The following is a 288,358-nucleotide window of genomic DNA, read 5'->3' as shown; positions in this document are numbered from 1 at the left end:
AACTCTCTGTCTTTTAGTTTTTGAGAAAATGAAAACTTAAGTTTTCCATAATTTGGACTCTCATGGAAAGATATTTACGAAAAAATGGTTATAACAACTGGTTCTTTAATTATAATAGGCTACAAGCCCATGCTAAAAATTTTTGGTTGAAATGACCCACCAGAAATCATGTTGAAAAAGATGCTCCTATATATAAAAGTAAGTTTAAGTTCCATAGCGCCAGTTTTGCGGAGTACAGGTGAGAATATGAATGTCAAGACTCTTGGTGTCTCATTCCTGCACAAGCAAATATGTACGGCGTTACTGGATACAAACTCTATATAAATATTCGAAGCAAATTACATAAATACCGTACAGAAATAAAATTTGGTACCAGAAGTTACAAAAAAATTTTTAAACTCCCTTCAGTTTTTCGTAGCACTACGTCATTTATATCTGTACGGCATTTATGTAATTTGCTTCGAATATTTATGCAGAGTTAGTATCTAGCAACGCCGTACATATTCGTTGGTGTAGGAGCTAAAGGGTGTGACATTCATATTCTCACCTGTACTCACCTGTACCGCGCAAAACTGACGCCATGGTACTTAAACTTACTTTTACATATAGGAGCATCTTTTTCAACATGATTCCTGGTAGGTCCTTTCACCCGAAAACTTTTACTATTACCCATGTCCCAATTGACCTATATTGCTTGCTACTTTTACATCCTGAACACGCTTTAAAAATATTATCGCGATATCTCTTTTCGTTTTTGAGTTATCATGATGAACATGTCTAATTAGGTGTAGAAGCATCAATATTTCGAAGCGTTATACACTTAGGACTAAAATTATTATACCTTGATATGTTTCATAAGTGGTATATACAAATGGATTTGATTGTCGGTAAAGTATGTGAATACAATAATTCTTTGGTTGGACGGTATAATATGAATGAATAAATGGATAGCAAGAAAGGTTATGATGCCTAGATGGATGTGGATGGATAAAGTCAACGACATTTGCTAAAGTATAAACGTATAACGAGTAAAATAAATGAATAGAACTAGAGGTAGGTATCTTATTAAACATTGGATGATTGTACTACAAAGACCAACCATAGAGATACAAATAATATTATTATTATTTTATAAAACATTTTACAGTCCAACCTGCATACCATCCGAGAGTTCCGTTTGCGAACTGCAAGTTGTTCCTCAAAGAGGATACCTTAAAACGGGCAATCTTAGATAAAGGGAGGAACATTATATCACAAGGTGGTAGTCATGCTGAACGCCTGGGCCTGACATTCTACCATGACTATTGTAGGAGCTGTCACAGTGAGGGCGGGGAAGAAACGATGTCTCATCTTCTCTGTCACTGCTCAGCTCTTGCTACGAGGTGAATTCACTTGAGCCAGCCTTTCTTTGACGATCTCTTCAGTAGTAGCCGGGGTAGTAAGTAGTGGTTGGGGATGGACAAACTCTTTTTCGGTATCACAGCGGATCTTATGGTCTGAGCGTGTCTCACTCCAGAACAGTCACTCTAATCTAACTTCCTTTGAACTTAAAGGCATGTAAAAAAAACTGTCTTCCTTTTAAAGGTACCAAACTAGAAGCGAAGGTCGTTTAAGCATTTTAAGTCTGGATAGGAGTCATTACTTTGTTTACTTTGGCTAAAAATATTCTATCATCATGTAAACTGGCTGATCATACCTTATGCGAAGCCTGAAAAATAAATAAAAATAGTACAGTAGAATATTACTTTACTACCTTGGTCACCACTGGAGTGACATCCTGTTAATTTTGCCGTCTGAAATCCTTACCCTACACTGTTATACCCGGGATATAAGAAGGTACAATCTTGGTTGACTATCATTGATTGGCAAGAAGCTGGTTTCGATTGCATAATAAGAATGTTCTTGCTGCTTTTCTAGCATTAGCCTATGGGTTTAAAAAACTAATATCCTCCCAGGTGTAAGACGAGAGTCGAGCGTATTTTTACATAGCTTTGTTAGATTTATTACGACTGGTAAATATAAATCGCAGAACCAAATTCCCTCTCTTCCTTAAAGCTGATTCTTGCCTATGGTTTAGTAAGCGTTTCAACTTTTTAAATTCTTTCATCTTTCTATTTCATTTCATCAATATTGTGATTTTGGTGTGCATCCTCCCCTTTGAAGTGGCAATGGGCTGGGCATGTGACGAGAATGGGAGAAGATCGTTGGACTTTCAAGAACACTGTATGGATGCCGTATAATTGTAAGGAAAAGAGGGCCACAGGTTAAACGATGGAGGGACGAGATAGTGGAATTTGCAGGTGATCAAAGGATGCGCGAGGCCGAAGCTAGAGAAAATTGACAACTATTAGGGTCGGCCTTTGCTCAACTAGTGGGCTGATTATGGCTGTTATTATTATTATTAATCTTGAAAGAACGTTTGCCTTCATGTACTTATAATCGTTGACATGAAGCAATAAATGTCTTTAAGCCTGGAAAAATTTCTGATGTCTTGAACTTCCGCTTACCCAGGTTCAACTGTATGATATATACATATACATATATTAAAGATACGAATCATCATTATAACATGTCTGCAAAAGGTATTAACAATTATAATTCAGTAGTAATGTGTATAAATAAGCATAATGTCCTCCCATATTATCTATCGTATCGTATAGCAAGAGTCATTCCACCATGATGAATAATTTTATAATATTATGTACAATTCAAAAATAAAAAAAATAATAATACAAGCATTTTCAAGATTTTATATTCTCTGTAAGTTTTGATGTCCTATAGTTGTTGATTAAGAGACAAGCCAAAAAAATTCGTCGAATTTACTAAAGCTGATAATTTGAGGATTGGTTATGGTAGCTGTGTACACACACTTACTATACGGTCAGTCAAGCGAACGATAGAACAAGGGTCAGATATATGCTATCGAAACATTTAAGTTTTACGTGGTACTAAAATGAATTTACTAAAGAAAATTCATTTTAGTACCACGACAAACTTAACCCTTTCGATAGCATATATCTGATCTCGGTTCTATCGTACAGATGACTGGCCGTAGTATGTGTGTGTACACAACTACTATAACCAAACCTCAAATGATCAGCTTTAGTAAATTCAACGAATTTTTTTTGGCCTGGCTCTTCCATTATAGTTATGCATTAACCATGATAAGTATGTATTATTTAAAAAAAGAAAGTACGGCTGTTTAATGGAACGGAGTTCCTTAACGCGGTTTGTGAGGATGAGCGAACTAGAAGAAATCTTCACGTAAGAAAGTAAGATTTGCTGTGTTTGTGTGCGTGGGAGTAAATTCTATTGGATAACTAATCAAATTGAAGAGTCATATAAGGAAGTTCCAATGTAAGTCAAAGTACCATGTAGAAAGCACCAATCAATTAAATAGTATTTCTAATTTACTGCCGCAGTAAGCATTGGTTCGTTAATTTTAGTTGAAGAAAAAGCGTAAAAAACTTAGTTCCGGATGGCGGTTTTACGACCGCATTTTAATTTTAATTCATTCATTCATCCGAGGCCATATGTTATTGAATTAGCAGCAGGAGTCGTTTTTCTGGTTAGATAATACAGACGTAATCATCCTTTACGAATTTTAAGGATCGTCAAGTTTAACAAGACTCTTGAAGGTAACTTAAATTTTCTGACTGGAAAGATTCCTTTTGTAGTGCTTGAAAGGTGGCAGGACAAAAAATTTCAATTAAATATGCCTAAAATAAGAAGCGAATAGGCTTCAGAATGCTCAAATAACTGACAACGTCATAATAGGTTCGAATAAAAAAAAAGGTTTACGAATAATACTGGGAAGCATGTCGCAACGGTGATTACGGCCTATGCCGAACATTTCAATGACCAGCATAGTAAAATGACAACAAGATCGGGTTTGTAACTTTTTAAACAGTTTGTACATCAAATTTATGAAGGTCATTTAAAAATGACTAGACTATGAATAGATTTAATAAGAGTAGGAAAAAAAATATTCTTTAGAAACTAAAATAACATCTACCATGATAAGTCATTATTTTTAGAAAAATTAATTTTCATGTCAAAAAAAAAGAACTATTCATCATTTTGAGAATTTTTCGATTTTAATAGACAGTTAAGAACTTTAAACCAGACTGTCCGGCTTTCGACATTTGAGCAATCTATTAATAATATTAGCGTAATCTAAAAAGCAACCATCAAAAGTTTGTTAAGATTCAAAATTCTCCAAATTAAATACTCTTCATAGAAGGGCAGTGGAAATCTTCTTAGAACGCAATCTATTTAAAAATTAACAAGAGTTTTAGAATATTCGTGAATGTTATAGAATCATACCGAAAGTTCAGGCATGTTTTACAAATCTCTAGAAGTTTTGAGAATGGTACCGAATGATACGAATTTTATATAGGTGGGAAAATGTTCTAAAATATTCTGGAATCTTCTAGTAGGTACTAGAATCTAGAAAATTCAGAACGTTTTAGAAAATATCAGAATACTGTTGGATTACAATACGAAGATAGTACTAAACCATTAAACTACACCGAAGGTCGTCTAAATGTCTGGAAGTGGGGTGGAAGTGTTTAGCTGATGGTTACTTTTTAAAGCTGGGATTGCCTATATTGTGAGGGCTATAAAGAGGCGATAAGTGAGAGTTAGGGTGATAAAAGGTAGCTTTTGTTTTTAAAGTTGAAATAAATGAACGAAGTGGATTAATAGCGGATAGTAATTAATAACACTCTGTTATCGACATTGAAAAGCTAATTTCGTCGACCATTCTGGGTTCATAACTAAGTAAAAGAGAGTAATTAAATAACAAATTAAAAATATAATTACAATTTTAATAGCAATTTTAGAAATAAATCTTTTTGCTAGTATTCTTTAAACTTGAAATAAAAGTTTTTGCTTTACTTGTACGCTTCCACGTATTTTTCAAACATGCTATTATATATAAATAATTCACATACCTATCTTAGTCATATAAATTCGTCATTTCCAAGATAATTAAAGTCGGTAGATTACAATTCGTTCTATGTAATTCATCATCATAAATTGACGTCTTACCTCCATGTATAGACATTAATAGGCTGGAGATCCGAAAACCGAAATAAAAATATCATTATGGTCTGTGATAAGGGACTGATATGAATTATCTTAAAATACAAGGATAAGAACAAAAAATGAGGAAAGTTAAAAACAAGTTATTTTTGTAAATCTTAAGTTCGAAAACCTTGGGATACATACCAGCATTTCGAATGAATAAAGTTTTTACCTTGTTAGCTTATCATTCAGAAGTTCGGTCTAATTTTCAAAAATGATTCTATTATCTATGATTTTTATACCCTGTATATAAGAAATATATCAAGGTATACTAAGTTTATTCCCAAGTTTGTAACGCTTAAAAATATGGACGCTACGAACAAAATTTTGGTAAGGGTGCTCTATTCACTTTTGAGATATCGAGATCACAGAGGGACAGGCGGTGAGGCAGACAACCGGAAATAGACTCCTTAGGTGAGTCAATTTCCGGTTGTCTGCCTCACCGTCTGTCCCTCTGTGATCACGATAACTCAAAAGCGAATAGAGATATCAAGAAGCAAATTTTAGAGCGTGCTCAAGGCGTAAAAGGTTGAGTTCGTAAATGTGAAACATAGTTCAATTGGGCCTTGGGTCCGTGGAACCCATTTTGTAAACCATTAGAGATAGAACAATAGTTTAAATGAAAAAAAATAAACAACTTTTGTTTGAAATATTTTTTTGTAAACATCACTGTTTACCCGCGAGAGATTTTATAGTTGGTATTATATGGGAAAATAAGTTATGTGTGTGTGTGTGTAACAACACAGTCGTGTTATATATACACGACTGTGACTATCTTAGAGTGGCTATCTTTCTTTACTTGCATCACGTAAAAAAAAAACAAACGATTGCTTAATCAACACTGTCTATTCATGGTTTTTCAACAATTAACTTAGTCAATTGTTTGTTTTCACTGTTTAATATTTGAAAACTATCGAAACCGACAATACACCTAAAGACATTTGTTTTGTATATGGACGTTGTGTGGAGATCGCACATTAAGTTTATATTTTTTTACTTTATATGTTTTATTTGGTGATTTCAATGCTAGAACATTAAAAGTGATTTTTTATAAGGATAATGTAATATTTATTTTCATTGCGAAATGATTACAAAAGTATTTATGTATATATAAAGTATGTACGTAAATATTTGAATACATCCGTCCTACCCCACTCTTTAATCAAAACGTAAGCTTGTGGGAAATTCACTAGAAAAACATAAGGCATTATTAAACTTTTATTTTTATTTCTTTTTTTGTTTTTAATCTTTGGTGTTAAATAATCGAGTTCTATATAGAGTTTGAAAGCCGGTAATTTAACCGAGACGAATAAAATATACCTTACATTTATAATTAAAGACCCAAAAGATTACTCTTATAGATATAATCAATGAAAAATCTCACCTTTTTTTCTAGGTTGAAAACTAAAAAAAATAAATTGAGTCAGGTGCGACCCTCGAAGTCCACACGAAAAACTTCCCAGTATAATAAAAAGTTATAAAAAGGTCTTGTTAGCCTTCATAGATTATGCTGGAACGATCATTATATCCATAGATAGATAAAAGATGTGTTTTATCCACTTTTCAGAATGTTTATTCAGTTTTTTCCAGTTTATTTATTACCATTGCAAAACTGCTCAACTAATTCTGTTGAAAACTTTCTTCTTTCTTAAAGTTCTTAAATACGCGATTATACGCGTCGAATAAGCCCAGTCACGTGTTAATGTCATAACTGGTTCGCGAGATAATCGAGGCGATATAATCCGAACGAACATATGCACATGCGTATACACACACACACACACACAAACATCACATTGAAAAGGATTGATTCGGATATTAAGGCCAGTGAAACCGCGGAAATATGTAAAACTGGAGATTTTCAAAATCGGCTCCAATACATTAACTTCCTCTGGGAAGTTAAAAAGCAATTTGTCGGCGAATTACAAAATCAAAATTTGATAGTTGATGGCAGAAATGACCCATTACAAAAATTGTAAGATTTTGCTGGTAAAATCTAGGCCTTGGATTTGACCTTAACCTTGACCAAGAAGATCAGTTCAAGGGAAAGTCGAATTTTTAAAATAATATAGTATAATATGGTTCTCACAGAATTTTTCCTGAAATTAATGAGAAAGCAGAGCAAAGCTCTAGAATAAAAATTCGATGAGAACAGTGACGTGAAAATGACTGATTGTTTAATGTATTTAGTTCTATTTGTATTTCAATGCAAAACTATGAATTAATAACTATGAGTTGACTTAATTTAAAAAAAAAAAACGACTTGATCTTGAAATGACATATATGGCCAAGATTACGGTCAAATCCAAAACCATCATTAGATCGTACGAGCGAAATTCTACAAATTTGATCGTGGTCCTTTTTAAGATTCTCGACTCGTCTACAAAAAAAAATTCTACTCTCTACAATTCTTTGAAATATCAATAACTCTATAGTTACTTCTCTCCCACACACAATTTTTTAATTTTTATTTTATTTAACGAAACAGCATTTGCGCAGAAAATACGCGTATAGACAAAATAACAGCAAACAAAAACAAACGAGGTACACAGACATCGCGGACATTTAAAACAGGAAGTATCAGTAAGACAGAAAAATAAAAATATAAATAAATTCCTTGATATCTTTATGAGAATGGTATTTTATTTTTGATGTTTAAAAATATAAATTCTTCGAAATGCCGTACGGTTTCGAATTTAATAAAATAAATTTTGTGGAATGAAATTTTAGTCAGGAATTTATATTTATTCTTATCGAATCAAATTTGATGATAATGGGGCCAGAAGTAGAGACTCATATAAATTAAATTACTTGCAAATTTCTTCTCAGTTTAGTCAACACTGAAATAGTTACTTCGGCGTAGAAACGAGAATATGAAGCACCGTAATTTGGCACTGTGTCTCAGTCATTTATGTAAAGAAGAGATTTTTGACATATCACTCCCACCCATGTAAGGATGCTCCGCCTAACAGCAGTCAAACTCATAGAAAAAAATGATGGTCAAACTTCAATAATTATTCTAAGTTGAAAGCGTAAAAATTAGTTAAACTATTATACTCATTTTGTTATATAATTTACCATCGCTTCTATCATTTTGGAAAAATAAGTGAATGTAAAGAGTGATCCAATTTCAGTTTCTTATGTTTTCAACTCTGTAAATCAGAATGCTGCGAATAGTTTCGCTTGTCTCAAACGTGAAATGTTGGTTTGAAACATTCCATTATCGATAATTAGGAATCGTTTAACTAACGCTCAACAACGCTCTGAGCTCAAGTTGTCCACTTGTTCTACAGAAATAATAATTCTGTAGAAACTGTGTATAGACTTTTAAGGGAATATTATGGAAAAAATTATCCTAGTGAGCGAAAAACTCGCATCATTTTGCAAAAATTCGAGGAAACTATACCCATTGGAGATAGGGTAAGGTGTAGTAACTTCGTGGCGTGCGTTCAGCCAGGAATAGGCACGCCTTTGAATTTCTTTTGTGGGGTTTTCTTAAGATTCGCGTCTATACCAACAAACTAGCAACGTTGAGCCACCTAAAATCTAGCATTCGTCAAGTTATAGGCGAAATAACCCCCCGAAACTTGCGAAAAGTCATAATAAATTATTTTGAACGAATAAGCTGTCGCAGAAGGTAATATACGATTAATAAAAATATAACAACTAAGATATTATAACATTTTGTGTTTTTAAAAAAAGTTAGGAAGCTTAATTTCGATCACCTTTTATATACTTTATACTATGGTAGAGAATTTTCCATTACTTCCCCCAAAGACATTTTCTACGCATACTTTCATCCACCGACAGACACTGCTAGCAACCTCTACCTCCGAAACTAAGGATTTTTTTAAATTTGAGATAAGTTCTACCTATTCGATTTTAATTTTTAAAGTTTTAGTAAATATTTCGAAATAATAAAAATGAATCTAGTCGTTAAAAACGTTCAATTCGAAAAATTTGTCGAAAGAGTACCTATCTTCTACGAATTTTAACACTAACAGAGTAAAAAGACAATCTTTATTTAAAGAAACCTAAAAGAAAATAAATCTGTAAACCACAAAATGAATGTGTAACCAGACGGTCACAGTTAGTCCCTTTATAAACTTTGAAATTATTTTCAAATAAATGTCGACCCATAAGTATAAATTCTATGGATAGCGGGTGTTAGTATTTAAAAAGTTAAAAATAGAATACAATGGCCAAACAAAGTAATATAATTTCAGGTACTTGTCAAAAAATATTTTTTTTAGGGTTTTAGGTAAATTTATTGCTGTTGCAAATGTTCTTCCGACTATAATATAATATAATATGTTTTTAATTTATTTTTTCCCATTAAAAAATGACCTGGTTTGACCCTTGGAAACAATGTAAGTAATAAATAATTTTTGTTGTTGAATAGAAACAAAAAATTAAAATAAACCATTAAAATCTAGAATTTAATCTTAATGGATATGTGATCTTCAGTTTTGACATAAAAATTCAGCAAGTACCTATCTAAATTATTTATTAAGTGCCATTTAGTAAGTATTTAGTGCACATGTTTTTAACAAATATGAAATCTATATTCTATAGCAGACATGGGCGAGTTATTTTAAGCCAAAGCCACCATTGTTATAAGTTTATTGCGTGCCATAAAGTTTGTTGTGTGTCTCTTTATGCAAGTCTGCATTGCTCATATATACGACTCTTATACTTATCTCAGTTTCTCTAATAGTAATGAGGTAGGTAGAAAAAAAATGTTGTCTCTCTGTCTTACTCGTATTATTAGTTGACACTGGTTAGGGTATCACTGTCTTACTCGTATGTTAGTTACAGAAGTCTGAGTGGTTTCTCTAAGCCACGTTTGCCCATGGATGTTCTACAGTGCTTAACATAAATAAATTATTTTAAGAGTCCTTTTAAGGTCCTTTGAAAATAACTGTGTATGATGTGTCAAGAGGAGGGTTTAGATTTAGATTTTAGATGCTTTAACACTCCCCCAAATTTGAATAGTATTTTTCCAAATGTGAAGTTTGGCAACATAGTTTATCAAGGGTAGAATGAGAGGTGTTGTCGAAATTACGAATATAACTTTAAGGCAACTTTCAGATTTGATGCTCCCGTATACAAAAAACCACATCATTCTGGCAGGTATACGCGTGAGGATTCTTCAAGTTTGTCTGGAGAGTTTGGACTAAGCCTCAGTGGCTAATCCTGCGGTATGGTTTATAAAAATCGCCTTATGATTGAGGACACGACTTTGAGGATGTAAATGATCTTGATAAAATGAATTGCCAACATGTACAGTAGTCTTGGGATTAATAGGCGCTAACGAATGCAATTTTGTGATGAGGTAAAGATTAAAAATACACCTTGATTAAAAAATCGATCGCGTTTCTTTCTCTCGAATATCTATCTACCTCCTGGCTTTGGAATATTTATCGTAAATCTGGATTCTCGATAAAATTATTCTTTCGACTCTCGTTTACTTTTTCTAGTATCGTTCTCTTTCTGTAAATTTTCATGATATTTCTGCTTTATAACTCATTTATACTCCGATTTATCGGCCTTGAAATGTTTAAGCGCAACACTTTATTGAAAGAATGATTTCAGCATCAAACGAGAGTAGCTCAGCTGCAGTAACTCAGTCTGAAACGTCAAGAATGACTCTTGAAAGTGTAGTATAAACAAAATCTTATAGTTTTTCCATCAATTTTATGGAAATCTAAAGAAAAACATTATTTATTTTAAAAAAAATAACGAAAAAATACTTAATAACTCAAACTCATTATATCATTTTATGAATTGTAATGAGTTTTTAATGCTATATAATACGATTTGAAATGATTAGGTATTAAATTTTTAGTGAAAAATTACAGTGAATCTTAAAATGTTTTACGAAAATAAAGTGTTTCCAATAGGATTCTGTGAGAAATACACGATTTGGAATGTAATTATGTCTTTTACTTTAATTAATTTACCGCACAGAATTAGAATTCGGTGTATGCTTTTGTTTCGTCGATAAATTTAAACCATTGTCTATAAACGGCTTTTATTACCTAGTTGTTCATTCGAAGTTTATCCAAAAACATATTTGAGGTAGTACTTTCTTGGTGGACCCGCCGTTTAGTTAAAGTATATCAGAAGTATATCTTATACAGACCTTTTGAAGCGATTGAATGTCTTACGAACGCATGCAATTGTATTCAGGCCATATCGACCTTGTAGCATCACAAGTGTGTTACTTCGACCATCTCAAATTGGTCTTTCTTAAGATATCCTTATTCAGGAGCAGCTTTCACTTCGCAAACAGAACTCTTAATATTTGTATTCGATATCCTTATGCCATTTCTAGCAAGCTCGTAGATGTAACAATTTCCTGAAATGCCTCTGTCTCCCGGTACCCATATCAGGTTTACATTCATATATTCCGCCAACTCATTTAAGGACGTTCAGAAATCCTGTTCTACCTTTCAGGTTGGGTAGACTGAGCTTAAGGATTTAAGCAATGCGTGGCTGTCGGTTATCCATTATCCATTATCCATACTTCATTAATAGTCATTACTTTCGCTTGATACACACTACAGTAATCTAGCAGCCGTAAATCTGAAAGTTTCAGTACCACTGCTTTAAAATGAATCTGTAAAAATCATAATAGTTATATTTATATATAAAACATTACAATATTAAAGTATACTTTTATAATATGATTGTAGTGCAGCGCAGCGTAGATAGAGCATTAACTTCAATTTTATTTTTACTATAAGACTATGTGTATATACCTTTAAGACTTATATAAATAATTTGTTTTGGTATTGTTTGAGTGAAGATTTTTATTTATATAGGATGTATAAAAATTTATTTCGACAGAACTGTTCATTATTGGTTCGATAAAATTGGCCATCAAGATCCGCATTAAGATCCGTTGTGATTTTGATGACACGTTTAACTATTTGGAAATGTTGAAAAGCTGAAAAGTTGATTACAATTCGGAGAGCTAAATGTGTTGGTCTTCTCCGAGAAAGTGGTGGATAATGAAAGAGAAAAAATGTCGTTGGTTCCTCCTCATTGTCACGGCTTCTGAATAACTGGTGGTGCATTGTTAGGCTCAAATGCTATTCTTTCAAATAGCTCTGATTCTACTGTAAACATATCTTTTTGACAATACCATAAAAACGTTCCTATCTTCACTTAATTATTGCACTTTCTTTTAATGTTTTCATTCAGAAGAACATTTGTACAAGTTAAAGTACTTAATTCGATGACTGTAATTCTCGGTTATTGACACCTGGCAATAACTTCTTGTTAGAAGATTGGCAGTACTGTGCCTTGTTATAAGATAGACAAATAGCAGCCTAGGGAAGAGTGTTATTTATCCATTCGGATTCCTAGTTAATGATCACCATTAACACTTGAAGCTCTCTGCAGTAATTTGATAGCCGCAATGATAACCTATCATCTATTATCGCAAAAAATACACACATACCACATACCAGGAGTCGAACCCGGGTCTGTTGGATTCATACCAAGTACTTGAACCAACTGCACTGTAGATGTTCTAGGTATAATGTGCAAGTTTTTCAACCCAATTTACTAAAGTTTGTTTACTATATTATGTATACAAATTTAAGCATCAAAGTTGATTAATGTAAAGACAAAATTCGTAAACTATAAAGAAAAATAGCTTGTTGAGTTAATCTTAATTAAAGAGAATTGGAAAAATTTGAAATTCGTTTGTCTAGAGCGCCTATGACCCAGTTGATAAAGACGCTGAGGATGAACACCAAGAAACTCGGTAATTTTCGACACTTTCAGGACAACTGTATAAAACATTATATAAAAATCGCTAGAGGCAATCATGAACTTCCATTATTATCAGAGTACATACTTACATTATACAAAATAATCATTCACCTCCATTTCATTTCCACTTCCATTTTATAGTTTACATTTCAAGTATGTTGTACAGATGATTAAAAAGTCAGTTCAGATCAGATTCTCGATGCATTTTTTGGGCTAGACACAGGTGTCTAAATCTTGAAACAGAAAATTTATTAAAACATTTATTGTCTTATATGATGAAAATTTGAAGATATTGATATATATTGATCATAAAGTTGCGTCTTAATTAGACTTAAGGGTTTTGAAGAAAGGGAGAACGCAATATCTTAAAAAGGTATTTAACTAAATAGTAGTTGTATTAGTACAGTAAATCTTTCAACGCTACAACGAATATCGCTTGTACAAATCTCTTCTGGATTATAATAAATACTCGCCAAAGAGTAATCTTTATCGTTTTTTCGTAGTCTAAACGGTCAATTACATCCTATTTGGGCTCAAAGCATCCCTAATTTGTTTATTTCCTATTCTATACTTGTAAATATCGACAACTTTGCAAATTTTTCGCAGCTAACATCGACGGTAAAAGCATCTACTCTCTTTTTTAAAACTTTGGTCGTAAAAACGTACCCCTTAACGTGCCAAACTAGATTTCACTTCGTTAGAAATACTTTAAATGCAATTATGAAGGGATATGGTTAAAGAATGATGATCAAAGGTCAAATATAATTTCTAATGAAAGTTAAGTATTATTTGAGTCTGATCAAACTCCCAGTAAAATCACTGTTGTACATTAAACCATTTATCTTATTAAGTTTTTAACTCACAAAAAAAACCCCAAAATTTTAATACCGACGTTGCGAGAATCACAGTTATTTTATATTTTTAATTTTTCATATAAAAAATAATTTCTTTTGTGTTAAATAAGTCACACGCTATTTCTAAAAATTAGATAATTTTTTAGATAATTAGTTATTAATTAACACTTCTAAGAATTTTTTTTAAATACAGGGTTATCCAAAAAGATGTTACTACTTAAATGAGAGAGAAGACAAGACACATTGATGAAAATTCAGAGAGATTCTACAATCATAAAAAGCAGGGTAAAGTGCCTACATCTAGAAATGGGAAACATTTTAGATGAATATCGATCGTTACAAAGTATATGACAATTTTTTTTGTCCGATAATCCGTGCGACAACAGCTCATGGTGAGTTTTAGTTTCCCAAAAGATATTGTCACGAGCTGAATAACCCATTCTTCATAGATTAACTTCTTATTCGAATGGATAGAGTTTTTAGAAAACAATCTAAAAAAAAATCTCTAAAAACCCGTTTATAGCAAAGTCCGACTCTGAATGTCTGGCTACGAAAAAAAAGTAATTGTTTACTGTAGACAAATTAAAGGGCTCACATATTACAATATTTTCTTCAAATAAACAGAAAAAAAATTAAAAGGCCTTCCATGAAGTGTATTGGATTTATCATGGTTTTTATACCTTTTTTTTTGTTACTATACTCATTGTCAGTCAGTCAGTCGGTAGGTATAATATGTATTTTGTTATATGTTTTACCCCAGTAAATTGTAACAACTGTATAACCATTAAATAATGGGACAAGACACAGTACAAACGTTAAACGTAAACAACGAACGAAAGAAATGAGATGGAAATATCTTGTATACAAGGTAATTTAAAATTAGTAGGTACGTCCCTTTCTTACCTCTATGCGCTTATCAAAATGGATTTTGTTCAAAATCTTAAGGTTTATCCAAAACCTTGGTTAGGATAGATTAGAGGTTAGAGTGTTAGAAAGACTGTTCTGGGGAGGGAAATACTTAGACCACAAGGTCCGTTGTGATACCGAGGGTTCTACGATCCAGGAGGTGTTTAAGAATAGTAAGAGTGCTTTGACGGTGACAGAATCTTTGAAGCTGACTTCAGGTCGAAGCTAGATGGTGACAGAGTAGATGAGACATTCTTTTCACCGCCTCCTCACTGGACAGCTCCTCCAAAAATCATAATGCACTGATAGGCCACGTCGTTTAGTGTGCCTGTTGCCTACGAACGCCTACGATTATATTCCAAACATATCTATTTTGCATTACCACAAGTTCGTTCCTTCTTCCACCTCAGATTGACATTTCTTAAGATTTCCTCATTCAAGAGTAGCTTGAAGTTTGCAAATGGACCTTCGCATGTCTATTAATGCTTGTGCCCGACAACCTCGTGTCATTTCTAGCATGCTCATTGGATTCAGAATCCCCTGGAATGCTTTAATGTCTCTATGTCCTGGCTCTTACATCAGGTTTACATTCATTTGTTCCACCAGCTCATTTAAGGGCATTCGGCATTATTGTGCTACTTTATAAAATACTTCATTTTAGGAGCATTTATTTTAGTTCATTTGTATCTATGTCCTGGAATTTTGCAATCAATATTTCACCCACTTACACTGAAGCTATCGGTCTGAAAATTGACGAGTTTGTTTCTCGTCACAATGTTATTTATGGTAAGTATGATCTAATTTTTCCAGCGTTTCCACCATATTCGATATACATACATTTTTTAGTCGCTATTTTTGCGCTGATTTTAAGATCAAGGCTAGTTACTTACATGGAGGATGTAATTGGTGAGTATCAAGGAGGATTCAGGAAGGGAAGATCAACGATTGACCAAATTTTTACTGTCAAAGAGATAATTAATGATAGCTTTGATAGAAATCTCGAACTGCATATCCTATTTATTGATTTTAAACAAGCATACGACTCGATCATTAGAACAAAAATGATAGAAGCTATGACGACGCTAAAGATACCCAAAAAATTGATTGAATTGGTACTCATGACATTGAAGAGAACATGGAGTAAAGTAACATGGGAAGGGAAAATATCAAAAGCTTTTAATGTTCAAAAAGGATTAAGGCAAGGTGACCCGTTGTCCACAATGCTGTTCAATCTGGTGCTGGAAGTAATTATTCGGGATTGTAAATTACAGACCAAAGGAACTGTAAACCACTTTCGACATCAGGTTGTAGCTTTTGCGGACGATATAGCTATTATAACTAGAACAAAGCAAGAGTTGATCACTGTGTTTAAAAACCTTGAACATAAAGCTAAAGAGTACGGGTTGACCATAAATGAACAAAAAACAAAGTATCTTAAGCTACGAAACCATAATGAGGAAAATGAAATTGGTATACAAATTCGATCGAACGAAAAAGCATATGCATTCGAAAGAGTAAGACAATTCGACTATTTGGGGGTGACAATTGAAGACAAAAGTGAAGAAGAATCCGAAATTAATAAAAGACTTCAGAGTGGAAGCAGAGCCATGAGTGACCATTGAAAGGGGTCATGCTGTCCAAAATGGTTTCAAGGAGGGTAAAAGTCCGAGTGTATAAGACAGTAATTAGACCAACGGTTTTGTACGGAGCAGAGACATGGGTTGTAAATAAAAAAATTGAAAATAAGCTATTGATTTGGGAACGAAAAATTCTACGAAGAATCTTTGGAGGCCAAAAAGACGAAAGTGGACAATGGAAAAGAAGAACAAATGAGAACATATACGAAATGTATAGTGACCCAAATATAGTAAAAATTGCCAAAGCACGCAGGATCCGATGGTTGGGGCATGTCCATAGGATGTCAAAGGAAAGGATTCCGAATAAACTACTCACTCAAGGAGTTGGTGGTAAGCGGAGAACGGGACGGCCGAAGAAACGGTGGTTAGAGTCCACCATAGAAGATCTCCGGCAGATAGGAGTACAGAACTGGAAGAAGGATGCATTGAACAGGAAAAAGTGGAAGCAAATTGTCAAAAAGACAGAAGCCATGAGCCCTTGAGGCTTGAAGTGCTAATATATATATATATTTTTAAAAGTTTGAGGCGATCCGAATCACCTTTGATATTTTGAATTGAGCGAGTTCAACTTTTACAAGTAGCCCTGAAAGCCTTAAAGCTTGTCCCTTGTTTTTTTTTCGATCACATTTTCACAATAATACCAAAGCATAAGTAGGCAGAGATAATGTAGCCAATATATGGAAGTTATATTTTGTTCGCATCTGATTTTTGAAATAAAGAAATGATACTATTTTTGTATACATATAGGTAGTAAAATAGACGAACAACATAGACTTTTAAATTTTAGTTTATTTCAAATAAGATAAACAATTTCTGCAGGTGTTTTTACTAAGCATATTATTATTTTATATTTGTTGTACGTATTATCTGAACGAACCATAAAACGAAGGATTTTCTTGCAAACTTAAAGAAATGCTTAAAAGTCGTATTTATATATATTAACATGGTCTTATTTTGTGATTTATGGTAAAAGTTATTTGTATAAAATTTAGTTTATTAAAATCTTCTTCTCAACTTTCAAAACTTTTTGCCTTGTTGGGACTAAAAATTTATTTTTTACAAAATCTCCATCATATTTTCTTTATATTCACAAATTTTTCAATGCGCTTCCACCATAATCAAAAAGGACGCGAAAATACTAATTGTTAGTATAACTCAATTCATTTCTTCAGAGATTGTATTTTTGGAACGAAATATTTTACTTGCTTTGAATCTTTTATTTCTCCTCTTTTCTTCTAAGTTTCTCAAATACAATTGAATTGTATAAACTACTGAGGTATCTTTTTAAGAATTGGCGAAAAACTAATTTTTCTTTTTTATTTATTTTAAAAAAAGTTTTATTTTATTTACTTTTGTATACAGAAGTGTAATTCTTACAGGAAATAGAGTATATATTTTTTTATTTTTATATTATTACATATATAGGTACTTTTATTTTGTGTCCAGTAAATTTTATATATACTTACGTATACTACAAAGTTAAATGTATACAAATTGGTCCACAAAAATGGTACACATCAAATCATGAATGGAAAAAATATTCAGTTTAAATCTTGTTTTAAGTGTCGTACAAAACAATCTTTGCATTTGTTATTGAATATAGCCATCATTGATGAGTATATTATCTACAATTTACTTGTTAGATTGGGAAGAAAAGCGTCAAATATGTTATCGGCTTCAAATTTCGCATCTTCGTAAATTTCACAAACGATTCGATTCAGGTTCAACTTTGAAATTCAAGACATCCAAAAATTATTTCAGGAACATTTACTTGGAAGTTTTCGATCAATTGGATCATTAAAAAGTCTTTTCGAAACGGATTCAGCCAAATTTTTTGAATTTCTTCAAAAAATCGCCAACTTTTGCCAAAAATGACAACTTTTTAATGATTATTTTTACAGCTCGAAGGGTCATGCTTTTGCAACTTTTACAGAGAGACAAAATGAGCAGGCGAATAATTTAGAGAAAGTTATGAATTACTTTCTTGAAAAAATACGAATAGGGTAGAAGGCTGAATCCATATTTCGTGCGCTTTTTTTGTTTGCTCATTACAGTTTCTGGGTCACCCTATTCAAATTAACGAAATTTTTCTGTTCTTCGTAGACTGAATACACATATTAAGACCGAGATGAAGTGATGAATGAGTTCATTTCGCGAAATTCGAAACGTGCAAGTGTTGTCAGGTTGCGGAAATGAGACCTTTTCTCTCCTTCATATCTTTTTTATTTAAACTAACTCTCACTTCTCCCATTACTGATCAAATACCAGCTCGGGCTGGACATTATCATTAAACATATCTAAAAGTAAATCATGCTTATTGTAAATATCATGAAAATTGACTAAATCCTGTTAGGGATTATTATTCCATATCCTCCTCCCCCCCTATATAAGTTTTTGGCCGATATTTCAGAAACTACATGTCTAAACGTCAAATAGGCACAAACTTTGTAATTTTTGGGATAAAAAATGTAGAAAATAATTTTTATCGACATCAGATACCAAAAGCTTTTCCAACTTTGCAATTTTCATAAGGCGTACCCCTTTTGTTTTTGAATCGAATGAAATTGATTATATTGGGTAAAGTCTTAAAAAGTGGACTTGAAGATTGGATGATTAGTTTTTGAATTAACGCTAATAAATCCTGCACGAAAAGTTTTGATTTCAGAACGATTCTGAAAATTTATTGAAAAATTTTGATTTTAACGTAAGACAAGCAAGATTTTTTATGTTTTATGGGTCCTAATTTTTTGAAATAATCCATAGAGAAATCCCAAAAAGTTTTTTGAGATATTACATTCTACCTACGAGCTATTCGACTGTAAACTTTATTATAGCTAGGACCGGCGAGTGATTGGCTAATAACTTGCTTGAAATCACTGACTTCCTACCTTTTTGAAGGTGGGAACTACTCCGGTTGAGCATCTGAGGATTCATGATATATATACTTTTATCTTCAAGATGTCGTATGTAATTTTTCATGGACCATTGTGTTGTATAGGTAAGTTTTAATATGGTTGGTATAATACTACACTATAACGATTATGTGTGCACAACGGTCACAAAAGAATGTGGTATAGCAACCTTGTGGATGCCCCCAAGTACACTTTTTTTGTGTGAGTATATACCTACGCTGGCTAGCTAGCTATACTACACACATGAAATCATGATAATAATATACCTCATGAGTAGTATTTTATATACAAAAGTACAGTGTCTTTCAATTCAAGACACTACGTTACAAACTTTGAAGAGAGCCCAAGGGGTATCAAGCACTGCTGCATAGACTTTGACTTTGTTGTGCTCTGAGTGATTTTTAGCAAAAGAGGCCTTTTCCGAAGTGAGATGTACTGTATGTGTGTTACGAAGTGAGATGAAAGATACTCTTTGAGAGTATGTGCTACTACCTGCAGAGCTAAGTTACTCTAAAAAATAACCGTTCCCCACGACTGATAAAGAAGCCGAACGTCTAGAGAGAATAATTAATATCAAAGAGAATAGGGTAGAGAAGAAAGCGGTGAAAATCGTAGTATACGAGTTTCAGCGAATCTACCGAGTAAGGCTTTCAAAGTTTGTAGTTAATAATCGTCCCGCTAAGTAATTAAACTTAATAGCCACCCTCGCCAAGGCCGACAAATTGAATAGTTTAACGCCACTGACTCCAGATGTCATTTACAATTATATTTCTGCTTCTCCTCTATTCTATCGTCTTTGATTAAAATGTAGGAGGAATACGCAAAGAAGATTTGAAATGGAGTATAAAGTGTTCAAGATGCGAAAGCGTAGCACGGCTACATTGTTTCTTGTGGAAGTCAATTTGACAACTATTGGATATTTTAGGCTCAAGATGTTTTGTTATTTCACAGTAAATAGATTAACAGCGGAAGAACGCTTCAAGGTGAGGCTTATAGATCCAGCCGATATGCTACCAAATAAGACCAGATTACGCTTCATGTCGCCTACAAAAATTTTGCAGCTTATACGTTTGTCGTCAATTCTATAAGGATTAATTGAATAGATTTGTTTGAATAGAATCGAGGCGGATGATGTTTAAAAATGGTGGAAGCGCATTTCAGCACTTGAACATGTCTAATATTGAAACAAAATTAAATCTATTCAACGCTTCTATCAGAAGTTCGTGTACTTTTATGAAATGTATATCTGAAATATATACATATCAAATATATCAAGGTGTACTAAGTTTAGGTGCTCGTAAAATCCGTTGGCCACCATTTCCGGTTGGCCGTCTGAATGTCTGTCCGTAAGTATGATAACTCAAAAATAGCTCAAGACGTAAAAAGTGAGGTTGAGTTCGTCAATAAGCAACATAGGTCAATTGGATCTTGTTAACCCTTAGAGAAACAAAAGCTTTATTATAAAAAATGTTCGATATAAAAAAATCAACAACTTTTAGTGCAATCTGGCAACACTGTATAGAGCTTCAAACCTGAATTATTGTAATATCTCCGCAACGGATTCTGCAACGTAGACACTGTATTTAATAGTTCTTTCAAAAGATATTATTCTTATAAATATATATATTTGATATTTCTATCTTTTTAATATAAACACATATATACGTGTCTTTATTTATGTTTACAATTTTTCAGTTTTAAATCCCGCCATAATAAGTTTTTGTAGATTTGTAAAATACGTTTGTTGTAACTTCATATTCCATTTTCATTTTTTTATGTAGTATTATTTAATACAAATAGAAACGCCTCCATAATATGCTATTTTTCTTTTAAATGATAAAATAATATTTCATTTAAAAATTTGAACATTGAACTCATAATAGGACTATGAAGAAATTTTTTCAATCCAATCAAAATTGGTTTAATTAATTTAAAAAAAATTGGTTGGACTTTTAAGGAACCATATAGCAACAAAAATTTAATGAGTTAGTTTTTATGACGGCGTGGGTTGCGAGACAAACATATTTGATTATAATCTAAAACAAATCACAAGGCGCTTACCATTTATTGGGATGCTTTTCGAAAATAAGTAAATTAATAGGACATCGATTTCTTACTTAAGGAATATGACAGACAGCGACTGGTTTGGATTGCAAAAATTCAAATATCATGAATAATATGGTAGTTGCCTGATATAGAATTTGTCATATTACGCATACAAATGAAAAACTAAACTTGATACCATGACAAAATTTGAGAGTAAAATTAAAATGATAAAAAAACTAAGAAGTTATAAGCATTCAAAGATTGTTTCTCATCTCCTTTGAGCAACGTTTTATATGTATCTCTATGGTGATATCGGGCAATTACGTCACTAAACTATATCTTCCTCTTTATTTAATTAGGGATTTTAAACGTTCATATTTTGTGTACTTCTAAAGATTTTCAAAAATCATCTTCACTTTTCTGCCCGTGCAATGAGAATTCTTCACATGAAGGGATACAAAAATTTAGTCAACATGCTTACTGGTGAACCAATTTTAATATATAAAGTATGTTAATTAACAGTGGTAATTTTTCTTGCAAGGTTCTTTCCCAGATCTAGGATATTAAAGCAAGAAGAACCAAAACAAAAATCATTTTGTCCGAAACTCGAATCCATAAAAATTACAATTTTTATAGAATCGGATGACGGACGCTTCGTGCTTTTGAAAGTTAGATAATATGATTCCCGCATTTTTTATCGAATTGTGTTCTTATTTTGATACCGTTCTGAAAATTTTGACCCAATGAAAACCGGTATCCCTAAATGAGAATTTTTGCATATGAAAACAAATGAACTTAACTCTGTTTATGATAAAATAAGTTGCTAAAATGTACTCTGGCCCTAGTTTTATAATTTTTTATTCCTTGCAAAAATATAAACAAACAACAACTGCTATACTATAACAGATTCAATTTAATACTCCAGTTAATAACGATTTAAAGTTAAACAATGGAATACATTCAACAAACTTTCACTTCTTAAATTAATCAGTATGAAACATGTTTTAAAAAGCATTTATGTATAACAAGTACGAATATAACTGTAAAAAAAACAAACAAATAATGGTTATCTTTCAATAACTTGTAAACAGACCCAGATTAAGTCAATTAGGGACTAAAGGGACATTGTTTGCGTACGGGATAAATAGTTTTGAAAAAAAAAATTCATACCTTACTGTTAAATAATGTAGAGCAACTTATGGTTAATGCCATAATAAGAATTGTTTTTAAATTTAAATATGTCTAGCCAAATATAGTGGTTCAGAAGGTTAGAGCGTATCAATTATCGGTACGTAATATTCTTAAGGAAGCGAGTTTGATCCTCACAACTGTCACAATAAAAATTAATTAGGTCTGAAGAGATCGAAGTCTTACTGCTAATTGATTAAAGCTGTATGAGCGTCAGGGAAATTTTGGATAAAAGGCTTGATTTTTTTTTGAATTATGAAGTTGGACTAAGTATAAATCAATTCTGAAAATTTTAAGAGGGTTATCCGGTTAATTAAATAACTAAATGACTTCAAAAGTAGGCATATTTAACATTGCTATTATGGGAAAACGGTAGATGAATGATATGTTTTCATAGATTTCTCCAAAACTAGTCGGTAGAATAAGTAAAAAAAACGATTTAAATTAAAGTTTAAACCTTAATAAATTATTGAAAACAAATAAATCCTGGTATGCCCAACTAATTAAAGTTGTAGGAGCAAAAAATTAAAGGTGGTGTCGACAAAAATTTAAAAAAATATATTTTTCCAATTTTGATGGTGAATTATGTTATAACTAGACAATATAAGATGAAAAGTAAGAATGGAATTTTTCGATATCTGAAGTAATTTTCAAAATATCGAAAAATGAAAATTTTGTTTAATTATTTAGCATTCGATATTTCGAAAACCATCGTAGATATCGAAAAATTGTATTCTTATTTTTCGTCTACAATCATGAAGCTATAACAAAATTCATCAATATCAAAGTTGAAAATAAGGTACCCATAATTTCAACCCTAAATCTAAAAAAGCCTTAGTGCTCGTACTACCTTAATATTCGAAGTAAAGTTGGAACTTTGAAAAACCAATGTCAAATAACAGCTTGATTCGTCTATCTGCTTGAAGAATAATCAATCTTTTTCGTCCTTGTAGTGCAATTTTTTTTGTAAAACTGTGCAGACAGCTTTATGCCATGTGCTGGTCACTTTAAATCTATGCATAATTTCCGCTGTCTAACACACTTGCCACTGGTATAATACAAATAAACTCATTCAATAAAAAAAAATTGAAATGTCTGTCTAAATATAAAGTGGATATTAATTTTTTTCCTCTATATGTTGGTGAACTGGCAGAGACCCGTACTTTTTTTTTAAACTCTTATACATTGAAAACGGTGAGGCATACTAAAAATCATCAAAAGTCAAAAAATACTTGTCCAAGACTAATATCCAATGGCTTTCAAATTTAATTTTTGATCAGAACCACAAAATACTTTTTAGTTTCTTCAATAACTAACTTAGGTAAAAAATGTCAAGTATCAAAAAATAATTAGAATTGCTCAAAATATAAAATCCAATGGATTTTTTAGATGTTGAATAAAGACAATGTGGTGTCCGGAAATGGGGAGCATCCATCCTACCGTATGGGCGTAAAACGAAAATGCACAAGTTTCAAGAAAATGATTTTGTTGAGGACACAAAATCTACCGGCTTGGAGTTTTTTCCTGGCTTAGACTGATTTTTCCTTGGTATTTGTAAGTATTATAATCAAGAATCATTAATGGTTGACGTGTGATTGCATTGTGCACATAGAGGTCACGTGAAGTTATTATAATTTTTTTATTATTTATTTATACTTTATATTATTATCAATTTTATTTAAATGAACTTGAAATATAATTATCAAGTACATTTTTATGTGCTAAAAAAAAATTATGTCATATAAAATAAAATAAATCATATTTTGTAATTTATTTTTAAGTCTATGGTAGACCGGTATTTAGCTCATTAAAAAATGGGTCATGGCTCTGATCCTAATGCAGTTCATATCAAGAATTATTGCAATTCTTTCAAACAATAATTTTAAGCCTTCATCCATAATTTTTGCTGCATCGAAACACACAAATCCTTGTTTATTCGCATATTGGATCGAATAATCGTTTTAAAAACGATAAGAAATACAAATCTGAAATAAAACAGATAAAAAAGGCTAAATTTCAGAGACTTTATGAAATTATTTCCGTTTTCTTACACCATTTATCAAGGAATTTGTAGGAATCCCAGCAACTGATGTGAATTGTGTTGTCCACAGATTCTTGACCCGTTTCTCGGGCTGATTTCTGGTCTATCACTAAGTAGCTACCCTGCTTTTATGGGAGAGTTAGGCTTTTTATTCCTATTTCAATTGGCCTTTTTTTATGTTGTATTACAAGTTCGCCAGTAAATATGGCAGCTTTCTATGTGTATCACAATTGCAGGCACATTAGAGCATTGTCAGTTAGTGGACAAAAAGGAAGCTGGCTGGCATTTTGTTAAATTTTTCAAGTCTTGTTTGAGTTTATTTGAATAAATTTATTTTAAAACTTTATTTCTATTTAAAACAAAATCGTTAAACATTGACATTAGTCATGTGATTACTATTTTGCATAAGCTATGCATAGTGTGGGGTTGATGCTAATCTAACGGATGAATAGCGTAAAACCTGTTTGTATAGTTTTTTTTATTATTTTTTTTGTTGATTAATAATTTTTAAAATCTGTTTTTTTTTTCTTTGCTAATATAGATAGATTTGAATTGGCTTAGAATTTATTGTAAGAAAATTTAGTTTAAATTTCTTTTCGACAATCAATTTTTCCAAATTTAATATTAGCCTACAATAAGATATTAAGTTTCTTCTTATCAAAACAATTATTTCGTTATAGCAAAATAATAATTTTATAATCTAGCTTAATATTTTTATTGTGGGTCTTGAAGGGGATATCTTTGGAAATTTTAACTAATCGTTACACTAAAATATATTAAAGAGAAAGGGTAAAGGGATACAAAATTTTTTTTAGACAATATTCAAATAAAATTTATAAATTTTCCATTGAAAGACTGAAATATAATAATGTCGTTATCATTATTTCTACGAATTATTTAATGTTAGTTAAATATACCATAGAAATTTATTGATAATTTGATATGACTATAATATGAATTACTTGCTAAATACTAATTCTATATAATACATAAAAATAAATTTAGTTTTGTAATTTTCTAATACAGGAACAGGCGTAAATTTTTGATCTCAAACAAACTTAATTTTAGAAATTTTCAAACTCATCTTAAAGTATTTTCCCCTGAAATATTTTAACTGGAAAGCAACTCTAAACATCATTCGTAATTGCCATAGAAAATTTTTTTTAGCAGAATCACATATCCGTAAATAATATGGCTAGATGCTATCGTTTGTGGCGTCGCAAATTTTAAACGGGTGAACCAATTTTGATTTTTTTTTTGTTAGAAAGGTAATTTCAAGAAAATCGCCTCAGTTTAAGAATCCCCAAACACGAACTTGAAACATAGATAAAAATATTCTCGATAAAAAAAAAGAAGAAAAAAAAATCGATTCATCCGTTTAGGGGCTACGATGTCACAGACAGGCACACGGACTCGTTAAACTAACAAAGAATTAGTCGGGAGTTGCAATATTTTTCAGATTTCCAAACAGAGATGTAAAGATTTTAAGAAACTTGTAGGTACAGCAGTTACATATTTCGGACTCGACATCATGATCGTTCTCCAATTCTGGTTGTTAGTCCTGTTCGTGATATGGCAACGTGGTGGAAGTATTTGAATGGCCCAAGATAAAGTTTTTTGAAGCACATGGGACCAAAGTATAGCAATCTCAAAGATGATGTAAGAAATTCAGGCTGTAGTTAAATTAAAATATCCAACGGGAAGAGCCGAAAGGTAATTGTCCTACGTTTTACTGTGGGATTAGATTTTGGATTTTTATAGCTCCTATAAAACATATGTTGGAGCTAAATTTCAGTTTCGTAAACCAGATCCTTCATCTCTCATTTCGTACATTTGTTTATTATATAATTGCCTTAAAAGGAGGCCAATCGTTTCTGGGTGTATGTATGGAAAGATGTCTTTTGTAGTAAAACATGAGGTTAAAATACAGCGAAGAAAATTCGGTATATACAAACTTTAATATCTTCTCTATAATATTTAAAAGTGACTACTTTTATTTTCTTTTAAAATATGACTAAACACTTCAATTTTTTATGAGCATGTCTGTACACTCTGTAATGAACATGTATATTATAATACAATATAGTCTTATACAAAAAAAAAAAAAAAAAAATCGTTAGAACTTTGAAACATTATATTTATATACTAACTTGTACCTTGATTATATTCACAGGTAGGTAAAATTTTATGGCCGGTGTATTTCAAAATATATAAAAGAAGTCAGTCACTGACGAAAAGGTGAATACTAGGGGTAATTTGGTACAGTCAAACTATAAAGATATTTTGTTATTTATTATACCTTGAAATTTACAATTTCAAAAGTTATTTGTTTTTGGATTTATTGTTATTAATTTGATAGTTGTCTGATGTCGAATTTGCCATATTACCCATCTAAATATAAAACTTGAATTGATATCATAACAAAATTTGACAGTGAAATTAAAATTTATTAAAAAATGAAGAATTTATAAGCATTCAAAGATTGTTACCCATCTCTTTTTAGCAAAACAAAAGCGATACATTCTTCTTTGTTTAATTAGGAATTTTAAACGTTTATATGTTACATATTACAAAATATTTTCAAAAACCAATAACACTTTTCTACCCGCCCAGTGAGAATTCTTCACCTGAAGTAATAAAAAAATTTAGTCAACATCCCTTTTAAAATGATGAGGTGATTAATTAAATATTTAATTTAATGGTTAGCCAGAAGATGCCAGAGATAAAACGTTTCTAAATAAAAAATCATCGTAAAAAAAGCTAATTTTTATTTTATTTCAATGCCTATTTTAAGGAACTTTAGATTCCAAGGATTAAAAGCTGCGTTATTTATTACAATCCCCAATAATAAAATAGTGATGATATAACTTTAAATCTGTCTGCTTCCAGGAGCATCGTAGTATCCATATGAATTCCTAAACTTACCTCTGTATGTAATACTTAAACTTACGTCTTTTCCTAATTAGATTTGTCGAATGATAAAATTGTGAAAGCGCTGTGAAGAGTAAATTATTTTAACTTTTATGCATCAATTTAAAATTACACGCTGTATTAAATTTCTAATCAGAAAATTAATGAAATTCTAAGTAAGTTTTAACGAGATTTGTGAAATATAAGATTAGAAAATGAAAATATTTTTTCTCTTTAATTGTAATTCACATTATAAAATAATGTATTATTGAATATTAAAAATTATATTTTATGTCCATCTATGAGATAAATTTTGAACTAACAAAGTGTAAAATCCTGTTATTAGTACTTCTATGAAACATATATAGATGTAGACACAATGTTATTCGTAAGTTGAATATATTAGCAGATGAGTTTCGTAAATGACTGTATATTCGCAATGTGCATGAGTTTTATTTCTGGAGTTTCCATGGTAATGACACACTATTTTATCAATCTAGTTTCATGTATGGTTTGTATATACGGTTGATATTGAAAATAAAATACTAGTTCAAGAGCCGAATTAGCGTATCATTGATTTAGAAATCAAAGAAAAAAATTCATTTTTCTTTCGTCAAGGGTTTGTACCTTCGACTTTCTCTGCTGGCTCGAACTTTATATATATAACTTTATAATCATTTACAACGATTAAAGCTAGTTTCAAATTTTTGATTTGCAAAGAAGCATTCCTAACTACTGCTTGTGAGAAGAATAATTGGATTCTTCTTTTGTAAATATTATAAACCGCATAAAGTTAAAAAATCCTTAGTAATATGATATTATAGCAAACGTTGATCTATATTTGTTTATAAAATTATTTGTATGGGTTTTCTATATACGAAACTGCATCGTCTTTTTAACCCCTTAGGGGATGCATTTCCGAAAATCCCCTCTAAGTGCTCACTCACGTCATTTAAGGAATGTGTGTACAAAATTTTATGCTTCTAGATCCAGCGGTTTCAGCTGTGAGTAGATCGATCAGCTTGTTTCTTCTTTTATATGTATCGATGAGCAGATACCCGCCCGCCTTGCTGGGCAATTTGTCTTTTTGAAAACAAAGACTATCACATTATATCCCTCACTTATCCTCCCTTTTGTTCACAATTTTATGGATTTTAATTTTTAACTTTTTTGAAAATGAAGTTTTACCATGATACTCGCTGACATGGTAACTTTCTATAGGTCCAAGCATTAAATTAACCTGATTTTTGTACTTTTTGGATCAAAATTACCCCATCCACTGAGTTTCATCAAATTCTAAAAAAAAAATTTTTTTGCGTTTTTCTCGATTTTTTCAAAGGGGTCCCTTAAAAAAATTGCAAAAAATCGAGAAGTTTTTTTAATCTCCAATTTCGATAAAACTCAGTATATAATATAATTTTAACCCAAAAAGTACAAAAATCGGGTACATTTGTTGACTGGTCGAATAGTTTTTGAGATACGGGCTAAAATTGATCAAAATATTGCGATATCTCAGAAACTCTGCATCCAATCAATAAATTAACCTGATTTTTATACTCTTTGGATCAAAATTACCCCACCCATCGAGTTTCATCAAATTCCAAAACAAAATTTTTTTTTGCGTTTTTCTCGATTTTTTTAAAGGACAAAGAAAATTGCCTTAGAAAAATTTCAAAAAATCGAAAAATATTATTGTGTATTCGCACCGTGCATAAGTTTTATTTCTGGAGTTTCGTTGGTCATGATACACTAATTTCCCAATCTAGTCCAGATTTTCATATTTGATATACGTTTTTTTAGTTTTAAATAAAAAAGCTGTTTTAGCTGTTTGAAAAAATCATATGTGGTTGAAACTTTTTCTATCTTCATACAATTTTACCTTATTTTCGAACTATGAACTTTTTAGAGTTTAAGTAAAATTATGTAGTGGTTTTGATTCACAAAATTAAAGGATATTTAAAAGAATACGCGTGAAATATTTGACGCATGTGTTGAACGCGTGAGCAAATCTTTCATCACCCGGTTTAAGATTACCAAACGATTGACACGAGTGCAGACTGATTAATATAGAAAGATATTTTAATTCAATATAGATTTAACTGAATATACATAATTACCAAGTTGTATCCAAAGTAAAATGGATTACAAGAAATATGATACAGTATTCTATAGTATAATCTTCACCATTCAAACAGAGTACTTATTGTCAGTTTAAACGTATTAATGCATATGATATAGCTGAACTGTTAAGAGCTACTTTATTGTAATAATACCAGCTCATTTATGACCACGATATGCACTTCAGAGATAACACTGTATAAGCTCTTATTAAAGATTTCTATCCTGAAGATTTAGAATTGAATTTCGATAAGAATGAGTTTAATTCGTCAATTTTACAAAACAGTACAAAAACAAAAATAAAATTCGTAGCACAGGAGCTGCATTGGCTAAGCGAATTCCCTCAGAGATTGGAAAAATAACATATTTTTCTTAAAATTGAATATTATTGCATTTTTAGTTTTTCAAGAATTCTTATTTCGCAAACTAAGCGTTTAGAGAAAGTACTTTTGCTTAAAACTGATAAAAAAATGCAAAATTTTTTAATTTGCACAACCCCTCAGCCTTTGTGTAGCTGTCGATGTTTTTCATTAACGAACTTGACCTTTCATTTTCAAATACCAAAACCGTTCTTGATATCCAATTTTATTCAAATCGGACTTAAATTGCAACCGCTAGAGAGTTTACAGACCCATTATATATATATATATATATATATATATAAAATTTTTTTTAAAATCTATTAGGTAGGATCGATGAACATTTGGAAAAATTTTTTCCAAATTCTATGATCAGTACAAAAGCAATAGCTCTAATTCCTTTGGCAATTCGCTAAAAGTGAAAAATAAAATACTTTTTGGAGTAAATACAAGCTTTTATTGAATTAAAAAGCTTCTTTAGTTTTGCACTTAAACTGAATGACATTAAAGTCAAATTTTCTGTTCTATTATTATTCAGGGTGGACCATTTTAATCTATTATGGCTAATAGCTCGGTTTGTAACTAACCAGCCAACAAATAACTGAACTTTTGAATGATTTTTAATTTTAAATGACCTTGAAACTAGAATTTCAGGTCAAAGTCATAGACAAAAACGAATGCCCTTTCTTGTTCTTGACAACTTTTGGCTAAAACATTATTTCATTTTTTGTTTTAGGCTATGCAGAACTTTTTATCAAGAATAACTTTTTTCATAAAACAAATACTAAAAAAGTTTTTAAGATTGTGCCAACTTAATTGGGCACGCTGTATATTTTTTTTTAATTTAAGGTCGCTTTTAACGTCTAGGCCATTAGAGAGCGCGTGGATTTATACAGTACTGTATAATTTTATATCACTTTAAAAATTAATTTTTTTGTATGTCAAAATTGCACAAAATTCTGGAAAATTTCTTTATGGCTTTAATTATAATATGAATGATTTTACATTCCTTACACAATAAATAATGGTTTACCACATTATACAAGTTTAACAACAGAAAGACATAATGATAGTCTCTTGTATATTCAGTTATCACATATGTGAACGAAATATGTTGTTGCCTAATATGACGGACGCTTTTAGAAATTTGATGTTCATTTAACTAAAACATGGCATTTAGCTTTATAGGGAGAATCTTCATACTTTGAAATGAAGGAAACAATTATTAACAAACCATGTAAGGTTTACCATTTGCTTCTGTACATTCCCAAGAAATTGTGTATATTTTCTTGGATAATTGTAATTAAGGATGTATGAGAATGACCACAATGTTTGATTTAAACACTGAAAATGTTTTATAGGTAGACTTTTACTCAAAGAATATGTGGTTAAAATTTTAGCTTGGGTGTATATGCAAATTTTGACGAAAAAAGTTATTGAATAAATTGCTCTTGTGGAGAAATGTAAAAAAATTTCATATTTTGAAAGTTTTTAATAATTTACATTTGGAACGAATATGAAAACAAAAAAAATTTTTAAAGTTATGGAACAAAAAAGAACCAAGTGTCTTCATCCATGTAAGGGAGATACTGGGTAAATGGTTGAAATTATTTTTATCGTATCAAAAAAAGAAAAAAGGAGAAAGTAGACCAGTAGAAATAATAAGAAAAAGGTAGATCTACAGTTAAACGGGAAATCTGACAACACTGCAGCTAATATGTCTGGGCTAATAATAATGATATAATGTTAAATAGTCGCAGAAACAAAACACTAAAAAGGATTAAAGCTCGAAAAATCGGCATTCGATTCGTTCGAATCTGCAAAAATATTATGCATTTTATAATTACATTTCTTCGGTTAATAGTGATGAAAATGATTTTTAGGGCCGCTGAACAAAAATATCGCGATAGAATCAAGCACAAGGTACTTGGTGCCCATTGCGCTCGAGTACCGGCAGAGTAGTCGCAGTACCCCAGGTACCCGGTACAAAAACCCCCGAGTAATGAGTTTGGACCGAGACGAAGGGGAAACCGTTTACCTTGGGCTCCAAGAGCATCGGAGACAAACTCTATTGCAATATTCGTGTTCAGCAACCCCAAAAATCCCCGTGTAAATTGCATATTTTAAATTTCTTATAAATCAATTTACGTTACAAAATTTTCTGACGCTCTAACAAATCGAATGCCGAAAACCGCATTCAAATTCGACTTACTGTTAAAATTTTTCAACTTCATTGCATTGTTTCTGCAACTATAAATTTTACCACTATATAAGATACGTTTGGCATTCATACGTATCGTTATTAAAGAAAGAGAATAGTAACAACATTAAATGAACTTGATGCAACTATGGGATTAGTATTTTGTGTATTAATACAAGACTGCATTCAAATATCGTCAGATAATTTTGCATCTTGCATGCAAACACAAGAATAATTAACCACTAAATTTTATCAGAGCGAGGGATTATCTTAAAATTCGATAATTTAATGCTTTTTGCTAAAATTGGAAAAAGACTTTTTATGATATAATATCAGAAATATAAAATATAAATAAAATTTTGTAGCTGATAAATTTAATTCTAGGTGAAACATTTGTTTGTTTGATTTCGGAAAACCGTGTTTTATCTTCATTCTGAGGTACCTTTCAGTGCCAAATATTTTCCGATTTTGTTTGTTAATGTACACTCCGCGTCACAAAATCTGAACTGGGTAAATGTAAAAAAAATGCCATGCTTTTGTTCTAAATTGTATTTTGTGACAAATACCTACAAAACCTTAGAATTTTTACTGATTTAATAAATATGGTTAATCAACAAGTGCAGAATTTGTGACACAGAGTACACTTGGACAAAGAACAAAAGTAGCATTCTCAGATTTAAATTTGCATTCCGATTGGATTGCAGGCTTAAATTGTAGCGACTAGAAAGGACTTAAAAGTTGCATACTAGTGATGTCTACATGGTAGTTGAAATACGTATTTAAATAATACAAAATTGCTCTAGGAAATTGGGAAAATCACGAAAATATTTTTGAAATGAGTCACAAGGCAATTTTATGGAAAGTGTTCTTAGCTATGTTTTAAGTTCCATTTTAGGTTTCTTTACAAGATAAAAATTAAAAAAAAGGTGTTGACTTTCAAACAGTTCATCCGATTAGGAGCTACGATACCACAAACGAATTGATCAGAACTGACAAATGGCTACACAAAATTATCAGAATTCAAAATTTTTAATATAAATTAAAAATTTAGATACAAAAAAGTTTTTATTTAAAAAAATAAACAATCTTTGTTTGAAAGTTTTCCTACAATCAATAATTTTGCCGCACTTTAAAAGCCAAAATTTATAGGTATAGAAGTAGTGTATAATTTTTGAACTTATTTCAAAATTAAAAACTTGTGTGAACATAGTCTAACAATGTGAGTAAGGTTGAGAGAACTGCTCTTTTCAGTAGTTCATTCAGTGAATTTGGTATAATTTGAACATAAATTAATTTTATTGTGCTCAAGAAAAATTAGGTTAGGTTAGGTTAGGTTATATTGGCTGTTCACGAAGGACACACTTAGGCTATAGTGCCCATTGTGATACTATATATGTGTTTTACCACCTTGCCGCTGATAATTTTATGTATCACCTCTTCAATTTCAGAGGCTGAGTGCACCTCCTTCATGCATATACCATGCACTATACACCAGCCCATCACAACTATTAATTAAATTAATTTTGTTGCGACGGCGGGAATCGAACCCGCTACCCTAAGTACACCGTGGAAGGAATTGGTTACGCCTTAACCAACTGAGCTAATTGATCTATTTTGCTCGTTGACAAACTCAAACTAATTTTTTACTTCCGAAACATGGTGTAAAAATTTTAGCTTGATATCTCTTTTCGTTTTCGTCAGTTTGGCAAATGGAAATGGTACTAATTAGGTGAATTTATGAACATCTATACAAAAATTTGATTAGTATCATCAATATTTCTAAGCATTTCAAACTTGGGACTAAAATTGGTATACCTTGATATATCTATAAATATATAGGAGACTTTCTATAGATATAGATAGTCACTCATCACGATATCTCTGGAACTATAAGACCTAGAGACTTGAAATTTGGCAGGAATATTCCTTTTGCCAAGTAGAGGTCAGATTTAGCCAAGTAGTTTAGAGATTTTACGAAATTCCACCCACAAGGGGGGTTGCGGGGGTGTTCATGAATAAAAAATTCATATTTTTCAATTATGGCTTTTAATAGTTCAAAACTTGGTCAGAATGTTTTAAATTACATTTAGAAATTTTTTTAACCTTCGGAGGGTAGAAAAGTGTAGCGAGAAAGTGGGAAGGAAATATCGAATATTTACAAATATACCTAAGTGGGGTATCAAATAAAAGAGCATGACGTGTACATTACAAAACTGTTATCCAACGCAAGCAAATGTGGAGGGAGGGGTGCAAGTGGGGATGTTGCCCAGCAAAGCGGGTAGTTCCCAGCTAGTATTTCATATATACAGGGTATAAAATTGTACGCTAGTTTTATATCTATCCATGTTTTTGTTTAACTCTATTATCAAGTGTTGTTACATCTCTTGTTTATTCGAACGTTAAAACAAATACTTCTTTTTGAAACAGTTTGTTTTATTACGTGTAAAAATAAAACATGGGGGTGTATCTGGGAGTAAAAATTGATTTAAGATTCAACAAGCGTTGGTTTGTTATATTTAACTTTTCACAACGGACTAATGTTTACACAGTTTTTTGTATAAAATATATTAAGGTGGTTGTGAATAAAAGCGAAATTTTTTCTTTAGGGTTCAAGCATTGAACTTAATAAGCTCTCATGGATAAACTACCTTAAATAGTATGATAGTCTTGCACACTTGGACTTGATAACAGATAATACAGATAAATAACCTTCATTGTTCTTGATAACTCTTGTGTCAAAAATTTTCTAAAGCTAGCTTATTTTCTTTCGATCAAATGCAATAATAACGTGTTTTTAAGACAGCAATTTCGTTTAAAGCTAACTAATTTTCGAAAAAATGTTAGTTTTTTTGAAGTAAAACTTCTTTAGGCACGCTTCACTTGGGGGAGTAAACTGGAGAATGTATGATCAGAATGTTGCAAAAATGTGTGATCAAGGTTGTTACGAAAAGTACGTGATCAAGTGGAGAGGGAGATATAAGTTAGTGAAGATAGAAAGAGATCAAGCTTGTTACGAAAAGTGTGATCAAGTTGATAGGGAGATATAAGTTAGTGAATATAGATACAAAGAGTTACGTCTCAACAACATAACAACTCAATGTGATACTAGAAGTACATAAAATATTAAACATGTATACAGAAACGCAGTAGCTTAGTGTCAGAATACTGGATTCCGATACCGGAGACCAGCGTTCGTTACCAGCTTATGTATATTAAAAAATTTTTGTTGTTTTTATTACTCAATAATCTTATAAATAATATTTATTCTATTTATAACATACATTTACACCAAAATATGAAGATAGAGAAGTTTTACTTCAGTCGTGTGTATTTAAAGTCAAAGTCACCATTGTTATAAGTTTATTGCGGGCTATAAACTTTATTGTGTGTCTCTTTATGCAAGTCCGCATTGCTCATAGAGGTGGAAGCGAGACGGGTATATGACTCTTCTACCTATATCAGTTTCTCTAATAGTAGTGAGATAGGTAGAACAAAAATGTTGTCTCTCTGTCTTACTCGTATTATTGGTTTACACTGGTTAGGGTATCACTGTCTTACTCGCATGTTAGTTACAGAAGCCTGCGTGGCTTCTCTAAGCCACGTTTGCCCATGGATGTTCTATAGTGATTAACATCAATAAGTCCTTTTAAGGTCCCTTGAAAATAACTGTGTATGATGTGTCAATAGGGTGGGATGTTTTAGATTTTGATTTTAGATGCTTTAACTCTCCCCCAAATTTGAAAAGAATTTTTCCAAATGTGAAGTTTGGCAACATAGTTTATCAAGGGTAGAATGAGAGGTGTTGTCGAAATTACGAATATAACTGTAACTGTAAGGCAACTTTCAGATTTGATGCTCCCGTATATAAAAAACCACATCATTCTGGCAGGTATACGCGTGAGGATTCTTCAAGTTTGTCTGGAGAGTTTGGACTAAGCCTCAGTGGCTAATCCTGCGGTATGGTTTATAAAATTCGCCTTATGATTGAGGACACGACTTTGAGGATGTAAATGATCTTGATAAAATGAATTGGCAACATGTACAGTAGTCTTGGGATTAATAGGCGCTAACGAATGCAATTTTGTGATGAGGTAAATATTAAAAATACACCTTGATTAAAAAATCGATCCCCTTTCTTTCTCTCGAATATCTATCTACCTCCTGGCTTTGGAATATTAATCGTAAATCTGGATTCTCGATAAAATTATTCTTTCGACTCTCGTTCACTTTTTCTAGTATCGTTTGCTTTCTGTAAATTTTCGTGATATTTCTGTTCTTTAACTCATTTATACTCAGGTTTATCAGCCTTGAAATGTTTAAGCGCAACAATTTATTGAAAGAACGATTTCTTTTACGATCTAAATTGACTAGTAAAGTCACCCGGAGAACTAGGTCCAATCTGACATCAGAATGGCATATTCCTCATCAGACTCTGCAACTTTTGATTCAGTTATTTTTTGATTGGTTAAGTACAAAACGAGCTATTTGTCATAATATATTAAAATGGCTCAATCTATATACCTATAATTGTTAGTTAATAAACCTCAAAGATTACTCATTTATCGGTTTATAAGTTTGTGAACTTTTTATATTCATACACTAACACCCTTAACATGGTGTTAACATAATTTTTTGTATAAAATCCACCAAAATCTTATCAGATTATATGAAATCTATGAAAATTTTCGAAATGACTTTCGCATTATTGTTATATAAGAAAAAAAAGTTTGTTTCATTTATCATAAAATAATTGCGAAAAGTATTTTACAAAAACTTATTTTTGGTTGTTGTTAATGTTTGCCCCTTTTTTAGGGTGTGAAACATAAATAGTGGTGACAGTTTTATTAAGACACAATAATATTTCAATGATGTAGAATTATTTTTTTCGATGTCTGTAGTAAAAAAAAAGTAAATATCATTCACATGATATTCTTGTTTTGTTTTTTAATTTTCATCCTATGCCTTGTTGCCAATTGAATTACCCTGTACAAATGACTTTTTATACCCTGTATACATGAAATAAATACCAAGGTATACTAATTTTAGTCCCAAGTATGTAACGCTTAGAAATATGGAAGATACGAACAAAAAAAAATCAATCAATTCGTCAAATCCGGTTGTCCATTCGTCCGTAGACTCGGTAACTCAAAAACGAAAAAAGATATCAAGCTGAAAATTTTATAGCGTGCTCAGGACGTATAAAGTGAGTTTGAGTTGGTAAATATGCAACATAGGTCACTTGGATCTTGGATCCGTAGGAACCATCTTGTAAACCGTTAGAGATATAGCAAAAGTTTAAAATGTAAAATGTTTAAATGTACCTTAAAACAATAATAAACAACTTTTGTTTAAAGCTGTTATAGACAGAGAGTTGAAAATTTGCAAGTAGTGGTCTTGTGAACATTCTCCAACAACGAAAAATAATTCTAGGACATAGGTACTTTAAAAACTCAAACATTCAATTAATTTATGTACTTGTATGCCTTAAAATTAAATTACCCAGTTACCCAGCGAAGCGGGTGTGTAACTACTAGTAATTCTCTATATCTCTATATATTATAAATGTGAAAGTAAGCATGTTTGTGTTTTTTTGTCTGTTACGCTTTCTCGCTAAAACTAGCGAATGGTTTTTAATGAAACTGTACAGCAATATAGCTAATACTTCAGAAGAATACATGAGATATAATTTATAAAGATTTAATTTGACATTACCATAAATTACAGATTTCTGTAAAAGTAGTAATTTGATATTACCATAAATTACAGATTTATGTTGAAAAAGTCAATATAAAAAATTTCAAGGTCATCTTTTCTGATATACTCAACGAATAATTACGACTATATTCATTTAAAAAAATAGAAAATCATAAATAAATTTTACCTATGTAAAACAATCCTTACCATTATTTCCAGTGTTATAGAAAGGGGATAAGCGAGAGCAATCTTTATCAATCTTTACTTTTAAATCCAGCGAAGCGGGTGGGTATCACTATAGTTAATAATAATTTTTAAGAACAAATCTAAAGATGAATCCTGACCTGATTTTCGAAAGTTATTCGATAGACAGACAAAAAACATTCGAAACGCAGACAATAGAAAACATTCAAGGAATTTTCCTTTGTAACGGGAAAAGGCATAAAGATTTAAATGTCGTATTATGAACCATTAAAAATTATATGAATACACACTTAACGAATAATTTAAACAAAAAATTATGTGATCGTAAAAATGTCTTCGAAATAATAAGATAATTATCAAAGAATTATTGTTTTTTTCCCACTTATTTTCTAACAATTAGAGAAATTTATGCTGTATAATAATTTATATAAAACAAAAGAAAAATCCATTATACTATATTTAATCTTATTTCCCTGATATTCTATAGGCCTCAATTATAACTTATCTAACGGTACGACCAGACTAGAAGGCGAACACCAAACAGTATGTAACATCGAATAGTCAATTTGCTGATGCGATGTACTCATGAAATGTACTTACTCATTTGATACTTGCCTTGTTTCGTTATTGTTTAATGTTCGCTTTCGTGCCTGGCCGCAGCATAAGATGGTGATTTGAGAGAAATAAATTACCACAATTTACTTTATCGTCTTTAGGATATACCGTAAATTTTTAAAGTCTCTAACAATAATTTACAATCATCGTCAAGTCAGTGTATAATTATCAAGTACATTTCTTTAAATTTAATACTTTATTTCAAAATTTAATACTTTCGACGTCAACACCTCGCTTTCGTAACGCCATCGCTCGGGGAAATGATTATATAACATGAATAATGATAAATGGTTTGTTTCTCAGCTGGTTTTCACTATATTATAACCCAAATTTCCATAGAAACCGATTGACTCACAGTCTCAACGGAGGTTAATACGTTACTACCGTTTTATTTCTTCAAAAATATAACTATTTTTTATTATAATTAATAAAAAAAAAATGAAATTATTAAATTAAAAAAAATTACTTAAATATACTGTAGATTTATTCTAATAAACTTCTCTCTTGTTTCGGATCAATTGATAGGTACCTGTAATAGCCAATATTCCTGATTTTTTTATGTTTTTCGATCGATTAATGATAGCAAAAGAAGAGGAAAGATTATTAATTTGCGCTAGAGTTGACGTTAACAATTGTTTGAATGTGCATGTGAATTTCCGAAAGGCTAACCAAAATGGAGAGAATCAATAATATTACGGCCCGTCTCTCGAATATAAATCGAGAACTACGATTCGAAATCTCACTGCGCCTAACAATACCTATATAGAAATCCAACATCAAAATACAGAAACATATACCCGAAGAGTCTTGACAAAGTTGACGCTGTAACTATGAATCACAAAATGATGTGTTATCTCTCTCTACAATGCCATGTTCATGTATTTATTACTTCAGATTCAACTATTCACATATTCATTTTATGTTAGTAACGGTGTCTTAAGGTAATACTTTATTAGCGGAGGTGACAAATGTTTACTTACATTGATATTAACGTAATAAATAGGAACATACATTTCTGAATAAAAGTAAATGGGTCATACAAACATTCTTCCTGTTTCCGATAAGCTCAAACATATTTTTTTTAGCCTCGTAGCCTTTTACATTTCGATTGTTTGAATATTTTTTGTCGTGATTTGCGAGCATAAACAGATAGTGGTATAATACGTATGTAGACTATGAAATACAAATCGGTATGTTAACATAGTATTATTTAGGAGTTGACAGAAAACTTTTAAAGATGAGAAATACACTTTTAAAGATGAGAGATACAAAAATCATATAGATACAGAAATATCATTTATAGACAATGTTGATTACGCAATCGTTTGGTTTTATATGTCTGCGTAAGTAAAGAACGATAGCTACTCTTAGAGAGCCACATATACATACATGTCACACACACATAGCTGATATTCCCATATATTTCATATTATATAAAATTAACGCCCTCAAAGGTAGGCAGTGATTTTTATCAAAAAAATGATGAAGACCCAATTGATCTATGTTGCTCATTTACGAATTCAACTTTACGTTTTACGTCCTAAGCACGTTTTAAAAATTTTAGCTCGATTTCTCTTTTCGTTTTTGAGTTATCGTGTTGTCGCACGAACAGACATTCAAACGGACAATCTTAAATAGATTTTTTGCATACCTATACCAAAATTTTGCTCGTTGCATCAATATTTTTTAGCGTTACATTACCTTGTACTTACTTTAGATTATCTCTATTATGTTTAACTTCTTCTGATAGGTTAGGTTAGGTTAGGTTAGGTTAGGTTAGGTTAGGTTAGGTTAAGTTAGGTTAAGTTAGGTTAGGTTAGGTTAGGATAGGCTAGGTTAGGTTAGGTTAGGTTAGGTTAGGTTAGGTTAGGTTAGGTTAGGTTAGGTTAGGTTAGGTTAGGTTAGGTTAGGTTAGGTTAAATTAGGTTAGATTAAGTTAGGTTAGGTAAAGTTAGGTTAGGTTAGGTTAGATTAGATTATATTGGTTGTCCACGAAGCACACACTTAGGCTTAGAGCCCATTCTTCTGATAACTCACAACGCATTTTTTTGAATGAAAAACATAAACTTTGAACAAAGAATATAAATAGACAGATTGTAAATTATTTTCAAAATATTCTCAAAATTCATGGCAAGCTGAATTGATTAAAAAAGTTTAATTTCCTAGGTACCACATCGTCTGATTTTATGGTTGTTTAAAATTGTTGCACATTTTTTGGTTTTACCTCCCAACCAATGATAGATGCCAGCTCCTAAACTATAAATATTGAATGAATAAAATAATATGATTTATAAATACAGGTTACATACGTTACATATCTACGGTTACATTTTGAAAGATAGTTATGTGTTATGTTTTGAGATATATTACTGGTGTATTATTATATTAGTTAGCTACACAGCCTACACGTAACACGTATTAAACATGTATATGTTACTACGTTATGTTATTATAACATGTGAACATGATCAGCATATCATTTATACAGTTATGCCAATTTTCATTTTACTTTTATACGGATCTGAAATTGAATTTCATGAGAATTCAAATTGAATGGTTATAATATTATTCATCATACAGAACGTTTAGTTGGGATAAAAAACATTTTATGGCACTAATGTAGTATACAATCGTCAAATGGCTTTTCTTAGGAATTCAATGAAATTGGTATAGATATAAGATTAATAAAAGTATTCCGTATTTAATACAAGTAAAATTTACAAAATTTTAAAAAATCTCCGAGAAATTTTTCGGATAAGCAACCCTAAACTCGCACTAGAAACGTATCGAAGAATACTCTTCATTAAATTACCTATTTTCTTCTCCAAACTGAACCGATTTTGAGGCTCATCGATTATTTTTTCATTTTTCCGGGTACGAAACCTGAAACTTGTACATGAAACGTAGGTAATAACACTCCCCATTAAATTACCTTTTAAACGATACAAAAAAAAAAAAAAAATCAAAATCGGTTCATTCGTTTAGGCGCTACGATACAACAGACAGACAGACATAGTGGTTAAACACCTTTTTTTTGGTTTCGCTTTTTAAAAAGAGGAAATTTTTCCACCGTCTCGAGGCATATCGATTATAAAAAAAATAGATAGTTTTATATTTCTCGAAAACGGCTCTTACCATTTAAAAAAAAATACGTTTTGAAACATTCATTCATGAATAATTGTTTGGTACCAATAAAACGGTAAAAAACCAGTTTAGTACCTTAAAAGATGTTATAAATAAAGGAAAATGAAAGAAACCGCTCGCATTTTGGTAAAACCCTAATGGAATGTGTTTCTTAGGTGTCAAATATCATTAGTAACGCATGAGTTAGTGGCGCCAATGTTTCTATTTCTAATGTTAAAGTTTACTTACAAAATTAATAAACAGACAACTTGAATTACGTATACGTTATACATATATAATAGTTTTCGATTATTTTACAAACTCTTAACATTTACGTCATACAAGTTGCCTAGTTACTAATTTTTTTAGTGAACTTTAACATTGATCGTTTCATTGAATTAAAAATTTATTGTTTATAAACAAATGGGAACATTTGCGCTAATAACTCACGCATTACTAACGATATTTGACACCTAAGAAACACATTCCATGAGATAAAATAAAGTTTAAAAAGTTTAAAAATATCATAAACAAGTGAAAACAAACAATTGACTGAGTTAATTGTTGAAATACCATGCATAGTCAGTGTTGATTTCTTTATCACATAACACATACAAACATGTGACACATACATAACTAATAAAGTATAGTACATATGTAAATGACTTTATAGGTTTCTGCATTACCGACCGACATTTAGTGTATAGTTTGTACACATATTATAAAATTTCCGCCTAATTGGCGCCCTCACGGGTAAACAGTGATGTTTACGAAAAAATGTTTCAAACAAAAGTTGTTTAATTTTTGATAAGGAACATTTTTTACATTAGACTTTTGTTCTATCTCTAACGGTTTACAATATGAGTCCTACGGACCCAAGACCCAATTGTCCTATGATGCTCATTTACGAACTTGACCTCACTTGTTACGTCCTGAGTACGCTGTAAAAATTTCAGCTCGATATCTTTTTTCGTTTTTGAGTTATCGTGTCCACAGCGGACGGACGGACAACCGGAAATGGACTAATTTGTGATTTTATAAACACCTACGACAAAATTTTTTTCCTAGCATCATTATTTTTAAGCGTTACAAACTTGGGACTAAACTTAATATACTATGTATATTTCATATATGCATGGTATAAAATGTTAGTTTTGTATTAAAGTATGTATTTATTTACACGCGTTGGTCATTATAGCCGATATGTGGACCTATAATTCAAATAAATATTAGTCGTTATAGCGTCGAAGTTGTTATAGTCGATATAGTCATATATGTATTTATAAAGAGCTTTAGTCGGCACGTTTAAATTTCGTTGCTATAAGCGATTCGTTGTTATAACCGATTTTGTTTGTAATTGTATTACGGTACAATTATTATGGTAGTATATTAACAAACATGTTAACATTAGTTTTCCGCAACGCAAAACGCTGAAAATAAAATTAGTTAAAACGTGATTTATAACTATTAATATAATAGTATTGTAATCTAATATTATTATATAATTGTAAACTGTAAATTGTATATTTTACATAATATTTTATAGTAAATTATAAATAAATAGATGAATGTCTTTGTTTAAATATAAATACAAAATAATATGATAATAATACAATATATATTCAAAAATGATTTACTAGCATCAATAATCATACATATTATATAATTAATTGTCTTGAATATAATCTGTACGATTGCAATGTCTGTCGCTATATCACTATATATTATAAATGTGAAAGTAAGGATGTTTGTTTGTGCGTTTGTTACGCAAAAATCGTGAAAAACGTAACAAACATTTTCGTTTTGGAATTTGATGAAATTCGGTGGATGGGGTAATTTTGATCCAAAAAGTATAAAAATGAGGTTAATTAAATGATTGGATGTAGAGTTTCTGAGATATCTCAAAATTTGGATCGATTTTAGTTCGTATCTCAAAAACTATTCGACCAGTGAGCAAATGCACCCGATTTTTGTAATTTTTAGGTCAAAATTACCTTATATACTGAGTTTTATCGAAATTGAAGATTAAAAAAATTTCTCGATTTTTTGCAATTATTTTAAAGGGTACGTACCCCTTTGATAAAATCGAAAAAAGGGGAAAAAAATTTTTGTTTTGGAATTTGATAAAACTTGGTGGATGGGGGTAATTTTGATCCAAAAAGTCTAAAAATCAGGTTAATTTAATGATTGGGTTCAGAGTTTCTGAGATATTTCAATATTTGGATCGATTTTAGTTCATATCTCAAAAACTATTCGACCAGTGAGCAAATGCACCCGATTTTTGTAATTTTTGAGAGGGTACCCCTTTGAAAGAAAAACGCCAAAAAATTTTTGTTTGCGAATTAGATGAAACTCAGCGGATGTAGTAATTTTGTTCCAAAAAGTATAAAAATCAGATTAATTTGATGATTGAACCTATAGAAAGTTGCAATGTCAGCGAATATCATGGGTAAAACTTCATTTTCAAAGAAGTTCCATACATTTAATCTGTTTGATTACAATGTCCATCCCTATATATTATAAATGTGAACGTAACAATGTTTGTTTGTTTGTTTGCTTGTTACACATTAACGCAATATCTTCCGAATGGATTTGGCCTAAACTGTACAACAATATAGCTCATACTTTAGAATAACACATGAGCTATGTGATTTACTGCTCCATCTAATATCTATGATCATCATTTTGAACCATAAATTAAAGATTTTTGAAAAAAAAAGTCGAATTGAGAACCTCCTCCTTTTTTTAATTTGAAGTCGGTTAAAATTTAAAATAATAAATGTCAAACAATTCATGGCCATCTTTTCTGATATACTCAATGAATTATGACTATTTTATTTAACAATCCCTTCGAGTGTTATGGAAGGGGGATATAAGTGAGATCAAGAAAGGTGGAGTCTATAAAGCGGTGGTTTTTACCTTTAATCCCAGTGAAGCGGGCGGATATCTAGCTAGTATAGTCTGAATATTTTGAACAAAATATGGATTTAGTAATGTCATTAGCATAAAATAAACAAAAAATTCAAATGAACATAGGTCCGAAAATAATTTATTATTGATGTTGGAGCATTGAAGTCAGATATATTCGTCTATTGGGAAATTTTTCATGATATATTCGAACAACAGCTCTTCATCGATTTCATATGTACCTACTTTCCCATAGGTTAAAAACATGTCTGTTTTTTCTATAAAAGTGATCAAATTTGTGGTCTCCCATCACTATAAAGCATTGACGCACAGTATTCACTTACAGGAAGAACTAGTAAAACTGATGACGAACATGCAGTGCTTATCCGAAAATTTTTTCAGCGCCACGGTAGTAAAAAAATGAAGCTTTTATTCGGTCATCCAGTTAATGATTTTCATTGAATAAAGCATAGCCTTGTCGCTTGTACTACCTTAAAAAGTATAAATAATATAAGTGTTAGTAGTTAATTTTGTAGATGCTATGAAGCAAATTCTTTCGCCTTCGGGGAAAAGTGTCTGTCACATTAAAAATAAATTTAAAAGTAATAAAATTCTATGGGTACTATTTTTAACGGGCTTGCTTTATAAATGTTATAAATTTAATTGTCTTTGTCTCATATTTCATAAAATAACTAGTTATGAACATAATTTTAATTAACATTTGACTGAATTTATATAAAATATAAAATTATTTTATTAATTAATTAAGGATATTCGATTTTTACACTTAAAAATTATCAGTTTTTCTCGAAAATCTCGTTTCTTTTTTCAGGTGATTTTAGATTTGTGATCCGTCTATCAAAGTATATCTTAATTTTTGGATCTAAATAAATATTTACATTTAATCAAATAGAATTGATTCCCCATATAAGTCTATCATTGGTAAAAATTCCAAATTGATTGGAAAATTCGTTCGACAGTTATTTTTTCCATTACGCTTTATTTTCTGCATCAAAAGTTCATTTTGATCTTGAATAATAATGAATGTTATCGAATTGAAAAGCGAGTATACTTAACGAAGTAATATAAAATTAGGTTTGTATAAGTTTGCTGACAAAGATATATCATGTTTTATGGTAAATTTTTGGTAAAAATTTTGATTATTAACTAGAAATTATTTAACATGGGTTCTGAATGAAAAGTTATCGTAGTTGTTTCGACTTTGATAATTTTAATTAATAAATCTACTCATCTATTATTGAGAATTTTATTATTTAAAAACTAACAGTGAGTTTTCGAATAGTATTTAGATTAAGGTAGTTCCTCCGCGACAGTCCAGTCAAAAAGTTTTGGACTAATACTATCATTCAGTGCATTAACTGTGCTATGACTATTATACATATACCATATATTATTTTCACAAGACTGTAGTTACACACTAATTTATTTCCTATACGTATACAGACACACACTATGATATATACGTTTACCATTAGTTTCTATATCCTCTCCACAAAAAAACATCGCTAAAACGAGTTATTTATTTAAGTTTTTTATCGAAACTATATGGTAAATAATTTTTATTTTTTTTTTTATATATTTTCTAAATATAGTATTCTACATTATATTAGTTTTTCATAGAGATGGTGAACGTCATTCATTGATAAATAAATATAATATTTGTAAATTTGTGTATTTTTATACGCTTCTCCCATGTACACGTACAAATTGCGTCACTTTTAATTGCTAATATCTCATGTATGACATGGTAAATCATCTTCTAATTTTAACAGCATGTGTATTATGAATTAAATATTTTATATTCTGAGTTTTGCGAAATTCTTGAAATATCACTTTCGTGTAGGTACTACCTTAATTTCGTCTTTGATTTCAAAACTAAAATCTTATATACGCATAACAAAGTATAGTTTTATTGTATATGCAACTTGTATAGCATAAATGTGGTGTGACTTTGTCAGAGTTGGAAAATAATATCTCCACTGCATGCTGTTTACAACCTGTATTCGTTGCATACAGAAGCGTATTTAAAATTTTTTTATTAACATATCAAATTATGATTTATCGTTATTTATTTAAATAAATAGGCAATATTATTACACCAATGATGATATCGTTGTGTAAAAGATCATCTTAATAATATTCCTCATTGATCAGTGAATTTCTTGTTCCGTTGTGTCCCGATTCTTGAAGTGAAACAGTAGTTTGGAAGCTTTGATATAGTGATTTAATAAAAAATCCGATAGCGTATTCTTGGCTGAACGCACGCTACGATATCTACACAGCTTATAATAACTTCAAACTTTTGCAGTATTTGTTAGCCATAATCTTCCCCCCTAATAGGCTATATACAGTTTTGTCAAAATCTTTTTTTTTTTTTTTTTTGCAATACAAGTGAATAATTTGAGCGTTTAGAGTTAGTTCAACGATTTATATAAATTTTTCTAACTAACATTTGACGTTTGAAACAAGCGCAAGTATTCACTGCAGCGAAAGTATTCACTAATTTACAGAGTTGAAAAGTAGGAAACAGAAATTGGATCATCCATTATTTTAAAATAATACGTCAAATTCATGTGCGTGGTGTAATTATTTATAATTACTTGATGAAATATTTCATAGAGTAGAAACATAAACATTTACTTTACAATAAAATAAATACATTATGGTTGGAAAAAAAAAAGAGAAAAATTCGTGAGCAGTAGCATTTCATCCCTAAAGTCCTATTTCTCCCGCATTAAATAATTTCTTATTAAAAAATTTATTTTACAGAAATGGGACTTTCCATTTTTGAAAACATACAATATCCAACTAAAAGAGCGGTATGAGGGCCTAAAAATTGACACCTTTAAAAGACCCTCTAGCTCAATTTGGAAAGGCTGTACAGATGTTTAAGGCCTTGAATACCGAGCAAATCAAAATATTTCCAGATTATTAAATAAATAATTCAAATAAACAAAAACGTATCACTATTTCGTGCCAAAAATCCGCCATTTTGTTTTTCTATTGAAGAACCTACCTAAGTACAATTAAGTTTTTATGACGAATTTGACGATACCTGTTTGGGCGTTACGAGTAATTACGAGTTACGGGCATTCTTGTAAAAAAGGCAGAAGCGGGGATGGGAAGTTAATATTTCCAAAAGGCACATCCTTGACACTGAGCCCATCAACAAACTGATTTTCAATTCTCTAGCTTAAGCTTAATTGGGGGTGGCTGTATTGAAGTTTAAAACCATTAAAACGGATTTTTCCCCGGGAATGTATCTTAAATTATTGAAATCACCTTATTGTACAACATCGATTCTTCTCTCAAAAAATTTTTCATATTGAATTTCAACTAATTTTGAAGAAAGGCAGTCGCTGGAGATGACAAAAAGACGGGGGGGGGAAATATAAATGAAACGAAATATTAACAAGTCCACTGGTACTTCCTGTTGACCTTCGATACAGGGCATAAGTTTATAATTCGGGGCAAATATAACTAAAAAATATATATTTTACGTTTTTTTATTTCCAGTACAATAATTTAATAATATATAGGTATGTTACATTAAAAAAAATTTTTTTGTAGGTTCATACATTATTTTTTTATTCAAGGATTTAAACAGGTTCGGTAACTCAATTATCTTATATATTATTTCTCTAGTCAGTTTTAATATGGGTACGCGATATTTTCCTTAATCCTTAAACAAATTCCATGATTTACTCCTTATTTTAAAACTTGTCGTGTTGACGAAAAATAGACTCAGGGTCTAAAAATGTACCGCTTAGGAAAAACAGGCTAGAGAAATAATATTACGAAATAATTTTATTCATTAATATCATATCTGTAAAAAAATTGCCTATAAATAAAAGGAAAGTAATTCCCTATTGATAATGTATATCACTTATATACTATTTCTCGATTTTTAACCACGCTCAATGTCGGATTCCTGCACGGGTCAAGCTAGTAGTCTTTTTATTCGATTACACAAAAAATACGTCAAAATTTACCTGAAATGGAAAAAAAAAACCTTGTGTAATGTTACATTTTAAAGTAGTTAAAAACAATAATAGGTATAATAGTAATAGGTAGCCAGCGTACAATCTTTAGAATTATTTACAATCGTTTTTATAACCGGTGTCCTTATAACAATGACCTTATCAGTTGACCTTATAAGCTTAACACCATTGAAAACACGTCATAGAATTGATTGGTAGAAAAAATTACCTCCAAATAAGTACGCAAACAGACGTAAAACCGGATAGTAAGAAAATAAAATTTGCATTGATGTAAGATATACCCAGGTGTTCTAAGCCACCTGGTCACTCCAAAAATCCAAAATAATTCGTTGAATGTGAAACTTGAAATTTCTTCTTAGTAAATTTTTATATTAAGATAAAAAAAAATTCGTAGCGCAGGAGTTACGTTAGCTAAGCGAATTTCCTCAGAGATTGAAAAAATAACACATTTTTCAATCGAATGCGAATATTGCATTTTTAATTTTTCTAGATTTTTTATTTCGAAAACTAAGCTTCTAGCGAAAAAATCACAAAGTACTTTCTTGCTTAAAATTGATCAAAAAATACAAAAATACTTTTTATTTTGCAAAAATTCAAAGTTTTGTACTTCGCAGAATCTTTTCATATCCAGAACCTATATGGGTCCAATTTTTTGGATCATTTCATGTAAAAAAGATCCCTTCTGATTTTTCTGTAAACTTGACCGTCTTCAAGTTATTGATAGTTTAACATTTGTAAAAAATCGAAAAATGACTTTTGAACTGAATTAATTTGTTTAATTTTTTTGAATGCTTTTTCAAGAAATGTAATGATTTGTTAAAAATACAATTTATGTTATTTTCTTAATTGAATTTTAAGATGGAAAAATTAATAGGTTTTTATTCTACAGCATTTTCAAAATTGCACACTTCTCTACCCTACCCTGTGTATGCTTAGATAATACTTATTTTTTCTTTCTAGGAATTATCTTTCATATCTGCTTCATGATAACTTTTTTCATTTTAATTATTTAAGAAGCATTAATCTTAAAAATTGATACACGGATTTGGCTATATCAAATTAATTTTCAGAATAAAAATAGTCATTATATACTTACAAAAAAAACTATACAAATTACATTTATTAAAATTAAAAATAAATATGAATTTATTTGAAAAGGTTCAAGGTAAAATTGAAGATAATTATTATAATAAGGATACAAAACGGTATTATTTTATTGTTTAAAACAATTTTGAATGAACATTTCATGTAATTTAATTTGAATTACAAATTTTACAGATCCAGGCTAAATAAGAAGGTAATGGACTATCATTAATACGATGTTTTAATCAGATTGAAATCAAATAGAGGGAAAGCAGTTCAAGTTTTATAGGTAGCGTATAAATTTAAGTACACGATTTGTTAGAACGAAGTCCTTAGGTAGTCTAACAACACTGAACCAGGTTCTAAGATGAAAAAGCTGCCCTATTTAAGTATGGTAAACTTTAAACTACCCTGCCAGATTAAAATAGATACCTACACGACACTTTACAATTTGAAATTTTCCGAGTGACGAAGTGACGTACTACAGACGCGTCATAAAGACACGTTTTTATGACGCCATAAAGTTCAGAAAATCAATCTTTTAGATACTTTGATCAAATTTTTTCGTATTTGAATGAATTTTTATTTGAAACCCACTCATTTTTCGTGATAATTATTTGTTTATATAAGTCCTTATATCAAATATGAAAACCGCGATACTGCACTTTCGAAATTTACTTCAAATACGTTAAATTTAACAAAATATTTGAAAAGTATAACCCAAAATTTGTGGGATGACATACTTGATGGATGAAAATTAGATAAAATTTGCGTTTGGTACAGTAAAATCAAATTTTTTAGATCTTTATGACGACATAAAGTTAAAAAAATTAATTTTTTTACATATTTTGGTCAAATTTTATCGTATTTGAATGAAATTTTTTTTGAAACGCACTAATTTTGGGTCATATTTTTATTTTTTTTAATAGTTATTTGTTTATATAAGTTCTTATACCAAATAAGTGGAGTTACGTAATATTACCCTAGTGGGCTACCCGATATAAGGCTTCGCTAAGTATTAGAATATGGCACATCTTGACAGAAACAACAACCACAATGTAAACATTTCAATTTACTTCAAATTTCAATTACTATCGAATAGAATTGTTGTTAATCTATAGCCATAGGTGCGCACCTGGTAATAAATAACCAAAATTGATTTATATTCATTTGTTTGTTATTTGTATTATACAAATGTTTAAAAAAAAAAATTTGTAACATTTCATCTAACATGAATATATTTTAATTTGATTAAATATTTGAATGGGGTACTCTTCTAACATTAACAACATTAGCGTACAATATGTCATCCGATTCGCTCCGATGTTCTATGAACAAATAAAAACTTTTCAGACAGTATAAAAACTTTACCATGTTCGTGTAGACAAGGAAGATATATTATTACAAAGAGATTTTTCGTATTTTATTTTTTATGTGAAACTAACAAAACATTTTTAAAAAAACTTGAAAAATGGTTGAATGAATATTTTTTTTACCTTAGAAATTACCGAATTAAAAAGATAAAAAAAAAAAATTACAAAAGGCTCTGGTCTAATTAAAAAAAATATGAGGGTACAATTGACCCACTCGGAAATATCTCGATGAATTTTATATTTCAAACTACCAGGAGTCCGAGTAGTAGAACTAAGTCCCAAGTTATCCTGATCACCAGGTACCTCTGAGACTAATTCTGTAACAATATTCGTGTTCAGCGACCAACAAAACCACCAGTTTGGACTGATTAACCAGTTTGGACTGATTATATGAAGAATTTCTCGAAAACTCTAGTGTAAGGCGGGAATATCGTTCATCCTGGGCACCAGGTACCTCTGAGACCAATTTTGTGACGATATTCGTGTTCAGCAATCCTATAAACCTTCGAGCAACGAGTTTAGATCGATTATATAACGAATTTCTCGAAAACTCAAGAAGACGACGGGGAGCCGTTTACCCTCAGCACCAGGTACCTCTGAAATCGATTCTGTTGCGATATCGCTATTAACCGAATTGTGAATTTAATATTTACAGTCAATGTAAAATGCAATTATAAAATGCATATTAATTATGCTAATTGCGTATTTTTAATTTCTTATAAATCAAATTAGGTCACAAAACTTCCTGACGCTCGAATGCCGAAAACCGGATTCAAATCCGACTTATTACTCAAATTTTTCGAACTTTGATCATTTTTGTGCTTTGTTTCTTCGTCTAAACTTACCTACATCACAATAATTAACTTTAATATATAAATAAAGTTGCTATAAAGTAACCCTTTCAAAATTCCTTAATTTGTAGAACTATCCACATCTAATTATGTAAAAAGTATATATGTATTTTGACTATTCCTAATTTTTAGAAAATAGTTTTCTTTAAATTTTTCAACAGGATTCAACAACTTATACATTTTTAACTAATTAAGAATATTAATTGAAAATATTCATTTTTTATATTTTACATTTTATTACATTAAAAATAAATATTTATTTAACTGAAAAAATTGTAATGGAAAAATTAAAAAAGCATAATGAAATCAACAGAAATGAATTATTAATAAATAATTTAAATATTAAAAATTTTTATCAGAATAATTAACAATTACTTTCGAAATCTGTTTGCTAAATTTTTATAAATATATTAAACCAAGAAATTTTTCTGTTTGCTATAATTTGCTGTAGGTAATTTAATTTTCTAGAATTTTAAATTTTCTGAGAGAAAATATTATTGTTTTCAGCTAGAAAATTGAAATAATTAATTGAATGGCGTCCTTAATTTTTGAAGAGTCTATATAGATGCTTTAATGCATACACCTTTACAAAAAAACGTATGTTCTAAGCCAATTTTACTCAAAGGCATAAAAAAATTATTGACTAACATGAACTTTCGTATACCAAAAATAACCCTCGGTAGACTAAATTGCAACTGCAACTCTGAACACAAAGCAAACGTGCTGTAGTTATTACGGATGGAAAGAACTGATAATTGACGAGAATTACCCAGGAATTATAACAGGATCATAATTGCATCTATATTATTACTTACTTTAAGTAAATTAATTACAGTAGAACTTCGATAAGCTTAAACTAAGGGAAATGTTAAATAATCTGAGTTATTGAATTAACTTACTATATGGTAAGAAATGCATGGCGTTTACTACAATGGTGGTATGGTATAGAGACAGATACTATAGTAGCTATGTTAGCATCAGTAATATTACATTATGGACCTGACGACCATTCTGCATTGACTCGTCCGCGATAACTATTCCTAATGTTCACGATAACTATTCCTATTTATTCAGTACAGTACACTGTATGGCGTTCATACCGACACTGACATAGTGATATCCACAAAAAATTTCTTACCGTAGTTTTTAATGGCTCATATTTTTTCTTAGTGAGGTGAGATTTAATAAAATAAAGATGCATTAAGTTATTGATATCGTCAAAACATACTTGAAGCTACTGAGGTCCAATCTACAAATAGTTTGTTTAAGAGGCAATGTATTTTCAGTTAAAAAATTTTTTTTTAAGGCTTTGTGGAGAAGGGAACAAAAAACTTAATAATTTAGGGAGTTTTTTACGTAGCCGAGGTTCTACTGTAATTAAAACTATCTTGCATCGTAAAAGTTTTATCAAAAGTTATTCTTTTTACCACATAGTGATAACGTTAAATTAACTTTTAATTATCATTTGCACTTATTTAAATTAGTAAAATTTTTATTAGTAAAGCAGAGAAGTAATAGATTCTGTTTCAAGTGTATTGGCATGACTACGTATAATTAGTAGCTTTTGATTTTCCTTTATTAAAAAAAAAAAAAGATTTTGGAAAGTTATTGTAATCAAGTCAGAAGAAAAAATTCAAAAAAATTTCATCTCGATACACTCCATCCATACAGGTTTCACTGCTTTATTCCTAAAATATATCAGTTAAAAAGGCAGCTTCATTTGATATTGTTAAGTCAAAACGAAAGCTCAAAAACAACCTTTCTCTAAAAATATTGAAATCGTAATTGAAAACTATTACTTTTAAAACTATGTCGGTAGCAGCGTGAATTTTTCTTTATAACGGGAATGTAAATCTGACGAATAGGGAATAGTCATGAAATTTAATGTTTTCTTTTCGTAACTTTATTGGCTGGACATTTTAACTAAACCATTATTTAAGTAATTACTAGCTTTTTAATTACTTAAAATTAATTAATAAAAGTGCAAATTCAGTGAGAGAAATTCAAACTTTAAAACGAACATAACGCCATAGTATTGGCTTGTCAAATACGTTGATATACTGTATGGTACTAACTACTTATATTTTGTATGGTATTACGTTGAGTTATATTATTCTACGACTTTTAATTAGAAAACTTAATAATAACGAGTGTAAATTCTGTGTAGTAAATTAATTTTTTTAAAGTGTAAATTATACATTGAACTATCACCAATTGAGACAGTTCACGTATAAATACGTCATCAATGGAGAGCGCCAAAAGGCTACGTTTAAACATCACAAAATTATTCTATATTTTAAAAAATTTTTTACTCTTAATTAACGCATTTTTAAACAGTATTTATAGTATTTACTATGTTATAACGGCGTAAACAATAAATTAAAAATATAAAAAAAAAATACATGTATGTTCCCTATTATATATAAAAATAGAATGGGAAGATCTTGTAACATAATTCGCATAGTTGTTTTTTTTTGTTGCTTCAATATTATTATTTGACATAATATTATCTTTCTAGGTCGCAACAACGTTGAGATGAAAATAAAAAAATTTACATTTTATAAAAGAAATAAAAAAAAGAAAAATTATAAAACAGGAGAAAAATATTGCTGCAAAATTTAGGATATAATGTTCATTGTGTTTTTTAAACGAACGGTGAAAAATTACTTGTTATCAGTTTATAATTGCATATGGTGTGAATATATAGGAAGAATTTAAAGTAGAACAAATTTAATTGCAACTATTTAAAAATGCTCGGTTAATAAAACACACTAGCTCGACCCGTGAGGAATTTCGCTCCAGTAGTGGCCAAAAACAATAATCAATTTCGTAGAAAATTGGTGAAAAAAATCAAAAGTTCTTAAATTAATACTAGGAGAACATGTATTAAAATAGTAATTCTATGTATTAGGAGAGTATTTGTAAAAACTCACATGTTTGCCTAATAATGTTTTGAGTATTAATGTCTAGAGTATTAGGAGAGTGAGTATCTGTAAAAACTAACATGTTTGCCTAAAAAATTTATTTTTTAAATTTATGATATTCCAAACGTAATGAATGTACTCACATCTTGGGTTGACAACTAAATCAGAAGTATGTCTTTTTTAAGCTAATATGATAATTAATTCCTATAGTAAAATCTGAAAGTAGCTATAAAATCAAATACTTCAAATCAAACAAGTATTTGACTTCTAAAATTAATACCTTAAATTTTCAAAAAAATATCTAGTATATAAAAAAAGTAAGCGCTACATTTATAATTTATCAGCCATCCCACACCAACTCTCAATTTTTTTGTTTGGATGACTCGTATGATCAGTTTTTAATGATTTCAAACTGATTTGCCACGTCAATTTTCATTTGCGGATTCTAACTAAATAATCGATCAAACGACCCTGAAACTTAAGTAAAATTGAATCTCAAGTAAAACTTTCATCGAGAAAAAGTAATTTTTTATAATTTTTGATTTATAGAATCGATGTTTGATACTTTGACACTGATTATGGATTATCGTCAAAGTGCAAAAACATCTTAGTCTGATAACTGGATTAACCAAGTAAATACAATGTTTTAAGATATAATATACTAAGAAGACAAGAAGCAGCTTTGTTTTATTTTATATGGCAGAGCTTTCTAATGAAAGTAAGATAAACTTTAAATTTGTTTCTTTTATATAAATCGTATTTAAAATAATAGTTGAACTTAAATCGATAAAACTTTTTCTGATTTATGATGGTGACAAAAACTTATAATAAGGTATTTATTACTCTCGTCTGATGCAACTATGTCTATCTGCTTTCGTCTAGTGAGGAATATAATAGGGATATTGACTTAATTTTAGAATTATCACTTCACGAATCGAAAAGTGATGTTGGTTTTTGAAAATCTTAAAAAAATCTAGAAATAGGCAAAATATGAACACATTATACAAAATGTAATATCATCTTAGTTATATTTTTATTAATTGGCTATGTATACTCCATTTAATATGATAAATGACGCCTCGTGGACCTTCTTCGTCCTCGTGGACTTGGCTAATGTTAGGTTTTAGGTGCTTCAACGATGCAGGTTTGTTGATATAGATAGACGTGACTTTTAAGAAAGTGAAAAAGTGTCTGTGATTGTAAACTAATAATATTACAATTCCAATCATGTACTGTACATACAGTATAGTCTCGATAATCGAAATACCATAAAAAACCAGAACTTTATTGAATTAGATTAAATTACTGATATTGTATGACGAAATTCATAATAAAAAAAACAAAAAAACATTGCAAAAACTATATTGAAATGTATGTATTTAAATGAGACTGTACACACAGCATTAAACACATTTTATTATGACATCATTGTGTTTCTAGAATTATACGAATGAATCATATTTGATGTATATGTAAAAAAACAAGAGTGGACGAAAAGTGTTTCGATTATCGAGTGTTCCAATTGTAAAGATTCTGCTGTATTTACTTTACCTTTCAATCAAAAATATAAGTTAAATTTTTATGAAAAGAGAACAATTATGTTTTAATGTTATCGACATTAAACAGCAAACATTAAAAATTTACCTACGCAAGTGATTCAAGCATTTTGTTTAATATTAATTGAAAATATTTCAATAGAATGTATGACTTTTAAATGTTGACAGTACTTCAATAACAGATAATTTCGATGTCTCTATTGGCTGTGCCATTTAAAACGTTAAGCACGGGCACGCACGGGTATCTCAAAATTAACCCAAGAAGTAATTCAAATATAAAATACACTAAATTTTATTGGTTTTTACATTTAATAAAAAGAGTCAGAACTCTATTGCTACTGTAGTTCTCAATTGCCTGCTAAGTGATCCCAAGCTGCTTGAAAGGAAAATTTTCGTACACTAAAAAGTTATCAGGGACAATCTTGGCAACAACTCCTTTCCTTTCAAATATCCAGCCGATCGTAAATGATAAGCTTTAAATCCATGCTCGCAACACCGTACACCGAATGATATTACTTAAAACATTTTCTTTTTGTGTTCAATATTTAAGATATACACATAAAAAATTCTTAAAAATCATCGATTTTAAACGAATTTTTCCTCAGCTTACAATTATAACTATCATTGAAACAAAGGTTTTTAAGAGTCCTAATCTTCTAGGAATTTGGTATATAAACACTGCCAAAAATGCATAGCATTTACTACAATGCTGGTATGGTGTAGAGATACATACACAGAATATATATGTTAGCATAAGTAATATTACAGTATTGAAAAGGGCTATCTACCAAAAGTATTGTGGGTACGCCAACCAATATGGGCCTGACGCCCATACTGTATTGACTCGACCGCCTTTAACTATTGCCAATATTACTATTCTCTTAATACAGTAAGGCGTTCACACCTATAAACACCGATACTGACTTAGTGATATCCGAAATAAATTTCTTACCGTGTATAATTTGCTAGGTGCTGTGAGAGTAATGGTCCTGTAAATCGTATTTAAAAAATTCAACTTACAACTTTACGTTAAGAAAATACTCATTTCAAAACTTAATGAACCAAATTCCTAATTTTCTTGGACTTAGAATATGAACAAAAAAAAACAGTATACAAATCAAAATAATATGGCTATCGTTATTAACCAAATTTATTAAAACCATATGGGTACGAATGAGATACCATTTTATTTTCAATATAAATTATATTTTTACATTATAAAAAAGGAGGTATAATAAATATTGATAACATTTAATAAAATTAAATTGATTTTTAGTCCAAGAAAGTTAGCAATTAGTTATTAGGGTATTTTTTTTTAAATTCTGAATCGATCAGTTACTTAACGTAATTTTTATACTAATTTCTTCCATGATTTCATTTTTTCACATTACAAGTGAAAACAAACAATTGACTGAGTTAATTGTTGATAAACCATGTATAGACAGTCTTGATTACTCTGTCATATTACACATACATATATGTCACACACATACAACTGATATACCCATATAATACTACAATTTGCGCATAATAATCGCTCTCACGGGTAAACAGTGATGTTTACGAAAAAAATGTTTCAAACAAAAGTTGTTTATTTTCTTATAAGAAACATTTTTTGAATTGAAACTTTTGTTCTATCTCTAACGGTTTTCAAGATGGGTCCTACGGACCCAAGATCCAATTGAGCTATGTTGTTCATTCACTCAGGTGTGTCTTATCTACTCTGATTCACTCCATGGTCCATTGAAAAGAAATCGAGCACATGTTAGCATTTTTTGATTTTCGTGGTTTAGAAACCGACATTGGAATAAATAAAAACATTTATTTCATATCTGCATCCCTTTTTTTGTATGGTGAGACATGGAGTATAATGAAGTATATGAATGAATAGGGAGTAGTTTATGTATGCTGACTGATGATGATGATGATAGCTGAATACCTAGATAACGACATTTACAATATTTTGTATGTTTTCAGTTTTCAACATACAGAAAGGGCAAGGTGCAGTACCTAGAATCAAAATTTTCATCTAGGCGCTTTTTATAAACTTGCATTAAAAATCTCCTAATGGAAAGTGTCTCTGTTTATCCATATTTTTAAGATCTCCGTGTCACGATAGTAAAAAAATGAAAAACAGAATTGTTCTCAGAGGTACCTAGTGCTCAGAGTAAACGGTTCTTCGTCATCTAGTGGAAATTTCGGGAAATTTGTTATATAATCGGCCCGAACTCGTTACACGAGGGTTTTTGTGATCGGTGAACGCAAATATTGTGCCAGAATTGGCCTCAGTTGTACCTGGTGCCCAGAAGGCATCTGTTCCGCGACCCCATAAAGCACGGAGTAACGGTTTTGGACCGATTATAAAACGAATTTCCCAAAAACTCTAGGAGACGACAGGCAACCGTTAACCCTTGGCACTAAGTATCTCTGAGACGAATTCTGTCACGATATTTGTGTCCAGCGATCCCAAAACCCTCTAGTAACGATTTTGCGCTAATTATATGACGAATTTCTCAAAAACTCCAGGAGGAGGCAATTTTTAACCTGTAAATAGACAGACATTAGAATCGAAAAGTTTTACTGTTTTAATTTTAGTTTGTTCGGAAACAAAACCACATTGACTATCAACTTTCAGCCTACCGGAATAACCATAAAATACCCTCGGTTCAATACAAATGCTGCTCAGTTAATTGCAATATTAATAGACCTTTTCATCGATTTGTTTTTGTTTCGGACAGTTGTCAAAAAACTATTCAACCTAAGAAAGTTAAATATATTTTGTCTTTTTCAAGCAGCGCTTTTTGACAAGGATAGTAAGATATGAAAGACTGAAACAAAAAAGAATCATTTTGTAAATGAAAAGCCCTATAGAGAAATTGTAGACGATTGAAGGTGCATGAAGCTAGGCACTACAGCTTCTCCAAGAATATAAATATAATAAATTGTGCAGAAAACAATAATATATGAATGTATGTATATATGTTTGTTGTAGGTCTGCTCTTTCAAACGTTATTGTTCTGTGTTGGGGAAAAAAAGATAAAAATCAAATTTTTATCACAGTAGAAAATTGATATTTCCATTAGTGACAATGAATGGATTTAACCTAGAAAATTGATATGGTACACTTTTTTTTTTTTTTTCATACAGGATGTATTCAATCAAAATCGTTAATATTTCTGAATTACTTTCAATGTGATAGTTTATAAAAAAAAAACAAGTGAAAACAAACAATTGACTGAGTTAATTGTTGAGATACCATGTATAGACAGTGTTGATTACTTTGTCCCATTACACATACATTCACGTCACAGATATATAACTGATATTCTCCTATTATACATACTATACAATTTGCGTATAATTTGCGCTCTCACGGGTAAATAGTGATGTTTACGAAAAAATGTTTCAAACAAAAGTTTCCAATTCATATTTTAGAATTTGGAATACAAATTTCTCTATAAATATTAAACTACTAAAACTGATGATAAATTGTGGTGATTTTTATTTCCTACAATTTGACCTTTATAAATATTTCAGATTTCTAATATTAGTCGAGAAATTCTGAAGCTTAAAAACGATAATTATCGAAACCATAACTTCTATATAATAATTCGAAATAAATAAAATGAAGTATATTTCGAAAATTACAGAAATTTATACTTTATGCGATTCCCGTCGAAGGACAATATTTTTGACAATATTTTCTCAAATTGTCATTATTTTTACTAAATAGTAAAAAATAAATAAATAGTAAAATAGTAAAAGGACAGTTTTTGTGTAAAATTTTTTCTCAAAATCTAACGAAGATATCGATATTCAAATTTTTAATTGCTTGGTGGTAGTTGATGCATGAACATAGGGTTATATGACAATGAGGACCATAGGAACTTAAAAAAGAAATTAATTTTTCAATATTTTCCATTGGAATCAAATATATTGTATACTAGCTGTTACCCGCCCGCTTTGCTGGGCAACATCCCCACTTGCACCCCTCCCTCCACATTTCCTTGCGTTGGATAACAGTTTTGTAATGTACACGTCATGCTTTTTTATTTGATACCCCACTTAGGTATATTTGTAAATATTCGATATTTCCTTCCCACTTTCTCGCTACACCTTTCTACTCTCCGAAGGTTAAAAAAATTTCTAAATGTAATTTAAAACATTCTGACCAAGTTTTGAACTATTAAAAGCCATAATTGAAAAATATGAATTTTTTATTCATGAAAACCCCCGCAACCCCCCTTGTGGGTGGAATTTCGTAAAATCCGTTCTTAGCTGACCTCTACTTGGCAAAAGGAATATTCCTCCCAAATTTCAAGTCTCTAGGTCTTATAGTTCCAGAGATATCGTGATGAGTGACTATCTATCTATCTATCTATCTATATCTATAGAAAGTCTCCTATATATTTATAGATAATAAATAAAATCATGTTATCCTACCCCTGTGAGCTATAAGCAATAATTGTTACTCTGTCCTGTTGGACAACTTCTGATATGAGAAAATTATGTTAGTTCACTTTCTTTCCTGGGACTCGGAATCACGATTGACATTAACGGATTTCCATAGAGAGATATGCATATGCTATTGTGAGAGTTGCTTTTCATGTGTACCTCTGGACTTTTTGATCCATCTCAGAACTGAGCTTTAATTATTTTCTTATTTATATTTTTCTTGTGTTTTAATATACGTTTGCACTCTCCAATCACGTAATATATTTATTTTATACAATTTATTAGAGTATATATCGAGTTTTTGAAAACATGTTTTAAAATATCAAGCTGTCTTATATATATTATAGAAATGATACAACACACCATATTGCTGCAAGATTTCTTTATTTCCTTTTCCAGATGTATGATATATAAATATTTTTTTAAAAATAGAAATCGAATTATTTAAACAAAAACTTTACAAAATTTAACAAACCCCCGAAAAAAATTTCGGGTGCGGAACCCTTAACTCAGAGGACAAGTAACAGTTTTCTTCTGAAGAAATTCTGACGAATACTATCATAGAATTCTTAGTTCTAACCAAAAGCCAAAAAGAGCTACACAATTTACTAATTTGCATGTAATTTCCTTTTCTGGCGATGGGTTGGTTACAAAATCGATTTAGTGATGAATGGGATCAAGAACGAGGCAGAGACCATAGTTTTGTTGATTTTGGTTTGCAAAAATAATTTCAGTCTTGATCTTGGTCAATCGAGTCTTGTTTTTGATCTTGCATTAACTATGTTTTGAACTTTTAAGTTTCGATTGAGTCTTATTGTATTGTTTCAGGATTTTTGGAGTGTTACTTTTAATAATCATTACAAAATTAATCAATTATCTATATATATTTAGCACATTGAAAAAGTCTAGGAATTTGTCTTGTCGGAGTGGTACTATATTGATCTTGAAAAATTTGCAAGAACAAGACTTATTTTGCACATCACTAGATCGATTACGTTTGTAAAATTGTAAACTTTAGGCTGACATCTAATGGTGAAAATATTTTTTCTTCTATATACACTCATCCGTGATAATAAGTGTTACCATTAGCTAGTAGAGTTTTCAAAAAGTTACGAAAGTATACTTGTTAAATAACTGTCGATTTAAATTCAATACTTGTAATGTGAAAAATTATATTGTAACGAGCAGAAATTGTTGAAAGTACTTTTATATGTCGATATATATATCAAGTTCATATGAACAAGTATTAGGTACTATAATGTTGCTACTTTAGCAATATTATTCAAGAAATGCCAAACTAGTAAAACAAACTTTGGCTATTGAAAACTATGAACCAGTAAACAATAATCTGGAAAAATTTCTATTTATACTAACTACTTATAGCCTCTACAGAAAAATGTTTTCTGTACATAGAATGCGTCACAGAATCTATAAGGCTTCTTTTCTCTTTCAAAATCTTTTATGACATTCTCACGAATTTTATGATGTAATGCTTGCGGAAAAAGAAAAGATACCGTTAAGGTAGTTCCTCCGCGACCGTCCAGTCAAAAAGTTTTGGACTAATACTATCATTCAGTGCATTAACTGTGCTATGACTATTATACATATACCATATATTATTTTCAAAAGACTGTAGTTCCTCACTACTGATTCTAGTATACATATAAACACACACACTATGACATATGCCTTTAACATTAGTCTTCATATCTTTTCCACAAAAATCATCGCTAAAACGAGTTATTTATTTAAGTTTTTTATCGAAACTATATGGTAAATAATTTTTATTTTTATTTATATATTTTCTAAATATAGTATTCTACATTATATTAGTTTTTCATAGAGATGGTGGACGTCATTCATTGGTAAATAAATATAATATTTGTAAATTTGTGTATTTTTATACACTTCTCCCATGTACACGTACAAATTGCGTCACTTTTAATTGCTAATATCTCATGTATGGCATGGTAAATCATCTTCTAATTTTAACAGCAAGTGTATTATGAATTAAATATTTTATATTCTGAGTTTTGAGAAATTCTTGGAATATCACTTTCGTGTAGGTACTACCTTAAGCGGTTTTTGGAAAGAAATACCCTCAGGGTTGTTATTATTTGGAATATAGAGGAAAAATGAAAACAAATTTTCCAGTGTTATTTTTACATTTCCATAAGATGAGTACAGAAAAAATTTAAATTTTCGCTTTGGTTTCCAATTAGCAATTTGGTTATTCCTCCCAACCAAAGGGCCCTTCCACATGGTAATTTGCATCGTTGGGACCTGCAGATCCAGAATTTAAAGGTTGCTGTGGTTTTTGCTCTGAAGTGGAATCCTCCCAGCCAAAAGGTCCTTCCTCCTGGTAGTTTACATGGTTGTAACCAGTGGTTCCTGGATTTGAGGGACTCTGTGGTTTTGGCTCTGAGATGGAACCCTCCCAGGATGGTCGCTGAAAGGGACTTTGCTGTTGATGATTTCCGTTATTGTGATCCTTAGATACAGGATTTAAAGGTTCTTGCGGTTTTGACTTTGAGATGGAATACTCCCAGGGCGATCCCAGAAAGAATCCTTGCTCCTTGTAAATGACATCGTTGTGACCTGCAGATACAGGATTTAAAGGCCGCGGAGGTTTTGTTCCTGAGGTAGAATCCATCCAGGGCGGTCGCAGCAATAGGCTTTGCTCCTGGTAATTTCCATCGTGGTGACCTGTAGATCCAGGAATTAGAGGTCGCTGAGGTTTGATGTCTGAGGTGGAATACTCCAAGGCCGGTCGCAGAAAGTATCCGTGTTCCTGGTTAATAACATCGCTGTGACCTGTAGATTCAAGATTTAAGGGTCGCTGTTGATTTTCCTCTGAGAAAGTAAACCCCCAGGCCGGTCGTTGAATAGATCCTTGTTCCTGGTTAGTTCCATTGGTGTGACCCGTAAATCCAGGAGTCATAGGCCGCTGTGGTTTTTGCTCTGAGGTTGAATGTTCCCAAGGCGGTCGCAGAAAGTATCCCTGCTCCTGGTAAATGACATTGTTGTGACCAGGATTTAAAGGTTTCTGTGGTTTATGCTCTGTAGTGGAATTCTTCCAGCCAAAGAATCCTTGTGCATGGTAATTTCCATCGTTGTGAAGTGATAATCCAGGGTTTAAAGGTAGCTGTGGTTTTTGCTCTGAGGTGGAATACTCCCAATTAAAAGGTCTTTGCTCCGGATAATTTCCATGATTGTAACCTGTGGATCCAGGATTTAAGGGTTGCTGTGGTTTTATTTCTAAAGTGGATTGTTCCCAGGGTGGTTGCAAAAGGTATTTCTGCTCCTGGAGAATGACTTTGTTGAAACCTGTAGATCCAGTATTTAAAGCTTGCTGTGGTTTTTGTTCTGAAGTGGAATCTTCCCAGCCAAAAGGTCCTTGCTCATGAAAATTTCCATCGTTGAAACCTATAGATCCAGGATTTAAATGAGGCTGTGGTTTTTGCTCTGAAGTGGAATCCTTCCAGTCAAAGGGTCCTTGCTCATGGTGATTTCCACCGTTGAAAATTGCAGATCCAGAGTTTAAAGGTGGCTGTGGTTTTTGTTCTGAAGGCGAATCCTCCCAGCCAAAGGAGCCTTGCTCATGGTAATTTCCATTGTTTAGAACTGAAGATCCAGGATTTAATAGCGGCTGTAGTTTTTGTTCTGAAATGGAATCCTCCCAGCCGAAGGGTTCTTGCTCCTGGTTATTTCCATAATCGAGAACTGTAGATACAGGATTTAAAAGTGGCAGTGGTTTTGGCTCTGAAGTGGAAGTTGTAGATGGTGTAGTGGGGACTGTAGTGGGATGAATTTCTTTACTAGAAATTGAAGAATTATTTGGCTCCACTGGAGATGGAATAGATTGTGTATCGAGAGCTGGAGTAGATTGCGTGGTGGGCTCATTTACTTTACCAGAAAATGAAGGATTTATTGGCCACCATGGATAGATTGGATATGCTGCATATGGATTAAGTGCCATTGGTTGCATTGGAAAATATTGTATTGGCATTGGAAAAATTGCTAACAATGGTAACGAACCATTTATTTGTAAAGATGATATTGGTGATAATGGTAGATTAATCATTGCGTTGATTGCCATTTGAGGATACGTTGGAGGATTAATTATATTCCATTGAAATGCATTAATAAAGTTGTTAGAAATAAAACTACCAAAAGCTACCTGAAATAAGATAAATTAAACAATTGAGTTAATTGTTGAACTGAACTGTACAAATAGTGTTGAACATCAGTGCTTGTAATTATTTTTAAAAATTATATTTTAAGTTTAAATAACAAATAAATTTATTTATAATTTTGTTTTTATTTTGGAAAAGCTCGCGAATTTTCTAAAAAGTAAGTTTCTTTCGATTTTTGGAATTGAAAAGAATTTTTAAGCAGAAAAAAGTTGTAACCGAGATTTGTTCACTTTGATCTACTTAATATTATCAGATAGGCTTTCAACTCTCTATCTTTAAAAGTTTTGGAGTAAATGGAATCTAAAGCTTTGTCCTCATTTTTAGTCTAAAATCCCAACATTTTTTTCAGAAAATAGATCTTTTTCAAATGCTCTGAGACAATTCAAGATATCGATTTATTTAAAATATGAATTATCTATAAAATTAGAATTTTGGGAGAATCAAATAATTAATTCAATATTCACCAATAAAAATACCACGCATTTCATCATAGAAATTCTCAAGCTACAACTTTTCCACGACTATTTGATAAAATGAAGTCTAATAATTTCTTGGTATATAATACAGCATTGCAAAATACTTAATCCGATTTACTTTGTCAATTTAGACGATAGCGTATTGGTGTAACAGACATTTACAAGGTTTCCGTATACTGGAGTAAATCTAAGCAAAAAAAAGCTGTTATATGGATTAAAAGTTCGAGCAACGAAACTTTGGGGTTTTTCTTTTCACATCAAAATAAGTATTTTTTGAAATTTTTTACTTTCCCGGAGTGGTGCAACATGTTTAAAAAACAAAATGGCGTCAAAAATGAATTTTTTTTCAGAAATTTTATCATTTTTATTTTATATTCGCAAAAGGAGACATCGGTGCATATCCAAATTTGGTAGGTTTGTAGTCCATGTTAAGAACTACTCCTCATAATTTTTTGGTGGGGTTTCGTCCCTTCCCCTCCCAGTTATATATATATGTATACATACATATGGTAAAACAGTTCATTTGACTATAACTTGAAAAATATTCGATTGATTTTAATGAAACTAATATCAATAGTAGGTTTTATTACTTACAACTTTCGGTTAAAATTTTAGCGAAATTCGTTAAATAGTTCGGCCAAAATTTCCAATTTAGGGAATTGTTTAAAATGGCTGCCATTTTATGCCATTTTGTCCTACGAGGTTAAATTTTAGCAATTCCCTAAGGAGATCAGCGACCCCCAGAACCCCTTTATACGTCATAAAAATTTTGAATTTGCAAAAAATATGAAAGCGGGAGGGGAAGGGATGGATGTTGTAAAAAGTGCTATATTAATAAAAGCATCTAAAATTTTGGGTTACTTTAGCATTTTAAACTATTTAGACCTCTTTTTAAAATCTTTTAAGATACATTTATTTCATACACCCCTTCTCCCTTACAGCGCGGGGGTTAAAACTTAAAAATTTTGCTTTAAACCATATAGACCTCTTTTAAAAATAGTTTTCTCATGCCAAAGCAAAAAACACCCCCCAAAGCCAGTCCATACACCCCCCAAACAATTATTTCCAGAAAGTGTTAAATTTTCCGTTTTTCGCAAAAATATGGATCAAGGAGTCATTTTACGGGTAAGCCACTTATTATAAAATCGAAAGATAATAAAAAATGCTACAATTTAAAAAAAATTTAACCCCGTAGGACAAAATGGCATAAAATGGCAGCCATTTTAAACAATTCCCTAAATTGGAAATTTTGGCCGAACTATTTAACGGATTTCGCTAAAATTTTAACCGAAAGTTGTAAGTAATAAAACCTACTATTGATATTAGTTTCATTAAAATCAATCGAATATTTTTCAAGTTATAGTCAAATGAACTGTTTTACCATATGTATGTATACATATATATATAACTGGGAGGGGAAGGAACGAAACCCCACCAAAAAATTATGAGGAGTAGTTCTTAACATGGACTACAAACCTACCAAATTTGGATATGCACCGATGTCTCCTTTTGCGAATATAAAATAAAAATGATAAAATTTCTGAAACAAATTTCATTTTTGACGCCATTTTGTTTTTTAAACATGTTGCACCACTCCAGGAAAGTAAAAAATTTCAAAAAATACTTATTTTGATGTGAAAAGAAAAACCCTAAAGTTTCACTGCTCGAACTTTTAATCCATACACAAGGCGTAATTTCACTCTACTAGTAAGCGTTGATAAATAAATCGATTTTAAGAAACCACAGTAATTTAATACATGACTGTTTCAAATGTATGAAAGTTTTTGAAATAATACAAATGCAGATAGATGCTACTTTCTTAGATTTTATTACTGAAGCTTAGTTTAGTGACTAAGATTTGTTTTTTTGGAGTTTGAAGTGCTCTATGCCTCAAAACTGGAAAATAATCATGGCAGTAGTCAATGGACCTAAGCTGCGCTTCTGTCATAGTGAAAATTTGTACAATTTGAGAAAGGCTAATAATTTACCGATTGAATAGATTTTCACCGAATTATAAAAGAACCATGAAAACAGGCTTAGGTAGCTCCGATTCTGAGACAGATAGCTACGCGGGTAATTAAATTAAAAATTGAACATAAAAACTTTGGCACAGGCAATAGAGTCTTTGAGCTTCAAAATTTCTCGAACTAATAATACAATATCAATGACTCTGTATCGTAAAACTCCTTCCAAGGAAAAATTTGGAAGTGACATAAAAATCGAATTTTCACATAGAAACTATAATTCGAACATAATTATGACAAATCTGTGAAACTAATTCACAGTAGCTTGTGAATGTGCACGCATGACGAACTTCATTAAAAAATTTTAAATAATTTTATCAAATAATAATAGTAAACTAATTAGTAAAATGATTTTGAAACAGAAATAATAAATAACTAACGAAAAATTTTGATTTAACTATCTATCCAGTAAGAGGTACATTATCCAGTAGTCTCGATAATCGGGAAAATACAAAACCAGATATGTTCCGATTACTAGGATTGTATGGAAAAATTTTTATTTTAATTTAATTATTATTATTATGATTATGTTCCGGAACAAATTACAAAATATGGTAATTGCGTATGTACTCTTCGAAATAATATAAAATAGTTTTGACTAGAAATGCGTTGACGTCAAAGTACTCGTGCTTTTCTCAAATAGCTACAAATTGTCCATGGAGAAGTGGTCGGAGATGGGCTAACTACGAGTATCCACTCGTAAACTAACCTATATATTGTGAATTTAGTAAACTATTTTTATCTACTCACATATTTTGTCCTGGCATGAATATATGAGTACATATTTCAACAAAAATCAGTACATATTTCAATTAAATAAGCTTAATAAATTTTGAATGTAAAATTTTTAACATCGAAAAATATAGCCTACTGTATATTAGCACATAAGGTTCTAAAAATAATTTCAACAAAATTTTTTCTGTGGCTTTTCCGAAATCCTTTTCATAGCCAGTAAATGACACATACGCTGTTGATTTAACGAATGTCATTAATTTTTGAGGATCTGCGATCTTCTAATTGATTCAAATGCCTTGGATATGAGGCATTGCAACATTTAAAAAAGAAATTTTTTACTTGGCAAACCACATTAAAAATGCTTAAAATGATATGAATCTTGGAAGGAAAATGAAAGTTGGATATCCGCAAAAATTAGTTTTATTACGAAGTACGTTTTTGTACAACAACAAATTTTGAACCAGCAATATATATTTTTAACCCTTGAACTAAAAAAAAAGGGGTGTTATAAGTTTGACCGCTATGTGTGTGTGTCTGTTTGCCTGTCTGCCTGTCTGTGGCATCGTAGCGAAAAACCAGATGAACCAAATTGATTTTTTTATTTCGTTTGAAAGGTAATTTAATGCTGAGGGTTCTTACCTATGTTTCAAGTTCGATTTTATGGTTTTGAACCCGTAAAAACTTAAAAATTGGCGATGATCTTCAGAGAAAGGTAATTTCATGGATAGTGTTCTTAGATATGTTTGAAGTGCCAGCTTAGGGTTCCGTACCGTAGTGTTGTTGTATATACTTTGAAAACCTATTTAAACAATTTAACTGAAAAATTTTAGTGAAGTATTTTCACAATATTGTGGCCGATATATTCTAGTATCAAAAAAGTATATAATAAACTTTCTATTTATTTTTCATTAAAAAAAAAACTGCAAACGAATGCATTTTTGTTCATTCATATACTGCACAATTGTCGAAACCAAATGTATACTAATCGTATAATAATCGTAAATTATATTATATTTTACAGGATGTCTTCAGTTCTAATAAACTTTAACCTTGTATTCTTTCCATAATCTATTTGTAGCAGTTTGGTGAACACATTTTAATGTTCTAGAATTTTTTACTGAAAGTTTTATCCTAGTTCTTACTTAGTTTCCAAACTGGAGGATGAAAATTAGCAATTTTAAAATACAAACGTAAAGAGGCTACACTTCAAAATTTTAATATAGTTGAATAACATTTTTTGGTAACATAATTTCTATGTTGGAGAAACTGTCATAATAATCACGTCGTGTTTTACTTTTTATATTATTTACTTCTTCTGCAACACAATTCATATCAACGAGGCACAATCAATAGAAGTGTCTCATTGTCAAGAAACTCTTATGCTCGATGAATAAATTTTCTGCTAATCACTTTCGCTTCCAGGAAGAGTTTTGAAGCGCAACGAAACAATCGATGTTCGATTACGATTTCAATACGGTAGAATCCATGAAAGTTTGCAGATTTAAGTTCAAATTTCCTTAAGAAAATTTGTTAAAAATAATTATTTAAAAGTTAGCTTAAAATTGTATGAGTATAAATGATATACTATATTTTTGGAATTGATATTTAACAGGCCAACTTATTCTGGAAAGTTATTTTAGCAGCTTGAGGGCAGTAACCAACATATTAATACTCTCAAATTATTAATAACGAAAGTAATTTTCAGAACTACACATCAGTTACAGATCGTTCAAAACAAAATGAGATCGAATAAGAGAGAGAGTGTAGATGAGTGTCGATCTGATTTCGTTTTGAACGACCTGTACACTTTCAATAGTTTTTATACATTTATGATCTGTTATAATATAATAATCTACTAATACCTAACAAGCTCGACCCGTGTGGAATTCCACTTCCGTAGTAACCGTAATCCGTGGCTACCCTGTACCCGTGGCTAAAAACAACAAAAAACAAATTTCATAGGAAAGTGGTGAAAAAAAAATAAAAGTTCTTAAATTAATATTAAGATATCATGTATTAAAAATAGTAATTATATGTCAAGAGTGTTTTGAAGACAAAACCACATTGATTATCAGTCTTTACCCTACCTGCTTTCTATTCTCATTATGTCTTTTTAATACAAATACTGTCTAGTTAATTGCAATACAGTAAAGTCTCGATAATTCGCTCACCTCCAATCACTAAAAAATGATATTGTTTGTTTTTATATACATCTTACATGATTCAGTTTTATGATTCTAAGAACACAATCGCATGACAAAAACATGTGTTGTATTCTTCGTACAGTCTCGATTAAATACATACATTCCAATGGTGTTTTTTTTGCATTCCTTTATTTAATATATAATGAATTATTCCATACAATCCAGGTGATCGGAACACCTCTGGTTTTTATTGAGCCTCGATTATCGAGACTACTGTACATGTGTTATAGAATCCATAGAATGATTCAACTCTACTCTATACTGGATAATCTACATCTTACTGGATAATTATTAAAATCAAAATTTTTCGTTAGTTAATTATTATTTCACATTCAAAATTGTTTTGGTAATTAGGTTACTATTATTATTTGATAAAATGTTTTAAAATTTATTTAATTAAATTCGTCATGCATCGATGTTCACAAGCTACTGTGTCGATTACGAAAGATTGAAACTTTGTTATGTAAAGTTTAAATTAAATGCTGAATGATATAATCGTATAATTTGTTAAATACAGTAGAATCTCGATAACTTAAACCTCGGTAACATAAAAACCTCTGTTACTTCAAAAAATACTATGTTCCCTTCCCATCAGAGCCCAAAACCTCTATAACTTAAAAGACGCAACCTCTATAACTTAAATAAATAATCTCTGTATAGGCCCTCAGTAACTACATAGAAACATGTACATACCTCTATATTAACTAGGGTACATAGAAACATGTACATACCTCTATATTAACCTTTACCTAAAATAGACACTTGATAACTTAAAACCTCTATAACTTAAAATATTTTGTGTTTCCCTTGGACTTTAACTTATCGAGATTCTACTGTATTTTCAATTTTGATGGTGAATTATGTTACAAGTTGACAAGAAGTGGGCGAAAAGTAAGAATAAAATTTTTCAAAACAATGCACATAGTTTCTGAGTTCAAATACAGTAGAATCTCGATAAGTTAAAGTCCAAGGGAAACACAAAATATTTTAAGTTATAGAGGTTTTAAGTTATCAAGTGTCTATGTTAGGTAAAGGTTAATATAGAGATATGTACATGTTTCTATGTACGCTAGTTAATATAGAGGTATGTACATGTTTCTATGTAGTTACTGAGGGCCTAAACAGAGATTATTTAGTTAAGTTATAGAGGTTGCGTATTTTAAGTTATAGAGGTTTTGGGCTCTGATGGGAAGGGAACATAGTATTTTTTGAAGTAACAGAGGTTTTTATGTTACCGAGGTTTAAGTTATCGAGATTCTACTGTATATATTTTTTAAAATTTGTATCCCCACTACCGTGCTCATACATCCTTAATTCGTCGGACACAACGGGTATTTTATGTTTTCAACCATTTATTAAGGTTTAAACTTTAATTTAAACAGTCTTTTTTTAATTTCCACCGACTAGTTTTGGAGAAATCTATATGAAAACATATCATCCATCTACCGTTTTCCCATAAGACCATTGTTAAATATGCCTACTTTTGAAGTCATTTATTTATTTAAATAATCGGGCTACCCCTTCCCTAACTAGGTTTGGACTTTAATTTCAAGAGTCTTTTTTTAATTTCCACCGACAAGTTTTGGAGAAATCTATGAAAACATACCATCTATCTACTGCTGTCCCATAAGATCAAAGTATTCCTACTTTGGAACTCATTTATTTATTTAAATAATCGGGCACTCCCTCTCCTCCTTAAAATTTTCAGAATTCATTTAGACATTTTAGACTAAGGCAACTTCGTATATAAAATCAAGCTTCTTATGCCAAAATGCCATTTTCCTCGTACATCCTTGAATTTAATTTTTATTGAATTACACATTCATTATACTCCAGCGTGTAAGTTGACTTGGTGTATTTAGTATTTGGCAACACTACACCTACTTACTATACCAAGAAATTGATCGAAATTCATTTTAATAAATATACGTGAAAAAGTTGTAGATTGACAATTTCTGTGAAGAGAGAAGATGAAATGCATGGAACTTTTATTGGTGAATATTAACTTAATTATTTTGATCAATTATTGATTCTAAAAATTCTATTTTCGTAAATTATTATTATTTTATAAACTCGAAATTTTTACAATTATTGATGGTATAGACAAAATTAATATTGGTGTCCATAAAATCCCTTAATTAGTCCATTTTCGTTTACTCGCCGGTCATCATGATAACTTAAAAGCGAAAATAGATATCGAGCAGTAATTTGTGTAAGAGCTAATGCCGTAAAAAGTTACTTTGTTTCGCAAACGAGTAGTATAAGTTAGACGGAATCATGGGTCGGCCTGACTCAAATTGTAAATCATAAGAGAGGTCTAAAAAGTTTAGATGTAAAATATGTTTCTTATGAAAAAGTTAACAATTTAATTGTTTTATCGTGAGGATGCAAAACTTTAGGTAAATTTAACTAACAAACTTTTCGACAAAATGTAAAACAAATGTGTATGCTATTTAAACTTTAAAAAATAATGCAAGCACTGATGTATATACAACACTGTTTATACAGAATAGTTCAATAATTAAATCAATTGTTTATTTTATCTTGTTTTAGATAGCTTTTAGTGCTTTTGTTTCTAAGAAGTTTGTTAATGCATTTCAATGGAATATAATTCATTTACCAACATATCCTCATATGGCAATTAATTCAATGATTCACCTGCCATTATCATCTATTCAAATGTATGGACCATCGTTAGCACCTCCTCCAATAAGCGGCCAATTCATTACGGACTATAAAAAGGTCAATTCTTCGCAAATAAATTTAATTTTTCCGATCCCAATACAATATATTCCAATACAACCAATGGCACTGTATTCTTATCCAGCTTATCAAGCACCATATATAGTCTATCCATGGTGGCCAATCTATACTTCGTTCTCTTCTAGTAATGTAACTGAGCTCACCAAAAAATCTAATCCAGTGCCCGCTATACAATCTAACCCAGGTCCCACTAAGCAATCTACGCTATATAAAGTCTATTCAAGGGGGACAAATAATTCTTCACCCGCTGGTAAAGAAATTGAGCCCCTCACTCAATCTTATCCAGCGCTCGATACACAATTCACCGCAGTTCTCAATGAACAATTTACCCGAGAGCCCTCTATGCAACCTAATTCAGAGTTTACAACGGCATTTTATTCAGAGCGAACACAATATTCTGCTCCAGAGCCAAATACCACTCATCCTGCTTCACCACTCGCTACAGAATCTGCTCCAGATCCCACTAAACAATCTACATCATTTCCAGTCTATCCATGGCAGGCACTTAATTTTTCCTCCACTGGTAAAGAAATTGAGCCTACAACACAACCCACTCTAACGCCCAATACACAATTTACCGCGCCTCCCACTTCAGCTGCTGGTAAAGAAATTGATCTTCCCGCACAATCTAATCCAGCGCCCTGTTCACAATTTATTGCAGATCCCACTAAACAACTTACCCGAAAGCCCTCTATACAATCTAATCCAAAGTTTACAACGGAATATAATTCTGAGACAACACAATATTCTACTCCAGAGCCAAAGACCACACATCCTACTCCACCACCCGCTACAGAATCTGCTCCAGATCATACTAAACAATCTACACCAAATCGAGTCTATTCAAGGCAGCCAATTCATTCTTCATCTGCTGGTAAAAAAATTTATTTTACCACACAATCTCCTCCAGCGCCCGATACCCAATCTAGCCCAGATCCCACTAAACAATTTACGCGAGAGCTCCCCACACAACCTAATCCAGAGTTTACAACGGAATCTAATTCTGAGCGAACACTATATTCTATCCCAGAGCCAACAACCAAACAATTTGCTCCAACGCCTGCTTCCGCATCTACACCATACCCAGTCTATTCAAGGCAGCCAATCTATTCTTCATCCATTGGTAAAAAAATTGAACCCACCACACTATCTACTCCAGCGCCCACTACACAATCTATTCCAGATCTCTCCAATCCATTTATACCAGAACTCTCGATAGAATCTAATCAAGAGTTTACAACGGAGTCTAACTCTGGGACCACATTATATTCTATCCTAGAGCCAAAAATTTCACAATCTTCACCAGCGCCCGCTACAGAATCTACTACAGATACTGCCTCAGATCCCACTAAACAATCTACATTATATCCAACCTATTCATTGCAACCAATTTATTCTTTATCCACTGGTAAAAAAAATGAATCTGCCGCACAGTCTACTCTAGCGCTCGCTACAGAATCTGTTCCAGGCCCCAATAAACACTCTACTCCATATTCAATCTATTCAAAGCCGCCAATTTATTCCTTATCCACTGATAAAGAAATTAAGCCCACCACGCAACCTATTCTCACGCCTGCTATACAATCTATCCCAGATCCCACTAAAAAATCTACCCCAAAGCCCCCTACACTATCTTCCTCAGAGCCCACGACACAATCTACCACAAAACGTAGCCCAAGTCACGTCTTTCTGAGGCCAAATACCTGGGATAGTGAGTCCGACGAATCTCAGGAGGAGCCCTCGAATGTTCCACATGCACGGTCGGGTTTCCCAAAACCAGGGCAACAATTTCCTGCTCCTTATTTCTTAAAATCAGAGCCCAAACCACAGCGAACTGTTGATTCTGGATTTACAAGTCATAATAAAAGTGATTACGAAGAAAAAAAATTCTTAGGATTTCTGAAACTGGCCGGGGGGAATCCAATTATGAATGTCCCAGATAAACGTCCGGGTTTCATAAAACCTAGCCCAGCTAGTCCTCTCCGTCATTTAAAAAAAAGAGAGGCTACTCTATTGTCTACCCTAAAGGTAAAATCACTTCGATATTTTTATCATTTATATCCTTTATATCCTTCATATACCACTAAACAATCTATCTCAGAGCGTACTACCCAATATACTCCAGAATTCACAACGGAATCTAATTCAGAGCCTAAAATAGATTCCACCCCAGATCCAAATGTACAGCGGCCTTTATATCCTGAATCTACAAACCTTCCTTATGAAGAAGAGTACAAAGGACCCTTCCTGCGACCTGTATTTGTGGATAGTCTCGATATGGAAAGTAGTGAGGAAGATTTAAGAGTTCCCGAAATGTACCGCTCGGTCTCGCAAAACCAGGATAACCATTTCCTAATTATTATTTCAAGAAGGGAGAGCCCACACTAGATTCCACATCAGAGCCTCCAGCGACTTTCATATCCTGGATCTACAGATCATAGCGAAGGAGGTTACGAGACGTAAAATCCTTAGAATTTCTGCAACCAGCCAGGGAGGATCCAATAATCTGGAAAGCCGTGATTATACGACCGGACTTCATAAAACCAGGACAATCTATTACTCTTCGTAATTTAAAAATTAAAATTTAAATAAATATACGAACTAGAAAATATTTGAAATATACTCATGATTTTTACTTAAGCTACTTTTAAACCAGCGCCAAAATTGCAATTATTATTGTAGCTTGTGTTTTATAGATATCTAAATATAATATTCAAAATTTATTTTTATTTTTCGTCTATATTCCAAGAAAATCAGAAAGTTGAGAGAATATTCTAAAAATTTTGGAAAGAAGTTCTTGCAGATGCTCTGACACATTTTGTAGATCAAAGTAATTTTTTATTAGGTATAACATAATTTAGAATACGTATGGTTGCAATATTTTTAATGGTAGAAATATTTCTATTAATGCTTAGAATTAAGAACTAAAGAGCCTCATCTCTTATTGCCTGCCAATGAATCATATAAAAAATCCCAAAATATTGAATAAGCAAGCCCTGGCAGTGGTAAACCATCATCACAAGGGAAAATGACCGACAGAAAAATATTTTTTTTGTATTACAGATTCAGTGATATACGTGGAGTACTTATACATATTATGACGATTGCAATTTTTCCATATTTTTGAATCGTTATATCTCATAAACGGTGTACTGTTCGCCTGAGCTAATTTTATGATAAAAACTAACCGTTTTGCTGAAAGTCACTACATACCGGTTTTTGTAACCTTTGACCTCGCTTAAATTTTTTCCCACATCTCGGATCGAAGAGAATTTTTTAGATTTTATTTATGATGATGTTTTGAAGAATCCTACCAAACAGCCGGGTGCGAATTTTTATACCTTCATATTCATATTTTTGGTTTATTTTGACCAGGTAATTGTATCTCTTGTAATTTTTTTCATTTTCAAATTTTAGAAATGTAGGCTTTTAAATAAAATTACGCCCACAGTCATTTAAAATTGACCAATTAAAGTATAATATACTTATATTTATTAAAGTTAAAATTATCACCATTTGGGTAATTTTATTTTAGAATTAATGTAATCAGGAAAACAAATTAACCAGAACTTGTTTTAGGTAAATGTATATAAGTAAATACTAGTTTTTATTGTTTAAATTTTTTTATTTTTACGTTTGAGGGTTTTGATATTTTTCAAGGCTTTCAAGATTCTTGTTCTAATTTAATAATTATTTTATTAAACAAGTAATAAGAAATAAGTGCACATACATTTTTGTGACCAAAAACAGGTAGGTATTATTCAAATAGAATCGTATTACCGTATACCGTAATTGCATTTAAATTTTTGCTTTAGCACTATCAGATTGTCAAAACACTATGTTTCCCCTTATTACAATAGCTCTTTAACAATTTTATTTGTCTTAAACAAGATAGAGCATAACTTTAAGTCCCCAAAATTTTTTTTCTGTAAAAATGTCAAAAAGTTTTGTTTGAAATATTTTTTTTTTTAAAGCTCAACCGACTTGGTAAAAATTGACACGGTTTGAGAGATTTTTTAATACTCTATGAGTTTGTTCCGAAATGTGCCGTAGAAAAGACGAGTAATAGAGTATGTGTTATGTTATTTTCTCTTCGTTTAAAAAATTTTGACATTGTGTATATGCGGAACTGATCAACTAACCTTGACCAGACAAATATATCAGCTTTGATGACAATTATATACAGCTTTTACGCCACACATTCGATGATGATCAAAAACTGATACATTTGCTGAACTAATCAAATTCATGGTTTTGGAAGTAAAATTTAAAATTTGATGACCGAGCTAATCCTGACGATATGTCTACACTTTTCAATTTATACTTTTCGACCCCTTCTTTTTAAAATCATGTTATTGTATGGTTTAACATGTTGCAGAAATTTCAATTTCCTTAAATTGAATGTTTCTTACTTGGAATTAATAAACAGGATACATAATTTAAAATAAAAACTAATAACATTCAAGTATTCTACCCTCACCTTTCACACATCAAGTCATCAAAGTGTTGGGACAGGTTTAATATCAGTTTTATTTAATGTCTCATAATTTCGATAGAATTGGCCTACTGTACACAAGTCCTCAATTTTCAAGCTTATTTGTCTAAGATTGACAAAAAATGTACTCACGGTCTCATAATGTACCGCTTAGGAAAAAACACTAGACAAATTATTTTAAGGAAAAAATTTCATAATTTAAATAATAACTTTATTAGGCAAACATGTTAGTTTTTACAGATGCTCTCCTAATACTCTAGACATATAATTACTATTTGTAATACATGTTCTTCTAATATTAATTTAAGAAATTTTGATTTTTTCCACCACGGGTGCAGAGTCGCCACGGGTTACGGTAACTACGGGAGCAGAATTCCTCACGGGTGCAGCTAGTTTTTATCTTATATATTAAAAGGGGCAATTCTTGTATATATATATCAACGATCTTAGAAATGGCTCCAACGACTTTCATGAAAATGAGTTGGCAGGGGTTTTTTGGGTCGAAAAGTCGATCTAGCTATATTTCATTTTTTTTAAAATGTCGTTTTATACGTGTTTTCATGAAAAACTGAAACATTCACTGCAATATATAACTCTTCCTGACATCTATTGGTGTATAAAGTAGTTAACGAAATAAAATACATTGCCGGGACATTCAAATTGGTATTTGAGTGGAGACATTTTATGCGGTCTTATAATAGTGATAAAATTTGTGTCTTTTTAACTCAAAAATAGCGAGCAAAGGTCATCCAGATATTTAATATTAAGATAGGAATTCTATACAATGATTTATATTTTTCTACTAAATAAATGAATTCACACATCTAAAGATTTATTAACTGATAATAAAATTTTAATTTAATGACAACATCTGTTTATTGTGTTCTGTTTACGAACTAAACTGATATTCATATATGCACATGGGTATGTGTATGGGTATGGAAGTTAGCGGGCCATGCTCGAGCATCAGGCCTCGAAGCAATGGTTCAGAGCACCTAGCCAAATAGACCCTTGTACTCTATCCCCACTACGCTTTTCAGAGGCTATTATAACCAACTGATGTACTGAAACCCAGGATCTGCCTAGCGCTGAGTTTCCTAATTTCTTCTGGTTCGACTATGGCCGGACCAAACCATTTCCTTCGCTGCTGTATGAGCGTCGGGCAGTAACAGAGAAAGTGGATCGATGTTTCTTCTGAATTTTCTCCGCATCTGTCACACGCGGGAGATTGTCTTTTTCCAATCTGATGTTGGAACTTGTTCAGGTTATCATGCCCTGTGAGTAACTCTACGATGACTCTAATATCAGCTCTGTTTAGTTTCAAGATCTCTTCGGCTCTGTTACCGAGCGAGTTTCCTTCACCCAACAGGCTTTTGGCGATTCGCCCTCCCTCGTAGCTGGTCCATGCCTTTCATTGTTGGTTTTTTAGATTATCTCCTAATCTGTTAAGACCTTCTTGGTATGTCATCCTCGCAGGCTTTTCTTGAGTGGGAGCCATGGTGGTTCCCAGTTTGGCCAGCTTGTCTGCTCTCTCATTACCGTTCCAACCAGAGTGTCCGGGATCCAGGTAATATTGACTTTATTGTACCTCGTCTTATAATAGTGATAAAATTTGTGTCTTTTTAACTCAAAAATAACGAGAAGGTCATCCAGATATTTAATATTAAGATAGGAATTCTATACAATGATTTATATTTTTCTACTAAATAAATGAATTCACACATCTAAAGATTTATTAACTGACAATAAATTTTTAATTTAATGACAACATCTGTTTATTGTGTTCTGTTTACGAACTAAACTGATATTGATATGTGCACATACATACATGTACAATACATACACGTATTATAAACAAATTTATTACGTGACATTGTGACATAGTTTGAGAGTTACTTGTATAGTGGTACAAAATATAAATTTCCGCTTAGTTACTATATATATGGTTCAAGAGCCGGAAAAACGTTCCGCAAAAGTAGATTACAACCCGGCTGAATTTTCCATATTTCTTTTCTTATCAAGAATAGAATTTGATATTTTGATAAGAAGTTGGACCAAGTCTAAATCACGTTTGAAAATTTTAGGGGGGTTGCCCTATTATTTAAATAAATAAATGACTTCAAAAACAGGCATATTTAAAATTGGTTTTCATAGATTTCGTCGGTCTGAAAAAAGTAAATTTAAACCTATTTAAATTAAAGTTAAAACCTTAATAAGACAATTTTTTAACGTGATTCTCGTGATTCAATCCTCGTAGCCCTGGAGCCCGTGACAGTAAAAATGTACCTACACGGATTTCGAAATTACGCATATGAACCAATACTATTTAACGATAGGTATAATATAGACTAGGTGTGCCAGAGTTTATTCTGGCAGAAATATTTTTTGCCAGAATTTTTTTATTTTTTACTGTTGTTACAGATATTTTAGTTACTGTGACAGATACTGTTGTGACAGAAATTTTGAGCTGTCACATCGAGATATTTCAAAAGTAGAACGAACAAATAAAAAAAGGTATAATTCCGCGATAAGGGTGATATTTGATAATAACTTTAGAATAACTGGTTATTAAAATTATATAAATTTTCATAGAAAATTGAAATAAGAAAGGTAATAAAATAAAAAAAATTAAAAAATTACAGTGTTAAATTTTGTTCCACACTGTTAAATACTACACCTGGCCCTAGACATATACAGCACAGCAAGTAAATATTTGACAATGACCAAAATTAATATATACATTGTACCTATAATAGGTACACATTATTAAAATTTTATATAAAATAATGCACATATATTTAAAAATGTTCAAATGTCATCAAAGTTTAATGTAAAATTCAAAAATATATTCAAACATGAACAAACATGAATACGTTAATGGTTCTTAAGGTATTGACAATTGACATATAGGCGTGGCTTAATAAATATGGCTGACTTTAGGTTGCAAATTTAAAAACAACACATGTGTTTTATATGAGATATGATAATTCTATGAATCAGTTAATATCAAAAAGAATCTTTCCCTCTAGGGCATCCGTAGGTCCACAATTTTAATCTTGCTTGAAAATCACTTTCAGGATCGTTTTGTTAATAGATCACAATAAGCTAATCGATCAATAAGTTGAAGATATCTATGGTTTTCTCCAATGACATACATTTGTGGCGATAAAATCTGAGTAAACTTCCATAGCTCCAGATATATTATCAAGACAGACTTATATTGCATGCAAAACACTAGTAATTCCGTCAACATTAGGAACTTATTTTGAATAAATTTAAGCCAGAATTTATTCCGATTTTTAGTGATCTCCACTAAAAATATCAGTAGTATTTTTAATAATATCACTGCAGTTGGTAGAAAAACTATTTAAAAATGAAAAAAAGAAAAGTTTTTTTTTTGTTTAAATTTTAATTTTAATAAACTGAATAGTAGTTTCACATTATTCGCTTCGAAGCTTTCACATATTCACGGAATGACACAATCTACAGTGGAAATTGGTCTATCATAATAGTTTTCTATGTTGGTTAAACTGGGATCTTTGAAAAAGGTATACGTGGAACCCAACCTGTTGTAATAAGAATCGTTTCATAGCCAGTTCTTAGTAACATGATTTTCTCTATTATTACCACCATGAGCAATATTGAATAATAAAGAACCAATAACCGCATTTCCTTGTAATTATATAAGAACAGTATTACATTGTCTTCTATATTTTGTATTATTACAGCTTACATAACAACAATGCAACACGGGTAACCTGACTTATTAGATGCAAAATAATTTACATTATCTAGATGAAATACTAGTTGTATTTTATGAATATATTACATATTATGTACTATTATCCCTAGGGAAAATACATTCACTTCCAGAACAGAAGACATGCTGTTGAATTATGTGCTTTTGACTTATATTAAATAGAAATCGATCTTTTAGTTAGCAAGAAAACAAGATTAACTGCGATATTCTTTCAATATCTGGGTGAAATATGTTAGGAATTTAAAAAAAGCACCTTGTTACTTTCAACTTTCAAAACATTCTTCATTATTTTTCATTAGAAATTGACTTACTAATAAGCGAACAAGTGAAATTTACAAAATTAAATAAAAAAAAATCGATAAATCTTTCGAGTACGGAACCCTAAACTTTCACTTGAAACGTATCTAAGAACACTCTTCATGAAATTACCTTTTTCTTAGATCCTTCTATAAACTGACCCGATTTTGAGTATCATCGCCTATTTGTTAGTTTTTCCGGGTACGGAACCATAAACTCGCACTTGAAACATAGCAAAGAACACTCCTCATTAAATTACCTTTCAAAAAAGAAAAAAATCCAAATGGGTTCATCCGTTTAGAAAAAATAAAATAAAACTTTCAACCCTTAATCTATCCTGCTTGTACTTACTTACTATTAGATAAATTGAATATCACAGGAAAAGAGACTTCCTAATTAAATTAATTTATTAATTTTATAAAATATGCTAAAAAAAACTGCATCAAATTAAAGACATCAAAGAATATAGATAGATAATATACGGGAGAATGTTGTACCTTGGATAATGGATCTATAATTTACATTTATAATATGCTGTTTAATTTTTTTATTTAAATATAGCTATGAAAATAGATTTTCTTTATTTTAAATAGAAAACAGCTTTAGAAAAAAGACCATATTTATATTTTATTAAACAACCTTATATGAGGGGTCGTTCAAGTATTATGTCAGCAGGTTTAGGAGAGGGAAATTAATTTGTTCTTACTTTTGCTGACTTTTAATTATTTGAAAACAACAGTCCCTATATTGGCCATCATTCTTTTGTTTATTTTGTTTCGTTACCTTAATTTTCTTTAATGATTGAGATGATTGGGATTATTTTTTGAAGATATTTACCCTAGAAGGGGTTCAAACCAAATTATCTAGATTAAGAAAGAAAAAATTAGTTGGGACAGTTATAAATAGATAAATTGATAAAATCTTAGATTAAAAGTATAATAAATAAGTCTATTCACTGTTATTCACACTTTTTGTTAGTTTGTGAAAAATAAAAGGTATTTTTATTTTTTTATTTATTTTTTAGTTGTCAAAAAGGTACAACACTTGACGCCAAACATATAAAAGTACATAAGTGAATACTTTTTTAGCATCAACTATAATCTACAGAAGAGAAAAAAGTTTGTTTATTATTAATTTATTCAAATAAACACAGAAAGCTTCAAAAATTTAATTATTATCAAAAAGCTCTTTTAATATAACATCAATAATCCTGAGGAATATCAAAAATACAACATCGAAGGTAAAAATGTTTCATCGGAAGTTATATCGCGGGACAAATAATGTCATTGTATCTATCATTCATTTAAAAGATAATTTCATGGTAATTTGTGTGGTATATGTTACTAGCCAAATGTATCTTTGCTGGGCAGGGCAATATAATGAATATTGGGTAAAATTAAAAAGGCACAAGCTTTTAAAAAAAATAATTTTTTCTAAGTACATTATTATATATTAACAATAATTAAAGAGAATTGAAAAAAATACACTCGAACCCGGAATTCTTGGGTCATGCCAAGCGCCGTACCAATTAGACCATTCGAGCTCTAGGCAAAGAGTCCAATTTATTCAACTCATCGACTTTTTATTTTGGTTTTTAGTTATCTTTATTGTTTCTTGTGTTGTTTACTTTTAATCATGTATACGATATTTATTTACATCAAAGTCTCTCGATTATAATTGACGATTTTAAAATGATACATACAGCGTAAACTAAATATTGACAAATTTCTTGTCTAGTAATCTTAATTAAAGAGAATTGAAAAAATACACTCGAACCAGGACTCAAACCCGGACTTCTTGGACTCCAAGCATACTGGAAATGAATTCCACAAAACAGTTTTTATTTGGATTTTATTTGATTAGTCTCTGGTAGCATATAGAGTGTTTGACTTCACACTCCGTTGACTGTAAAATATACATACAAAGTAATTATATAAAAACATACTTATTATGCAAGCTTGTTTGAATTAAGGGGAAAGTGGTATAGTGATCCCTCAATTAAAGCCTTCTAGTATATTTATCGATAGATGGTTTCCGCGCGATCAAATTAATCGTTCAACAAAGACTTATGGCGATGTATAAGCTAATTTGTGTTTCAAAAATATTAACTTTACTGCTTATGTTTTATGGTAAGACAAATTTGTTTGTACGTAAATTTGTTTGTATTAGTTTTTGCCGGCTGGCTGTTTTTACTCTTGGCTTTTATTGACTGTTAATAATATTATAACACATTTTCATAGGCGTATAATAAATTTTAAGATCAGGCTAAAATGATCCCTATTTTGTGAGTAAAATTATAATAGATAAAATGATCCTCCATCATGTAACGGGTCTTGAATGTGTTGGTTTAGATGAATTTACCATTGATTTTTGTTTTCATACTAATCGTTAATGCAATTTAAAAGAACAGTTAATATTTTATGTGAACTGTTTGATAAAAAATTCAGTGGTATCATTTTACCCACTATCCTTACAAGGTCGGTCAAAACGATCCCTTTTGAGAAATATTTAATAATTCTAAAAATTTGGACAGATCAAAACAAATTTACTTACCAATATTTTAACATTTGAATAAAGAACTCAAAAATATTTCGACGTTGTACATATGTCGGATAGTTTGGCTATAAATTACATTTTTTCTTTGGGGGATCATTTTAGACCACCTTCCCCTAAATACCATCCGGAGTACGTTGTTAGTAAACTTAATTAGTAAGTCAATATGGAAACATTTCTTTCTACATCAATATTTTGATGTAATTATATCAAAGATATGCAAATCATTGTATTTAATACTGAAAAAAATCACGAACTACTCAAAAACAAGATACAAAATATATTTATTCATGAGTTTTATATTATTTTATATTTCTAGAATTAATTATTTATTCGGTTTAAATGTTGTAAATACCTCCGTTTATATACAAGACGTTTTAGAAATACTAAATGAGAATATAATTTCGTATGAATTTATCGATTGTGTCAATATTTTCTATTGAGAAACTTTGCTATCTGTTAATTGATTTGAAAATTAGACACACAGTGACTGTTCTCTTTGTAATTATGTATAATTATATATTTTAAAGGTCTTGTTAGTTAAACGCCAGCATCTCAATTCTTTTGGTATCACAACGTTACTCTTTGGGTATCATATATGGTAATCATAACGAACTCTTAGTTAGAGCCACTCTAATCTAACCAAACACAAACAGATTAAAATTTGTAATTAATCATAATTCCGCCACTGGAATAAAGTTTATGTGTATTTCGGGATATATATGCACGATATGCAATAGTTTAAAACAGGATGAATTCTGTGTTTCCATTTAATGACATTTTGATATTTCATGTTCTTTGAAGTCAGTCAAAGGTTTTTTTTTATATACAAAGGTACAAAAACAGAAGTTATTTTTGTTTGTAATCCAATACCTATAACATAAATTAAACAAATTCGATATACAAAAACATATTTATTTCAAAAGAATCCTACGACACAATTTCATTTTTCAATTTTAATACGTTTTTATATTATAAAAGATAGCAACGTCACGAAAAATCTGATTCCAACAAGCAACTCTCTGCAATAAGGATCATAGTTCCAAAAGTTCCGAAAGAATAAGTTTGGATCTAGTTGGGTCTGATTTTAATTTAATTTCGCTGAGCACGAATATCGCGACAGAATTGATCTACGAGAACCTAGTGCCCGAGATACCTGTTGCCCGATTCTGTCACGATACTTGTGTTCAGCAACCCCAAAAACCCACCGTGTAGCAAGTTTGGAATCATTTTCAACACTATGAACGTATTGTGAATTTAGTATATTTACGGTTAATTTAAAATACAATTATAAAATGCATGCATGCATTTATGCAAATTACATGTTTTTAATTTCTTATAAATCAATTTAGTTCACAACGTGCCTGACGCTCTAACGAATCGAAGGTAGAAAACCGCATTCAAATCTGACTTATTGTACAAGTTTTTCAAACTTCATTGATTCGTTTCTGCAATTGGATTATACTACAGGCATTTTTATGTATCAGTTTTCGTGAGGGTCGAATTTACAAAAAGCGCTGCCCTTGGACAATGACAATAAATGCTGCCGTAAGTTTTTTCAGCTAGTTCTGATACAATAAAATGCGTATACAATTAGAACTGAATAGAAAAATTCAACGCAAATCTTTTTTATCGATGCTAGATGCTTTAGAATTCGTTATTATTTCAGAAAGCGTATGAATCAGGATTTAAAAATTATACGTTTGGTTGAGAATATGTTTGTGAAATCAAATTTTTTCAAGATGTTTAACATTTTTTGAATTCGTATGTACGCAAAAATGTTTTTCCTTTCGATCAATTTGCACCCCTGCACCCCCAAAAATTGCCACCTTAGGCCATGACCCACGTGGCGCTATATGTAAATCCAGGCCTGACTACACACAATTACACATACAAAATGTATCAAAAATATACCCTTTTTTTGAGTTTGTTTAAAATTCATGTTTTTTGTATACGGATTCACAAATTTAGTAAATAAAATGAACAACATTGACAGTAAAAAATAAAATTAAATAAAAACAACAAAAGGTTATAAACTGGTATTTTAAGAGAAGTAAATTATTTTGTTACCCATATTTGTCATTATCATTGAACCTAGTTATTACATACATTTTATATTTAAATACTTATTCGTAGAGAACGCGATGAAAACGATATCTGACGGCAACATGAAATCATGCTCTTAGTTGATTCTCAGTTGAAAAAAGTAAAGAGATTAAACTCAATAACGAAAACAAATATTATGTGAACTATCAAATTGACAGATTTTATCTGTGAAAAACTGTTATTTTTAATTTTGAACGTGAGCATGAATTAACGAAATTTTGTCCGCATCGAGCGCAATGATCGACTCAGTTGATCGACCATAAGTTGTGCTCTCTACGAATACTAAGTACCTATACTGCTCTATGTATCATTCGATCATTTTTCTCATATCATTTTTTACGTCCTGAACTATTTTCAAATCTAATAGGATTAACTCTTCATACGGACAAAAAACTTAAGAACAGCAGAGCTCCATAACTAAGGCCATAAACCCCCTCATATTTTTGCCTTTTTATTTTTTCGAACACATGCAATAACCGTTTCATTGTTCAGAAATAATAACTCAAAGTAAATCAATTGTATTGCAGTTTAATTTCACGATGATTTTGGCTAAGGACGATTTAGATCGTACGACCACTGAGCCTTTTATATTGTATGAGAAATAGTGGTATATTGGAGATAAAAATAACATATTATTTCACGACAAGCTTGTATAGTTAAAATTATTTAATTTTTTAATTTCTTTATTATGTGGACTTTTAACTAAATAGTTAAATTTTTTTTGTTTCTACGGTAAAATTTCGATGAAAATAATCAAAATATTCAGTCTATCAACTGATGCTTTGTCATAAGTTCCATGTTAAATATGCCTACTTTTTTTAGTCACTTTTTATACCATGTATATATGAAATATACATAGTATATTAAGTTTAGTCCCAAGTTTGTAACGCTTAAAAATAATGATGCTAGGATAAAAATTTTGTCATAGGTGTTCATAAAATCACCTAATTAGTCCATTTCCGGTTGTCCGTCCGTCCGTCCGTCCGTCTGTGGACAAGATAACTCAAAAACGAAAAAAGATATCGAGCTGAAATTTTTACAGCGTACTCAGAACTTAAAAAGTGAGGTCGAGTTCGTAAATGAGCATCATAGGTCAATTGGGTCTTGGGTCGTAGGACCCATCTTGTAGACCGTTAGAGATAGAACAAAAGTATAAATGTAAAAAATGTTTCTTATCAAAAATTAAACAACTTTTGTTTGAAACGTTTTTTCGTAAACATCACTGTTTACCCGTGAGGGCGCCAATTAGGCGGAAATTTTATAATATGTACTATACTTGATTATCAGTTATGTATGTGTCACATGTTTGTATGTGTAATGTGATAAAGAAATCAACACTGACTATGCATGGTATTTCAACAATTAACTCAGTCAATTGTTTGTTTTCACTTGTTAAATTGATAAAAAACATGTTTATCGATCATAATTTTATGTCGTTTAGCGGGGACATAAATGGAGACTAGCAGGGACTTCATATTCAATTAAATGTGTCGTTACATAATCAGGCGAGCGAAGCGATTTAGACATGAAATGAAATGCTGTAGTCCCATATTTATGCCTAGATGTGTTGTCAATCATTATTTTTAGAAAAAATTATATAAATAATAAATAATAAAAAACAACATTATTTTTTATTTATTACAATGTATGTATACAATCTATATATATGCAGAGACAGTGGCACCATCTGTGAACTACATCTAATAGTAATATATAATTGGCTACATTTAATATTAATTTTAATTGAGTGGCCTTCTGTAGATTCTTTCAAGTATTAAAAAACTTCATAATGAAAAATACAAAAAACGTGATAACAAAACATAAACAATTAATTTTTGCAGTTCTACAGTAGAATAACTTAAAAATTTAAGTGATATTAATACTAGTAAGGACAAAATTTTAATTATAGTTATTATAATTTTAAAGTTATTTATTAATTAATTGTAATTTTAGCAACAAAATGCCACGATGTCGTACGTTGACGGGTCGTAAAGAGCGTGATCGTAATCGATCATTAATGCGTGATCATCGGAAACGACGAAAACAAGATCAAGAAGAATTATATCTTTATGGAGATGATTTTAATTTTAAAATGTATGCAGAAAATTTTGAGATAGCTCAAAAGAATTTGAATTTTGAAGTATGTAATGTATGTCATCGTCATTGGTTTGATTTACAAATTAATACAGATGGGTTTTATTGTATTTGTCATAAATTTAAAATAAAAAATGAATTGAATATTTTCACAGCGGATAATAATATGGATCCTGGTTTACAACCTGATGTTTTAAAGAAATTAACGTTTCTTGAGGAACAATTAAATTAAAAACATTTGTCAATAATTGAAGTATAATTTTATTTCAGAAATATCTATTTTATATGATACCATTTGCGAGCCATTACAAAGTTATACTTTCAGCTAGTTTATAACCAGCGGGCGATCAAGACGCTTTTATCGATACCAAATTTGTCAAATTATGACTAGTAGTTTTGAAGCACGGTAGGAACAGATAAACATACATACATACCGGTCAAACACATAACACTCGCCATAGGTAAAGTCGCGGTAATATTCAACATTGACAGTATAAAATAAATATAAATAAAAGCAACAAAGTATTGTAAACTTGCATCTTATAAGAGAAGTAATTTATTTTGTTACCCATATTTGTCATTATCATTCAACCTAGTTATTACGTATACTTATTTACATTTATACCACCAACCTATACGAACTAATAAGCGGGGAGCCCGTGGCAGTAAAACTGAACTTACACAGATTTCGAAATTTCGCATATGAATCAATGCTGTTTAACGATAGGTACAATATGGACTTGGTGTGATAGGGTTTATTATGGCAGAAATATTTTTTATATTTTTAATAATTACATGTATTTGGTACTTTCATGGAAATTAATTTGTAAGAGACCATTAAATTTGGTGTGACGTACAGCTCTGATCGTGGCAGAAAGGTCTGTCACAACAATTTTTATACAATGTATTTGAAATATACCAAGGTATACTAAGTTTAGTCCCAAGTTTGTAAGGTTTATAAATATTGATACTATTAACAAAATTTTGGTAATAGGTGTTCATAAAATCACCTAATTAGTCTATTTCCGGTTGTCAGTCTATGTTTCTGTCGTCTGTCATCACGATATCAACCATCGAAAAGAGATATCAACCTGAAATTTTTGAGGTCGAGTTCGTAAATGAGCAAAGTGGGTCAATTGAGTCTTCTATCTTGTAAACCGCTAGAGATAGAACAAAAGTTCAAATGTAAAAAATGTTGCTTATCAATAAATAAACAACTTTTGTTAGAACCATTTTTTCTTAAACATCTGTTTACCAGTGTTTACCCATGAGAGCGCAAATTGTATGGTAGGTATGCTATTATATGGGAATATCAGTTATATATGTGTTACATATATTTATGTGTAATGTGAAAGAGTAATCAATACTGTCTATACATGGTATTTCAACAATTAACCCAGTTAATTGTATGTTTTCACTTGTTGATATATTAAACCAATAAAATTTTACCTTTATCGCGGAATTACTTTTTTTTTTTTAAATTTGTTCTTTTGAGTTCTATTTTCGAAATATATCAGTGTGACAGCTCAAAGCTTGAACAAAATATCTGGCACCTTGTTCATATTGTACCTATCGTTAAATAGTATTGCTTCATATGCGAAATTTCGAAATTCGTGTAAGTGCAGTTTGACTGTCACCGGCTCCAGGACTATAAGTATCTGTAATCTATGTTATTATTAAACATGTTTTATTAACTATTTACCGACCGACGAGATGTAATTAAAATTAGACATTGATATTGGTTGCTTGTTGTTATTTATAAAATTTAAATTATTATAAAAAAAACAACTTTATATCTATAAATTATAATTATTATTGACAATAATATGTAATAGGCTTAATAGCATCTTATTTTGATTCACTGAAAGTATTGAAATATGTAGAAAATATAAATAATTTAAAAAAATCATAAGACTCGACAAGACCACTAGTTTACATAACGACTTTTTCATAACGGTCTAGATAATTAATGACTGTTAAATTCGCTGTTTTTTACTGGTGTGAAACATATTTTGGTCAAGTTTTGAGCTGTCACACAGAGATATTTCGAAAGTAGAACTCAAAACGGACAAATTTAAAAGAAAAGTAATTCCACGATAAGGGTAAAATTTTATTGGCTTTATATATTAAAAATCGGTAGATGTTTCTGCCACGATAAAAGCTGTCACACTAAATTTTACTGAAAATAGATAAAATTTGCAATAAAATGGTCCCTAACAAATTAATTGTGACAGGATAAACCCTGGCACACCCAGTCCATATTGTACCTATCGATAAATAGCATTGATTCATTTCGAAATCCGTGTAAGTGTAGTTTTACTGTCATGGGCTCCTCGCCTATAACAATTTTTTTAATAACTCATAATTTAATATTAAAACGACAGCCCATATTTTGAGGACTACCGGATTTTTTACCACTTTTTTTATATCACACAGAAGCGAATATGAATACCTACAGAGTGGCTCTCAAAAAAAAATTACCCATTGGTATATTGTTTTACAAGTTGTAAAGTGAAATATCAAAGTTATCTTGTATAAGGCTAAAAAGAAAGTAAAGTCCATAAGATTGTGAATTGAGAAGAATTAGTCTGTCTAGGTAGGTATTATAATGGCCCTTATTGTTACAATTTGTTAGTGTAATAAAATTAAAACTTGCTAATTAAATTTATATAAGTGGATTAAATTCAATGTAACAACAAAAATACATAGTACTTTGTATTGTGTACTTACTTTATAGCTTGCCTTCCTGACTATATAAAAGTTAATTCCCGTTTTTCTCATTATGGAAATTTATGTATTACAAAAGTTTTTATTTCTTAAACTATAAATAAAGGAGGTAATACCAAAATTTACATTTTTGTGATTTTTAAAACCTTTTTCTTTATAACAATATAAATAATCTCTTCTTATAGCATTACTATTTCTCAAACTACTAACATGATGTACCATAAATCCTCCCCACTTGCATTGCACCTGAAGAGGACCTCTTTAACATGTAATCTTTCCAGTCTACTCTTGATAAAATGCATCATTATATAATCTATATGTGATTGAAACAATCCCCTGAGTTTCTACTACAGTCATTCTCTTCTTTGAGCATCAAATCACATTTTGACTTTTATTTTTATTGATTCGAGGTGAATGACGTTTCATTTTTCCATTAGTACTATGCTAACTTATCCATGGTAAAATATAATAAAGAAAATAATAATTGTAAAATTCAGCACTTAACAATTTTAATATTTCGGTGGTACAATACGTTATTTGACCCGAGGTACATGACTGTGTCTTTTTTCAAACTCTATGTTTAAAGATCAACGTAATAGTTAACTCTTAAATATCTGTTTACTTTTAAAGAAATATTAGGTATTTCTATTTTACTTGAAAACAAATACACATGGGTTTAGTCATTCTCCCGGTTGCTGGCCTTCTAGATAGTAAACTTTGATTTCGTTTAGTTACTATTTGAGGAAAAATTTGTCCGGAATACTACACTTTACTCTACTTATTCTTTGCAGGAAAGCCTGTATATTTTTTTAAGTATCCATTTGAAATTACCAATATTAAGGAGATACCCCCAGTGTGACAACCCATTTTTTAATCAGTTTTTGGCAACTGTTTTTTTACGAACAACAAAAAGATAGAACTTTGAGATTTTTATCATATATTTCTTATTATTTTAAGATTATGTAAAAAAATTTCAAAGAAAAATCTTCGTTGAAACGGAAGTTGTATCACTCCGAACACAACCGCCTCGAATAAAGGACGCTAATTTTCTCCAAGATTTCTAATAATTGGCTTATCTAAAAGGAAACGAACAAAACGATAATTTAATCTAGAAGCCCAAATGCATCGAACTAGAATCAGGTGAAAATATTAAAATTTAGATTTTTGGTAGACAGCTGAGAGGAAAAATTTCAAATGATTTGTTTAATGTTTTTAATACGAAACAAAAAAAAAATATTCAGGACTTTTGGATGAGTCTGAGTCTTATAAATTTCAAATGGATTGGTTGAACCGTTCTCAACTACTAATCTGAACTTCTTTTTTGGCTAACATCTGATTTTTTTAATTGCTGCCTCTTTAATACAACGACTACGAATTTAAAAAAAATTTATTTTACCAACATAGTCTACAAATGTTAAGGAATCAATTTACACAACAACAAAAAATCGATTCTAAAAAAACCCATCACATAGGGGGATCCCCTTAATCAATTAATTTTGAATGATTTGAATATTATGTCTATTTAACTGAATAGCTAACCTGACTAGGTCATTAACCGTAAATTTGTAGGTGCTTATATTTTAGAATTTTGATTTTTTTTTTTTTAAAATAACAATCACATCCCACTTTATTTCATTGATTATGAGTTATAACAAATATTTTAATTTTAACTTGTCCTAAAAAATTCCTTATGTAACCATGTATAAAAAAACCGTTATTACAAAAGATATGATGTTGCTATCTTGATGGAACGAGAAATGCGAATTTTGGTGAAGTTTAAAATATTCAGGAAAGAAAAAATAATAACAAAACTGAATTTCTCTGATCTAAGCAACAAAGTTTTCAACAACACCTTCGGAGGAATGCATCTGTAAGGAAACAATATTTAGTTGAAAACTCAACATTTTATTATTTTCTTAATAGCCCAGGGAAATTTTTCCCAAGGGAAACTTTTTCACCGGGATTATCTTTATGCGGATGCAAGAAATAGCCTATGAAAGTCCATTACAAAATCATGTGCGCAAAAAAAAATATTCACGATTTTTTGCAATTTTTCTAAGAGGTACACCCCTTTGAAAAAATCGAGAAAATCGCCAAAAAAAAAATTTTGAATTTGATGAAACTCAAGGGATATGATCACTTGATAACATTAATAATTATTAAACAATTCAGAAAAACTGCAATTAGCTAAAATATGACATGCTCATTTGAAAACGTCTTTCGAAATAAAAACCACTCACGAAGTTTCAAACACGTATTGATCATCTAACAAAAGTCTTCTATCCCGTGGACTATAAATGTATGATCTTGAATTATAACTTTAAAATAAAAATAGTTCCAATATCTTTTTTTATTCTAAAATCACCTTTAAATTACAAAATACATATAACAACCTTGAAATTTTTATTAATTATTAATTTAAATTGATACTACGTAAGAAATATTCAAATAAAAACAAAAAAACTAACAAATTCACTTTTACACGAATTAATGAAAAAAAAAAAAAAAAAAAATACAAAATACCTATCTTGCATAATTAATCATTTAAAATCAGTTGATTGGCTGCTGGTTTTAAAGATGTTCTCTCTATCATCATGAGATATTATAATGTATCCAAAAAGTGATGTAACAAAAAAATTATTGAGAAAGCTATATATTATTAATATACTCCAGTAATTAAAGTCCACAGAAGTTGAGTCTCTTCTGAGTTACCTTAATTAAATGAAATTCTTCTTTTAAGGTAAATCAGATACAGAAAAATACTTCAAGCAAATATTTTATCTCATGGTTAGTTTATTGGATTTGTTCTTGACCTTTTTAAGGTCAGTTAAAGATCGAATTGTGTATACGTTACTGTAAGAGTTGAGAGTGTTTTCACTCATGATCATCTCAAATTGGTTCCTTTATGTTTTTTAAAAAAATGTGTTTGTTTTTAACGCCCATACTACAAAAAGGGGTATTATAAGTTTGATCGCTATATGTTTGTGTCTGTCTGAACGACCCGATTTTGACATTTTTTGTTTCGTTTGAAAGGTAATTTAACGAAGAGTGTTCTTAGCTATGTTTCAAGTGCGAGTTATGGTTTCCGTATCCGAAAAAAACTAAAAAATTGGCGACGGTCTTCAAATTCGGTTCAGTTTGGAAAAGACTTTTTGGAAAAAGGTAATTTAATGAAGAATGTTATTGGATATGTAATTTTATAATTGCATTTAAAGGTAGTTTTATAATTGCATTTTAAATTAACCGTAGGTAAATATACAAAATTCATAATTCGGTTAATGGTGATGAAAATGATTCAAAATTTGTTACTTGGGAGTTTTTGAGGTCGCTGAACACAAATATCGCAGAATTCAGAATTGGTCTCTGAAGTAACTGGTGTCCAGAGTAAAAATATACCCAGCGCCTCCGGAACTTTTCAAAAAATTCGTTATATAATCGGTCCAAGCTAGTTGATGAGCCGAATGTCGTGACAGAATCGATCTCCGACGTACCTGATTCCCAGGGTATCCCGTGCACTATGTACCTAGTGCCCAATTCCGATACGATATTCGGGTTAAGTGACCTCAAAAGCCCCCGTGTAACGAGTTTGGAATCGTTTTCATCATTATTAACAAAATGCAGATTATTTATGCAAATTGCATATTTTTAATTTCTTATAAATCAATTTAGGTAAAAAAATGGTCGGACGCTCTAAAGAATTCAATGCCGAAAAACACAAACAAATCCGACTTACTGTTCAAATTTTTCGAACTTTGACTAATTTTATTGTTTCGTTTTTGCAACTAATTTAAAAGTTTGTTTTTTCCGTTTTCCATACTTTATTTACTCCACTAACAGAATCAGTTACTTTATATTAATCTATCTTTTGAAAACTTTATTAATTGAATCATACGAAGACAAAATCTTACGCGAAGTTAGAATCATTCTTAGATCAAGAATCATTAGAAAGAAAGAAATTTCCTAGGAAGGTAGTTACCCTCAATCTCAGTCTCCGAACGTAAAGAATAGGAATCCATACTATTTTTCTTTATTTACTCTTTTGTTTTTTCGTTTTTTTTTAACTTTATTTATTCGACTAACAGAATAAATTACTTTATAATAATCTATCTTTTGAAAACTTTATTAATTGAATCATACGAAGACAAAATCTCGTGCGAATCAACCAAGTCAGAATATAATATATCTATCATTCATCCGACAACTAAATAGTTATATACTTACTTACTAGTGTTAATGAAAAGATGGGTACAAAACACGCATGAAATAAGCAGACACGACGCGAGAGCGACGCATCTATGATAAAACACACACAAGTCTAAAACACATAAGTGGAGAAACCAACAACATAACACAGAAATGTGTTTACAATACTCATGTTTGTCCGCATTTTCATACAATCTACGGCAGTGAATTGTTGTCCTGTCCTGCGTCCGTCGCGTCGTTTAAGTTCGTCGCGTCGCGCGTTTGTTATGTGTTTAAATGTGCGATCATCATGAAAATGTGAAAAGCTTTTTTTTGATTGTTAAAGTGCTTTGGTGCGCGCTCTATTGTTATACACATCCCCATTGTTGAAAAGTTTTTTGTTTTTTTTTTGTTATTATGTGATATAAAGTTTTTACTTTCAAAATGTCGTTAGAAAGTGAAGCAGTGATTGAAACATTTTTACCAAAACAAAATGAAACAATTGGAAAATTGTTTCTAAATGAAAGTGTTTTAAATATATCATTAATCGAAGAAAATGATTATAAATTAGAGGAACGTGATCCTTTAAGTATTCTAATTCCTGTTACAATTATATATGTGATAATATTTTTAACGGGAGTAATCGGGAATGTAAGTACGTGTATAGTGATTTATCGTAATAAATCAATGCATACAGCGACAAATTATTATCTGTTTAGTTTAGCAATCAGTGATTTATTACTGTTAATATCAGGTTTACCACCGGAAGTTTATCATATGTGGTCACCGTGGGTTTATGCGTTTGGTGAAACATTTTGTTTTGTTCAGGGCTTAGCGGCTGAAACATCCGTTAATGCATCGGTTTTTACAATAACAGCATTTACAGTGGAACGTTATGTAGCGATTTGTCATCCATTTTTATCGCATACAATGTCGAAATTATCGCGTGCTATAAAATTTGTTGTTGGTATATGGATTGTTGCGGTTTGTTTGGCGTTACCACAAGCTGTACAATTTGGTATCGATGAGAAATATTTAAATGGTGAGATTGTACAAAGTCGATGTACGATCACATGGATTTTAATACCACATGGATTTGAGATTTCAACATTTGTGATTTTTATAACACCGATGACAGCTATTACAGTGCTTTATTTATTAATTGGTGTTAAATTGAGACGTAGTCGTATTTTAACCGTTAAAAAACCACAAAATAATAACAATAGTTTTAATCAACAATTACAAAAAAATCATAGTGAGATGCGTATCACAACAACACATGGTGGGGGTGGTGGTGGTGGCAATGGGAATGGGAGTAATGGGGGTGCTGCCACTTCGAGTATTTGTGGTGGTAGTGCAACGGCTGGTACAGGTGCATTAAATGGACGTAATTCTGCACGTAGTTTATCAGCACAGAATCGTGTAATTAAAATGTTAGGTAAGTGATATAATTGTTGTTGTTGATATAGTTAAGGATGTATGAGTTCCAGGGTAATTTTGGATAAAATGTTTAATGTTTTTTTATACAAACTATGTCTAAATCAAATTAAAAAAATTAAGGGGGGTTGGCCGATTATTTAAATAAATAAATGACTTCCAAAGTAGGCATATTTTACATTGATCTTATGGGAAAATGGTAGATGGATGTTTTCATAGATTTCTCTAAAACTAGTCGTTGAAAATGAAAAAAAAAAATAAATATTTATATTTAAGTTAAACCTTAATAAATGATTTAAAAAAACCAGAGACACAAATTTAAAAAAATTTAAATTTTCAATTGTGATGGTGACTGGTGAGTTATGTTATAACTTGACAATATAAGACGAAAAGTAAGAATAAAAGTTTTCGATATCTGTAGTAATTTTCAAAATATTGAAAATTGAAAACTTTGCTTAGTTATTTAGCTTTCGATATTTCGAAAGTCAAGGCAGATATCGAAAAATTTAATTTTTATTTTTCGTCTATATTCATGAAGTTATAACAAAATTAATCATCAAAGTTGAAAATAAGTTACAAATAATGTCAACCACAAGTCTAAACTTACCTTGGAAATTAGGATATGCTATGCGTATTTTCCCTGCCCGGGTACTTATTTTTCGAAAATCTTGTTAATTTTTTCAACCATCATTTTTCACACTCAGCTACAGTGGAAAAAGAAAAATTTTTATAATCCAAGGGCTGGTAAAAATACCCGCCCAGTAAAATGGTGAAAGAAAAATTTCAAAATTTTCTTTCGTTTGAGCGTAGTATCGTTGCAAAGATAGTACCACCAAATTAAAATTAAAAATGTTTAGGGAGTTGGTATAATAAAAAAAGTGTCTGACTTTAAAATTCTATAACTTTCAAAATAATTGAAAAATGAAATATAATCTTTTATTATTCCCGACATAAATAAACTAAAAGAATTTTCTTTTGATAATCTCGTACTAGAAATACTAGATGATATTTAAGTTTTATAAGCGTTCAATTCAACATGTGTCACATGTCAAATTTTTAATTTGTTTTTGAAATTTAATATGTTTTTTCGTTATAAATAATAAAATAATAAAATATATTGTAATTTCATTAAAATTTTGATTGTAATGTATTTTAAAGAATATTTAAGTTGACGTTTTTTGGATTTGATTTTTATTTTTGGAGAACTTTTATTATCTACCTATGGCAAAAAGACTTTTATTATTTATTATATAAAAACTATTAAAGTGGAATATCAACGGAATGCAAAAAATTTCGAGTTAATGAGTTTTCGACTTAACAAGTATAGTTCGAGGTACAAAAGTCAACTTTTTGAAATTTGTGTTTCAAAGTATAAATATGTACTATCAAAACCTTGCAGGGAAATAATATTTTGTTCGAGTTACAAAGTCTAAATAATTCGAGGTCGAGTATTTAGGGATCAGCCGAAAGGAATGGCATGTTTTTTCGACTTACTTGAGGATTACGACTCCGAGTTATCGAGGTACCACTGTTCTATTATTTTTATTGTTTTTTGCAATATATTTACGGTGATAGCTCTAAAATGAGAAGCAAATTAGTGTTTCACTTTAGCAAAACCAAAAACAAAAAAATTTTTAGTAATATCCTCTTTTTAGTCTCTCAATATCAAAATAAGTCACAATTAAAAACATAAAAGGGTTTCAGCGGATTGAAATTTGTCAGAGTAGAAACGTTAAAGAAAGTGAACAGAAATAAAGTTCGAAAATTAATGAAAATAAATAAATATTTTTGTATTTTTCCTGCATAAATCTAAATAAACTTTCAATTGTAACCACGAAAAAAAGTTTTATTTATCTGCATGTTTTACTACAAACGTCAAGGGAGCAGGTCTGTGCTTTTTGAACCTAAATTTGTAATTTAAAGAAAATGTGTTTTAATTAGGTTTTAATTATTAATTTAATCAAAATGCGTTCAATAAAGTACAATAAGATACTAAAATATTTAAATTATAGTGATTGCCGCACATATTATCTCTTATCGTAGAATGACCCATATAGTTTTCCGATGATATTATAATTATATTTTATGTTTTTTGTAAGGTTTTGAAAAAATTGCAGAGGGATTCTTGACACTCTTGACAACCTTATTAATAAATTAATAATAAAAAAAATATCAAAACAAATGTCTAATAATAAAATCAAAGCGTGGGTCAGATGCCTTTGAAAAGAGAATTTAATGACTCTGTCCATCAATATTATTATTGCTTTCGTATAAATTAGTATAAATATAACATGTTAAAATGATTTCTAGTTTTAATAAAACATAAAATTATTTAAATTTTAATGGTTTTTTAGTGTATTATTTAATATAATTATTACTCATCATATCACATTCTGTTTCGTTCTAATTGCTGTTTAAAATACATATTTGTATTAAAAAAAAGACTTGTACCTACTGAAAATAATACTAGCAGAATTTTTGTAAAGGCGGTATAATTAGCATACAAATGTCATTTGAGACAATATAAGAGACAATATTCGCTAGAAATTGATTCATATTTCAGTATTTCTATATTTTATTTATCAGGAAGGCCATAAAATATCATTAAGGTGATTGTAAACCTACAGTATTGTAAAAAAAGTTTGCTTTATTGCATGGTACATACATTTAAACTAAATGCATGCTTTGTAGTCAAGTAATGAGTTATTTTAAGCTTTACAATACCACGCAACTACAAAAATATATAATATATTGTGTACAAGTGATGCTTATAAATTTGATAATATAGATATCGTTCTTCAATCATCAATACTCTAACTATAGTCGTCTCTGTTCATCAAATGATGGATCTTCGATGAACTCATAATTAAATTAAAATTTTCTTCTTATATCATCGCCAACCTTATATTTTTAGGGTATTATTAAAACTACTGTTTGTCTAAATATTTTAGAGAGTTTTTTATCACTCTCTCTAGATTCTTTGATATAGAAATATCCAATTAAAAAGTATAACCTATATGATTCATCATTTTTTCAGCCAACTTTGAACGATAAAATAATAATGAAAAGCCCGATGACCTAGGAATTTTTTGTGATTTTTGGAAACTTTGTTAATCAAAAAATTTATTTATAAGGTTTTATTGAAATCCCTGGTATTATTCAATTCTAGTATTATTGCATATCTCCTTAAATACACGAATCGACGCTTAAGCAAAAAGAAACTAAAAAGTATGATTATAAAAAGTGAAGTACCTACTCAAAAAAGTTCATCAAAAGTTTGTATTGTCCCCTCCAATGAACTTTCTGGATCCGTACTTGCCTTTACTCTACTGAACAAATTAAAATATCATTTGACTGCACTTATTCTAAACTGTAAACACATTATTAAAATAATTGCAAATATTATTGTTTAAATTTGTTTCATGTTTAAAATAAATATGCATTGTTTTTGTATGCAAATATACGGGAAATCCATCATTTTGATGGATTATATATTTTCATAGATTTCTCTTTAACTAGTCGGTGGAAATTAAAAAATAAATAAAAACTATTTATATTAAAGCTCAATCCTTAATATAGTCTTAGGGCTTACGGTGATATTTTCATCGGAAGCTTTTAGCTGCATTTTATGCAGAAAGCAAGCCACTTTACCCATTGATACTAGGGACCAATATGAATGATTTCATCTGAGGAAACACAAATTTTATCCACTGGAATTCAAGATGGCGGACCTTTTCCAAAATGGCGTCTGCATACTTTAAAAAATTTATAGAATCAAAACGGTTGCACCGATTTAAGTGATTGAGGTGTCAATCGATTCCTATTAACATCTCTAATCAAAAGAAAAACATGCCATTTGAAAAAATAAAGATGGCGGCCGAATATTAAGAAAAATGTGTAATTTTTCCATAAATTTTTTCATTCTAGTGAAAATAACAACTAAATATCCTATGATATGGTCACATATTTTTAATATACTCAGGTTTTATTTAAATAAAACCTGAGTATATTAGCTACAAAATAAAAAAAATTGCTTGACAATCCGTCAAGTAGTTTTTGAACTATAAGCATTCCAAAAGAAGCGCCTGGTTTTGAAAACTTCATTGCACTTCTCTTTGGGGTTACTCTAGGATGTCTATAATAAGTTTTCGACCTTAAGAATCCTGTGTTAATTTGAAGGGAAGGGGCAAAAACACCAAAATTTTCGGACTTTTTATACTTTTTCGCTTATATCTCGTTACTTAAGCCAATTTTGCTTAGTCGCTTACAAAGTTGTAGAACATTAAATTTGCTAAAATTTGTTATCTAATAGGATTTTCTAGACTCATTAGTGCCCGAGATACAGCCGATCAAAGGTAGAAAAAGTTACTCGAAATGTAAAAAAGTAGCCGAAACATGAAGGTTTTGTCCCTATATCTATTTATTACCATCATATCATGTTAATTATATTAATCGCACATCAATATCAACAGTTAAATTCAACTATGACTACAGTCCTACCCCCTACCCCTTCCCTAACTATCCAACTTCCCCAAACGTGAAGGTCTCTCATTTTAATGTAAAAAGTGCATTTTTAGAAACCTTCACCCACATCAAATACTCTTACGTTGTAAGAGTATTCCGCCGACCAAGATTATTGTTTTGATTAGCAGTTTCCACACTTTCATTACTAATTTTTTTGCTTGCGTTTATTCTTTAGAAGGGTTTGAACAAATAAATAAAATATTATTGGTTTGTGATTTTGGAATGTCTTTAATTATTTTAAAAACTATACGTTAAAAAAATTAAGAAAGGTTTGGAAAAATTAGTGGAAAAAATTTACAAAAAATCATAATTCAGGACTACGACTAAGCAAAATTGGCTTAAGTAACGAGATATAAGCGAAAAAGTGTAAAAAGTCCGAAAATTTTGGTGTTTTTGCCCCTCTCCTTCAAGTTAGCACAAGGATTCTCATGGTCGAAAACTTATTAAAGACATCCTAGAGTACCCCCAAATAGCCTGTAAAAATTTCATTTACTTCGGAGTACTTTCCAGGTAGAAAGTACATGTCTACTGGAGTATGTACATTGCATCACATTACGTGCAATGAAGTTTTTCAAAACCAGACGCTTCTTTTGGAATGCTTATAGTTCAAAAACTACTTGACGGATTGTCAAGCAATTTTTTTTATTTTGTAGCTAATATACTCAGGTTTTATTTAAATAAAAAATATGTGACCATATCATAGGATATTTAGTTGTTAGTTTCACTAGAATGAAAAAATTTATGGAAAAATTACACATTTTTCTTAATATTCGGCCGCCATCTTTATTTTTTCAAATGGCATGTTTTTCTTTTGATTAGAGATGTTAATAGGAATCGATTGACACCTCAATCACTTAAATCGGTGCAACCGTTTTGATTCTATAAATTTTTTAAAGTATGCAGACTCATTTTGGTCCCTAGTATCACTGGGTTAAGTGGCTTGCTTTCTGCATAAAATGCAGTTTCATTTTGCTAAGCCCTATGCGACTAATAAATTATTGAACACTAAAGATCCGTTATTCCCGACTAACGAAGGATGTATGAGCACGGTAGTCGGGACAGGAATTTTAATATATTTTCAATTTTGATTGTAAATTATGAATTATAATTTGACAATATAAGATGAAAAGTAAGAACTGGTTTATTTATTTAGCTTTCAATATTTCGAAAACCAATGCAGATATCGAAGAATTTTATTCTTATTTTCCGTCTACATTCATGAAGTTATAACAAAATTCATCATCAAAGTTGAAAATAAGGTACAAATAATTTCAAACACAAGTCTAAACCTGCCTTGGCGTTCGTACTACCTTAACTTAGCTGAGTGTTATTTTCATTTGTGTTACTTTTGTACGTATATAAGAAGGATTATTATTTAATAACTAGAGTGATACCCACCCACTTCGCTGGGTTTAAAAGTAAAGATTGATAAAGATTGCTCTCGCTTATCCCCTTTCTATAACACTGGAAATAATGGTAAGGATTGTTTTACACAGGTAAAATATATGTTTGGTTTTCTATTTTTTTTAAACGTATAATAGTCGTAATTATTCATTGAGTATATCAGAAAAGATGACCGTGTAATATTTTATATTGACTATTTTTACAGAAATCTGTAAGTTATGGTAATGTCAAATGACTACTTTTACAGAAATCTGTAATTTATGGTAATGTCAAATTTAATTAATTTTAATTTTTTTTTGTTTTTTTAATATATCTTTATAAATTATATCTCATGTGTTATTCGGAAGTATGAGCTATATTGCTGTACAGTTTCTTTAAAAACCATTCGCTAGTTTTAGCGTGAAAGCGTAACAAACAAACAAACAAACAAGCATGCTTACTTTCGCATTTATAATATATAGAGATATTCTTCCCATTTGATTATACACCAAAGGTCGAAATAATTTTGTAACAATTCGCCTGTAAAAACCTTATAAATAAAAGATTAATAAATAATATAAATACATTGTTGATATATATTTTTTTATAAATAATACACATGAACAGATTTGTTCATGTGAATGCGACTCTTGTGGTTCACTTCATCAAATTCTGAGATAATAGATGTTAATATTAATTCTTTTTTACTCGACTGCGCAACGTCAAGGAGTGGTAATGTGTGTATCAGTCTATCAATGAATGTTTGTATTTTAAAATAAAAATACCCGACTGTGTAAAATAAAAAGTGAAAAGAAAAAAACAAGTTCAGTAGTTTAAATTACCGGGAAGATTTAATCGGTCTAGATTTAAATGGGTCCTGACTGTTAAAGCCGTTACACTACTGAAGGTTTTTTTTTTCTTTTTTACGACGATTATTTCTATATTTCATGAATTTGAACTTGGTAACCAGACTAATTAAAATAGCACACGCTTTTTATTCAAGAATTTTTGCTATCAGCAAAGCACTTACAAAAGTATTTTTTTTAATTGTAATTTTTTAATAATTAATAAAATTATTATAGTAAATATTAGTCGATAACTTTAGTTAATTATCAAAAATTCCAGTTTAATAATATTTGAAAAATTTACATCTCAATTTCTATGAGCCGCTTTTGTCTTTTCAGTACATCTTGATAACATTATGCGATTGGCGCAAATACGAGAGATTGTTATTACATGTGTAGGTACACTCAGGCATTAATCAAAAGTGGTGTTAAGACTGCCGTTTTATATACCTCAGTTTCCTTTTGCCTCACTTTGCCTCCCTTTTGTTCATAATTTAATGGATTTTAATGTTTTGTTGCGGAACCCTAATTTTTTTGAAAATAAAATTCATGATACTCCTAATTCATGGTGTTCGCTGAAATTCATGGTACTCGCTGATAATGCAACTTTCTATTGGTGAAATTATTTAAGCTGTCTTAGGATTATTGTAAGTAGCTCTTAGGTATTATAAAGGTCCAATCAAAGGGCAGCAATAATTGCCCCTCGGGAATATACTATCGGGAAGAAAAGTAAGCTATGTGTTGGTCCAGGCTATAAACTATCTATATTCCAAATTTCATCAAAATCCGTTCAGTAGTTTTTGCGTGAAAGAGTATCAAACATCCATCCATCTATCCATCCTCACAAACTTTCACGATTACCCGCCCGCTTTGCTGGGCTTTAAAGTCACGTCAGAATTCAAGTTTTTTTAAAAATGTTATCTAGTCGTGATTCATTGAGTGTATCAGAACAGGTGGTCATGAATTGCATATGGTACACAATTTTACAGAAATCTTTATTTTTTGGTTCAAATTGATACTCATAGATGGCGTAGTGCAATGTCATAGACTGAATTTAACTAGTCTGTTGTAAAACTAACACACAAACAAACAAACAAACAAATATCCTTACTTTCACATATATAATATATAGGGATATACATATGTATCAGATAACGATATATTGAATATTTGAATTTGGATTTTCGGACCCATTACAAGAACTTCCCTATGGGAAGCTAATAATAATAATTAATAAAAATTATTCTATTATAACTCATTAAAATGATATAAAAATATATTATCGAGGTTACATGTTATTCTTGTCTTCATTAAAAGATTATTGTGAATGATAAAAATCTTAAGAATTTTTATACATAATAATTTAATTAGAAAAATAAATATTTTCGTAATATAGGTTATGGTAGTTTATTTTTAAACGAAATTATGTTTTTATTTTTAAGATATATTGTGAAAAAAAATAATACAAACAAACCAAATAAAATAAAATGAAAAACTTGTCAAGTGCGTATAGTAACACGCATAAAAGGGTTCCGTCATATGACCTATGTAAGAAACAATAAAGGAATATTTTCTCGGTTTTGTCGCGAAATATAGCATAAAGAAACGACATTGTATTTTACATATATGGTTGAATGGGTCTTTAAAACTACAATAAAAAGTTTCAAATATTTTTTCCCATCTGCGTGCAGAAAGTGTCATCTTTCGCCCCGCTATGCAAAACGATGTTCCCGCTTTTTGCCTCCGCCGGGGAGAAAAATAATTTACACACTACGAGAGCAAGTAAAGAATGAGATTTGAGTTTATGTTCATTGTCACTCGAGGTGAAGTATTCAGCGCTATATTGATTTGAGAATAGAAGTTTTTGGGAAAAGCGATGCAAGTATTCTAGCAAAGATACAAGGGTTTTAAGATTTTCTAAATTTTATATATTTCCCATGTTAATGCATGTTTACCTGAGTAACGTCATTCTAAATCCAATATGGCTAGCTGTCATGATATGGGTATCAAATGAAAGGGTTTACCGAGAAAATTTCGAATAATATGCGTAAAAAAGTTGACAATGGCAATTTTTATGGTAAGAATAACCTGATTTTCCCATCGCTTCCACCATATTTAATATACATACCTTTTTAGTTTTAAATACAAAATTTTAATAAAAAATTATTTATAAAGAAGAAGCTTTTATTGTACCAAAAAGTAGAAAATAATTATTTCTGTGAGTCAGTCATACATGACTTTTTGTAAAAATTTGAGGTACTTCGAATCATTCTTGACATTTTAAATTGAGCGCCTCCATCTTTTAAGAATGCGTGGCTCATAGAAATAATTATTTTCTACTTTTATGCACAATAAAAGCTTGCCTTTAACAAGTATTTTTTATTCAAAGTCTTTGTTGACGGAACCCTAATAACGATAAAAGTCGTGTTAAAATAATCGTTTAAGTATTTTAATCTTATTTATTGTATTGGATGCAATTATTTGTGTTTAAGCTATTTTTATCGAAAATTATTTGTTTTCTTAATATATAATACAGTTGAACTACCTTGATACATAAAAAGTTCAAGGAAAACCTTAAAAATGTTCGAGCTATAAAAACATCACTATGCAATTTTTTTTTTCATTTATTACATTCTAGAAATTTTTAGATCATTTCATAAAAAGTTGTCTTAAACATAAAATCATCCACTGTTGCAATTCTTAAACCACCAATCCTCCCTCTTTCTGGAATATTGGAGAAATATTGTAAGAAATATTATGAAAAGGTATCTTCAAAACCCGCTAGGACTATAACAGCAAACCTGCAGCGGTGATTTGAATTTGCCATTGAATTTCAGTAGGAAAACTATGATTTATTATTGAAGGGGTTTGTTTTATCGGAATTATTCCTAATAACCTTTTTTCTGTGTCTATAGATGACTTAGGTTAGGTTAAGATAGGTTGTATTGACTGTCCACGAAGGACCTACTTAGGCTATAGAGCCCATTGTGATACCATATATGCGCTAAAAGCTTGCCCCTAAAATTTATTTTTTATTTAATCTTTTTATTTAATACGAAAAAACGAATGTATATCAAATATGGTGGAAGCAATGGGAAAATGAGAATCTTCAAAATTTCAGCTTAATCGCAAATCGGGAGGTGGGTCCAATATAGTTTGTACAATCTGATTACGACCAACGGACAGGTTAAACTAAATAAAAGCTTGTAAAATACGACTTTTTTGTAAACAAGGATAATTAACAAAACGGATGAAAGAGTAAAAGTGTGTCTGTAAGGAATTCTCAAATATAAACATTTTTACATAATAAATGTATATAAAATTTTTGTTAAAAAAATTAGAAACGTACGAATTATCGGAACGGAAGAAAGGGATCATATTTTTAATAATAATAAAAAGTAAGTATATACGTACGCATTGATTAAACGGAAGCGGGAAGGCAGGAATCATAAGGTAGAATAACCTTATGCTGAAGTGATCCTTTTCTTCAAATGTAAAATAAATGTGATATACTGGGTGTTTTTCCTAGGTACGTACAAAATATGCCTACAGATTTTAAGGTAATTTTGCGATTACGATTAAGTAATTTTGTACGAAATTGTGCCAAGTGGTAGTTTTTAACGACATAAAATTGAAAAAAATTGAAGACCGTATCAGTAAGGTTCTCTAAATTTGCAAAGTTGTCGATATTTTACACGTAAATGATAGGACTAGGAATCCATACTATATATGGAAGACATTTTTGAACATTTTTAGTTCGCGTTTTTCCTAAAAAAAGGAACTTTGCAAAACTATATATATGGAAATAAACAAATTGGGGTGCTTTGAGCCTAAATAGGATGTAATTGACCGCTTAGTCTATGAATATTTCGACTAACATGAAGCGATACATTCAAACTGGTCTGATTAAATTTATAATTTAATCATATCAAAGGCCTGAAACTCTATTTTCGAAGCTATTTTATTTAACAGTAAATTGATTTTTCCATTTTTTATATATTGGAAATACCTTAAAATGAATTCTTAGAAGATATTAAATGATATTTCTTGCTTGCCTGTATATTCTGTATTCAAAGGTTATAAAATAATAAACTGTAGTGGATAAGCCATTTCGGGGTCAGACCCAATACTTTTTGAGTAAACTTTTGTATTTAGTGGTAAGTAATAAACATAAATGTTGGGCATAAAGTATATGTTATATTGGCTGCCCACGAGGGAGATTGACCATAAGATATACTGTGATACCATCTTAATATGTGTTTTACCAACTTTCCACTGAAAACTTTAGCTCTTCAATCATTTTGTGAGGCTGAGTACACCTCCTTTATGCATATACCTACCATGCACTACACTAGTCCATCACAACTATTAATTAAGAGTTAGCAAACCGAGGGTCGGGTCAGGGATAGAAAACCTAGTCTTTGTAAATGGTTCAAAAATAAAGCATTGAATTATTTTTCTTGAAATTTGTCACGGGTACGACTGGATAATTGCCTTCATCAAGGTATAGGTAAGGGTAATTATATCAAGATTCGATTTGGACCTTGGTCGAAGCTCTGGGCAGGATTGAAAAATTGTCTTGATCAAGTTTAAGGCAAGGGTTAGCGCAGCAAGGCTTGATTTAGAAGCCTTGACCAAGTCTCTGGGCGGCTTTGATCAAGGTTTAGGCAAGGGGTTGTATAACAAGTCTCGATTTATCAGCCTTGTAGTCAAGACTGTTGGCTGGATTGGTAAATTGTCTTGATCAACGCGAAGGCAAGGGTTAGCATAACAAAACTCAATTTATTTATTCAAAACTCTGGGGAAGACTATTTGGTCAGGACTTATTTGGTCGACACTGGACAGGACTTGCAAATTCGCTTGATCCTGGTTTAGGTAAGGATTGGCATAACAAGCCTCGGTTTAAAAAACCTTGGCCAAGTCTATAAGTAGGCCTGGTAATTTGCCTTGATCGAAACTTAGGCAAGGGTTGGTTGGCATAACAAGGAGGACTGGCGAATCAATGCTGATCCAGGCTCGATTATATCGTCTACACTATGCAGATCTCACTTGAGAAGGTTACAGTCTGGCATAGCTTTATAAATTATACATTTTCAACGGTTTTCAAATTACCACAAAGTATAAATTTTTGATTTTCTTAGTTATATTTTCGCTTTCATTTTTCAGATGTGAAATCCATTATCTTTCTATTCAAATATTAATAATATTTGTCCATAGAAACAATTAATTTATACGACTGTTTGAAATTGTTACATTTTCATTAAAATCTGTTGTAAAATTTAATGCAACAGCAGCTGTTCATGTTGCATAATTACAATTTTCCTAATACGTTCAACATGATATGTTTGTCTATTATAGCTTGTAGATCAGGTTTCAAACAATGTTGTTAATCTTTTATGTAAATTATATTGTTTGCAGATACTTATCTATACGTTTTAAAAATTTATGATGCATTCACAACATTTGTTGCAAACTGTAATAAATTTTTTCAATACCTACAACGGTTGAGTAGTGCGACAGCTGACCGTGAAAATTGTCTTGTCTTGCTTTATGTCAGCCATAATTAAAAAGTGTTGTTAAATGCATTTAGTAAACCTCTTTGGTATTTACCGACCATGCCTACTACATGTCATTGTGAGCGGTTGTCGCCATTTGTTGTTATATCCATTTAATATTTCCTTGTTATTATTTTTTTGAAATTTCCATATCTAGTTCTTCGTCTGCCCACCCTAAAAATGAAAAGCTTGAATTTCGAAACGGGTAAAAAAACATTTGGCTGAAATTTTGCATGCAAAGAGAGGTAAAAGAAATAGTTTTTTGTCAACTAGAAATTTCGAGGAAAAGAATTACCATTACAAACTCGTGAACTGTGTTTCCAGAAAGTTGTATTTATTACATTTACGTAACGGTAGTACAGGACTGCCGAATGTCCTTAAAGAGCTGGTTGAACGAAGTAATGTAAACCTAGTATGGGTACCGGTACCCATGGAAATTCCAGGAAATTGAGAAGCAGGCGAGCTTGCTAGAATTGGTGTAATCAATAGACATCCGAGATTTCTATGTTTGCGAACTGCAAGATGCTACTCAAAGAGGATATATTAAAAAAGGCCAGTCTTAGATGCAAGGAGGTAGTTCTGGCACTACAAGACAGGTATGGTTTGAGTACAATCGTAGGCGTACTTATATCGCTTCACAGGACAGGCTAGGCGGCAGTCACTCTGAACGCTTGGGTCTGATAGTGGAACATAACTGTTGCAGTAGATGTCACACTGAGGAGGAAGGAGAAACGAAGTATAATATACTATACCTCTATACTATACCAGCATTGTAATAAACGCCATACATTTCTTACCGTGTAACAACTGCATAGATCCATAGCTATAACGTTATTTTCATACTCGTAAATACTCGTAAATTACGTATTAGCTATGGATCTTACGACAATATACCATACCAGCATTTGTAATAAACGCCATGAATTTCTTAGCGTGTATAGACAAGCTTTAAAGTTAGGTATATCTGGTTGTTAAAAAAATACCACGTTAATGGGACACATTTTGCCAAAAAAAAAAAATACATTACTAAGAGAAAACACATGAAATAGGAGAAACAGATTGTGCAAAAAGATGTTTCGACTAAAATTGGTGAGTCAGGTATTTTATAAGAATTTATTTAACATATAATGGCAAAACTAACAATCCATAGTTCCGTATTAAATTCAAAATCAATTTAACAAATAATTAAAATAAAAACGATAATTATAATGGAAGCGATGCTGCTGTTTTGAAAACACTAGGCCTTTGTCTAAGCACGTGTGTAATTTATAAAATACGTTTTTTAATGAAATCATTAACCGTTTAGAAATAATGTCGTTAAGGGATAAAAACAACCACCCACTCTGCTAGAAATGGATATAGATACACAGTAAATTTAAAAACGTAATTTATACGCACAAATGATAAAATAACAATCCAGTGTTAACATAGAGTTTAGAAGACAGAGCAACAACTTTCTGATAAAATAAAATCAAATGTATATTTATATTACGTCTGATTTGAAAATAAAACAATGAACAGACATTTTAATAATAATAATGCCCTTTTATCATGCAAATTGCTTTTGTTTCTTGAATATATTGCCACAACAAGTCTCTCAATTGACTGTGCTTTCTGGTAAAAATCATCAATTCAGCGGTTCTTCACTGAAGGAGAGTGGCTCGTGACAGAGCTCAAAGGAAAAAGCTAGATTTCCTTTGAGCTCTGTCACGAGCCACTCTCCTTCAGTGAAGAACCGCTGTAAGCCCATCAAGACCGATGTTTAATTTGATAGAGAATGTTCTTAGCTGTGTTTTCAGAAAATCTGCTTATCCGTTTGAAGATCATCACCTTTTTTCCAGTTGTTATCCAGTACGGAACCCTAAATTAGCACCTTAAATATTAGCTATGAACTCTCTTTAATCAAATTTCATTTCCACAAAAAAAAATCAAAATTTGAATTCCTCCATTTAGGAACTACGATGCCACAGACGAACACGTAGATACACACTTAAACCCTATGACAACTCCTATTTGTTAGTCGGAGGGTAAAACAATATATTTTCGTGACGAAAACAATTATTCCTGCTGGTACGAAGTTAATATAATTAATGAACTTGGTAACATAAAAGTGTCACTCGAAATTAATGCAAATTGGTCCAATATTTATGCCATTTATCTTAAGGCCATTAACAAATACTTCACGTAATTTGTTACAAAAATAGAAAATAATATATATAATCTTTATATCCGGTGTCTCAAAATTAAGAGTTTGGATACAAGTGTATTTTCTTAAATAGTTTCTCAAAATGACTGAAGGATACAAGCGATTAATTTGCCAACGTCAACTATTAGTATGAGATGAGAAAATTTAAAATTACGTTAAAATTGCTCGTAATTATTAAAAAGTAATATGAAATTTTTTTGGTTACGTTATTGCATTAGATTTCTGTTTTCGCAACTCTGCATCAATCTAAACGTTTTCATGTTAAATTTGTCCATCCGAAATTTTATTACATTTCCATAATTATTTTTGGTGGTTTGAAAAATTGTAAAATTTTTTATTAATGTCTCTGTCCATAATTAATATGGCGGCTGATTTATTAACTTAAACAAAGTATTTTTCTATCTGCCGATAGTAATTTTTTAGTATCGTCATTGTTTTTAGTAGAATACAATAATACTTTTTTAGTGGAATAGATACTTTAATTTATAGGTATACCAAGTACTTTAACATTCCTTATCAGTTAGGAAATAATTTCTTGTATAGCCATAAATTTTACTTCGAACCTCAAGGTAAAATTCCAAAGCTTGAACTGTTAAAGTTTTACCCACGATCATCAACCATACTTAATGAATATAGAGACATTTTTTTGGTCTTTTATTAATTGTAAACCATTTTTGACAGTACTTTAGATCCCTGACTTTTCACAAAATTTACTTTGCTGATGATGTTCTTGTAACAAGTAAATATTTCTAGACCAGCTTTATACCCGCCTGCTTTACTGGGCTTAAAAGTCAAAATCACCGCCGGCTTTATAGCCTCCACTTCTCTTGATCACACTTATCTCCCCTTCTATAACACTCGAAGAGATTGTTTTACACAGCCAAAATATATGTACAGTTTTAAATTTTTTTAAAGTGTAAAATAGTCATAATTCCTTGATTTTATCAGAAAAGGTGGCCATAAATTGTTTTACATTTACTATTTTAAATTTTTACAGAAATCTGTAATTTATAGTTCAAAATGATGATCATATATGAAGCAGTATTATGGTCAGAATAAATTAAATTAAAAAAAAGAATATCTTTATAAATGATAGCTCATGTGCTACTCTGATGTATACGCTATATTGTTGTACAGTTTCATTCCAATTCATTCGCTAGTTTTTGTGTGAAAGCGTAACAAACAAACAAATATCCTTACTTTTACATTTATAATATATAGGGATTAAATATTGAGTTAACGATCTCAATACTTTCTTAAAGAAAATATCAGTATATGACTACTCGTTTAGGAAATTTTTCTTGCAACTAGTAGTTATTTTTTATTGTATAGCAACGAATTAATAAGAATGTTTGTGAAAGGATATCGAACTTAGGATATTTATTCGAAACTTTATTTGTCCTCATCAAATAAACAAGACATTATTAAAGAGAGAAAAAAATGTTACATATTTATCACAGAAACACAACAAATTTCGGTATTTTATTTTTATATATGTCTTACTTATAATGTTTTAACTACAATCCTTTGTCCATTTAGTTAATTATGAAATTCTTGAAATTGGAAAAGATGATAAAAAAAATACTTTCGCCTTCTTTGATTTTCTTATTAACAAACTTTCTAGAAGAAAATACGGTTATGTTTTTTTGTTTTCTTTTAATTAATTGGGTAAGATGTAGTAACATGCAATGTATATTCATCCATTCTCTAGTTTCTCGACATACAATGCTATCTGTGTGCTAGTAATTGTATGATGACAATTACCAGAAAGGCACTTGAAATTTTGTGGGCCAACTTTCTCTCTATAATACTTTTTTCGAAAGGAGTACGTTTACAAATGAACATGATAAAGTCATATTTCAGCCTTCAGTCTGAAAAAACGCAGCAGGGAATTTGTGACAATCTATAATCACATGATTACGTTAATAATTCTTAAACAATTATAACTTTTCCCGACGGAAATACTGCACTGAAAACCTTTTCTACTATCTCGAACATGCCCTACTGAAATATTTTTGTTTTCAATATATATGTACAAAGTCCTCTTTTGCTGAATTGTATTAATGTGGTCATAGTGTCCGACAAATTTCCTGCTGAGTTTTTTCAGAATGATAGCTTAAATACAACGTTATCATGCTCATTTGAAAACGCATTCGTAGATAGAAAGTTTGCCTCGTCAAAAGGAAGCCACTTACGAAGTTTCAAGTATGTATCAACTTTTACAAAAAGAGTGTTTTCCCGTGGATTAATGCATTTGTTTTCAAATAGAGTTGCCATATTTCCATTTATAAATTTTATTTTTTATTATTTCTTTATTGACAATTGTGTTATGTGGTCTACATCTCGTACCATAGATCACACATCTTGTACCAAGAGTCATACGTTTTTATCGATAGTCGGATAATATTTCAGTTCTCGAGAAAAAAACATAATGTTGAACAATAACAGTGCTCTGAAAGGAGACAGGCTGACCATTTTGATATTATAACAAATGGTTTCAAAAAAACCCAAACGTAAATTTTGATCCCTGGTACAACATTCTTCTCTCGTTATCATAAATTCGATTATAAGAATAAAGAAGTTTTATTTTATTAATAATTTGTATTTTTAGAGTAAAATATATTTTTCATTTTTTAAGGATGTTAGCTTGAAGCTATATAAAGGTCAATGAACAGTTATTGTGTTGCCGCACCGTTTAATTCCTCTCTCTTCTAAGCTTTCCGTTAAGTTTTTCTACACGGCCAATACTAGGTAATGCTCTAGAGGCCGCCACCGGCTATCCACAATTTTCAAATAACCCGTACAAATTTTTAAATTATTTTATAAAGGCACATAACATAAAAAGGGTAAGTTAAACCTATGAGTGCTGCATAAGTTTACTTCCATTTTCCTTCAAAAAAAATTTCTAATGTTTAAATGGTTCTATATAGTTTACTCAACTGGATCATTCGAATTTAGCAGTAACAGGAAATTATTCAAGGGGGTAATACTCGTGTCGTGTTTTCTAATTCTCCTAATTGTCTCGTTTTTTTATAATTCATATTATATATCTTTCAGATTGTCCCCCTCTGGCTTATTGGCTGGCGACGCCCTTGTTAGTCTGTTTTAAGCCACGGATACCGTACTGCTTATTATATTTCGAAAAAAAGTACACAAAATTATGATAAACAAATAATAATTTGCTTAATTAAAATTTTGAAAAGCCTCCTAGTCATTTTAATCAACAAAATGATTTCAGCTATATGTATAGCTTGCTTTATGTTTTATTTAGCATAAAATATTTGTTATTAGCATAAAATGCTTTTCCGAGTTATTTAGAATATTCTGTATATAAATAAAATCAATAGGTACGGTAGAAAAGTTAATACATTATTTATGCATTTTGAATTTTCACTATTTTCCGATACGTTTGCAATCAAAATTTATCTGCGTAGTAAAGGTCCAAAATATATTTGTTCTGTCAAAAAAAAAAAAGAAAAGAAATACATGACAACTTACTTAAGTCGTTTGCCAATGCCAATAGAATTTCGCGAAGGCTAATACCTACTTAGTGTTTTTTATTTTACTATATTAAACTTCATCAATTCGTCAAAAGACGCAAAATGAAAGAAATTTTGAAGCTTGATCGAACTTTATAATGATTAATTCAACCTTAACCCGTCATTTTGCTCAGAATCAATTTTTTCAAATGGTATATGTTGTTGAAACTTTTTATATTTTCATATAATTTTGTCTATTTTCGAATATATTTTTTTTCAGGTCCTTGTGAGAATTTCTCTCATCGCAAGAGTAAAGATCAAAAATTTTCAGACCTCTTTATGTACTTTCGTTGGTTTAATATAAGTCGTCCTGAATAAGTTAGTAAAACTGATGATAGAAATATGGTGAAATTAGTCCAATAGCATTCAATAATCACGTAATCAAACTATCTTTAATAAACTATTGTACTAACAAAAAATTTTTATAAAATTATTTAGAGGCTATTATTTTCAAAGTTAAAGAATATTTAACGCGTGAAATATTTGACGCATGTGTTGAACGCGTGAGTAAAAATCTATCATCACGCTACTAAAGATTACCAAACTGTTGGCGCGAGTGTTGACGCCGCCTAGCCACTGATTACCTCTGATCAAGTCGAGAATCGGTGATGTGGCGAACAAACAATGATGTTACCGAACGCATTAAGTTGATCCTCTATAATGTAAAAAAAAAAACCTTTTGCACAAAGAAAAAACAATCATCGATTGTAAATAAGCTTTCAGCCTCAAGCGAAACATATTATTTACTTGCAGTTAATATGAAAAATTTTCGTAAAAAATACTGCATATATAATAAATATCTTTTATGATATAAAATAAAAATATTAACAATAAGATATTTTCTACAAAGATATCGAATGTAATAACGAAAGATATATAATTGCAATTTATATATGGGAGACTGTTGTATTTTAAATAAAGATTCATGCCTACAAAAAAAATTTTTTTCACTGGATTGGATATATTTTGGTTTATACTATGTTATTAGGAATCATTTCTTTCTATAAGGCCGTTAGATTTTCTTGAAAAACTCGAAGTCAAAAATTGGAAAATTCAATGAAGGAGTTGGTAAGGATCCTGATTTACAAGAAAATCTCGAGAGACTAGCCGGTGAAAATTAAAAAAAACAACTATTTAAATTCAAGTTAAAGCCTTAATAAATAATTCCAAAGAAGAAACCGTTGTGCCCGACTAATAAGGAATGTATGAGCACGGTAGTGGGGAGCCCATTTAAAAGAAATATAGTTTTCAATTTCGATCGTGAATTATGTCATAACTTGACAATATAAGAAGAAAAGTAAGAATGCAATTTTTCGATATTTGAGCAATTTTCAAAATATAATTGAAAATTTTATTTAATTTATGTTTCGATATTTCGAATACCAAGGCAGATATCGAAGAATTTTATGCCTATTTTTTGTCTACATTCATAAAGTTATAGCAAAATTCATCATAATTGTTGAAAATAAGGTACAAATATTTTCAACCAGTTTAACTAAGTCTAAACTTGCCTTGGCGCTCGTATAACTTTAACACATGCAAAAAAATCCTAAAAAGAAAAATTTCATAATTTAACAATTCTCAACGTGGGACCCAATTCTTAACATTGGCTCAATTTTTTTTTTATTCTGTAAAAAATTGGTTTTTGAACATTTCGCCTTAAAAATGGCTATTTATACTTTATTTGAAAGCACATGAGCATCCAAGTTATCGCGGTTGCGTGTCCTCTTGGAACTGTGATTCGATATAGTTATTTACTTTTTATTAATATTATATTAATTTATTTTGTTAATTATCTCGCAAAGTAGGCCTCAGATCCAAAATTGGTTAATAACTTTTTCCTTCATTTTTATGAGCTTATTCTGTAGGCCAACGATCTGCAGTCAATAACAGAACGCCCTGTATAGTTGTTTGTATAATGGATGCAATATTTTTCAAGAATCTGAATGACGATCCATATTTTAATCAAGGTTTAACACTCTACCTTATGTGCTACAGGATATCATTTCCTATAAATTCCTTAAGGAATATGTGTTATATTACAAGAGGTTAAATGTGTAAAGTGCATTAAAATTTGTATACATAGTGAGTTGAATTATCGCTTGTGAAATAGATACTATAATATAAAGAAAATATCTATAATAATGTTTTGCAACTTTGTGATTTCTCGTTTAAATGTGATAATGGTGCAGTATTTGCTACTATTCGGAGAAAAGATGTGATACCTATGTATATCATGTTATCGATTTCATTTGCACTTTATCTGTTCACATGAATTTCAATAAATTGAACTTATTGAAAATGATTCCTTAAAGAAAATTATCTTTCGAAATACAGTGAGTTTATTTATGACGTGGTTATAGAAATGGAATAATAAAGCGAAATGAAAGCACTTAAAAATAATATCAATCGCCACGATATTGGATTCAATAAATAAGTATTTTATACTAATTGTGAGCAATATGCCGACTTTGGGTCTTAGACAAATAATTTTTAACCGACTTTAAGCAAAAAAGGAGAAGGTTATCAATTCGACTGTATTTTTTTTTATGTATGTTACCTCAGAACTTTCGACTGGGTGAACCGATTTTGATGATTCTTTATCTATTTGAAAGCTGGTACTTCCCTTGTGGTCCCATTTCATTTTGGTATAGTTCTATCACCATCCATGAGAAACCATAAAAATCTTAAATTTGCATTAAGTATGCACGACAAGAGGATGAATAACTCAATATAACGCCAACCGATTTCGATGAATTTTGAGATTCACTAAAAATCACAAAGTAAAAAAAAAACTTTAAACAAAAAATAAACCGACTTCAAAAGAAAAACTTTTTGTCAAAACAAATTAATATGCACTAAAAAGTAAAAAAATAACGATAATATAATGTAGTTAAAATTATTGTCATTTTTTGAGTCGTTATCAAAAAAATATTTCCTGTTTTATTTATAAATTTGTACATTTTCATTGAAGTACAGATTTCTGTTTTATCAATTTTTATATCTACCATACATTTAGTTTTGAGATAATGTATAAAAAATATTAGGTATATAAATATTCATACAAATATCATATTTTTGGATACATTTCAATAAATTTATTATTTAAATAACGGATTTTTTTTTCAATTCTCTTTAATTAAGATTACTAGACAAGAATTTGTCAATAATTAGTTTACGATTGAATGTAACATATTATATATCAAAATTAGTCGAACAGACCATGATGTAAATATTGTGTGCATAATTAAATGTGAACAACAATAATAAGTAATTAAATAACGGAATATAAAACTTAGTGCGGTTATTTATAAACTGGAATTAAATATATGATATTTTATTTATATTATGGCCGATATTTTTTACACTTTCCTCCAGGTTAAAGTTACAATTAAGGATGTACAAACATCAAGGCAATTTTATAAAATGCTTTATTTTTTTATATGAAGTTGAACTAAGTCTAAATCAATTCTGAAAATTTTAGGGATAGTTTCCCTATTATGGAATTAAATAAATGACTTCAAAAGTAGGCATATTTAACATTTATGGTAAAACGGTAGATGGATGATAATTTTTTCATAGATTTCTACAAAACTAGTCGGTGGAAACTAAAAAAAAACTATTTAAATTAAGTTTAAAACCAACCTTAAAAAATTATTGAAAATAAATAAAACTCCTTGTGATTGACTAATTAAGGATGTATGAGCACGGTAGTGGGGAACACAAACTTAAAAATATATATTTTCAATTTTGATGGTGAATTATGTTATAACTTGACAATATAAGACGAAAAGTAAGAGTAAAATTTTTCCGATATATGGAGTAATTTTTAAAATATCGGAAAATGAAAATTTTGTTTAATTATTTAGCTTTCGATATTTCGAAAACCAAAGCAGAGATCGAAAAATTGTATTCTTATTTTTTTTTCTACATTCATGAAGTTAAAATTTATAAATACTTGAGATAAGAATACTTCGAAAGTGAAAAGTTAATCATTTATCTCTCTAGTAAATCTATGCAACCTAATCAAAATGGTGTAGATGTTTGATCTCTTGACTTTAACTATCTTCATACTAAGTTTAATTATTTAATTATTATTATTTACCTTTTATTCATTTTATAACATGAACACTTCAAATACTCTGAAGTAGAAAGAAAATAAATAGGATCATGTGCAGATAGTGTAGATACATTTTTAGCATCCTGATAGAAAGTTTCACTTTGGAAAAACAAAATAAAAAATTTTATGTCGTGAGGTATCTATAATTCTAAAATGAGTGCTTGATAAATTATTCGATCAATTTGAGAGAGAGAATTTCTTATTTGATTGGTAGTCTAATTGAAGAGTAACAAACGAACGTTAAAAAAGGGGCAAAGTACAAACTTTGGGCTATTTCGCAAAAATCAAAATTTGAAATTTTAAAAGGGTAGGCTAGAATTTCCTATAAAGTTGGTAGTCATATTGAAGCGTAACAGAAGAACGATAAAAAAGGGACAAATTACAAACTTTGGGCTATTTCGCAAAAATCAAACTTTTTTTTCACAAAAGTTTGCTGCTACCTTAGTCCATGAAAACTTCGTACAAATCCTCCAGAAAATGGAAAACTAAGGCATGTTTTCTAGTACAGTATATCGCGCGTTATATGATCTACTTTTTTTAAATTTTTAATAATCTCACTAGGGGGTTGCTATCTTTGAGCCTTTCGATTTTCTATTTGAAAAGTATTGACCTGTCGTTTAAAAGCCATATCCATTACAGCTTGTTTCTGGTGTTTTATACTAAAAACAGGGTTAGTGATAAATAAATACGACACAAAGGTCACATAGGTAGTGATAAATAAATAAATAGGAAACGCTTTCTTTGATTGAGCTTACAACTAATTACCAATTGACAACCAATTAAAATATTTCTAGGTATACAACGTCACACATGTGCTCACGTATGCATGTAAATAGTTTAGCCAAAGAGCTAACTATAGTAAGCTCTGCATGGTTCTAAATACCTCGTGCCTGATGTCATTTCGAGTCGTATTTTATACGAAACTATGTATAGGAGGTCAGGCTGTTTTATAAATCCATTTTGCAACTCCTAGAACACGATTTGGAAGGTTTCGGGGTGAATAATTTATGTTTGTCTTTTAGTTTGAATAAGCTAGAATTCGATATGTATCCGATGTAGGGTATGTCCTCCCAAGAGGAAAATTTCCGCTTTTTTCGTCTCGGACTGAAACTCCTAAAAATTAAACCAGAAGGTTAAAAATCAGTCTGTATATTGTGTTATTGTCCAAGACGTGTCTTATCCGTTTCAGAATATCATGGAATTTGAAAATTTAAGCCTCATCAGCTCTTTCTGAACCTATAGGTTTAGTTTCTGTCAAAAAGTGCACTTTTGGGAATGAAAATATTTCAACTTTTCCTCATTTGTCGCCCTATTAGCTCAGTTCGTTAAGGCGTAACCAATTCCGTCCGCGGTATGCATAGGGTAGCGGGTTCGATTCGCGCCGTCACAACAAAATTATTTTAATTAATAGTTGTGATAGGCTGGTGTAGTGCATGGTATATGCATGAAGGAGGTGCACTCAACCTCTGAAATTGAGGAGCTGATAAATTAAATTATCAGCGGAAAAGTAGTAAAACACATACATGGTATCACAATGGGCTCTAAAGCCTTAGTGTGTCCTTCGTGGACAGCCAATATAGCCTAACCTCATTTGTGTGTTGAAAATAATAGATTTTCGAGATTTTGAGTTTGTCGTATTTGAGAGGTCAAAACTCTCCTTAATGATTTTGTGGGTTGGAAATTTATGAGAATGGAGTCTCGAGTCTCGATAGATTTATGGAAATCCCCGTTTTCAATTTTTGTTATTCAACGAATTTTTTTTGCATGCCGTATCCTATCAAAATTAAGTCGCCACGATTTTAAAACTTTAAAACTTCATTTTTCTTATTACCATGACTATATTGTTACTGAATGAAGGAAGGGCTGTCTAAGGTCGACTCTGCTACGATAACTACAGTATAATAGTAGCTGCCTTCGATATCTATATCTAACCCATATAGAATATTTTAATTGGTTATTAATAAAAGATTACATCTCATATTTCAATAAGTCATGAATTCAAGCAAAAAATATGGAAGTTATAGGTTTCAAAAGTCATTTAACATAAAATTTAATACAAACTAATTCATATAATATGAAGGACGAACTACTTTATATATATATACATTTTTATACATTTATTACAGTTTTTAACATTTCTGCCGAAAAAAAAAAACATTTCCTAAGTACCTAATACAAATTTTTTTTTGAAAAAAAAAATTGTAAATTATTAATTTTTTTTAATGACCTAGAATTTTGTGTTTTTTAACTTATTTTTTTCAAAACTTAATTATTTATTTTTCATGGTGGAACATTTTATCTTTCGTATTATTTAAAATTTTTTTAATTCAACTTTTTTTAAGGTTGGCGCCAATTTCTCACTCTCGGTATCTCACTCACAAACGGTTTATCGTTATAGACCTAAAGAGAGACCTAAAAAAGTACACGTGTAGCTGTCTTCGTCTGTCTTACATTACCTCTATGAAATACAGAGACATGCACGTATTTATACAATAATTCGAAATATTATTAATCGCGCTATGATAGACTGCGAGACAAAGAGGGAAGACGGTCCCTTTTTTCGGTCTCTTTCTTAGCGATCAATAATTTACTTATTGCGTAACCTATGCTTTTAAGCCTCTATGTTATATAACCTCTTTGGTAATTTCTCTCGGACGGTACCCAGTCACTACCATATTGATTATTTGTTTTAAGTTCGAGCTGTCAAGTTAGTCAATGTTTTGTTTACATATTAGCAATGTCGAGTTGTCTCATAAACAAGATGGCGGCAACTGGTTACATGCGCGAACTAAACCAAAACTCATCGTCCATCGAACATACCTTGTCTAATTCTTCTATGGTTTATAACATCTTGGTCATTACGCATTTAAAATTTTATTCACGTTTGGAGTGGGTAAATTAATTGGTACGACTTTTTCAATAACGAACGAATTATTTTAAACTTTATATTTATTTATCACCATAAAATAAATGCAACCCTCATTATTAGTCCCAACTTTGTGTATTATATTTGAGAGTCTTCAAATATTAAAGCAAATTTACAAGATTTAAATGTGCTTCTCATCTTTCGCTTATATTTTCTCGTATCACTTAGTTTCTTTTATGTCTATTGGCATTAATATTATTTTTATGTCGATAAATTGTTCCTGGGGAGCATAAACTCAAATTTGAGCCTAAAAGATTCACTACGTAAAAGGAGATCCAATTTCAGACTCCTATGTTCGCAACTCTGTAAATTAAAACGCTGTGAATACTAATTCCAAACGTCAAATGTTAGCTTGAAACATTCCATTTACGATATGAATCGTTTAACTAACGCTCAGCAACGCTGAACTCCTGTGTTACTCCCTGTACTACACAAAAGAATAAAAATTGAATTGACTTAATTATTTCTAGAAAATTTCTTTACAAAAGAACTATACGATATTATTTTCATTATATTTGTTAAAAATTCATTTTATAATTTAATAAACTTGGATATTTTTTTAATGAATCGTATTTATATTAAAATATGTCTTACTTAATTTTTTTACGTCAAAAATATATTTCTTAGATATCTACATATTTTATATTAAAATATATTTATTATATCTATTATGTTGCAATATTATCTATCACTCGTTTTTTTAAAGGTGATCCAACTTCAGTTTCCTATGTTTGCAACTCAATAAATTAGAACGCTGTGAATTTTCGCTAGTTTAAAAAGTCAAATGTTCAAATAACGCTCAACACTTTATGGGAAAATTATGGTCAATTTAATCGCCCTAATGAGTGAATAATTAGTATCATTGTGCAAAATTTGGAGGAAACTATATGAATTGACATTCAGCCAAGAATACGTGATTGGATTTATTTTTGTGGAGTTTTCTGAAGTTGGGTCTATATGAACAAACCTGCAACGTTGGATCGATCACTTAAATGCTAAAATCCACCAAATTAAAGCCGAAATAATATTTCAAATCTTGCAAATAATCGTAGAAATTAACCTTGAACGAATAAACTTCTGCAGATGGTCCAGAAGTGGCCATTTGCTTGACATCATTTTTAACCCCTGAACCAAAAAAGGGGTGTTATAAATTTGATCGGTATGGGTGTCAGTCTGTCTTTGTGTCTGTCTGTGGCATCTTAGGGTCTAAACGGATGAACCGATTTGAATTTTTTGTTTCGTTTGGGAAGTAAGCTATGTTTCAAGAGCGAGTTTAAGGATGTGTATCCGAAACAACTTAAAAATAGGCAATGATCCTCAAAATCGGTTAAGGAAAAAATTTTGTGTATTTCACTTGTTTATTTTAAATGGAGGATACTTCATAAAGATAATATTACATTTTGTGGGTTAAAGAAACAAAATTAAAGTTAGGAAACTCAATTTGGATCACTCTTTATTAAAATCAACTAAGTATAATCAATAATACAAATTTGTAGAATTGTTGACTCAAACATGAAGAAATGCTCCAATCAACCAACAAACAGACTCGCATTTAAATGAAGAATCCTTTTGTTCGATACAATAATAGATTATATAGAATTTCTTTGATATAAGAATCAATTATGACATTCTTCCAATAAAAAATAAGTTCTTATATTGAAAATATATTTACTGACATTCATCGGAACATATATTTTCAATAAGAGACAATATAACATATTTATCAACAACAAGTGGAAATAAACAGTTGACCGAGTAAATTGTTTAAACACTCTATATAGATATAATGGCACCAAATTATTCCCGGATTTTGGAATCTGGACCCACTTAATATTATCGGATTGCCAAGTATGAAATAATCACTACTACTGGAGTAAATCTAAGCAAAAAAAGGCTGTTTTATGGATTAAAAGTTCGAGCAGCGAAACTTTGGGGTTTTTCTTTTCACATCAAAATAAGTATTTTTTGAAATTTTTTACTTTCCCGGAGTGGTGCAACATGTTTAAAAAACAAAATGGCGTCAAAAATGAAATTTTTTTCAGAAATTTTATCATTTTTATTTTATATTCGCAAAAGGAGACATCGGTGCATATCCAAATTTGGTAGGTTTGTAGTCAGTGTTAAGAACTACTCCTCATATTTTTTTGGTGGGGTTTCGTCCCTTCCCCTCCCAGTTATATACATACATATGGTAAAACAGTTCATTTGACTATAACTTGAAAAATATTCGATTGATTTTAATGAAACTAATATCAATAGTAGGTTTTATTACTTACAACTTTCGGTTAAAATTTTAGCGAAATTCGTTAAATAGTTCGGCCAAAATTTCCAATTTAGGGAATTTTTTAAAAAGGCTGCCATTTTATGCCATTTTGTCCTACGAGGTTGAATTTTTTTTTAAATTGTAGCATTTTTTGTTTTCTTTCGATTTTATAATAAGTGGCTTACCCGTAAGATGACTCCTTGATCCATATTTTTGCGAAAAACGGAAAATTTAACACTTTCTGGAAATAATTGTTTGGGGGGTGTATGGACTGGTTTTGGGGGGTGTTTTTTGCTTTGGCTTGAGAAAACTATTTTTAAAAGAGGTCTATATGGTTTAAAGCAAAATTTTTAAGTTTTATCCCCCGCGCTGTAAGGGGGAAGGGGTGTATGAAATAAATGTATCTTAAAATATTTTAAAAAGAGGTCAAAATAGCTTAAAATGCTAAAGTGACCCAAAATTTTAGATGTTTTTATTAATATAGCACTTTTTACGACATCCACCCCTTCCCCTCCCGCTTTCATATTTTTTTGCAAATTCAAAATTTTTATGACGTATAAAGGGGTTTTTGGGGTCGCTGATCTCGAACTTTTGGCCCTAATAAGTACACTCCCTAAAAATATTACAATTGTTTTTGATAATCTATTGCAAAATTCGAGATCAGCGACCCCAAAAACCCCTTTATACGTCATAAAAATTTTGAATTTGCAAAAAAATATGAAAGCGGGAGGGGAAGGGGTGGATGTTGTAAAAAGTGCTATATTAATAAAAACATCTAAAATTTTGGGTCACTTTAGCATTTTAAGCTATTTTGACCTCTTTTTAAAATATTTTAAGATACATTTATTTCATACACCCCTTCCCCCTTACAGCGCGGGGGAAAACTTAAAAATTTTGCTTTAAACCATATAGACCTCTTTTAAAAATAGTTTTCTCAAGCCAAAGCAAAAAACACCCCCCAAAGCCAGTCCATACACCCCCCAAACAATTATTTCCAGAAAGTGTTAAATTTTCCGTTTTTCGCAAAAATATGGATCAAGGAGTCATCTTACGGGTAAGCCACTTATTATAAAATCGAAAGAAAAAAAAAAATGCTACAATTTAAAAAAAAATTCAACCTCGTAGAACAAAATGGCATAAAATGGCAGCCTTTTTAAAAAATTCCCTAAATTGGAAATTTTGGCCGAACTATTTAACGGATTTCGCTAAAATTTTAACCGAAAGTTGTAAGTAATAAAACCTACTATTGATATTAGTTTCATTAAAATCAATCGAATATTTTTCAAGTTATAGTCAAATGAACTGTTTTACCATATGTATGTATACATATATATATAACTGGGAGGGGAAGGGACGAAACCCCACCAAAAAAATATGAGGAGTAGTTCTTAACATTGACTACAAACCTACCAAATTTGGATATGCACCGATGTCTCCTTTTGCGAATATAAAATAAAAATGATAAAATTTCTGAAAAAAATTTCATTTTTGACGCCATTTTGTTTTTTAAACATGTTGCACCACTCCGGGAAAGTAAAAAATTTCAAAAAATACTTATTTTGATGTGAAAAGAAAAATCCCAAAGTTTCACTGCTCGAACTTTTAATCCATACACAAGGCGTAATTTCACTCTACTATACATATTATAAAACAAAGTCGCTTTTTCTGTCCCTATGTCCCTATGTACGCTTAAATCTTTGAAACTACGCAACGGATTTTGATGCAGTTTTTTTAATAGATAGAGTGATTTAAGAGGAAGGTTTTTATGTATAATACATCCATATTATAGTAGAGTAAGGGGTTGAAAGGGATATGCTTCAAAAACTAAAAAAGTTGTGCATCGATTAAGCTCAAATATTGACACGATATACAACCAGCTTCAAAGATCTATTGTTTTTGTCTACTTTTAACCTTCGGAGGGTAGAAAGGGGTAGCGAGAAAGTGGGAAGGAATTATCGAATATTTACAAATATACCTAAGTGGGGTATCAAATAAAAGAGCATGACGTGTACATTACAAAACTGTTATCCCACGCAAGGAAATGTGGAGGGAGGGGTGCAAGTGGGGATGTTGCCCAGCAAAGCGGGTAGTTCACAGCTAGTAATCAATAAACGTCCTATTTGGAGCTACCTAAAAATTTTTGACTCTCTATCTTTTATAATTTTTGAGGAAATTGCAGTTTTGCCCTAATTTGAATTTTTAAGGAGAAAGCAGAATATTTACGAAAAAATGTTTCAAACAAAAGTTGTTTATATTTTTATAAGAAACATTATAAACACATCATCAATAAATTATATAAGACAAAGTCCCTATCGACTGTCTGTCCCTAATCCTTATATATGCTTAGATCTTTAAAACTACGCAACGGATTTTGATGCGATTTTTCTTATAGATAGAGTGATTCAAGAGGAAAGTTTTTATGTATATTATATGCATAATATAGTAGAGTTAGGGGTTGAAAGGGATTTGCTTCAAAAAATTAAAAAGTTGTGCATCGATTAAGCTCAAATATTGACAAGATATACAACCAGCTTCAAAAATTGTTCTTATCTATTTTTAACCTTCAGAGAGTAGAAAGGTGGAGCTAGAGAAAGTGGGAATGAATACTCGAATATTTTCAAATATACCCAAGTGGGGTTCTCTTTTTTTTTTTTTGAATTTCGAATTTGACCAAAATCGGAATGGTTTATTTAAGTGAGTTTGTTTGTAGCTTCAATATTTATAATAGCGTTACGAATTTGGGACTAAACTTTATATACTCTGATATATTTCATAGATAGGATATACAAATTGATGGTTCTAACCAAACGAGAAATGTTTTCTATGTAGGCTCAGAGTAAAAAAAAAGCATTATATATATTTCTATGATTTGTTCTACCCTTTGAACGTTCTATTTATTATTATTTTTCAAGTTCACAGCAAAAAACACAAATTGTATCAAATTAATTAAATGAATTCATATACAGTGTCGTCGAAATTGGTGATGTATGTGATTAATTACTGGTGATATAAGGAGATGTGCAAGGATTGAATTAAACTAGGGATTTCAATAAAACCTTATAAATACATTTTTTGATTAAAAAAGTTTCCAAAAATCACAAAAATTTCCTAAGTCGTCGGACTTTTTATTATTATTTTATCGTTCAAAGTTGGCTGAATAAATGATGAATCATATAGGTTATCCATTTCAATTCGATATTCCTATATCAAAAAATCTAGAGAGTGTGATAAAAAATTATCTAAAATCTTTTAGTTTATAATAATACCATAAAAATATAAGGTTACCGATAATATAAAAACAAAATTTTAATTAAATTCATTTAATTAAGAGTTCATCGAACATCCATCATTTGATGAGCAGAGGCGACTAAATAATGTAGGTTTACAATCACTTTAAATGGCAAAAATGTTTTTCGTAAAAATCGCCACTTTTTTTCGAAAAATTATTTGAAAATCAAATGGATTTGGTAGAAATTCGAATCGGTATGAAAAATTTCTAACGCTTGCTGTTCCGAAGATGAACATTTCCGGACATACGTCCCCCGAACCATTAATGTTTCATCTATCTCCCCTAAGATTATTGAATTCTGATACACCCGCTATAAAAGCAGATTGATTTTATAATTGTATGTCATTAGAAATGCAATGTTTGATTTGAAATTCAATAGAATCATTATTTATGCAAGTTTAAATGTCAGATTTATTAACAGTAATTCAGAATGATTAAAGACGAATAATTATAGATGAACACGTTGAGAGATAAAGATATAAAACAATTGGGTTTGATTATTTATTTATATCGCACTAGTCGTCACTTGTCTGCTTCGCACGATGACTTTAACCTTTCACTAAAATAAAAATCGATACAATAAATAGATTTTATCCTATATGATCTCTGCTTCGTTATATATACTAAGGTGTGATCCAAATTTAGTTTCCTAACTTTTTTTCATCAAATATTAAGAATGTACGAGAGCAAGGGCAATTTTGGATTAAAGGCTTGATTTTTTTAAAAATATGAAGTTGGACTATGTCCAAAGCAATTCTGAAAATTTAAGCGGGGGGTTGCCTGGTTATTTAAATAAATAAATGCCTTCAAAAGTAGGCAATTTTAACATTGGTCTTATGAGAAAAAGGTAGATGGATGATATGATTTCATATAAATCTCCAAAACTAGTCGGTAGAAATTTAAAAAAAACTATTTTAATTAAAGATAAAACTTGAATAAATTATTTAAAAAAAAAAAAAAAAAAAAAAAAAAAAAAAGGGTTGTGCTCGGCTTATTAAGAATGTATAAGCACGGTAGTGGGGGCACAAATTTAAATAATATATATTTTCTATTTTGATGGTGCATTATGATATAACTTGACAATAGAAGACGAACAGTAAGATAAAAAATTTTCGATAACTAAAGTAATTTTCAAAATATCGAAAATTGAAAATTTTGTTTAATTATCTAGCTCTCGATATTTCGGAAACAAAGACATATATCGAAAAATTTTATTCATATTTTTCGTCTAGATTCATGAATTTTAACAAAATTCAACATCGAAGTTGAAAATAAGGTAAAAATATTTTCAACCACAAGTCTTAACTTGCTTTGGCGCTCATACTTCCTTAACTGAACGCACGTTTTATTTCGGATTTTATTTCGGATATAATTTGGCTAATCATACATGGCGTATCCTATCGTCGATGCTTACAGTCTCCTTCAACTTTTGTACAATTATGCGAATTGTTTGCTCACTAGGACGATTTAATTGGCCATAATCTTCTCGTCAAAGTCTACACACTGTTCTTACAGAATTTTTATGTGTGTTTTATTTCAAGTGAACAATTGAGGACTAACTGAGCTTCACCTTTCCCTATATTTTTATATTTATACAATCTTAAAATAATCCAAAATCTTCTTTGGTTAAAAAAATTAATAATAAAAAAAACATAGCATGTACGTAATTGCTTTTTGCCAACATGATTTTCTATTATTAAAGAAATGTATGAAATGTCAACTTATCAATATCTTTTATGAAAAATACTTGATATTTAAAAGAAACATATTTTACAAAAAATGACATATTCTACCACATTTTATCACAACATTACAATCACATTAATCAAATTTTTCTCGTAAGATATATTACTCCAGGTATAATAAAGTCTGTTGAAAGAAATTTTACTTAAAAATGTTTTATAGTTTAAATCGACATTTTTAAGAATACAATAACTTTTCATTTAAAAATTATCCAACTAGAAATTATTAAATTCGTTTATTTTTCTTATATACATAATCAAAGACATCTAAACTCGTGAGCAAAAGGGGTCCATTTCGAAAGTTATATTTCCCCCCATTTAAATGTTTCTTACTGTTAAATGTAGACTGTAAGACAGAAAAGGTGCTGTCTTAAATGATTATGGCAAGTCTACCAAACTTCTCTCTTCGACTTTTTTCGAAAGCTCTGCGTTTTCAATGGTCATGATAACGGCATTTTTAAGCTATCGGTCTGAAAAAACGCAGCATGGAATTTATCGGATACTATTTTCCGCTTGGTATCGCCCCCAAGTTGCTGCCGCGCATCATATGTGCTACCGTTAATACAGAATTTTATCTCATTTGAATAAAAACAAAAGGTAGCCACTGGGAATGACAAAAAGTAGCGGAAACAAATGTATAATATACCTCCTTTGCTATAATACACCGTTTACCTCCGACGCAGTGCCTTAGTCTATATTTTCGGAGAAAATATGACTAATAAAAATTGAAAACTCAAACTTAGTAAAATAAAATCAGATTAAATTCATTCAATTAACTCTTTAGGAGACATTTTAGAAAATTATATGACTGGCTTACAGGGTATCGCCCCAATTTTTCCGTTTCTCAGATTAAATGAACTTTGTAATAGGAGATCGGACTAAGTTTGTATTCAATATTATATTTGTTGCACTTATTACTTCATGAATAGAAAAGTGAAGTTGATTTTAAAAAATCTATACTAGTATGCAATCTATGACGGAGATTTTTGTAAAATAACTTCGTGAATAAGCAAAATTAACACTTTAGATTGCAAGCCATTAATAATATTTTCATCTAAAACTAACAGTGTGTGGTTTGGGAGTGTAGGGGATAATATTTTTTGCAAAAGAAAATTGCATAGTTATACTGCAAAAAGTGTTCATTTACATGAAAACATTTTAAAATATAAATACCATGTGATCCAATATTTAAAATAACACCATATAAATACAGGGCCGTAACGAGAGTAATTGCCTGTGGCAAGTATATAGGTTGCGCCTTATATATATCGGGATCGGCTCTAACGATTTTGATGAAAATTCGTATACTGATAGTATTTAACATAAGAGTAAAGACAAAATGACGGAGAGCTGCTATAATCGTGTCATTTTACCTTAAAGAGTCTGTACATTTAATTGATAAACTTCTTAAATTTATTCAAATGATGGAGTATTAAATTGAACTATTGATTTCTCTCTACGTTTCCGAGTAAAATATGAAACTCATTACTCTCCTAAATATAAAACAGAGTAAAAAAATTGGATTAAAATTGTAATTATTATTAATATATTCGATGATCACAAAAAGTACCATATTGGCAATTTTGATAAACCAAGTACCTATGTAATCCTACTAAATTTGGGTCATACTTTTCAAATTTGTGATCCAAGTTAACCTAGCTCTAATATGTTTCAAGAATGTGGAGTCCTGGTCCCGGAATTAAGCACAAAATGATAGCTAGCGAAAAACCGACACCGCAGCTGAAAAAATTGTCCCAAAGTTAATTGATTTAAAAAAAAATTCTATTAAGATCGGATAAAATTTGCCTGTGTTATCAAAAAAATCGAATTTTTTAACTTTATGACGTCATCAGAATCCAAATAAACTAATTTTGTTCTATCACATCCAAATATTATCCAATTTTGATAAACCAAGTATGTAATCCAACTAAATTTAGCTCATACTTTTCCGTTTAGAAGCTACAATGCCACAGGTAGACACACAGATATACAGACACGTTAAACTTTATAACATATACGTTTTTAATGAGGTGTTAAAAAATAAATTATGTTGATATCTCAAATCGTTTTAATAATAACTCCAACGGAACATCTCTATATTACTATTCACTGACTAAAAACCATTCTTGTCATGCATGGATGGTTGCAAAATATAATGATAAAGCCATTGGGACAAAAATAATCAAAGACAAAATGATTTGTTTCATGTTAGATCATCCTGTTTATAAGTGTATATTTAAATGAGTTCATTCTGATCATTTAACTTTTCATATTAAGTATAATGACGATATTTTTTCTTGATTAAAAATGTCGACACAGTTGTTTCAAACAGTTCAGATTTAAACTTACAATTAAATTAGATTGAAGAGTAAAAAGTGCAGGGCAGAGGCGTATATTGTTAGAAAACCAATTTTGAAAACCTATATTTGTATACTATGCATATATGTAATATGCAAGGTATACTAAATTTAGTCACAAGTTTGTAACGCTTAAGAATATTGATGCTATCAACAAAATTTTGCTATAGGTGTTCATAGAATCACCTAATTAGTCCATTTCCGGTTGTCCGTCCGTCTGTGGACACGATAACTCAAAAACGAAAAAAGATATCAAGCTGAAATTTTTATAGCGTGCTTGGGACGTAAAAAGTAAGGTCAAGATCGTAAATGAGCATAATAGGTGAATTGGGTCTTGGGTCCGGAGGACCCATCTTGTAAATCGTTAAGATAGAATAAAAGGTTAGAAAAAGTAAAAAATGTTACTTATAAAAAAATAAACAACTTTTGTTTGAAACATATTTTCGTAAACATCACTGTTTACCCGTGAGAGCGCAAATTGTATAGAATGTATAATATGGGAATATCAGTTATATATGTGTGACATGTATGTATGTGTAATGTGAAAGAGTAATCAACACTGTTTATACATGATATTTCAACAATTAACTCAGTCAAATGTTTGTTTTCACTAGTTTATTTTATTTTTACTAGGGTTGAGTGATATGTCTTGATAAAGAAAATAGATACTTCACTTTCAAATTTGAATGTTGCTTTCGCACTTATTTTGAAAAGTTTGGCACTTTTGAATGCTTGTTATTTAAAATGTTATGTTAGTGTTTTGAAGTGCAATGAAGTATGAAATACGCGTTCGAACCATTTCTAACATTAGAATGAATTTTTTGATTTATGAGTTTATGCCCTTTACTAAATAATGTTTTTTTATAAATGCAAAAGACATTTTATTTAATATGGTTTTTTATAATAATATTATTATTAATATTATTATCAATTTCAATTTAATTTCTTATTTTCTAATTATTTTTATATTGTGTTAACGAGTATCATTTATAATCTATAGACTGGTGAACAATTTCCAAAACGAATCACATAATAATAAATTTCACTTTTACTTAAGTGATTCGTTCGTTCTTATAATATTAAGTAATTCGTTTTTCTTGCCCGTCAGTATATTTATAAAATATATAGTAAGGGTTAAGGTTAAGTAGAAAAAGTTGTTTTTACTTTAAATGCTTTTTTCTTAGCTTCACGTTTTTCATAACTGCTATTCGATACCAAGTTGACCGATTTTGTTTTAGTTGGTCGCATTTTCTTCGCAATAAATTTCTCTCCAGGACGATTATACAAAATCATGATAAAATTTTTTTGTATGTGTTTTATGGCTGTTCTTGATATTTTTGAAAATGTAATCGATTCTTTTTGAAACTGCGACATCAAAATTACTGTGTAGCTAATTAATGTGTTGATCAAACTCTGATGGTTTAACATTTCTTCACTGAGAATAGATTTTATAGATTCATTTCGACACTTACAAGATAAACGATATGATTGACTTAAATGAGTATAAACAGTATCAATTATAGAAATATTCGAATACTACCAAACTTATCATATATTGAATTCATTGCCAATAAAATGCTATCGATGTAAATTACATACCACTTAAATATTTTATTATTCTTAAAGTTTCTATCTACAGTATGTAATAGTAAGTATACCGTGGCAATAGGGGATAATCTTGATGTCGAATTGGCCATATTACCCATAAAAATGTCAAACTAGACTTGAAAAACCAAAAAGTTATATGTAATCGTAGAAAATTGCTTAAAAAACAAAAAAGTTATATGTAATCAAAGATTGCATTCAAAGGTTGCCCATCCCCTTTTAGGAAAACAAAGTTTTATATGTAATCTCTATGGCGATATTCACGTATGACGTCACCGTCCGTGAGAATCTTCCTCTTTGTTTAGTTAAGAAGTTTAATAATGTTCATAGGAGTATAGATTTTTTAAAATCAATTTCACTTTTCTATTCGTAAAGTGAGAATTCTTCATCTGAAGTGTCCGGTCCCCTATTATAAATTATCCGTGGAATCATCGCCCAAGTCCGAAAAACGAAATCTGTTCAGTCAATTGTAAGCGATAGATTTAGTTTAATACCTGACTGTCAATTTCAAATGAAAGTGGCACTTATTTCTTAGGGAGGGTCCTTGGCTATGTAAATTTGGTATACCAAAATAGTTCTTACGTCATCATGTATGTTTGTACTTGTGTGTCGTCAGAATCCTTGATTCACGCCATTATTTTCATATAGGGTATATGTTTGTGTTAGGCAAGGAGCCTGACAACAAACAAAGACTAACTACTTAATGACGTAGGAACTTTATTAGTCTATAGTGAAAATTTTCAATTATGTATTTTTAAAAGTAGTTTTTTTAATGACACAATGAAAATTATTTTTGTTCATAGCACTGTTATTTCTCAAGACTATTTGCGAGAGTTGAAATATTAAACAACTGTCGGTAAAACGACTGAACCACGGTACCTGGCACAATTGTACATAATCCCCTCCGATTGTACCTAAAAAAGCTCTCTTCATTCTGTAATCTGTACAGCTCGTTCTTTTTCAAAACTTTTTTACAAGCTTCCCCTACTCTAAGCGCCTGAAAACAGCTTCAAAAGGTATTTTTAATGATTAGGGATGAATGCAATTTTTTTCCCCAATTTTCATTGTATTCTTCGATTTCTTGTATCAAATGAATATATTTGGATATTATTCCTTGAACACACAGTATGAATATGTATGTAGACAAATGAATTTAAAGTAGATATGTATTTAATTTTAAATACATGGAAAATGTATTTTAAATGAATAATAAATAAAACACATTTAAATACTATAAACAAAAATGTCTGTCAAGCTTACCTCGCGTCTGTTTGATATTTAAAATTTAAAATGCTTTTAAACAAGGTAGGACAATGAAGTAATTAACTTTAAAAATTCTGTTAAATGTATCTTGTTAAATTGTTTCTTTACCACATAAAAAGATATATAAAAAATGTATCTTCTTAAAAAAGTATTTAAGCAAATTAATTAACAAAAAAAATTCATTGTGTTTTTAAGCGAACTGTATTGTGGTTATTGTGGTTATTAATTCAGTAAAGTTGAAAGTTTTAAGTTTAAGAAGCCATTAGAATAGAGTCCAATTGTGGGAAATTCGATATAGTGTACCGAAAATTGCACCAGCAGAGACTCGACACGACCTGCTGCTCGACAACGTCCGTCCGCTCGTTTCACAAATTACCGCCCGAAAATAAACGAATTGAGCGTCCAAGGTCTGCCTCACTCACCATATTCCCAAGACTTCTCGCTAACTGATTTCTATGTTTTCAAGCACTTCGATAACTTTCTCACCGGTAGAACCTTCGCCAATCAAGACCAGGCAAAAACAGCCTTCGTCGATTTCATTGAATCCCGAGACTTGTGTTACGTTAGCAAGTGCACGCATTCAAATGGTTGCTAATTTCAATTAAATTGAATAAGTGTGATATTACAGTAAGGTTATTTTGTGAGCATATTTAAGAGCCAAGATATCGTAAGGCGTTTTAACTGCTTTCGATACAGGGAATCGAATCTAACCTACTTGAGTGAAAGCCAGACGTTTCAAAAGCATTTCATCATATTTTCTGCTTGTAGAGTCAGCCCTTACAGATTGTCGAAACAGGACCTTTATAACTCATAATTTTTTGAAAACAAGTGAAAACAAACAATTGACTGAGTTAATTGTTGAATACATATATGCCACACATACATGACTGATATACCCATATAATACATACTATACAATTTGCGCTCTCACGAGTAAACAGTGATGTTCACGAAAAACGTTTAACCTTTTGTTCTATCTCTAACGGTTTACAAAATTTTTCTTACTTATCTACGAACTCGACCTAACTTTTTACGTCCTCAGCACGCTATAAAAATTTCTGCTTGATATCTCTTTTCGTTTTTGAGTTATCGCGATGACAGACGGACAGACAACAGACAGACTGAAATGGACTAATTAGATGATTTTATGGACACATATACCAAAATTTTGTTCATAGCATCATATTTTTAAGCGTTACAAACTTGGGACTAAACTAAGTATACCTTGATATATTTCATATACATGGTATAATAAGAGTAAATAAGTTTGGTAATAATAAATCGATTCAATTAACCTCAGTTAGCTTCATAGTCTTCACATAAATTGATTAGTATATATATTTTATTACGTATATTCAAAGTTTAGTTGTCTGGTGCTTTTAAATGTTTGTTTTTAAATTTGTAACATCTACCGATGTGTATGTAGATTATTCAATATTTGTTCGTTGACTTTCGAGAGCTTTTTCTATTATAGATCATTTATAGTTTTGATTCTACTGTGTTTCTAATTAATTTATATGCACGTTACTCATGACTTTATCGAAATAATTTTCTAGTATCTAATGAATCATTTAATTAAATTTTCATTGTTCTTTAGTGCTTTGACTCAATTAAGGGATTGAATAATACTAGGGATTTCAATAAAACTTTATAAATACATTTTTTGATTAAAAAAGTTTCCAAAAATCACAATAAATTTCTAGGTCATCGGTCTTTTTATTATTATTTTATCGTTCAAAGTTGGCTGAAAAAATGATGAATCATATAGGTTATCCTTTTCAATTGGATATTTCTATATTAAAAAATTTAGAGAGTGTGATAAAAAACTATCTAAAATATTTAGACAATCTCGTAGTTTATAATAATACCATGAAAATATAAGGTTGTCGATGATATTGCAACAAAATTTTGATTTAATTATGAGTTCATCGAAGATCCATCATTTGATGAACAGAGACGACTATAGTTAGAGTATTGATGATTGAAGAGCGGTATCTATATTATCAAATTTATAAGCAGCACTTGCAGACAATATATTATATATTTTTGTAGTTATCCCAAAACATTTAAACAAAGAAGTTTAATTAAGAAACAATTTATTATAATAATATTATTTCCAAGATAACTACTTCATTTTGTTTAGGAAAATATTGTTAATTAAAAACTTACTTGAGTCTCGTAATTGATAATGGGGTTTAACCTCCGTTTCTCTGACATATACGCCTATAACAGAGGCCACCCACATCATTATTTGTGAATCTTTATTTATTTTTAATTACATATTATATTTACAATTACATTTTTGATGTGGGTGTAGTCGGCTACTACATTCTTATCCAAGCGACGACAATGTGATCAATTCTGCACTCCCATTCTAACGGTCTATAACTAATGCCTTAGACCGCTCGGCCACTTAGGCTCTCAGAGTCTCGTAATTATTAATTTAAATAATAATAGTAACCAATTAAATAATTCGTCAGATAATTATAAAAATTTGTTCAAAATTATTCAGTTTTCGAAATATGAGGTATGTTTTTTGTATAAAAAAAAAAGACTGAAATTAATGTTTTGCAATAAAATTAATGACTTTCAAAATATTTTAATATAATTTCATGATATTAACCCCAAAACTCCACTTTTACTTTCAATCCGGCGGTTAGTAATTATTTTAAATATACTCAACAGTTATGGAAATCAGGTCTGGTGGTATCTAGTGCTTGCTTAAACTTTGTAAAATACTCATATAACATAGATATTTATTTGTAAACAAGTTGTCTCCCAATGCTGTACTTCTAATATTCTCTTACAAAATATTTTCCACATAAACTTTCTTCATATATACAGTCAAACCTGGGTAAGTAAGAACTGGATAGTTGAGAAAACTCTATAAGTGAGAGTAATAGCCAGGACCCGTCATTTTAACCTCCCAAAACCTCTAAGAGCGAGAAACAGAAAACTCTGTAAGAGAGAGTCGTTTTTCCCTCCGTAAGTGAGACTGCTACTTATCTATACCTCTATAAGCGACAGTCGAGCTTTATTTATTTATATTATTTAGGAGGAATATTAACTACATTCGTACTTACTGTGACTTGTTATTGCTGCGTACTTCTATAAGAGAGAAACGCTACTCATGTACTTGCATTAGCGAGAAACTCGGGTTAGTGAGAAACCTCTATAAGCGAGAATGAGTTTGTGCTCCCTTGAACTCTCGCTTATCCAGGTTTGACTGTATATATTTGTTGTTTTCATCTTATTGATAGTCATGTCTGTACACGATGACAGGTATCTTAGCCGGAGGTTCAAGGGGATGCAAGCCGATCGCCTTATATACACACTATGCTTAGTAATGCTAGTTTTGAAAATACTTCTTCTCATGCCTCTTTCGATACATTTAACTTGCTCAGTTACGAGTTACGAGATGCAATTTAGATTATATTACTATACGAATTAAATTGATGTCAACAAATAAATATCAATTTGTCAACAGAACACGATAAGAAGTTGTCATGCTTGCAAAATATTTATTGATAGTAATTGGATGGAATTAGAAAAGAGAGAGAGATTAAAAGTTAATACATGAAAATAGATCTGATATAGGTAGATGAGAAATATCAATGTAATGAGTTGGCTACCTTTATACAAACAATAAGTGAAAACAAACAATTGTCTGAGATAACTGTTGAAATACCAAGTATAGACAGTGTTGGTTACGTAATCGTTTTTTTTTTTTTGCGTTATGTAAGTAAAGAAAGATAGCCACTCGTACACTCAATGTAATAAGAGTATCTTTCTTGTCACTTCCTCAGTCCATATACTAAATGCAATACCTGTATAAATACTATATAATGTTTCAAACCTAATTTGCGCCCCCTCAAGTGATTTACAAATAAATGTTTCAAACAAAAGTTGTTTATTTTTTATTAAGGAACATTTTTTATACTTAAACTTTTGTTCTACCTCTAACAGTTTGCAAGATGGGTCCTACGGACCAAAGACTCTTTGTTTTTTTCATTTATGGTGATCACAAACAGACAGACAACAGGAAATGGGCTACTTAACACCTTTTCCAACATTTTGTTCATAGCATCAATATTTTTAATTGTTACAAACTTAGGACTAAACATAGTATACCTTGTTATATTTCATATCTACATGGAATAAAAACGCAACTCAAATGAATGTATTAAACTATATTTGTTCCAATAGCTTAATGCCCATGTTTCCTGATGTTTCGATACTCTAAGGCAAATATTTAACACTTCCTGTAACAGTAGCAGAAGGCGAAACTTTTTTTCGTTAATTCAAAACATTAAAATTATATTCACGAACCACCATGAAATATGGTCATTTTAATTATCGGATTGAAAGTCGATTTCAAAATAGACGAAATCATTAAAAAATTTGTCACCTTAAAAGCAAGAAAAATTAAATTCGGTAACATTGAATAGCGGGATCCATGATGATTTTTTCACCCCGGCGTCCTAGACGGTTCTGTATATACGGTTAAAGGAATATGGAGAACTCGAATGATAATGCTTGTTGGGAAGAAATAAATAGTATAAAAATGATAATATTTGTTGTATTATGAGATTTAATTTATGCATTAAACAAAATGTTTTCTTTGTATCGTTGTGTTTGAAAATTTCCATAATACTTTACATTTATAGTCTTACAGCAGAGGTTTCAAAAGATAAAGCATAGAAAATTAACGATTTGTATAGGAAATTATAGATTTGGAATTATTCTACAATAGACCTGATCAGGGTCTAAATGTCTAACGAGGTCTTTCTACTTACTAATTCTTTCACAATTCTCAAATAGATGTATTTGTGTTGTTCGTTCTATCCTTACCTTTTCGGGCTCTAATACACTTCCTACATCCTTAACTTAATTCCTATCAGGAATTTCTTTGTCAATAGATGTTTTGCTTTTTTCATCACAATTTCCCGCTGAACACAATATCACCCCGCCAAGGTTATAGTGATTGTCCTTAAGACGCACTCTTGCCGTAAGGTCTGCTGTGATGCTATCATGAATCGATGCGTCCGAAGTGAGATAAAAATTTAGTTATCTATTGTTCGAAAAATTGTTGAATTTGTGGTAGAACTAGTAGTGAGCGGTACTAAGATCACGAACACAACTAAGACTGTATTTGACCATCTTTGTTTAACGAATTTAGTATAATGAGTTTAACATCTTTGTCTTACTCATCGGTCTTGCTCTTGCAAGTCTTGTTTGGTCTAGCATATGTGTAAAAGCAAGATCAAAGTACACCAACAAGTATGCTTGACAGAAGCAGTTAATTATAGAAGAACCAAGGCGAATGTGTAAGACAAAAAGCAAAGTTCAAGCCTAAATGGGTAAGATAAAGACAGTCAAATTAGTTTTGATATTGGTGCTCATCTCTAGGTAAAGCTTTAATTTGTCGGACTTCCATGTTGATGGGACCCTCGCAAATACTGCCTTTAATTTATTTGTGAACACTTTTTCCGACCTTTAGGGCACAAGTACTGTCCTGTAGTTAATGTTTAGTAAAATTGACGAAAAATGAGAAAAAAAAATTTGGATCGACTTAGCCAGTTCTCTTTTTTTGAAGTTGGAAAATAGATCTTCCAAAGCTAAAAGATGAAATCATCAACATTATTTTGAGTAAGTTCTAGGGGTTGAAAGCTTCAAAGGTTGAAAATATCTAGTAGTAGAGATGAATAAACCCGAAATTATAGGGTTGCAAATGACTTACACAGTTACACTTTTTTTTATAACATACGAAATTATCACAGTTTTAATATGACAAACACAATATTATTGTCTAGATTCTTTACTAAAAGTTAATGCAATCGTATTATCCTTCCGCTACAGGTCTATAATGAATTGATGTAATGTTAAAAGGTGAACATGTCCCCTATGAACATATTATAATATGTTATCTACTACTTTGTTGACATGCAACTGTATACATATTGATAATAAAGAATATTAGATGTACCTACGATATAAATTCATGCAACTTATTATGTAAATTTTTTTGGTAAATATTTTGATACACAACATGGAAAACCCGTTAAACGATACTTCTAAAATTTTAAACAAAACATCTTTGATATAATTCATAATACAGTCACAATCGACCGATTTAAATGCCATCGGTTACAGACGAAATTGAACAACATCGATTTCAACGATATATTGGATATAGCAACCAATATTCACTGGAACCATATAGGCCGATATATCGGTTATAGCGATCAATTGTATTACTTTGTGGTCAGCAATAATAACCAACTTTAAATATAAGTAAATATAAACATTCTGTCACTTTATTATGCAAATATGTTAATATGTTTTATAATGACCGTCGGTTCAAATCACCATAAATGTCTGTTATAATCAATCTATTTTAACTATATTTAATATTGGTATCGAGAATGTTAAAATTTCCCAGGAATATGCATAAAAATCAAATGTCAAGTAAAGTTAGTCACCTCCGTTGGTAAAGGTACAATCTTATAGAAGCCATTTACTAATAATGGGTTGATGTAAGTCAATTTACGAGTACTTAAAATAACTATTGGAGGAAAGGTTTGTGCAGGCAAATTGAGTTATTATAAAGAGAGAGGTATGGGCTAATAGTGCTCTTGAAGTAAAAAGTTTCAATTTTTCTGATTTTTCGGACTTGTTAGGCGTTTATTGATAGGAATTTAAGAAGTTTATATTTAGTGTCTATAACATGTGGCCAAATACTTATTATAAATTGATATGCTCATTTTGTGTGTTGTATACCAAATGTTTTACCATCAACATTTAGCAAAGCAGTTGCTAGTTTAACCCTATTGTCTGTACTTCATAATTATGTCTATTTAAGCCTCTTTGAGTTTTATGTTTGCGTCTAATTCTTGATTTGTTCATTTAGTTGAAGAGGTAAAATAATTAATAATAGTCTCGATAACATACTATTAATAATATCAATAATAATTAATTTTATAATTAATAATAAACTATTAATATGATAAACACATGTGTACAAACAAGATAGTAGAAGTGCCTCCAAGAATAGGCCTGGAGCATCGTTTGAACATACATATTATTCACAACTTTGTCATTAAAATGTATTAACTTCACAATTTATTCTAATCTTTTATATCTGTTTTTACTAAGATGAGAATTTATTTTATTTTAAGACTTTCAAATTTTTCTGTGTAAATTCTATAGAGAATTTTTCAGCTCGATTCCAGTTATTCAATGTCGAGTAGAGGTTATGTGTATGGCATTGGTAGTAGGTGTATGATAACAATAGCGCTTGTTTGTTTCAATCACCAGTTTACACAGATTTTATTATCTGAACAAAATCATACCTGCGATGAAAGAAGAATGATTAAAAAAACATCGACAGAAATTCCCTTGTGAGTAAAAAAATACTGTATTCGAAAGAAATATATCTTTTTAGAAAATATGTTTCTTTTGAAAATGTTAATGTGCTAAAACTTATCAGACAGTAATAAAATAATCATGAATCTGGGGAATATCGATGATTTTTCTTTCATTCAAGATCATGCCTGTAAAAAACAAATAATTGTAAAAACAGCCAAGATAAAAGCCATATGAAAAGATTTACTTGTATTTCTTTCTAGCAAAATATAATTTAGCGTGGAGATCTTTCTTATGGCTAACATAATAGTATCCCGAGTAGAAATGATTCAGTCTAGTAACAAATTCCCTGTTAGTGAATCCTCAAGTTCGAGGATTCGGAGAAAAATAGCGGGCCCTGATTGAAATACCCTGAGTTGCACCTAATCGATGTTTCCTAATATCTTTGATATTACAAATGATAAATTTAACTGTATCTTAAAAACGGCGATTTCAATGAATCTATGTCACTACGTCTAAACCTCTCTATCCGCTAAAAGCAGAGGCAAATTATAATCTTTTCGATGCATTAAAAAAGATAAAAACTTTTTTCCAGCTTTCCAGGAAAATACTGAATAAGCTTTTTTAAACGAGGACAAGGGAAGTTCAACGAAGTCGGCAGATAAGTGCTAGTATTACAAAGTGTGTAGGTATACAAAACGCTTTTCTCATCGATGTTTTTATACCATGTATATATGTTATATATATCAAGGTATGCTAAGTTTAGTCCCAAGTTTGTAAGATTTAAAAAATATTGATGTCGAACAAAATGTTGGTGTGGGTGTTCATAAAATCACCTAATTAGTCCATTTCTGATTGTCTGTCTGACCGTCTATCCGTCTGTGTGCACGATAACTCAAGAACGAAAAAAAATATCAAGCTGAAATTTTTATAGCGTGCTCAGGACATAAAAAGTGAGTTCGTAAATGAGCAACATAGGTCAATTGGGTCTTGGGTCCATAGAACCCATCTTGTAAATCGTTTGAGATAGAACAAAAGTTTAAATGTTAAAAATTTTCCTTATAAAAAAAAGCAAGCTTTGTTTGAAATATTTTTTCGTAAACATCACTATTGACCTGGGAGGTCGCAAATTAGGCTCAAATGAAACAGCATGCATTGTAAGAGAATATCAGTTATGTATGTGTTAGATGTATATATGTGTAATGTGACAGTGTAATCAACACTGTTTATACAAGGTATTTCAACCATTAACTCAGTCAATTGCTTGTTTGCACTTGTTTTTTTTTTAATATTTAGACACAATTTTCCATTGTATTGGTAATTCTATTAAAAACAAACTATTATGTTTTAAAAAGAAAAAAAATGTAATTTAAGCTCTTTTGTATTAGATAATGGTTTATTCATTTTTAATAATTATATTTTTCACAACAACAAGATTAAAATATGTGATTGATATTCATATGGAATTGATTCTGTGGGTGTTTTGAAAAACTAATTAACGATGTTCCAGCATGGTATTTGCAGTTTCTATGTTAAAGCAATGGTACAATTTTTTTTTTCGACAGAATTTAACGAAAAATTAAATTTAAGAATTTAATAATACTTACTATTAATTCCCAAAGTTTCAGAAATTTTGACCGTTTAAAATGGGAAATAATTATGCCAACGTCCCAATTTCGATCAATTTACGTCAAAATTAATATCTCGAAAGTGAAAATTAATTTCTAAATTTTTTTTTTAGAATTGTATTGTATAAACATTTTTTTCTACTTTTTCTTCAATATATAATAATATCATAAAAAATAGTTGGAGAGACCGGACATTTTACATGCTTTAAATGGGACATGACCCTCAAAATCGCGAACTTTGTCTTTAAATATCTCGCGATCTAAACGGTCAAAAATTATGGAATTTTAGGAATTCATAAATAAAGCTATTATAAACCCGAGAAAAAAAATTCGGCCAAATCTGTCGAAAAGTGATTTCATGCTGGTACTACCTTAATCAAAATACGCATATACTTTACGTTATTACGTAGTCGATTTTTAAGTTTTTACTGCTGTTTTATTTTTTAACCCCCGAACCGCTATGTGTGTGCGTATGTTTGCGTTTAGCATTGTAGGACCTAAACGTATGAACCGATTTTTATTTTTTTTGGTTTTATTTGAAACGTAATTTAATGCAAAGTGTTCTTAGATATGTTTCAAATACATGATTAGGGTTCCTCATCCGAAAAATTTGTCAGGGATTTTTTATATTTTGAGTTTTTAGTTTTTAACTTTTAAATATTGGTATCTTGGAAGAATTTTAGGGTATACCTATTATGCCCAAAAACCGAAATTGGACAGAAAAATTTAGTGTGGAAAAATATTTTTAAATGAACTTTAAGTAGGGATGAAAATTCTTAATGAAAAGTAATAATTAATCCACACCCTGGATAAACCGTGATAACAAATTAAATTTTTCCCTAAAAAAAGAAAATGCATAATGATTGGAATAAAAGGATAAAATAATAAAAGTTGGAATATAATCGTTTTCAGTTTTTTTTTTCTTTTTTACTTATGTATTATATACACAAAGTCCGTGTCGTGATAAAAATATAAATTTTTCTTATAAACAGGATATTCTTACACGCTCGTGATCTCGGATACAGCTATTCAATACTGGAAATTTCCTACTAAGAAAAATTGTTGGGTAATACCATTTTTTTAGCAATTAATATTGCTTTTAAATGGAAATTATGGAAATTATTTAGTTTCTTAATAATTTCCATCTTTGTTTTCTTTTAAAAAATACCATTTTTTATTGCAGAGATGAAAATAAAATATAGAATTAACAAGTGAAAACAAACAATTGACTGAGTTATTTGTTGAAATACCATGCCTAGTCAGTGTTGATTTCTTTACCACATTACACATACAAACATGTGACACATACATAACTGATAATCAAGTATAGTACATATTATAAAATTTCCGCCTAATTGGCGCCCTCACGGGTAAACAGTGATGTTTATAAAAAAATGTTTCAAACAAAAGTTGTTTAATTTTTTATAAGGAACTTTTTTTACATTTAAACTTTTGTTCTATCTCTAACGGTTTACAAGATGGGTCCTACGGACCCAAGACCCATTTGACCCATGATGCTCATTTACGAACTTGACCTCACTTTTTACGCCCTGAGTACGCTGTAAAAATTTCAACTCGATATCTTTTTCGTTTTTGAGTTATCGTGTCCACAGACGGACGGACAACCGGAAATGGACTAATTAGGTAATTTTATGAACACCTATGACAAAATTTTTTTCCTAGCATCACTATTTTTAAGCGTTACAAACTTGAGACTAAACTTAATATACTATGTATATTTCATATATACATGGTATAAAAACAAGTGAAGCAAACAAATGACTAAGTTTTATTTTTTTTACTTCTTTTTACGTCATGTTAATAAAGAAAGTAGTCACTCTTCCACACAAAGTAATAAGGGTATCTTTTTCCTCACTTTTTCAGTGCACATAGTAAAAACAAACTTTCTTGGTATTGGTAGAAGTAGTACTATATTGGCCTTGGTCTTGGTCTTGAAAAATTTTCAAGACCTAGACTAATTTTACTCATCACTACTCAAAACAATTAGCTTTCTGAATCAGCGATTTATCACCCGAGCTATCAAGTTTCAAGATACAAATTGTACACTATGTACCTACAATTGTATGCAATTTTTTTCATTTGTCTAAATACAATTATAGGTTTACAGTTCAATATTTATTATTTATCATCATGTTTATAAATAAATTCATAATAATCATAAAACTAATCTTAATATATATATTTCTTGTGTGCGTGTGTATGTAATTGAACTCCTCCTAGACGGCTGGACCGATTTTGATGAAATTTTTTGTGTGTGTTCGTGGAGATTCGAGAATGGTTTAGATTTACAATTTGGTCCAGTACAACTGTTTTTGAGGGCTCCGTACCAAAAAAATGAAATTTCATTAAATGGTGGGAGCGCATATAAATCATATCACATTATGTATACTATGTGTACTATGTATTTTTAATAGTATTCAGGTATTGTCAATAGGCATTTATTAGAGCCATATGCGAGCGCAGCGAGCTCTACTATCAAAGGTCAGGCCAAAGGTCGAAGGTCGGGCCACTCCAATAAATAGGAGTTAAATTCTGGTTTAGCGGGATGGGTTTAGCGGACAGGCTAAACGTAGTATAGGTATTCATGAATTGGAGTTACGTTTTTACGGGACAACGTCCGTCGGGGCCGCTAGTGTACTAATAAATAATAACATAGGTACTAATAAATAAAAAAATATCTAATATTTCTTCTATCACTAATTCAATTTTTTTTGCAATTAATGTTTAATAATTGCTAACCTGTTGGTACCATGATTTCCTATAAAAAAAACTTTTAACAAAAAGAAAACCGACTTCAAAAGAAAACCTTTTCCAAGACAAATTAAAATGCACTAAAAAGTGAAAAAATAACGATAATATAATGTAGTTAAAATTATTGTTATTTTTGGAGTCGGTGTCGGCCAAGGAAACAACTCTGACAGAACAGTTTGCTACATTAACTTGGCTGACACCGACTCCAAAAATAACAATAATTTTAACTGCATTATATTATCGTTATTTTTTCACTTTTTAGTGCATTTTAATTTGTTTTGGAAAAGTTTTTCTTTTGAAGTCGGTTTTCTTTTTGTTAAAAGTTTTTTTATTTTGTGTTTTTTAGTGAATCTGAAGTACACTTACTAATTTGTCATAAAAAAAAAAACATAATCGAAATCGGTTGGCGTGATATTGAGTTATTTGTCCTCTTGTCGTGCATACTTAATGCAAATTTAAGATTTTTATATGGTTTCTCATGGATGCTGATAGAACTGGACCAAAATGAAATGGGACCACAAGGGAAATACCAGCTTTCAAATAGATAAAGAATCATCAAAATCGGTTCACCCACTCAACAGTTCTGAGGTAACAAACATAAAAACAAAAAAATACAGCCGAATTGATAACCTCCTCCTTTTTTGTTTGAAGTCGGTTAATAATAAGCAATGTCTGTATTTTGTCTACGTATAGTTAATTTTTTTTTTCATTGAATGCACGAGCTATAACCTTGATGTTACGTTATTATTAGTTCTCTATGTTCAATTTTGATGATTCACCTTTTTTTCAACGAGTATTGGAAAATGAGAAAATATCTATATCTATATCTTTTAATTTTCACATGATACATGTGGTTGAAATTTTTTCTATCTTCGTATATTTTGATCAATTTTCGAATTGTGAATTTCACAGATTTGTTCATCCTTTCTACAGTTTTTTAAAATGTATTTTTTCAAGTACTCCAGAAATTGTGACAATTTATTTCATTAAGAAACTAAAAGTGTAAGCAAAAAAAAAACTTTTTTCAAATATTTTCACTTTCAATAATCACGTAATCAAACTATTTTTAATTAGCTAGTGCATTAATATAAATTATATAAAATTATGTTGTTACGATTTACAACATTAACTTGTGCAGAATGCGTGAGAAAATTTCTCACCATGTGACTAAAGATTACCGAACAGTTGACGCGAGTGCTATAAAAACGCACTCGCTAGTTTTTTTTTGAAATTTCATAAAACTCCGTTTAACGGGAGTTTCTTTACTGATTATTGGGTTCATCTGATGGGAGGTTTTTGGTTTCTTTTATATAAATATCGTCCTAAAGGAATGTTGATCAAAATGCCTCTCAAATTTTCAGCCGTTCTGAAATGATAATCAAATAGAACGGCTGGCTGACTTACAAGTATACGGAATGTTATGATGCTAAATAAAAAGCGTTTAAAAATAACTTGATGATATGTTCATATTTAAAATTTTTGATGTCATTTGAACATTGATAATAAATATGTTAACTCAAAGGTAAATATGTACACAGGAATGTATTTTGATTAACTAAGAATGCCAATAATTTTTTACTTTACTAAAGCAAACTAAGGTCTATTTTCTTTACGACAAACTAAATTTGTCACTCTTTAAGCTATTCTTTGCATGGAAAAAGAAAAAGTGGTTTCGTGAACAGTAGTCTATGCACTAACGCCATTTGTTTGTGCATAAAGGAACGAATGCGTTAAGTAGGAGCTCTACTTTATCGACAATTGCCATCTGTTGGTGAATAAGTGAAGGAAGTCGCTTATAGTATTAAGTCTACTACATTAAACAATTACCGGTGAACGAAAAGACGTATCCAGGCAAAACCTACGGCTGTATTAAGGAAACAGCCAGCCAGGGTTTTTTCGCGCTTTTTAAACAATATATTAAGCAAAAAGGACTAATATCGCATTGATAACAATGACAATGGGGTGTTAAACCCACGCGAAGTGTCTATTACGCACTCGAGACATTCACGTTTGCGCCTACATTCATTCTCCTTTGCAATTGACCATTTTTGGCGTGAATTCGTCTACATTTTCGTTTGTATTCGGGAACAGATCACAGGAGCCCAGGCAATAACGCTACCTGTTGGCGCATAAGTGAGTGATCGTAGTTATTACAAAATATATTAATAATTTTTCCATTTTTAGAATCTGAATAAAAATTATATTTTTTTTTATTACGGTAATTAATTTTAATTATTAGTAGCTGGATTAGAAAAAATAGAATAAATTAAAATAAAAGTGATTGTGATTGGTGTTGATGTGTAGGTATTTCATTCTCCTTGAAAGGAGTTATTCCTCAATTAATTAAAACATTGAACCAAGAATCAAGAAAAGAAATAATTAAGTTTTGAGTAGTTCAATTCATTTTTATTTTAAGGCTGTTCTATACATATGTTCGATGGGCGTTTAATCATTCTATGATTTATAATTTCTCTTAAATATTCATTGGTGGAAAAAAAATGTATAAAGAATTTTCCAGATAAGAATGGTTAATATTACAATTAAATTTGAAGCACTGCAATTATATTCTTTACTGTAACCGATTAATTTTCTTAATTAAAAGAAAAACAATCCTAATAATTTTCCTATTTTTCATTGTTTACACCCAGGTACTTTTTCTTATTCCACTGTACCTGGATGCGAACAATGATCAATTGGGAAAATTAACAGGATTTTCGAAAAATAAAAGTACCCATGGCTGGTAGAATATGAATACCACATAATAACATATCCAAATTTCAAATCGATAGATCAAAGGGTTTAATCGCAATGCTTGATTCAATTGTAACTTTAACCATTCTTATCTGGCAAACCGCTTTTCTTAATAAGTTTTATTTTCGACCAATAAATTTTTAATATTATTCTTAAAAAAAGTATATATAAATTATTATAGGTTCCACGCAAAAATGCGTATGGAATAGCCTTAATGAAAAATCAAAAATATGCTTGGTAAAAAAGGAGACAAAAAATTTTTAATTTTCTTTTATTTCACATTGAAATTACTCGGACTTAAAATTTATATATTTTCGAGGATGTCTAGAAATGCTAAAACTATTTAATTATTAAATAAATGTTTTTATTTTTTTTATTTTTTACAATAAAAAATAAATATACCCATTTATACCAGTATTTAGACGAGACTATCTTTGATCTTCTTTTTATTTACACTTTTTCATCTCAAGCAATATGGTCCTGATTTATATTTTTTTGTAATTGCTAATGTAAGCGGAACTTTTTTCTCTGTGATATAAATGTGCATTTGTTAAAACACTTAGTGTTAAATAAAATTCCCACGTGCTTTGAAATTGACGTTCGTACGATAAGCTCTATTTAATACTATTGCTAAAAATAATTTTAAAAATTCACATTTGACGCATGTTATGACTTCAGCCAAACAGTGTACTCTCTTGGTAAAACATAACTTTCAATTGTGCATCTTAATACTTTATAAAATTTTGTCACATGTTTACCAACCTCCCTCGTTTTTAATTTCGTTTTCAGAATAATAAAATGTTGTTAGAAAAGGATTAGTTAATATTACCGATTAAATGGGAAATGACTCTGTCCAGAAAAATTTTATCATTTTATCAGCTGTCCAGAAAAATGAGAGTGAAATGAGTTTATTTTAAGGTATTTTTATCAAGGTGAGAGAGGACGCGATATCTTGGAAGGAGAAAAATATAGTTCTTTAAATAGTAGTTGTATTGGTGCAGTACATCTGTTAATCTGTCTCATATATTGCTCATCTTTTCACACAGTATAACAAGCAGCACATGGTCAGCATATTAACTTGTATCTAGTTTTGTTTATAAAGTTACAATCTGTAGAAAAAATTCGAGCTAAAAATTGTTAAAAATGTCTTCTAAGTAGTATGGACTCCTCTCCTTAACGTGTTATATATCGACAGCTTTGGAAATTTATAGCAGCTAACAAAAACGATCAATGTTTCTAAATTTTTTTTAAATAATTTAACTAGCTGTGATCTACCCGCTTTGCTGTGTAACACGCCCAGTTTAATCCACCCGACTATACTCAGCATGCTCTTTTATCCATCATGCTCTTTTGTTTGATACACCACTTGGGTATATTTGAAAATATTCGATTAAACAACCCTTGAAGCTGGTTGTATGTCTTGCCAATATTTGAGCTTAATCGATGCACAGCTTTTAAGGTTTTTGAAGCACATCCTTTCAACCCTTATTTCAACCACTTGCTCTACTAAATTATGCATTTATTATACATAAAAACCTCCCTCTTGAAGCACTCTATCTATTAGAAAAAACTGAATCAAAATCCGTTACGTAGTTTTAAAGATCCAAGCATACATAGAGATTGGAGACAGACAGACGGGAGAGACTTCGTTTTATACTATGTATTGATGCAAAACTAATTTTAGTCTCATCTCGGTAGAACTACCTTAGGAAAAATGGTAACAACTTTTTGGATAAAATAACTCATATGAAAAAACCATTTTCGTGGTAACACCTTATTAAAAACTCTGTATATACATTGAAATAGTTTATGCCTATGATATACAACTTATGAAAGTATTTGCCCTATATTTACAGAATGAATTCGGGACCCCCCCACATAGAGACAGGAAATGTTCCCCCATCACTACCCGCCAAGTTTCTTTAAAATAATTTGAATGTGTGTGCGTAATTAAAGTCGAGTGTTTATAAGGAATAAAATAACTATAAATTACAACAAAACGTATCTAGATATTTTATATTTTGGTATTTTCCTTTATATCATTTGGTTACAAAATTGTTTATGATAAGTTTTCTTGAATAAAACATCTTGTTTATCGTAATCTTAGATATTAAAATGTCATTTTCACATTCAATGGATAAGATTTATTACCATATATGATGTATATATGCTCTTATGAATGGGTTATTTACTGCAACCATACGTTAGAATGTAGAAGCGTAGTTACAACAAAGCAAAAGGAATTTTTCTGTAGAATCCCATATTTATGAAAATCGACTTGACCTTGAAGTGACCTTCGTGTCAGGGGTTAGCTCAAACTCAAGAACACTATTAGAATGAACGCCCGAATCTTACAATTTTTGTCTTGATTTTTTTTACTGTTATCATTTTTATAAACTGAGAAGAGTGCTCGTACTTTCCGAACACTCAAATTTTCTTATCATATGTCATTTTTAACCCCCGAACTAAAAAAAGAGGTGTTATAAGTTTGGCCGCTATGTGTGTCTGTCTGTATGTCTGTGGCATAATGGCCCCTAAACGGATGAACCCATTTTAATTTTTTTGGTTTAGTTTGAAAGGTAATGTAAAGGAGAGTGTTTTTAACTATATTTCAAGTGCGAGTTTAGGATTCCGTACCGGAAAAATTTATCGGGAATTTTTAAGATTTTGTAAATTTCACTTGTTTTTGTTTAATTTGAGCTAAAATGTACCTACATAATAAAAGTCTGGTGTAAATCTAATTAATATCTATTTTAACTATATCTGAGTCCACGTTGATTTCACCCCCAGTCTGACAAATTTATTGTAATTTTGGCATAAGTAAATATAGATTTGCTACATTTTGCAGTAAAGATGTGTGTATAGGGTTCTCTAAATATTAAGGTATTATTTATGTTTGCTTACTAAACTTTGTATACAAATTTCAAATCGAAGTCGATTTCGATTATTATTAATTTTTGAATGATAGAATTGTGTAAACCTTAAAGACAAATAACTTGTCGAATTAATCTTAACTTTAAAAAAATTAAAAAAGGAGACACATAGCAGGAGTCGAGCCCGGAATCCAGTGGGGTCTCTTGGAATCATACGAAGCGCTTTAACCAACTGGGCTTAATATACTTATGGACAGGAAAGCGACCTTTTCTAGATTTAGGATATTGAAATTTGAAAAGAAAAAGAATATTAATGAAAATTTTCAAACGCTTTAAAAAGTGCGAAAGATCTTTCATGATTTTAGGCTTCTGATAATAAATTATGAAAACCATAGGTAGAAATATGGGTGTGCCATGACCTCTTTTCGAGAAAATAATCTCCGCCACTGTCATTATTGCAAATATAATAACGTTTTGCATTATCTTGAAGGACGCATTACCAGCTATAAGTACTTGAGAAATTGTCCATGTTCTTTGATGAAATCATGCTCTTATAAATGCGAACACTCTGTATATATTGAAAGTAAAAATTGATATATGTTAACACATTGTGTTATATACATCTCTGTTAATATGAAGAGTAAAATTCCAACTAGAATTCCAATTATTAGAATATATTAGAATTTCTAACTCAAAGGCGTTAGTACAAATATAAAATAAGATTATATGAAATTTGAGGAATTATTTAATTTAACTGATTCAAGAAAATAATAGTATTCTTTGATGTTTCTATTAATATAGAAAGAAAATTAAAGGAAAATAAGAAAAGTTATTGATATTCGAAAAATCATCATTTTATCTTTGAACTTATTAAAAACATTTTTTTTTTTTTTTGTGAGAATATAAAGAGTTTTAACAAATAAAGAAAAAGATTATATTGGGCTTTTTTCTTGAATATTTATCTCTGCTTCTTACACCATTAATAAAATAATGCCACGAAAGATTTCAAGGCGAAAAGGACTTAAAAACGAGTTTTATTTCGTAAATGAGCATAGGTCAATTGAATCTTGGAAGAACCCATAGAACCCATTTTGTTAACCAGTACAGATAGAACAAAAAATTATTTGTAAAAAAATTGACATTAAATTTCTTGTAAAAAAACTTTTTTGTGAAATATTATTTTCCTAAACACCACTGTTTACCATTGTGGGCGCAAATTAGGAAGAAACTTAAGCGTCCATTTTCTCAAAAACTATAAAAGATAGATAGTTGAAAATTTGCAGGTAGCTTTAACTGGTGGCCTTGGAAAAGATTCTCAAAAAAAGAAAAACATTTAAGAAAATACATTCGAAATAGTACAAGTACTAACATTCAACACTTTCTATACATAGTATTTCAACAATTAATTCAGTCAATTGCTTGTTTCCAGCTGTTTTAAAATTTAGTTTTATAATTAAAGGGTGTAGTTTTAATTTATCAGACAGAAATTCAACTCTCGTATCATATTATATATATATTTGATTACTAACAGCGAGCAGGTGAAACTATAATAAAAGCTTCTTTGTAAAAAGCTACTCTCTTTTCAACTTTCAATAATCATTTTCTGAGTATTGCTAACGAAGTATTCTATTAGATTTTTATAACCATTTTAATATAACAACGTAATATAAAATGTTTTTAAAGATTTCAACATATTTACTGAATGGATTTTTCCCTAATAAAATTTAATAGATCATAAATTAAAAATTAATTGTTTGGTGTCTAAAATTTATTTATAAATAAAAGTTGATTTATTTAATAGAATATTGATTATTATCATGTGTGGCCTAACTAGTACAGAAGAGAAAAATTGGTAAAATTAAAATCAAATTTAATTGAAGTTTAGGAGCCCTAAATCACTTGAAAAAAAAACACACACTAGGAGAAGGAAGATAAATTTTAATGAATTTTATAACGTTAAAATTTAAATAATTTTGTTCATAAGGAGGTATGAGTGCCAGGGTAATTTTGGATAAAATGCTTGATTATTTTTTGTATGAAGTTGGACTAAGTCTAAATCAATTCTAAATCAAGGGGAGGTTTTCCGATTATTAATATTAATAAATAACTTCAAAAGCAGGCATATTTAAGGAGACATGCAAGGATTGAATAATACTAGAAATTTCAATAAAAATTTAAATACATTTTTTGATTTAAAAAACAAAAAATTCCTTTGATATCGGGCTTTTTATTATTATTTTATCGTTCAAAGTTGCCTGAAAAAATGATGAATCATACATAGGTTATCCTTTTCAATTGGATATTTCTAAATCCAAACATCTAGAGAGTGTGATAAAAAAACTATCTAAAATATTTAGACAATCTTATAGTTTATAATAATACCATAAAAAAATAAGGTTGTCGATGATAGAAAAACAAAATTTTAATTCATCGAGTTCATCATTCGATGAAGAGACACGATTATAGTTAAAGTATTGATGATTGGAGAGAGATTTCTAAATTATCAAATTTATAAGCAGCACTTGCACACAATATATTATATATTTTTGTAGTTTCATGGTATTATAAAGCTAAAAATAACTCATTACTTGAATACAAAAAATGTAATAAACCAAAACTTTTTTACAATACTGTTGGTTTACAATCACCTTAAAGTCGATTTTATAGTAAAACGGTAGATGGATGATATGTTTTCATAGATTTCTCCAGAACTATTTGGTGGAAATAAAAAAAAAACTATTAAAATTAAAGTTAAAACCTTAATAAATTGTTGAAAACAAAAGAAAAAACCCGTTGTGCCCGACTAATAATGGATGTATAAACCTACTTTCCCCTTCCAAAATCATCAGGTACTTATTCCACAATTTTTTTTCTAAAAATCGTCTAGCCTAATCCTTTTTGTAAAAGTGGCTTGGTTTTATATGTACAAAATATGCGTGAGTGTTAAAAATGTCAATATAAATATATTATAATCATATGTGAAATAAAAAACAGATGAAACTAATAATTTTTAATGTTTATGCGTAGATGCGTAGAGGTAAATTTGTTTATTTTTACACCACATCAATGTTTCGTAAACTTTTTTTTTTTTTAATTAAAAATGTTTTTTAATCAAACTAGACGTTGATGATTATTACGTGTGGTCTCTGTTGGTTGGATGATATACTCTTGTGTTGTGTTGTCGATTGTATTGCCAAGAACTTGATGATACTATGTTTTGTAGTAATATCAATTTCTATGTTGTATTTTTATTATTTTTGTTTTTAAAAACTATATTCTTGTTTTTTTGTGTTTTGCTACATTGAAGAAACATTATTTTTCGATGAAGAAATTTTACTATATTCATTTTGGAGATCTATTTCACAAATAAAGCTAAAGAAAACTTGCTTTTCTTGCAAGGGTATTCCCTCTTTAGTCCCCGTAATATCAGCAAAATATCCCACCGAAAACAAAAAAAAAAGAGAAATCTATGAAAACATATCATCCATCTGAAAACATTTGAAAGTAAACAATTGACTGAGTTAATTGTTTAAATACCCTGGATAGACTGTGCTGAATATCAGTGCTTGCATTATTTTTGTTTATTTTCGTTTTTCGAGAATACTTCACAAGACCACTAGTTGAAGCTACCTGTAAATTTTCAACTTCCTATCTTTTACGGTTTTGAAGAAAATTTTGTGTTAATTTGCGCCCTCACGGGTAAACAGTGACGTTTACACAGAAAGGTTTCAAATAAAAGTTGTTTATTTTTTTATAAGGAACATTTAAACTATTGTTGTATCTCTAACGGTTTAAGTGATGGCTCCTACGGACCCAAGACCCAATTGACCTATGTTGCTCATTTACGAACTTAGTCTCACTTTTTACTTCCTGAACATGCTGAAAAAAATTAAACTTGATATCTCTTTTCGTTTTCGAGTTATCGTGTTCACAGGCGAAAGACGGACAGACAGATAACCGGAAATGGACTTTTTAGGTGATTTTATGAACACCTATACCAAAATTTTGTTGATAGCATCAATATTCTTAAGCGTTACAAACTTGGGGCTAAACTTAGTATACCTTGATATATTTTGCATATTCACAGGGTATAATAATGTAGATAATGAAGCATTCTGTTAATTTGATTATATCTTTCTAGCATTCATAGAACTGAAAAACTTAATTTTGTGGGGTTTTGCGGATTTTTCGGGGGGTTTCTTGTTAATTAATTTAATTATTAATTTGTGATCTACTTATTGGACACTGTATAGGATGTTCCATAGCTACTGCTATTATTTTCTGTAAATTTCAGTTTGTTTACATTTTTCGGGGTGCTAGTTGTTAAAACTGTTAAAAATAACTGTAGTATCTATTTGTATTCGTTAAAAAAATTACAATAAGTTCTTTTGATAAATATGAATCATTTGTCTAGCATTTCGTTCGCTATAGATATAAGTAGTATTTATCTACTGTTGTGGCTGGTTTTTATATGAAAAATTTTGTTTTTCTTAGCAATCATTCATTTTAAACTTTATATTGCAGTCTTATTTACTGCAATTGTGATTAACCCTCATTAGGTAATCGACATTTGAGAAAAAAGTAATATGATTTAAAAAAACAATGTTTGCAAATTCTAGTTGGCGTGACTAACTATCATAATATTATTTGATGCATTACAAATGCAATCATTAAATTAATCAAATTATTAAAATAATATAAATTTATTTCCTTTAATTACATTAATTAAAATGATCTCACAAAACACTCATATAACTTTCATATGTTTATAAAGACAGAAAAAACAAAAAATTCGAAAATTTTCCATCAGAGACCATACATAAATTACGCCAAGTAAATTTTATGATTTTTTAAGCCCAACCCTCTCCGCCTTGTTTGCGTATAAATTTTCACATTTTTTAAAAATTTTTATTAAATCACACAAGATTTTGACAAATGACGTCACGAAGTTTTTGGTATCCCTGCCTCTTACTGTCACATTTCGTTGAATCCCTCCCCTCTCTTAACATGTGACGTAATTTATAGATGGCCCCAAATCATTCTTTCTAGAGAGACCATAAACGCTATTTGCTTGTTAATGTAAGGATATCTTCGGAAAAATTAAATACCTGTATTATTTTTAACCCCCGAACTAAAAAGAAGGAATGTTTTAAGTTTGACCGCTATGTGTGTGTGTGTTTGTGTGTGTGTGTGTGTGTGTGTGTGTGTGTGTGTGTGTGAGTTTGGCTGTGACATCGTAGCGCCTAAACGGATGGACCGATTTTAATTTTTTTGGTTTCGTTTAAAAGGTAATTTAACGAAGACTGGTCTTAACAATGTTTCAAGTGCGAGTTTAGGGTTCCGTACCCGCAAAGTTTGTCGGGGGCGTCTATTTCAGAAAGTTTTCGCTAGGTTTTTCAAATTATGTAAATTTCACTTGTAATGTCAAAACTGAATTACTATTGATACGCCTTATCGTTTTGTAATTGTAAGGTGTCAAGATGTGATCTTTTGTAATAATCGCGTACACGCAAGTGCCAAACTTGATAGAATGTATCATGCAAATAAAATAAAACCTGACATGTAATGTAGGAAATATAAAGGATTTCTTATAGTTAGTCTTATTTCCCCTTAAATATAGACTTGTGCACTACTATATCGAAGGTCAATAGGGAAAAATGTACTGTGTTGGAAATGGGCCATTTTTGAAAGGGATTCTTTGCTTATTTATGCGGATCTTTCCAATTGAAATATCATTCTGTAGGCTGGACTAGTATAAAAGAAGTGCATTTAGAGAATGTCCACTTCTCAGTACCTCCTCCTCTTTTTTTTCCCGTTGCAATATCATAGGGTTTCGCGGTTTATGATACCTTGCGTACCTCCAAAGTCTTTCCAAATTGAGCTAGAGATTCTGTAGGTATTCTTAGTTAGTGTTAAGGGATCGTTTTCTCGAGATGTCAAGTTCTTTTTTTAGGCTTTGCACCTAGGCTTTGATTATTCGCATTTTTTAGGCTTTGCGCAACCTAAAAAGCTTTCCAAATTCAGCTAGAGTGTTTAAAATTTATCTAGGAATCGGGTTTAAATTATGGAAGTACCTTTTGGTATCGATGACATCCTTTGCAACCCTGTTATGTAAATGTAATCCTAAATGGATGAACCGATTTTGATTTTTGTTTGTTTGTTTGAAAGGTACTGTGATCGATTGTGTTCTTAGCTATGTTTCAAGAAAATCTGCTCAACTGTTTGAAAATCTTATTTTTCCTTGTTGTTTCGGATGGGGAATCCTCAGTTCGTACTAAGACCATAGCTAAGAACATTCTCGATCAAATTACTTTTCAAACAATAAAAAACTTTTAACAAAAAGAAAACCGACTTCAAAAGAAAAAAACTTTTCCAAAACAAATTAATATGCCCTAAAAAGTAAAAAAAATTAATTTTAATATAATGTAGTTAAAAGGAGTCGGTGTCAGCCAAGCTAATGTAGCAAACTGTTCTGTCAGAGTTGTTTCCTCGGCTGACACCGACTCAAAATCGGGCCATCCGTTTGGGAGTTACAGTACCACAGACAGACATACAGATACACAGACACGTTAAATATATATAAAGCCTCTTTCAAGTCGGGGGTTAAAAATCTGATTTAAAGAGATCAGATTTTAAAGAGAAAACATTAGATACCAAGAAGCATTTAAGCAGGACGAAATATGACCTTAGTAATGGAGTTTTGTTACTCCAAATTTTTTTTTGTTTTTTAAGTATATTATATGTTGTTATTATGTTTTAATTATTAATATTTTTACTACTTTTTTGTATATATAATTATGAAAATATTTACTTATTTTACAAGGACTTTTTAATATCTATTTACAAAAAAAGGGATAATGTCCAACTCTTGCATTGTATATTCATAATGCTTATAATTAAATCTGACAATGTATGCTTGTTTTTGCCGACTTCAGATATAAAACAAATCTGGAGTAAACACTACACGCATTCAAATATCTTTAGGCGAGGACTTTAGGAAAAAACAAGGAAATTTTTTAAAATTTAACCCGAAAAGTATCAGGTGAGAAATTGTTACACCAATTCTGTCAGATGAATATGCACTATTTGAAACTTGATTGTCAAATTTTCGGTAATACAAGTGAAAAAAATAATTGACTGAGTTTCCGTTTTTTTTTTTTTTTTTTTTTTTTTAACAAAAATTGATGAAGAAATATTTAAGTGAGGTTAAATTTTTGTTGAAGATCAAATTATATAAATTTGAATGTTGAAATATCACAGCAGCTAGACTCAAAGAGAGAGACCTTAAAGTTGTATTCAAGGTGAATTAAATAAATAAGTACTGAATTTAATTTAATGTGTGTTTTAAAATATAATATTCTGTTGAAAATTTATCTATAATTTATAGTTATTACAAAAAGTAAAGTCTGTAATAATTATAGACTGGTATCAATATAATTATTATTATTATTGCACTCACAAAAAAAAAAAAAAAACATAATATACCAAGAGCCAAGCCCGCCAAATTTTCATTGCTAGCTGTACTTTTAGTACAAATTAGTCTCATACATATAAGTACTAGTGATGTACAGGATATCCTTTTCCTGAATATCCTCCATAAATTCATTGCAGGTTTAGCGTAATTGGGTAAAAGTTCAGTTTTAGCACTTTTTCTTATAAAACATCCTAGAACATCAGGAAAAAAACCATTTTCAAGCATTTTTTACGTAGATTACGAATCCGTATGCGACGATACCGAAAAACTTACAGTTTTTCTTTAATTCAGGAAAATATACTCAATTTTCTTGGTTAATATTTTCAAGCCTAAAAATGAATAACTGTATTCATAAATTAATTAAAAATAGGTCGTTATTTACTTTATTTATTATTAAATATGTTAAATTTATACAAAAATTATAAAAATATATTTAATAAAATAATATTTTTAAATATTTAAGTATTGAGTTTCAAAATGAATATGGCGTCAACATGTGACATTTATCTTGTTTGTGTAAACATGCAAAAATAGGGTTGACGACAAAATTAATGGATAGTATGAAAGCCTAAAAACAACTATTAACCTACGATACTCATGCTAACTCGATACCGTTAAAAGTATGATTGACATCAAATCAAAGAGTGAACGCAAGGGCCAAAAACCCGCAGACCCGTCCTAACTCGATCCCATTAAAGGCATGGCCAACCTGTTGATCACAGGGTGAATTCAATCACAGAGTGAACGCAAGGGCCAAAAACCCGCAGACCCGTCCTAACTCGACCCCATTAAAGGCATGGCCAACCTGTTGATCACAGGGTGAATTCAATCACAGAGTGAACGCAAGGGCCAAAAACCCGCAGACCCGTCCTAACTCGACCCCATTAAAGGCATGGCCAACCTGTTGATCACAGGGTGAATTCAATCACAGAATGAACGCAAGGGCCAAAAAACCCGCAGACCCGTCCTAACTCGACCCCATTAAAGGCATGGCCAACCTGTTGATCACAGGGTGAATTCAATCACAGAGTGAACGCAAGGGCCAAAAAACCCGCTCGCAAGATTTTTGGCCTTTGCGTTCACCATATGATTGAATTCACCCTGCGATCTACGGGTTGGCCATGCCTTTAATGGGGTCGAGTAAGGACGGGTCTGCGGGTTTTTGGCCCTTGCGTTCATTCTGTGATTGAATTCACCCTGCGATCTACGGGTTGGCCATGCCTTTAATGGGGTCGAGTTAGGACGGGTCTGCGAGTTTTTGGCCCTTGCGTTCACTCTGTGATTTGATGTCAATCGTACTTTTAACGGGATCGAGTTAGCATGAGTATCGTAGATTAATAGTTGTTTTTATGCTTTCATACTATCCATCAATTGTGTCGTCAACCTTATTTTATAAATGCATACATACACAAACAAGGTAGATGTCACTTGTTGACGCCATATTTGTTTTGATACCTACTCAATACTTAAATATTTAAAAAAATTATTTTATTGAATATATTTTTATAATTTTTGTATAATTTTAACATATTTAATAATAAATAAGGTAAATAAAATATCATAAAAACATGTTTAATTAACTTAACACATATATTCCATTTTAGGCTTATAATATAACTTGTATTAACCAAGAAAATTCATATTTTCAAAAAGCATATTTTCCTGAATTAAAGAATTTTTCGGTATCGTCGCATATAGATTCGTAATCTACGTAAAAAATGCTTGAAAATGGTTTTTTTCCTGATGTTCTAGGATGTTTTATAAGAAAAAGTGCTAAAACTGAACTATTACCCGTAATTGGTTTCTTTTAATTTTTGTTTTTTTCTGTCTATCGATACTTTTTCCATTTCTGTACGTTGGTAATTTTAGGTTTAGTTCGTGCTATTTTTTCATTTTTTCTTGCGCGATACAGTTTGCATATCTGTGCATTTGTAGTTCTGAAAATTTAAAGTATTAATTTGGGGAGTCAAAAACTTGTTTCATTCTTTAAATAATTGAATAATATAACTACTTTAACTCTATACTTTATGAATTAATTGTAATATTAGTTTGTAACGACATTGAATTGCGTTTCTATCGAATGTATGTACATTCGATAGATACGACTTTACTTTGTAGACAAACATTACCTAAAAAAGCATACTTTTGATTTTGTAGCGAACCCAAATATGTGGATGCATTACCCACAATTTAATTGATCAGGATATTTATTAGTATGACATAACATAAAATTTCTTTAATACAAATTGACAGATTATAAAATGTTTTTGCATATTCTCAAAATTGATGGCAAGCTGAATCGATTAAAAAGTTCTAGTTTCTTAGGTAACCTACATGTCGGATTTTGGTGTCTGTTGCACTCTTGTGGTTTTACCTCCCAACCAGGAAACAAATCATAACGTGCGATAAGGAACATAATTCCAACAAATCCGTTAAGAATATGGGATATGAACTTGGTTAAACCAAAAGGCGTTTGTACCAACGGAAGTAAGAGAGGGAAGTTTATGGGGTTTACTTTGAAAATACGCTACCGGGGATAACTGTGGTGTGTATCAAGCGGAAGTGATGGTTATTAATGAAGTATGCGAATTATTAGGCTAAACACTTCCATGTGTAGCAACATTCCTCACTGAAATAAGTGTAAAATAAGTGTATTTACTGGCTACTCTATTAGTTTGTATTCTAATGCTAGAAGTCCAGTTTACGGTCATAATTTATCAGACTTGGCTCTTGGTACATAAAGTATTTGCGGCTATAAATTATTACTTGAAAATATATAGCTTAGAAAAAAAAACTGGTATTAAATATGTAATAATTATTTGCACATAATACACATAATATAGGTATATCAAAAAAAAAAAAAAAATCATTAAAAGTTTTCAATTTATTGGAAAATCTATATATGTCTGCTCTCGAAAAGTATACTACAGCAAAAGTGATATTAAATTGATTATACGTGTTTTTGACATATACTGCTAATAAGTTTTTATCACCTAAAGCAATTTAGGACTAGACGTCCATAGAAAATAAAAAATAAAAGGATATTGTATACATATTCAAATTTCCAATCGTCAAGAGACTCTACTATACTGACAGATTAGGGTCAGTATCAGTTTTGTTTCGATTTTATAATATATTCAAAAATTTGTTGGCCATATCCTGAATCTAAAAGACTTTCCCTATTCGTTTAGGTTATACCAATATTTTTGTTGAATATGGTTTCTCTTCATTTTCTCTTAAGCCTTGCAGTTTCAGATAACAGATTTTTTAGAACAAATTTCTTTGCGAAATAGAAAACCAATTTCTCAGTATTAGGTTAGGTTATATTGGCTGTCCACGAAGAACACACTTAGACTATAGAGCCCATTGTGATACCATATATGTGTTTTTTACCACCTTTCCGCTGATAATTCATTTATCAGCTTCTCAATTTCAGAGGCTGAGTGCACCCCCTTCATGCATATGCCATGCACTACACCAGCCCATCACAACTATTAATTAATCTTATTTTGTTGCAACGGCGGGAATCGAATCCGCTACCCTAAGCATACCGCTGGCGGAGTAGGTTACGCCTTAACCAACTGACCTAATTCACGCAATTCACTCAAAGATTTCCTACCATTCAAGTCATCATTGAAATATTTTTCTTTCCTTTACTTACCCTTCATCCACAATCTTGCGGAGTATCTTCACCGAGTATACTTGCCAAAGTAAGCCAAAATAAAGCATTCACTAGCACGCTGCCTTCTTTTTTTGCGAGTAACACTGTCTCCTTACTTTGCTTCGGTCAAGGCGAGGCAAAGACAGTCGAGACACCTGAAGTATCCACTCCACATATTCTCGTTTCTCGCCCGACTTTGTGATACAATAGCTAGCTCGGATAAGAAACAAAGAAGAAACAAATATGTTGTAACTGGGCTAGATTAACGTTTGAATTTCCATTTCTACAACACAGAATCCAAAAAATCATCTAAATTTTTTCATATATCACAAGTTTTTGTTCTTTATCCATCATAGTAATTTCATGAGGTGATGTTCGCTGTTTCAAAATATTCTTAGGTATCTTTTATGAATTGCGTAGATGCAGTTTTATCATTTTCCAGCTTTGAGTATATATGTTGAGTTCACATATTTCATTAAACGGAACGTTTTTCATATCATATTATAGAGGTAAAAGAGTAATTAATTTTTTCAATTAATCCTCTATATAAAAAAAAAAGGAAAACCAACGAGTAAAACGGATTAAATACTATTGTATAATCAAAAATAATATAATATTTTTTATAATAAACGGTATTAAAATTAATTACTAAGTGTTAAAAAATGGCTTAAAGGTGATTAAAAGATTTTAATTATACAACATATGTACAATTTAAAATTTAAAAATTATTAAAATTTTTTTAAATGATTAATGATTGTATATTACAGTGAAAGACATCTAGAATATCACGAATAAATAAACAAAAGTGTCGCGTAAAAAGATAAACAAAAAAAAACATTGTATAAAGCGTTCGCAAATCGGTATGCATTAACTTAATGTATATAATTCTTCTGCTTAAAAAGTCCCTCGTATAATTGTCCCTTAAAAACACACTGTATACAGGGTTAATCTATATAACTGGTACATCACGTGTTTTAAGGAGGCGGAGTTTACATACATAAGGGCTTACCCTTATATAAATATTTTTTAAATAGTAGGAGATTTTTGAATCATTCAAAATTGTAATTGACCATTTAGATAAATTTTAACCTTTATTGATTCGTTTTAACATGAAATATTTATTGCTTTATTGCTTTACAATGAGACAAATAATATATTTGAAAAATATAGTTTTATGTTCCCGGAGCCAGGCATATGATAAATGAAATTACATCAAACAGGTAGTGTTGTAAATGTATTTTTTTGTTGGGCATAAGCAAATGTTATTTTCTTTTAATCGCTTTTCATTAAATATTAATTTTTAAGGAAAAATAACACTTTTCCGGGAAAAATATTTTACTTGTTGGGATTCTTCAAATACAAAAAAGTTATTATTACAGACAATTTAGTCCTTCACGGTTGAATTTTTTTGTTGAAAGAATTTGTTGTGACTGTTAGACGTCGGATATCTAAGAGCTTGTATATCCCTATATTTTTTAATCATTTCCGATATAAATGCAAGCGTGTAATATGCCTGATTGCCTGTTTGGATAAAAGTAGTGAGCTTTTTTAAAACGCATACATTATTGCAATGTTCCATGAAATCAATAGACCTGAAAGTATTATTTTGTTACTCGTAAAATTATACTTAAAATAAAAATTATACAAGATGAAATACCTTTATATACAAAAAAGTACGAGTCTAGTTTTTTTCTTCCACTTTTAATGTTTTGATTCAAAAACTTTTGAAACAAGTATTATTATTTTGATATTTTTGCAAAAATCTATTGTGACTAGGTAAACTTTCAAACGTAATAACTTTTCCAGACAAGAACCAAAAATTTTCTCATATCAGAATTAGTCGACTAGACATAAAGAGCATACATGCAGTCTAAAAGATTAGGTGATCCCGAATATTTATAAGCCATGGCTCCAGGACTAATTGTTATTATTTTTTATTATTTACAAAAATCTCCTACTATTGGATATATGTATATCCAATGAAAATACTAAATTATAAATACTTAATGTACCATATATGTGGATTTACCCTGTATAAGTTCATTACAAACAAACTACTGATATGACTTACTGACAAATATGAGTAAGGCATAAATTAGTAAAGTTTGAACTTATTTCGCAATTTATGATGCAAGCAATTTTATTTTGATTGTCAAAAATATTCATCAGACATTCGCATCGCTTATTGCGAATGCGAACTCAAATAATGCGAATGCGAATTCGAATGATTCGAATTTTCGCCGATGCTAATGCAATATCAAAGTATTTAGTAGAAAACCGCGTTAGTTGTCGTAAATAGTGTACGAATATATAAGCATATTTTTATTTGACTATGACGGACATTCTACCTTAATTAAATTAACATTCTTAAATTAAAATCTTGTTCTTAAATTAGAAATTCACAAATAAGCACATTCTGTGTTTCATAAGTACAATCTGATGGCGCCTAACTGTTCGTATTATAAACAACAATTCTAACTTGAGCTGTATTACAAAACCTGTTAAGAAGTAATGTTAATATAAATACATTCATATGAAATTAGTTTCATTTAATTTTATTGATGTATGTTTAATAAATCAATAAATTTTTAATAATTCTACATAATTTATTTTATTTCCGTTCCAAAATGAGGAAAACTTATAAACTTATAATTAAATAAAAAATATAGTAGAGTCTCGATAATAGGGAGTCGATAATATAAAAACCAGGGGTGTTCAGATAACTGGATTTGTTCCGATTTTCAATCGATCAATTTAATGAAAAATGTTTTACAATTTCATGTTATATTTTATTAATAACATATAAATTGAAAATTTTAAGAAACCCCCGACACAAAATCAGGTCTGATCGATTCATTTGTGGTATGGTAGCTCCTAAACGGATGATCTGATTTTGTTTTTCTGAGCTATATTTCAAAAAAATCTGCTCATCCATTAGAATATCATTACCCCTTTTCTTGTTGTTATTGGGTACGGAATCCTAAACACTCACTAAAAACATAACTATGAACATTTTCGATTAAATTACCTTTGAAGCAAAAAAGTCGAAATTAAAATCGGTTTATCCGTTTATGAGCTATGATGCCACATTCAGACACATACTTATATACAACCCTCTTTTTAGTCGGGGGTTAATACACACACATCTGTTCGAATCACGAATTGTTATATAATTTTTTTAAAATAAAAGTTAGCAGCCCGCATTTTTATTTAAAGATTTATTAGTTTTAATTCCTATAACAAATTTACTAAACTCGACATATCTAGATTGTATTGAGAGCAGCTTGTCAACGAACGATATTATTTTTTTAGTCAAACATTTTTGTGGCAATAAATAATTATTTAATGTATAATCAATGTTTTTAGATATAAAAACGAAACCAAGTTTGAGCTTGGTGTAATTAGCACCTTCTCGATGCATTTTAGATCATCAAATAAATTTTCTGATACAAACTGAGGAGTGGTCAAAATCGATTTTGGATACTAGTATAGTTAAAGATGTTCCAAATCAAGGAAAATGAGAGAAACCGTTCGCGTTTTGCTAAAACCTCATGGAATGTGTTTCTTATGTGTCAAACACCATTAGTAACGCATGAGGAAGTGGCGCAAATGTTTCTACTTGTTAATAAATAATAAATTGTTAATTGAATGTAACGGTTAATATTAAAGTTGACTTACAAAATTAATAAATGGGCAACTTGAATTACGTATACATTATACATGTATAATAGCTTTCGATTACTTGACAAACACTTAACATTTACGTCATACAAGTTGCCTAATTACTAAAAGTATTCACTATGGTAGGTGTAAACTTCACTCAGCTAAAACATTACATATTGTTCAAAGTTCAATTAATGTTCGTTGTTATACATGTAGATGCTAAAATTTTATAGCAATACCTTATCGTAATATGGAAAATTTTTAATAGTATTTTTAAGCATCGTGTATACTAACTAATACATATTTTACTACCAGAAAATTTAATAGCTCTAGAGGTAAATTAGGTACATTGTGTCGTAACGATGGCAAACGTTATCTTGATGCTGAGAGCCATCAGATATGTATAAAAAAAACTACTTAGTTGTTTAATTTATGCGTATAGAGTAACGGGATAACGGCATAAAATGGAATAGTTTTTAAGGTTAATTTAGAGGCCACCTGTTGTTAAAAATACTACTTTTTGATATTATACTGTCTGGTTTAAGGTATTTCCAGCATGGTATTTGCAGTTTCTATGTTAAAGCAATGGTACAATTTTTTTTTCGACAGAATTTAACGAAAAATTAAATTTAAGAATTTAATAATGCTTACTATTAATTCCCAAAGTTTCAGAAATTTTGACCGTTTAAAATGGGAAATAATTATGCCAACGTCCCAATTTCGATCAATTTACGTCAAAATTAATATCTCGAAAGTGAAAATTAATTTCTAAATTTTTTTTTTCAGAATTTTATTGTATAAACATTTTTTTCTACTTTTTCTTCAATATATAATAATATCATAAAAAATAGTTGGAGAGACCGGACATTTTACATGCTTTAAATGGGACATGACCCTCAAAATCGCGAACTTTGTCTTTAAATATCTCGCGATCTAAACGGCCAAAAATTATGAAATTTTAGGAATTCATAAATAAAGCTATTATAAACCCGAGAAAAAAAATTCGGCCAAATCTGTCGAAAAGTGATTTCATGCTGGTACTACCTTAAAAATATAATTATCATAGTTCATCTTAGAGTTAACTAATATAGTTTTTTTTAACAAACCCACAACACAAAAATGTGAATTTCAAAAAATAACGCATTTTTTAGATAAAGTTGATAAACAAGCAAATATATATTTTCGAATCTTCGTTAAAAGAGCTTTCATTTAAAACATGGCCTGTACGAATAGACTAAGAACATTTTGATTGTGTCGAAAATTTTAGAGCTAATGGGCTATATTGAATATATTTTAAGTCAACTTTCTTTTTCCCAGACTCTCATCATGATCTTGTTGATATCATCATTGCTAAAATCACTGTCGATGCACGCGAAAATATTTTTCTCCCGCGGTTACAGAGAGTGTTTAATTTTAGGCCATGACACAAATTTTAAGAAATGTGTACTTTTGACCGAAATATATAGAAAAAATAAATTTTGTTATTAGTTAATTGATCTTAAAAATTATCCCAATGTTCCCACTTTCGAGGTTATTTTTCACGTTCCAACAGCCGTGATAATTATATTAGATTAACTATGAAACTATTTTCATTCTTAGAATATTTACAAACATATCACGTTTTAGAATTGTATAGAAAACTAAACAAATTCTTTTAAAACATAACTAACTAACATTCCTTTTTTTGTTCTAGGTAAAGGACTTCCACATTTATTTCATGATATTTTCTTTTAAAATCATCAATACAAAATAAAAAGATGCGGAAACATATTCAAAAGTAAATCAAAAAGGTAAAAAGTAATTTTGATAATAGATAAAGAGAAAACTCTGAATTATTTACGGTACAATTGTATCAACAACACTTATATCATTTTATTAAGAAATTCATTATTTCAAATTTATTTGCTTGATGCCTGTTCATAGAATGAGATAGGTTTGATTATAAAAGGAAATTTAATAAAAGTTTATTGTTTTCAATAGAAATGAAATTGTTTCTAAAAAAAACTTTGTTATTAGGTATCGTTCTATTGGTTACCCATTTAAAGCTTATTTATAATAGTTTTCGATAACAAACTTTAAGAGGCATAGGAAATACAGGCAGCATTTTTTAAAGAAAGAATTCGAAATCAAACAATCGTAGAAAGGAATATAATACCTTCATATATTGTCGACGGACATGGATCTCTTCTTCATAATCAAATATACATTTTCAAAACATTAAAACCTAAAAAAAAGTCTGGATATATAGATTTTCTGTCAATGTTGGTTTTTGTGTTAACTATAACAGGCAAGAATTTGTCTTGGGGCAAGGTCGTACCCAACTTTCTTTAAGAAAACTCTCATAATCCATACTCTCTTTGAGGGCTCCGGAAACTCTTTTTAATATAAGCTTCAACTTGAAAAAAATTATTAAATTCTGGCTCTGCTGATTTTCTGAGCACTTTGAAAAGAATTAGTCTTATCATTTGATACCCGGCGATTAAGTTGTGCTAGGTTATAGTGGCTATCCTGAGGTGGAACACTCTTCGATCATAGAATCTGTTGTGATACCAAAAAGACCGTCGTCCTCGGTCTCTAATCAATGAACTACCATTTGGAGCTGTTTAAGAACAACAAGATAATTTTGATGTTAACGGATTTTTGATTGAAGAGGTCGTTAAAGAATGGTTGTCTGAAAGAAGTCTATCTCCTCATGGCAAGAGTTAAACAGAGAAGATGAGACATCGTTTCCTCCTCCCTCACTGTGACAGTTTCTACAGTAATCGTTATGCACTGGTAAGCCGGTAATCGTTATGCACTGGTAATATCGTTTAACGTTCCCGTCACCCAGCCAGTGTCCTGTAAAGTGATAAAATCGAAGCGTCTACGATTATTAATATCAGGAGCAGTTTTCAGTTAGCAAACGAGACTCTTAGATACCTATTGATGCTTTTGTCCGATATCATTGTGCTATTGCTAGTAAGCTCTCCGGCTTTAAAATTTTGGCGATTACTTTACGGAGAAAAATACAGGGGGAAGCTAAAGGACGGCTGTCAACACTCGAAGTCTGAAATCGTGTGTCACACTCTTAATTTCTCAAACTACCTTTATTGAAACTGCAAGTTTCAGTGCCTGTATAATCAATCGAAACTGGACTAACTTCATAGACTATTAGACTCAACAGACATTTTTCTACAGGAAGTTATTTTTAGGGAAGCTTACAGGAAAAACATTATTTTTGTTATTGTATTACACATAAACATATTAAAATTAAAAAATAAAATTAGGTGGACAGCTTTTATAGTAGGTACTATATTTTTATTAATGGTAAAAATTGTGTAAATAAAATTTATCTACTATGAATTTCATTCATCACGCATTTTAGTAAAACATCCGATTTCCGATGTCCTCTGGGAAATAATAATATCTCGAAAAAAACAAACAATGAAATTTTGTATGAAAGGAAACCCTTATTTTAAAGTATACATGAGATATTTTTTAAAACGTTATTTCCTGTAGGAATATAACCTTTCCTGGTTTTAGATATGATTCAACTGGAAGCATAAATAATTATATTTCTTTGGGTGGGTAGGTATTTTCAACGAGTATTCAATCTTGCATTCAAATAAAAACATTATTTTTATCTTTTTGATCAAGTTTACATTACATATTAACTCTTATTGACATTGTGCCATAAAAGAAGGATATATTGAATTAATTGAATTTATAAAGGATATTGAATTAATCGAATTGACATTATATCTGCCATTATCCACCTGCCTTTTCTATATTTGATAATAAATGGAAATAGTCATTCTTTGTTTGCATAATAAGAAAAAATGTATAAGATAAGAGTATAGTACAATTTAACTTTTTAAGTAGAAACTAGGAAGCTGTGAAAAGATCTTATGAAAAAATTCTAATTATCTATTTTCAACCTCAATGAGATGTTTTTACAAAAATGAAGAAAACCGAAAAAAGTAGATACTAGCCGAATAAACTCAAGGGATATTTTCTTGTTTCAACAGGTACTTTTATAGAAAAATAGTGGCAGACACCGCGGACTGGCAGTACGACGGTAATTTGAAATCGGGCGCGGAAGAAGTCCCAAAAACTGTTGAAACACAAAGTAAGAACTGAAAAAAATTCTACCGCTTGCTAAATTACTTCTATAATGACCTCACAAACCTTACACAATACCGGCAGACATTTCTTCTCCTTCCTCTCCACTAGCAAACGAACCACTTTTACCCCTCTTGGGATGATTTGGAGTAGGAGAGGAAGAGGAAAATGTCTGCCAGTATTCTGTAACGTTTTTGCGGTGGTTATCGAAGTTATTTGGCAAGCGACAGAAATTATTTTTCAGTTTTTACTTACTTTCATTTAACAGCAGTTTTCGGAACTTGCTCCAAGCTTGATTTCTAATTACCGCCATACTGCCAGTCAGCAGTGAATCCGCTTAAGATCCACTTTTTTTCCTAGATTTTTGAACTCCCTATTATCGCGAAAACGACCGTTCTGTCATATATATGTCCTATGAGATAAAATATCGAAAAACTTTGAATCAGGAGCTTATTTTACGTGCCATATCCTAGAATACATATTGTCACAAATTGTTGGCAATCAGTCTTTTTAAGTCTATATGCGTTCATGTATAATTTTATAACTAATATATATTGGTAATGCGATTATTTATAATAATATGCATCTGTAACTAAATACATTCCATTATGCTGCACATCACGTTTTTGTCTTTCTCATTTTTACATTAAATACATAGTAATGACAAGGACAAAGCCATGATAAACAGGATGGCATCTTGTAATGTACAGGAACAGATGTAATCTATACGAGGAAACTGAATAATGTTCTATTATATATATAATTATGAAGTAGTTCAAGTTAGTATTTTATATTTTAGTATCTATTGCCATACATATAGATAGAGATAAATAGCTCTGGTATTCCAGAAATTCAATAAATAGCATTATTAAGCTTATTATAATGTATTGATAGTAATTTGATATTAACTATCATCAATGCAACAATATATACGGGATAGTTTAGCATAAATGTATTTAAAATTCATTATCTACATTTTAGAGCAATGATGGGATATAGTGTGGAAATTGGAATTAAATCAAATATTAATTACACTTTAAAATAAATTGTTATACCATGTATATATTTAACTAGCTGGGAACTACCCGCTTTGCTGGGCAACATCCCCACTTGCACCCCTCCTTCCACATTTCCTTGCGTTGGATAACAGTTTTGTAATGTACACGTCATGCTCTTTTATTTGATACCCCACTTAGGTATATTTGTAAATATTCGATATTTCCTTCCCACTTTCTCGCTACACCTTTCTACCCTCCGAAGGTTAAAAAAATTTCTAAATGTAATTTAAAACATTCTGACCAAGTTTTGAACTATTAAAAGCCATAATTGAAAAATATGAATTTTTTATTCATGAACACCCCCGCAACCCCCCCTTGTGGGTGAAATTTCGTAAAATCCGTTCTTAGCTGACCTCTACTTGGCAAAAGGAATATTCCTGCCAAATTTCAAGTCTCTAGGTCTTATAGTTCCAGAGATATCGTGATGAGTGACTATCTATATCTATAGAAAGTCTCCTATATATTTATAGATGTATATAAGTATACTAAGTTTAGTCCCAAGTTTGCAACGCTTAAAAATATTGATAGTACGAACAAAATTTTGGTAAAGGCGTTCTTAAAATCACCTAGAAAGACCATTTCCAGTTGTCTGTCTCTCCGTCTGTCAACACGATAACTCAAAAACGAAAAGAGATATCAAGCTGAAATTTAGCGTGTTTAGAGTCTCAAGTTCGTAAATTAGCAACATAGGTCAATTGGATCTTGGTTCCGTATGACCCATCTTGTAAACCGTAAGAGTTAGAACAAACGTTTACATGTAAACAATGTTCCTTATACAAAAATAAACAACTTTTGTTTCAAACATTTTTAAGCGCTAACATCACTGTTTACCCCTGTGAGGGCAAATTAGATTAGATGGCTATTGATAAATGGTAAGTAATCAGGTGGCCTAAATTGGAACTACTGAAAAAGCGGTCCACTTCCTGTTTAATAGTACAAATTTTTATCGCCAGTTGGCTTGATTTATCTGAATTGAATTTGATTATTTTTATTGGCCTTAAAAAAAATGAAAAGTACAAGAATTGCTATCTGAAAGTCGAAGTTGTAACGATGAATTCGGGTCTTTTCTGATTTCAATTGGTACGAATTATTACCGCCAGTTGGCGAGTTGCAACTCACAGATATCAGTATATACACAACTAGGACTGTGGCTACCTAAGAGTGACTATATTTCATTACTTACATGACGTAAAGAAAAAGCAATTACGATAAAACACAGAAATTAAATATTTTAAAGAAACCCTTCGGCATAAAATCATTTCTGATAGATTCGTTTGTGGCATCGTAGCTTCTAAACTGATGATCTGATTTTGATTTTGATTTGCTTATTGTTTGACAGGCATGCAAATGCATCGATACACGTTATACTTATAACACCCTGCTATGTTAGCCGAGGCGAGGATTAAAAACAATTTCGAAGACTTTATGTATTTGGTACGATAAGTAATAGATTTATTAAATTGCTGGAATACCTATCGAAGACTTACCAGAACTACAGAAGTGTATAATATTCTATTCACTACCAACACTAAACATTTTATATTATGTGTCCGAACCACTAAAATATTGACTTCAATCCGTATCGCAAATTGGAGATGAAACAATTTGTATTGAACATTGAAAATATTATTTTATAATAGAATTTGAGAGCCATTTTCTATTATGAGAATAATAATTGAGATGTAATTTAATTTTAGCTCACCAACTACTGTTCATTGATGATAGCTTATATAATATAATGAAGCTATTAAAATGTCTCACATGTGGTATGTATACAAATGTAGAATTGATTAAAATATACCAGGTACCTAGTAAAAGATAAACATACTGTGTATGATTTAATTTTGGTAACTATTCTTTTTGTATACAGTCAAATAAATATTTAATATTACCTTTACCACAGCGGTTAAACGTTGTTATATAACATAAAAGATAAAAATGTATTATCAATCCAGTCTTGGATATTAGTCGCAGAAACAAAAACACTAAAAACGGTCTAAGTTCGAAAAATTTGAACAGTCAGTCAGATTTGAATGCGGTTTTCGACTAAATTGATTTATAAACAAGTGAAAAGAAACAATTGACTGAATTAATTGCTGAAATACCATGCATAGTCAGTGTTGATTTCTGTATCACATAACACATACATACATGCGACACATACATAACTATAAAATTTCCGCCTAATTGGCGCCCTCACGGGTAAACAGTATTGTTTACGAAAAAAGTTTCATACAAAAGTTGTTTATGTTTTGACAAGGAACATTTTTTAAATTTAAACTTTTGTTCTATCTCTAACGGTTTACAAGGTGAGTCCTACGGACCCAAGACACAATTGACCTATGATGCTCATTTACGAACTCGATCTCACTTTTTACGTCCTAAGTACTGTAAAAATTTCAGCTCGATACCTTTTTTCATTGGCCGTTACTCGGGGAGTTTTCGGCGTCGCTGAACACGCATTTTTTCAATTTCTTATAAATCATTTTCTGCAAAATTGTAAAACGTTGGAATGAATTAGCAAATAGCTTTAACTAGTGGTATTGTAAAAGATTCTCGATAAACGAAAAAAAGTTTTACAATATACCTTCGAAAATTTTCGGAACTTTAGAAAACCAAAACAAAAGGCGGCCGAAAGACCTGCCTTTCTATAAAAGATACTTCAACAGCTTTTTGATTGATGTTTGTTTGTACGCATATCTTCGCTCGTTTGCAGATTTTTTTTCTTTAACGATCTCTCGTGAATACAAGGTAATAATGATTTCGAATTTGCGCGAATGATTGTGTTACTAACATCCAGATGTGCTAAAAAGACTGAAAAAAAGCGGCGCGTATAAATTTGGACTTGCGAAATCTGCTCAGCAATATTATCACAACGATTGCCAATTTAAAATCCAGAACAAATGAAATCGTTGTTAAAAATATACATCTTGCAACGCCGTCACAAACATTTCTGTTTTGTTGGAATATGTACTTTGTTTTTTCAAAGATTCAATTTCGCTGCTAACAAATTTTATTTTTAACGTAATTTAATTAAAAATATCAAAGGAAAGAGACTAATAAAAATAATAAAATATAAATATTTCTGGATCCCTACACTGAAGTTATAAAAGTGTTTCTAAATCATATTTCCTTTTTCATCAATTCAATTACTACGGGTATCTATATGATATCTTAATTGGTATATAATAATTTTTTCTGTGAAGGAATTTCCTTTCAAAATGACAATTTTTATGTAGGAGAAGATGGTGCATAGTGAAACAAAATTTTTTGGGGCTTTAAGAACAAAATATATTTATTAGAGGTTTAAAAACTCGTGGTATAATATGAAAAAATATGATTTTCTTTTACAAACTTCAAACTTAATATACATGTTTCCAAAGTAAAGTTTTTGGAACATCTGCTATATAAAATTGTTGTTTCACTGTGCTCCTCGTTTAGGGTACAATTGGCTAAGGGTCGGACCACAGTGGAAACAAGACATTATTCCAAATTATATGATAATGCAAAATCCTAGCGATCCTGAAAAAAAATAAGTAATTATGATATGAAACCAGACTGGAGTACTTTTCAACTTTGAATACGAGGATTTCTATACGTGACTGACATTACATTTGACTCAAAATGGGTTTTATTTTGCTTTACGTCTTAATATATGAAAACTATTATGTTAACGGTTTTAATTTTAGTCTAGATTTATGGTAGAGTCTACATTTATCCCTCTGTAGTAAAAAATGTGCTCATAAAACTTTATGATATATGATTTATTTAACAAGATGTAAATGTAACTGACACTAGGTATGTGCAAAAGGATGTCGCGTTCAAATGTGTTTTTAAAATTCAAATATCTTCCTCTATGCAGGATTTATGATTTTACATTGTAATTACGGCCAAATTACATAAAAAATTATATAAAATGGTAAAAAAGCATCAGTATTTTAGAATTAAATTAAGTTGAAAAATCGTGATTGATACTACAGAACACAACGTGACTGACACTACCGTCATTTTTTTATTGCAAAATAGTTGTATATCAAAAGAAAAAGAAATTAATATTACAGGACACAAGATAGGAACTACAGAACGTTTTAAAAGATATAAAACTGAAGTAAAATGTCTTTTTTTGAATCAATTAATAAGAATCAAAAAGTCATTAATAAAATTTAAAATAATTGGAATTTACGGTACACTTTTTCATAGAATCACCCAAACCGGCATTTTCCTCTGACTAGTATAACGAGAAATTTGTACCAATTTTTAGGAAAATAATAGCATCAACCGCAATTGTGAAGCCGTTTTTAATGAGAGTGAAATAATAATAAAATAAAACTGAATAATTATCCTATTAATTTTTCGCATAACTAAGCAATACATTCAAAGGAAAATGACAACTATATTAAAATGACGTCATCATAAATCTGAGTGAATTTTTCCGTTGTTTCTCTGTGCCCCGTCTTTGACTGTATCCAACCTTCGCGTACTATAGATTTATTTCATATTTCCGTAATTAAATAGACATAAAACACATATTTTTGTATGGATATCAAAGATAAAAATAAAATTGAAGAATCTCAATCCATCAAAAAGTTTGAATTGTGTATATCTATCTATACAGGTTGTCATATAAAACATCAAATAAGAATCGGTGGCGAATGCTACAAATAAACTTGGTTTAGAGAATACTAGCGACCCGCGCCGGCTTCGCACTTCGCCTTTGGTTAAAATCGCTTTGAAAATTAGCCATTATTTGTCGTAAAAAGTAAATGACAAAAAAAAGTTATTGTGGGTTATCCATAAGAGATAGACATATACCATCACGGACTTTTCTGTAGACCTATTCAATGTGTACAATACTTAGTACATTATTTTGATAAAACTCGTAGGGTTCAGCCTGCGTTTGCAATGTATGCGGAAAAAATGTAATTATTTACGACATCACATTAGAAACCTCAAAAATAGCAGTACTTCTCCACTATTTAATGGATGTTATTATACATATAAACCTTCCTCTTGAATCACTCTATCTATTAAAAAAAATCAAAATCCCTTGCGTAGTTTCAAAGATTTAAGCATACAAAGGGACATAGGGACAGAGAAAGCGACTTTGTTTTATACTATGTAGTGAAGAAAAGTATTTTTTATACGTGACCTTGTAGATAAAAACAATAGTGTATTTTTTTTTCATTTTTAATGCTATTTTCTGAGCCATTTTTTTGTATTTCTTGTTCTAATAAATATTTATCAGAGGACTAGGTATTATAGAAAAAAATTTACATTAACGTAAATTTATTGAATATACAAAAATTCGAAAATGCCATAAGACCTCTATGTGTCCTTTTATTTTATATTTGTATTACCAAACAGCTAGAAAGGTACCACATTGTAATTTGTATATGGAAGTCAAAAACAATCACTTATTTGATTCCAATTAAAAGGTCGCACATATTAAAAATATTTGACATTATGTGAGAATATTAAATATTATTAACATTTCATCGGGTTATTAACATGTATTGTTTATGTCACTGTTTAAATCATTTTATGTCAAAATAACAATTTACCGAAAATTATATTTGTTTATTGTTTGTCATGATTTGATAGATATTATTTTCGATTAGTGTTTTTATTTGTGATTGTTTAATTTTTAAAGTTAAACATTTTCGGATTTATAGAAATCAATAGTAACTTTGAATTGGATTTTGATTCTCATCAAAATTTAATTGGTTCATAATTCAAAAAAGAACGAATAACACCATAAAATTTAAATTTTGTATTTATAAAAAGCAATTACTTTTGGCTGAAAACGTTTCTTAAAAAAATCTTTGATAGGGTTGATAGGAGTTGAATTGTTGAATAAATAATTTCGTATAGGATCCTTCAGATAGTCTCAATAAATGCAAATGTATGAAAAAGGTGTCCAGATCTTTCTTTCCAATATGGAACTTTTTTCTTTTTTCTAAAACTTGCGTTTCTTGCACAAGCTCAAAAAATATTTTTTCGATTTTATAGTTTGTTTATTTGAAATGTTTATTGAAAATTGGGACATCATTTTTAACATACCTAATAGGTATTTACGACAAAAAATCTACCAGAAAAAAGATTTAACGCGAAGTATTAATAATATTCGATTTCGTTATTCTTACATAACAAAAAATTAAGCACCATTTATTTATAAAACCTTATAATTAATATTTTGGCTCTTCTTTACGTCTGAGTGTATTACATTGTATGGACATAAGAGAATTCTCTGTGGTATGTACATTAATTAACTTTTTCAGTGTATAGTTCGCGGGCTAGTAACACCTGGATTCTTCCGCTTCCAAAACCTTGCATTGCCATATGTTGTAGATTAGAGCTGAACGATACTTTTTCATATAATTGCGAATTTCCCAAGTAGTACTAGTTTTTTTAGCCCCTTCCCTTTCAAAGTTGTAGAAAGAAATATATGCATGGCAGAAACGAACTGCGTAAACATAAGACCAGTGTGACTTTGAATGGTACTTTTACCCGTGATTGGTTCTGGGGTAAAAAATGTATACTTTTACAGAGCACACTTAGGGGGTTGCAAATTGTGTTTCTAGGCTAATATATAAAAATCGTCGTACTAGTCTCAGGTCTTTGGTCGATCGTTTAGGTTATACATACTTTCTTACATCTTAAAGAGGAGCTAGAAACCCTCCAGTACCACTCGGAGAATTGTAAATCAAATAAAAAGTGACGTTCTTGCCTGCTTTAAAATTTATGTAAATGTCAGGTTTTTGGAAGCTGACGGTATTTAGGTGTAATTAGTTCTCGTGCCCGAAGTGTTCAAATAAAAGAAGTTCATACGTTTATAATTTTTTAGGGGCCTTCACGATCTTGACATATTGTCAATGTCGAACTTTTGATAACATTATTTGATTGTGTGGCTAGTATTGATGGATTGCTAATATGAAAATATTGATTAGTTGATTTATTAAAAACCAAAATATTTTTATTTTGACAATAAAAATTGAATGTCTGAGGGAAAGATTAACATTATTATTAACACAGTTTTTTCATGTATCTAAATAGATTGTAAATAAATCATAATAGAGTGATTGAGAGGTAATTGGAGTTTGTCAATATTTATTGATCAAATGGACTTATTTTATGCTTTAGAATATTAGATTTTTGTCTGAGGGAACGGTTGTCAATATTCCTGTCACAGTTTGTTAGTGTTTGTGTCAATATTTACTGATCAAATTGACAAAATTTTATTGGCAATGTAATATTGATCGGTTACTTCATTCTTTATTAGAATATTAGCTCTCTAATACGTGGACTATGAAAATTTAACTTAATATAAATTGTATAAAATTTATAATTAACTATGTTATAAACACACTTAATTATGTTTATATTGATATTAATATTCATAATTAAATATTTATTTAATGAATTGAATTATTTTATATGTGAAGCTATACTCATATACTTAAAGGTATTTCAACAGTTTTCATTTTTTTAGGGTTCCGTTAGATGAAAAAAAGGAACACTTATAATTTCGCCATATCCTCCCAAAACGCTTCGTGTTACAAAAAATAATTTAAAAAATCTGAAAATTTCGTAACCTAATCATTTGTTGTTCAATTTTGATTAAAATCATATTGTTCGACTTAACTTTTAAGCCACTTTTATCTCAACTTTTAAGCCACGCGATTTAAAATTCTAAAAAATTTTTCAATAGTAGATAAAGTACTCAATAAAGACTATCAATGAAAAGTATTTTGAACATGATATGCTAATAAGAAGAGTAACGGAAAGAGCAAAGGATTTTGGATGCCAATTTTATAAGCGTAATACTTCGTGTATGTTGGATTAGTCTTTGAAAGTAAATAAAAATGATCGCCGAAGTTTTGGAGTCACGTGATTATTGCCCAAGTTATAAGCTCCCAAAAATAAATAAAAATTTGTTTCTTTCTCCTCTAAATTTTAAGCCAGGGGATTTAGAAATCTGTAAAATGAAGCGATAGTATAACTTGATAATTTTTAACAAGATATTGCATGTTGCATTTTAAAGACCTATTCAATGATATATATATATACCATGTGTGTTTGTACCATCTAGGCATATACATATCTGTAGTATGACAGAATACATCCGTTTAGTAATGCATCTAAGCGAGAGGTATTATATACATATGTTGTAAGGCTACAGATACCTCTCGCTTATAGATGCATTACTAAACGGATGTATTCTGTCATACTACAGATATGTATATGCCTAGATGGTACAAACACACATGGTATATATATATATATAATAACAATGCTACATCTTTAGAGTGAATCACGCGAAAAATCCGATAAAATGTTTCTGTATTGGTCCTTGTCATTTAACGAAACCCTTTTATGAGTGTATCACACGCCCTTGGCCGATATTTTCATATAAGTTTTTGACGTTATAGAGGTACCTATTGGCACAACTAGCATAATATTTATCAAGGAAACTAACATTTCTCGTAATATTTATCACGAAGGACGAAGAGTATCAATTTCACATCCCAATCATATATTACACAAAGCACTATAAAATAATGTTTCTAGGAAATCTCCAGCCTGAAAAAGATTCGCATCAATTGTTACCACACACTCCCGGCGCAGCCTCACCGAGTATATTCGTCAAAGTTGTGAAATACTCAGTTTTGTATAGATTCTAGCTATTGATATCAGCGGCGTCCCGACCCATTTTTCGTGTTAGGAATTGGGAATAAATCAGCGCTTTTTATATTATCGATAAAAGTAGCATAGCTAAAACACAACTGATTAAAGACGTCAATGTTTTACATATTTTAGAAATAGGGACACAAAAATCTATATATTTACAAATATATGTATAAATTATATATATATATGTATAAATATATATATATATATATATATATATATATATATATATATATATATATATATATATATATATATATATATATATATATTAACTTCACGATCCTTTTTCGATTCAGCTTGCTAAATAACATTTAATAAGTACAAGTTATGTGAGTGAAAAACTCAATCATTTTAAATAAAACCCTTTAATTTTCATCCCAAATATATTAGGTTTAATTCTTCGTCTACATAGACGAAGAATTTGTATCTACACTTCTTACTTTACATCCTAATTAAATATTCCATATATTAGACATTCTGTTTTAATTTACAAATGTTTTTCAGTTTTGCTCTTTGTCTAGGTAAAGGATGATCCAAATTGAGTTTCCTAACTTTAATTTTAAAAAAAACACACACTCACACTATATCCACAGGTGATTGTAAACCTACAGTATTATAAAAAAGTTTTGGTTTATTTCACGGTACATACATATAAACCAAATACACGCTTTATATTCAAGTAATGAGTTATTTATGGTTTTACAATACCACGCAACTGCAAAAATATATAATGTATTGTCTGGCGTGTAAAGTGAGGCGTAAAAATTTGATAATATAGATATCGCTCTTAAATCATCAATAGTCTAATTATAGTTGTCTCTGTTCATTAAATAATGGATCTTCGATGAATTCATTATTAAATTAAAATTTGGTTTTTATATCATCGATAACCTTATATTTTTATGTAATTATTATAAACTATAAGATTTTCTAAATATTTTAGATAGTTTTTTTATCACACTCTCTAGATTTTTTTGATATAGAAATATCCAATTGAAAAGGATAACCTATAAGATTCATCATTTTTTCAGCCAACTTTGAACGATAAAATATTAATAAAAAGCCCCATGACCTAGGAATTTTTTGTGATTTTTGGAAACTTTGGTAATCAAAAAATTGTATTTATAAAGTTTTATTGAAAATCCCTGGTATTATTCCATCCTTGCATATCTCCTTAAGAAAAACGAAATTAAACGAAACAAAAAGAAATCTAATGGCGTATTCTTGGCTGAAGGTCACGTTACGATGGTACACACGCCTTACCCTACTTAGTTTGAGAATTGGGCGATGTTGAGAGTTAGTTAAACGATTCATATGGTAAATTGGGTCACCCTTTAGAAAATAAGTTATACATAATATTTATTGCAACATAAAAGACATAATAAATATATTTTAATATTAAATATGTACCGTATTACATATCTAAGAAATATGTTTTTGAAGTATAAAAGCAATACTACAGTCAAAGACGTTACAAATAAAAGAAAATGAAAGAAACTGGTCGCATTTTGCTAAAACCTTATGAAATGCGTTTCTTAGGTTTCAAATATCATTAGTAAGGCATGAGATAGTTATGCAAATGTTTCTATTTGTTAATAAAAAATAAATAGTTAATTCAATGAAACGATCAATGTTAAAATTGTCTTAAAAAATTAATAAATGGGCAATTTGAATTACGTATATGTTATACATGTATAATAGTTTTCGATTATTTGACAAACATTTAACATTTACGTCATACAAGTTGCCTATTTACTGATTTTTTAAGTAAACTTTAGCATTGATCGTTTAATTTAATTACAAATTTATTGTTTATAAATAAATAGAAACATTTGCACCACTAACTCATGCCTTATTAATGATATTTGACACCTAAGAAACGCTTTCCATGAGGTTTTTACAAAATGCGAGCGGTCTCTTTCCTTTATTAGTAGGTTTTTGTAACATGTTTTACTGGACTATAAAGTAAAGACATTGAAAAATATTTAACTATAAATCCGATTCATTAAAATATCTGTGTTTAATAAATTATAAAATGAAATTTTAACAGATGCAATCAAAAATAACTGTTGCGAAGCAATTTTACGAAGAAATAATTGCTATCTAATAAGTATAGTTATATTGGTTATATCGAGGTATGCTTAGTAGACCACAAGCCCATACTGAAATTTTTCGGGTGAAATGACCCATCTGAATGGACCCATGGCGTCAGTTTTGCGCGGTCAGTATAGGTGAAAATATGGAAGTCACATCCCTTGGTACCAGCAAATATGAACGGCGTTGCTGGATACTAACTCTGCATAAGTATTCAAAGCGAATTACATAAATTCCATACATAAATAAATCCGGTTACTTCCGTACGGTAAGTTAAAAAACTCTTCGCGTCAATTTCCGAAGACCTGCGAGTTTATTTCTGTACGGCATTTATATAATTCGCTTCGAATACTTACTTATGCATAGTTAGCATCCAGCAACGCTGTAACATATTTGCTGGTGCAGAGGTGTGACATCCAAATTTTCATCTATAATCACCTGTACCGCGCAAAACTGACGCCATGGTGCTTAAACTTACTTTTAAAAATAGGGAATTCCTGGTGGGTCATTTCACCCGAAAAATTTCAGTATGGGCTTGTGGTCTATAATATGTAGATTCCTTTTTTGCCTTCGTACAATACAAGATAAAATTCAGGAGTGTGCGATCAGTTTTTCCTAATTAGGTACTACTCTTTGATCCACGAGTTGACCTTACCTTAATTAATTGGGTCGTGTTAACCCCCACCGACGAGTTTTTGGCCCTGAAGTTCACCCTGTGATTACATTAACCTTGTGATCTACTAAAAGGTCTATTTAAAGATCTACTAAAATTACAAAAAATCGGTAAATTTGTTTTTGCACGATCTCGTTACTTTTGTGACACCTGAAAGATGTGTTATTCACGAATTCACAAAATGATATAATACGTCTAAAAACATGATTAAATTTAAAATAAATTTACATCCAAAATGAAAGTAAAGGATATGTATTCCGTTTTTATTATCATTATTTTCACTTTCAAGTGAACATAGTACCTTATGATTTTATACGAGTTTATACATACAAGATGTGGCAGAGATGTGGAGATTTTGAAAGCCCTATAAAACAAAAATCAAACTTTCCATGTAATTTTTATCTTATAAAAACTAGTCGAGAAATAAATTTTATTCACAGAATTTATTCACATAGTAAAACTATAATATGTTTGTAGCTTTTGTCGCCCATAGCTCTAAGCCTACTCGTTAAAAATTTGTGTGGCCATGAGAGCTTTTAATCAAAATGATCCAAAGAGCATGTAAGGATGCATTAGAAAAATTTTCACAGAAAGCCATTTTTCTATCTAATATTGTGGGGTCCTTTCATAAAAGTCATTCAGGAAAAGAACCTATCTTAATTTAAAAACTGTATTATTTTTTGTTTTTGTTTACTTTTAATCATGCATTCGATAATTATTTACATCATGGTCTCTCGATTATAATTGATGTTTTTAATATGATACATACAGGCGTAAACTAAATATTGACAAATATCTTGTCTAGTAATCTTAATTAAAGAGAATTGAAAAAAAATAACTCGAACCAGGATTCGAACCCGGACTTTTGTATTCATGTCAAGCGCCCTACCAATTAAAAACTGTAAATCACATTCCTCACAAAGACCTATTATCAGGTTCGTTTTTTCAACCGATGGTTATCCAGCATCAATTTTTCAATTTCAGTTTTTTTGGGTAAACTCGCAGAAAAAGTCACAAGGAGCAAGACTTTATAACTTAACCGATTTATAACAACTTACTGTATTAAATATATAATTTATTTAATAGTTAAGTTTATTATTATTACTTATTATTGTTGTTCACATTTAATTATGCACACAATATTTACATCATGGTCTGTTTGACTAATTTTGATATATAATATGTTACATTCAATCGTAAACTAATTTGACAAATAATTGTCTAGTAATCTTAATTAAAGAGAATTGAAAAAAATACACTCGAACCAGGACTCGAACCCGGACTTCTTGGATTCATGTCAAGCGCCCTACCAATTAGGCTATTCGAGTTCTAGACACGAATGCAATTTTAGCCTAATTGGTAGGGCGCTTGACATGAATCCAAGAAGTCCGGGTTCGAGTCCTGGTTCGAGTGTATTTTTTTCAATTCTCTTTAGTTAAGTTTATGTTTTTGTCTGAAATGCTTCTATGTATTTTAAGATGGTAAAATATAAATATTCAGCAGTTTTGCAGTATTTTCCAATTCGCCCACTTTTCTGCCCCAGTAACATTTACCTACGTTAATCTCCCCTTTCGTGTTTTGTAGAAATAACCCATGTAAGTACTTTTTCCTTTTATTGCATAAAGGAATAATTTCCATGTTTGTGCACATTTCATTTTGACAAATGTATTTTTATGTGAAAAAAGTGAAAAATTTTCACATGTCTGCATATTTTAATAATTTTTATATTTTTTGTGTTAAAAATATTGTTACAACAAACGTATAAATGTTAACAACAACAATAAATTCATAATATTAGAAGCAATCTACAAAAAACAAGTGAAAACAAACCATTGACTGAGTTAGTTGTTGAAATACCTTGTATTGAAAGTGTTAAATATCAGTGTTTGCATTATTTATTTATAAATTAGAGCAGTTTAAAAAACCAACACAATTATGATGGCCTTTCTGCTTTCGGCTACCATTTATTTGGATTTCGAAAATTTTTGAAAGTATTTTCTAGAATGTCGCTAGTTGAAGCTACCTGCAAATTTTCAACTCCCTTTCTTATATAGTTTTGGAGTAAATGGACTCCAAACAGTGATACATTCACAATTTTTCCTGACAGTACAAGATCCGAATTAAGGTCGACCTTCACCCATCTGTTTACCAAATGAAAGTTATTTTTTATGAAATGTATAATATTTACAAATATCCTTGTAATGGGTTGCCTAAAAAAATATGGTAAAAACAACTTTTAATAAAAATATCAAAACTTGAAATGTTTGTAAGCTTTATTTTTTGACTGACATTTTGTGGACCATCATATAGCACCGCATTTGCAATAAAATTATCTTTATTCAGATATGCGAGTGAATGAATTAACAGATGAACGTAATTACTATTCACAACTTGTATAAATGCGAAAATAGTGAACGAAAAGAGGCAGATCATAGCTGCTGCATATTCTTTATGGCTTTTACTTTCGAGTAAATCAAAATTCGTTAGATATGCAAGTCAGTGAAAAAAATTCCAAAAATTTACTCTTGATATTTTCATTAAAAGTAGGCTTGACCACATTTTTTTAGGCAATCCATTGCAGGGATATTTTTAACATTTTATATTTCATAAAAAATAACTTTCATTCGGTAAACAGATGGGTGAAGGTCGATCCTAATTGGGATCTTAGACAATTAGCATTTCATGATCTTCATTTGGCCGTGGAACAAATGTCATCTTTACAGACGTTTAATATTCTACGGCACTGGATTACGTAAAAATAAAATGAAATGTATCTAATTTTAGAAAGAAATAATGATTTCCTGGAATTATTTCACCTAATTTCATTAAATAAATGGTGAGTTGCAATTTTTTTACGATTTCATGTAATATACCTACACATCATATAAAATTCGCATATCTTTTTGCTACACGTTATACTTTGTTTAGTCCAGGCCTACGCAGAGTATTTAGCAGTTATTTCAGAACTGCTGATGATACATAGTATTATAACTTGACTTCTAAATTATATACAAGTAAGAATGCTATCAATAAAAATTATAATAAAAATTAATCATAAAAATATTATTTACGACAACGTCGTCTGCATTTATTAAACTTATTATTAAAATTAATTAATAACTATTAATTATTATCACTTAATATGCGTAAATTAACGAAAGTACACGAACATATCCGAAAATAGGTAATTTGTTTTTACTTACACCTTTAGCCTCGTGATGAGAGAAGTTTTTACATTTTTTAAAGTGGTTAAAAAAAAGATTTTTAAAAAACTGTACACATGTTGAAAAAATCTGATGAGTGCTGATGAGTTAAGTCTAGTCTTACACACGATCGTATTGGATATAAAAACGAAAAATCCTGTTATCCGACATTTTAAAGAATAAGATGTCTTTTGTCTAACAGCCTGTTTTCCTGAATGTGGGGTTCCATCAACGAACCTGAAATCCCCTCAGGCTTTCCCAAAACGAATCCCCATAAATGCAAATTTTGGTAAATGACTATCAAATTCTACGCCTGACTCCAGACCTTCGCCACTCGTAAGTACTCTACTACCTACAACATATATATTTTATGGTATTAATATTTCGTTTTATCATATATACAGTCAAGTTTATTGTTGCATGTCACCTATAAAACATTTGATATATTCCTTTACATATACAGTCAAAATTGATTATAGCGACATTAAAAGGACTAACATTTTTTGTAGTTATAATACTCGTTAGGAGGTATTCATAAATTACGTCACACGTTAAAGGGTTGGGACGGGGTTAAGGAAATGTGACATTTACTATTTCTGTAGGGCATTTATGTAATTTGCTTCGAATACTTTTTCAAAGTAAGTATCCAGCCACGCCGTACATTTTTCTGGCGCAGGCGTGTGACATCCTTATTTTTAAACTTACGTTTACATATTCACACCGTGTGTGAGTTTTATTAGAGGCGTTTCCATGGTAACGATACACTACTTTAATTATAGAATTTTATGGATGCATATATATAAGTATATGGTTACAAACTTAAATAAATAATTATGAAATTTTACATTTGAAAAATAATATGTGTGCAATTTGATTTCTTATTTTCACAATTTTGAATGCATTAAGTTTAATTAATTAGTGTTTTTCAATAATTTTTAGTTTGACATTTTCTATAACATTAACGTGTAATTTCAAATTAGTCATAACAGCCTCCTTTATCGCCAAAATTCTTCACTGGAAGCGCTGGCATCGATTTTATTGTTCCTACCATGACTATGCACACAACGAATACCATCTTTTTCAACACGTTCCCTGATGAGTCATTTCACTCGACAAATTTCATCATGGGCTTGTGGCCTATAGTGTAAATGATCACATCCCTCACTCTAGCTCAATTTCATAGAAATTTACAACCACCGAACTTTAGAGCCGCATTATTATAGCAATAAATATTTATTTACTTGTTTTGTACACAAAGTTTTAAAATATCCATTATAAGTAATAATTAAATCAATAAACTAATAATATTTAATAGGTTTTATATAATAACAAATCTCATTCTACGTTATCAGCAAATTTCTGAAAATCATAAAAAGTTCACAGAATTGAACCCACGAAACCTATTAAACAAATTCCGTTATGATAATATTATTTTTTCATCATTATTAACAGTAACGATATTAAAAAAGGCTAGTAGTAGACTAGTAGACCTTTCGGACTAGACCAATCATTTTCTGATTAAGAAAATAATGGTATAAAATTTCGATAATTCTAAATGGCTGTATTGTTTTTATTTATTTTATTATCAAATAAGCATGAAGGAAGAAGTCAAGCACCTGAAAACAGTTGCGTTGACTTGTATGCATTTACTGAAAAGGAGTAGCCAAAACAGCTTATTATAAAATTAAGTAAAACTATTTTTTAATCATTTTTCATGACCGTTTAGTAGTAATAGTGTATTTATAAATTATAATTACCAAATTATAATCACCAGTTTCGCTGTTGCTAACACAGAGGACTCTTTTAAAATCATTTTTAGTTTGGCTGTATTTATACCCCTTAAAATTTTGGTAAAGGTGTTCATAAAATCACTTAATTAGTCCCCTCCCTCAGATCGTAAGCCCAAAAACGAAAAGAAATAGGTATCAAAGTTTCTTAGCGTGCTCAGGACGTAGAAAGTGAATTTGAATTCGTAAAAGAGGAACTAGGTCCCATCTTGTAGACTATTAGAGATAGATGAAAAGTTTAAATGTAAAAAATGTTCCTGATAAAAAAATAAACAACTTTTGTTTGAAACATTTTTGAGTAAACATCACTGTTTACCCGTGAGAGAGCAAAATATGGAAAAAATTTGGTGTTCACTCTCTCCAAAACTATAAAATATAGTTGAAAATTTCAAATAACTTCAACTAGTGGTCTTGTGAATGATTCTAGAAAAACAAAAACCGAAATTCTAGAAACAAGTGTCGAAAATAATTCAAAAAAAAATTTTCAAAAATAATTGTGTTTTTTAACCCCGAACTAAAAAAAAGGGTTCTTGTAAGTCTTGAAGAGTGTTCTTAGATATATTTCAAATGCGAGCTTAGAGTTCAGTTGCCGGAAAATTTGTCGGGGGTTTCTTAAATTTTGTAAATTTAACTTGTTCTAATTTATTAAAAATAATCAAAGCACTGGCATTTTCTATACAGAGTATTTCAACGATTCACTCAGTCAATTGTTTGTTTTCACTTGTTTTAGTATAATTAACAAATGTAATTTTAATCTCTCAGACAGAAATTCGATTTAGTTTTACTAGCATGCATTCCACAATAATTTATGGATTCGCTTTCAGGTGCAAAACATATTTAATTTTTATCAATTAGGTAACAAAAATATTAATTTACGAAACTCAGTCGTCTTAAAATAAGCTCCAAAAAACGTTGCTCTTGTGTCATTATTTTAATTCTAGGATCTTGTTCCTACATAGGATCATGAATCGTGGATAGAAAATGAAAACAGTCTGATGATTGTTAAGAAGTCCATTTTCTGCGAGTTGTTGTACGCTAATTAGCTGTTAGTGAAACCAAAGTCATTTATATGCGAGATGATAGCCATGTATCTAATTGATATTCTATTAGATCAATTAGAATTAAAAATCATCACGTCCTTACATTAATCCTCCCTCCCCCCTGCAATAGAAAAATAAGGAAATGTAATTAAAAAAAAAAAAAAAAGAATTACAAGCGAAACCAAAACAAAATATATTGCTGGTGATTCAGAAATGTACATGAATTTAAAATTATAGAACAATAGATTGAATTTGTATTTGAAAAAAGTTGATGTTGGCAATTCAATATTGATAATAATTTTGAAAACAAACAAACAAACAATATTATTTTCCAAAAAAAACTATTAAAATAAAATATAATATTATTATAAACAAGTGAAAACAAACAATTGACTGAGTTAATTGTTGAAATACCATGCATAGTCAGTGTTGATTTATTTATCACATAACACATACAAACATGTGACACATACATAACTGATAACCAAGTATAGTACATATTATAAAATTTCCGCCTAATTGGCACCCTTACGGGTAAACAGTGATGTTAACGAAAAAATGTTTCAAACAAAAGTTGTTTAATTTTTGATAAGGAACATTTTTTACATTTAAACTTTTGTTCTATCTCTAACGGTTTACAAGATGGGTCCTACGGACCCAAGACCCAATTGACCTATGATGCTCATTTACGAACTTGACCTCACTTTTTACGTCCTGAGTACGCTGTAAAAATTTCAGCTCGATATCTTTTTTCGTTTTTGAGTTATCGTGTCCACAGACGGGCGGACGGTCGGACGGACGGACGGACAACCGGAAATGGACTAATTAGGTGATTTTATGAACACCTATGACAAAATTTTTTTCCTAGCATCATTATTTTTAAGCGTTACAAACTTGGGACTAAACTTAATATACTATGTTTATTTCATATATGCATGGTATAAAAATACAAAGCATAACTCAATTCACTAAAACAATACGTTTTATGATGCGTTCATGTTGATTTCTGTGAAAACGGTGACTGGTGACGTTATGGTGGGTGTTTTATGATGCTAATAGTGTGCTGAATGTAAATAATTCTACGAGATGAATCGAAAATCCAGCAACAAAAAAGAATCACCAAATCGGTTGATGAATCCTATTTAGTTGAAGGCAATGGAAAGATATGGTATGCCCCTGGAGAATGATGGAGAATGATGGATGTTTTACGACCAGTAATGTAACGACCTGGTGACTGGTGATCGTGTGACTTATTATTTCTTATTGATCTTATACTAGAAAATTAGATCCATGGTTACCATCTTGCATATATTTCTTTGGTTTCACTAACAACCAATTACACTCAAAGACTTCTAAACAAGAATGAATTGGTTTTTATTTTCTACTCACGATTTTCATCCTCATAAGTAAGAACAAGCTCCTACATTTTCATTCAAAAACTGAAACAATATTCATATCAGCATTTATGGAAATACTTCAAATTTTGTATTTGATTTCTATAAATTTAATGGGATGATGGATTCTTTATAGAGTTGTTTAAAATTTCGAATTGAACGCATTGCATTATTATGGACAACTCAAATCTTATACAGACTATAAAATTTTTTAATTTTGATTTTTGGGATGAAAACACTACCTTTTTAACAAAAATTTAATATAATTTCCGAGTAATAAACAAAAAAGCCTACTTGCATGGATGGAATGCCTACAGGTTGCTTAAAAAAACAATACATTTTCCTAAGTTCATGAAATAAAAATTTATAAATAAAAAATTTTAATCATTTAAAGGGCTCATTTTTTTTAATGACCAATTGATAGTTGCTCATTAAATTTACAAACAATTGCGGAGGCAGGTGCCAGGTAGAAACTTAAAGATTGGCGATTGATTTTTTTATATGTAGTTCAAATACATGTTAATCAATTATAAAAGTTTCAGAAGGATCACATGAATCTTTAATTAATTATTCAACATAAAAGTTTTAATACATTGCTCTTATGGAAAAATCTCAGAAAAGGACATATGTTGAAATTAATTGAAAATTTTTACTTGAAATAAAAAAATTCGAATACAAAAATTTTTAATTAGAAAGTAAGCGTATTAACAATGACATAGAAAAGAAGAAAACCATGTGTTACCGTCCGTATAAGGGATATACGAGCGGGGTAGATTTAGGATTGAAATTATTTTTATCATATTTTTAATTTTGATCATGAATTGTGTTACAACTTCATGAATCTAGACGAAAAATTAGAATAAAATTTTTCGATATCTGCCTTATGGCTTACGAAATATCGAAAGCTGAATATTTAAACAAATTTTTCAATTTTTTTTGTAAATAATTTTCATCTTATATCGTCAAGGCATAATTCACCATCAAAATTGAAAATATGTTTTTGTTGTAATTGGTTTATAACAACTTATTACGCCAGAAGAAATTTGAAAAATCCTAACAACGTAGTAGGTATATATTAAAGAATAATTATATCGAATTCCATGACGTAAAATCAGATAATTCGATTTTCCGAAGCAAAATTAAAAATCCATTTGTACCCATATATTCTTACTTTTAACTAAAGAAAAACAAAGCGATGGCACTTTTGTCAAATCGGTTTAGAAGAATTCATAATGATTTTGATGAGAACATTTTTGTGACACTTTGTATTAATCATCCGATATAGGCAAAAAAGAAAAAAATAAGTCATTAAATTTTTTTTAGTTATACATTTTTCTATATTATATTTCCTATATTATTCTCAGTCGCGGAAACGAAACACTAAAAACAGTCAAAGATCGAAAATATTTGAACAGAAAGACGGATTGTCTGCATTCGATTCGTTAAAGCGTCAGGAAATTTTGTGACCTAAATTGATTTATAAGAAATTAAAAAAAATGTAATTTGCATAAATAATATGAATTTTAAATTGACCGTAAATATACTAAATTCACAATTCGGTTAATAGTGATGAAAATGGTTACAAACTTACTCGGGGGGTGACTTTTGTGATCGCTGAACACGAATATCGCTTCAGAATCGGTCTCCGAGGTACCTGATGCAAAGGGTAGACGATATTCTCGTCGTCTCCTGGAGTTTTCGGGAAATTCGTTATATAATAAGTCCAAACTGACCAGATTTTGTCTCTATATTCGTGTTCAACTACCCCAAAAACCCCCAAGTAACGAGGTTGAACTGATTATATAACGAAGTTCGTGAAAACTTGAAGAGACGATGGTGAGACCGTTCACCCTGGGCATGGAGTAACATGGAGTAACCAAAAACATCCGTGTAAAAAGTTATAGTCACTATTAATTAACCCATTTGTGAATTTAGTATATTTACGGTCAATTTAAAATGTAACTTTAAAATGCATATTATTTATGCAAATTGCATATTTTTAATTTCTTATGAATCAATTTGTTTCACAAAATTTCTGACGCTTTAACAAATTCAATGCAGAAAACCGTATTCAAATCCATCTTACTGTTCATATTTTCGAACTTCAATGCTTCGTTTTTGCGACTGTCTATCTATACAGCGTTAGCTATTGGCCTAATTCTCCAGTTTATTTATATTCAATACTAAAATTAAATGAATGGACTGACTCATCGTCAGGTAAACGCTGAATGAATGTATATAATAAATAGTTTCCTAGCTCGAATATTTCATAATATCTGAATCACTAATTTTATATAAACTCATATAGTGGTTATTTAAAAAATAAAAATACTTTTCTTCGAATAAGCCTTTATAAAATATTTTATATAGCAGAATTGGAATTTATCAACACATTAAACTTTTTTATCAAGCATTTTTCAAGCAAAAATTTCTACAATTATCGGAATTTGCATTAGCCGTGCTTACTGTGTAAGCGTTGCTACTGGCAATGAATACCTTTTTTATGCTATTTAAAATAATAACAAATTAATAAATTATAAAGAATAATTCAAATTGTTGAAATACTACTCTATTTCACGTTAAAACTAGCGAATGGTTTTTAATGAAACTGTACAGCAATATAGCTCATACTTCATAATAACACATGAGATATAATTTATAAAGATATATTAATAAAAAATAAAATAAAAATAAAAATTTATTTAGTTTGACATTACCATAAATTACAGATTTCTGTAAAAGTAGTCATTTGACATTACTATAAATTACAGATTTCTGTAAAAATAATCAATATAAAATATTTCACGGCCGTCTTTTGTGATATACTCAATGAATAACTACGACTATTATATACATTTAAAAAAAATGAAAACCATACATATATTTTACCCGTGTAAAACAATCCTTACCATTATTTCGAGTATTATAGAAAGTGGATAACCGAGAGCAATCTTTAGCAATCTTTACTTTTAAACCCAGCGAAGCGGGTGGGTGTCACTCTAGTAAAAAAACCTATAAAAATAACCCAACAGATATAACTATGTACCTAATATCAATGTTTTTTTTTCCTTTTTTCATAAAGTTTTTGCATATATTATTAAAAGATTACTATCAATTAAATTATTAATTTAATAAAAGTTAACGATTAATAATTAAAATATGTCTAAAAAATTTCGTAAGCAAAATAATTAACTTGTTCAAGTTTGTTTAAATGTTGTTGACAATTTAATGATTCAATAAATATATTTTTCAACAAAAATTCTTTTTAATTTCACCTGAATGCAAATCAATTCAAGGGTGTTCGATCACCATGTAAATCATATCTTCAAAAACGTGTTAATCACTTTTAAACTAGTCGACAAGTTTAAATTGGTGAAATAAAGAAAAAATGGTCGTAAAAATAAGTGTTATCTCTCGTTGCTCGGAATTCGGAATGAAATCTAGAACAATGTGCTAGAAGCGTTTTTCATCACATAAAAAATTGCAAAAGTTATAAAGAACAACAATTAAAGATGAACAACAAAGCATTACAATTTTTTAAACTTCTTTGACGCGATCTTGTTTAGTATATGGTTAAGTATAAGGGTGTCTCCATGAAGTTCAAAATTTTTACGCCTTGTCAAATCAAAAGTGCTATGATCCTAAATTTAAATGCATTGAAATCACATTGATATCTTACACCGTTTTGTTTTTATTCCGATTTCAAAAATTCTTATAGGAAAAATGGTCGTAAAAATAAGTGTTAAAGGAATGTCTCGTTGAATTCGGAATGAAATCTAGAACAATGTGCTAGAAGCGTTTTTCATCACATAAAAAATTGCAAAAGTTATAAACCATTAAATTTGAAGAATAAAGCATTAAAATTTTGTAAACTCCTTTGACGCAATCTTGTTCATTATATAGTTAAGTATAAGAGGGGCTCCATGAAGTTCAAAAATTTTACGCCATGTCAAATCAAAAGTGCTATGGTCCTGAATTTAAATGCATTAAAATCACATTGGTATCTTACACCGTTTTGTTTTTATTCTGATTTCAAAAATTCTTATTTCTTTACCCTTGACTTAACTAAGAGTATATTAATCGAACCTCCTTTATGTTAAAACTCATAAAATTATTTTTATAAAAATAAATTTTTTAATTAATATGATTTCTTAATTTATTATTCAAAATTCAAAAGAACTTTTTCCTTATATTAATTTTGTAGACTTTTATTATGATTTTTATTTACTTATTCTTGACTATAGTAATTCATTTATAATATTAATTAAAAAAATTAGTATTTCAAAGAAATGTAGTAATAAAAAAAAATTCATTATGAGTTTTCTAACTTAGTTACTAGCTAGTTATATATTAGTCGAGGCTGTACAACGGTAAATATTGGACTCATATTGATGGTAATGAAATTCATGTAGTACACGGTAAGTGGCTCAAACTGAACACTCATTTTGATAAAAAACAGTACACTAATTTCTTTTTAAGGCAGTACCAGAGCCAAACGAAGTTTTGACTTGTGGTTCAAATTCTTTGTAACTTATTTTCAACTTTGATAATGAATTTAGTTATAACTACATGAATGTAAACGAAAGGTAAGAATATAATTTTCCTATAGATGCCTTGGTTTTCGAAATACCGAAAGCTAAATAATTAAACAAAATTTTTAACTCTCGATATTTTGAAAATAACTCTAGATATCGAAAAATTCTTATACTTTGCGTCTTATATTGTCAAGTTATAACATAATTCACCATCAAAATTGAAAGTATATGTTTTTTTAAATTTGTGTCCCCTCTACCGTGCGCGTATGTACCTTAATTAATCGGAGACAACGAGGTTCTTATTGTTTTCAATAATTTATTAAGGTTTTAACTTTAATTTTATTTTTTTTTTTTTTTTTATAATTTCCACCTGCTAGTTTTGGAGAAATCTATGAAAACATATCATCCATCTACCGTTTTACCACAAAACCAAAAACTCCCTGGCCCTCGTACATCCTTAATATAATTGACAACAACAAAAACTTAAAAAAAAAAATAAATTTGAAAACAAGGACTGTAGTATCCGCCACAGTTTGAAAATGAATTCAGTCCAGTGCATTTGAGTCCAAAACATGTCACCACTTATTAAAAATGTAAGAAGTGGAAAAAGCAAATAAAACGTTTTATTAAAATTAAAATGTTATTTTATTTTTATCAAAATATTTAAAACATTAAATACCATATTCAATGCTTATGCATGCAAAAGCATGTAAATGTCATTTGCATGAATTCTATTTATCTGTACAATATGAAAATACATCTTGTGTAAATAATTATCTGTCAGTTCAAGCACCATAAATGTTAAACCGAAACAATTATGGCCACGTATTAGACGTCTAATCAAATTGTGTTAATGAAAAGTAGCCCATTATCTAGGTTAGATTAGGGTAGGTTATATTGGCTGTCCACAAAGGACACACTTAGGCTATAGCCTATAGAGTCCATTGTGATACATTATATGTGTTTTACCACCTCTCCGATGATAATTTCATTTATCAGCTCCTCAATTTCAGATGCTGAATGCAATTCCTTCATGCATATACCATGCACTACACCAGCCCATCACAACTATTAATTAAATTAATTTTGTTGCGACGGCGGGAATCGAGCCCGTACCCTATAGCGGACGGACTTGGTTACGCCTTTACCAACTGAGGTTTGATGGGCTGTTTGAGAAGATACATTACAGTTGCAAACATCATCGTACTAGATACATTTTCCATTATTTCTATATCTTAGTTTTCTATATAGATAAGTAAGGACCTCAATTAATCTACACACCTAAATATTTGCATTTAATCGAAAGAAAGCATGCAAACTACAAAAAAATGCTTCAACCAAAAGTTGTCTAGGGCAATAGAGGACATTCACCTGTGTCCGTAACTTAGCCCTTCAATTATCAATCAACTTTAAGCGCTCTCGATCAAGCATAATAATGACATATTTTTAGGTCGCGTTTCAACCGAAAGGTAATGTTTTTCGAAAAAAATGTTTTAACCGCCCAAACTATCTTAAGAATAATCAATCAATGGATAATTCCAGCTTTTTATCTTTTTTATTGATTGCCATAAAGAAATGAATCGACTTTTTTTGTGATAAATTAACCCCATCATTCTTTTATAATATTCTTTAATTATTTTCTTTTCTTTGAATGAGAACAAAAGACTTACCCTTAAGAGTTAATTAAAACTATTATTTTCCATGAAAAAGTTGGTTGTATTGAAACACACGCCATCCTAGAAGATTAAATAAGACTAGCTCGACCCGTAAAGAATTTCGCTCCCGTAGTTACCGTAACCCGTAGCAAATTTCGTAGAAAAGTAGTGAATAAAAGTAAAAAGTCCTTAAATTAATGTTGGGAGACCATATATTAAAAATAGTAATTATATGTCTAGAGTATTAGAAGAGTATCTGTTAAAAAAAATATGTTTGCCTAGTAATGCTTTGAGTATCATATGTCTAGAGTATTAGGAGAGCATCTGTAAAAACTAACATGTTTACCTAATAAACTAATTATTAAAATTTATTTAAATTAATTTTTTCGTTCAAATTATTTGTTTAGCGTATTTTTTCCTAAGCGATACACTTTTAGAGCGTGAGTATATTTTTCTTCAAATCTAGACATAATAAGCTTGAAAATGAGTGGTGAATCACGGAATTGGATAAAGGAATTAGGAAGATAGGACAGAAAAAAACTTGTTAGAGTAATCATAATATATAAGATTTTTTTTCATGTCAAGATTAAGTTGTTGCCAACATTAAAAGTACTAAGTAGTAATTCAAAAGGTTAACATGAATCCATTCGTTTTTCGTATTATATATATATATAATGGTAATAGTAAAATTCTATTCACAAGTAATAAAAGTGTAATAGAAGTTCAGGAAACATTGATAATAAGATTTGGACTAATATTTAATTAAAATCTATATACCATGTGTTGCATTTAAGATGAAGATACCCCCATATTTTCGTTATTAATAGGAATATCAATTTGAAATTTTGGGTTCTTAATATTTTAGAGATGGTTAGAGATATCGAAAAAAAACTTGATATCGAAAAAGTCGTTTAAAATATTTTTTTATACTCATAACGATTTTCATGACTAAATTAGCCTTTTTAATTTTTTCTTTGTTTTGATACACACTCACAATCATTACAAGTTTATTGAAATATTTGAATACATAACACTATTAAATTATCAATTTGTCCAGTTTTTACATTCCATACACCACACTAGTTAAAATAGTCTTATACAATTAATAAACCTTAATAACTAGTGTGTTAGGGAATGTAAAAACTGATAATTAAAAAGTGTTATGTATTCAAATATTTCAATAAACTTGTAACAATTATGAGTGGGGACCAGCAACTTAAGGTAAAATTGGAAATGCGAATTTTGTCATGAAAAGAAAATTTTTTTTTTTTTAGGGGTATACTAAAATATTTCAAGCAACTTTTTCAAATAATTTTTTTCGATACTTATAACCATCTCTGATTCTAGGCAAAATTTTAAGAATCGGCAATATTTATCAATTTGTAGTAGGCTGAGTTTAAAGTTCTGATTTAGGTTAAGTATCTTCACCTTGTATTCCTTAACGAAAAATAACGAAATATGAGGCTGTCTTTATCTTAATTGCTTAAAAAAACATCCGGCATAAAATCAGGTCTGATGGATTCGTTTGCGAAATTGTAGCTCCTAAGGGAATGAACCGATTTTGATTTCATTTTTTTCTTTGAAAACTAATTTGTTCGAGAGTGTTTCCAGTTATACTTCAAATTTGAGTTTAGGGCTCTGTATACATGATAACAACTATAAAAGAGGTGAAGTTCTTACAACGGCTGACTAGATAAAACATAGCTAGGAACCTTCCCAATCCAATTGCCTTTCACAATGAAACAAAATCAAAATCGGTCATCCGCTTAGGAATTACGATGTCAAAAACGAATCAATCAGCCCTGGTTTTATGTCGGGGGTTTCTTTAAATTTAATATTATGAATATATTACAAACTTCCAATATAAAATATTAAATTACTATCCATAAACTATACACCGTGTTCTGTTATTAAGTGCAGAAACCTAACTTTTCAAAATAAGCTCATCAAGAGCAACAAAAAAACTCTTTTCCAAATTTCGATCTGAGCCTTAATTTGGGAGCTACAGGTATGACAAAAATTGATAAATTTGATTATTCATTGGCTGTCATTCGATAACCAGTAACCAATAATAAGAAGAAGATATTAGTAAATTTTTTTTAAATAATATTCAACTGAGGTAGGGATTTTTAGAAATTATAACATGATTTGATTCGATTATATTATTTTGCAAAAACATTAAATTATTGTACGTAAACAAATAAACTATGTGACAATGGGTGTGGTTTGTTTGCTTAGGTCCAATGATAAATTGTTTACTTATAAGTATTATTATTTTTCTCAGAATAATAGAATAAAAATATTTAAATTATAAAAAGTGGGACAATTTAATATTTTATAAATTTTTTGTTTTTTATTATTCTGAGAAAATAATAATACTTATAAGTAAACAATTTATCATTGGACGTAAGCAGGCAAACCACACCCATTGTCACATAGTTTGTTTGTTTAAGTACAATAATTTAATGTTTTTGCAAAATAATATAATCGAATCAAATCATGTTATAATTTCTAAAAATCCCTACCTCAGTTGAATATTATTTAAAAAAAATTTACTAATATCTTCTTCTTATTATTGGTTACTGGTTATCGAATGACAGCCAATGAATAATCAAATTTATCAATTTTTGTCATACCTGTAGCTCCCAAATTAAGGCTCAGATCGAAATTTGGAAAAGAGTTTTTTTGTTGCTCTTGATGAGCTTATTTTGAAAAGTTTGGTTTCTGCAGTTAATAACAGAACACGGTGTATATGTTAAACATTGTTCACAACAATTGTATGTGATATAAGCGTTACAATTAAGATAACAATATATACATATTACAATAATTTATTGGAAATGTATTGTTGTAGATAAGATAAGCTGTTTGATATTACTTACATTTTCCATATATAAAATGTTAAACTTTACCACAGCTCATAACATATATAAGAAAGATTATAGGTATTAGATTTCTCAAGATAATTCTATTTACTTGAAATATTATACGTTTTACTGTTAGAAAAGTAGGACTCTATCAGTAGTAAAGTCGGTTACAGAAAAGAGAAATGATAAGGGAAAAGGTGAAAGAAATAAATGAATCACAAAGAAAAGTGATATGATTCTATATTTGAAATTTGAAACTCATTCTTAAGGTTTTAGTATTAAATTTCAGGAAACAATTCTAATCTGCTTTTGTAAATCTGAAACTTTATATAACAGCCTAGGTTGTTTTAAAGACAAAGGATGGGAAGTGTGGAAAGCTTGAAGTAAACGAGGAAAAATGATTCTTGTCGATAGTTAAAATTGATTTTTTGTTAGATTTTTCAAATTTATAATTAGTTTAAAAGTTTTAAGATTGATGTGTAACAAAAGCATTGAAACTTTGTAAATTTTAAACAGGGTGTCTTTTTTAAGTTGACATTTGCTTGAAATTCGAAAAATAAGTTTTATCGATAAAAATGCTTCTAGCAAAAAAATGTAAGGTCTATCTATCTATCTAACTTGACCTCGGTTTTCAGACTTATTAAAAAATAATAAAATATCGCAATATTTGGATCGATTTTAGTCCGTATCTCAAAAACTATTCGACCAGTCAACAAATGCACCCGATTTTTGTACCTTTTGGGTCAAATTTACCTTATATACTAAGTTTTATCAAAATTGGAGATTAAAAAAATTTCTCGATTTTTTTAAGGGTTACCCCTTTGAAAAAATCGAGAAAATCGCAAAAAAATTTTTGTTTTGGAATTTGATGAAACTCGGTGGATGGGGTAATTTTGATCCAAAAAGTATAAAATCAGGTTAATTTAATAATTGGATGCAGAGTTTCTGAGATATCGCAATATTTGGATCGATTTTAGTCCTTATCTCAAAAACTATTCGACCAGTCAACAAATGCACCCGATTTTTGTACTTTTTGGGTCAAATTTACCTTATTTACTGAGTTTTATCAAAATTGGAGATTAAAAAAATTTAAAAAATCGAGAAATTTTTTTAATCTCCAATTTTGATAAAACTCAGTAAATAAGGTAAATTTGACCCAAAAAGTACAAAAATCGGGTGCATTGTACCTTTGAAAAAATCGAGAAAAACGCAAAAAAAATTTATTTTGGAATTTGATAAAACTTGGTGGATGGGGTAAATTTGATCCAAAAAGTGTAAAAATCAGGTTAATTTAATGATTGGACATATAGAAAGTTATTCTTTGTAATCAGTTTAACACATTTTTTTGTCATTATTTCATAAAAAACATATATACACAATAAAAATCGAAAGACTTTGAAGCTTAAATTTGTATACAAAATTTAGTAAACAAACATAAATAATAAATTAACGCGTTTGGGTTTAACATGAATAATTGTTTGAACATAGAAGTAACAAGAAATACTCTTATAGAAATATACATATACCAAATTCAAAATCCTTTGAAGATTTGTCACAACTTTATATAATATGGCACACACATATGGTTAGAACGACCACATTATAGTAGTAACACTTAACAAAACAAACATAAGACAATAAACATTATTCTAAAACAAAAGATACTTGTTAAATTTCCTGTTTGGTGACAGGAACAATAAATTCTATGATATATTTTATTGTTTGTTGCTAGTTTGTTAGATAAGGATAAATTGTACAGACATTACAGACACCTCCCATGACATTGTAGATTAACAGCTCCAGAAGGAAAAATCAACCCCCGAAATAAAAAAAAAGGATGTTGTAAGTTTGACCGCTATGTGTGTGGTGGGTCTGTTCAATTGATTCAAAGCAATCTGATAAACTATCTTTTCTTCGATAGAAAATATTCTTGAAATCAGAACACTAGAAAGAAAATTAAAACGGACGTTAACGTTCATGTAAATTTTAGATTAATTCATCTTAGATTGAACTGTGAAATATGCTCGCGGCTGTACACCCCAATGGTAACTACCGGGTTTGTTTATATACTAATCGATATTTTCATCATTTTCTTGTATGTTTATCTATATTTTACAAACTTTTATTCAGTTTCATCTGGCCGTTATTTTCAATCTAATCTTCCAAATTAAATCTGATCCACTTCCCGATTCTCGGTTGAGTTGAAATTTTACATGTGTTTGTAAATCAGATGACCACGAATTTTTATTCCCTCCTCTTTTACTATATTTGATAAAAGTATCTGCGGTTTTTAGCTTAAAATAAAAAATTTAAACAAAAAATGCTTATTTTGTACTAAAAAGTAGAAAATAATTTTTCTTATGACGACCGAATCATCTATCATCCGCAATAATTTAAATTGAGTCATGTACGAGTGATTCATAAGAAAAATTACTTGTTACTTTTTAGTACAATAAATGCTTGTCCCTTAACATTTTTATTTAAATTTTTTTAAATAACTAAATGTATTTTTGCTTTTTGTCTTAAAAGATTGTCAAAATAAAGCCAACGAAATGTTATATTTATTTTAAAAATATAAAATAACCCTGCTTTTTTATCGTTTCTAGATATATTGATAGCTGTTTTATTCGCCATTGGCGCTTAGACTATAATTGATATTTTGTTTTGCGGAAATGGTGTCTAATTGTTTTTAGCATATTATGTTTTTAATGTTTCTTACAGCGTATTTTAAACAAAAATAATTATAAATAAATTTCTTGTAAACAGTGAATAAAATTTAGAAAACTTTTGTAATATGAATTAATTTTCATTGTTTTAAGTGATAAAAGATAAGTATTTCGTCGCATTTGGTGGAAATTATACAGGTATGTACAGTTTATTAGGTATTTTCTTTTGTATATGTCAACGTAATATTGTAATTTTCGTCAGCTTGTAAACGGGTTACCAAAAACTACACCAACCAGCGATAATTCAACACCTTTACACAATCAACTAATTGCGGTATGTTTAGTTGGTCTGGATCGAGTTTCCAAGGGTTGGGGTGGTTTTTGGATCTTCTTTATGGAAGTTAGAGATATCAGTCTGTTCGGAATTGTTAGAGGAGCGCAAGTCTTTTTTTTAAATATTGGACCCGCATATCTATTTGAATTTATTGATGTGACTTGTAATTATTGAAAATGGATTAAATTCTGAAAACATCAAAATTGCTGTTAAATTTTAGTGAAAGAAGTGAAACGGAACCAAAGATAAATCGTCCACTTAACTATTTTTGGAACTTTCTTTCTTTTTACTGACTTGTAAGATTCTTCCTGACCTCCTTGTAAAGACTCCTGACTTCTCTGGATCTCCGACTCACAAAAACACTGCTGTAGACAATACCTTCCAATTTTCTATACCTTACAGGAAAAATTATTTTATCCTCATTTACAATCAATCGATTCCATGTATCATTATTTTTAATATGAATTACTAGAAACTGATACTATTGATTCCTGATTCCTGAATAAAAATATATTAAAAAAAACTATAAGCTTATTATAAAAAAAAAAGTGAAGTGGGCGCTCCATGCTTGACATGGTTAGTAATATTGCTTTTAAAACCCGACTAAAAAAAGGGGGTTATAAGTTAACGTGTACCTGTATATCTGTGTATTTGTGTATCTGTCTGTGACATCGTAGCTCCAAAACGGATGAACGGATTTTTGATTGAACTTCTTTAGGCATGTTTGACTTAGGGAGGAAACTGGAGAATGTATGATCAGAATGCTACGAAAAGTATGATCAAGTTGAGAAGGGGATATAAGTCAACAACATAACAAGCATCAATGTCATACCATAAGTATTTAAAGTGCTATACAAATACACAGAGACCCAGTAGCTTAGTGGCAGAACACTGGACTCTGTTACCGGAGACCAACGTTCGAAACCAGAGCATGTATATTAAATAAAATTTTTATAATTCAATAATCTAGTATTTACACCAAAAGATGGAGCTAAATAAATTTTACTTCAACCGAGTTGTCTAAAACACACTTGTTTTTTTACTATAAAGGCGATTTTAAGGTTCCATAACCTAAACAACTAGAAAAGAGACGATGATTTGCAAACGGCTGAGTTGATTTTCTTGAACCATTGCTAAGAACACTAATTATGTTTTTTCTATAGGTTTCTGTAGTCCAATGAATAAATTTTTTACTTGTGGAACAACGATGTGTTTTTGCTCAATGCAAACTCTCTGTAACAAACCAAGTCTTCTCTTGTTGTTGACAATTTTTGTTTTCCTACCAAGTCACGAAGCAATTATAGCATTTGGCGCTCTCCTTCATTAAAGAAAAGCCACATTTAATTTTAGTTTTAATTTTAGTTCATTTTAATTCTTGAAGTTTTTATACCATGCATATATGAAATATACATAGTATATTAAGTTTAGTCCCAAGTTTGTAACGCTTAAAAATAATGATGCTAGGAAAAAAATTTTGTCAAAGGTGTTCATAGAATCACCTAATTAGTCCATTTCCGGTTGTCCGTCCGTCCGTCTGTCGACACGATAACTCAAAAACGAAAAAAGATATCGAGCTGAAATTTTTACAGCGTACTCAAGACGTAAAAAGTGAGGTCAAGTTCGTAAATGAGCATCATAGGTCAATTGGGTCCTGGGTCCGTAGGACCCATCTTATAAACCGTTAGAGATAGAACAAAAGTTTAAATGTAAAAAATGTTCCTTATCAAAAATTAAACAACTTTTGTTTGAAACATTTTTTCGTAAACATCATTGTTTACCCGTGAGGGCGCCAATTAGGCGAAAATTTTATAATATGTGTACAAACTATATACTAAATGTCGGTCGGTAATGCAGAAACCTATAAAGTGATTTACATATTTACATACTTGATTATCAGTTATGTATGTGTCACATGTTTGTATGTGTAATGTGATAAAGAAATCAACACTTAACAATTTCAACAATTAACTCAGTCAATTGTTTGTTTTCACTTGTTTCTTTTCAAATTTGCTTTTCTTTTCTTGTCGTTAAACATCAGTACCCCGACTTGTCAATCAATAATTCCAATTCAAATACGACAACAATTTTCTTTAATGATCTTCCATCTTACGTTATAAAGTTTTTTTATTTTTTTATGTAGAAAAATTAATGAAAAGGTTACGACAACTCGAATTTAATTAATAATTTTTAATCTTGTTTATTTCTTTTACAAAATTAAACATTTAAACCTTTTTAGGGATTTATTATAATTTATTATTATTTATACATTTTGCATGATTTTAAATATTGAGACGTTTCAGTACAAACTTTTAATATAATCCAGGCGGTAGCTGTTACCATGTTGATGTTAAACATACTTCGAGAGATGAAATGAAACAAAACAATATTTATACCATTTCGCCTCAACCCTACGTAATTTTAAATCGTACTTGTATTTTCAACATTTACAATGTATTTATGTTAAGTTATATTGTTTAAAGCATTTAAGCTACTTATATTTATATAGGGATGGCAAAAGATAGCTTCAATATCGATACTCCACATATCAAAACAAAAATGTCGAGATATTAAAAATATCGTTTGATGAACAATGATAACCTAAAACATTGATATTTTGTAGAATATTTTGAATTATAACAAAAATAGCACATTATAAATTTAAAAAAAAAATACATATCCATATATATATATAAACGATTTATCACTGACAGACTCATCACGAAATCTCCGAAACTATCGGTCCGATTACCTTCAAATTTTGCATACTTACCTCTTTCGTGTCATAGACATCCACTAAGAACCGATTTTACGGAATTCCTATTCCAACGGATTTTCAAATTTCTGAGATATCACAATATTTGGATCGATTTTAGTCCGTATCTCAAAAACTATTGGTCCAGTCATCAAATGCACCCGATTTTTGTATTTTTTGGGTCAAAATTTCTATATACTGGGTTTTATCAAAATTGGATTAAAAAAAATTCTCGATTTTTTTCAATTTTTTTAAGGGGTACCCCTTTGAAAAAATCGAGAAAAACGCAAACAAAATTTTGTTTTGGAATTTGATGAAACCCAGTGGATGGGGTAATTTTGATCCAAAAAATATAAAAGTCCGGTTAATTTAATGATTGGATGCAGAGTTTCTGAGATATCGCAACATTTGGATCGTTTCCAGTTCGTATCTCAAAAACTATTCGACCAGTCATCAAATGCATCCGAATTTTTGTATTTTTTGATCAAAATTACTTTATATACTGAGTGTTATCGAAATTGGAGAGAAAATTCTCGGTTTTGCAATTTTTTTTAAGGGGAACCCCTTTGAAAAAATCGAGAAAAATCCTTACAGAAAATTCCTCTTGAATCACTCTATCTTTTAAATAAATTGCATCAAAATCCGTTGCGTAGTTTTAAAGATCTAAGCATACACAGGAACAGACATACAGCGGGAAGCTACTTTGTTTTATATTATGTAGTAGATATTGTTAAATCAATGATGCAATCATAATTTCATTGACTTAAATGGACAGGTCTATAGCTAATTACACACATTTAGAGATTTACATAAGAAATGTTCGCTGAAATCGAAAAAATTATAAGCGAATCTTAGATTTTTCAATGATTAATCATAATTCCATAAAGCTCAGTCGCCAGTTCGGCTTCAATATACCCACAACTTTATATCATCAGTTCATTTATTTCTCAATGGAGATATTTCTTAAAACAATATCGATATTATATCGATACTTCATAGCAACCATATCCATTTTTTTTTAAACAACCATTATTTTTAAATACCGATATAGCGTTTCCATCTCACAAGGTATCTACTTGTATAATATTTTCTAAAAACTAAAACATAGAATCGTCCAGATTGAAAAATAATATTTGAAATATTATGAAATGAAAATAATGCCTGTCTGAAAAATATCCCTATTATAGTCTTTATATCTTTTTAAACACACTTTACTTATTTCCACTGTAAAGGGTGTCCCATAATAACCGCATGATTATTATTAGAATAATATTAGAATAATATTTTTAGATTAGGTAAGACTAACTATGTGGCCCTTCTTCAAAACAAGCCAAGCCCATGCCTTCTTGATTCACACCTCTCCCCTTTTAGATTCTTCTTTAGGGATACCAGAGAATGATACTCCAGGGCTTCTTCTTGACAACATGAAAGACAGAAATAAATAAATGAGTACAAATAGCAGTAGGTGAAATCCCTGTATATGTAAGTTGTGAACATAATCGATTATGTGACTGTCACTATGTGGTAATATATTTCCTCATAAAGATATACTCGCTCAACGAAGCAGACAGGAAACGGCTAGTAAATATAATGTACCTAGTAATATATACTAAAATAAATTTATTTTTCTTCAATTGTATAAACTATTATATGTTATGAAAATGTTAAAAAAAATTGTTTTTATTAGTTTTAAGTAGAAAATACTTATAGCTTTTACGAAGTTAATAAAGCTTTTTTTGTGGAGCTAAAAATGGCGACAATGGCCAACCAACAAGTATTAGTTAATATATCTATAGAGAAAATATCGTTAATAAATAAGTTATATTTTCTGGTGGCCATCTCTGTAAGGCCTCTTCTTCTGAAGATACGATAAGAATTTGATTAAGTAATATAATCAATTATATGTAGGTATGTTGACAAAATTCATTCATATATTTATCTATCATATTTATATATTTCGATATTTATTTAATAAAGTTTGAATAGTTGATATAAATGAAATGTTTCTCAAAATAATTCCAATAGATTTATTCTTACGATTTATTACAAATTTACTAAAATACTTCATGAGAAACTTTATGAAATAATAAATCCTATCTGTTAATAATAAGAGGAGTAATCTTGAGAAGAATGGCCTGTGCGGACCATTTTTAACCCGTCAGCACTCGCGTTATGAGCATTTTACAGACGCTTGAATTAGACCATAGATAATTTTTATTTTTCAAACGGTATATGTGGTTGAAAATTTTTATATCTTTTTTTCTACTGTCTGCATTTTTTTTTTAAATTTATTTATTCAAGCCATTCAGAAATTGTACGAATTCTTCTCAGAAAAGGTGTTAGCAGAAAAATATTAAATTCAGAAATTTTCGAGCTTATGCGTGTACTTTTGTTGTTAATTAAAAAAACTTGTGCTAGAAATATAGTCAAATTCTCTGTCCTAATATTTTCACTCTCAAAAATTTTTCAAAAATCTTTAAAAAATTTTTAATTAGCTAGTGCATTAAAAAACAAATTTATAAAATTATGTATAGGTTACGATTTACAAAGTGTGAGGCATGAGCAGAACGAGTTTAATTTGAAAAATAGTTCTTCAATGACATTCAACCAAAAATGACCAGTGGATCCAATTTTTATGATTCCTAAGGAATATTCAAAACCATTTGTGTATATCTCAAAAAAGAATAAATCATATTATCAAACTGATTAAGGATGTTCCCTCGCCAGTAATAGAAAAAAATAAATTAGTAGATAAGGATCCGAATTTTTAGTATGTTGTAGTTAACGATACATATTATTAAATCAAAAAAAAATTTGGGTATCTTATCGATCAATTAAGAGAGTTTTTATTAATTAAAAATACACTAAATAACGTACCATCCTCATATCATGCTATATTATTTAGTGTATTTTTAATTAATTAATAACTCTCTTAATTGATCGATAAGATACCCAATTTTTTTTTTTGATTTAATAATATGTATCGTTAACTACAACATACTAAAAATTTGGATCATTTTCTACTAATTTATTTTTTTCTATTATTGGTGAGGGAACTTCCTTAAAGTTAGAACAATATAGTTCAATTTGTGGATGGTAGGTATGTATTCAAAAAGACATGAAACAAAAGAAAGTAAGTAAATAAAGATGACACGTTTTTCTAATGTCTTTTGTGTCGAAATATGAGCTGACTGTTTCTATAAAACTAGAAAACATTTCGAATAAATAAATATTTGTATTTAGTATACCGTAGCAAAAATTAAAGATTTGAATATCAGTTTTTTTTTTAAGGAATTACAGAGGACTGTGTTTCTGTCAGTTATAAAATATTTCACCTCCTAAAAATAAATAATTTATCGAATAGCCGAATGACGAAGTGGATGCTAAAAGCTTGGTAACATTTTTGTGTCTGTTGCTTGAATGGGAGTGTTTTACGCAATATTGGAAGATACTTTGTGCATAGGGTTAAATTCCAACAGTCGTACCGCAGCCTAGCCAACTACAAAAATTATACTGGTTTAATTCTATTTAATCCGTTTGTTTAATCAAAAAATTGTGAAAAAAGCTAGCAAGTTTACAACATTACGGGCTTCCAGTTAATAGTTTCGATTTTTATTTCTACGGTTATTGATTTAACGCGTCAGCACTCGACGTTATGAGCATTTTGCTCACGCTCGACTCGAAGCATTAATAACTTTTATTTTTGAATTGGTATTGTGGTTGAAGTTTGTTCTACCGTCATATAATTTTATCTATTTTCAAATTGTGAATTTTTCTTTTTAAAAGTCGCACCCAGCAAATTATAAAAACTTGTAATAGAAATATGGCGAAATTAATCAAAATGAATTTAAATATTTAGCTCCCTCTACGGGAGCGGAATTCCTCACGGGTCGAGCTAGTATTTTATATTTCTTTTAATAATAGAGGACCTAGAATTGGATCATGTTGCATTCCTGTTATTATATGTAATTTCTTTGATTTTATTGGTTGTTTATATAGAATTGATAGAAATAGCTGCTGGTGAAACGTGTAAATGACTTACCTACACCTGGAAGACTATTATGAATCCGTTGTTCGGATATATCCAATAAAATCCATTTATATAATAATAATTTACATAAAAAATAACTTCCTACAAATATACTTAGCTATATTGTTTATTGTAATACTGCATTGTCTGCCATATAATAGTTTCATACTTGATTACATTTTATTTTTTTAATATAAGCTAATTTATTTTCATTTTTATTATCTATATGTTCAATTCACCCACAATTTAACCTCAATAGAAGTAAACATGTGGAATAATATTATACGAAAACTTTCTCAATATTACTTATATAAGTAAGGTATCTTCTTTAATGTACGATTCCTATTCCTTCGAATATATTCAAATTCAAAAAATACGTTCTATATCCTGCAAAAAATGTTTTTAGTTTTTCTCTTTACCCGGGGCCAATATTTTGAATAAAGAGGCACTTTCCGAGATTTCCCTCCAAAAACTTAAAGAAGCAGCCCCTAACCAGAATAATATTAACTATAGAGGATAGTATAGTCGCATAGCTCAAAGTAGTTAGAATGGAAGATTTGAAAAGTTATTTTGAGATTATCACAATATTGCTTAAGAAATGGCCTGGTTTTTTTTTACGTTATTTCAGATTTTGTGACTTTGGATTATTTAATGTAATAAAGTCTCTTTGATGATTAAGTGAGTATTCTTCGAGATATCTCTCTTCTCTACCAATGGGGATATTGACTTCACTTCACATGGGAAGTGAATTTGATTTTTGAAAATCTGTAGAAATACGCAAAATATGAACGTTTAAGCCTAATTAAACAAAGAGGAAAATATCGACTAGTGACGTCATTGAACGGTATCACCATAGAGATTACATATAAAATTTTGTTTTTCAAAAAAGAGACTGACAACAATCTTGGAATGTTTATAACTTCTTCATTTTTTAATCAATTTTAATTTAACTTTCAAATTTTGTTTTAGTATCAAGTCTACCATTGCAATTGTATGGTTGATGTGGAAAATTCGACATCAGGAAATCTTTTTTGTGACTTTCTTGATTTTTTAAAGAGTACTCATAAAAAAATGTAAAATTCCGGCAAATGTTCTTTGCACCAGTTGAAAAAAAATGATTTTCGAGGTTAATTTTGACTCAAATAGTACAAGAACGTTGGTCTCCGGGAAAGGAAATTTTTCGGGTTCATCATGAAATTTTTTGGAAATTTTTCGGGTTCATATGGGAAGCCTTGCCTTTTATATTGAATAAAACCGTACATAAAGTCGGTATTTCAAATATTAATAATATATTCTCATTTGAATAGTTAAGATCATAGAATTTAGTTGGTATATGTATTAATCTATTGAACTATTTGTCCAAGAATTGGGTTCTGGCATTAATGAAATTACAGATAATATTAAATTTGAAATTTATTTGTCTTAGGATTGTCTAAAATTTATTTTACCGTATAAATATGTAGACGAACAATTTTTATTACTTTTACCTACATCTTCACTTATTTGTGTTGATCGTTGGGTTAATACAATCGAAGATTATGCCATTCAGATATTTAATAATAAAACAAACTAGATTTATCGGTTAATAATTTCTATGAAACCATAGTTAGCAGAGCTGGGTTAAGAAGAACGACCATGGGTATTTCCTGACGGACTTAAGATATACACTAAAATATGCATTATATAACTTCCAATCGTTGATCCAGTGCATTGATAAATGCAAAACATTGATACAATTTGTATACCACGTAAACATGTAATATATACCAAGGTATACTAAGTTCAGTCCCAAGTTTGTAACGCTTAAAAATACTGATGTTACGAACAAAATATTGGTATAGGTGTTCATAAAATCACCTAATTAGTCCATTTCCGGTTGTCCGTCTGTCTATCACCTGTCTGTCTATCTGTCCGTCTGTCATTACGATAACTCAAAAACGAAAAGAGATATTCAAGTTGATTTTTATAGCGTGCATAGGGCGTAAAAAGTAAGGTCGAGTTCGTAAATGAGCAATATAGGTCAATTGGAACTTGAGTCCGTTGGATCCATCTTGTAAACCATTAGAGATAGAACAAAAGTTTAAAGGTAAAAAAAGTTCCTTATACAAAAATAAATAACTTTTGTGTGGGCCCTTTTTTTCGTAAACATCACTATTTACCCGTGAGGGCGCAAATTAGGCGTAAATTGTATAGTATGTATTATATGGGAATATCAGTTATATATGTGTGACATGAATGTATGTGTAATGCGACAGTGTAATCAACACTGTCTATACATGGTATTTCAACAATTAGCTCAGTCCATTGTTTGTTTTCACTTGTTTGCAGTGAAGTTTAGTAATTATGTAAACGTTTTACAGCGGTTTTCCATATCGAAATTGATTTTGTAAAACAGCTAATTCTACGATCCATCTACGGCATATCATTTTCTTTGCAGGTACTAGACCGGATACGCATATTGCGCATTCAAGAAAAAAAATGTTAAATAAGAAATTGAAAAAATTTAAATAATATAAGTATCAAGGGCAGAATACTTTATACATAAATTACAAAAACAATTTATTCACCATACATTTGACTTAATTAAAATTTGTTATTTGCTTCATCGGATATTTGATTATAGAACCGAATATAATAAGACTCATAGTTTAACAAACAAAAAGGTTGGATAACAACCTGTAGTCGTTTTGATGGTCGGGATGTATTAACACCAGTATTAATTTACTACAATATGATAATAAAAGGCAACATCCAACTTTTTTTTATCACATTCCATCTTACAGCTAATTTAAAAATAGGGAAAAGTGGTACAAAATGATCCTTCAAGGTAAAGTGATCTTTGGTTGTTTTAAGTCATCTTTTAATAGATTAAAATACGTAATTATTGAGAGAAGAAAGATGGTGTCATAGCACAGCAGAATCCAGGTGTAATTCCAGGACGGCGTAAATTTAATTTTCTTTTTTGGTAGCCGATTAAAAAAACTCGCCGTAAGCAAGATGTTACACTTATCAATCACCCCAAGCTGAGTGCTTGCACGGCCGAAAAATATCAGATTTCCTTAATTTTTCAGTGATATGGCGACATTTGTTAGTGATATGGACGAAAAGAAATAATTTAATAAAAATACTTTTCTTATTCGATAGTTTCAGTATACCTGTATATCATCGACTCGAGGAGAGATTGATTCAGGAAAATTATTCGTAACCCTACAGAAAAAATAAAAAATAGAATAACAATTAAAATTTTTGACCTAAATTAATAACTTTCAAACGTCAACATAAATATTATTAAAATATCAATATTTAATTTCATAAATAATTTTTAGGGGCGTACATTAATTAAAAAAAAACAAATTATTATCAATATCTCTTGATAAAAAAAAAATTATATTTTAATTATTTAAATTGGATTATAGAGGCCTTGAATAAAATATATATGCATAAAAAAAATTACATTCCAAAATTTAAAAAAAAATTTTACTTATACAAAAAAAAATTTGAAAATAATTTTCAAATAGGTACCATTTTGACCGAAACTAATTGATAATTGTTAAGCCTAAGGCCTTAAAATTAATTTGGATAAAGCGGGATTTAAAATAAATAGCTCTGAAACTGGGGTGCTTGAACAAACTGAAACAAGAAAGATTTTTTTTTGTGAATAATTAAAAACGAGAGTCTAGGAACTTAAGTAACAATTCATCATCCCGAAAATTGTACTACGTTTATAATGCAATTGAAAAATTCAATTTTGACCAAATTTGAGGAGTTAAAAAATTGCCTAGGACTAAATTATTTCCAAAATAAACGACGGAAAACCTAAATTTAATAAAAATAGGAAAGAAGGGTAGATATAAGTATTTTCAAAGATAATAAATGAGAACTCTAGGATATTTCGAAATAAATTTCGATTTTTGCCCCAAATTCTTAGATAAATTTTTTTGTATTTTATAAATAAATTTTTTTGTATTTTATAAATAAATTTTTTTGTATTATATAAATACGTATTTCGACTACCAAGTAGTCATCATCAGTATGAATTAGATAAGCGTAACTACTTTTATTGTGTATGTTACTCGTTGCTAATTTGGTGGCGGACTGCACATTGATATTTACTTGTACCTACAATTTATACTGTTCTAATCATCTGTCAAATTGTAATGTCAGTGACGTCAGCCAATCCGTTCATTTGGTTGACTCAACTTATTTTACATATATTTTTAAATTGCAAATTCACTTACAGAAGATTTTTGTTCGGTGAGAATTGGACTATCTGAATCCTAGTTCAGTTGCAATTAAAAAATTTATTTAAAAAAAATTTCAGTACCCGTTTATAAAACTTTTAGGTACAAATTCCATACATTAAATATAATTTATTTATTTATACAAAGATAAAAAAATATGAATATTAAATTCTTGCCCGTGTCAAAATTTTAATTAGTAACTTTCTGAGAAAAACGCTAATTTAAGTGACAATAAAATGTAAGAGTTATATTTTTTAAATCGTGTTTGTAATCACTTATTTAATGATTTAATTATGTGTTTTTTTCTCAATGAATGATTAGATTAGCATCTAACTAAGAATTAAATTTAACATTTAAATTCTTACAAATTATTATGCATATTTGGTTTTTATAAAACCGGATTAACTAGTATGTCTTCCGAAGGTAGGTACAGTATGAGCACAAAAAACGGTACTAGTTTTATGATTGATATAATAGGATGTAAAATTAATGAACAAGATTAAAATATTTATGCAGCAATTTTAATGCATACTCATCAAACAAAACTTTTTAGTGCCATGTATAAGATTGTACTTATACGAAAAGTCTTCATACTTAAATAAGCTGTTTGTTTGCAAAGCATATTTAGAAAGTATTTAAATAAAGCTTTTTGCTTAGCAACATTTCGTTTTGTTTTCTAACATTTGTTTGATTAGTATGTGATGGTTTCGAAAATACCCCCTACTAGAGCACAGTTTTGACGATAAATACTTAGTTTGTCGTTTTTGTGCCAAAAAGTGGAATTTTCATTCAAAAGGCACGTTTTTCGGAACACGTGACAGAATCCGTGTAATCTTATAACGGGTTCGCATTCTGCGACCAATGAGAACTTATAGATGACAATTTTAAGCCAAAATAAGCATATCAAAAGAATTGTGTTATACATATCGGGGTCCTATAAACAAGTTCTTGATTTTATCCGATAAACATGACTGAAGTGACTGTACTGAAAGGACGTCGATTTTTTCATTTTTTGCACTCATTTCTAATATACGATCATCAAACTTTGGAATTGAATAAGCAAAGTTAATAAAGGAAAACAGAAAGACAAAATAATGTTTACCTTCCAAAAATTACAAAGAAGTTCGAAAAGATAAAGTCAATATTTTATATGAAAACAATATATTCATGGGAAACACCTTTTTTATTTGATTTTTATGTTCGAGTTTAAGGAAATTTAAATTTCAAGGTAAGTTTGTCAAGAAAAGCTTCATACTGCTGTGTATTAAATGATAGTCTAAAAAATACTATGCAAAAATCAAAAAGCTAAGCTATGTCCATGGAATCATGGAGCACCCTATAAAGTGCGACCAACGCAACGGTGGAGTAAGCAAAAGAATATAGACAATCCTTAAATTTAGAGAACAAGACAAAATTTCTGATCAGGCTTACATGTCTAGTTATTCCTTTATTACTGAGTCAGAGGGTATTATGTAAATATGATAACATTCAGAGTAACTGTTGCTGCAAATTTCAGGGTACTCCTAGAATACTCCTTAGATTTCATCCAATCCCATTGAAAACGTAACTGTACCAAATCAGAACATCGTGGTATTCATTTACCAGGTCCAAAGACAAAACATTATATTAATAATTTTTTTGACAATTAATATTAAAAAAAGGCTGAAATAAAACTAGTTTTTTCCATTCGGTATTTTATAAATATAGTGTCATTAAAATTGTCTATCATTTCACTTGAATAAAAGTGATAATTGAAAATTATCAACGAAAAACTGAAATTATGTTATCATGAAAATATCGAAGCCTAAAATATTTTGTTAACAGAAAACTTTTACTTTAAATTACAATATTAACGTCAAAACTATTTGCGTGGGTATATACTTTTCAATTATGTTCTTGTTTATTAGGTAAAAGTTTCATGAATATTTGAACGGTGAATTTACATTTTGAAAATATATGTACCTGTTAAAGAGAATTTGCAAAATATTCATTCTGGCTGAATAAATATGATTTGTAAAATTTAAATAACGGTTTCCAAAAGCAAGATAATAAAAGAAAATGGCTTTCTGTGAAACTTTTTTTAACCTATCCTATAATGTTCTTTGGATCATTCAGATCAAAAGCTACCTAAATTTTTAACTAGAAGTTTTCGAGCTACGGACGATCAGAGCTACGAATATATTATATTTATAGTACCTATATAACTTGGAAAATGGCTTTCTGTGAAACTTTTTCAAATCGCCTCAAAAGTTTTCTTCGGATCGTTCTGATCAAAAGCTCTCACGGCCATAAAATTTTTTTACTGGCTCGAAAACTACTTGTTAAAAATTTTTTTGATCGTGTGATATTTTGATCAGAACGATAGAGGAAAATTTTGGAGGTGATTTGAAAAAGTTTCCCAGAAAGCCAAAACCCTAGTTATATAGGTACTGTAAATATAATATATGTTTCACGAAGACCTCTTTGTAAGAATGCTCAAGTTTCTAAAAGCTGGAAATATATAAGTTTGACTTTCAATATCCAGGCTGTTAAATCGTACCTAATGAAAGAAAAGTTTGAATGCAAAATTCCCTTCTCTGAAATTGGTTGATAAATTTGTGGAAAAATTTTAAATTTTTGCATCGCATCATTCATTTTACTTTAGTTGGGTATTTAAGGATGTAAGAGCATGGTAGTGGGGGCACAAATTTAAAAATAGATATTTTCAATTTTGAGGATAAATTTATATTATTACTTGACGATATAAGACGAAAAGTAAGAATAAAATTTTTCGATATCTGGCTTAATTTTCAAAATATCGTAAATTGAAAATTTTGTTTAATTATTTAGCTTTCGATATTTCGAAAACCAAGACACATATCGAAAAATTTTATTTTTATTTTTCGTCTACATTCATGAAGTTATAACAAAATTCATTATCAAAGTTGAAAATAAGATAAAAATAATTTCAACCCTTAATCTACCCTGCTCTTACATCCCTTATATGGACGGTGACACTTAGTTTTTTTCTTTTCTAATTCATTGCTAATATGTTTACTTTCTATTAAAAAGTTTTTTTTAAATTTGTTTTCATTCATTCCAAATGAAAATTATCATAAACTTCCAAAATATGTCGTTTTTTGAGATTTCTCCATAAGAGCCAATGTATTTTATATCGATTTTTAACGACTTTTTTCTTAAAAATTTGCACGGTTACCTAGGCTGAAATTTTAACCACATATTCTTTGAGTAAAAGACTACCTACAAACAAATTTTGAGCCTTTAAATCAAACATTGTTGTCATGCTCATACATCCTTAATGATAAATTTTGTAAAATGTAATGTATTATACGAAAAGTCTATTAATTTTATTTTGTAATAGCTGTAGATTTAGTAAAAGTTTATGAAAAATATTTAATGTTTTCTTATTGAAATTCCAACCTTGAAAATTCGTAAATATTACGTCGAAAATATTAACGACGCTTGAGCTTTGATATTAGTAACTATCAAAATTATGGAGCTTAATGTGTCTAATTTTATTCTCAATATTTGAAAGAATCCTTGTCTGTAATCACGATCCTTTTTCCCAAAACTATATCACTTTCTCTAATAAATAAAAAAGGTATACTTTCTATTAAAAGCGAAAGTTTTTTTATTAAATAATAAATTTAAAATACTTGTCATTTTGAATATGAAAACTGACAAAATATGTTATTATTAAGTCACAAATAATAAAGGCATGTTTTTTTAACTGCCAATAGGAAAATTCTTGTAATTGGTCCGAAAATTCAAATCAAAATTTTCAACTTATCTTTACGTTTCATAACCAGGACAATATATTAACCACATTTTTAGATATCTGTCTGTATGTACGCATGTGTGTTCGCGTTTGTTCGGTATTTTTTCGTTCACGATTTCTTGTAAATGAAACTTCAAAACGATTTCGGATTTTGGGCCAAACGTTGCCTAATAACATTAATACGTGCTAAAAAGACTTACAAAACAGCGAATAGAAATTGGGTCGTTTTGAGGAGAGGAGAACAATAAAATTTAAAATTCTTATACAATAATTTATAAAAATATATAACGAATATTAAATTTTATTATTTTGTATAATTATATATTTTTTAAAGCTGCGTGGAGCAGTGATTTGTAAGCTTATCCTAGGGCTTCTTGCATAGGAGGGACGTGTTAAGCCTTACACATCTTTTTTATAGCATAGTTATTAATATTGTAGTGTTATAGAACAGTAAAAGAGGCTACAAAAATCAGCTAATAACGGAAAAAGAAAGAAGTCGCTCGCATTTTGCTAAAACCTCATGGAATGTGTTTCTTAGGTGTCAAATATCACTAGTAATGCATGAGTCAGTAGTGCAAATGTTTGTTTATTTGTTAATAAACAATAAATTTTTAATTTAATGAAACGGTCAATGTTAAATTTTATCTAAGAAATTTGTAATTAGGCAACTTGTATGACGTAAATGTTAAGTGTTTGTCAAATAATCGAAAACTATTATTATATACATGTATATAACGTATACGTAATTCAAGTTGCCTATTTATTAATTTTGTTAGTCAACTTTAATATTTACCATTCCATTGAATTAACAATTTGTTATTTATTAACAAATAGACTAACCACTAAACTCATGCGTTACTAATGATATTTGACACCTAAGAAACACATTCCATGACGTTTTAGCAAAATACAGGCGGTTTTTTTCATTTTCCTTTATTTGTAACATATTAAACTGTACTATTAAGGCATTTTTTTCCTATATGGGAAGTTGATGATGTGGGCCATATGGGTTGCACTCACGTGAAAAAGTGATTTATTCTATGTTGATGACAAAGACTTATTCTGACGTTTTATTAAAGAAATGTCTGTTACAATGTTAACAAAACATTGTCATTTATAAAATATCAATATAAGTAGTATATATAATATTATTTCAACATTGCGAACGGTTACATCTAGGAATCACAGTGTAGATGACATGTAAGGGGCAGAAGTATCTCTTAATTTAAAATTCTAGACTAAAAAATCTCTGTTCAAGGTAAGGGTCCAGATCACACATGTCAAAGGTCCGTGCGAAATCACTGCACGGAGATTTTATTACCAGTCCAAATATATCTGTTCAATCAGCCGGGAAGAAGTAAATCTTCTAAAATTGAAATAGTTTCGATTAGGTTTTTCCTACATGGCTGTATTGCAAAACATGGAAAGATAAGTAACAATGAAATTATGTACTGTTTTGATACCATACTCCGTCCACCCAACTTCATTCAGAGGAGAGATATAATAAACATGCCCAAAGTTTTCACAAAAAGCATAGATTTCATGAAGGTAAGTGGACGAAATTTGGTTAACAGTGGCTGATTTATTTATTTCTACCTATCTGTTCAGGTTCCGCGACACAACCATATCGAAAAACTCTCTCCGGAATTATTTCAATTTCAAGGAATATATACATAACTCCTCCCTAATTATGAATACGAAATCCAACCTTGTTACAAAATGCAAATAGGACGATAACTTTGACTGGTGTTAATATACTTAGGGCAGTCATTTCGAACGGTTTTTATCGGTGCACTTTCCGGGCCAAAACCAACTATGTCTCCAGTGACGTCCTCTATTTAGCTTGTTATTTCGAATTCATGTTCATAATAGAGACTTTAGATTATTCAGATGCCCAAAAATAGGTGAAAAATGAACTGAAAATTTCATCACATTCATACATTAATATCAAACTAAGAAAAGTGTGTTATTTGAATACGATTTTCACCAAACATACGCAGGGTGCATATGATGAGCCTCGAAGATATTTCATTCGAAGCAATTACTTTATGATAAGTCTATATTTAAAGGAACGTTCGTTTAATTTTCATAAAATTGTTTCTTTAAAAATATTTTTTATTCATGGGTGGCCACCGCCTACATTTACATAAGAAACAGTAATTCAGAATCACTAACAAAGCTTATATGATATGACTTTTAAAGAAATCACCTTTCTACAATTTCCGTTCTATATACAGCGTGTCCCAATGATAAGATGACAGAAATATATATTTTTTAGTTTTATGATAAAAAGTTACTATTTATAAAACTTTCTGCTGATCGAGATAGTAACATACCATATAAAAATCTTTAGTACAAATTTAACATTTTATCAATCCAAAATCTATACCTATTAAATAACGCAATTCTATCTCTAAGAAACATTGAAACTGCTGTTTAGAAAAAAATAAACGGAAAAAGAAGTTGAATTTATAAATTTACATTCGGTATTTTATTTTACAATAGATTTATTTATATTCTAATTTTTATTGAAAGCATTCTTATTGGAGTAAGAATGCTCCATTAAGTATATTTATTTTCTATATAAAATCACCATTTAAACATACGTGAAATATGTGGCACAGAAATAAAGATTACCGAAAGGTTGACGGGAGTGTTGAAGAGTTAAATATCTGTTACATCCCGTAGCCCGTACCAATGATTTGAATTTTTTTCTGGGAAACAGGGATCGTAAGATTAATATAATTGTTTTTTCTAATTTTTTTTTATTTGTTTTTTTATTGACACACTGTGTACTTTGATGAACTTTTCTTACAATCTTGACAGTTTTGACAAGCAAGAATGTTTATGAGAAACGTATTTTTGTTATTAAAAGAAATATAATTTATTCTCTTGTTTATTCAATCAGCGGCCACACTGTCTACGTCTTGTGTGTATCAAGCCCAAGTATCAAATTTTCTTTTATAATAATCGTCATCGAAGTTTCTCTTTTGTCTATGTTATCAATGTTGAAAGTTAACGTTATCGTTTGAGTTTTATTGTAACCGATATAAAGATAGACATTTTTACTTAAATAATTTTTTACCAAAAAAAAAAAAAAAAAAAAAAAACTTTTGTGAAAAAAGAAAAGTAAAGTCAGTGGCACGTGGTGTTTATCTAAAACATTAAATATTAACAAAAGTTTTGGTAGAGAGAAATAATATTCGTCTGTTTTTTATTTTTGAGATAATGAGAGACAGTTCCATAGGCGTCACTAGAACGAAATTATTTTGTGAGTATCAACGCATCAGAGATACTTTTTATCTGGAATATTTTCAAATGATTTAGATTTTTATTAAAACAAGTGTGATAAGCCGATACGGGTCTTCTTCCACGCTTATAAATGGTAATCATTTTAGACGGTTTGCTGTGCATTATTGTACTATGAGGTAGGTTGGTAGTATTTTTATATTTGACTGGCTTGATCCCGCTAGGCAAGGAGTATATTTGTGTAGTACTACCCAGATCTAAAAGTCTAACTGAAGTATGAATGATGTTAGACAATCTTTAGTAAAATAAATTAATTACTAAAGACTGTCTAACGCCGTTCATAATTCCTAAAGATTAAGTTTATGGATAACCTGACAATATAGTGGCAAAACTTTAGTAATCAAAAATAATGACAAGAAAATTGGAAACGTTAATTAGAATCAGAGGACTATTTCGCCTAAAAACTTGATTATAAATTGAAAAAGTAAAACAAAAACTACCCTTAATAGATCAGATTACGTCATTATCGAAACGAAAATGATACACACATAATTGGGTCTTCGAGGCATAAGTCAGGATCCAAAAGATACATCAACGTTTTCAAAACACACTTTGAAAAGAACATCAATATTGAAATCCAGAAAGTATTCAATTTGAGCCATCTCGCTCTTACTATCTGTTTATTATTGCAACACTGAGTGCGGTAATGGACTATTTTTTGCACACAAAATGAGTGAGAAAAGTATAGTTCTTATCTCACGAGCGTTGATAAAATAATTTTTTTATACATCAATTCCGTATCTTAATGTACTACATAAATAATTGATTGTAGGTATTTTATAAAGTATTTTTGCTTTTTTATGGTTTCCACAAAAACATGTCAGAAAACGTGACATTTTTTTATGAAAATATGTAACCGAACTTGTCTTTTATAACTTTTTCTTATAGTTATTATGAAATTTGAATAGATAGCTTGGTGATGGTTTGTAAACAAATGCACCCTGATAGCGTTGTCCTTTACGATGTTTGATATTTATTATTTTATTTTTCTAAAGTGGAATAAACTTTGTATTTTTATGTACTTCAAGTTTGGTAAAGAGCTTGGAATGATATGCTTAAATATTGTCTGTAGATTTCGGGACCGTATCCAGCATTTTTTTGTAGAACATTAAATGGTATTGTTAATGGTATTCGACAATTTTTGTATTCTAGAGACTTCGAAAATGATTGTTCATGTGCTTTTATTTTCAGGTAAAAATAGGAATATAATTGTCCTTTAGCCAAAGCATGACCTGAATCAGGTCAATATATACATACTAGTCAGTGAAATAATACTTTCCTGAATTCTCAAAGAAGAGAATACTTTTATCACAAATTTATAATTGCATGCTGGAACAACCCGACTAGAAATTTTACTGTGCGACCAATTGGGCCCCCATTGGGCTTCCCTATTGGGGTCCCTGATAGGGATGTCACGCAAAGACATATTGGGACCCAATGGGGAAATCCCACGTGTGTCCCAATGGGGAAATCCCACTTGTGCCCCAATGGGGATATCCCACTTGTGCCCCAATGGGGAAATTCCACTTGTGCCCCAATCGGGAAATCCCACTTGTGTCCCAATTGGGAAATCCCACTTGTGTCCCAATGGGGAAATCCCACTTGTGTCCCAATTGGGAAATCCCACTTGTGTCCCAATTGGGAAATCCCACTTGTGTCCCAATTGGGAAATCCCACTTGTGCCCCAATGGGGATATCCCACTTGTGTCCCAATAAAGGGAATCCCATTTATGCTCCAATGGGAAAACCCCTAAAAGGTCCCGTTTAGGCATCCTGAATCTATCATTCATCAGGAAAGCAAAGCATCCTTACCTTGGTCTCGATAGGAATATCCTGCAGACTACTCAAAACTATCTTATTCATTAACTATAAAAAAAATCAATAATAGTTGATTTGTTATTGTTTTTATTTATTAATAAAATTAACCATATAATACATAAATTAAAAAAAAAAAATTATTATTAAATAAATTATGTAAAGAAGCTCGTCAGTCATTATGTAGGTTCTATGTTTTTAGCAGGTTTTTCAATCTTTTGCGTCCTTAGAAATCGGAATCCATCCCAGTCACGAGCATTCCGGATGGTAGCAGACATGGAGGTTAAAATATCTTTGTCACTAAGATCGCCTCCTGACGTATTTTTCATTTTTTTTCGCATTACTTCTGTAATTTTTTATCGAATTTGAGTGATTAAGAAAAACTACCGTAATTAAATAGCTGCAATTACAATAAACTTTACCTTGTATGCATTGATAAAAACTAGTATCTTTAATACCAATTTGCTGTTTTCTCCTTTACCTTGTTTGGACGGAACGTACATCACAGCTAAATCACGTGAGATATAGCTTTTTATCACAGCAGTCATGTTCTTGTTAAGGCTATCCCCTTTATTAACCAATTGATGCATACGATAAACCTGAAGAACATCACATTACGCAATATGAGCAATATGTATTTTTAAATAATAGACCAAGAGTACTAAATGAAATGTATTAGTGAATTTTAAAAAAAATTCGTTACAGGGCAAACTCAGCGGAAAAAGGTCGATAAAGGGGTTACAAATGTTGGGTAAAAAATCCAACACCTGAATGTTTGCCGGTGAAGAGGGGTGGGGGTTTAAAGGCGTTCGCTGCGGTTTTTGGCGATTTGCGGCGTAAATACTCGTCCTATCAAAAAAAGTTAAATGTAAAAGTTGTTGATAACAAGAAAATCAAGAACTTTTATTCTTATCATTTTTTTACATAACCTCAATATTTCCGAATAAAACTTAAAAAACCATTTTTTTTGTTTTTTATTTTTTACTCCGCGAAAAAAAATGCAATTGTTATGCAATTTATACAATTGAATCTATTTGAACTCAAAATAGCCTGGAATTTTTTGTTTTTTTTCTAAGTTAAGTAGTTAAAAAAATTAGAAAGTTTCACACCAATGAAATAACGATTTCACGACATTGAAAAATGTGTGAAGAACCGTCTTAATAATATTATGACAAAATAATAATTTACCAAAGTTGTAATACATTAATATTTGCATACGACTTATTTTGGAAATCTTATTTTCTTTAAGATGCCGTTGAAAAACTTTTTAATTTTTCATATATAATTACCGCTACAGGCCAAGAAAGTTTTTTTCAGTTTTTTGATTTTTTGAGATTTCATAACACAATATTACAAGCATGCAATATGTATTGCATAAAAAAAATGGTTAACATAAATGAATGTGTATTTAATAAATACATAATTTTTCAGTTTTTTGCAATTTTAAGAATGTTTTTTGCATACAGTAATATATTTTTATTTTTTTATATGACAATTGATATCTTTACAAAGAAAATGACCGCTGCAGAAATCGTTTATCGTTAAAAAAAAAAACCTTTTCGAGGGACTTTAAAATGAGCCTATCATTACCAAAAAACGTTAATTTCTCAGATACTACTTAACTTAGAAAAAAAACGAAAAATTCCAGGCTATTTTGAGTTCAAATAGATTCAATTGTATAAATTGCATAACAATTGCATTTTTTTTCGCGGAGTAAAAAATAAAAAACAAAAAAAATGGTTTTTTAAGTTTTACTCGGAAATATTGAGGTTATGTAAAAAAATGATAAGAATAAAAGTTCTTGATTTTCTTGTTATCAACAACTTTTACATTTAACTTTTTTTGATAGGACGAGTATTTACGCCGCAAATCGCCAAAAACCGCAGCGAACGCCTTTAAACCCCCACCCCTCTTCACCGGCAAACATTCAGGTGTTGGATTTTTTACCCAACATTTGTAACCCCTTTATCGACCTTTTTCCGCTGAGTTTGCCCTGTAACGAATTTTTTTTTTTTAAAAAGTAGTACTCTTGGTCTATAAGAATTTCTTTCAATTATATCTAATTTACTTACTACTTGATTGCGAAAAGTGATGTCAGTATTGAGCAGTTCATTGAAATTAGCAAAAATTTCTTTGCTCTCCATTGGAATATCTATAGTTTTTAGTTTTTCACCGCCAGCGGCTCGAGTCTCTTCACATTCATTATTGCTACCGTCTTCACCAACATTACCACCACCACCACAGAAACATTTCTGTTTTATAATTTTTTTAATTTCTGTCACATCATCAGTAAGTTTGTCCAACAACGCTGAATTTTTAACAAGAGAACTGTTTACTTGGCCAATCTGTTTGCTAATACTTGTAAAGTATTTTATAACGCCACTCTGTGATGAATCTGTTAAAAGCCAAGCCATAGAATATTTTAAATAACATTTTTTTTTTCAAATTTTCGTTTCAATTTCTTTAATTTTTAATATTGAAAACTTACCTTTATCAATCTTTATCGGTTTTTCGCTAATCCGCGTGTTGATTTCCATAGATGGTCGGGTTGGATTCTGCTGTTCTAAAGGTTTCTTTGAATTCGATACATTGAAAAAATTATCTCCGTCACAGCTACTACTTTTAGTATCATCTAACTTCAAGTTTTTAGAATTATTTTTTGGTGATATTTTCGTCTGCTTTCGATCTTGCAACAAATTATTTATTGGTGAAGAGTCACTTGATTCGTGAGACGAGCTCGTGCGCAATAATTCACCGTTCCCACTCTGATCATCTATCCGTGATTTTTTAGAGTTTGACGTAAATGGAGAATCTAGCTTCAACTTTTTAGGATTATTGTTGGGTAATGTCTTCTTCCGCCTTTTATCTTCTAATAAACTTATTGCTGAAGAATCACTTGATTCGTGGGATGAATTCGTGTACGATAGTTTACTACTATGACTCTCATCATCTGTCCGTAATTTTTTAGATTTTTTCGTAAATTTCGAATTTTCTTTATTTTTATTATTTGTTTTTATTTTTTTTCCCTTATGGCGACTGCTTGAGGGACTCCCAAAATTTTTTTCTCCTGATTTAAGAAAAACAAAATTGATAAATTATTTATTACGAGAAACATAGATTTTATGTTTGAAATAATAAATATCTTACCTGAGTCATTGAATTCCAAATGAAACGATTTTAATTTGTTTTTTAAGTCATCAGAGGTACTTGTAGTTGTTTTTATTTTCGTCAATGACTTTTTTTCTTTTAAAAGTTTTAACTTCACTGATTCATCATTGTCAGTACTGAATGCATAAGGCTTAGTTTTTAAAATATTTAATCTTTCTTCAGCTTCTTTGAAATTGGCTATAAAATAATCAATGATTTGTATTTATATTTTAATGTATTAGTATAGTATTACTTACCAGCCCGCCCACGGATTTCGACGGGGTAATCAGACCAGTCGGGTAAAGGATCCTCTGATTTTTTAATCATTGATTGTAACAATTTGTATTTCGACTGGTCATACGGCCCAGGCATAAATTGACAACGAAAATTATCATTTTCAACACTGTATGTTAGCCAATTAACCGGAACAATATCAATTTCTTTATTAGATTCATTATTATTTAAAAACAGAACCAAATAGTATTTTGGTACCTCCCTATAAACAAATATCAAAATTATTAGATAAAAAAAATTAGTACGAAAATAAATTATTTCTGAAAATATAAATGCCTACGCGTTTATAACTAAAAATTAGAAACCCTTGTTTATTTATATTTTCTTGATCAACGCCTAATTACGGCGTATTAGTTGCTAAAGTAATTCAACTATATGAATTTCAAATACAAAATATAGATAGTGTACAAGGATCCTCGGACTGATAAAATAAGAAATATTTATGTTTAGTATCAAAACTTGAAAGTTCTCTGATATTGAAGTTGATACGACATACGATAATTTTTAAGATTTTTCAAAACAATAAATTATAAACAATAAATTATTTATAAAAAAAATTACACAGAAATGTAAAAAAACTACGAGTGTAAATGTTTAATGATCTTAAAGTTAGCAGACAGTTAACAATTTTCGGATTTTTTTTTTTCACCAAATGATTTACGAAAAAAAATTTGCACATGCTGCTTATATTTTAATTAATTAAATTTTCAATTTATTATTTTTGAAATACTTACAGTTCATTATATTCGATTAGATTAGACATTATCAATCACAATCATTAACATATACGTTCACTAAATAATATCACTTTAAACCGTAAAATAAAAAATTTCCTGCTTCACCGCTTCAATCACTGAAACATCTTTGTTTTACGTCTGACTGTCGACAAAAAGAATAGTGCGCACGCGTTAATCTTTTAGCTACACAAATACATACACAAATAGATAAATTAATTGTAATATCTTTGCATACACATATACATGCATCACAAAATACTTAACTCACACTTTACTGGTACATACACTGTGTGTGTTACACTTGCGCGCGCAACTTGATATAACTTGATAACTGAGATTCCTGGTATTTATTTTGCTAATACGAGAAATATAATAATTTTTTTTAATAATTAGGATAAAACAAAAATAACATAATAAACATTTAAGTTTTAAATGTTTTTAAAAATGTCTTAAAAAGTATCACCACTATAATATGTATTTATATTATTTTTTTACATTACATGTGTAATAATGGCATTACATACATTTTTTTTTTATTATTTATAGTGATTTCAAAACATACCATTTTTTTATCTACATCATTTAAAGGATATGTTACCGACGGACACCTTCTTTCACTAACGATCCACATGTTTAAATACTCTGAACTACATGGATATTCATAAATCGGTCTAATTTTTTTTAATTTTGTGCCTCTTATGAAAATATTATTTTCCCCAGAAGGTTTAAAAATATATGAAACTTTAATAACTTCTTTATTTTTTAATAAAACGGTATTGTTTGGATGTTTTGATGTAATAATTGCCCCTCTGAATTGAATACTTATGATAGGCGTATTATTAAAATCATCATCATGAGATTGTTTAATAATTTTAATATTTGGTGGGATTGTAACGGTTTCAATATTTTTAAAGAGTAATTCGTTCATCCTTCGACAAAGTTGCGAGAGGGGTTTATTACCATTGCGAATAAGTCTTCCTAACTTTCCAAGCTCACTTTCAAAGGGATAAGCAGATATTTGCGGGATCGAACATCTCATATTTTCAACATCATCAGCAAGATGGATGAGGCTATGCATATTTGAGATGAGACACTGTTTACCATATAATATTATAGATGTTTCGACAAATAGTCTTAAACAATTTTTAGCTTGTCCTTGCTTTTCAACTGCCAGATCTTTAGAGGCCAATATTCTTATTCCTACGTGTAGAAGTAAAAAGTGGTTATAAACATCCGATGACAATATTTTTTTGAAAATCACTGGACCAGCATACAATAAAATAAATTGATACTCAGTAGCTTTAAATTTAGCAACATCATCCAATGATCTTGTTGTTCTTTGGAAATCTTGAGGAACTTGATTTTTCATTTGAAAAAGTAGATCACTTAGTAAATTTTTCAAAGTTTTACTCAATTTTACTTCTTTGATATTGCCATTAAGCCAGTAATCCATAATTTTTTTAACAATACCTAAATATACCAAGTGCATAGAATCTAAAACAAAATCATTTATCATGTCAACAGCAGGGTTTATCTCGAGCAAGGGTGAAACTCCTGTGTGGTGTTGAGAATTACGTTGATCTCTAAACGAATTGTTTGTCCTTGGTGTGCACTGATTATGATGTATTGAATAAATAGTTCGTCGATCTACTCGCTGACCTTTCACTTCGCAGCGTTCACAAGCCCAATAACCTCCATGCCCCTTTATACATTTAATAAATGCTCGAGCTGGTGTATCACAAATGAAGGCTTTTATCGATACTTGGAATATTACATCATTTATTTGTACACCGGTATTTTGAAGACGGTTAATTTCTGCGACAAATTTTCTCAAATAATTATTCACATTGTTTGGTTTCTGCTTTCCACAATAAACAGCTGTTACAAAAGGTTTGTAAATATCTGGCTCGTTGAAGACTTTGCATAAAATTGGCCAAAATTGGATCGAGCTTGATTTATATAAAGGTACACCATCTACATTTACCAGTAATTGCAAATGATGAACTTCATGTAAATCAGAATTTACACTTTTTTTTAGGTTTTCCTCTATTCCGAAGTATACAAAATCTCCCGAGTCATTATTATCTAATTTTTCAATCTCATATTGAAACTTTTCAGTACCTAAGAACGTTTTTGCACACTTAGGTAGCATAGGATATTTTTCCCTCCTTAAAATATTCAATAATGAGTCGAGACGAGTATGTGGAATGGGAGGATCTGCCAATGCCCACTGCCGAAGTTCCTCAACGTCATTCCAAATCTCTTCATTGTTGTCATTTAATATTTCTTCGTCCTCATCACCTTCTAAAAAATGTTGATCATTTTCTTCAGACTCATCAACGGATTCACGATCAGAAACTTCCTCACACTGATCAACAGATTCACCATCAGAAACTTCCTCATCTTCAGATTCATTATTAATAGATACACTTGCGAATCCATCATTTAAAAAAATATTTTCATTAGATTCTATATTATTATTTCCAACTGTTCGATCTTCGAAATCATCAGATACATGTAAATATCCTGCGGAAGGGCCATCAGATGCTGAAGTATCGAAAACTTGCTGAAATGACTCTCGACACCTTTGTTTCCTTAAACGAGCAAGTTCGCGTCGAGTTCTATTGAACTTGTTAGCATTTAACATTTTGTAATAATGTGAAATATGAGTGGCACATACACTACACCATTAATCCTTTGTGTAGAGCCCGACAATTTGTTTATCAAAAAAAGAAATCTAAATTGGGCTTAACAACAACAACTCTCACCTATGCACGCAAGAATAAGACTGGATGGTTTTTGTTTCATATTCGCTCGTTATGAATTCCGACTTTTTAAGACAGATGTCACGTCTTGTAAAAAATTATATGTGATTTGTCGGGTGCGAAGTTTCCCACTTAGGTTCCACACAGAGCCCATTAGGGAAAAATTACATTAAATTTTTTTATTTTCACGTTGGGATTTCCCACATATGTCCCACACAGAACCCAATTGGGAATAATGACAATATTTTTTTTTTCCACGTTGGGCTTTCCCACATAGATCCCACAGAGAAAGCAATTGAGAAAAATGACAATAATTTTTTCAATTTTATGTTGGGGTTTCCCACTTAGGTCCTACACAGAGCCCATCAGGGAAAAATTACATTAAATTTTTTTATTTCCACGTTGGGATTTCCCACGTATGTCCCACACAGAACCCAATTGGGAAAAATGACAATATTTTTTTTTTCCACGTTGGGCTTTCCAACTTAGATCCCACACAGAAACCAATTGGGAAAAATGACAATAACTTTTTCAATTTTACGTTGGGCTTTCCCACGTAGGTCCCACATAGAACCCAATTGGGAAAAATGACAATAATTATTTAAATTTTACGTTGGTATTTCCCACTTAGGCCCCACACAGAGCCCAATTGGCAAATATTGACCATCAATTTTCTTATTTTTGTTTGGGATTCCCGATTGGGTTCTCATTGGGCCCTCATAGGGATTTCTGTTTGTAAAAATGTTCTTTATAAAAAAATAAACAACTTTTGTTTGAAATTTTTTTTTGTAAACTTCACTGTTTACCCACGAGGGCGCTTATTAGGTGCAAATTTTATAGTATGCATTAATATGGGAATATCAGTGTGTGTGTAGCTATTTAAAAGTGGATATCTTTTTTTATTAACGTGACGTCAAAAAACAAACGGTTGCTTCATGAACACTGTCTATACATGGTATTTCAACAATTAACTCAGTCAATTGTTTTATTTCACTTGTTTTAAGTTATGTTTAAGCCTGAAAAATAGCGTAATAATAAACTTACTGAAAACACTGAAACACTGAAAATAATATTCTACTTAACTTGTAAACAAATGCACATAGATAACCATTCTCTACGTTGCTTGGCTTGTAGTTTTTATCTCATAGACAAGAGATATTTGTCGAGAAATTATAGAATGAATCAAGGTAGGTACATTGTTACCTTAGTATACCTTATAATTTGTTTTACCTAATTTAATATTTTGAACTAAATTAACTTTTTAATGGGAAACATCATTTTCTGTCTACCAAATATTATAGATAATATAATAAAATTGCTTAAACAATATCGGATGACAAAAACCAGTTGCTTTAAAGGTTGTAAAAAGTTAAGCCCTTATTGCACTCACCTTAAGTAAAATTTTGATAATTGAATCTGTACACTTTTAATAAAATCGAATATTATAATTTTGTCCCTATTAGTTAAATAAGACACATAGCATATAAATTGTTAAAGATAGATTAATAAAAATACAAAATTTTTCGGGTTTCTCTATTTGGGTACCTATCCTGAACGTATATTTGATATAATCCTTGGGCCTTGATTCCTGGACTAAAAGTTGGTAGGACACAAACTCTCTTTCTTTAACTCTCTTTAGATCTTTCGTTTGTAAAAATTAAGCAGAAAATTGTAAGCTATGGAAAGAACTTAGTAGCGTAAAACCTTAATTTACTAGTTTTGTTATAGATTAAGTAGGTTAATTAGAAACCAAAAATTATAAAAATTCAAAATTATTATCCGGAAAACTTATCTTTCGTTAAAACCTTTAGCCAAACTATTATATTATTAACATTTCAAAACAAAAAACATAACCAAATAGCCGTTCTCAAGTGATACCATCTAACAGAATTTAGTTTTATTTATAACAAGTGAAAATAAACAATTGACTGAGCTAATTGTTGAAATACCATGTATAGACAGTGTTGATTACTCTGTTACATTACACATAAATACATGTGACACATATATAACTGATTTTCCCATATAATACATACAATACAATTTGCACCTAATTTGCTCTCTCACGGGTAAACAATGATGTTTACGAAAAAGTCTTCCAAACAAAAGTTGTTTTTTTTATAATGAACATTTTTTACACTAAAACTTTTACTCTATCTCTAACGGCTTACAAGATAGGTCCTACGCACAAGACCCAATTGTCCTCATTTACGAACTCGACCTCACTTTTTACGTCCTAAGCACGCTATAAAAATTGCAGATTGATATGTCTTTTAGTTTAAGAGTAGTCGTGATGACAGACGGACAGACGACAGACAGACAGACAACCGGAAATGGATTAATTAGGTGATTTTATGAACACCTCTACCAAAATTTTGTTCATAGTATCAATATTTTTAAGCGTTACAAACTTGGGACTAAACTTAGTATACCTTAGTATATTTCATAAACATGGTATAAAAATGTTATTTAGTTGTAAAACATTGTGATTTTAATGATTACATTTTACTTTTTTAATTATTATTATTTTCCTTAATTATACGCTATGATAAAAATATTTTGTTTTGACAGTTTGTATTGAAAGTCATGCTCTTTAATTTACATGAATTGGTGTCTAATTTTTCAATGTTATACCTAACCTTTTATTATATTATTATTCTGTTATTAAAATAATTTAATACGAGACACGTGTAAAAAATATTTTCATATCATAGTACAGAGTGGGGCAGAGGTATGTGCAATTTTGAAAACGCTGTAAAAAGAAATCCCAACAATTTTTCACAATGATAATTTTATCACATTAAACTTCATAAAATGGTATTCTGTTTTTTCAAGTAAACTCAGATTACTTAGTTGAAGAAATTTAATATCTTATAAATTTTAACTTGACATCCGTCGAGACGTAGAAATTTTTGCAGGTGCAGTATTGCATTTAGTCACCTAGTGCTACAGCATTGCAAAGGCAGAAAAGGCTTTCACTTCTTAAGCGCAATGCCATGATGACCGGAATGAAACGTGACTTACTGATTTCCGATACAATTTTTCTCAATTAACAACCTTTCATATTATTTCTCCGGCCTGTTCTTCTGTCACTTCACGACGATCTTATTTCTTTATCAAATTCTATGATTTACACCTCATTTGAAAGCTTATTGTGCTGGCTAATAACAAAAATAGCGGTGGCTAATAACTGGCGGTTTAAAAATGTACCGCACAGATTTGGTGGGGAACTGAATTAGCTCTTAAGATATAACTTTGTTCAGTATGTAATTTGGATATCATATCTGTTATCAAATTGCCTATTCACTATAAAAGAAAGTAAATTACTGTTGATATTGTATCACTTATATATTATTTCTTTAGCCTGTTTCGAGCCACGGGTACCGCAATGCAGAATTCGGCATGGGTCGACTAGTATTAACTTAATATCACCATTAATTTTCTTCATTAATCAAACTTCTTAAATATTTTTTTTTGTAGTTTATGGTGGCGAAAAGATAATTTGGCTCAAAAAGATGTGATTACTTGTAATAGTATTTCAAACTTCTCTGTCCCATAGTGGATAGTCTAAACTACATATTATTGTAAATAGTTAATATTTCAATTATTATTATATTTTGTTTGCATTACTCTAAAGAATACACCAAATGCCTGAAGCAATTCTAATAATAACTAAGCAAAACATGAGCTATTTTGATAAGCTTGGTAGTTGCTATGTTGATAAGTTTGGATTCGAAAATTTTGATGGAAGAAGATAGTTTTTAACCCCCGTGTGTGTGTGTCTGTGTTTTTGTCTGTCTGTGGCATCGTAGCGCCAAAACGTATGAATCGATTTTAATTTTTTGGATTTCATTTGAAAGGTGATTCAACGGAGAGTGTTCTTAGCTATGTTCCAAGTGCGAGATTAGTTTTTCGTACACGAAAAAACTAAAAAATTGGAGAAGATCTTCAAAATCGATTCAGTTTAGAAACGTCATGATGTATAATTTTAACATATAAATAATTCCTATGGAAATGAATGGTCAAATAAACCTGGCTCAATTCATTTTGAAAAGTGAAATGGTAAAATAATCAGGTAATTCAAAATAATAATTCAAAAGAACAAACTGAACTCAAATATTTCAATAAAAGTATTTCCAAAAATTTGTCCCAATAGCTCTCTAAGTATCTTTTTCATCTCATCTGATGTCCTTGACCATCACATTAATATTGATTTAAGAAGGAGTGTTATGAGTTTAATGTGTTTATCTGTGCGTCCTTGTGTTTCTCAGTGACATCGTAGCCCTTAAACGGTCGAACCGTCTTGATTGAGAACATTTTATAGCTAAGTTTCCAAAAATCGGTTTTAAATCGGGTTTTAATCAGAAATAAATCGCATTTGTCGGGGGTTTTTTAAATTTTGTAAATTTCACTTCTCATCTATAAAATCTTCTATCGAAACGATTCGATAATTATTTTATACAGAAGTAGAAAACAGGTACCGACTAAAACACTCGTTTATAATAGTATGAACAAATGCAGCCTCTCATTTCACTTATTTTGATTGTTTCTGACAAAATCATTTTCAAACTTTTTTATTCAAAAACTTTTTTTGTAACCATCTACATGTAAAATTGTCTAATAGATTGTTTTTTTAAGATTTTTGAGATATATAAATAAATTTCCATTTTCATATTTTATTATTGACTTTTTAATATAAAACATTTTCCTAAAACGGAAATATACCTACATAATATTAACTCTTGTATGATAAAGTTTAAATTTGTTTTATTTGTTTGTTCTGAATCACTTTTCAAACCAATTTAATGAAAAGTTTTAATGGTGGTTCGTTTGAAAAATGTACAGAGTGAGCCATCTTTTATGTCGATATGAATACATTGAATAATTTTTGCATTTGTCAAGCGATTAAGTTGATTAGACATATTTTTGAAACGATAATTCAGTATAATTTAAACCATGAATCATCGCTTCAAATCGAAACAACGCGGTAAGTTAGTGATGCTATACATTGAAAATAGTCGTTCAGTTGTATTAACTCAACGTGCATATTGTCGAAAATATCGCGGTCAATAGGCACTGCCTGACACGATTATTCGTCGTTTAGTGCCAAATTTTGTTGAGCACGGGTCGGTGGGAGATTGTCAACATGCCGTTCGTCAACGACCAAGACAGAGAGAGTGTTTCCCAGATCCCAAAAATGTCCTATCGTCATCAAACAGTCGCTTGAATTGTTGACACTAAGCCTGATTATTTTGAGCAAATTTTGATGACCTGCGAAGCCCATTTCAAGCTCTCTGGCCGTGTCAATAATCAAAATTGCCATATTTGGGGGAAAGAAGAATACACACGAGGTTCATGCAACGCATTTATACATGCCTAAAAAGTGACTGTTTGGACCGAAACGCAGCAAAAAAGGCACAGTTCGTTTTCACTTTCAAAATTTTATTGATGTTAAATTAAAAAAAAAAACAAACAAATTTCAAAGGACCAAATTGATTATTAAGCATCGACCTTATTGGTAGACAAATTGGTTGTTTATTTCAAAGTTTTCAATGTTTACATACCGGTGTAAAAGATGGCACACCCGTAAAACTTTTGTTTGAATAGATACTGTATATTTAATGTTTTTGCTGGCTCATTCAAATAATTCACGAACTTTTAAATAAAACGAATTTTAACTAAAGTGAAGAGTAAATTTGAGATATAGAGAGAAATTTTGTGAGTGTTATGCTATTTTACCAAACTAAACGATACACTGATAAAACTAAGAAAATATGTTCTTAATAAATTTCTTTATGCTCGCAATAAAAAATAATCTTAAACCTTGAGCCCATTATGAAGTAAAGCCTTTTTTTTCTGCTTTTTGGAGGATTGATAAAAATAGGCGTTTATGTTAAAATTAGAAACCCAATATGTTTAAAAAATTGAAATACATTTATAAGTGCCCAAAAAGCTTGAAAAATAGTTTTTTTCCATGCTTATTTGCTATACTTTCCATATCGGTAAATGTCTTGCTATTTGGTTTTATGCGCTGTCAATGACTTGCTTCGAAGTAATTTGGCAAATATAGCCAAGTTCATTAAAACATGCTCATTTATACGTGCATTATTTACAACAAAAGTTATGCTTCTGTTTATAATACTAAGATGTTGTGTGTATACATATACTCAATACACACACAAAATCACATATTTTATAAGTTTTTGTTTGTTTGTTCATCCTTTTCGTTTCCGTTAAAATATTATTTCCTTTTTTAAATTTTTCTAATTATTTGTTAGGTTATGCATTTTAATTATATTTCGAGCTCTTTTTCTCAAGATTACAATGTAGTACCGCTACTTGTTACCAATATACCACACTTTAGAGAATATATTTTTTAAAACCCACACACACATATCTATTGGCAGCAAAAAAAAATCACAGAATTTCACTATTTTTTTTATTATGGGCTTACGATCAATGTGTGTTAAATCAGAGTCCACAGGATTTTTTTTTATAGGGAATAACTCTATTCATTAGGGATACATTATCGTGTTAAAAATATTTTATGTTTATACGTTACCCTATGAGATAAGTGGTATATCTAATTTCTCTCATGTATACTTTTCATTTTCGAAAGAGAAAGTTAACTTCACAAACTACCTCCTTCTATACCTAATATTTATTATTTAGTAGGAAAATAATAAACATTAACCCTTAAGGGTATAGTAGATCTAAGTATCTACTACTGGTAAACATAGTTACTAAAGGGTGTCCGAAAATTAACGCAAGCAGTAATTTTGAAGAAAAACCCAGTTTTTAAATTAAAATTTGCAAATTTTTATTAATTTATAAAGTTTGTAGTATAAGGTTATGTATAGAATAGCATATCGGGTAGAAATCATATCTTTCTAAGTGCTATATCATTCCAAGATAGAAGTTTTTTCATCAAAATTTTCCTTGACCATTTTGCATAAATATAGCTAAATAGTTCTGATACAGATATTAATTTTTTTCGCTCAAGGCGTGAGTGATCGCACATTCGTTGTCATAAACTTCAGACTTCAAGAAACTCCGTGGGAAAAAATCCAATAATGATTAACTACATGATTTAATCTTATCTCTCTGTCTATTCATAGTCTAATCTCTCTGAATTTAAAAAATTTATACGAAAATCGCGAACTGTAGATGATTAAACTCCATTATATTTAAAACCTTCCCAATACTGAAAACACGCTTTTTTTGTCGTTGAGTTCTCTATTTTAAAAAACTCTGAACTCCCAGCTGTCATTCTGTTTTTGCTTTTTCATTATCAACACTTTAGCGCGTAAATGTGAAAACATTCAAATATTGCCTTAATTTTGTTACACTCTTTATTACTGGTATACAAAATATAAAACTTACAAGTCTAGGGCCAGGCAGAATGTTTGACAGTGCGTTCAAAAAGGCTAAAAATTTGTGAGGTTGTCAGATATCTTGAATGATTTTTAACTGCTCTGCAAACATCGTCTTTTGTTCATGGAATATCAACGAACTATCTTAAAATATAATTTGTATATTCTTAAAATGTAGACAGTTAAATTTTTGAAGTGAAAACTTCTTTTGACACGTTGAGCACTTTTTGGGTGAACAAAAATCATTAAATTCGCGTCATCGGTGTTTGTTATTGAACTGCTCCTAAAAGGATAGACTGATTTTGATGAAATTTTGTGTGTGTGTTCAAGTGGTGGTTAAGATTCACAATTTTGTCCACCGTAAAATTATTTTTGACGGTTCTGCACCAAAAAATTAAAACAAATGAAATTAATGGTGGAAACGCATATAAATAATATATTACATTACATCTTACTATTCAAATGTATTTATTTGCGCTCCCACCACATTAACCTAGAATTGCGGACAACTATTTGAATAGTATTGAAGTATTATTTATTATTATTCAGGTATTGAGAATAGGTATTAATTAGAGCTATATACGAGAACAGCGAGCTTCACGAAGGCTCCAATCAGTCCAAGGGCCAGTTATTCCAGAGTTTTAATTTTCTCTTCCGTCGGCAGTTCCCATCACTGACTATCTTTTTTTTAAATATGTTTTAACAACTTTTTATATTTGTAATTCAGCGAAACCCTAACGTCCTACGTCCGTTGACAGAGAATTTTCCGGCTATAACAATAGTAACACAAATTTTCCTCCCGTTATGAAATTAATACCACATACTAAGGCTGACCCAAGACCTATGTAAAACTAACCTACATTGTGAAAATTATACACCAGAATATATTCAGTTTTATTATCTTCACAATATTTAGTATTATTATTATTATTATTATTATCTTTGAGATTTGATTCCTTGCGCATGGATAAACTGGTAAATGCATATACCACATACCTACATACTGTTAACCTTACAGCGTACCGTGTAATATCTGTTTATAATTATCCTTTAATAGTTCAATTATTCCCTACTTCGAAATAAAAAAGAAGTATCTATATTATTTTCTATATTTTACCAGAGGAAAAAAAATCAGTAATGACTTTTTATATTTTTCTTAACTGCCATATGTATTATAAAAGTGTACGGAGGTAATAAACAGGTAAATTTTTTCTTATTGATAGAAATGAAGTACCCCTGGTACCTGAGATCAATTTTGTTTACTGCATTTACTACTATGCATTCCTAAACTTAAAATATCCTAAAAACGTGCAGAGCGAAAACAAAGGGCAGACCGCTTAAACTGATCTGATCACTTACCTGATCAAACGGTTATTCCTTTGGTTTCTCACGCTTTTAGGGCATTTTCTACTATTTGGTATCATTTTATAACAATAATTAGTTTTTACTCCTTCGGAAACCATCTGCAATTGATACACCAAACTTTTTGGTACTTTGGTACATAATTTCATAATTTTTAAATCCACACTCCGTCTTCTTTAATCACAAATTTTTACTTTGGATTCTCACTCCATGCTTTTTATTCCTACCTATGCCTTTCTATTATGGGCTTTGTGTCCCTTATATTTAAGGTAGTACGAGCGCCAAGGCAAGTTAAAACTTATGGTGTAAATTATTTGTACTTATTTTCAAGTTTGATGATGAATTTTGTTATAACTTCATGAATTTAGACGAAAAATAAGAATACAATTCTCCGATATCTATTTTGGTTAAATAATTAAGCAATATTTTTGAGATTTTGAAAATAACTCCAGATATCGAAAATTTTACTCTTACTTTTGGCCTTAAATTGTCAAGTTATAACATAATCTACCTTCAAAATTAAGAATATAATTTTGGGCGCATACATCCTTAATAAGTTGGACACAAAGGTTTTTTTTTGGTATTCAATAATTCATTAAGGTTTAAACTTTAATTTAAATAGTTTTTGTTTAATATCCATCGAATAGTTTTGAAGAAATTTGTGAAAGCATATCATCCACTTACCGTTTTCCCATAAGACCAATATTAAATATGCCAACTTTTGAAACCATTTATTTATTTATCGGACAACCCCTCCTAATATTTCAGAATTGATTTAGACTTAGTCCAATTTCATATAAAAAAGAAACAAGCATTTTATCAAATTGAAGAAAGAATAATAAAATTTGCCAACATGAGTGTAACATGATTGTTTTGAAGCTTTTTATAATTGCTTATATGGAGAATGTAAAACCGTTAACAAGCCAATGTTTATTAAATTGTTATAAAAATTTTTATTTCAACTTTTTATGGCTTTTGTATTCATTATTTTCTTACAATAAAACTCGCATCTATGAGCCACGAAACAGGAATTTACTTTTAGTCCAAGCAAGTCATACATTTGCTTCGTTAAATTCTGGAGTGGAAATTTTCTCAACGTAAGGCACAAATATGTAGCTTAAGTTTTATTTTAAACGCAAAATGTCAATAAAAGCCAATATTTTGATACCCCCTTTAATTTTTCGTTCCGTTTTTGAAACGTAAGAGTGGAAAATTTTCTTAAAATCAGCCTGTGTACAATGACATAAATACCGTACATATTGACATGAAAATCAATCAGTTTTATGCTTGGAATCCATCATTAGTACTTACCACAAAACTATTCCTATTCATTTGTATTTGTACCAATACAATTTAGTCGCAGAAACGATGCAATGAAGCTCGAAAAATTTGAACAAGAATTCGGGTTTGAATGCGGTTTTCGGCATTCGATTCGTTATGGTGCCAGGAAATTTTGTAACCTAAATTGATTTATAAGAAATTAAAAATATGCAATATGGATAAATTAGCCGTAAATATATACTGAATTCACAATTCGATTAATAGTAATGAAAATGATTCAAAACTTGTAACTCGAGGGTTTTGAAGGTAGCTGGTGAACGGTATCTCGGTAAACCGTACCAGGGTAAACGACATACCTTTCGACTCCTAGAGCTTTCTGAAAATTCGTTATATAATCAGTCCAAACTCGTTACACGGGGGTTTTTGGGGTCGTTGATAACGAATAACGCGACAGAATTGATCTGCAAGGTACCTGGTGGCCACGGTACCTGAGGTATTCTGAGAACGACCCCAAAAATCTCCGGGAAATGAGTTTGAACCGATTATATAACGAATTTCTCGAACACTATGAGACGACGGGGATACCGTTCACCCTGGGCACCAAGTTCATGGGAGAGCAATTCTGACGAATACGATATTCGTGTTCAGCACCCCACAAATTCCCGAGTAACAAGTTTGAACTCATTTTCATCATTATTAACCGAATTTTGAATTTAGTATATTTACGGTTAATTTAAAATGCAATTATAAAATGCATATTATTTATACAAATTGCATATTTTTAATTTCTTAGGAATCAATTTATGTCACAATATTTCCTGATGCTCTAACATATCGATTGCCAAATACCGCATTCAAATCCGACTTTCTATTCAAATTTTTCGAACTTTGAACCTTTTTATTTTTTCTTTATTGAATTTAGAAGGGTATTACGTATATCGTATATTTATTTTCCATTCAACTGATGCTAATAAAAGGGTATTTTCATATTTACAATGATTGTCTATTAACCACAAAGATATCCCATTCTTGCACATTTTGAAAGTTGTATAATAATGGACGTTGAATCGTATTGTGGATACATCGTATTTGTGTTACTCAAATGAAAATTTATTTATTATTAATTTATTTACGTTAAATTATCATATTATAGATTGTTTTAGTCAAGTCCCTTTTCTATACCACAATTAACAAAGCATTCTACAGCGATTCAAACAACATTACTGAAAAAAGAAGAAAAACAAGTGAAAACAAACAATTGACCGAGTTAATTGTTGAAATACTTTGTATTGACATTGTTGATTACTCTGTCACATTACACATTCATACATGTCACACATATATAACTGATATTCCCACATAATACATACAATACTATAAAATTTGCGCTCTCACGGGTAAACAGTGATGTTGGCGAAAAAATGTTTCAAACAAAAGTTGTTTATTTTTATATAAGGAACATTTTTTATATTTAAACTTTTGTTGTATCTCTAATGGTTTATGAGATGGGTTCTACGGACCCAAGACCCAATTAACCTATGTTGCTCATTTACAAACTCCACCTCACTTAGATGTGCGAAGCACGCTATAAAAATTTCAGCTTGCTATCTCTTTTCGTTTTTGAGTAATCGTGATGACAGACGGACAGACAGGCAGACAACTGGAAATGGACTAATTAGGGGATTTTATGAACACCTATACCCAAATTTTGTTCATAGCATCATTATTTTTAAGCGTTACAAACTTGGGACTAAACTTAGTATACCTTGGAAATCGTTATTTTTGTGCGATTTCCGCGCGATCTCTTATATTAAACTAAGCACTTAAAATTCAATTAGAAAAAAAATTTGCTGGATGTTGTTGAGTAAGCTTTACGCTACAAAGAAAAATTTTTTACACATTAAAAATCGGATTTTTTCATACACTTTTTGAGGGATAAAAATCGTAAAAATCGCTTTTTTCAAATTTTACGAATTTTTTATTAGAAATCTAGAGGGCTTCGAAAAAAATTTCTAGGGACATTTTTTGTTAATTTTGACCCCAGTTATATGATAAACTATATCCTAGCGGGTTATCCACCGCAACCTGCACTTTTACGTTCAGGAGCATTTTTTAAACGGGAACCGGCTTAAATTTTCTATCCGAAAATTATTCATGCTTAATGACGGATTTTGCCGGGCCTAATATACAATTTGTTTGATATGCTGTTATTGCATACCGGGTTCATACTGTAAGACCAGAAATATTTATCACAAATAAGAATGTAGAAAATAAATTCTATTGTAATGCAAGGAGAACATAGCATTTCTTTTCTCAATATTAAATTTTTTTCCTTCTGAATAGTCAACAAATCGCATTTAATTGAAAAAAATGTTTATACAGTAAATATACGCGTTTTATAAAATATTGCATTTCAAGCATTCTCATATTGAATTGTGTATGCATTTAAAATGGGACTACAAATTTTTTTATTTTTTTTATTGAAGTTTATTACACAGTGACTTCACCTATACGTGTTAATTTCATGAAGAAACTTCCTTGTTATAGATATTCGTCTCTTCAAGATACATGTTGGAGACAGGCCTTACTTTATCATTTATAGATAAACTAGCTGTTACCCGCCCGCTTTGCGTGGCGTAAAATATACCCGCTTTGCTGGGCAACATCCCCACTTGCACCCTCCCTCCACATTTCCTTGCGTTGGATAACAGTTTTGTAATGTACACGTCATGCTCTTTTATTTGATACCCCACTTAGGTATATTTGTAAATATTCGATATTTCCTTCCCACTTTCTCGCTACACCTTTCTACCCTCCGAAGGTTAAAAAAATTTCTAAATGTAATTTAAAACATTCTGACCAAGTTTTGAACTATTAAAAGCCATAATTGAAAAATATGAATTTTTTATTCATGAACACCCCCGCAACCCCCCTTGTGGGTGGAATTTCGTAAAATCCGTTCTTAGCTGACCTCTACTTGGCAAAAGGAATATTCCTGCCAAATTTCAAGTCTCTAGGTCTTATAGTTCCAGAGATATCGTGATGAGTGACTATCTATCTATCTATCTATATCTATAGAAAGTCTCCTATATATTTATAGATACAGATTGTCTTTTTTAAATTAACATATGCGTGAAACTCGAAAAATTAGTTAAATCGAGGAAAATGCTTCAAACGGAAAATGTTACTTTCAAAGACACACTTTTTATAGATACGGAATAGAACAGAATAGTTTAGACAGCAATTTATAGCAAAAATATCCTAAAAGAAACTACATATCACAGCTTTTTGCGCGTTTCTTCATTCAATTTGAACAAAAATGGCCATTACAGAAAAGCAAACCATTTTTATTGGAAATTTTTTTTCGAAGTGTTCTTAGATTCCGCAAAAGCCATACAAAACAAGTGAAATTTACAAAATTAAATAAATTCCTTCGACAAATGTTTCGGCTACGGAACCACAAACTCGTATTTGAAACTCGTATTTTAAATTGCCTTTTTCCATTAAGGAAATTCTCCTTCAAACTGAGCATATTTGGAAGATCATCACCAATTTTTAGTTTTTTCGGGTACGGAACTCTAAATTCACACTTGAAACATAGCTAAGAACACTATCCATTAAATCATCTTTCAAACAAAATCAAAAAAATCAAAATCGGTTCATCCGTTCAGGCGCTACGATGCCACAAATAGACACACACACATAGCGGTTAAACTTATAATACCCCCTTTTTATAGTCTGAATGGCCGAGCGGTCTAAGGCGCTAGTTTTAGAACGTGGGATTATTTAGACTTAGGTTGCGGGTTCGAAACCAGGCAGCGGCAGTGTGAAAAATTTATAATTAATGGGAGTGCAGATTTGATTACATTGTCGTCGCTTGGATAAGAACGAAGTAACCGACTCCACCCACATCAAAAATGTAATTGTATAAGTTTGTAATTGATTAAATAAAGATTAACAAATAATGATGTGGGTGGCCTCTGTGATTAGGCAAGCGTCACAAAAACGGAGGTTAAACCCCATTATTATTATAATACCCCCTTTTTTAGATCGGGGGTTAAAAACAATTTTTGGGGAAAACTTTTTAGTCCGTTTTTGTCTAAACTTTCCGGTTTGCGGAAAAATGCTTCGAAAAAGCTTTTTTTTATTCAACAACAACTTATTTATTTAAACTGTTATTATATCTGTTACCAGTTATTGACTAGACTGAGCTTTTCATTGCGCTTGAAAACCTTGGTCACCTTTAATATCGCCTGCACACTCAACATTTTTCGCTTGAAGCATTTTTTATCCATAAAAGTTATTTTTCAAGTTTCATGCACATGTCAACTTAAACGAGCAGCCTGTATATATATTACTGTTTATTTTGTATTAACAACCTAACATAAATTTTACAACATAATGAAAATGTGTGTTAATGACAAAATAAACAAGCTTTTACCAATGCTTTTGAATTTCTTACACGTGAAGATATCCAATAAAGAATTATGGTATAAAAGAAAACTAAATAAGAAAAAACGTAGCCATGAAAGGCGTAGATAACAGCAGGAAATCGGAATCAGCGTGTAACAACTCCCCTGCCCAAGCAACTAGAAAACTTTCAACTAAGTTAAATAATGGAAATTAAAAGTTTGAAATTAATATTTAGAAAAAATCCTTTACTAAGTTATAAAATATTAGAATAGCTCGATCGACAAATAATGTTAGATGGAATTAGAAAAAAAAAAAATTAATAAATAATAGTATTATGTTGTTTAGAGAAAATGGATGGCGCTGTACCGCCATGCTTATACTCAGCCGTTAGTTGATATTATCGATAAAAGATTAATCTCTTTTATCATGAAACCAAGTGGTTTGCACGAAAAGGTTACGTCATGAGGCCACCTGGAACCGCCAACGATGCAAATTTTAGTGGTAGTAGTAAAAAGTAATATTTCTAAATAAAATAATTAATATCTATCTACAGATAACGTTGTTAGTACAATTTTGTAAAATCTGCAGCCTAAATGTTTGCATTTTCTCGATGTTAGTTATAAGAAAATTCATCATGAAAGTTGAAAATAAGGTACAAATAATTTCAACCCTAAATCTAACATGGCATTCGTACTACCATAAAAATAATATAATAAGATAACCAGAAATATGTCATTCACAACTAAATTACGTTTGTCCTAATAAAATAATAATAAAATAACTAAACCTATAAAATACATAATACTGGGTGACCAATCGTAAATTGGACACACAATGATTTTAAATAACTTAAATTACTAAGCTTTTAACTCCGTAGCTTATGATGCATTTTTTTCGGAAGCATTTTGATATAAATACTCCAAGAAAATTAAAAAATAATTGTTTACACTATAAATTTATAATTTTTTCAACAAATTTGTTATGACTAAATGTTCATTTTCTCCAAAACTATAACATATATGAAGTTAAAATTTGCAGTTGGCTTCAACTAATAGTCTTCTCGAAACAATCTCGAAAAACTAGAAATTCTAGAAAATTATTTCGGAAATTTTCAAAATTATCGAAAGCCAATTAAAAGGCCATATTTTTGTTGGTCTTTTAAACTTTTCTAATTTATGAAATTTTTAAATATCAAAAATAATTCCAGAAAATGTAAACTTTAAGGCTAGTCTATCCTGTACAATAGTGAATAAAAAAAAATTATTTTATGAGCATGAAACTGAACGACATAAAATTATATTAATAATAATTTTTCTAATTCCATTTGGCATTATTTGTTAAATGAACTATTCTAATATTTTATAACTTATTAAAGGATTTTTTTTTTTAATAAAGTTTTATTTTCAAACTTTTAATTTCCTTTATTTAACTTAATTGAAATAAAACTGACGTATTTTCTTAATAGTTTTTGCATTGTCTTGATAAGGAAATGATCAATTATCTTTTATAATAGAATATTGTTAAATCGCATATAAAATAAATTTAAAATAAACTTAATTATAAGTATTAATGATTTCTTTTCATACGCATTGATAGATCTCGTAAGAAACTGATCGTATGATGCTTACAAGTAGAAAAAAAATGTGCCTCCAGTCTCCAGACTCGATGCTTTATCTTAAAGAGTATCTTGTTTGAGTTGTATCAAGCCAAAAAATTAAATGCATAAGCTCAATACTTGAGAAGAATATTTAAGCTGTAATATAAGGTTATATAAAAGAGTTTTATTGAATTAATTATTTGCATATAATTAAATATACTTATAGTTTATGTACCAGTAAGAATGCTTTCAATAAAAATTCTAACATAAATTAATAATATAAAAAATTACCACAACTGCATCTGCATTTATTAAAATTATTATTAAAATTAATTAATAATTACTAATTTTTATCACTATAGTGATTACATATTTAAATATTGACAAATAAATCTCAACGATTTATACCGTACAGAGCCAAATATCCGTATACTCACAAAAAAACACGAACAGGCCCGAAAATTTCCGAAGGTTTTTTTTTTTTTGCTTATATCTTTAGTCTCGTGATGAAAAAAATTATAATAATATCTCCAGGTCTTTAAAAAAAAATTTTAAAAACAGGTTGAAAAAAATAGAAAATTCATCATTCCAAAATATATAAAGTTATATGAAGGTAGAAAAAGTTTTAGCCACATGTACCGTTTGAAAAATAAAAGTTATTTATTTTTTAAATCGAGTGTGAGCCAAATGCTCACAACGGGAGTCATTGCTAACGTGTTAAATTTCTACGAGGTGTATGCTTTAATTTTATTGCGTTTATTACTCGCTTGGCATATTATTTGCTAATTTTAAATTTTATTTTATTATGTGATAAAAATTATCTGTCTAATCCAAAAAAAAAAAAAAAGTGAAAACAGACAATTGACTGAGTTAATTGTTGAGATACCATGTATAGACAGTGTTGATGCGCAATCGTTTTTTTTTTTTAACGTCACGTAAATAACAAAAGATATTCACTTTTAAATAGACACACACACAACTGATATTTCTAATACATACTATAAAATTTGCACCTAATTAACGCCCTCGTGGGTAAACAGTGATGTTTACAAAAAAATGTTTCAAACAAAAGTTTTTTATTTTTTTATAAGGAACATTTTTTACATTTAAGCTTTTGTTCTATCTAACGGTTTACAAGACCCAATTGACCTATGATGCTCATTTACGAACTTGACCTCACTTTTTACGTCCTGAGTACGCTGTAAAAATTTCAGCTCGATATCTTTTGTCGTTTTTGAGTTATCGTGTCCACAGACGGGCGGACGGACGGACGGACGGACGGACAACCGGAAATGGACTAATTAGGTGATTCTATGAACACCTATACCAAAATTTTTTTCGTAGCATCAATATTTTTAAGCGTTACAAACTTGGGACAAAACTTAATATATTATGTATATTTCATATATACATGGTATAAAAAACCATTTAAAATTGTCTATTGTTTTAATAAAAAACAATAGATTTTTTTGTCTACATTAATTGTTTACTGTGTCACAAAAAACAACGAAAAAAGTAAAATGATAAAACAATGCCTCTATTTTAATTCATTAGAGGTATTACAAGTACTGTGACAACAAATTTATTAATATAAAGTGAAAAACCAAACGAAAAAAAATCCTTTTTAAATAGGAAAAAAAAATTGAAGAATACTTAAAAGGTATAGTTCAATATAAATAAAAATGAGACAACCCTAAAGTTACATTCATAGACCGAGTCATTTCAAGAGAAATAATAGAGAATATAGGCTGCCCTTTTGAATTATCATTATATGTGATCGTAGATTTTATGTCACATAATAAGGTCCAAGGCTGAGATATACCTGGATATACCTGGATAATGAGATGTTTTAATTATTAATGCGAGATGTTTTGGTTCTTTAGGATCTTGATCCAAAGTCATTTGCATTTGGATCAGGATGCCAAGATATATAAAAATTCACAAAAGGAGCAAATTTGAACGAGAACCAAATGCCATAAAATTAGTGCAGGTTACCTTGACGGAAACAGAATTTCTGCATTATATAACTCCTACGATCGCATTAAATTCCATATTAAAAACTACCTCTTTTTTCTGTAGGTATTCAAAAAGGCAGACTGTATTCTGCTTGGTTATTATTTCTATCGAAATTGCTGAATCTAAAATAGTATATAAATTTTTAAAGTGTCTGTGTTAAGTTAATTTTTTGTCTTTCTTTCATTTCCCACAGAGAGGTTATTTAAGGTAAGGTTGAAGGGCTCGTTTGTCAACGTTGACACTTATTCGGATGCCTGAGGTTCATTGTAGAAGTGATTTGGAGAATTACAAAATCCGCTACGATAATTGCTAAAGTGCCTGTGAATTTCACAAGAAAAATGTGAAGAAGGGTTTGTTTTTAATTATGAGAAAGTAGAAAATAAACTTTTAACTTCCTAAACTAGTAAATTGCAAGACATTTAAAAAAAACTGGATTTCAAAATAGTTTAAAAGTATACCAAAATAATTTGGAAATAAATTGGAAATAAATTAATGTAAAATACCACACCAAGATATGGAAGAATTCTATACGTCTATCGTAATCTCCAATAGCCCTGTTGGCATTCTAGAGTTTACAGGCTGTTTTGCAATGAAAGGATCCCACTTAGGATGTACGTTTACTGACATTGTGTCAGTCTCATTTAAGTGGTAACATTTTCAGAACAATCTTAAATTATAAAGCCACAGCAATATCTTTCTGACACTCATCAACGAAGGCGGCGAATATTTGAAATTCAGATTGGTTCAGTTTTCTTGTAACGCATCTGTCCATGATATATATCGTAAATTGTATACAATAATCCTTTTTTTACGGAATAAAAATACAGTCCAGACAACTACAATCTCTATTTTGTTTATGATATCTGTTGTGTATTGTGTGTGTGCTTTTTAGTTGAAACAATGAAAAATAATGGTACAAATTATAGGTGTATTATAACAGCTTTGATATAAACATATTATAAATTTATTTAAAAAAACAACAGAAAATTCTTTTTAAATTGTTTTTTCGTTTATTGTTATTGTTATTTAGAGAGAAAAACTTGTGAGAAACAAACCTCCAAAACCAAAGTCATATTTTCCGCGCATTTAATGATATATATTATTAGATGTCGTATATATTTCCACCTTTTAGTCCAGTATCAAGCAATTATAGAAATAAAGCTAGGGAGTGCGGAAGACTTAACTATCGCTAATATGATATTTCGACATAAAAAGAGGGAAGGGGCCAAGAAGTTGACACATTGAAAGGCATGTATTTGGCTCTAATTTAATCTCTATACCACTTTCCAACCTTTTACTTGAGGGAGAGACTGTACAAATGTCCAAATTCTTAAAAATGTTGAAAAAGCTGTTATTCGGTTAGGATTTTTTCCCAAATTGCTGAAATGAATTTTCGCTTTTATTACAACGATCTAACAAACAGGATTTACAAAATAAAGTATCGCTATCCATTTTCGAGAGAAAAGGTTACTAAAAATAAAGGATGGGAAAATTAAAAAAAATTGTGAATATGAAAAACAAGGTTTGATAAAATGCACCTCTATATACTAGCATTTTTTTAGAGGAAAGAATGCGGTGCACCAAACAAAAAGTAGAGTAAATGAACGTTGGTATCACGAGATGTTGCAGTTTCCCGCAAGAAATAGTGTTGTATAAACATGCAGGAAAAAGTGTTAGTTTGAGGGAACCGAATGAATAAATTACCTCTTATTAGGAGAAATTACTGTGATTATTATCCCGTCAGCACTCCCATTATGAATATTATTTTGAATTTCTCCAATCTATCTAGTTTTTTGAAATACATTTTCTTTAAGCTCTTTGGAAATTCTGAGAATTTCTTTCATCATAATACTAAAGATATAAGCAAAAAAATACTGTGTTCGGAAATTTTTGGACCTGTTCGTGTACTTTCGTTAGTTTACGGATATTCGGGTCTGAACGGTATAAATGTAATAATATTTAGCTGTGTAATAATTTTAGTCATAATAATTTATAATAATTAATAAATTTTAATAATAAATTTAATAAATGGAGATGATTTTGTCGTAACTTTTATTATGAATTATTTATATTATATTTTTTATTGAAAGCATTCTTAATGTATCTATAATTATACTTATTTTTTATATAAAATCGTCTTTTTTAATGTGCAAAGAATTAATTCATTAAATATTTACCGGGTAATTAAGGAATATGATTATAATTATTTTGATTTGTATTCTAAAATTTTTCACTTATTCAAATTCGTTCTCAGTAAATTAAAAAATATTTCATGTATTTGCAAAACGCGTCAGCAAATCTGTCATTACGGGACTTAAGATTAACAAACGGCTACCGAGAGTGCTGACGAGTTAAAAAGATAAAACAGAAAATAGTTTATAAATATGCAGCTGTGTATGTATAATTTGTACATGTATAGATACGATTTGAAGTATTTTGTACAATAATACTTCTGATGTAACAAATAATGTACGAATATATCAGCAAAATATTTTTATAAACTTGAATATAACGGACATTCTATCTTCGAAATATCTTTGAATGTTACTTACAGATACTTATTTGTCTCGTGAAAGTATTTACATTGTTCTATAAAAGCTGCATTGTTGACTTGTTTCACTCTTGAATACCTACTTATATAATATGCAAACAAGAATATGTTTTTCAATATTATTTAAAAATACAACATAAAAATCAATTTCTTCTGAGAAAGCTTTGAATGAATTTGAATACAAAATTATTTGCTATTGTTGTTACTCTTTGACCATTTTACCAAAGAAATATCTCTTAAATATGTTTTTATAATATTTCCTTTTGTGTTTGTTTTCCTTAAAAATGACAACAGAAGTAATAAGTAGCTTCTAAGTATTCAATACAATTGTTAACATGTTTCTCCGAATAAGAATATTATTTACTAGCTTGTAAACAAGTAAGGACCACTGCGTTATAACCTCTACCTGTCTGGCTCTGACTTATCCCCCTGCCATAACACTCGAAATAAGAGTAGGAATTATTTTACACAAGTAAAAGTACAGATTTCAAATTTTTTTAATTGTTATTATTAGTCTTAATTCATTAAGTGTATCAGAACAGGTGGATATGAATTGTATCTCGTTCACCATTTTTTCAGAAATCTCCAATTTATAGTTCAAAATGATGTACATAGATGGCATAGTGAAATGTCGTCGATTACCTTTAATTTACTTTTTTTTTAAATATCTATCTATCTATCTTTATAAATAATAGTCCATGTGTAAGTTTGATGTAGGTTTAAGCTATATTATTGTACAGTTTCATTCAAATCCATTCAGTAGTTTTGAAAGCGTAACAAACAAACAATCAAACAACCTGACTTTCACATTTATAATATAAAGGAGTTTATTCAGCCCAGGGAATTCGTTCGTATAATATATTTATTAGTTTTAAAACAATTAAAAGGAATGAATCGAGTTTTATGACTCCAATAAAAAAGTATTTATTCAATATTTGGCCATATTCTTTAGACGAAGTGTTGCCTTGATCCATGGACAAGATTTTAATATACCCATGGACAAAATATTATATTATTTGGGTGACTTACAAATTGCTTCGCAAATTGTATTATGTAAGGACTTTTATTCCTCATAAGTTTGACTTCTTAGTTGAATCTTAGTTGAATTGATAAAAAAAATAGTATATTGGAGTTTAAATTATGTTTATTAATTTTTTATAAATAAATTATTTGTATTTATTTTTTATTCACATATATAGTCAACTGGGAAAATAATTTATTTTGACTTATGTAATTAACAGTTTGTTTTAAGCCTTCTCTGAATCACTTTATGAGTGATACTCTGGAGGCATTTGATCATTAGTATTATGTACCCACTATCCTGCATACGGTTTTTAAGCTTTGCACAAAGTTAAATACTGGGGTAGCTCCTAACAAAGTCGGTCATAGCCACATACCTCTTCCTTTCTTTCATTTCCCCTACCCCACTTTATGTGATGATGTAAATCTGTAGAATGTATTAATTGTTGATAGATTGAATTAAATGGAGTTTAGGCCCACTCTGTATATTCTGTTTTTAAACAATGCAAAGTTGAGATAAACCAATAATTCGTACCAAGTCAAATGTTTTATGTCAATCATGTACGAAGACAGGCATTTTTCTCGGTAACTTGTTTGACAACCACTTAGAATACTTAAATTATACAATGTATGAACAAATATCCTTCGCCTAAAAATAGAATCCATCAGAAAACATTTTTTAAGATATATTGGTCCTTAAAATAAAAATAAAAAATACTACAAAGCTAAGCACAATTTTAGGTCAAGTGAGTGTATGATTCGAATATGTGTATACAGAGATATACATGCCTCTATGATACATATGCTTTTTTTTTATGGAATATACCGCAAGGTAGTAAAGTTTCAAATTTACATATGTGTACACCTTTACAGTAAAAGATAAATATAATGGTCATGGAAAATCCTGGTCGATACTATATTTGACAATGAAGTCTTATGTGTGCCTTGCAATCATCTGAATACGATAGTCGCCTCATGTCAAATTTGCCATAAAAATATAAAACTAGACTTGGTACCATGACAAAATTTGAAAATGGAATTAAAATTGATTTAAAAACGAAGAAATTATAAGCATTCAAAGAGTGTTGCTCATCTTTCAGCAAAACAAAGTTTAATATGTATTTTATATGTGTCTCTATGGTAATGTCGGACAATGACGTCACTAACCTATATCTTCCTCTTTCTCTAATTAGGAATTTTAAACGTTTATATTTTCCGTACTTTTAAAGATTTTCCAAACCAACTTACCTTTTCTGCCCGTGCACTAAGAATTCTTCACCTGAAGTTTTCTTCACCTATTTTACCTTAAAGCCTTCTCTGTTTTTGAGGTATGTGATAAATGGTAAATCATTCATAAATTAAACGAGTCAACAGAAATCAGTCAAGAATGGAGAAAGTTATTTAAAGATTTTAGTGATAGGCTAGGACATTAATTTCTTATTTTTAAATCGAAGGCTCGCAAAGTTAATATTTTGTGAGTATAAATAAAAAAATATTTAATAAAAAGAAACATCTGAAAATACTTAAATAATATTTCTCACGGCCAGTAGGCGCAATAGTTCGAGAATTAAACATTTGTTTTCATACAAAAGAATCAGTTTTATTGCACATTGAATCGACTACAAACAACATAAACATTTATTTAAGGATTTAATGCATTTTTTGCTTCTTTAACTTCGTATCCGCTTTTAGACGTTGCCCATCATTCTCATTCACAATCACATTAAAAATGACTTAAACTATAAAATCCTTTCAGTTTGTCCTCATAAACAAATAATATATTATTTGAAACATACAAAAATCACGTTTTATACGTATAAAGAAAAAAAACTACTAATAAACAGGGTATCCTGTGACTCAATGGCCATAGTCCACGAGCGTATTCTTTTGTCAATTTTAAATGGACATATTGAAATACTTTACTCAACAGTATTTTTAGTTTATGTGTTAAATTTAAAGGTGCACATTACTTCTTAACTGTTTGAATTTGGTCAATAGTATGTATGGCACTTTCGACTTAAAATTGTCAAATGAATACCCTCTTTAACTGTGGCCATTGAGCTACGAGACACTCTGTATGTGAATCTCTTGAATGTTTTAGACGTAGGAAGGAGAGTATATAGTATTGTATCTTGGTAATAATTTGTACCTTGGATCTCCCTTCAGTTTCTTCAAAGATATTGCTATCCATGTGACAGCAACTAGAGAAGGACGCTCAGAGAAGAGAAAGCCCACAAAGAAAACTAGAGTTTTCAACGTTTCATTCATATATCTCATACTATCTTGATACCCACCCACTTCACTGGACTTAACATTAAAAACCAAAGCTTTATTATAGCCTTCACCTCTCTTCAATTTGTAAAGTTATAATGAGTATTTCAGAAAATATGGTCATGAATTATTAGACATTTACTATATTTTAAGTTTTTACAAAAATCTTTAATGTATGGTTTAAAATGATGCTCATAAATGAAGCAGTAAAATGTCATAATAAATTAAATTTTTTTATTTTTCTTTTTTTTTTTAAATATAAATTATAGCTTATGTATTATTCTGGTGTATGAGCTATATTGTTGTATTATATCATTCAAATCCATTGGCTAGTTTTTGCGTGATAGCGTAACAAACAAACAAAAATCTTTACTTTCACATTTATATTATATAGGGATGACGCTGTCCACCGTAAAGTAAACTGTTGAAGATTTCATGTTGAAGAAACCAATATTGTGATATATTTTTGTGTTCTCAAAAAAAAAATGCATAATGTGCAGGAATAATGGAGATATCAGTTCGATTCTTATATTAAATAGTATTAAATTAAAATCCTAAAAAAACTCCTGCCGAAAAGTTTAGGTTTAATCGATTTGTTTATGGTATCGTAGCTCCTAAACGGATGCACTAAGTTTGATCTTGTTTGATCGAGAGTATTCTTAGCTATATTTCAAGAAAACCTACATAAGTCATTTGAAGATTATCGCTTCTTTAGTTGTTATCCGGGACAAAACCCTAAGCTTGCCTTTGAAACATAACTAATGACACTCTCGATCAAATTACCTATAGGAGCTACGATACCACAGATACACAGACACGTTAAGTTTATAACACCCCTGTTTTAGACCGGAGGTTAAAAAAAAGGCTTAATTGTGGTCTAAGGTACAACACTCTTCCTTATATATTTCCATGAAATGTTTTAGATGTATGGAGTACTACAAACATTCGCCCACAATACTCTAACGAACTGACTATCCTACTATCTACATATACACGGTTACGGTGGGCATAATGCCAGGAAAACAAAAAAGCCATGTAACCGATGTATTAGTAGATTCACAACATATATACATACAGTAAAAATATATTATGCATACAACACCTTCAAACTAAACACTAAATGGGGTAGAAATATTTATTATTATTATAGGATACAGGGATAAAAATAGGAATTGTTTAAAGTGAAAACATAGATACATTTTTAACTAAATCATTCTCTTTTTCAATTTATTAAAAAAACTGGGTATAAAAGTAAAGATTGATAAAGATTGCTCTCGCTTATCCCTTTTCTATAACACTCGAAATAATGATACGGATTGTTTTATACAGGTAAAATATATGTATGGTTTTCTATTTTTTTAAATGTATAATAGACTATTTTTTTAAATGTAGAATTGACTACTTTTACAGAAATCTGTAATTTATGGTAATGTCAAATGTCAAATTTAATTAATTTTTAAATTTTTTTTATTTTTTTAATAATATATCTTTATAATTTATATCTCATGTGTTATTCTGATATATCAACTATATTGCTGTACAGTTTCATTAAAAACCATTTGTTAGTTTTAGCGTGAAAGCGTAACAAACAAACAAACAAACATGCTTACTTTCGCATTTATAATATATAGAGATAGAGATAGAGATTACAATACAGTAGTTGTCTGATAATTTTCCATATAACGCATAAAAATGTAAAACTAGACTTGATATCATTACAAAATTTGAAAGTGAAATTAAAATTGATTAAAAAACGAAGAAGAAGTAAGCATTCAAAGATTATTGCCCATCTCCTTTTAGCAAACTTTTATATGTATTTTATATGTATCTGTATGGTGGTTTATATATCTTCATTTGTGTTTAATTACGAATTTTAAACGTTTATATTTTGCTCACTTCTAAAGATTTTCAAAAACCAACTTCACTTTCCTGCCCCTTCAGTGAGAATTCTTCACCTGAAGTGAGAAAGAAAAATTTATTTCATATGCCAGATTATGTGGGCCATATGAAGTATATGGTTGTTGTTAGCCCACGGGTTCATTTTATGACTATACAATATTAGCCGCTACCAACCACTGAATTTTTAGCAAAAATAAAAATTGGAAACCTTTTTGATGTTTTACAAACTACCCCGAGAAATATTATGACCTATCACTATATTTATATTGTTTTGGAATGTTTTACTAACTAGAGAAAAACTTATTCTACACAAATAACAATTCTATAAGGACCATATATAGACTTTTACGGGAAGATTTATTCTTGCCAATTTAATTTTTCCTAGTGGGCGAAAAATGTGTATCATTATGCAAAAGTTCGAAGAAACTATCATTGAAGGTAGGACAAGATGTGTGTATCTTCGTATCGTGTGTTCAGCCAATAATTCTCAATTGGATTTCCTTTTGTGGGGTTTTCTTAAGAGTCGTGTCTTTATCAACAAATCCGCAACTTTGGAGCACTTAATAGCTAACATTGACCAAGTTACAACCGAAATAATTCCATGAAACTTGTCAAAAGTGATAGAAAATTACTTAGAATGAATCAAGTGCTGTGGATGGTCCAAAGGCAGCCATTTGGTTGACATTATTTTTCATATTAAATCGAATATACTTAATATTCGATTAATCAAATTAAAACTAAGATAGTTAGATCAAGTTAGGAAAATCAATTTAGATCATTCTGTATAAATTGAAGGTAACTATATTAAAACTTGAAAGTGAAGAAATGGTATCAAAGTCTAACAAACAAGCTATTTATTTCCTAACAAAGATATTCCAAGAACTATACTTTTATAAAGTAATAATTAAATGAATAAAGAAGTTTTAAATGAGTTAAATTAGCTTTCATCACAAATGAAATATAATTACCACGAGATTTCGTACATAAAATGATAATATGCGATAAAATGATAATATGACATCACGAAGAACTATCGAAACTAGAATAAAAGGTGGAAGAAAAAGTTTCTGCTTTCTTTTAACATAAATAGAAAGTATAAAATTATCTCCCATATCTAGATAAATTTTTTTGTATTATAAATACGTATTTCGACCACAATATAGTCATCATCAGGATTAATTAGTTGGTCAAAATTATTATTCTGAAAGGTGTAAGTCGTCGCTAGTTTAATGACTGCCACCAACACCATAACTTGTGAGCAAACTATATACCAGTGATTATATTTATGGATGTACAATTTGACAAATTGATATTTGCAAAATTTTCTGAACACTTCTAAAAATTAGCTTCCTTGATAGGTATTAAGTGTATAAAACTTTCTTATTATTTGTCCAATCAAATTTAGGAAAGTACCTACTAAAACCTTTTTCCTTTTTTACCTTTTATATGGTAAAATAGTAAAAGATAGTTTGTAATAGACACTACAATAAGGTAATTTTATTGTTTTATTCCCTAAAGATTTTACGTATTGCACAGAAAAAGAAGCAATTCTTGTTATACAACCAATTGAATAGAGAATATTGCGACCTTTTTAAGGTACCTAGTCCGTAAACTGGGTATCATATTTTCAAGATATACACACATGGATTTTTTTCGTTGCATAAGTTGTCTGCTTTCATCTCTTGTTCACAAATAAGAATGGAGAGATAAAACTGTAAAGCTGTATTGGCAACTGGCCATTTTGGTCATGACGTCTGGTGGTTAAAATTTTAATTATTATAAAGTTGCATGGGATAAAAACAGTTAATTAATATCAAATTAAAATGCAAAAAGTGCTCCCAACTGCTCAAACTCATTCTACAGTTGGATATATGTGTGCTGTATGATTTTGTGTCTAAGTCTCTTCAAAATTAAGATCTCATTTTTCCTAATTTTTCCAAATCTGTGGCAGAATTTTGTGAAATTCACTTTAATGGAAGTGATTATATATTTTGAAGTGAGTAAATACACTCCAGCCTCAAAAAAAAGGAATAGAAAATTTAACAAGTTTAAAATTAATTATAAAACCAATTTAAAAAAATTTAAAAATTATTTTGAGAAAAACAATTTTTTATTGTGAAAAAAGAAACACTTTAAATATAATAATTTTTTTCATTGACTTCGTTGTTAATTAAAAAGTTTTAAAAATTCTACTTCAACTGAAAATGAATGATGAAATACATTTTTTAATCTAATATAATATCAACCCTTTGACTTTTGTATTGCTTTTAAATTTGCAACCTAAAGCCAACCATATTTATTAAGCCACGCCTCTATATCAGTTGTTAATAAAGGATATCGTAAATATTAGTTTCATTTCAGTATCCAGCACTTTTCACATCTCATAAATTGACAAAAATTCGCTTGTTTATATGAACACTGTGTATATGTACACCCTCCCTCCCCGTATTATATGGTGTGTATATGAATTAGCGTTTTATGTTCAATATTCAACATTTATGTATGTATAATGTGTTCTTTCTTGTTTTATTTTTATGCCTCTGATTTTTAATAGGAACACAACTTTTTTTTAAAAACTTTTATGTCCAAATCGTGTGGCATTTTACTTTAACAATAATTTAAGATCGTTTATATTGTGGTTGTTTGGTATGTTGTGATAATAATTTATTGCCTTATTTAATTTTTTTTATATTTATTTTCATATACACAGAGTGAGGACGGAAGTATGCGATTTTGAAAACGCTTTAAAAAGCAAATATTTTTTCATTCCTTATAATTGCGTTTTTCCTGTTATTAATTCAGCCACAATAGGGGATCGGAATAAATTTTTTTACAGATAAAGAATTCTCACTTCACGAATAAAAAAGTGAAGTTGGTTTTTAAAGGTATTTACTATAGTATGTAAGATATGAACGTATGAAATTCCTAATTAAACAAAAAGGAAGATACCCACTAGTGACGTCATAAGTGGGTATCGCCATAGAGATTACATATACAACTATGTTTTGCTAAAAAAAGATGGGCAACCTTTGGATGCAATCTTTGATTGCTTATAGCTTCTTCGTTTTTTAATCAATTTTAATTTCTCTCTCAAATTTTGTCATGGTATCAAGCCTAGTTTTACACTTTTATTGGTAATATGGTCCATTCGACAACAGGATTTTCTCCTATTGAGCGGGTGATATCCTAGCATTGTCCTACGCTATATGATGAATAAGTTAGAATCATCTGTAAGAATGTCTACACCTAGACGGACGACACTTTTCTGAAGTTAAAACTTATAAAAAATTACTACATTTACCAAATTTATTGAAAACACAATTAATTTTCTCATGTAGCGAAGTTTCTTAAATGCTTATACAGCCTTTTCAAAATCGAACTTTTCTATGCGCCTCCCTGTATTATGTGCCAAGGTTTCTTGTTTATTTGACAAAAAGCTCTTTATTTTGTGTATAAAACATCGAATACATAATTGTTTTAAGTTTTTTTCTTTAATTAGATATTTTGTATAGTTTTTTTTTTTTATTGGATATTGTCAAACATGATAAGATTGGTTAATAATACGATAAAAATTTTAAAGTTCAAATTTTAATGTTCTCTTTCTTTCTCTAATCCTATTTGTCTTTGTTTATCGAATATTTTACACTATCCATACTACCTATGTATATACCGTAGAAGTGTTATTAAAAGGAAATAGTAAATTATACCTACTAGGCCAGGCAGTTAGTTATTTACTTTATCCAGGGTATCAAATATTCTGGTCGCTCTTTGTATACTTTTTTTGTTTTTTTAGCCGCAAGTATTGGCTTTCTGGGAATGTTTTACTTCGAGAAGCGTCTTTTGTGACTTGCTATGGTGTTGCCTGTCAAATGTGTTGTCAGAAATCAGTCAAACACCCCATTAAATACATTTATAATAATATTAATAATGATTTCTTTTTATTTCAGGTAAGTCTGAACATTTCGGTATGAAAAATCATAAACATATTAACAACTAGCAGTTACCTAACCACTTCGCTGGATAATTTCAACTCTAAAAACAAGTCGTGAGTATGGTCTGGTGCGATCCTTGAGGTCCATACGAATAACTTTCCAACATTATAAACAGTTATATAAAAAGTATTAATAGTGAATACTCGACCTACTCGAAACGATTCGTCCGAAAGTTATAAAGTTCTTTTCGGATAATACTGTCGTTAAAACGGTTCGATCAAAATCCAAACGGAGTCTATATCATTTTTTGTTCGCCCTACATCGATCATGAAAAAAATTACGAACGTACATACGGCGACTTAGAAACACACATATATGCACATACATCTTTTTCATATTAGTTTAATGCCTTGTCCTATTCATGAAACGTAAAGTTGAAAGTATGCTACGTAAAGTTGAAAGTATGCTGAAAATTTCGATTTTGAAAATCGGAGACATTACAATAACTTCCTACACTTACTGGGAAATTAAAGAAGACTTCCAGCCTGTTACAGCCTCGCAATATAGACAGTACCAACTTTAAAGCAAAACCCACCGTATACTATCCTTAAATCCCCGATAACAATAATTTCCGTCTTTTATATTATTTTTCACCCTGAGTGGTGTAACTAATTTTTAAAATGCCACCGCATTCAGTAAGAATTAAGGCCAGTTGGTAAATTGGTAGTAGACAGAATTTGAAGTATCTATTTTAAAAAAAGCATCTTACAAAAATATATCCCACCGCCCTGTGTGACTGTGCAAAATTTCAAATCGATTTACCTACAAATAACGAAAATATGAGGGTGTCTTCATCTTAAATGCGTCACACTGTATGTACAGATAGTACATTTACAAACGTGTACATGCATGTAAATGGTATATTTACAAAATACAGCATTGAACAATATAAGTGACTAAGTTATAATTTAATAACTAATAATTTTCAATTATAAATGTTGGTAGGTAGAACTGCACGCCCCCAAACTTAAATTACTGTCAATATGTCGTAAAATATTCAAATATAATAATATTATATGCATAATTAGTGTAATAACCGCAAATAAATATCCTATCGTAATACAAAATGTTACAGCATGTGTACATACGATTTTAAATGTTTGAATATGATGAAAAATTTGTTTGGAAATTTTCCTTGTATTGGTTGACCTGTTTATTATATGATTTTTTTTGGTAAAATTAATGTAATACGAGCGCCAAGGCAATTTTAGACTTAGGGTTGAAATGTTTTTGTACCTTATTTTCAACTTTCATGATGAATTTTCTTACAACTTCATGAATGTCGAGATAAATAATTAAACAAAATTTTCGATATTTTGAAAATTACTTTCGAAAAATTTTATTCGTATTTATCGTCGTATATTGTCAAGTTATAATATCTAAATTGAAAATATATATTTTTTTAAATTTGTGTCTCCACTACCTTTCTCATGCATCATCCTTAATTAGTCGGGCACAACGTTTTTTATTTTTATTTTTTTAAATAATTTACTAAGGTTTTAACTTTAGTTTAATTAGTTTTTTATTTATTTTCCACCGACTCGTTTTGGAGAAATCTATGAAAACATATCATCCATCTACCGTTTCCAGAATTGATTTATACTTAGCTCAACTTCATATAAAAAAATCAAACCATTATCCAAAATTGTACTGCAACTCGAACGTCCTTAAAGCCTTGATTTTTCGATTGAAAAATCATTAGAAATTGATTTCTAAAATTAATTTGGAATGCTACCGCTAAAACCTGCCTACAATGTCTTAACCGCTTTGACGGACATTTCCAATGATGAAAATGAATCTTAAATTGTTTTTTCAGGTTTTATTATCCTTCTAAATATTCTATGCTCGCCGATGTGATTTCTAAATATGGATATTATTTCTGTTACACTTTGTAAATTTATAACATTACGATAAATTCACCATGATCCAATCTAATATTCAATTATTAGAACAATTTAATTAAATAATATCATATTAAGTACGCAAAGTACAGTATGGTTATTTTGCCCAGATTGTTAGACCTGAACATTTCCCTCATGTTCTAACAATTTTTCCAAATTTTTAGAAGCATGGGGGAAAAAGTTATGATTCTTTTTGTCTGACGGGTTGGTTATAAAATTAAGGAAGCCAAAATATAAACACTATAAACAAATACTTTTATGGTTGTATTGCTATGACTTCTGGTGGTTAAACTTGATAACTCTTTATTATAACAGTGCAGCAGACATAATTGAAAGATAATTGATGAAGTTAAAAATTAACTATCAAATTTTTTTGATATGATATTGAATAACACAATTTTCATTAGAAATTTGTGTGCTATAAAAAATTACGTCTAATACTGTCTTAAAATTTAATAATAGGTGATCGGACTAAATTATTTTTATTACTTCAGATGAAGAATTCTCACTTCACGGGTAGAAAAGTGAAGTTGTTTTTAAAAAATCTATACTGGTATGCAAGATATAAACGTTTAAAATTCCTAATTAAACAAAAAGGAAGGTACTCACTAGTGAGGTCATACGTGGGTATCGAGATTACATAGAAAACGTTTTGTTAAAAGGAGATGGGCAACCTTTGAATACAATCTTTGATTGCATATAACTTCTTCGTTTTTTAATAAATTTTAAATTAACTTTCGAATTTTGAAAGATAGTCTATTTTTAAGTTCAAATGAAATTAATTGAAATAAATATATATTTTTAAATTTTATTTTATAAATGTTAAACTACGACAAGTCTTGTTTTTAAATGTGCAACTTAAAGTCAGCCATATTTATTAGCTTACTTAATTAATTTGTGCTTAAGAACACGCACCTAAAACTATGCCGAGCAATTCTGAAACACCATTTATTTATAAAAATACCTTTAATTTATTAATATACCACATACTGTGCGTGAAATATGTAAATTTCAATAAAATTTTTGGATTGAATTTGTAATAATAATAATTTAAAAAGCTTTTGTATTCAAAATATTAATTTTACAATTTCATTCGAAAAACCTCAATAATAATAAATTTACCCCTTTTTGTTCACCGTGGTAGGCTGACCCTATTATATAATATAAAAAATTGAATCGAAATATAAATAATATTTACAATCGAATAGGACTGAAATAGCTACAAAACAAATAACACGTTTTACTGACTCAATAAAATATTTGCCACATTATTTATCCTTTGAAATCGATATTGAAAATAGGTATGGAATCGTATAGGGTAAACTGTGGAACCTTGTTAACAATATACCTTCGATCATCTTTCAGTTTCGTATAAGATATCGCTATCTATGAGTCAAATATTATATGAAAACCAACAATTGACTAAGTTAATTCTTGAAATTCCATGTAAATACAGTGTTGATAACGCAATCGTTTGTTTTCTTACGTCATTTAAGTAAAGAACGATAGCCACTCTCACATAGCCATGCGAGAGCCACTCTCACATACATGCGTGTCACACACACATCACTGATATTATCATATAATACATGATATATATTTTGCGCCCTAACGGATAAACGATATTTACGAAAAAATTTTCAAACAATTGATGTTTATTTTTTATAAGAAACATTTTTCAAATTTAAACTTTTGTTCTATCTCATTTACGTCCTAAGCGCTATAAAAATTTCAGGAACCGGAAATGGACAAATTAGGTAATTTTATGAACGCCTATTCGTTGTGTGCGTAGTCATGGTAGGGACAATAAAATCGATGCTAGCGCTTTCAGTGAAAAATTTTGACGATAAAGGAGGCTGTTATGATTAATTTGCAATTCTTTACATGTTAGTTAATGTTATAGAAATGTCAAATTAAAATTATTGAATAACACTAATTAATTAAACTTAATGCATTAAAAATTGTGGAAATAAGAAATCAAATTGCACAAATATTATTTTTCAAATGTAAATTATCATAGTTATTAATTTAAATTTGTGAGACAATAATATACAATTTTCAATGTAAGTCATAAATGCAATTCATTCAATTCTATAATTAAAGTAGTATATCGTTACCATGGAAACGCCTCCAATAAAACTTACGCACGGTGCGAATACCAAAATTTTGTTCGTCATCAATATTTTAAATCGTTACAAACTTGGAGCTGAACAGAATAGTCGTTATTTCATGGACGCCAGGAGTGTAAAGATTCAGAAACCTATCAATGTACTTTGTTTGTACTCCGAGGTATATCACTCTTCCATTCTCGTTTGTATACCATACAGTACGTATTTAATACGCGTTATAAATTTTAATACTGTTTGTTCGTAAAAGTACTTTGCATTTACTATAGTAATATTTTCACATTCTCTAATAGGAATATTTTCCTTGCGAAAGGAAATGTTGTGATTTAAAATGGGAATAAATATCGTTCAACCAAACCTCATTAACTGGTAATATATTCTTACATTACCTGGAAGTATATTATAGAAAATATACTTCTTCGAAAGTCACAATTCATCAATATAGGCACACTTTTTAGAACTTATTTCTTAAGAACTATCTTTTAATTTAAAAGAAATTGTATTTTTGGAAATAAAACGCCTGTTAAGATGGAGAACGAAGCTCTAAGACTAGACCACTTATACTTCAAGAAAAATATATAAATGATTCTTAATACATATTGGGAAAATCTTTTTTTCCATTGTACGATACATTCTATTCAAATGAAGTGGCTTATAAATCAAATGGTCAAGTCATTCCATAAACTAGTCCTATTATACCATGTAAATATGAAATATACATAGTATATTAAGTTTAGTCCCAAGTTTGTAACGCTTAAAAATAATGATGCTAGGAAAAAAATTTTATCATAGATGTTCATCAAATCACCCAATTAGTCCACTTCCGGTTGTCCGTCCGTCCGTCCGTCCGTCTGTGGACACGATAACTCAAAAACGAAAAAAGATATCGAGCTGAAATTTTTACAGCGTACTCAGGACGTAAAAAGTGAGGTCAAGTTCGTAAATGAGCATCATAGGTCAATTGGGTCTTGGGTCCGTAGGACCCATCTTGTAAACCGTTAGAGATAGAACAAAAGTTTAAGTGTAAAAAATGTTTCTTATCAAAAATTAAACAACTTTTGATTGAAACATTTTTTCGTAAACACCACTGTTTACCCGTGAGGGCGCCAATTAGGCGGAAATTTTATAATATGTACTATACTTGATTATCAGTTATGTATGTGTGTGTAATGTGATAAAGAAATCAACACTGACTATGCATGGTATTTCAACAATTAACTCAGTCAATTGTTTGTTTTCACTTGTTTTTATTTAAGATTTATAACTGTTTATGACAGCCATATTGACCTTATTGACGTCATGTCAATAAGGCACATCAGACATTTATTCTAATTATTCTAATATATTACAATTTTTGCCCTCAATATTTCCATATTTGTTTTTCGACGTTCATACATTAACTGCCATCAAAAAATACAATGCCATCCTGTTACAAAGTATTTATGATACTTTTTGACCTTAAATATTCTATTCGGTCCCCTACAACTGTTTTTGAGGGTTCCGCAACAAAAAAATTAAATTTCATTAAATGGTGGAAGCGCATATAAATCATATATTTCTTTATATTACAACATACTATGTACTACGTATTTTTAAAAGTATTGAGGAGTTATTTATTATTAAAATTACGTAATTATTACAACTTTACTATGTACTGCCTCTTTTTAATAGTATTGAGCTCCAGCCAGGCCAAAGACCAAAGGTTTGGCCGTGGCTTGTCCAACAAATAGGAATAAAATTAAGGTTTAGTGGGATGAGATAGGCTTTAGCGGGATGGGTTTTGCATAGCATTGATATTAATGAATGGGAGTAATTTTTCCACAGGACAACGTCTGCCCGCTAGTTTAAATATAATTCTATACTAAGCCCGTCCGATTGTAGGACTTACTCGGCTACATGCCTGAACTAATAATTATGAAATTAAAATGACTAAAAAAAAGCTTAAATTAATATATATTTCATGCTCTGAGCAACTTTTTACGGTTGGGTGAAAAACTATAAAAGCAGAAAAAAATTTTTTTTAGTAAATTGTAGCTGTCTGTCTATTACTAAATAAACATAATGTATGTTTAAAAAATATTAAACTGGAAATGAAATAATAAATAGCAGTACATACTATGTTTGGTTTCGAAATGAAAATAATACACAAAACAGAAATGTTAAATAATTTCAGTTGTATTTAATTAATTAAATACCACAAAAACTATTTTGCATGTTTAAGCAAGTAAACATAACGATATATAATAGTCAGAGAGCCAAAATTAATTCCAACGCAAAATTATTTAATGAGATATGAATAATACTAGGTATTTCAATAAAACTTTATAAATACATTTTTTGATTTACAAAGTTTCCAAAAATCACAAAAAATTCCTAGGTCATCGGGCTTCTTATTATTATTTTATCGTTCAAAGTTGGCTGAAAAAATGATGAATCATTTTGGTTATCCTTTTCAATTGGATATTACTATATCAAAAAATTTAGAGAGTGTGATAAAAACTACCTAAAATATTTAGACAATCTTGTAGTTTATAATAATACCATAAAAATATAAGGTTGTCGATGATATAAAAATTAAATTTTAATTTAATTATGAATAAAAAATACGTTTATAATACGGAAATAAATTTTACAGATATATTGTGCTTAAAAGTTTAACTATCGAGTACAATAAATATTGATTAAAATAATTTGTAAAATAGATAAATGCTACTGGATTATTCACTTTATAATTTAAATGGTTTTGAATTAACAGGGTGAGTTAAACTGGAATATTATCACAGATTATGGATAGTAAATATATAATCAATGAATATTGAAATATTAAGCTTATAATTACATTAAATTAAACATGAAAACGTGATAAACGATACATAAAATCAGGTTTTTTTTTTTTTGTTTTTTTTTATAAGTTGTTTGTAATGTAAAGGTATTGTTAAATCCGAGTTTTCGACTTAGGCACACGACCGGGTCATATCAAAAATAAAACAACCTTCGAAAATTTTGAATTTTTGTTAGTTTTGACTTGGAAGAATGACTGGTTTTTTCATCAAAGATTGTGGTATTCATTTTCGAAGAAGGAAATTTGCAACAGTTTGAGATCAAGCCAGTTTTTATAGGAACGATAGTTTCAGAGATACAGCTTTTCAAGATCATTGACAAGATTTCATCTTGTAAAGCATTAGTGATAGATCAAAAGTTTAAATGTTAAAAAGTTTCTTAAAAAATAATAAACAACTTTTGCTTGAAACATTTGGACAAAACTTTGGTATCCATTTTCTCTAAAACTATAAAAGATAGGGAGTTGAAAATTTGCAGGTAGCTTCAACTAGTGGTCTTGTGGAACACAAAGAAAATAATTCTAAGAAATACATTCGCAAATTTTCGAAAACCAAATAAATGAACTTAATAAACTCTTAATAAATTAACCCTTTACTCCCTCTTCGTTGTCTCTCTTGCGGACCCAGCGGACTCTGAAGGGACCCCAAAACTTTGGAGATATTTTTCTTTTTTGGTGTGACCCGGTTGCCTGTCGAAGTCGAAAACAGGAATTTAGAATTATTAACAACAAAAATATATCTGATTTGATGAAGCGTTCAATGTTAAATTTGATTAGCCTATTACATTTAAAATCAAAATTTTTCCTTGAATCATCCTTCCTGGACTAAACATGTTTCATCATGATAAACAATAATCTCTTTAATAGTTTATGCTAGAAGAATATGAGAAGTAACAAAAGGATATATATTTCAGCTCTTAAAAGTACTAACATAAGTAGAATAAAATAATTATATGCACAGAACCTGACAAATAATTTAATTGAACACAAAATAAAATTTTCTAATTGTGACAATAATGGATAGGGAACCTTAGTAACGAATCTACGAACCTTAACGAACCTAGAACGATATATAATTTTAATATTTACTCACATTTTTGAGTAAAGAAAATTATTTTAACGTTATATAATAATTATTATATGATAATAATATTAAAGAAGCTTTAACAAATTTATTTTATCGTAGGTTCCTGTGCAAATGTATCCATATTTCTAGTATGTAGATAAATTTTGTGATGTTACCGGGCTCAGTCAATATCAAAAAGTAGTATACTAATAGTGGAATTGGAATTTGACAGTAACCGCTTTCGTATTTTCGAGTACGCAGATGGATTTCAATAACTTTTTTGACCATGTATATATGAAATATACATAGTATATTAAGTTTAGTCCCAAGTTTGTAACGCTTAAAAATAATGATGGTAGGAAAAAAATTTTGTCATAGGTGTTCATAAAATCACCTAATTAGTACATTTCCGGTTGTCCGTCCGTCCGTCCGTCTGTGGACACGATAACTCAAAAACGAAATAAGATATCGAGCTGAAATTTTTACAGCGTACTCAGGACGTAAAAAATGAGGTCAAGTTCGCAAATGAGCATCATAGGTCAATTGGGTCTTGGGTCCGTAGGACCCATCTTGTAAACCGTTAGAGATAGAACAAAAGTTTAAATGTTTAAATGTTCCTTATGAAAAATTAAACAACTTTTGTTTGAAACATTTTTTCGTAAACATCACTGTTTACCCGTGAGGGCGCCAATTAGGCGGAAATTTTATAATATGTACTATACTTGATTAACAGTTATGTATGTAATAATAATAATAATAATATTTTATTCGTTCTCTTTCGATATACAATGTATACATAGAATTCGTCCAAAAAAAAAATAAAAAAATAAATAAATAAATAATAATAATAATAATAAAAGATAATGCGGTGATGGCCGACTTTTCGTAGACTATCCCGGTATTCACCTTAAACATCGTGGAAAACCATCAAAAACTCACGAGTAGGATAGCTGACATCCTTAAAAGTAAGAATGTCTAAAATAAATAAATATGAAATTTGTTTACCTAAAAACAAAAAATAATATATTAATTAAATTTCTTTTTCCGGTGATAAAAAAAAAAAATCTACCGGAAAGTGTCAAATATTATAAAAAAAATAAATATTGATACCGGTGTATAAAAATTTCCACGGTACATGTTATATAATAAAAAAGAAAAAAAATTGATTACCGGTGTATAAAAAATTTCCACGGTAAATGTCATTTAATTAAAAAATATTGATACCGGTGTATAAAAATTTCCACGGTACATGTTATATAATAAAAAAAAAAAAAAAAATTGATTACCGGTGTATAAAAAATTTCTACGGTAAATGTCATTTAATTAAAAAATAAATAAATAAATTAATATAAAATTGTCGAATTCCGGTGATTAAAGATCAACACGGAAAGTGTCAGAAATTAAAAATTATAAATACAATTACTTAATACATATATTAAGTTTAAAAATTACTTTTTAGTCCTTCCTCCAATGAATAGAAACACTGCTGTTGCAGGTACCTACGAACTGCATTGATCGGAGCCATTCTATTATCTCTCATTATGTCATTAACGGTTGACCCTTTACTGATTTTACCATAAAAAAGAATTGCAAGATACCTCGTATTTTTTTTTTTAAATGAATATTTACACCTGGGATTAACATATTCAGATGGATTTCGAATCATATAACGATTGCCCTGATTTATATTAATTTCGAACACATTTTTATTTTGGATAAAAAATTTGTAGATTTCAAAAATATAATGAGAGTGAAATGTCAGTATTCTGTTGTTCAGAAAGAATATTTTACAACTTTCAGTTCTTTTTAAGTTAAAAATAATTCTAATTGCTCTTTTCTGTATTTTAAATATTTTTGAGGCATTTACTGAAGCACCCCATATTACTATGCCATATGTCATAATTGAAGCGAAATTTGCATAGTAAACTGACAGTAGTGTCTTTTGGTCAACTCTTGATCTTAACGCTCTTAATTGAAAGCACACTCTGCTCAATTTTACACATAAGGTGTCAATATGAGATTTCCAATTCATTCCTGAATCTATTTCAACTCCTAGAAATGTCGTTTTACTTACAAACAGATTATGCGTAAAGGTGACTCCACCACCAAAACACACAATTGCTGTTTTGTTACGATTTAGAAGCAAATCGTTTTCATGGCACCAGCTGTCCATTAATTTCAGTACATTGTTAATGACTTTCATAAGCTCATCGGTATCTTTATGTGAAACAACGATGGTCGTATCATCGGCAAAGAGTGCAATGTGTCACATGAATGTATGTGTTATGTGATAAAGAAATCAACACTGACTATGCATGGTATTTCAACAATTAACTCAGTCAATTGTTTGTTTTCACTTGTTCAGTATTAAATTATCTTTGCTTTGCTTACACTAACTACTCCCTCGTATATACGATATTTGTTAATATCTCAAACTACTTACAATATAGTTAAAGAGGCCAAATTTTTTATTTTTTAATAAAAATAATTTGATATTTACTTCAAGTTATTTACTTCTTTCTTAAAATATTTTACTAATTTGGTGGAAATTTAAGTATGATAGAAGTTCTGATATTCGGAAAATCACTAATATGATACTACAATTCTGTATTTGTTCTTATATGATAATATGTTTATACTAAAATTAGCTTATTTATTATTTTGAAAATAAAATAAAATATTTAATTTTCATTTGATATAAAAATGTAATAATTTGTAAAATGTTTTGTTTATTCTTAAATTTTCTATATATCAAGTTAGTTGTTAAGCAATAGTTAGAACCGCTAGACAAGACGAGGCGAAAGTACCATGTCTCTTGTAATACCTGAATGTACTATCGTTATCGCTTATGAAAATGATACTTTACTTGAATTTATGTGTTTTCTTGAATTTCAGAGAGACGGGAGTGAAAATTTTGGAATAGCTGTGTTTTCAAAAAAGCAACAACACACTGTGTTTTCAAACGGTCACCCATCCTAGAACTAAGTGTACTCAACGTTGTTAAACTTCAGTAATCAAACAAAAAACTATTATTGGCATTTATTTTTTTAAGATTATTTATTTCTAATATTTTCTGTAGCTAAAGTGAACATGGTTCATTCTGCAGTTTCTATAATCAATGACGCGTCCGAGCATTTCGAGTGGTATTTAGTGAATAATATGAGTACTGTTGGCTTCCATTGATCGCTCAATCGTACGCCACTTATCCATATAGACTGTGGACTTTACATTGCATTTTAATATCTTGAAAAGCACGACTTACGCTTCAACTATTTAGAGACAAAAAAAAGTACCTCTAAATGAATCACCTCTAGTATGTTCATATTCTTCATAAAGTTTTTTCAAATCACACTTAAAAAATTCTCTCTGGCTAATCAACTGGTCTTATTTCTTTTCTATTATTGAATGTTTCTTTAGTTTTGTTTTCATAGTTTAAAATCTTTTTGGTATTCAAAAAGTAATAATAATAAAATTTTGGATCGGTTTATATACCTTTAAAAAGAGTTCAAAGTAAAAGAATTAATAAAAGAGATAATTTTTATTTAGTAAAATCTTAAAGCTCTTCTATTTTTTTACTTTGAATTATTATTAAGGTAGTTCCTCCGCGACAGTCCAGTCAAAAAGTTTTGGACTAATACTATCATTCAGCGCATTAACTGTGCTATGACTACTATGACTATACCATATATTATTTTCACAAGACTGTAGTTCCTCACTACTGTATCTCCTATACGTATAAACACACACACTATGATATATACCTTTACCATTAGTCTTTATATCCTCTCCACAAAAAATCATCGCTAAAACGAGTTATTTATTTAAGTTTTTTATCGAAACTTTATGGTATATAATTTTTATTTTTTTTAATATATTTTCTAAATATAGTATTCTACATTATATTAGTTTTTCATAGAGATGGTGAACGTCATTCATTGATAAATAAATATAATATTTGTAAATTTGTGTATTTTTATACGCTTCTCCCATGTACACGTACAAATTGCGTCACTTTTAATTGCTAATATCTCATGTATGACGTGGTAAATCATCTTCTAATTTTAACAGCATGTGTATTATGAATTAAATATTTTATATTCTGAGTTTTGAGAAATTCTTGAAATATCACTTTCGTATAGGTACTACCTTAAACGTATAAACCGATCAAACAATTCTTTAAAATTTGAATACAAGAAGATTTTAAACTTTAAAAATCGAGACGAGACGAGATAGATAAGAAGATTAGCTCGAGACCCCAACCTGAATTTTGTAAGTATGATGAAAACTTTATGAGAGACCTGTGAAAGAGGTGACTTACTTAAAGGTACTTTTTTTGTCTATGGAGTTTTGGACAGATGAAGCGTGAGACGTTAAAACTTTTCATTGGATTTGTGTTTAGTATAGTTGGACATTTCTTTCGGCTCTTGAAAAGCTCGAACAAAATCCACTGTTTTATAATCACCAAAGAATATATATTAACAAATAAAAAACTTTTTGATTTTCTTCTAATAATTTTTATGATAATTTTATAGTCTTCTAAGGTGATTTATTTATTATTTTACCTCAGAAAAAAACAGGAAATACCCACATTCAATCAGTATATACCGTGATGAAGCATTCCATACACTCCCTGGAGATAAAATCATATAGCTATGAACTCTCTTATTTTATATATAGTATCGGAAACATGACGAAGACAAGTAGATAAACAATTTTCAAACAATATGTGTGCTTGTAAAAACATGAAGTAAATCGATTCTTGTAACACATTTTAATTTTTCTGAAAATGTTTTTTATTTGCAATACGCTTTTGCCTCGAGTACCTATACAAAACATGAATAAACAAAATTGTTTCTAGAATATGTAGGAGCATGTTATAATGATCTAGAAAATAAAATCATACTAATAAAAGTTCATATATATACTTACTTTTTTCAATCGGATAGAAAATGCTGTTTTTAAAGGGTTTTGTTATTAAACAAACTTTATAAATCGAAGTTATAAACAAATAAATAATATCAGTCGATATTAGGTTCATTGAAAAGCTAGTCTTTGGTTAAATATAGCTCTGGGTCTAAGAGCACCATGCCAAAAATTGACACCAAAACTTGAGGTTTTTTAAAAGGAGAGGAATCTGTAATAAAAAATAGATATTTCTATTAAAAAAAAACAAAAAACAAAAATAACCCCTGTTTGACCATGAAATCGCCATTCTATAAAAAAAAGTATTGTATTTTCAATCGCTTTTAAAATTCAGTTGATACGTTTTTTCGCGTTCTTTTCCTTTCCATACCATTTTCGAAATACATAATTGGAAGGAAAATCTTTTAACAATCAGCTTGTATAGCAATATTTTATTTGTATCGTTAATTATTTTACTATGTATATAAATTAATCAATTTTAATGTATTCAAATGAGATGCAGTCCTCAAGAATAATTGTTAAATATGCAGCTAATTTTCATTGAAAATATTACGATAATATATTATAGACGTTAGTTTTTACAATAAAAATTTATTCAGAAATTATAAATATAACTTTACCTACCAGCGTTTGTCTAATATTTCATCGAAGACCAACTTAGATAGAAAATTATTGCTTTTTATTAATTTTTTTTTTTTTGCTACCGTATACGATAAAAGAAAGTTTTTAATAAAACAAAAAAACAAAACGTGAAATAATTAACAAAAAGATAGTGTCGAGAGTTCAAAATAATTAAAATATGTTTTTATATAATTTCATTCATTTCTTACCCTTTCGACATTTTCTAATTTTTAACCATTTTTTTTCATGGATTGTTTTGTATAAATCTTATTTTTAACGTATGCGACAGCCAGAATTCAACCGTCGAAACACGAATATCAAAAAACTCAATTTCATGGAAATAAAATTTTTAGCATTGTTTTTCAGCTTTGAAAATGTCATTTTTGGAGTTTTTCCAAATGTTAAACTATCAATAATATGAAAACGGTGAAGTTGACCAAATAATCACCATTTATACCATAGCCATATCTCGCAAATTAGGTCTCAAATCGAAATTTGGTAATGAGCTTTTTCGTTCGTCTTGATCAGCTCATTACGAGAGTGAGGCGTTCTGTAGTCAATAACAGAACACCCTATACTATAAATAGCATATACAGAATGTTCGATTTACATCTAGGCATATAGATACCACGAGTATGAGAGAGTACATGCGTTAAGCAATGCATCTAAGTAAGAGGTATTATAGGTGTTATATGAAATTGCAAAAGTCACTTGTATCGTGGCTGACCTCTTGTTGTTCATCTATTCAACTTAGAAACTCCCACTCTCCAAGCGTCTTACAACTATCTCAACGCATATGGAAGCTTCAACACATGTATATAATACCTCTCACTTTGATGCATTGCTTAACGCATGGAGTCTGTCATACTCGTGATTTTTATATGCCTAGATGTAAATCGAAGATTCTGTATAATTAACAACCATAATTGTGGGGCGAAACAATACATTTGTATAACCGTCTATGTCTATAAAGTGACCCGTAAAAAGGCTCCAAGATAGAATCTTCCTAAGCAGAATTGTCGAATATTATGTATTTATTTATACACATTTGTGCGAGATGGCGCTTATTTTGGTTCTGCACTAAACGACGCATATAATAAAATAATACCTCCATAATAAACACATAATAAACACATAATAAACACATAATTTATTGAATTCATTAACATTCTACTGCTGTAATTATTTCTGATTGATCAGGTTTTTAAATTGTTTGAAATATTTTATAAATTAAATAAATCAATCAATATGATACCCATCAATTTTCAAAGTAATTGAAACATTTATTGGCTTTATGTAAGTATTTTGTTTAAACGTTTCCTTGAAAAATAAAAGAGAAGGTATTTTTCCTCGTTTTATATTTCATCAAGATGTTATCTTTGTAATTTTTCTAAAATATTTACAGCATCTTACAACGATTTTATTACTTTTTACTTATTTTAATAAATTTTATCTAACTTTCTGATATAGATTTTGAGGTGTGAATAATCTTGGTTGAAGTCGTCAGTTCTTATTACTTGAAAAACAAGGACGTCGTCAGTTATTGTACCCGGACTATCATGAAGAGATAAAATTGATAGTTTTAAATATAGAATATAACAAGTGAAAACAAACAATTGGCTGAGTTAATTGTTGAAATACAATGCATAGACAGTGTTGATTTCACTATCACATTACACATAAATACATGTCACACATACATAAATGATATTCCCATATAATACATTCAACACAATTTACGCCTAATTTGCGCCATCACCGGTAAACATTGATGTTTACGAAAAAATGTTTCAAACAAAAGTTGGTTATTAGGAATATTTTTTACATTTAAACTTTTGTTTCTTGTGTTTTTTACATTTAAAAAATCTCTAACGGTTTACAAGATGGGTCCTACCCAAGACCCAATTGACCTATGTTGCTCATTTACGAACTCGGCATCACTCTTTACGTCCTGAGCACGCTGTAAATTTCAGCTTGATATCTTTTTTTCGTTTTGAGTTATCGTGATGACAGACAGACAGACGAAAGACAGACTGCAGACGATAGACAACCGGAAATGAACTAATTAGGTGAACACCTATACCAAAATTTTGTTCATAGTATCAATAGTTTTAAGCGTTACAAACTTGGGACTAAACTTCGTATACCGTGGTATATTTCATTTACATGGTATAAAAACTTTAAGAATAACATATCCAATGCGAGGGATTCACAAAGACGAAAAATGACGCAGAATCTTTCGAGCAAGAATTATACATTGTTTAATAAATGGCTGGCATTAAGAAAAATTTTTTCAGTTTTTTATGAGGGAACAGCTGTTCCACCCTACCTTCCTTGCGAAACGGTCTTGCGAAAAACCTTGATAAAGAAAATAGTTTCCAAATCTTCGAATTCATATATTTAATTAGTTGGTAAAATTTACGGAGAGGGAATTTGACTGGCTTGTGGAAACCATGGCAGATTATTAGATGGTACATATATTGAGTTATAGAGCCCATAAAAAGTGTATTTTTTTAAATGGCTATTAAAAATACTCGATTTAAATAATGAAAACGCTTGTATTGACCCACAATTTTATAAGAATTTTTAAGGTTAATGTAATGTTTTAAGGGCAAATAGTATTCTATTTAAAAAAAATCAAGTGGGATTATTTTACTTTATCTATGTGTGTTTTATTGTTATTTATTAAAATTTTTTATAATATTAAACATACTAATACTGTTGACAAACAAAAATTTTTTTTTAAATAACAGAAAAATAAACATTTGTACTAGCCCTGAAGCATATTTTGATTCTTTTGTTTCTCTTTTTTAATTTTAGAGCGAAATAGAATTGCATGAAATTCGTTTTACTTTTTCCGAAAATAATCACGATTTCTGGGCTGTATTCTCACTGTATAATGAACATTGCAGTATCCATGAACTTACGAATTCCAGGATAGAAAATATTAGAGGGAAACTATAGTTGTTAGAGATGCAAGAGGCAAAAGGGAGAAATTAATAACTGATTTTATGACATTTTTCCAAATTTTAAACATTACATTTTTCCAAATTTTAGTAGTTTCTGATGGGTTTAGGACAAAATAGACCCGAGGAAATACATAGACCGAAAAAATTTACTGTAATAGTGTCCCATTTTTGAACGCAAGGGTTAAAAACTTGAGAACCCAACCAACTTCCCTATAGTCGATAACCTCAACCCAACCAACTCGTAATTACAACAATACTCCGATACTATAAAATTTCCGGACAATTTTTTCCGAATATTTTTTTTACGATAATTGAAGTGAATCGGGTATCGGGTACCACATTACACTACACAAAAACCACCTTTTGCACTTTGTGATTTCAGGTAGTGTAAATATATATATACATTGCCTTGTCAATGTACATGAATACAAGAAGTCTAGCGATAGACGAAAATTTGGGCAGGATCTTAGTATATAAAATAATGGCTCATATTTACAGAACTTTTTATTAACGAAATACTAAAAATGTACCGTATATTTTATAGCATTCTGTATACAAAATATATGTACGGGTAATTATTTTATAACAGAATTTACAAAATTTGTTGATATCATGCCAATAATTTTAAAGCATTCTTATAATAATAAATTTAAACAATTCATTTAAACAGGTTGTAGCTTTTTAAACTGTATATTAATTATATTTATCAAGATTTGCATATGTGGCGAATAGACTGGAGATGGCAAAAGTACAGAACTCTAATGAGCTATCAAATTGTGTGTGGTAATGTTGACTTTCAAATTAGGCGCAGGCAAACTGTCAGGTATATATATATATATATATATATGGATGAGCCAATATACTCTTATTTATTAGTACAATAAATATTGTTATTGTTGATTGCAAAATGCTAGTAAAGGCTTGTACAAGTGGGACCTGCGCGATAAGCAAATATATGGTTTTACAAAGTAATAGCTGTAGGCTGTAATTTAGTACCGCTGAGTCTCTCATAGAATTTTGAGACGTTTTGATTGACTATAGAATATATTATTATTTTTTTTAATTTTAATTATGTGTGTATCTATGTTAATTGTGTATTGAGTGATTATAAAAATGTATGGTTCCATGGGTGAAAATAATATATAACATCATATTAAACATTAAACAGCATATCCTTTATACTACAGTAAATAAGCCGGAAAATACCATCATGTGTGAAAAAGTGGTGGAACAGCTCCGATTTCAAAAATTTTTTGTGTACGTGTTCCTTAGACCTCTAGGAACATTCAACCGCACTAACCTTGGCATAAGAAAAAAAACTGAGAAAGTTAGGGAAGTTTTCCCATCCCCAAATTGTAACAGTGAAAACAAATCAATATTTCACCTCAAAAATCGTCTTCCGAGGGTTTTCGAGGTCGCTGATCATGAATTCAAGGTTTAAAAACAACTGAGAATGGTTGCAACCCCATTAAAACTACCCCTAGAAGTGTCAATAATTAAAAAATTTTGAAGATTTTGAATTTGACCTCAGAAATTGTCTGCGGTTTTTGAAGTCTTTGATAATGAATTTGAGAGTAAGAAGCAACTGAATATAGTTCCAATCCACCCCTAAAAGCCACCCCTAGATTATACAGAGATTAAATTTAAAATTTTTAATCGAATATCTTCTTTCGGGGGGTTTTTGGCATCGCTGATCACGAATTCAAGGTCAAAAAGTAACTTGAATGGTTGCAACCCTATTAAAACTACCCCTAGAAGTGTAAATGATTAAAAAAAATTTGAAAATTTTGAATTTTTTTAAAAGTTTATCATTTATACATCTGGGGGTAGTTTTTTGGGGTTGCAACCCTCTTCAGCTACTTTTTGACCTTGGATTCGTAATCAGCGCCCCCAAAATTACCCGAAAGACGATATTCGAGGAGAGAATTCAAATTTAAAATTTTATCTCTGTCACTTCTAGGGGAGGTTTCAATAAGGATGCTGTGACATTCAGTTACTTTTTGACCTCAAATTCATGATCAGCGACTCCTAAAACCGCAGAGAGACAATTTCTGTGTTGAAATTCAGTATTTCCAAAATTAATTTTATCATTGATATTTCTAGGGGTAGTTTTAATAGGGTTGCATCCAAGTTACTTTTTGACCTTGGATTCGTGATCAGCGGCTCCAAAAACCCCCCAAAAGACGATATTCGAGGAACAATTTTAAATTTTTTCTTCACTTCTAAAGGGTGGCTTGGGACTACATTCAGTTGCTTCTTGCCCTCAATTCATTATCAATGACTTCTAAAACCAGAGAGAGACAATTTCTGAGGTGAAATTCAGAATTTTCAAATTTGTTTTATCATTGACACTTCTAGGGGTAGTTTTAATGGGGTTGAAACAATCCTCAATTGCTTTTTGACCTTAAATTTGTGAACACCGAACCTAAAAGCTCCACGAGACACGATTTCTGAGGCAAAATTTTGAATTTAATAAAGTTTTTGTTTCTATAACTTAAAGGGTAGTTTTATTTGGGTTGCAACAATATTCAGTTGCTTTTTAACCTTGAATTCATGATCAACGACCTCAAAAACCCTAGGAAGACGATTTTTGAGTTGAAATATTGATTTGTTTTCACTGTTACTATTTGGAGAGTTTTGGGGATGGGAAAACTACCCTAACTTTCTCAGTTTTTTTTCTTATGCCAAGGTTAGTGCGGCTGAATGTTCCTAGAGGTCTAAGGAATACGTACACAAAAAAATTTTGAAATCGGAGCTGTTCCACCACTTTTCCACATTTTCCGGCTTATTTATTGCACTATTATTCCTTTTTTTCCACAAAAGAAAGAAAACACAAAATTATCTAAGATAAAATAAAATAAGGAAAATTATCCCAAATGAAATTGCCCACACAGTCCGCTGCTCATAGCGTCACGTTAAGGGTGTCTAAGTGTCTAATATAGTATAATAATAACATAACAATAGTACAAGTAATACAGATTTTCAGAACAAAAATTTTAAAAACTTACCGAAAATTTGGCTTTACTTAGATAATTGAACTGATATAAAATAACATGTCAAATTTGCTGTAACGTGGAGCTTTTAGAAAAAATTCGCGCATGTCAGCTTAATAAGATCATGAAATAAAGAAAATTGAAGATAAAAATTTTCCAGGAATATGGGTATTTTTTCAATTCCATTTAATTATGATTTACTCGATATCTTTATGATGTATGTGTACGCTATTATATTATAAAAATATATTAATACTAGAAAGACTCCGATGTTTAAGTCTATAAAATTATCTACACACAAAAAAAAAAAAAAAATTTGGAAAACGGTTGACCCTGCAGGTCATCCCTGTAACTTCCCGCTAAGTATTGACTCATAACGTGTAAAAAATTTTATCTATTCTGATGTTATATCCACTCGCATTTTATTGTAATTAGATGGGATCTTAGACTAAAATCTGATTAAATTTTTATTTAATTAAATTAGATTAAATTAGACTAAAACCTGATTAAACACTATTTTTTTTAAATATTCAAATCGCAATAACTTTAGAATGAATAAACCGATTTTCACGAGGTTGGTGACATTCGACGCAGTTTTTGAAGCTTCATGAAGAATCTTTAAGTTACAATTGATAGAACAAAAAATTTTGAGATTATTCCGAAAAAACGCTTTTTTGGGTTTTCTTTCGTCAACGATAGCTCACGAACGAATCAACCGATTTTGACCGGACTGGTGGTGATCGACGTGGTTTTTTGATGTTGAGAGCTGATTAGTTTTTGGAATTGATCGATATAGCCGTTTAAAAGTTATTTTAAAAAAAAAAACACTTAAAAAACTTTTTTTTGCAGTTTTTTTGAGATTTATCGCAATCTATCGGTTCAAATAAGCCTCAAAATCTAAGTTTGGTCAAGCCCTTTCGAATGGCACCAACCGCGATCAAATCGGACAAGCCGTTCAAAAGTTATGAGAGGTTTACATACATCCACACACACACACACACACACACACACACACACACACACACACACACACACACACACACACACACACACACACACACACACACACACACACACACACACACACACACACACACACACACACACACACACACACACACACACACACACTCATACATACATACAGCCATACAGACACCCTCGCGGAAGTAGTCAGGGAAGCTTCCTGACACTTTAAAACGTCGAGATCTGATGAAAACTCGATTTTGGCAAAACGGGGTGAAAACAATAACTTCCCTATTTTCTTAGCGGGAAGTTAAATATAATCTTATACATTATTACTCTAGTAAATTTTTTGCTGTCCTAACCTTCCTTATTTCTTTATCAAATTAAATGATTCATCCCTCATTTTCAAGCTTATTATGTCTTGGTTTGACGAAAAATATACGCACGGACTTAAAATTTACCGCTTAGGAAAAAACACGCTAGGCAAATAATTTGAATGAAAAAAATATCATAAATTTAAATAATGAATAAAGTTATAACAAAATTCTTCATCAAAGTTGTAAATAAGGCACAAATAATTTCAACCTTAAATCTAAGATGACCTTGGTCCTCGTACTACCTTAACCAATTTTGATGCTAAATAGTCGAAAAAAAAAGCACAGAATTACTACAAGTACAAATTTTATAAAAAACTTTTTTCTGATAATGCACACCTTTCAAGTTGTTGGAGGAAAAACTTTTTATTCTCATTTTCCATTTCCAAATTAATTTTCCAAAATCTCCATGTACCACCCACTTTAACATATAATTTTACATCAAATATGTATAACCAAGTTTTCAGCGAGCTATTAAAATTTTTGAGGTCAGTCTTAACTTCTCTATTACTTGTGCTACAAGTGTTTATGCAGTATGCAGTAATAAGTACTATAAGAGCATTATCTGTAAATATTTTGTAATATCAATTTATTAATGTATTTTATGAGCTATGTAATTGAACCAGACTGCTGTGAGTATATTATTTGTGAAGTAATGAAATAAAATAATACCATGTATTAAGTAGCTCTATAGAGGGTACAAGATGATACAAAAGTTATTTTACTGTAACAATTTTTAGTAATTTTTTATTTTGTAAATACGTTTATTTTGTAAAAAAGGCTTGAAAAAACACTTAGGGTTTCTTAGATTCATACCAACCCCCTTAACCAATAGGATACTTTCGGTAGTGAAAAATAAATTATGAAATTTGATAAAAATTAATTAAAATTTATGTAGAAATATACTTAAATATTCTGATTTTGAGTCATAAAAGCACATTATTGTTTTATTATATTAAAATTAAAACTCGTAATTTTGAATCTATATATCACGTGACCTAAAACACAAGCCGCCATGATGTGACATCATGTAGGCAAAAATAATATTCATTAATTACTAATTTGTTGATGGCTTTCATAGTAATTGACACCGATTCCAAAAAAAACAATAATTTTAACTACATTATATTATCGTTATTTTTTTACTTTTTAGTGCATATTAATTTGTTTTGGAAAAGTTTTTCTTTTGAAGTCGGTTTTATTTTTGTTAAAAGTTTTTTTTTATTTTGTGATTTTTAGTGAATCTAAAGTAAACTAACTAATTTGTCACTAAAAAAAGAATCATCGAAATCGGTTGGCATGATATTGAGTTGTTCGTCCTTTTGTCGTGTATACTTTATGAAAATTATAACTTTTACGGCTTTCTCATGGATGCCGTTGTCAGAACTGGACCAAAATGAAATGGGACCACACGGGAAGCCCCCCCCCCCTTCAAACAGATAAAGAATCATCAAAATCGGTTCACCCAGTCGAAAGTTCTGAGGTTACACACATAAAAAAAAAAAACAGCCGAATTGATAACCTCCACCTTTTTTGTTAAAAGTCAGTTAAAAATTAGATAAATAGTATAAGCGATATGAAAACTCGGGGAATTTTTAGTCGGATAATTACTTTTATTTTACCTTGTATTTTTATATGCACGCTGAAACTTAATTCAAGTTTTATTGTTTAATCGATAACATGTTAAAAGCTAAAACTTTCTCCTGGGCAGAAATTATAAAAATAAAACATTTTTTTGATAAAATTTCATATTTATTTCTAGTCTTATAAAACAGAAATACTATACAATTTTATGAAAATCGATCATGCGTGTAAGTGAATGAATGTACGCGTGTTTGTCAACTTTTCATTATGAAATCATGAAACTTTATTTTTCAAATATTTAATTGGAATTTATTTATGTACATATTCCTAATTCTATCTGACCTTGATGCTAGAGGAAATAGAGGGGGTGGGAAGAGGTTTGTATGCGTGAGGGAATTTATAATAATTCAATTATTAAACGGTAAAATATAATATTAGAAATAAATAAAAATAAACGATTGTTGCTACTCGTTAGCCGTTACTTGTCCGCTTCGGTGTATAATTCCTTTTGAGTTAAGATTTCAAATTTCAGTTTAGATATACATGCAAATTTTTAAGAAAAAAATCATTGGAAATCAATCAATCAATTGGAAGTGTTTTGATAAGTTTCACTTGGACCGAATTATTTTAAAGTTTTTGATAATTGTCACTTGGGACGAATGAAAACAAATAAAAAATTGAATTTTTTAATAGAAAGTAAACATATTAGCAAAGACATAGTAAAGAAAAACAACATATGTCTCCATCCGTATAAGGAATGTATGAGCAGGGTAGATTTAGGGTTGAAATTATTTTTATATTATTTTCAACTTTGATGATGAATTTTATCATAACTTCATGAAAGTAGACGAAAAATATTAATAAAATATTTCCCTATCTGCCTCTGTAGTAGACTGCACAATTTTTGTAGAACTGCATGTAAAAAAAATTCCAATAGCGATCAGTTGTTTGTGTGAATAGTTAAATATCAACATTGAATATTACATAATTCCATGACCTCTGTAGTAGACTGCACAATTTTTTTAAATATCAACATTAAATATTATATAATTCCATGAAAATCAATTTTGTTATCAATTACTGTATACCAATTCTTGGCAGGATTCACCAATATACCCAGCCAAAATGATCACATCGAAATTGGAAATATAATATATTTAATAGTTTTATTTGAGTCTCCAGAAGTAAGTACTGATAGTGTTTATTTCCGATTTCAAATATTATAGTTGTTCAAAAACGATATTGTTCAGTTTGGATATATTAATGGTTCCACCTTGTACATATATAAACAGTTTAATTATAAATGAAATAAATTATTAAATATTAATTATTGTTGGTAATGTAATAAATTAAGAGTGTTTAAAAATTAACGCAAGAAGTAATTTTTATAAAAAATACAGTTTTTTAATTAAAAATTATAAATTTTTTATTAATTCATAGAATATACATTATAGGTCTTTGTATAGAATAGCATATCAGGTAAAATTCCAAGATCTTGATGGAACAAGGAAGTTTTTCTGTCGACTTTTTTCTTGACCATTTTCCACGAATGTAGTTGAATGGTAATTATATAGATCTAAACTTTCTCCTTGAAGGAGTGAGTGGTCGTAGACTTGTTGTTCGAAACCTCAGACTTCAAGAAACTCCTTGGGAAAAATCGAATAAAGTTCCATGAATTTGGCAGATTATCATGATCTAATCCTGATTTTTTTTTAAATTTATCTTTTCCTAACACTATTTCAACCATAGTTTATACCCAATAGTAAAAACGAGTTCTTTTATCTTCGAGTCTTCCATTTTAACAAAAAACCTAACTTGCCAGCTATCTTTCTTTTTTCATTGCCATTACCTTTCGCAAATTGACAACCATTAAAATCATGCGTTAATTTTTGGACCCTCTTTATAATTGAAATAAATTATTAAATATTTATTAATTATTAATAGGTTTGTTATAAAAATAATCTAAGTACATAAATAATATTAAAACATGTTATACTTATAAATATAATGGGTATAGTTTATAACTTTTTGTTTACAATTATTGTTCTACGATAAAGTTTTATATTTTATTTCATTTTCTGAGTTATGAAAATACACATTTTATTTTTTAATTGATTGTATAAGTAGGTGTACATTTTTAGCTACATATAATTATTTCTGTGAAAATCATTCAATGCAAAGAATTTTAATTGCATGATTTGTAATTGTATTTATTTATATATGGGTAATTTTAATTAATTTAAAAATACAGGTATATTCAGTGAGAGGTTACCACTTACATGTAACGAGTGTTTTTTACATAACTTTTAAGCCGAAATTAAAAATTATATTGAGGCTCCTTGGTTTAACGATGTATGAGCACCATGGCAATTTTGGATAAAATACTTGATTTTTTTTATATGAAGTTGGACTAAGTCTAAATCAATTCTGAAAATTTTAAGAGGGTTATCCGGTTAATTAAATAAATAAATGACTTCAAAAGTAGGCAGTTTTAACATTGGTCTTATGGGAAAACGTTAGATGGATGATATGTTTTCATCGATTTATCCAAAAATAGAGTCTTTGGAAATTAAAAAAAAAAACTATTTGGGTTAAAGTAAATGTCTTAGTAAATTAATTATTGAAAAAAAGACCGTTGTGCCCGGTTAATTAAGGATGTATGACACAAATTAAAAAAATTATATCTTTAAATAAAAATTTTCGATATCTGGAGTAATTTTCAAAATATCGAAAATGGACAATTTTGTTTAGTTATTAAGCTTACAATATTTCCAAAACCAAGGCAGATATCGAAAAATTTTATATTTATTTTTCCTCTACATTCAAGAAGCCATAACAAAATTCATCATCAAATTGAAAATAAGATTTAAATAATTTCAAGCCAGGTCAAAACTTGCCTTGGCGCTCGAAGTACCTTAAGCCGAAAAAAAAAAATGATATTGCTGCTCATTGAATGTTCAATATATGCTATTTGAGTATCAATATTTTGGTCATAAGGGCTACACCATGACAGTTCCAATGAAACATAATCTGTAAGTTATATTTTTTACCTTTTTAGTGAGCAGTAAGGAACGTAAGCCGATAGTATCAAATGTTGGATTCCAATTAGTCGTATGTCTGTGCCTTATCGGTGCAATCTAATGTAGTTCGAATGAAGCATAATCTGGAAGTCGTATTTTTTACCTTTTTTATTGAGCAGTTAGGAACGTAAGCCGACAATATCAAATGTTACATTCCGATTAGTCGTATGTCTGTGCTTTATTGGCTTCATATATATCCCCACAGAAAATAATCATAGGTATGAAATCACAAAAATGATGCAATTTTTCACATTTTTCAAAGCATTATTCTTGCGTCTATTTACGCAGTTGTAACTCTACATTTTCAGAATATATATTAGCGGATATTTTATAAATAGCAGAAATATATCAAAATATATCAGTCAAAGAGGATAATATAAAATACCAAGAACAAATAATATATATCTATCAAGTATATTACCAATTTAAAATTTCCACGATGATTACAGATTTATGGTAACGAATTTTGACATAAAAAAGTTAACACAAATGAATTATACTTGGAAAGAAAAGTGCACTATTTGAAAAAAAAATATTGCAAGTTTGTATCTCTATATTTATTCATGATTATATTTATAAAATTTTATATTCACTAGAGAAGCCATGAATAAAGTTTTATACTTTTTCCAATTCGATGAAAAATTGTTTATGAGTAGATGCAGATAGCATATAAAATAAAAAATCATAATTGCTGTTACGTGAAAAGTGTGAAATTATTAGAAAAATAAAATGAATAAAACTAGCTGAACTTTACTTGAAAAGCTGAACAACTTTTTGTGTTCGAGTTTTGCTATGTTCGGCATACCTAAAAATTAATCAAAAAGATGTAAAAACACAAAATATAGCCTATGAAAGGACAAACATTGCTTTTGTACGCTCCAAACGGAAAATAAATTATTTCACGTTTATAATAAATTACAAACGGAATACTATTCGAGAAATAAGAAAAATCCATGAAAATTGTTTTAATTACTTTAAAAGATACGCTTTAGCACTAACGTACTAGAATAAGACTGTTTTCGGAACGATTATTTACGAGAATAAGATAATTTACTTCACACTGTCGACTTAAGTTTTTTTTATCACTTCAGATGAAGAATTCTAACTTCATGAATAGAAGAGTGAAGTTGTTTTTTGAAAATCTTTAGATACCCGCCAAATATGAACGTTTTAAAACTTCTAATTAAACAAAGAAGAAAATATCGACTAGTGACGTCATTGCACGTATCCCCATAAATATTACATATAAAACTTTGTTTTTTAAAAAAGAGACAGACAACAATCTTTGAATGTTTATAATTTCTTCATTTTTTAATTAATTTTAATTGAACATTCTAATTTTTTTATGGTATTAAGCCTACTTTTACAATTGTATGGGTAATGTGGCAAATTCGATCAGGAAAACTTTTTATTGCAGGAGCCACTATTTTCTATTCGAAATTAAAAATTACTTAACTTATATAGTTTTTGGGTTAAAGTTTAGAAAGCATTGACTTTAGAGTTATATAGACTGAATGTCAAACGATTTGAAGCGTGCCAACATCTGAGGCAATTGCTTAGGTCCAACCATTTTTTTAAGCCAAAAAGCGAAAAACTTCAAATCACGATGTTTTATGTGAAACATTTTATGATATGAAAATTTGACATTCAATGTATGTTTTTGATAAATGTCCCTATATTCAATGTATATTTTTTTGATAAATGTAGCTTTTTTTATAAATATCCCTAGCTGACCTAAGCAATTATCTCAGATGTTTTCACTCTTCTAGCTGTACGGAAAGATAGGCGATGCTTAGTCTATATAAAACTATAAAGTCAATGCTAGAATGTTGGCATGAAACACGCAATCTACGAAAAGAACCTTGTAGAAACTAAACCTACTTTAGAGCAAACAGAACGGACACCACAACTTTTATTTTTCTCCTTTGTATTAGTTTTATCTGTATTATTGTCAATTATAAATAATTCCCTCAATCAACATGAATTCATTAGAGCAAAATAATTCGAATAGAATAGGTTCTTGGCAACAATAATGAAAACTTTTCATCCATTGTTGATAACATTTTTCACGATGGGAATAAAAACTATATAAGAGTATATGTCAAATATAATAGTCTTTAAAAAGTTCCTTCCATTTCATTAACTTTAATTAAATGAGATTATATATCGAATATCGAATTTTTCTCCGCTATCAACGAAAATTGTTCGATAAAATGTACAATAAAGTTAACTAAATTATTATACTAATTCAGTTGCCGAAAGAAAAATTATCTGATTTTTTATCTAATTTGTTTTAATAATATTTATAGGCTTAGTTACAAGTAATATTAATAACATTTGATGGTCTTTAGTTTTTTGATACTTTTTATTTAAATAAGTTTGGAAAATGAACTGTTTATAAAGATCTTAATTTAAATCTTTCCAACTTATTACGAAGAAGAAAGGTTGGTAATAGAAGTTAAGAATAACATGTAAATTAAAAATTTAAAGAAACATACGGTACCAAATGAGGTATAAACGGATAAACGGATTTTTAATTTTTCGAGATGTTATTTGATCTCATAGAATACTACTTGTAAAATTTGGAGTTCAATTTAAAATATCAAGTTTCTATATCATTTAAAATGTTGGCTGAGAATAAGTGCTGGAAGTTCTCAGTCGGCTGAGAATAAATGCTGAACCAATTAATTCATATGCAAACATCCATACATATACAAACCATTCCAAGTTAAGGAGATATACAAGGATTGAATAATACTAGGGATTTTAATAAAACTTTATAAATACATTTTTTGATTAACAAAGTTCCCAAAAAGCACAAGAAAATCCAAGGTCATCGGGCTTTTTATTATTATTCTATCGTTCAAAGTTGGCGGAAAAAATGATGAATCATATAGATTATCCTTTTCGATTGGATATTTCTATATCAAAAAGTCTCGAAAGTGTGATAAAATCTATCTAAAATATTTATACAATCTTGTAGTTTTTAATAATAAAATAAAAATATAAGGTTGTCGATGATATAAAAACAAAATTTTATCCATCATTAATAATCTATCATTTAATGAACAGAGACGACTATAGTTAGAGTGTTGATGATTGAAGAGCGATATCTATATTATCAAATTTATAAGCATCACTTGCCCACAATATTTTATATATTTTTGTAGTTGCGTGGTATTGTAAAGCTAAAAATAACTCATTATTTGACTACAAAGCATGCATTAAGTTTATATGTATGTACCGTGCAATAAACCAAAATTTTTTTTCAATACTGTAAGTTCACAATCAACTTAATCACGAACAAGATATCCAAAATATACAGAGGGCTCCTGGCGCAGCACACTTTACATCTACAACATTCATTAAAATCTATAAAATTCCTGATTCCTGAATTTATCATTTGTTTAAGGGCAGATCAAGGTATAATCAGGCCCTGGTTATTTTAAACAACCACCTATTATATGCGTA

The 288,358-nt window shown here is 29.9% G+C and overlaps 3 protein-coding genes across 3 annotated transcripts; 2 read left to right on the top strand and 1 right to left on the bottom strand.

The window, feature by feature from the left end:
- Positions 1–63,051: 63,051 nt before the first annotated feature.
- LOC123305748 lies at positions 63,052–65,565 on the bottom strand. The gene is made up of 2 exons (XM_044887552.1): positions 65,512–65,565; positions 63,052–65,031 (listed from the first exon to the last, which is right to left on the bottom strand). The coding sequence occupies exons 1-2, from the start codon at positions 65,536–65,538 to the stop codon at positions 63,082–63,084; spliced, it is 1,977 nt and encodes a 658-aa protein (XP_044743487.1). The 5' UTR covers positions 65,539–65,565; the 3' UTR covers positions 63,052–63,081.
- An 8,026-nt stretch (positions 65,566–73,591) lies between these two features.
- On the top strand, positions 73,592–75,901 carry LOC123294131 (proteoglycan 4-like). The gene has a single exon (XM_044875223.1). It carries the CDS (start codon positions 73,592–73,594, stop codon positions 75,635–75,637), a length of 2,046 nt encoding a protein of 681 aa, XP_044731158.1. The 3' UTR covers positions 75,638–75,901.
- Positions 75,902–85,884: 9,983 nt separating this feature from the next.
- On the top strand, positions 85,885–210,585 carry LOC123294119 (pyrokinin-1 receptor-like). The gene is made up of 5 exons (XM_044875212.1): positions 85,885–85,902; positions 93,526–93,567; positions 96,037–96,677; positions 96,720–96,901; positions 210,554–210,585. The coding sequence occupies exons 1-5, from the start codon at positions 85,885–85,887 to the stop codon at positions 210,583–210,585; spliced, it is 915 nt and encodes a 304-aa protein (XP_044731147.1).
- The last annotated feature ends 77,773 nt before the right edge of the window (positions 210,586–288,358 follow it).

The sequence above is a fragment of the Chrysoperla carnea genome, chromosome 1, assembly GCF_905475395.1.
Source record: "Chrysoperla carnea chromosome 1, inChrCarn1.1, whole genome shotgun sequence".
NCBI lineage: Eukaryota > Metazoa > Arthropoda > Insecta > Neuroptera > Chrysopidae > Chrysoperla > Chrysoperla carnea.
The sequence above is the reverse complement of the archived record's forward strand: the minus strand, read 5'-3'. Positions and strand labels throughout refer to the sequence as shown.

Excerpts from the sequence above, each read along its gene's own strand:
- LOC123305748 (XM_044887552.1), bottom strand. The coding sequence starts at position 65,538 with ATGATGAAATGCGTGGTATTTTTATTG. Across the intron at positions 65,032-65,511 it reads AATGCGTGGTATTTTTATTG|GTAGCTTTTGGTAGTTTTAT; the intron begins GTGAATATTGAA and ends ATCTTATTTCAG.
- LOC123294131 (XM_044875223.1), top strand. The coding sequence starts at position 73,592 with ATGCAACCTAATTCAGAGTTTACAACGGCATTTTATTCAGAGCGAACA.
- LOC123294119 (XM_044875212.1), top strand. Across the intron at positions 93,568-96,036 it reads TAACAAAAGTCTTCTATCCC|GAACGTGATCCTTTAAGTAT; the intron begins GTGGACTATAAA and ends TATAAATTAGAG. Across the intron at positions 96,678-96,719 it reads ACCGTTAAAAAACCACAAAA|TGAGATGCGTATCACAACAA; the intron begins TAATAACAATAG and ends AAAAAATCATAG.